The 250059-nt window shown below is 37.2% G+C and overlaps 3 protein-coding genes and 1 long non-coding RNA gene across 11 annotated transcripts; 2 read left to right on the top strand and 2 right to left on the bottom strand.

Annotated features, from left to right (window-relative positions):
• Positions 1-20026: 20026 nt before the first annotated feature.
• Positions 20027-23416, bottom strand: LOC134475226 (uncharacterized). Its single transcript, XR_010046258.1, has 2 exons — positions 23364-23416; positions 20027-20745 (listed from the first exon to the last, which is right to left on the bottom strand). It is a non-coding gene; the product is annotated as an uncharacterized LOC134475226 (long non-coding RNA).
• Positions 22720-36235, top strand: Nsmce4a (NSE4 homolog A, SMC5-SMC6 complex component). The gene is made up of 11 exons (XM_003479628.5): positions 22720-23092; positions 23802-23879; positions 25903-26033; positions 28244-28395; positions 30467-30566; positions 31425-31515; positions 32550-32644; positions 34156-34204; positions 34944-35032; positions 35123-35209; positions 36087-36235. The coding sequence occupies exons 1-10, from the start codon at positions 22810-22812 to the stop codon at positions 35195-35197; spliced, it is 1143 nt and encodes a 380-aa protein (XP_003479676.1). The 5' UTR covers positions 22720-22809; the 3' UTR covers positions 35198-35209; positions 36087-36235.
• A 1842-nt stretch (positions 36236-38077) lies between these two features.
• On the bottom strand, positions 38078-41530 carry LOC134472999 (putative uncharacterized protein ZNRD1-AS1; the record flags this gene model as incomplete). The annotated part of the gene is made up of 3 exons (XM_063236088.1): positions 41352-41530; positions 40102-40177; positions 38078-38851 (listed from the first exon to the last, which is right to left on the bottom strand). Coding segments are annotated over exons 1-3 (1029 nt in total), but the record flags the coding sequence as incomplete, so codon positions are not given.
• Positions 41531-53565: 12035 nt separating this feature from the next.
• Positions 53566-234907, top strand: Ate1 (arginyltransferase 1). Of its 8 annotated transcripts, none has more exons than XM_063244871.1 (13): positions 53566-54162; positions 56591-56654; positions 57514-57576; positions 61630-61733; positions 62885-63127; positions 70086-70315; positions 72374-72502; positions 73407-73535; positions 83552-83584; positions 132809-132990; positions 138445-138544; positions 185391-185511; positions 231582-234907. In XM_063244871.1, exons 1-13 carry the CDS (start codon positions 54078-54080, stop codon positions 231758-231760), a joined length of 1662 nt encoding a protein of 553 aa, XP_063100941.1. In that variant the 5' UTR covers positions 53566-54077; the 3' UTR covers positions 231761-234907. The 8 variants fall into 8 exon arrangements, with proteins under 8 accessions (XP_063100941.1, XP_005008137.1, XP_005008136.1 ...); XM_063244872.1 differs by having other exon boundaries at positions 54107-54248; XM_063244870.1 differs by lacking the exon at positions 53566-54162 and adding an exon at positions 54477-54699.
• The last annotated feature ends 15152 nt before the right edge of the window (positions 234908-250059 follow it).

The following is a 250059-nucleotide window of genomic DNA, read 5'->3' as shown; positions in this document are numbered from 1 at the left end:
TATGAACAACTCCATTTTGGTTTGGTCTATTAGGGCAAACTGATGGCCTCCTATATATTTTATTTATCACAAGACCTGCAGACATAAAACCGAAAGGAAGTTCGATCCCTGGTTGAAAAAAAAAAAAAACTGAAAGGGTAAAAAAGAACATGTTAAGAAATGCTACAAGAATATTTCCCATAGTTGGAAGAGGTGAATCTCCAGATTGACAGGGCCCAGTCAGGGCTTATCTCAGTAAACAACAATCTCTCACAGTGCTGTGGGTTAGCTGGGCTCCTCAGGGCAGTTCTCACTGCGGGCAGAGCACATAGTTGATTAAGGTCAGTCAACAGTGAGAGCTAAATTCCCCTGCAGGGTTAGCTGGGCTGGGCAGCCACACAGCTCACTTACACAGCTGGCAGGTGACATGGGCTTTGGCTAGAAACTGATCTATGGCCCACACATGGCCTCTGCAGTGTCTTGAGTTTCTTACAGCAGGGCGTGTTGGTTTTGAGACTGAGTACTCCACTCACCATCTGGATCCAGAAACTAGCTTCTGGTGTATGCTATTGGTCAGAAACCACATCTCAGTGTAAAAGTTTCAAAGGATTCATAGCCATCTCTGCCATGTCAAGCACAGCTCTCAGGATGATGAAGAAATAGAGTCACACTACAAAAAACGGCTCAGGTGGAACCCTCTCTCCTAGGGGAGGAAAGGAAATGCTCAGCCACCACAACATGCTTTCCTAAACATTCAGTAGGTTGACATCCCTCTGCCTAGCAACCTGCACGCACGATAGCTTCGGGGCGTGGTGTTCTCTGGGTTGGAGCAGCTTGTTTAGGCAGCTTGCACCAGACCTTCATTGTTCTCAGACCGGCCTTGTTCCAGCCCCAATGTGATGGATCTCCAGCTTCAGCCATTCCCCATAATCTCTAACCTACCACCTATGCTAAATATTTCCAGAAAATGGAATGAAACAGGTCCTTATTTTCAAGGGTTCCAGGATGCCCCACTGCGCACAAGGATGACTTTTGCACTGAAGGCATTTGAGAATCGAAAAACGCATGAAAAGGCTTTGTCTGAATTTTCTTTATCAGCCTAAAACCAACGCTTCAAACACAGAGTTCAGCTGTCATAAATCCCTTCCCTGGGATTATCATCAAGAAAAGTAGACTGACTCTTATCACAGAAAGATTAGCAGTCAGCACCACACCCAGACAGACAGTGGCACCTCCCCTGAATTCTCCTGCAAGCCCATTTATATCTTTCCAAAAATTCATTGTCTTATCAGTAAGTTTTTCCCTCTGCTTCCCCTAGTAAGAAGGATGTATGTCCTCATATTGCTTTGTTCTTTTGGGGTATTCTTTTCTTTCCATGATTGCTCAGTACACATAAAATTAAAAATTAATACATTTTTACTGCCTTTTCTCCTGTTAGTCTGTCTGCTGTGAGTTCCACTGTCAGCTCTTCCTAGCCTGGGAAGGTAGAGGAGAAGTCTACACTGACAAAGTCATAAGAATCAGAGAATCAGAACCAACTTCATTTTCTAACATTCTGTTTTATGTACCGCACACCAGCCACATGTACATTCCTGAAATGTCTTGAATATGCCAGAGTTTTAACTTCAAAGACATCTTTGCTTTACTTTTGCCTAGAATATGGTTTGTATCTTTGCACAAATTATAATATTTCACAAATCAAGTCTCATCGCAAATGTCACCTCCTCAGTAAGGTGTTCCTGCCCATCACATTGAAAATAGCAACTCTCAGTCAGCAGCCATTCCTTAGCCTTATTCAGATTCTTTATAGCACTTGTAATGGCTAAGGCTTATTTTTTGGCTTTTTTTCCTTGTTTCTTACCTGTCTTCTTCAAGAGAGTAGAAATTTTTGTCTTATTCACTATTGTATCTCCAGTGCTTAAATTTTACCTGGAATATTTTTTGAGTGAACATTGAATCAGCAGCCATTTCAAACACACAATAGAACAATGCCTTTAAATTTCTGATGTGAGGCTGGGGGTGGTGACACATGCCTATAATCCCAGCACTTAGGAGGTTGAGGCAGGAGGATTGCCCTAAACTACATAGTGAATTCAAGGACAGACAGAACTAGATAGCAAAATTGTCTCCAAAAAAAAAAAAAAAAAAAGGAGAAAAAGAAAAAATCCTGATGAAAATTTATTTTCAACTCAAATTCTATGTAAAGTAAAATCATCTACCAAGCAGAGGAGTAGAATAAAGACATTTTTCAAACTTTTAAAACCTAGCCTTCTTTATATCTCCAAAGAAAGTGTAGAGCCAAGGTAACATTATGCTGGGCATGACAGTATGTGCTGGTAACCCCAGGACTCTGGGAAGCTGAGGATAAAGGACTGCATCTTTGATCCCAGCCAGGGCAATGTAGTGACTTAATGAAATCCTATCTCAAAAAAAAAAAAAAAAAAAAAAAAAAAAAAAATATATATATATATATATATATATATATATATATAACTCCAAACAAACAAATAAGCAAAACCCAAAACTGTGGAAGAAAATCATACAAAAAAATATACTCAGTAATCCTATTGAGCACTATCTCCACATTAAACAATATTCACAGAAACCCAGTAAAAACATTCCTGGCTGGTTTTCAAATTGGAGGATCAGCGTGCAGATGAGGCACAGACCATTCACTGGTGGTTACTGGGTGGGCTTGAGCATGTTGTGGAGAAGAAGCTAAAGCTTGAGCTGCCTGGAGTGCTGCCCTGGGGGTGGGGCTGGGCTTAGGGTAGGGGTGGGTGGGGGAGGGGGAAGGGGAGGAGTTTCCGCCTCCGATGAGAGCCTTCCGTGGTGTGCTACACAACTTCTGCCTGATTTGGCTTCCTTTCCTTTTCCAATAGCACCCCCTAACCAAACTCCAGAGTGCCAATTTATTTCACATGGTTTATTTTTATTTTTTTTTTTCTTATTAGTACATGTCTGCCCTACAGAATGACCACGTTCATTGTGGGGAACTGGTACCTATACATAATGTATCTTAATTCTTTCTTTCCCATTCCCCTCCCTTAACCCTTCACCCTTGTCCCATTCACAAAAGCTTTGTTTCCATTTTTTCCCTTTCATTTTTTAAAAATCCTTTTTCCTTTCCTTCCCCCTTTTCTCCTGTTCCCCTTCCTGTTTGAAAATGTTCTTTTTACTTCCCAGTATCTATCCTTGGTTTTGCTCTTTACTTACCCTTTGGGCTTCGCACACAACAGAAACAATGTGATATTTAAATACATGTGTGTGTGGTGTATTTCATTTCAGTGTATGGTCTCAGGGTACATCCACTTACCTAGAAGTGTCTCAAGTTCATCCTTCTCCTTCTTCATGAGAGAATAGCACTCCATTGAATATAGAAACTGAAAGGGTTTTGGCCCAGGCCGGACACTGTAGCCGGTAAAGCCAAGGAGCTCCTATCTCCCCCACCCTTGGGAATCTACCTCTGGCACCAAACTAAGACCAATGGGCTACCTGTGCATCCCTAATGCCCCCTTAGGTTCCACCCCAGGCCGAGGCTACTTATGTGCCTCACTCCATGTGTTCCACGGAGAGATCGCCGGCCCTGGGGTAGAGATGCCATGCCCCAGGGGGTCGGGGGTATCTCTCCCCGCACTCCCAAAATAAAGGTTATTTATATTTCATACTTTTTATCTTTTCAGCCACCGCCGGTCCTCCCCCACAGTTCTATCGTATGGTTCCCTGACCAGGAATGGCAGGCGAGAGACTCCTGGGGCCGGTTCCCAGTTTTGAGTCCCCTGCTGTTCAGGACCAGGACCGACTGGACTGCATCCTGCATTAATTCCTCACTTCTACACTCAGGAGCTGTAAGCTTGTTGCTGCTGGTTCGCAAATAATACCCACCAATTTACCACAGGTGAGCAACTCCCCAGAGATAGCCACTGGGCCAGGCCTCAGGCGGATTTTCTCCCCACTTTGCGTAGGTTCATGACGCTTTCACGTCCTTTGGACAGACCAAAATAGGGTTTTTTCTGGGCAAGCCTGTGTCCACTCTGGATCACCCACACTGAGAGACCCTCATGTTCTTTAGAGCTTTTTAAGTTCTCACAGCAGAGCAGTTACTCAGCCTACGTAAAGTCCACTCATAATATTGGTTACGGCCAATTATTAGGAGTTTGGAGCCATATAATCCATCGGTCTGGGGTGTCTTAGCCACCAGAGAGTGGATAAGCCATCCTAAAATGCCTGTGCCCCATGCTGGCGTTCTTTGAGACCTTACTCCAGGGCTGCTGGGCTGTCCTGGCCACCAGAGAGTGGGTGGGCCATCCTAACTTCTAGCCCCGCAGGACACTGCCAGATTCATCGCCAACAAAAATTACTGCCAAAGACTGAGAGGGGCTCAGGGCCAACAACAGCCCCCTTTGTGGGTGTCCGTCTCAGAGTCCAAGTCACACTAAAACTCTCAAGGTAAGACATTCTCTATATTTGTGGACATAGAGGCCAGATATACAGAGTTCTTCCTGAGTTTTCAGGCTGCTATAATAAGTCCTCAATCTCTGACGGGATATTGACAGTCAACCTATGCCATTTATAAACAGGGCCTATTTTGTGCAGGTCCCAGTCCTAAATCTTAAAATGCTTTTATTCCCTTTTATACAGGCTGACAGATACATTTTGTCTTCTCACTTTGTTTATACTTTTTCAGGATACATAAAAGCCTTTCTCATAACGAGGGAAACTGCTGATATACTTGCTAAAGTTCTGTTACAGCAAATCATTCCAAGGACTAACTTGCTAGACTGCCATTCTGGTTTCGCATCACTCAGGCCCTAGAGCTGACCGTCCTTTTCCTACTCATCTCTGCCTTACCAAGGCCTCACGGCCATGACTCACAGGTTGTCATGTTTGGTTATCCACTTTGGTTCCTAATTTCTTACGTTCTATTATGATCATTTTTACAGCAGGACTCTTTAACAGTATTGCCTACAGACTCCAATGTCATGCATACCAGAGACAAGCCTTACCGACCTACCTTTTAACTTTTATGCTTTCAGATGGGGGAGTAAGCACCTCTCATAACTTCACTCCTCCTAATCCCATGTTTAACTTTCAGAATTCTGCCTTACCGCGGAAATGTTTCTACCTCAACATGGTCCTAATAAAATGACATGTCTGAGTCAAAGGCACCTTCCCTTCTACCTCACCTGGGTCCTTAAATATGACAGTGTCATGTCTCCTCATACATCTTGTCTCTTTGTTTTTCCAGTCTAACAAACGTGCTTTCACCAGTGAAGTTGTCCTGGCTAAAACACCTGGCACCAGTGTCTACCTGGGCATCAACTGTCATCCCGTCAACTCCCCTAGACTCCAGTATAGCGCCCTCAGCCAGCAGGAAGCAGTTAAAGAGAGAAATCTTCATCCCTTTTCATAATAATAATCATAAGACGGGATATGAAAGGGTTTTGGCCCAGGCTGGATACTGTAGCAAGTAAAGCCTAGGAACTCCTATCTCCCCCAATCTTAGGAATCTGCCTCTGGCACCAAACTAAGACCAATGGGCTACCTGTGCATCCCTAATGCCCCCTTAGGATCCAGCCCAGGCTGAGGCTACTTATGTGCCTCACTCCATGTGTTCCACGGAGAGATTGCTGGCCCTGGGGTAGAGATGCCATGCCCCAGGGGGTCGGGGGTGTCTCTCCCTGCACTCCCAAAATAAAGGTTATTTATATTTCATACTTTTTATCTTTTCAGCCACTGCTGGTCTTCCCCCACAGTTCTATCAGAAACCACATTTTTTTAATCCATTCATCTGTTGATAGACACATGGGCTGTTTCTAAGATTAAGCTATATAAATTGTGCTGCTATAACTATGAGTGTCTATATATCAATGAGATGCGATGCTTTTAACTCTTTGGGAAGCTACTGAGAAGGGGACTATCTGGTCAAATGGAACCTCTAGCTTTAGTTTTTTGACTGTTGATTCCCTTATTGGCTGTACTAATATGCACTTCCCCCAACAAACAGTGTGAGGAAGTTTTCTTTTTTCCTACAGCCTCACCAGCATTTATTATTGATTGATTTCTCTGTGATAGCCATCCTTCCTGAGATGAAATCTCACTGCTGTTTTAATTTGCATTTCACAATGACCAGTGATGTTGACAGTGATGCTGAATATTTTTCACTTATTTACTTGCTGTTTGTACTTCACCTGAGAATCTGTTCATTTCAATCCATTTTTGGATTGAGTCTTTAAATTTTGGGGGCATATTTTTTTTGTTATTTTTGTATCCTAGATAACTGTCCTTTGAGGAATGGCCAGTAAAAATTTTTCCCATTCTGCAGGTTGTCTCTTCACTCTGTTGGTAGTTTCTTTTGCTATGCAAAAGCTTATAATAAGATGAGATCCCAGCTGTTGATTCATGTTTTCTGTGCAGTCGGGGTTTTGTTTATAAAGTCTTGGTCTACACCTATGTCTTCAGGTGTTTTACCTATTCTGTCTTCCAGCAGATTGTGTTTTAATATTTAGATTTTTGATCCATTTTTATTTTACTTTAGTGCATGGTAAGAGATATGGGTATATCTTGAATCATCGGCATGTGGAAAGCCGGTTTCCTGAGCATCATTTATTAAAGAAGCTATCTTTCTTCCAGTGAAGGTTTTTTTGGGCCTTTTGTCAAAGATAAGATAGTTGAATGTGTTCAGAATTTTTCCTTATCTTCTGTTCTGGTTCATTGATCCTTGAGTCAGTTGTTTTGCTAGTATCATGCTGTTTTTATCACTGTAGCTTTGTAGTATAATTTCAAGTCAGGAACTGTAATGTTCCCTGCATTGCCCTTGTTGCCCAGAATTGCTTTTGCTTTTTTAGGTCTCTTCTGGTTCCATATGAATTTTAGGATTCTTTTCTCTAATTCTGTGAGGTATGCTATTGGTATTTTGATTGGGATTGCATTAAGTGCTATGGATTATATTGTGTCCTTGCCTGCTCTCCCTCCACCTGTCTCCTACTCTGGCTCGCACCCTGTCCTCCTTTCTGTCTCAGCATAGTGACCTTGAGTTTGCCATCTAGGTTAGAACGCTTTCTTGCCTAGCACCTCTTCCTTCTCTTCCCAGAATATAGCACGGCAGGAACTGGCTCCAGGCCTTTGTTTTCTTTTGTTGAAAGTCTACTCCTTCCCCAAACTGGAAGCTCCACAAGAACAGCTACCTTGCATGTTATCTTTAACACCACAGATCACTTATCATACTGGGTCACTCCAAAACCACTCATTAATAAGAACTTAGAATTTGGGAAGATTTTCACCATGGACTTACAAAATTACTAGTAGAAGCCATGTTTTTAATCACTTCCAACATCACCACCAGGAGTTCTGAGCTCTCCTTGAAAGACACACTTAAACTGAATTATAACATGTGACATGTTCATGACACTTGCCTCAATAGACACAGGTGACGCTCTAACTCAGGCCCGGCCGGCCTGTGCACGGCTATTGTATAGCAGTCCTAGATCACATCAGACCTCACCTGACCTGAAAGCTGAAGTCTGCTCTCTTTCCTAGAGGCAATTTTGCCAGCAGTACTACAAACTTTATTTCCCACTTAAAAATTTTGCAGGATTTCACATTAGATTTTTCAAGAGAGCTGTTAACAGCTTAGGTTAGCAGGGATTTTGATACCAAGAGACATATCCTTTCTAATCTCAAATCCTCCTACATGTCTCCTCTATGGCTGGCCAACATTAAGTCTTGGTTACCAGGTAGGCTTTGTAATTCCTCATTGTCATCCCATTTAACCAGAGGGTAGCCCAGAGGCTTCACCTTCCAGAAGGAAGAGATGGCGTTTGCCCACTCAGCTCTCTCTACTTCATTATCTTGCAACATTTTTGGCTCCTGATTTTATGTGTGTGGCCACCTGGACTACTCAGTCTTTCATTTTTGGGGTAGCATCCTTATTTTCTGAAACCATTAAACTGTACATGTCAAGATTATTTTTTGGTACTGGAAATTCTAAAACAAATCGGCAAAATCACTGGCATGATTTTGTCTACAAATAACAGAACACCTAATGAAAAGCGGTTCAAACAATTAGGACATCTAATATCTCCCATAACAAAATGTACAGAGAAAAAACAGTGGCAGCTTTGGCTCAGCAGCTTGGATGATATCATCAAGGACATGAGTTTTTGTTGTTTCATGATGTTAATTTGTTAGTCTGTCCTTATACAGTCATGACTGTCACATTTGGAGCAACACACGTGGACGTGATAGTTGAGCCTCTTAGTGTAAAATGTTTCTGAGAAGACCTTCAATAGACCTTTAATCCCACCGTTGGCAAACACCAGGGTAGTGTTTCACAGTGATGAAAAATGCAACCTCAAGCAGAAGAGGTAGGGTTCAAGCAAATTTATTTAAAAGGTGTAAAGGCTAGAAAGTAAAATATATAAAAGCAAGGAAGTAAAGCTCCCACTAGGCAGGAAGGAGTACTGAGTAGGGTGACCACAAGGACTCTTGTCTAGGGGTTTTAAAGGGGTTTTTAAGGGAGTTTGGGCACTTACATAAGCAATACAATCTCTACCCTTTAGGAGACCACATTTTTTTAGGGCTTAATCTATTCAGTGTTTATGCAGTGTCTATGCAAGGCCCATGTGCCCTTGACTCAGTGGCCTGCCTGATCATGTTCTAGGGAGGACCCCCAGATAGCCAAAGGACAGCTGGCAGATGCCGTTGTAAGACCTCTGGAGGGCAACGCCTTAGCAGGTCCTCCTAACTCTATTTTGGGTCATTGTCATTCATGTCTAATAGAATCTTAACTCCTTGCTCACTAATTTCAGTTATACCCCTTGGTCAAGACTGGGCCACATTCCATGTTATAGGCACGAGGAAACCTGGATAGGAAAGCAACTCCTTTCCCCCTATAGTTGGAAATGGGTTCTACCAGTAAGGATATGGGGAAAATGACGGAAAGAGAAGGTTTTACAGGCTTCCTTGTGGGTAAGTGGGGCTATGTAACTAGATATGGTCAATGGACAGTGAGTAGTGGAGATACGTGCAATTTCTGTGTTTAGGCAACTAAGCCAATGAGATGATCCTGGTTGTCTACTTCTGGTTTCACAAGACAAATTGTAAGTATTTTGGAAATACACTGTAGCAGTATTTCTATTACCCCTAGTAAATAGAGTGTGATACACAAAGCCTTGTGTTTTTCAGCTCTCTGTCTTCACTTCAACTCAAATTCATCTTAACGTTTTCCTGGCTCTGTTCAGCCAAAGCACTGATCTATGGACTGTATCTCATAGATTGTCCATGTGTTTTTAAGGAGATCCATTTCCTATAATAACTGTAATCAACTACCACAAACTTGGTCACCAATTTATCCATTTTTTTCTTTGGTGTTTTTGATGTCATATGTAAGAAACCATCATCTCATCTGTGGTCACAAAGATTTACATCTATGATTTCTTCCAAAAATAAAATGGTATAGCAGTTGCACCTTTATCCTCAGTTTCTCCTTCTGCTGTTAGCAGTAAATCATGGTAAAAAATAAATGAAAAATAGCAGAAATAATCAATTTGTAAGTTTTATTTTGACATTTTTTGTTTTGCTGAAAGTTGAACTCAGGGCTTAGTACATGCTAGGCAAGTGCTCTACTATCGAGGTACATATCCAGTCCTAATTCATAATTCTCAATTATGCATCATTCCAAGGAGTTGCCTGGCCTGTGAACTATCCCTTTGCCCAACATATTCATGCTGTCCCTGCCACCTGTCCACTAGTCACTAAGTAGCCATTTCAGCTTCAGATCCACCGTCATGGTATAAGTGCATTATGAACAATGGGGCTGAGGGATTCATTCCTTGACACTTATTTAATTCTAAATAGCACCCAGTGGCCATTCCTCCTTCTGTTGTCCTAAGAGAGGTAGAAAATAAAATAACTAAAACCCAAGAGAGGGGCCAGGAATTTAACTTAGTGGCCTAAGTGCCTGCCTGGCAAGTGTGAGATCGTGAGTTTGATCCCTGATAATCACCAAAAAAACCCCAAAACAAAAACAAAGAGATCTCTGATGTGTCGATGTCCGCTCCCGGCCGGCAGGAAGGACACACGACAAAGTCTGGTAGTGGACAACCTTTTCTTTTTATTTTCCTTCTCCGTACAGCCTGCCCTGGGTTCTCCCAGCTGAAGCCTCCTCTGGTCCGCTCCCCGCGGCTCCTTTTGTGCTTCAGTCTGCCCCAAAGCCTCTACCGGTCCGCTCTCCGCGGCTCCTTTTGGGCTTTTACTTCTGGGCTTCTACCTGGCTTCTTCTTCCGCCCAGGGGTGGCACCGGTATATATACGGGTACAGTGTCCAATCATGTTAAAGTAAGCAAGGCAAGCTGATTGGCTAACATCATCAGTTGCCAGGCAGACTATATTGTTGAGCGGGTTGTTTACGCGGTAAGCAGGAAACTAACATATTCGATGGGAGGGGTAATCTACCTCAGGCTTTGCTCTTTACCACAGGCCGCACGTCCGCCGCGCAAGGCGAGCTATCACAGACGCGGCTCCCAACACTGATGTGCTAGGAGACAATACATACATGAATCTCTAACCTGACCTTCAGTCATTTTCACCCTAATTAAACTTCATTACAGGTTCATGAATATGTATCAGGTCTCATAAATATGACTAAGGACAGAGTGAATTCTGGGACAAGCATGCAGGATAAGAGCCTCTAAGATGACTCAGTGTCCTGTCAATCATTCCTGTGGATCACACCTAGAGATTCAGAGGGGGCTGCTGGGCTGAAGTGCACATCTTTAAATCCCCAAAACCTGATTTATTGGGGACTGCTGTTGCTGTTTCCATTTGCTATGACTTGTGTTTAGTGTTTTTACTTTTCTGGCACCCCAGCACCATTTTTCTGTCCGTGCCATATCTTTTGGAGGCATGGACTTGCCCTGAGAACATCCTCCTGAGGTCACCAATAATGTAGCTGCTTGCTACTTGCTATCAGGTGTACTTGACAATCCTTTGCTCATGTTATACCAGAGCTTGGACTATACTTGCCCATCATATGGTGACATTTTTGTGAGCCAGCCGGGAAGGATCAATGGGCCTCAGGAAATTAACGGACACTAGGAGATAATGATGGACATTGGCAGCCAAGAAGCCACCAGCCAGCAGTCTGAAGAAGCCAGTCAGGAAAGGAAGGTAAGTCCTTGCTCACTCTGGGAGACTCTTCCCTCTTTCCCTTTGCTGGGTGCACAGGAAAGATCCATGGAACAAGCAGCTGACCAGATTGCAATTTGGAGAGAGCTAGATTGTGGAGAAAAAGGCTTCTGCCTTTGGGAACAGTGAGAGCAGCCCTGTGGATTAGTTGGTGTTGCATTTTGGTTTTGGTCCCTGCAATGTGGGAATTCCATCTCAGAGGCTATGACACCACCTCAGTGGGGATGAATGGGCCTGAGCTGAGTTGAATGGAACCAGGCACCTAGGGAATGCACTGTTTTGCCACAGTCTTCCACAACAGAGAGTCTGGAAACATGGACCTGGTCCATCAAAAAATGTTGCTTTTCTTTGTGGAGTGCAGCTGGCAGTGTGCCCTGCACCATATAGACCTGAATGATCAGTTTCAGAGTGCCAAGCTGCTTGCGGCTCATGCTGAGTGAGTGCTTTTCATGAGTTACTTTTCCTTCCTCTCTCTTGCTTAAGTTCTGGTTGCCCCTCTAATGTCAGTTTCCCTTCCTCACTTCTACTCCGTTTTGCTTTCATTGTGATAAATATGGCTTCAAGTTTATGCACTTGTCTAAAAGAATGTATAAACTGTTTGATGACTGAATTTATATTGTGCCTAACTTTTATGTTGAAGATTGGTCACCTGACATGTGTGCTTTGTGATCTAATGTGATGACTTTTTTCTAGAGACTTGTCTTATTCCCTATTCTTAGACTGTCAGATAGGACATCATCTGCGGAGTGCCTGGTTTTTAGCCAGAAGGTGCTGCAGAATGTCACATCTGCAGAAATTGACAGGGTTTTGTGGTTCTGTTGAGCAAGATGACTGCTACCCTCCCTAAACAGGGTATTAGTAGTTTTTTTTTTTAATTTAAGAGGAAAAAGAGAAAAACACAAAACAAACCAAAGCGGTGTAAGGGTACACGTAATACAGAACTACAAAAAAACAAAACAAAACAAAAAAAACAAAACAAACAAACAAACAAAAAACATAACAGTAAGAAATCACCTGTTAGTAGATTACATATTATCATCTTGAAAATAGTTCCTCAAATCACAGTATCAAAGAATACAAGGTGGACATTCAAACAGGGAGACTGCAAACAGCTATGTTCAATGATCCAAAAACATTGATATAGTCAGCTATTTAACACCCCTAAACACACTTGCTGTTATATCCGTTAGAGCTTTTTTTCTTTTTTTTTCCCCTCTCTTTTTTACAACAAAATTTACATATTTTGGATTTTATTACTCCTTAGTGCTTATTACTTTTTTGGTGGGGGGGAAGAATACAGTCAAATATGGCAAAACAAAGCTGTCAATCAATACCAAGGATAGACATAGCACATGGTGTAGAACAGAGTACAAGTTTATCAACAATGGTTATCAACGTTGTCCCTTGTTTCCTTAAAAAAGAATTGTCTATCTCATTAGATATTATAAAGTTGGACAAAACAGTAGAGAACAAGACCAATAAAACTTAGGCATTGTAAACATTACAGGACTTCCAAAGAAGACAATAGTCAAACCAGAATGGGTATCTTAGTGAATCTTATTGTCTTCAAAGTAGTTGCCTATGTCTTCAAACTTGATACTATCATATAGAATGGAACAGAGTCTAATCAGTCAAAACAAGATCGTGGGAGTACTACAGGACTTCAAAACAAGTTAATAGGAAATCAAAAAGAGTTACTATTTATATATCCTAATTTTTTGAATTTTTTCTTTAATTAAGACAAACATAAGAAATGACTAAATAATTTTTTTAAAACAATAAGGGGGAGATTGAGATAAAACAGGACATAACAATATAACAATAGAGGTCACAGCATGACTGTTTCAACAACCTAGTACTTCACCACCATATAACCTGACTTAATAGTAGTTACCATAGTGTCTTTTTCCTTGAAATATTTGGATAAAACTTCATATACTCTAGCTTCAAATATTTTCATATCAAGAAGCCCAGAATAAAGCCTTTCTAATTAATGAGTGAAAACTTTATAAGTCTCCAAGGCCACCTAATGGGGAATCATGATTACCACATATTTTTATATATTTGAATCATTACTTACATTAGGGAAACTATTCGGTATTCACACATGCGAGATTGATTTATTTCACTTATGAGTATGGTCTCAAGCTGCGCCCATTTATTGATAAATATCTCAATGTGATCCTTCTTTATAGCTGAATAATACTCCATTGTATAGAAATACCACAGCTTTTTTATCCATTCCTCAGTTGATGGACACTTGGGTTGTTTCCAAGATCTGGCGATTACAAATTGTGCTGCTATAAACATAGGTGCACATATATCACTGTGGTATGATGCTTTCAGTTCTTCTGGGAATATGCCTAGAAGTGGAATAGCTGGAATAAATGGGATTTCCAGTCCCAACTTTTTGAGAAATCTCCAGACAGATCTCCACAAAGGCTGTACCAGTCTACACTCCCACCAGCAGTGCAGGAGAGTTCCTTTTTCCCCACAGCCTCTCCAGCATTTGTTGTCGGTTTTCTTGATCCTGGCCATTCTTTCAGGAGTGAGATGGTATCTCAGTGTGGTTTTAATTTGCATTTCTCTAATGACCAGTGATGATGAGCATTTTTTCATGTATTTATTTGCCATTTGCATTTCTTCATCTGAGAATTGCGTATTCATCTCAGATGCCCATTTTTGGATTGGATAACAGGGTATTAGTAGTTTTAGAAATGGCTAACAAGCATTCAGCCAATAAGGCATCCCAATTCTGGACTCTGTGTTTGAACTTCTGTGGACATAGGGGAGACACTAAGGTTCCAAAAGGAAAAGTGGTACCCACACAGTAACAGAGGGCTCCATTTCCCAGGGAGTTTATCAGTATCAGGGGATGCATTGATGAAAGCTGAAATTGGCTAGAGGTGATGTTCCTATGTGGGATCTAACTCAACAGAAAGTTCTGTAAGGGTTCTGTGACATAATTCCAAGGAATTCAGTTTTATCAGGTAACAACCCTGGGGCTGAAATCTTGAGGAGCCATCATGATTCTATCAGGTCCCACTAATGGGTCAGGGACTGACTCTGGGATAAATCTGTTAGGTTTCCCACAAAATCTATCCTCAAAACTTATTTTAGTGTTTGCCAAGTCCATCCCACCTGGCTCCCTGTTTAAATTCCTTCTCAGCTAGTCCCTTTTTAGTTACAGATATTCAGCAGTGCAAAGAAAAACTGGAGAGATACTCTGAGATCCTAAAGATTGCTGAGGATTCCATATCCTAGCAAAGGCTTTTGATCTGACCTGGTGAAATGTCCAGTTTATTCTGGCTTTTTCTTGCACAGCAGTAGAAAGATTACAAGGTCTGCAAAGCAGGCTAATGGTGAAGCCCTCAGAACTTTACCCTCTGATAATCAGCCAACGCTGCATTATTTGGGTCTCGAGAGAGGCCCAAATGGGATTATAACATAGGGAATGGAAAAGCCAAACCAAAGATATACATCGAGTCTATCTTAATGTATATGAAACGAGAAATGCCCAAATCTATAGACCATGATAAACGCAGATCTATTAGTCAAGACTTTGATAAGAATCCAGTTGCTTTTTAGCACCTGCTTGAAGAGGCACTTTTTAAATATACTAATGTAGATTCTAAGTTTAGAGAAGGTCAGGTTATCTGCAAGCCATATTTCATTACTCAGGTATCAGGAAAAAGCTCCAGAAACTTCAACTGGGCCCACAAATGAAATAAATCAATTGATCAATGAAGGTTATTCAGTCCTTCAAAACCATGATGAAGTAGAGGACAAATAAGAGTTTAATAAGGAAAACAGGCAGGCTAAAGCCGTGCTTACTCTATTTGACAAGGTTCAGGACAAAGCCCACAGTGCTAGGGGAAACCAAGGTAGTCCAAAGAGTAATGGAAGCAAGTCAAAATGTTTCAAGTGCAAGCAATCAGGGCATTGGTGAAGGAATGCCCTTAGAAACTGTCTAAAACTTGTGGGTCATGTCAGAACATGGAAGAGGATCCTTGGTATTGGAGCAGGGATGACCCTCATTCTCAGAGAGGGATGAGTCATCTCTCACTATGGTGGCCAGGGAGTAAGGCCCAGACAGTGAGTGATGGCACCAGGGGCAGCCTGCATGGCAAACACATGAGTATTCTGATCAATTTACAGGAGCCTTGTGTGACTCTAGAAATAGAATAAGTTATATTTCTCTGTGATACTGGGGTGACTTATTCAATGCTAGTTCTTTTGTTGGGGTGACTTATTCAATGCTAGTTCTTTTGTTGGGGTGAGCTTTCGTCTTGTTTTAAAGTCATGGTGGACCTTGAAGGAGTCAGCTGGACACCTTTCTTTAATCCCCACTCTGAATTGCCATTTGGAAGATTTTGTTTTCCAAGATGCCTTTATGGTGATACCAGATGCTCCATACTCAGGAACTGGAAGAAATATATTCTTCCTACTGAAGGCCACTCCTAGTTACTGGGGACTCAGGCAGCCTGACCCTGTGAGGCCTGATGTCTTCACCAGGAGTTGATTCCCAAGCATGGTATGACATCTCAGGAAGGGCTGTCAAGGTCATTCCAGTAGTCATCCAGCCATAATCTATATCCACACACACACACAAAATCCCCAATACAGTAAGACTTTAAAAAAAAAAAAAAACTAACTGGGGTTAAAGCCTGTTACTGATCAGGTTTTGGCTACAAACTTACTGGTGCCATGCTGGTTCCCATGCAATATATCCATTTTACCAGTAATCTAGCCATTGGGAAAGTATCACCTAGTACAAAATCTCAGGGACATCAATGAGGCAGTGGTACCTATTCACCAATTAGTAACAGACCTGTGTACCCTTTTAGCCCAGATCCCAGGAGACACAAAGTGGTTCTCTGTCCTTGATCTCAAGGTTATTGTTATGGATTAAAAACTGGTGATCAATTTAACACCAGCTGAATTAAATCAGCATGGTGCTGAGTGTAGATGGCCCACCTAAGGACTGTTGACAGCAAGAGGAGGAGTGAGGTGTTTTGAGCTCTTCTAAGTGGTGTTGTTTGGAGCCACTGGTTTCCCTGGAGGAGCTTGTCATCATGACTAGCTTCCCTGATATGAATTCAGCCATTCTCATTGGAGGAGCTCGGGACCTTGTTGCTGAGAATGGCCGCAGTTCATTTTAGAGGAGCTCTAGTCTTTACTTTGAGCATCACTTCCTGACTCCAGAAGGGAAGATGTGTGCTGTTTAATCTCCAGGAGGCTTGTCACACTGGTTTCCTGATATGTACTTGACTGTTCTCATCATCAGAGGAGCTCAGGATCTCATTGTCACTGAGGATGGCTGTGGTACATTTTAGGGAAGCCCTGGTCCTTATTTTGAGCATCGTTTCTTGGCTCTACTGCAAAGCCCTCAACCTACTGCTCACACAGATCCTTCATCCCACTGGCATAGACTTTCTAGCTTCCACTGCTGACCTTTGGGCCTTTCCAGTGCAGATCCATAAAACAGACTGGCATGAGTCATTGTTGTGGGCTCTAAACCTCCAGTTGGACTTGCAGGAGGCATTGTCATGGGCTCTGGGTCTTTAGCTGGATTCATGCAGGACATTACTGTAGGATCCAGGCCCTTTGCTGGATTTCCTAGGTCTTTAGTGCTGTGGACAGATTTTCTGTACTTTCTTTTTCACTTAACTCTGGGTGACCATCATAAAATAATATTATAAATTCTTTGTCCTGATTGTAATTGTTCTCCTTGCAACCCCTGACTACAACAATCATCTTCTTTCCTAACCCTGTGGATGCTAACTACCAATATTTGTATGCCTTTGAATGGGAAGATCCCTAAACAGCTCTTTGCCAATAGTGTACTTGGCATGTCTCATTCAGGGCTTTAGAGAGAGCCCATATCTGTTCACAGAGGCTCTTTCTCAACACTTGAGAGATTTAAAATTCAGAAAGGGAGCCCTATTACAGTACATCAATGACCTCATGTATAGCCCTACTAAAGAGTTATATGATAAAAGTACTATTAAGACTCTCAATTTTTCAGCAAAAAGTAGTTACAAAGTGTCCCAACATGAGGCCTAGATTTCTCTTCAAAAGGTGACATATCTGGGGTATGTTTTAACTCCAGGACAAAAACAACTATTCTCAAGGAGAACAGAGGCAATTTGCCATCGGGGTCCCCTAGTCTAAATGACAGCTGAGGGCTTTCTTGGAAATTTCAGGTTACTACTTCATATGGATATCTCATTTTGGGGTAATAGTCAAACTCTTTTGTTGGACAACTCAAGGATCAACAACTGAAACTTTAAAATGGACAGCAGGCACTCAAGGGGTTTTTAAAGCCTTAAAGTAGGCCCTGATGCAGGGCCCAGCACTAGAAATCTCAGACCTAATGAACTCTTCTTTTCTCTCTTCATGACTGAGATATATAAGTAGCCATGAAAATACCAACTCAGCCTCTGCTCCAGGAAAGCCAACCAGTTGCCTATTTTTCCAAGAGACTGGATGAAGTGATGCAGGGCTAGCCTAGCTACCTGTGAGTAATAACAGCAATGGCAATATTACTTTAGGAGGAGTCTAAGATAACCTTGGGACAAAAGCTCTTAGTTCTAATCCTAAGCCTGGTTAAGGCTCTGTAGAACAAATGGATTATTTGTAGATGACCAGAGAAAAACTCAGTAAATTATCAGGCCATTCTTATTGAAAACCCAGATGTTTCTCTTCAGCCTTGCACTCTTTTAAACCCAACCATGGTCCTCTCCAACCAATCAACAGAACATGAGTGAGAATGAACCATCACACCGAATTATGCCAGCTGCCCAATGAAAGGGACTGGCCCAGAGCTGGGCATGGTGGCTCACGCTTGTAATCCCAGCACTCAGGAGGCTGAGGCAGGAGGATCATTGGGAGTTCGAGACCAGCCTGGGCTACAAAGTGAGCTCAAGGCCAGCCTGAACTGCAATAGTGAGACCCTGTCTCAAAAAGACAGAAAAAAAAAAAAGAAAGAAAATAAAAAGAAAGGAACTGGCCCTTGACAGATACAGCTAGCATGCGGTTCACAGATGGCAGCAGTTTCATGAAGGATGATGTTGGGAGGGCAGGTTATGCCACTCTCAGCTCTACCCAGGTCACTGAAGGCAAAGGAATTTCCCTGGGTCTTCTGCTCAAAAGATAGAGCTTTTCCTTTCACTCAGGCTCTTCAGCTTGCTCAGGAAAAGAGGTTAGATATATTCCAAATATCTCTTTCTCATCCTGCATGTCCATGCAGTCATCTGGAAAGAAAAGACTTTGGACTAGTTGCCAGTCTGCAATAAAACATGAAGCAGAAATCTTCAACCTTCTTGTGACAGTAAACTTCCAAGTGAAATAGCAGTTGTGTATTGTTGGGGACATCAAGTCTCCTTGTTTATTGTGTCCCAGCATAACTTTAAAGCAGATTCTACTGTAAAGCAGGCTGCTGTTCAATATAATTCCAGCCAATCACTAGCTTTACCCACAGTCCTCTTATAGGATCTTGACATAGAGTCAGGATATTCCACAAAAAGCTTCAATAACATCATGAGGGAGAAAAGGGTCAGTGCTAGTGTGGGAAACTGACTGTTATTTCCACAATGAGTGCAGGAGAAAGTCATTAAGTTCCTACAAGATGCTTTCCATTTAGCGTGAGATGCCACCACCACTGTAGCACATAGTAACTCAGGGCTGTAAGATATATCCCGTCTGTGCCCTCCGTAATCCATGGACTTATCCTCCTCCATTGTTTGATCAAGCACAAAGTTGTTAGTCCTTCCCTAGAGAAGACTGGCAAGAGTAAGGGGCATATGCCTAAGAGTAGGGGCCCACGCACCTCTTGGTGGGTATTAATATCTTTACTGGATGGAAAGAGACCTTCCCTAACAGGTCAGAACAGGCTTTGGACATGGGAAAAGTCCACCTTAAAGAAGTGATCCCTAGGCTTGGACTTCCTAGGTCTATTGAGAGTGATAATGAATCCTTTTTTATATTCTGAATCATTCAAGGAGTTTCCAAAGCACTGGGAATTACATGCCATCTTCACAATGCATGGAGACCCCAGTCACCAGGAAAAGTCAAGAGAGCCAATCAAAATTCTCAAATTGTAGCTGTGTAGAGAAACCTACCATAAGTGACTGAATCTTCTTCCAATTGCATTAATGAGGCTTTGTCCCCTCACCCCCCAAATCCAAACTTAATCTTGGGACTTTTGAAATGCTTTTTGGGAGACCCTGCTTGATATCTCATTTATTTATTAACACCAAAACTTCCTAGCTGGTCTGTTTGGGAAGGGTTTAACAGACCCTCTGGAAATATGGAAGATTCTTCCACACATAGAGATTAATAATTATTGTCAGTACAATGCCTGCTCTAGTGACCAGGTCCCAATCAATACTTAGGAGGAAGGTGGACTTCCAGGATCAACTCACACCCAGATGGGAAGCCCTTACACAACCCTTCTGATCACTCCTTCTGCCATCAAGGTAAAGAGAAGAGATAGTTGGATTTACCTTATCAGGTAAAACCCAAGCTGCCTGAAATAGCAGAAAATGAAAAAGATTGACTGTAAATTTTGTATACCTGTGAACAAGTGGACAGCCTCAGGCTTTCTTTCAGAAAAAGAAAAACTCACTGTTGGGCATAGTGGTGCAAGTCTCTAATCCCGTACTTGGGAGGCTGAAGCAGGTGGGTCACTATGGGTTCGATGCCAGCCTGGGCTGCAAAGTGAAGCTAAGCAAGCCTGAGCTGCATAGTGAAACCCTGTCTCAGAAAGCAGGCAAGAAAGCAAGAAAGCAAGCGAGCAAGTAAGCAAGCAAGCAAGAAAGAGTGTTATTTAGGTTTAAAAAAGGAAGAAAAACATTAACCACTTTGTTAACCAATCAAATTTATTCCCTCTAAGTAAATTATGTGGATAGTCTTGCTACATTTTTTTGTTTACTACACTTGATTGAGGTCACTATCCCAAGTTATAGCATAATTTTTTCTCTTTTCTTTCTGTTTCTTTTGGGATCCTCCTGGGTGATTCACAAATTGCCTCTACTAGAGACAATAAACAGTGATTATTTGCATAAGACCTTAAAGCTAATCACATCTTTTTCCTATAGTCACCATCTACTTGAGAACTTGACAGCCTAAATGAACTTATTCAGAGTGTGGGCTATTATTACATATCAAAAGCTTATGGAAGTGGATGTTGTAGATATTTTTGCCTGGAGTTTGGAATGAGTTTTTATATGAAAGAAGGCCAAGTATTTGTTTGAGTAACAGTGCATTGAGCTATAAGTAACTGTAACTGCAGTGGCTTAAAACTATGATACACATATGTGCTTTACTTAAGCCATCTGGAAGTAGGCAGCACAACTAGCAATTCATGCAGGTCCATGCTTCCTCTCCACTGTCCTCCGTGTTCTGGTCTTTCATGGCGCTCATCATCTTCTGAATTGTAGGTGGCAGCCAATGTGCCAGGCAGGATGTTCTTGTGCCAGTATTTCAGAGGAGTGCGGCATGTCTTTCTTGGCAGTGGAAGGGGCTCTCACATCTCATTGACCACGACAGGATCAGCAGCCAGCCCCTACATCAGTCACTGGGGAAGGGGAATAAGATGACTATCATCTGATTCTTTTGGAGCAATCATACTGCATTCAATAAAGAGGCACAAGAGTGTATCTATCCTCAAACCCAGGTGTGCAGGGGAGGGATCCGCTGTTGTAGCAGTGAGTATAGCCACCTTGAGTTTAGCATATGGGATGAACAGAATTATTCCGTGCATATTATCATATCATAGTGCACGAAACTAGAAATTGATGGCAAAAGAACCCACATAAAACTATGGAAATTAAATAATACTCTCTTGAATAATCAATGGGTCACAGATGAAATTAAAGAAGAAACTAGATGGTCTACAATCCATCAATAATGCCACTATGACACATCGTAACATATGGGATGGAATGAGAACTGTGCAAAAAGAGAAGGTCATCACAGTGACTTCCCACAGCAGAAAAACAGAATGAGCTCAAATAAATAACCTAGTGGTGCACCTCAAGGTCCTGGAAAAAAAAGAACAATATAAATCCAAAGCTAATACAAGGAAGGAATTATAAAGATCAGAACAGAAATTAATAAAATTAAGACTAAAAAACCCAAAGAATCAATGAATCAAAGAATTGGTTCTTTGAAATATTAAACAAATTAAACAAGCCCTTAGTAATCTTACCCAAAAAGAAAAGGCCCAAATCCATGCAAACAGAAATGAAAATGGTAAAATCACAAGAGTCAGCTGAAATCCAGAAGATTATCAGTAGCTATTTTGAGAACATGTACTGTCATAAAATGGAAAACTCAGAGGAAAGGGACAAATTCTTAGATATATGTGAACGACCAAAACTGAATCAAGAAGATACAAAAAAATCCTGAATAAGCCAACACCAGCCAGTGAAATTGAAGAAGTAACTTTTAAAAATACAAACTAAGAAAAGCCCAGGTCTCCAGGAATTCACTGCTAAATTCTATAAGAATTTTAGGGAAGATCTAAATGCCAATACTCTTCAAATTCTTTAATGAAATCTAAAAGGAAGCAGTCAGTACTCCCAAAGTCATTCCTGGAACAAGCATTACCCTGACCCCCAAACCAGAAAAGAATCCAACCAAAAAAGAGCTATAGGCCAATCTTTTTCATGAACTCTGGTGCAAAAATCCTCAATAAGATACTAGCAAACAGGATGCAGCAAATTATCAAAAAGATCACACATCATTCCCAAGTAGGATTCATTCCAGGAATGCTGTGATGGTTCAACATTTGCAAATCACTAAATGCAATACACCACATAAACAGAAGCCAGAACAAGAATCACACTATGATCTCAGTAGACTCAGAAAAACCATTTGACAAAATTAATACATTTTTCTTCGAAAATGTACTGAATACAATGCAATCTTTTATGGACCCTGTAAGTAGGTAATTTTCAATCTTTTAGTTTGAGAATCGATTCTTAGCATATTGTTAAGCTGCAAATATTTAGAAGGATGGTTAACAGTTTACTGTGAAAAATTCAAGGAACTCTGTTGTTTGTGTTGTGCTCACAGAATGAAATTTACAACTATACACAAACCCCATTTGTTTCCTCACCCCTGATATGGCTCAGGGAAGCTAAGGTCACTGAAGATGAGCAAGTAGGAGATCACTTTTCTTGTCCGAATTAAAGACTCATCTTACTGCACTATGGGGGAGCTCGCTCAATCAACATGCACTGTGTTCCCGCGGTTGCCAGTTTGTGGCTGTGTTCTGCTGGGGCCAAAGAGACTTGGGAAGATGCAGCTGTAATGTAAAGAAAGTCGAGATTCTAATGATTGTGCAGTGTGAAGTACTGCAAGTGGAATCGCTTTTATTCTTGTGGAAAGAATAGATGGACTCAGGCCTCTCTGCGCACTCACATTCTGGAATGCCTAAGCACCCAGCGTCCCCGGCATCCCAGCCTGCGGACTCCGCCCAGGTCCCAGTGCCGACCTCCCGCCACAGGCGTCGCTGTGAGCTCGCGCCCTGCCCCGGGAGCTTCGTTCCGCCGGGAGCAGGCGCTCGTGCAGAGCAGGGCTTTCAGTTTCTGGCGCGAACTTCCGCCGTTCCAAAGTTACCAGGCAAATTGGCGCGATGTCGGGGGACAGTAGCGGCCGCGGGCCGGAGAGCCGGGGCCGGGGTCGCGACCCGCACCGGGATCGCACCCGCTCTCGCTCCCGCTCGCGTTCCCCGTTGTCTAGCCGGAGTGTCGGGTCGGAACGCCGGGAGGCCCCGGAGCGCCCGAGCTTGGAGGAGGGAGAGCCGTCGGATTCAGGGGACGAGATGGTGGACCCGGCCACCCTGGAGGCCGAGACCGACCTCGGCCTGTGCCGCCAGATTCGCCATCAGTACCGGGAGCTTATCAACTCGGTCCAACGTAAGACGGTGCCTCAGGCGGCCGGGCGGGTGAGGAGGGGCCGCGGCAGGTGGCGGCCCAGGCCCGGGAGGCGGGGTTCGCGGCGGCCGAGCCTTCGTTTGTTTACAGTGCTCCCCCGCCAGCTTAGTGGCTGGCACGCCAGAGGACCGGGGTGAGGGGCGGGCTGGCAGAGCTGGAGGCCTGACCCGAGCGGTCCCGCAGCCAGTAGCTCAGTCAATGGGGGAGAGCGTGACGCGGACGCCGGCTGCTTCTTACTGCATTCGGCTCTTACCTGCCTGGGCTCGCGGGCCCAGTAGCGACAGCATCCCCTGAAGACTGTCAGAAATGCACAGTCTCCCTCCCCACCCGGACCCACCAAATCTGAAACTCAGAGGTGAGGGCGTCGGTTGCGTGGCTGTCTACGGGAACCAGTTAGTTGCAAAGTTTGTGAAACGCCCATTTAACGGAGCCCTGCTCAGAAGCTGCAGGGAGTCGAGCCCCTTGAATTAAGATTAAAAGAAGCCAGGTGTTCCTTTTATCTTTCAAGCTGTTTAAGGGGTGCAGTTGCCTTTCTCTTTCCTTGCCATTTTATTAAAAGGTGAGGCTGCTTTAAGTCATTACTCCTGGAGCAGAGGTGGGGCTTGGCTTTACTATCACAGGTGATAACCTTGTCAACTACTTCATCGTGAATGGTGAACACATTTTCCGGTGACTTTTTTTTTTTTAATAGAAAACCGGGAGGATATACTTAACGCCAGCGACAAATTAACAGAGGTCCTTGAAGAGGCCAACACTCTATTTAATGGAGGTAATTGATTATTTTACATTACCATGTTTGATGATTGTTAATTAGTTTTATATAAGAGCTAAATTATTGACATTACACAATTCTCAGAATTATTGTAGTGCTTCACCAAATTTTGGAACCTTTATTTATCGTAGTAACAATACTACTTTTATTATACACTTACCCAGGTGCTAAAGTTATACCAAGGACTGCATGAAATTATGAGGCAAGCCCCACAATGTATATTAACAAGCTTCCCACATGTTGCCTGTTCCTATTTGAGAGATTTACAAATGTAAATTTTTAATGAAAGAGGAACTGAGGTAGCCTCTGATGTCCTGGTGTTCTTTCCCCTTCTGAGCCCCCTCCATCAGCTGTGGGACTGTGTATATACCTTCGTGAGGTGGCCTTGTCCCCAAGTGTGCCTGCCAGTCTCCAAGGGAAGGCAGGGAGTGAGCTCAGAGCATTGAACTCTGGTCCATTGGAGTTTTGAAAAATAATCTTAGTTTGGATTAAAAAGCAATTGCAGAAGTTGTGTTCAATGGAGGGCAGGTTGGGGTACTCCTGGATGTGGGTGCTGGGTCAAAGAGCTATAGGACCTATCAAGACACTGCTCCTCCACTTTCTTGAAAGCTCTGTGGGAACAGAAGGGGAAAATGCAGATACATATTTTGACTAAAAAAAAAAATTCACAGAATTGGTCATGTCCTGACACCATAATTCCTATTTGTCCTGGATCAGAATATTTATTTCTAGTCATTTTCTAATACAGCTAGAGGTTTCAGTGTTACCACTTTTTAACACTTTCTCTTCTACAGTCTCCAATTTGTGGCTTTCTGCTGACCATGGCCTTCCTCATGTGGTCCATTACATTTGTAAATCTCATGAGCACCTTGAGGAAGTAGGTCTTCCACTTTAACTTGAACAAATCTTTTCCCTAATCTGCATTTCCTTCCCTCCACAGCTTGAATTCACAGACTTCTCACTCTTATTCTTGATCCATTTACTACCTTGATATTTATTGTACATCTTATAGATCATTATGCACATGTCATTTGTGCCCCTCAGATGTTTCCTAGGTTAAGAGAGGAATTTAAGGCGAAATTGTTCACTCAACTGGACCTTACGAATTGCTCAGCAAATATAATTCTAGATGCTTGGCATTCATGAATGTGATGTCTCTGATTTAAGTCTTTCGAGGTTGTGTAGTCATCTGTGACATGGTACTCGGACTTTTCTTGCAGTGGGCTGATGAATAGGAGAGATGTAGAATAGAGCCCAGGAATGAATCTACCCAGTAACCATCATCTGCATCCACTTCGTTCCCTTATTCGTTGTCATTTTAGCAGTGACTCTTCTGAAATGATGAAAACTTTTACCTTTGAGAACATGAAGGATAAGAACAAAAGCTGGAGTCGACAAGTTCTCCAGCCAAGTATTGGCTGTGTGTGTGACGATTGTTGAGGATATCAGTGCTTCACATGCGATGACCTTGAGGTATAAGCCAGTTACAGGCATCTGTTTGAACATGGCCGAGTTCTTGTCTTCCTGACTCCTTTTAGAATTCTCTTTTGCAGATGTTCTCGTGATACTTTTTCATGCTCCCTGTTACCCATGTCTGTTAAGCCCTGGGTGCTCAGCCCTGCTGTTTTCTCCATCTCCCCAAACTTCAAACCAAGTCTCCTTACACATAGAATTTGACTTGCCTTATGTCAGCACAGGCGAGATTAGTGATTAGAATAGGCTGAGTTGAAGGGGAAAATGAATGTTGGACATGATCAAGGATTTTGTTAAATTAGGGTTATGAAGAAACTATGGTTAAATTTACTTGTATGTAAAAGCTAGAAAGAATGCTGCTTTTAGGAAGACTGGTGAGCTTTGATTGAGATTTTGGTGAAGTGCTTGGGCAGCCAGTTTTGGAAGATGGATCTTTTTTCACCTTACTGAGATTGGGGGGCGGGCAGTTGGAAATCCTAGTAAGTAGCTGGAAAAATCAGTTGATAATGTGTATTTTGTAATGTGTATATTGTCCTTTTCTTGATAGTGTCCCGAGCAAGAGAAGCAGTCCTAGATGCCCAGTTTCTTGTGCTGGCTTCAGATTTGGGCAAAGAAAAAGCAAAGAAGCTACGGTCTGATCTGAACTCATTTGATATGTTAAGATACGTTGAGACTCTGGTAAGTTCAGAGTTACAGAACTTGAACAAAAGTGTTTCTTGTCGTACTGTATGATCATCTACTTATACCAGTGTGCAGATGTTTTCACTCACTGCACCCCATCCCCTTTTTTTTCTAATCTCCAGTTCTTCTAAAGAGATCTTAAGTTAAACAGAAGAAACTAGACTGCATGGTAGAATTTAGGCGTTTAGACCAGTTTGAAAGTCTTAGTGTTCAAGACTCTAGGTGCAATGGGTATTTTTAAGGGACTGTTTCGTCAGTCGTCAGTCACTTTTGTAACATCAGTCTCAGTGACCTGAAACCTTTGTTTTGAACTGGGCTAAAGCCCACGCTGTAGGGGGCATAGCTCAGCTGGAGATGAATTAGGCCTAAGGAGGAAGCATATATTGATCTGTCTTTGAGAATATTTAAAACCATATGAATATGACTGCATTTTGCTCTTCGATTTTATTTTTATTGATTGTTTCATAACAAGTTCGAATAGTTGTTACCTAGTCAAGTAGTTCTGATTTACCAAGAAAAGCACACAGAGATTGACTTTATCTTTATTGTTTTATTTATTCTATCCTGAGCCAGCCTCTGTCATAGCACAGAGAGGTGGACCTTGGTATGAACATGGAATTTCTAACTGGAGTTGATATTACATGGTTATTAAAATGGTTTAGTATTGTGAGATCTGATCAGATAAAGTGACTATTTAAAAAGGCACAAGGCAAAACAATTCTGCTTTGTTTTTAAAACCTTAAAATTTTCTTTAAAAAAAAAGCAAACTTGTGAAAAATTGTGAAATGTAATGGATTTAGGAAAATGGATGCTTGTGTATGGCTCTAAGTGACCATATGCTGGGTATATATGTTTTAATTATATTTTTAAAAATCAAGTTAAGCATTATACTTAAACGTGTCAAAATAAATTCCAGAAGTCTTAAAACAGTAAATATAAAACCTTAAGTTTTCTAGACTGGTTGGGGAAGGCCTTCCCAAGAACCATATCAGACATAGACATTATATGGAAGAGATTGGCAGATTTCCGGTCTTTTTTTTTTTTTTTTGTCTTTTTCCTTTTTATTGGTACCGGGGATCGAACTCACGACTGCCTGCTTGCAAGGCAGGCACTTATGCCGCTGAGCTAAATCCCCAGCCCCGAGATTGGCAGATTTGACCAGCCAAAAGTTGAAATATCCTCCTATGAGGGTCAGATAGTAAAAGTGGGCTATAAGTGACTGAAGGAGAGCTGACCATACTGCTCTGGTCAGGCCCTTGTAGCTTTTCTTTCTTTAAAGTTTTTCTGCTTTTAAATAAGGCTAAGCTTCTTACAGTCTTCATTTTTATTGTTTATATTTTACAATTTTAATTTAACATTTCTAGGCATTTTACAGTATAATATACTTAAGTGTTCTTCCATAAAAGTAAAGTCTGCCAGTTTGAGAGTTGTTCAGCTTTGCCAACTCTTCCCAGGAAAGCAGTTGTAAAGTGAGTGATATTCTCGCTGTGCCTAGGCTGCTCTTCTCTGGATATACTGAAGAAAGTATGAATAAAGCTGAATAAAGAGGTCTAGGAAGTTGGCTAACAATTAAAATCTGAAAGCTAGCTAAACTTCCCTGTTCTGTCTTGGAGTTACTGACTTTGAATTTCATTTTCTATGATAGTCCAGTTTTACTGGTAACTAAACTACTTATGATACAGAAGTCCCCAGTGTGCTTAGTTTTGGGCCTAGCTGAACACCTCAGCCTTGCAGTGGGCTACAGGGTTTCTTGGCCTCAGCACTGTTGACATTTCAGGCTGAGTAAATTTTTGTTTTGGTGCTACTGTGTATTTTAAAATGTATTTTAAAATGAGAAACCTTCTTGGCCTCTCCTCAGTAGATGTGGATGTTCCACATCAGCTGTGACAACCAAAAACGTTTTGATATTGTCAAAAGACCGCTGGGGACAAAATCACCCTGGTAGGGAACTACTGATCTAAATCATCTCATTTCCCATCTAAAGGTTCTAAGAACATTGAGGAGTGTGTTTTGCCAAAAAGAAGATACTTTTGATTATGACTTTATATATATAATTATGTTTAAAATAAGAAATTGAACCATTGTATTAAGATGCTAAAAGCTGGCTTTGCTCTGGCCTTTTAAAGGTTAATTATATGGATTATTGTATGTGGTAAATGACTGCTTGTGGCTTAACTAGGGTTTTTTGTTTTCCTTCATTTTTGTAGCTGACACATATGGGTGTAAATCCGCTAGAAGCTGAAGAACTCATCCATGATGAAGATAATTCTGATTTTGAATTCATAGTCTATGACTCCTGGAAAATATCAGGCAAAACAGCAGAAAACACCTTTAATAAAACCCATACATTCCACTTTCTGTAAGATTATTTTAAAAATCCAACAAACCAACCACTTATAAACCTTAAAATTGTTTTTTATTATAGGGACAAAGATCATTTGGTATGATAGGTGACAATCCTAATGCCATTATTTGGAGACTTTCTAAACTTTGTTTTAAAAGTCCATAAACTCTGGAAGGATTTTCAAGGATTTCTTGTCTTACTTTATTGGAAAGGCCAAGGACTAGAACTTTCTTACCCATGACCCTGTCCAGCCTTTTTTGCTTTTTAGCTTATGCAATTCTGAGTCTGTAGCATATTTCTGGCTTCCTTTATATCATCTTTGAAATCCTTACCAATGTAGAAGGATGCAGTGTCTCACTTCTGTTAAGAGTCTAGCAATATATTGGCCAGGGGCAATTAGAGTATCCTATTAGATGACTACTCAACTGTATTTGAAGACAAATTCAATCACTGTAACAAATTATGAAGTTTGTTTTTTGGATGCAACTTTATGAAAAGCTTTTCTTTGTATGCAAATGAAACTGGCTGATATCTTAACTTCCTAGTTTGGCCTTACTGAGAAACCCAGATCAGCCCTACCTAGTTCTTTTATAAGATAACCTTCAGTTGCATTTGTCAGGTTCTCCCATAAATTCTTTCCCTACGGCAGTGGTGGCGAACCTATGGCACATGTGTTGTTTTTCTTTCTAGACAGAAAATGTTAATGTTTGAGATTTTGTTTTCTAAACTAAAACTTCAGTATCAAGGGTTAATTGCAGTATTGGCACTTTGTGATAAATAAGTGGGTTTTGGGTTGCAGTTTGGGCACTCATTTCTAAAAGGTTGGCTATCATTGCTCTTGGATAATCTTCCAAGTTGTTTCAGTCCTTTCTTCCTTAAGTAGTATAGTTGCTGGACATTTGTCTTTTTAAATTTGCTTTTTAAAACCTCAGATTGGCAATGTCTCAGCAAGCTTTGAAGGTAATGTGTGGTAGTGGTCTGTGTTGTGGTCCCTGGCATCCATTTGTAATACACGATAGGTAACTCAAATGCCCAGAACCACTTTGTGGATATTCTAGGATAAAGACCAGGCTACTTTATTGTAAGATAAAGTCTACTTCTTTGATTTTTGCTGTTGTGTGCCAAGCTGCATTATAAATTATGACATCTGAAGATAAGCCTTTAATCTCTCCCTCAGCATTCAGCCCTGTATTTAGCAACAGTGAGGTGCTTGCAACTCTGCTCCTGTACTTACTCTTCCTTTGGCCTTCCATGTAATTTTCGCTGTCCTTTCTATCTGGAGAAAAGATTCGTTCTACAAATCTCAACCTGGAAACCTTTAGTAACTTTTGCGAGGAGTCATCACTGTAGTGTAGGATATCAGACTTGCCTGCTGATCCTATGTTTGGGTGAAATCTCTGCCCAGGTGATCTCACAGCACTTGGGTGACACACCTGCAGAACTTTAGGACACTGAAATGTACTTTTGTGAGTAAGTCACTATCTGGCCAGGTACACCATTTACTTTTGTATCAGCACATAGAGGGGGGACACACTATTCTTCACCTATGCGGGATGTACCTATCACTAGGGCTGAATATTGCATTAGGGATTTCTTGGGGGTATAGTCAGAGGCCCAAAGGACAATCCCATGGCCTCAGCTTAACTTGTTACCCTGATGGGTGTGTTCTGTAGCCCCTGCCGTAAGCTTCTGCCTTGGCACAGCTAGATCTAGGGCTTTTGATCCCAGTGGAGCAGTTCTGTTCTCTTTCTTCGCCTGTTCATTCTTTGCATGACCTCAGAAGTTTGGCTTTGTAAAATAGACAACAGGCTATAGGACAGACTCCATAGGTACCTTCACTGGCCTAATAAATGTCTGCATACCAGGGAGGTGCTTCAACTAGGTATATGGTTGAGCAAGCCTCCTAGTACTGTGCTTATAAATACAAAGAGCACAAAGGATATCACAGACTTTGGTCTGATGTCAGGTCATAGGTCACTTGATACCTGGTCTGCATTTGACTGTACCATGCCAGCTGCTTTTAGATAGTGGAATTGGTTTGTTTAAAACCAAACATAAAAAGACATAAAAGTATATTTCTTATTAGATTGGGTTCAATACAAGGAGAGGCACCTGTGCCAAAGCCACGAGTTGATCGCCCCAAAAAAGTTAGGATGATACAAGAGGAGACGACAATGCCTGCTCAGGTAGGTTTGTTTTTTGAAATGTTGCTATTTTTTAAAATAGTTGTGAAATGATGTACATGCTGATTGGCTATCTTTTGTAAGTTTTAGAGTCTGGAATCGGGATCTGTCATTTAAATAGTCATTTTAAGTCTTTACCATTTTATTAGACTGACCACTTCATTTTCACTCATTTCTGTAGTTTCAAAAGGTTCTCCTAAACTAGGGCTTCTCAACCTCAGCCCCAACAGCATTTGGACTAGATGATTCTTTGTTGTGGAACTGACCTGGGTGGGCATAGAGGATGTTTAGCAGCCCAGCATCCCTGGTCTCTTGGAACAGGTGCCAAGAACACACCTCCCAGAAAGACAAAAAAAGAAAAAAAAGAATTAGCTGGGCCTGATGGCTCACGCCTGTAATCCCAGCACTTGGGAGACTGAGGCAGGAGGATCCTTGGGAGTTCATGACCAGCCTAGGCTACAAAGTGAGCTCAAGGCCAGCCTGAACTGCATAGAGAGATCCTGTCTTTTTTTGTGAAAAAGACAAAAAAAAAAAAAAAAAAAATCCCCCCCCCCCCCCTAGTTGTGACAACCAAAAGTATTTATGGATAATGAATGGCAAAGGAGCCTGGGGGCGAAATGACTTTAGTTAAAGGCCACTGTTGCAGTTTACCATTTTTTGTAGTTGATTTGGTAATGTTATTTTTCTGCTTATAAATTAACATAAGTTACTGAAACTAGGAAATATTTTTTAACTATAAACATGAAACTGGAGCTTAGAAATTGCTGGCAATCCCCAACAAAGATACTCTGAAAAATTTAGGTGCAAAAGAGAAGAAAAGATTGTTAACTGAAGGTTGATCAGTTTGATAATTTTTTCCAGTTAAAAAGTATGGGAGAATCTCATCAGGAAGCCACAGAAAAAGAAGTGGAAAGAATCTTGGGATTATTGCAGACATATTTTCGAGAGGATCGTAAGTAGGATATCACATTAAATATGGAACAATTTTTAAAAATTAAATACGGAACAATTTGCATTTATCAGATGTGTCACGTTAAATGAGGTTTTTATTTAAAAGTTATCTTCAGTTGTACATAGTATTTGAATCATTTTGATTTTTTCTTCTCATGTATTGGAGGCAGGGATTTTGTGGATTGGACACAGGGCCTTATGTGTGCTAGGTAAGAGTTCCTCCCCTGTAGCTTGCGCTACACCCCTGACCCTTGTCATATGTATTTAATGAGGCTTGCTTCATCTTTGAGCATCTCATGAGACCACTGACGAAGGAATATCTTTTTTTTAAAAAATATTTAAATGTTAGGTATTTTTTAGCCAAGCATAGTGGAGCTTGTCTATAAGCCCAGCAATTGAGAGAGTTAGACAGGATCACTGGCTCAAGGCTGGCCTGGGCATCTTAGCAAGACCCGGTCTCAAAAAATAAAAGATTGAATCAATCTTTCTTTCTTTACAAAGTAAATGTACCATAAAAATGAAGAAAAGTAAAAAAATTGAGTACCGGTTTTATCTTTTCTCACTTCTCAGAGGTAGTCACATATAAAACAAGATGTCTTTTTACATGATTTTGTTTGTGTAAACATGCATTTCTTTTTTGTTTTGTTTTTTCAAAGCTAATATTCATGGTATACTCATTCTTCAGTGATATGATGCTTTGGTGATTCCTCACTGTATGGCTGTATCATATACATACTGAAGAAGTTTCTGTTAATGGAAAAGTTCTTTATTGCATTTTGCTCTTGGAACTTTGTGCACTTCTGCTGATTTTTGATGAGGATGACTTTTTATAGGGCACTCGGTCAGTGGGTATATGTGTTTTAATAGATGTGCCAGATTGACCTGTGCAAGGCTCGTGTTGATTTGCTCTTCCACAGCAGGAGGACTGCTGGTTCCTTTCATGTCTCAGGCTAACGCTAAAGAATATAGGTCTTATTTATTTGTAAGCACAAGCAATATTTCATGTTTTGAAGAATTTTTCTCTTTTTTTTATAGCTGATACTCCAATATCCTTTTTTGACTTTGTGATTGACCCGCATTCTTTTTCCCGTACGGTAGAAAACATGTTTCATGTATCCTTCATTATACGGGTAAGATTTAAGATTTCTGTGATTGCTTTTATGTGCTTTTAAAAGGGTACATAAGAATGGGAACTGGCAAAGTTATTTGTACTAAGCAGTGCGCAATTTAGATTCATTGTAGCAAAACATTAATTGACATATTAGATAGACACTAGCTAAAAATTTGTGTAGTTCCTTTTATGTTTTAAAAATTATAGATTGAGTTGCTTAATCTGAAAAATAGAATCTGAAGTGCTTCAAAATTTGAAACTTTCTTAGTGCTGACACGACTACAAGTGGAAAATTCCATAACTGACCCTGTAATAGAGCGCAGTTAAGGAGCAGGTGCATTAAATATTGTATAAAAATTCCTGTTTTGTGTATAAGGCACATATGAAACATTAGTGAATTTCATGTGTAGATGTCCCATCCTCAGCATATCTCATTACATACGCAAATACACCAAAATCCAAAAATCCTGAAACACTTCTGTGCCCAATCGTTTTAGATAAAGGGTACTTAACCTGTATTTAGAGGAAGAATTACCAAAAGTTGGAGGTTTAACTATAAATTAAATAACAGTAAATTTTTTAAATTTGGTAACTGCCTTGTTTTAGAAGAGAATAACCTGTTCTCACAAAATATTCACTGAAAAATTATAGGGAAGGGGCAGGATGTCTCATTTTCACATCATTCATGTATAATAATATTAGGGAGACTAATACAGCCAATGGTGCAAAACTTTAATAGCTTGTGAATATGGGTAAGGATATTGGGAGGTCTTTATTAGTAGTTTTGTAGCTCTTTTTATGTCTGAAGTTTTTCAAAGTAGGTTTTAAAAAACCCTATACTCGGGGCTGGGGGTTTAGCTCAGCAGCACAAGCACCTGCTTGGCAAACATGAGGTTGTATGTTCAGTCACTGATACCAAAACAAGAAAAAAAACCACTTCTATATAGAAAGGTACTTAAGCGTTCCTACACAGGTAAAATAAATTTGACTTGAACCTCAGATAAAAGCTTGTATTGACCAAAGTCTCGGAACTACCTTGTAGAGGAGGCATATTTTACCAGTAGTCCAGTGATAGAATTATACATAGCAAAAAGTGAAACATGTATAACAAAATATGCATAAATCTCCAGATGTGGTGCTACACTCCTGTAATCCAGCACTTGGGAGGCTGAGGTAAGAGAATCATTTGCAAGTTTGAGACCACACTGGGCTACAAAGTGAACCTAAGGCCATCCTGAACTGCATAGTGAGACCCTGTCTCAAAAAGGCCAAAAAAAAAGCATAAATCAGTTAAAGAGACAAGACAGTTTTTCTTGCGAGGCTCAGGAAGAAGGGAGGCCATGAGTAGAAAAAGTTGATTTGAAATCTGAGTGATACCTAAATGTAAAGAAACACGTTAGAGAGGTCTTGTCTGTATTGAGTCATTGTTAGGATACATTGTGATTGTCAGAGATACACACATGATTTTTTTTTCATTCAGTAGTTATTATAAATTTGGTTTTTCTCCTAAAAGTCATGTTTTTGTTTTAGGATGGTTTTGCACGGATAAGGCTTGATCGAGACCGATTGCCAGTAATAGGTAAATGATGTTGTTTGGAAAAACAAGTTTTAAAGAAAACATATTTGGTATTAAAGTTTATGAAATGTATGTTAATAATGCAAATGAGTTACATTAATTCTGTAAATGAGTTCGTTATGGGCAACAAATTTTTCAATGTTGTATCTTGCTAAATGAAAACTCTGAAACATGGCTTAAAACTTAAAACTTAACATAGTTTAAAACTTTGATGGATTCATTTATATCATTGATTCAACATCTGCTACATAGATGAACAAAAAAATGACATAATTTTCCCAAAATTTAGTTTAGAAAGTTTGTAATTGCAGTCACTTAGGTATGTTAATTCTCTCTGGATGTTAGCTCCTTCTTTACCTGAGATTCTATAATCTTCATTCTTCCTTGAATAATTTCCGTCTTTATTACACATGTCCTCCTGAGGGCTCCTGTAAAAAGGCACTGCACTTAGCTTGCTCCATCAGATGTTCTCAGTTTCGTACTGGACCCCCTAGAGCTTGGCTCTTTGGAGGATATATAGATATACAGAGGTTTTCTAATGTTTGGAGTGTGTTTTCAAAAATGGAAACAAATGAAATTACTTGCTACTATGTGACACTACAGCAACTTAATGCATGAAGCCTTAATAAGTACATAATATCTGTCTTCTCTCAGTGTAGGTTTTATTGCTGTTATTCATCAGCCACTGTTCACATTACCTGTTTTGATTTTGTAACTTTTGAAAACTTTGACTTTCAAATAGAACCTGCTAATGAGGAAACTGAAGGAATTGACCATAACACCCAAATTAGGAGTCAAGCAGTTATATCTTTGAGTTACCAGGACTGGGAGGTAAAGCTCTGCATGTTGCCCCTGAATAGTTCTGGCTGCATTTGCTTAATGAAGCCCAGTACCCAAACATTGTTCTTTCTTCTCTGCCAGGAGATTGTAAAGACCTTTGAAATTTCTGAGCCTTTGATTCCTCCAGTACAGAGCAGGCAGAGACTAAGCACTTGATGCCAGCTGAAGGTAATATCTATGGGACAGCTGCACTGTATAACAGTTGGGACAATCCAAAGCATCCTTTTCCCATCCAGTAAAATAGGGGTTTTGCCTCCCTCTAGTGTCAGACTGGTAGAACTGTGTATAGCCGGTGAAAGGAAGGAAGGGAGGGGTTGGACATGGTGATTGCAAGTATTTCTCTGCATCTGTTACTCTTGGGTTAAGATTTGCAGCTGTAGAGCTTGTAGTTTGCCTCCCTCTCCTCCCACAACATAGAGCTAAATTAAATAAATGAAGTATTGGAATCCCTCAGTGTCCTTCACTGTCCCACTGGATTTGCTTGTTTTGTAAGTACAAAGTAGCAGAGAAGGATAAAGGCAGAATTATCTGGGAGTGATGTAGTAAAGGGACATTTCTGAGACCTGAATTATGCTATGAAATAATCCTTCATTTTTATGAAGGGGAGCATTTCTAGAAAAAAATAGAAATAGCCAGGCTTTGTGTGCTGCAGACAGCTGTGGGTGGGGATGAGGGGACGTAGGCTCTGTCGGTGCCACCTTGTTTAAACGTTTGGGCAAGTTGCTTCATCTCAGCTTTCTGTTTGTTATGCATCTGTCCATATAAAGGGGCACTTTTCAACTAGATAATTACTTTCTACTTCTAGCTCATTTTCTATGATTTTTGGAATTTAAATGAGCTTTTAAAAAATAATTAATATAAACTCTCAGTATGTTTGTTTCTGTCAAAATACTCTGAGAGAGACTAGATATAAGGTATACTATGTGAATTCAGCTGGGCCCTACTCACTGAGGAGAGGTAGACAGACTTTTTAAAATCCATATTATATGCCCTTTTGGTTTACCATTTATAAACTGCTAACTAGTCCTTTTTCTTCTCTTTTTAGGATGCAAATGGATAGTGAAATTCAAAAAGGAAAGCAGCATGTATTGTATATATTGTATGATTCAACATTTTTAAATACAGGTTGTTTTTAGTAAAATGTAGCTTTTGATAGTTAATAAATTTGTGATGGTTGTCTTTGATTAAAAGAAATTCAGTGTCATGTTTACAAGTAATTGTGCTCTTTTTACTTTGTATACATGAGAGAATTTCTCCTTTTTTCAAAGCTGTTGCATTGAGAAGTTTTCCTTAGGTAGTTAATTCCCCATGGATCATTATAGTTTTTATGTGTCTTTAGTTGTAAAGACCAAGTCAACAAATAGGTTGTACCTTCTGAAGTTGTTGTTTTTGAAGGCTAACATTGGTCAAATCAATAATTTCTTATGGTTCAACCTGTAACTTGCATACAAGAAACTATTAAATCCTCTGGCGAGCCAGACTGGGCTACTTTCCTCAAGAGTAATAGCCTGGATCCATCTTTCTGCATGCTGCTTCATCCTTCTGATCTCCGATAGGCTTTCAGATCTGCCCTCAGTGTTTTCTGGGCTTCTTCCTCCCATTCCTTCACTTTCTACTTTCATCATTTTTCTGGAGCATTCCTGCTCTTCCTAGGAGACTGTGCTATCTAGCCATATATGTATTTTCCCTTTAACTAAGCTCACTTCCCATCTTAAAAAATAGTTAATTGTGATTGAATGTGATGGTACATTTGTGTAATCCCAGAACTCTGGGGTGCTGAGGCAGGAGAAGCACAAGTTGGAGCCCAGCCAGGGCAACTTAAGAGACTTAGCAAGACCTCCTCTCAAAAAAATATTAGAGGAGGGCTGGGAGTTTAGCTCAGCGGTATAAGTGCCTGCTTGGCAAGCGCAAGGTCATGAGTTCAATCCCTGGAACCAAAAAAACAAACAGAAGATAACCTTGGTTCAATCCCCAGTACCAACAGAAAAAAAGTTAAGTGTAACCTTCAACGAGCAATATATTATCCTACCTAATCTCAAAGAATCACTTGAGGTCTCCTGTACATCCTCAAACCATGGCAAAGTGACACCTCCTTTTCCATCAGTCTTCTGAGTGCTATACCACTTTTACCAATTCCTTTCCAAACAGAGTTGATTGAGTAAATTCTGAGTATCTGACATGTGAAATACCTGCTTTTGTGGAGCATGGTGGCCCATTCCTGTAGGCTCAGCACTTTAGAGGCTGAGGCAGGAGGAATGCTTTGAGTTCGAGGCCCCCTGGATTGTATGGTGAGACCTTGTCTCAAAAAACAAACAAAGGAGAAATATCTGCCTTTTTTCTGATTTCCACTGTCTTAGTCTCTTGATCCATATACAGTTATTTCCTGAACAGCTCAAAACTTTAATACCTAAACTAATTGAAAATGTTAGATATATGTAACCAACTGTTTATTAGACAGCATATAGGCTATTTTAAACCTTCATAAAACTGCCTCCCACTCCAGTCTTTTAATTCCTATACTGGCACATTATTTCTTTGGACAGAAACCCCTGCAACCCTTTAAACCCCGTGTGTTCATCAGTTGCTAATTTTCTGGTGAAATTCAGGGCCTTCAGAATCAGGTCACTTGCCCATACTTTTTGGATCACGTCCTTCTAAATTCTAGCATTTTCTTTTTGTTAAATAGATTAATTGAGATATAATTTACTCACTTAGTACAATTCAGTATTTTAAAATTAATTCATAGGTTGTGTAGCTGTCTCCAAAATTTTTGTCGCCTTACCCTGTATTCATTAACTGTCACTCCCCTTTCTTCTTCTATCTCTTAACTCTAACTAGTGACAAACCTACTTTTCTGTCTACAAATTTGCCTGCTTTGGATATTTTCCATAAATGAAATCACACAAATTGTTTTAACACCACACATCTGGAGTTGCTTTTTCTTTTTGTCTACTTTCTACAATTTTATTGCACTAATTACTATAAAATATGCTTAAAAAGAAATACAATAGTAAAATAACTTAAAAGTTTATATTTTTCTAGTTTACTTCTCAGGAATGGCGGTATACTTAAGAACTCCCTGGGGAATGGTTTTTGAATTTTAGCCTCTTTTGATTTTTCCCTCAGGATATTCACTTCCATGAGTGCTTTCTGGTAAGGCTGGAATATAGGATAAGCTGTGATCCTTTCATACTCTTTCACCTTCTTCACCGCTTGAGATTTTGGGAGAGGAGGAGCACAGCTAGAGAGTTTCCAAACATCTTTTTGATTATTTCTCTGCTCCGTAAGTTTTCTCCCTCGAATCATTCGATCTTGATGTCCCGTCATCTGCTCCTGGGCCCATGCCACCTTGTGCTTTTTGGTTTCAGTTTTGTGTGTTTTCTGAATAGTTCCATTCTTTTCATCCTCCAGTGGCAACGTTTTCGGGGAAAGTATTTCACTTGGAGTTCTTTGAGAAAGTAGTCGATATTTGTGGTCTCTGAGGCCTTTAGCTCTTTCCATTTGGTGTATGTGTTTTTGTATGTGATTCAGTTCCCTCTTAGACACTAGGTACTCCCAATTTTTAGCATCTTCTGATTTTTTACTTTGTGATCTCTTCTCATCTTCATGTATTTTAATTTCTGGAACTGTTTTGTAGTCCTGTGCTGTTTTCATTGTGATTTCTTGATACCGTTGATGGTAGTATGCCTCTGCTTTAGCAAACCAGAAGTCATAAGACATGGCCTTAAGTTTATCAAGTGCTTCATTCTCCTTTTGAAACTGTTGGGCTAGTAGTTTTCTCACTCCTGAAGAATGGATGTCACCTAAACTCTTATCAAAGGGTAATTAGAACTTTTAAAGTTGGGTATCCTGAATTTAGATCCATGGTACAGATCTCAAAGGGGTTATTAGTCCTGCCTGATACTCCTACACTCTGCCCCAGTTGGGGTCTCTTAACCAAGTACTGTAGTCACATCTTTCTCTGTACCTCCCCTACCCGCAGCGTTCCCTCCTGGGACTTTGCTTTGGATGTCCTTGAGAAAACAAGCACTCGGGAGCACCCTCTTCCTAGTCAGGCTGCCCTAACTTTGCCAGTTCTTCCACCTATGCTTGTTGAGCTTCAGGAATTCCAAGTTTCCTTTGCTGCATCACCAAACTTCCCCTCTATTAAATCACTCCTATCAGCACGAAAGTGTGCATACTACACTATATATACAATCTTTTTAAATGAAAGAACTCTTCCTCTAGGGGATGCCTTTACCGTTCATTCTTTTTGCTCCCGGCTTCACAGTGTACTCTGAGTGCTTATCTGTAACCCCTCTCTAACTTCTCTCTGTTTTCCCGATTCCCTTCCATTTGGCTTTCATTGTCCACTGCTCTGAGATTGCTCTTGTCTAGGTCATGAGTGGTCTCCAGTAGGAAGTACGGTGGTCCTATTGCGATTACTATCAGTGAGACCTCAAGTAGCATTTAACAGATAACCACGTTCTCTCTTTTTTGAAAGTTCTCCCTTTTTCCAAGCTACCCCTGAGATCATGTGACTAAGGTCATCCTGGGCCCCTCAGACTATCTTAGCCATTTGCTGAGTCCCCTCACATGACTGAATATCCTGATTCTCTTTCTCTTGCTACTTTTTCTCCATCTGCCTCTGCTGCAGCTACACTAACATCTCTTTCTCAAAAATGGTATTCTCTTTGCCATATGAGTGTTTTCACATGTTCTTCCTTCATCTGCCCCAAACATCAGCAGCACTGTGGTATTCAGGTTTCTAATGTTTAGATTTCAGCTCATGTATCGTTTCTTTACGTGTTCCACATGCTTTTCGGACAGAAATTCTTTCATGACACCCCAATTTGTGATAACTTTGTTTAATGCCCGTCACTAGATTAAGGGCTTACGAGGACATAGTGTGTTTATTTTATTCACTGCTATACCGACATCAGTCCAGGTGCTTTGAGAATCAAATGCCAGACTAAACAGGATACTTTGTCTTGAAACACTTGGACCCTTTTGACTTCTATAATAAACTTTCTATGACCTTAATGATGAATCTGAAGTTCATAGAAAATGTATTTTCTCACCTTAATCTTCTTTTCTAGTGGGGAAAAGGGACCTGCTGCAATCCAAGGATCTTTAGTATTTCTAGCCCAGTTCAATCTGGAATGTCAAAAAGAGGAATGCCAGGATTTGGAGAAAGACATTAGGAAACATGTTACAGAATGAACTGCTCCAGGAGGTTGACTTGGGACCCACTTGCCACACAATACAAGGTATTTCTTTGTGCCAACAGGATAGGACTCTGTTTATCTCCTTCCTTTCCCCGAAGCAAGGAAGAAATGTGCTCTGGTGCAAGAGCTACGTTGCCTTTGAGGTTGCAACTATGGGAAGCACATTTATTTTATTTTATTATTTTATCTTTTTTAGCACATTTATTTTAATACTGGCAAGAGAAGATGGAACCGCTGCTTCAAATATCACAGACCATTGCTTTTGTATACTGTTAATGAAAGAACCCAGTTTTTTTTTTTTTTTTTTTTTTTTTTTGTCTTTCTCATTTTTATCGGTACCAGGGATCGAACTCACGACCGCCTGCTTGCAAGGCAGGTGCTTATGCCGCTGAGCTAAATCCCCAGCCCCAAAAGAACCCAGTTTTGATGAGAAAAGTTTTGAAAGGTGTTAAATTCACTTTAAGTTCAGTTATATGTAAAGATATTAGTAAAAATTTCTAGCAGCTCTTTAAGTATGTTCCATGATTCTTGTCAAAGGCTTACATTTTAAATGGAAAGTGAAGTGATTAGCTAAGTTTTTTGAAAATTTAATACAGATAAATGCAGTGAGACTTTGTCCCTTACCATTGAGCAGAGTCACATTTAGGGGTCTTAGAGATCTCATGTTTCTTAACCTGATTAGTGACGAAATAGTTCTGTATTTAACAACCAAAAGAGAAGATTTTGTAACATAGAACATGGAACTATTTGTCTTTTAAGTAAAGCGGATTTCTTAATATGATGAATCTGATTTCATGTATCTCTTTTCTAAGAGTTCCTTATTTATAGCAACAGTTTTTTGAGATTACTGTAGATGCTGTGCTATAAGCTTAAAGTGGATTATTAATATTTAAAACCTTAGGAAGTACTTATTATTCCTCATTTCATGGCAAAGAGAGTAGAGGCCAGGGGTTAGCAGTTGTCAGTGGGTCCAGGGCTGGTTTCAGTGGCAGCTGTGACCTCTGTGATTCTGGTTCCCATCATTTTCATCCATGTGCTACATTTGTTCCCAGATACGAACATTCTGTGGCTTATACCCAAAATGGAAGGAAAAGAATACTCACTGGTTTTCTGTACTCAGACCCAACCACTCTGTCTCTGTGGAAGGCTGTGAGGGTTGGGTCTGCGTGGCTCCTATCTCCTTCGAGAGTCTCCCACTGTCCCCTGTCCCCACAACCTCTTTGGTCACTCGCATTGTTCTTGTAGCCTTGCATTTATCTTCTAGGTCTTTGGCTTCAGCCATCGCCTGGTCAGTTGCCAGTTTCATGTACAGCATCTTTGCTATTCACTCTTCCTCTGAGTTCTTCTCATGAACTGTTGCCCCAATGCTTTAATCTTCCATTCCCCATTCTGCAAAGTACCGACTTCCAACCATTAAAGTTTCTGGCCTTCATTTACACGTTCAGCTACCTACTTGTGAGTTTTGAGGATATCTTGGGTTGATTTCTAAGGTAACGAGAGCAGTCACAAGCTTTCTGTGTGTCATCACTGCCCTAGATAGAGACTACTATGAGGCGGAATGTGAAGACATAGTCTGTTGGCAGGGAATGCACCGCCCACCTGCTGGGCTGAATGACCATTTAAAGAAATTAGAGAGGTGGTTTCCAAGGCATGGCACCCATTGAAGTGCAGTCAGAGAAAGCTTTGAAGGCATTGAGGGCATCTTTTGGGTGTTTGTTATTGAATTACTGAATTCTGTCTCTAGAAACAGAACCAGTAGAAGGTGTTGCAGTGGGTCTCGTATGCAAACTCAAAAATGGGCAGAGGCTGGAAGAATATGCTGATGGCCTAGTCATGTGTTCTGATTACTCCTTAGTTGATGTCACTCAGAAAATAATGCCATCACAAAGGTTTTAAACTTCAGTACGGGTTAATATATTTTTAGTGTCACAGAAATAGGAAATATTCTAGTGTTGAAATACAAACTAATGAAAATATTCTTTGTGTTTACTTCAAGGTATGTTTTACCATTTGTGTAAGTTATATCATGTAGTGTACTAGTATGTAAGGACTATCACGTAGTCCACTGAGATGTCTCTAGCTCTTCAGTTCTTTTTTTTTTTTTGTTTTTGTCTTTTTTCATTTTTATCGGTACCAGGGTTCGAACTCACGGCTGCCTGCTTTCAAGGCAGGCGCTTATGCCGCTGAGCTAAATCCCCAGCCCTCTTCAGTTCTTTTTTAAAAAATATTAAGGGTTGAGGATGTAGCTCAGCAGCACAGTTCCTGCCTGGCAAGTGCAAGCTCCTGAGTTTGATTCCTGGTACAAAAAAAAAAAAAAAAAAAATTAAAAATTGTATTAGTACATGGTTTCAGTGCATAATGATTACATTCATAGGGAATTGGTACATGAACATAACATACCTTGATTCTTTTGATTTCCTTTTATCCTCCTTTTTTCCAGCATTTATTTAGCTTACAGTCCTTATGCAGTTAGTTACCACACATACAAATTAACAGCCAGACTAAAAGGCTAAAAGTCATAAGACACATAAGACAATTGGTATACTTTTAAAAATAATGTTCCTCCTTAGAAAGCAAATGTGATCTGAGTCCGGTGGCACATGCCTGTAATCCCAGCAATCTGGAAAGCTAAAGCAAGAGGATCACAAGTTCAAGTCCTGCCTGGGCAATTTACCAGGACCCTGTGTCAAAATAAGAAAGAGCTCAGTACAAAGGCCCTGGATTCACTCTCTAGTACCAAAAAGCCCGAAACAACACACCCACACACAAAAATATAAAAAGAAGAAAATACGGTGGTTAATTTTACAAACTGGTTTCTTTTTAGGAATAAAATCTATCCCTCTCCAAATTTGCTGTTTGCAAAGAAGTGTTTGAAAGTGTCAAAAAAAAAATTTTTTTTTGGTACCAGGGATCAAACTCACAACTGTGCATTTGCAGGGCAGGCGCTTATGCCACTGAGCTAAATCCCCAGCCCTCAAAAATATTTTTACATGGAGTAGAAATAAAGTTATAAAAGTAAAATATATGCTTTAAGAAATTAGTGAGTTTGAAGTATCAAGAGATCAAAATGGCTTTGTCTATTTTCATATCAAACACTGAATTAAATTTCAATCTACATTTTAGTGTTCACTTACTCCGCAATCCAAACATGATATCATTTAAAAATTGATAAAAAGCCATGCCTCTAAGATGTCAAAGTCATTATGATACTGATTCAGACAAAATCTTGGTATACCTATGACCTGACAATGGTATATTAACACAAGTCATTTACTCTCTGCCTAAGAGCCAGAGACTGTGTGAAGTACTTCGTGGTTTTGTTTTACTACAAGGGAAAACATTGATAGAAGCCTCACTGTCTTGGCCTTTTGGCTAAGATCAAGCGTAGAGTAATAGCTTTTTTAAATAAATAAATAAAAATAGGTATATCTTAGTGCCAAACAGCTTAAGCAAGTTACATATATTAAAGCTTACCTATAAAAAAATCACATGGACCTAAAAGTTTTTATTTAAATACCATGTTGTAAGTTGTTTTTCTTTTCTGACAAGAGAAACTAGAAGGGGAAAAGAATTCAAAACAGCCAAATAAATACCCAAACTTTTTGATGGTAAATCTGCCTGAAACAAACTACGCAAAACTAGAGTTTTCTCTTACACAATTGACTGATGACTTGTTTTTCTCAAAACAGATGGTTTGGATTGTATAAAGAAACTAACTTTGATAACAAGTATTTTATCATACTCCTAAATTTTATCCTTTCATAGAAAGTCATGAAATATGTTTATTTAGATATGAGAAGTCCCAGCTTGTATAGGAGATACTGATGGTTCCTGAATGCAAAGTACTGTTAACGACTTTTCATGTAAACTGAACTTGACCTGAACTGCAGCGTATCACAGAGTCACTTCTGGCACTGGGATGACTGCGTTTGTACGGCTCTCTGTGCTTTCTATTTGGTTTCATTGATCTGTTTGTTTTCCAGTGCTATGTTGTCTTGGTTAATGTAGTTTTACAGTAAGTCTTGAAGTCAGATAGTGTAAATTCTTCAGTTTTGTTCTTCTGTATTGTCTCAGTTATTCTGGGTCTTAGGGGTTTTCATTTAAACTTTGGAATTATTTTTGTTGAAACCCATAAAAAATAGCTCCTGTGGTTTTGACTATAATTTCACTGAATGCAGAGACTGAGTTGAAAAGAACTGACATCTTCTATTCATTTTCCTTCAATCAATATAGAATATCTCTCAATTTGTATGGAACTTTATTTCATTTGAGGTTTATAGTTCTCATACAGTAAGTCATATCGTACATATTTTGTACCATTTCTACTTAAATCTCTGTTTTTGTGCCAATGCAAGTGTCACCAAAGTGTAGTATCAAATGTGAGTGGTTGTGTTAGCTACATCTTTCTTGCTGCTGAGACAAAATATCTGATACCCAAAGATAAAGGGGGAAAGATTTATTGTAGTTTGCAGTCTGTAAAGGTTGGAGTTCTCAGTTACCTGGCTCCAGGACAGGGTGGCATGGCAGAGGGGCATCGCAGAGGGGAAACAGCTTACAGCAGGCAGAAAGCAGCAAGTGACAGTAGCAGCCCTCTTTCAATCCCTGTATTCTGTCTGTCCTTTGTAGCCTGGGTATCTGTGTATCTATAGAGATGTTCCTATTTTTTTTTTTCCTATTTCTTTATTGGCCTTTGAATGTTCATGGGTGCAGTAGTGATTGTTCCACTTCATTTCTGGTATTGGTAGTTTTTCTTCTATTGATCTTGATATTTATCAATTTAATTGATCTTTTAAAGAATCAGATTTTGGTTTCATTGACTTTACCTTTTGATTTCTTATTTTTAATTTCATTGATTTTTTTTGGTCTAGATTTTATTATTTCTTTTTATGATTTGGAATTTAATTTGTGCTTTTTCTTGTTTCCTAAGGTAGAAGCTTAGAATATTGATTTTAAATCATTTGTAATAAAGTCATTTATGTATTTATTTACGTCTTTTTGAAGCAAGGTCTAATTTTGCAGTTCAGGTTGGCCTTGAGCTCACTTTGTAACCCAGACTGCTCTCAAACTCACAATGATCTTCCTACCTCAGCCTCATGAGTGCTGGGACTTCAGGCGTGTGCCACCACACCCAGCTGTAATAAAGTCATTTAAGACTATACATTTTCCCATAAACACTACTTTTGGTTCATCCCACAAACTTTAATTTTATTTGGTTCAATGTATTTCTAATTTCTCTTTTTGTATGTAAGTACCAGGAATCAAGCTCAGGACCTTATGCTTCCCAGGCAAGTGCTGTGCCACTGAGCTGTACGCCAGGCCCAAGTCCTCTTTGACTTACATGTTACTTAGAAGTGTGTTAATTTCCAAGAGTCTGACATTCTCCAGCTATCTTTCTAACTGATGTTAGTGCAATTTCACTGTAGTCTGGAAGCAAGCATTATGTGATTTTTACTCTTTTAAAAAGATTTTTTACTCCAGGAAAAAAAGAGAAACTTTTTACAGCCTAGAATGTGGCCTCTTTTGGTGTATGTTCTGTGTGGGGCTGAGAAGAATGAAGAATTTTACAGATGTCAATTAATTCAGTTGATTGATGGTGCTGTTTGTAACTTTACTGATTTTCGTCTTGCTGGATCTGTCAACTACTGGTGGGGAGGTGTTTAAGTCTCCAACTATAAATAGTGGATTAATCTATTTCTCCTTGCAGTTTTATCACTATATACCTGAAATATCCTGCCACTCTGTTACTTTTTTATTTTTAAAAAGCAAAATAGAAAAAAGGGCAGAAATAATACAGAATTTCAAAAAATAACAAGAAATCAGCACTAGTTAATATATTACATATTGTTATCTTAGAAGTAGTTGTTCAAGTTACAAAATCTAAGCATAAAAATGGACAGACAAATAATGACAGAACAAAGTATTCTTTTTGATGAACTAATAGAATTAGTGTGGTTATCTATCTTGCACACTTATACATTCATACAGTTATATGTGTATACCTATAAGTTATTCTTTCCTTGAGCACTTTTTCTGCTTCATTATTGCAATGTCTATTGTACATTTTGAATCTTATTACTCTTTCAGATTTTAATTATTAATTATAATTGATTATTAATTATTATTTTACACTACAGAGGCAATACAATATTTACAAATGTGAGTCTGATTTATTTCACTTAGGATAGTTTCAAGTTGCTTCCATTTATCTATAAAAGCCTCAAGAGCCTTTTTTATAGCCTTTTATATATTCCATTGTTTAAAAGTATCACATCTCTTTGATCCAATCTGCAGTTGATGGACATTTTGATTGTTTCCAAGATTTAGCTATTACAAATTGTGCTGCTATAAACATGGGTGCTCATATATCATTGTGACATATTTTCAATTTTTCTGGGAAAATATCCAGAAGGGGAATAGCTAGATTGAATGGAACCTCCAATCCTAGTTTTTTGAGGAATCTCCATACTGGTTTACACAGTGGCTATACCAGTCTACACTCCCACCAACGGTGGAGCAGTGTTCCTTTTCCCCCACAGCCCCGCTAACATTTGTTATCTGTCAATTTCTTGATGGCAGCCGTTCTTTCTAGAGTGAGATGGAATCTCAATGCTGTTTTCATTTGCATTTCTTGAATGACCAGTGATGGTGAATCTTTCTTCCTGTATTTATTTGTCATTTGTATATCTTCATCTGAGAAATGCATATTCATCTCAGATACCCATTTTTGGAGTGGGAATTTGGTGTTTTTCAATTCTTTGTATGTTCTGGATATAAGTCCTTTGTCTTGGGGACAGCTGGCTAAAATTCTTTCCCATTCTGTGGGTTTTCTTTTCACTTTGTTGGTGGTTTCTTTTGAGGTACAAAAACTTTTTAATAAGATGAGATCCCAGTTGTGGTTCTTTGAAGTAGTTCCCAAGTGGTTCGTGTTTTGTTCATGAACTCTTGACCTACCCCTATGTTTCCAGGATTTCTGCCTACCTTGTCTTCCAATAGATCTAGTGTTTCTGTTTTAATATTTAGATCTCTGACACACTTTGACTTTAGTTTAGTGCATGGTGATAGACATGGGTCTATTTTCAGTGTTCACTATGTGGAAAGCCAATTTTTCCAGCACTATTTATTAAAGAGGATTTTTTCCAGTGAACCTGTTTAGCCTCTTTGTCAAATATAAGGTGGCTGAGTGTCTTTGTAGTTGTGTTTGCATCTTCTAATCCGTTCCATTGATCTTCAGGTCAGTTTCTTTGCCAGTACCACGCTGATTTTATCACTGTAGCTTTGTAGTATAGTTTCAGGTCAGGAATTGAGATGCCTCCTGCATTGCTTTTGTTTCCCAGAATTGCCCTTGCTATTCTAGGTTTTCTTCTGTTTCCAAATAAATTTTAGAAATGTTTTCTTTTGCCACTCTGTTCTTAAGTGCAGACCTATTGATTGTTGTATCTTGGGGAACTGACCTTTGTACTTTTGTACATTATGTCATGACTTTTTTTTTTTTTGAGAGACAAGGTCTTCCTATATGGTGCAGCCTGGCTTCAAACTTTCAATCCTCTTGCCTTACTCTCCTAAGTGGGTGCTACCACATCCTGCCATAATGCCTCTGTTTATCCTTCATTTATGTTTTATATGAAATTAATATAGTTAGCCTAAGTTTATTTTGATTAGTGTCATCATGGTATCTTCATACCCTTTTTCATCTGTTTGTCTTTTTATGTTTACAGTGGTTGTTTTTTTGTAGACAGTATGTAATTGGGTCTTGTTTCTTTAATCCACATTGAAAGAACAGTTCTGTCTTTTTAACTAGTATATGAGATTGCTGCAATTTAAAGTGATTATTGATATAATTGGATTAATAGCTTTCATTTGGCTGACATAGTTGGATCATATAGTTGGGATTCATAGCTATTGTTTTCTATAAGTTGGTCTTGTTCTTTCACTCTTGTTTTTTGGCCTTTTCTCCTTTTAAAGATTTAATATGATTTTCTGTATTTTCTCTTTTAGCTATCAGCTATACTGTTTTTTACTCTCTAAAAGGTGGTCAAGGGCCTGAGGAATTAGCTCAGTAGCACCAGCGCCTGCCTGGCAAACATAAAGTCGTGAGTTCAAACCTGGCTACCAATAAATAAATAAATAAATGAAAATAAATAAAATGATTGCCATTGGGTTTACTATACATTTAGAATGAATTGAAGTGCTGTTTCAAACAACACTACATGAAGTCATAGGTAGTGCAAGTGTCTTGTGACAGTATTTTCAGTTCTTCCCTCCCATTCCTTATAACACTGCTACTATTTATTTCCGTAAGCTGTAATTGCCATTCTACCTATCCATAAGGTGTAATTACTGAGTACAAGTTGCTATTATTTTAAACCATTTATTACCAGTTAGATCAATTAAGTTTTAAAAATGAATTATTTTATTCCATTTATATCTTCTTTAATGCTCTTCCTTTGTATGCAAATTAAAATATCTTAGCTTTATTATTTTTCTTTTTTGTGAACAGCTTAACATTTCTAGCAAAGCAAGTATACTAGCAACAAAGTCCCTCTGTTATTGTTCATCTAGGGAATTTTCTCTTTAACTTTTGAAGGATAATTTCAGTGGATACAGAATTCTAGATTTATTTGCAACAGTTTAACTATTTTATTCCATTCTTCCTGCTTCCATGTGTTCTGAAGAGAAGTCAAATGTAATTCTTGCTCCAGGGTCCTCTATGTAGGGTTTTCTTTCTCTCTGTCTCTGTCTCTGTGTCTATCTCTCTGTCTCTCTGTCTCTACCTCTCCCTGGCTTTCAGAGAGTTTTTTCTTTGATTTCCTGCAGTTTGAATGATATGACTGGGTGTAGATTTTGGTTTTTTTTTTTTTTTTGGTCTTTTTCGTTTTTATCGGTACCGGGGATCGAACTCACGACTGCCTGCTTGCAAGGCAGGCGCTTATGCCACTGAGCTAAATCTCCAGCCCCCTGAGGTACTTTTTAGTCTAGTTTAGGAGCTACATGTGGCTAATATCTACCAAGTTGGACAGCCAGTCTCAACAGTAGAGAAAAGCATCCAGTCTTCTGTCTGTGTTCCCACTACTTCTCTCTGTGTGCCCAGACTAGTATGCCCTTCTCTCTGCCCTTAGTTTTCCTCTCTGTCTTTTGCCCTTTTCCCACTGACTTAACCAAGATCCCCTCTACTTCTAACACCTTAGTGGAGGGAAAGAAGAAGCTATTTCACTGTTCTCTTTCATTCAAGGAACGTGAACTGCTCTTCACATTGCCAAGGCCTAATATATGATGTGTTTTCCAGGCTAGATATCATATCTGGTAAAATAAAAAATGTTACCAAGATTTAGTATAGCATTATCAACATTTTTTTTTCTGTCAAGTAAGAAAATTAAAGCAAAGACAACCCCTATTGCTAGCATCTTATCAGCAGCAGGACATTGTAACAATGTTTTTCTTTTCCTCCCCAAAGGAGTAAAGTAATTAAAACTTTGCCTCTCTGGGGGAGGGAGTACTGGGGATTGAATCCAGGGCCTCATGCTCTCTCAGTGAGCTCTTTTTATTTTGAGACAGCATCCTGCTAAATTCCCCAGATTGGCATTGAGCTTGAGATCCTCCTGCCTCAGCATCCTAAGTATCTGGGAATGCAACCGATCCCGTTGTACCTGGAAAGTTTTGCTCCTTTTTCTTTTTTTGTAATCCTCATTTAGGCCTGGAAGATTCAAATTTTGTCTCTGACCTTTAGCAAAATAAAGATATCTAGGTACCACTGCCCCACATAGGTCCAAACTTGCGTTGATTTCTTTTTCTCTTTAGTTTCTTTTATTTTTATGACTGTTTCTCCTTCTTATGTAAATGGTTTACTAGTTGTATGACCATGGGAAAGTTATTCTGTCTCTGTGACTTATGTTTCTTGTTTTGTGAAGTTGCTGTTAAGGATTAACACACACGCATACACATACAACTGTGATAAAGTTTAATTTATAAATTAGGCACAGTAAGAAATTAATAGGACAAATATAACCATATAATCTAATAAAAGGTATGTGAGTGGAGTTTCTCAAAATATAGATCTTAGGAGCCTCAGCATTAGATTTTTTTTTTTTGCCTAATAAGCCAAAGAATTTCACTTTTGGACTTAAGCACTTATGGCTTCTCTGGCATATCCAAATTGCCAGTATCACTACGCTTGCACTCTAGGGTCATATTAAGATAAGGGTTACCCAAATGCAAACGCTGCAATACCTTAATAGCTAACTGACCACTGGGGCAGACAGGTTGTATATACAACATGGGATGCTTCATGTGCTGGGCATTGTAGGAACGGGGTTGGGGGGTCACAGGCAGGAAAGAGGAGAAATAGGATCTCATTAAGTTTTACTAAATAAATCAATAGAAAATCTTACTAAGGCAGCTTTTGCCTCTGCAGTTAGACTCCAGCAATTAGAAAGACAAAGGTAAACAGACAGAACCAGGTCTGAGAAGGTGCCAGGTAGGAATTTAGCAGGAAGAGTCTGAGGCAACACAGGGATGTAGCCAGGAACAAGAAAGACCAGGGTACCCAGCTCCTACCTTTACCTAATAAGATAGAGACAAGAGGCAGCCACCAAGGATTTTTTTTTTTTCCCTTTTTTTTTGTCTTTTTGAGATGAGGTCCCGCTATGCAGTTCAGGCTGGCCTTGAGCTCACTTTGTGGCCCAGGCTGGTGTGGAACTTGCAGCGATCCTCCCACCTCAGCCTCCCAAATGCTGGGATTACAGGTGTGAGCCACCATGCCTGGCTGTGGATTCTTAGGTAATATAGAAAAGACATATGGACACCTATGCATACTTCTATCTGTACTCTCACCAGACACACTCCTGTGTTCCCTTATGTCTTAACGCTGAGCTGCCCTTCTATGAGGCTCCTCTTCCCTACCCTTATCCATCACAAAAGGCCAGGAAGGAATCAAATGCCCAAAAGAATGTAGGCAGTGGTGCCCAGGCCTGGGTCACAGCCAGCCAGAGAGGCAGTCAGACCATTACAAGCTCCAGGTGCCCCATGTGGAGCAGGGATGCCAGTCTTTATAAAAAGGAGCTGAGGGCAAAAACCCACGGGTATTTGCTTCTGATGCCCCCTGGTCTTCCAGAGTAGCTGTCTATCTTCTCTCTGCCCTTTTTAAGTAAGTTCTCTTCCTTTAAACTCTGCCTCTTTAATTCACCACCGGTGTTTTTACAATCCCAGTAAGTTGTGAGTTCCAGCAGAGCAGCAGTGTGGCATGATGTACACCCTTCCTCACGACAGGCATGACTGAGTGGGGTGGCAGATTTCCTCACACTAAGAATCACACATTTAAAATGTGAAAATTTTTTATTTTGAAACTTTATTAGTCTTGGACCATGATTGACCATTAATACTAAAATCAAGAAAAGCGGGACATGTATTAAGGGGAAATAGTGTATAAAAAAGACCTAAAAAGCCTTCTGGCCTCCTATTTTCTGTTCAGAATATGGTGGTTTTCCTCTTCTTATTTCACAGGCTCTTGCTTTCATTCAAAATGAGAGCCTGTCCAGGCAAGGGCTGGAAATAGTCAAATCTGCCAGGAAGAACAAAGTGAGTGAAGGCTTTGTTTTTTGGTACCAGGGATTGAACTCATGACCTCACACTTGCCAGGTAGGCGCTTATGCTACTGAGTTAAATCCCAAGCTCAGAAGGCGTCCTTAAGATTATGGGTACTAGGGCCAGAGATATAGCTCAGTGGCACTTGCCTGCCTGGCAAGTTCGAGGTTGTGAGTTTGATATGGGCACTAATGGAGCAGGAGTCTTCAACTCAATTTCCTGTTAGGAGCAGGAAATCCTAGAGGGACCTTGACAATCCCCTGCATACTGCATGGCCATCTCTCATGTTCCTTCTGATTGTATGAAGTACAAATGATGGTTAGAAATGTGTCACTAGGCCAAGAACCTCCTCTTCACATTGCAAATACAGTAGACATTTGAAGAACACTGAAAGGACCTCGTTTGCTTCTGTTTTTCCGTGTTTCATGACTAAATTTTTTTTTGTCTTTTTCCTTTTTATCGATACTGGGGATCGAACTCATGACTGCCTGCTTGCAAGGCAGGTGCTTATGCCACTGAGCTAAATCCCCAGCCCCATTTTGTTTTTGAGACCAGGTCTTGCTATGCAGTTCAGGCTGACCTTGAGCTCACTTTGTAGTCCAGCCTGGTCTCAAACTTGCAATGATCCTCCTGCCTCAGCCTCTCGAGTGCTGGCTTCATGACTGACTTTTAAACACTGACCCGCCCCAATCAGCATTATTGTTGACTGTGAGGCCAAATGGGCTTAAATTATCTGAACACAAGGAGGGAAAGATTAAGGAATATCATCTTGTTGAAGGAAATGCATTCACACTTTGCCCCGTTTCTTATTCCATCATGTATCTTCTTTAAAATAGTGGTTTTGTGTTTAGGCTTACATATTCAGGTTCATCTGCTCGCAGCTGACCAAATCAAAGGAGGCCATATACAATCTGCCCAAAACATGCATACATCAAGAAAAACTCATATAGATATTTTAATATTACATTTATTGAGACATCATGAGATTAATACAAATTACCTTTGGCCTCTACAATTGCAATAGGTGCTCCAAGTGGTGGTCATTAGCTTCCAGACATTTACTTCTTTGTGAACTGCTGTAGTGTGTATACTTTTTGTGTGTGTGTATGTGGACTCTATTTGGAGGGAAATACTTATAGTTCCACAGAGATGGAAGGGCCTATTTGCCTCAAATCACCATCTCACCATTTACAGTGAGCATGGTCTTTTATAGTAAGGAACAGAGGCGGAGGAGCACCCTGAGACACTGCAGATCTTCACATCTGAGTTATCACTGCTCATCCTCCTCTTGGGGAAAAGGAACCAGGCTCCTGGCCTCCCGAGGCAGCATCTGCATAGTCCTGTCATTTTTTTTGGGCAGAGAAGAGGAGCAGGTGCTAGCTATGTGCTCAGTAGATGGAAGTTTGGAGAAATTACTTACCTTGGAAAGAAAAAAAACCCTCAAGTTCCATTTTGCAGTGCTCTATGTTACAGTCCCAAATTGGAAGGCCATGAGCTGAATTCAGCCTTTATAAACGGTTTGTTTGGCCTGTAGAAGTACATTTTTTAAATATTGAAATATGCTTATATTTAAAACATAGAGTTTTCATTTTCTCAAAACTTTTAGGATGTGACACCCAGCAGAAGCCAACTGACTCTGATAGCGGCTTCCTTTTTTTTTTTTTTTGTTGGTACTGGTTAAAGTGTGTGTGTGTGTGTGTGTGTGTGTGTGTGTGTGTATGTTTTTGAGACAGTGTCTCACTCTGCAGTCCTGGTGATTGCTAGGCAAGTGCTTTACCCCGCATAGCCTAGGACATGAACACCTCCTGAGTAGCTGGGATTGGAGGCCAATCAGACTGTTTCCTTAAAAGTGCCAAGTTTTCTACTGGAGAACTCTCAGCACTCTGTTTATGTCTGTTTATATTTCTGTAATTAGGGGCAGGCATTTAAGCCAGCTGACACGAGGGTAATTTTCAACCCGAGACCAGCAGGATATGACTAGGTGAAACTGACTGGTCTCGAGTCAGTTTCTTCATCTGTGAAATGGGCTGATAACGCACAGCTCTGCAGAGAAGAGGACTGCTGATCCAGTGTGGAGCCTGGCCCAAACACCGGGTTGGAAGGCACGACCAGCATCCACCTAGGACAGGGAAGCCCCAGGAGCTCCGCGCCCGGCCTTGTCCTGCACCCCTCCCGCTCCAGCCGCCGAGCTTTGCGGAGTCAGCCCGGGGCAGCGAGAGGCGGGGCCGGCCCACACCGACCCTACGGCGGCCATGGCCTCGGTCGTGGAGTACAAGGGCCTCAAGGCTGGGTACCATTGCGGCTACTGCGACTCCAGGGAGGGCAAGGCGTCCTGCGGTGAGTGTCCTGTGGACCGGGCAGCTGCGTCCGCCTAGCACCAGCCCTCGCAGGCGTCCGCCACGTCCGGCCGGCCCCTGCACCGGGTGAGAGCGGTTGTGGCCCCCACTCCGACTTCTCCTTTCGTACTCATCTGTTCCCAGCCGGTTTCCCTTCTAGCTCCTTCCACCCCTCCGCCCGGCCGCGCGCCCGCCTCACCCTCCCGGAGGCTGACTGCCCCTCACGGGAAAGAACGGAAATAGCAGAAAGCTGCCCTAGGTCAAGATGGCGCGCACGGCGTCAGCCCCGAGAGGCGCCGGGCTGGGCGAGGCCTGGGGACGCCTGAGTGGCTTTCCCACGAGCCTCGGGGCGCCCTGGCGCCGCGCTGCATTGTGGGGTGGCGGCGGCGGCGGTGTTTGTCCTGGCGGCTGAGTCTGGGTTGGGCTAAAGCCATGGCTTCCTGGACCTCGCTCTCACCTAGCATCGTAGAGTATTTCGAGGGCGAAGACTTCTACCGCTGCGGCTACTGCAAGAACGAGTCGGGAAGTCGCTCCAATGGTGAGCGAGAGGGTGGTTGGCGAGGCCGGGCGTGGTGGCCTGGAGTTTGTGTGACCGGCCGAAAGGTCGCCGGGCGGCTGCATCCTCTGAGCGGCGCAGGCGGAAAGCCACCTTCGGAGAGCGGTGTCTCTACGATTTAAACGAACCAGCGGCTGAGTCTGCAGGGGCGCTTGTCCTGCTGGTTGTTCAGGAAAACCCCTCGGCTGCCGCCCTAGGGACTGTGTCTCGCGTCCGGAAACGGATGACCTCGGTGGGCGACGGGTTCCCTAGTGGACGGCGCTCTGTGCGGCCCGAGGCGGACCCGCCTCCTGGGCGCGCGTGTAGAATAGGAGCGCAGGACCGGCCGGGGTCTGGCGCTGCGTGTGCAGAGGGAGGCGTGAATGTGTGCGCACCGGTGCAGTCCTATGTGATAAAGTGTGCGTGGAGTAATTACGAGAGGCCAGTGACCCTAACCGCTGTCAGACAGGTGGCCTGTGGACTCTGATGTTTGACATTTTACCAGGGGCTCGTATCATTCCTCCAGCTACCTCTACACAGCAAAGTCAGCCCAGTTTTGTTTTTCTGTGACTTGCTTTTCTCTGGGAACGTTTGTGTTTTGTAAACGAAATATCGCGTTCATTTCCTGCTGAGTCATGCATTGACAAATAGGGAATATAGAATCTGTTCCTTTAATGGAATATTCCAGCATTGTGGAAAACAAGATGACCATGGAATTATAAATTAAGGGCTTCCCATAATTGGAGAATGGGTTAGTCCATTATGGTGTGTGCATTTATTCATTGAGCATGTTTGTTAGGTGCTCAGTCTAAAGTAGACAGTTATGGGCAACGGTCTGAAGTAGACAGTTAAACGCAATCATTTGAAGTGACGATAATGAATACCAGCTAAGTGGACAAATGCTTGTGGCATTATATAGATGGTTAAACAGAAACACAGGCTGTAGAACGCATCTGTGACATGATTGCAGTTGTGCGTGGAATGAAGCTTAGGAGAAGCATTTCATTTAAATAGTGGCAGTGGTTGCCTTGGAGTGAAATAAGTTCCATCCTCCTCCTCCTCTTCTTTTTTTTAAAATAGTTTTTGTACTGTGACTATGGAATCTCCCACGAGTTACAGTAAACATGTCTAAATTTGGCTTATGGATTAGTTGGTATCAGTGAATGCTTTTCAAGTATCTGGATGTTTCTGTTGGACTCTAGTACTAAGCTTTCTCCTGATATATTCAATTATGCCAGGCCTATCTATGCCTCTACATATCTCTAATACAGTTTATTGATTACAAAAGAGAAAAATTTATTTTTGTTTTTAATGCATTGTGCATTGATGCACGTATGTTAAATGTTGATTCTGGCAGTCTTCATTTTTTTACTCCTGTAGTTAAATAATTTTTTCATCATACAGTTCACGTAGTTCTGCATCTTCTTGTAGCCTTGACATTTGATTTACTTTGTTTTTCACTTAGAATATCACTGTGTACTTTTGTCCTACTTTTAGTGTTCAAGTATATATATGTTTATAAATTAGAACTAATGTGCACCAAGAAATTTGCTAATTTTTCTTAAGAGACCAGTGAATTAATGGTGTTATTATTGAAGCTTGAAGATGAGATGCAATTTGATTGCAGTGAGGATCTAGATTGTTGATATCATAGACTGTTGACTAATAATTAGATGTTATTACTTTTATGGATTTGACTTTTTAATTAAAATAAATGTCTTACTTTTCAGTGGTGTTGCATGTCAAGTTAACAAGTGTGAAGTGTATGCAAAGTTTTCCACAATGTGACTTTTAGAATTTTAGCCAAGGCACCCATATTACTAAAGCAAACACTCTGAATTTTAAAACAGAAGGAAATTCAACCCGTTGTAATTAACACACCCCATTTTTTCAGGCATGTGGGCACATTCCATGACTGTACAGGATTATCAGGATCTTATAGATCGAGGATGGCGAAGGTAATAAATACTCTTTAATTCAAAGATACTTTCTGCTATTTGAGTTCTTGTAATTGAGAAACAGAATTTGTGTTTAAAAGATTTTCCTGTTGGATGTAGTGGCATACACCTGTAATACAGCACTTGGGAGGCTGAGGCAGGAGAATCACTGTGAGTTTGAAGTCAGCCTACGCTGAGTTCAAAGCCAACCTGAACTACATAACAAGACCTTACCTCATCCTCCCCATAAAAAAAAGTTAAAATTTTTTCAAGATTTAATAATGAGGCTCAAAAAATCAGATGTTAAAGAATGTGTGAGAGCTGAGTGAAGGGTTCGGCCAGTAACTGAGCTCTAGAATGCTTAGAAAAAAATCAGATTAGTGGTATAATACTTCACTGGCACACATGCATCACCTAAGTGTGGCTGTGACAGCACCAGTATACGTATATTAGTCCCACAGAATCATGGGCACTTCTTTATTTTTCCCCTTGGTAGTAGGAGTTGAATTCAGGACCTTGCACTTGCCAGGCAGGCACTGTGCTGCCAAGCTATACCCTCAGCCCATGGTACTTGCCTTTCATGGGTCATGTGGTATTAGTGACAGGTAAAGTCTTTGAAGGACTTGCAGATTTGAAGAGACAACATTGAGATGATGAACCTTGTAGTTCATATAGAAAAGCTTAGGAAAGAAAAGACTGGGTTCTGGTCTTTTGTGTGTCTGCCTGTAAGATTGTTTAGGCTATGAATAGCAGTTAAATCTAAATGTATTTTCATAGTATTGATTAGATTTTTATCCTTAATTTGGTGATCCTGTATTAATCTGCTATAGTAAATGTGTAAAGCATGTAAGAAATTAACTAACTATTTTTACAATTTTAGAAGTGGGAAATATGTGTACAAGCCTGTCATGAATCAAACATGCTGTCCTCAATATACAATAAGGTAAGACTTCAATACAAAGAGGATCTATAGTATGAAGATTATGTACAGTTTTAAAGCAGAATCTTACACTCTATTAGTGTTAATTTCTATTTTAGGTAGACATTCTTCATTAAAAAAATACAAATGAGTTTTCTATATACTTATGCTATATTCATTGCTGATCAGTAGCTTAATATCACTTATTATGCAACGAATACAATTACAGAATAGCTTTATTGTCCTTATTCAGTGTTCATGGTTAAGAAGAGATGATATTCTGTAAAACAAGTCATTTTCTTTTAGCTAGCAATTGAACTTGGCTGAAATCTTAGGATTTTTAGAATCAGAGAATGTTGATTTTTCCCAGTGTGGTGATTTATGCCTGTAATCCCAGCTACGCAGAAGACTTAATCTGGAGGATTGAAATTTTGAGGCTCGACAAGGCCATTTAGTGAGCCCCTTTCTTTTAAAAAGAAAAAAAAGTGGATGGATGTCTGGGGTTGTAGTTTAGTGGTACCAAATACTTGCCTAGCATTCACAAAGCCCTGGCTTCAAAGAAGGGCTCCTTTCAGGTGATAAGTAAATTACATTATGTATCTGTTATATATAAACCACTTTTACATATAATTACATAAATTGTTTTGTATGGGGAAAGATTCAATTAACATTGCAAAACACTAATTGTAAAATGTTATTTTTGCATTTCAGTGGAATCAAACATTTCCTGAATTGTTACTTTTGCCTGGTTTCTCTACATAAATCAATCTTATGGAGTCATTTTCCATGTTTTTTCTTCTGCTTATTCACTGTAGTAGTATAATAAGAACTTTTAGAGAGTCAGAGACATTATCTTATAATTTAGTTTCTTGTTGGGCAGAGAACTTAGGGGTTTCCCAGCATGTGAGTATACCTTCCTGGGTACGTTTTAAAAATTAAAAAAAAATTTTTTATCAGAATTATGTATGCTCATAGAGTACCAAATAGCTCTATAAAACTTATTTTGGAATTTAGGTGTCTCTGAAACACTTTTTTCCTATTCTCATTGGCAGTTACTTTCAAATCTTTTTGCCTTTTTTTTTTTTTTTTGTGATACTAGGAATTGAACTAGGGGAATTCTACGGCTAATCTATATCTTCAGCCCCCTTTCTAAAAATTTTATCTTGAGACAAGATTTTGCCCAAGCTAGCCCTGAGCTTGTATGCCACCGTGCCCAGCAAGTCTCTTAACTGATTCTTTTGATTTTTCAACTATCTTGAAATAACATGGTTATATAATCATAGTACTGTTACTTCTTCTTTCTTTCTTTTTAAAACATTTTATTTATTTATTTATTGTTTTTCTGAGACAGAGTCTTGCTATGTAGTTGAGAATGGCCTTCAAGTTACTATTAACCTAAAGTGACCTTGAACTCATCGTGATCCTTTTGCCTCTGCTCCTGAGTTCGGGGATTGTTGGTGTGTGCCACCATGCCGGGCTTTTCCTAAGCAGCATGATACTAATGTTTATTTTATTTACGTAATTATGGAATTCAGAAGGACATTCATGGACTTTACCATTTTTAATATTTGGTTAAACAAAATAGCACATATAAATAAACTCATTACAAATCTAACAAAAAGAAAAGAATGAAAACAAGAAAGAACCTGGGGTTGCCCCTTACTGGGCATCAGTGTTGGGCTTACCAAAGGTAGTAGCGCTTTTTGCTCTCAGGTATCAGTATGGGTCCCTGATTTGGATTTTAACAGAAAAACCAGTCTTGAAACTTTTTAGCACCTTTGCATATCCCATTGGCTCAGGGATTCCAGTTACACAGTATACTTTAAATTACCATTTGCATAGACCCAAGAAGCTTTGTGAAAAGGAATTAGTTTCCTCCTCTTCCAAGAAAATGGCTTACCATCATCGACAGTGCTGATGGATCTGTTTGAGGACAGTTAGCAGTGTTGGCAATAACTTCTTGACTGGTGTGATTGAAGTGTCATCGTAGAGGAGTAAAGAGCTCCCCACCAGTTTTGGTGTAGAAATGGGGCAGAAGACTGTACCAGTTGTGGAGAAGGGATAATGCAGATGTTCAAGGAAATGGCGAGGGCAGACTGTTGTAGGGACCACGGCACACTGCCAAGGCCTGGGGGATGGGAGAAAGGCGGGTGGGTAGAACTGTATATGTGAGCCCTCCAGTTCTCGTGAGCTTCCATGTTTTTTGGAACTACCAGTTTTTTCCTTACAAATGACATTTTAGCTCCCTCATGAGCTTATCCTCCCCTCCAGTACACTCAGGGATCTTGAATTTGCAGTCAAGGTGTAGTACCTGACCCACTTCCCACCCTACCTCTTGAATGCAGACCCATTGCTGCACTTTGAGAGACAATTTAAATGGTCCCCACTGGGGAGAGTAGATTCGTGATGAAACCCTTGACATTAGTGATAATAGTGACATTGAGATCCCCTGCTTGTTCATAACCAGTGCTTCCATAATGACATTCAAGTTACCGTTCCCCTGTCTCAGCATTCTTGTGGGTTGTCACCAGACAACCTTTGGAAAATCTCTTGTAGTGTTTCTTACATGAGAGTGTTAGTGTCCTGGTTGAACTGATTGTGGGTACTGAGGGCACAGAGTTCTCTGTACTGCTTCTCATGGTGACTGTGGGCATTGCTGCCTGGGACAGCTCCAAGAATTCAGATTTGGTTGACCTTGTTCCCTTTTTAAAACACGCAACTCGTGTTTTTCATTTTAGATCCCAGGTTTTCCTCCTGCAGGAGAGGTAACCTTTTCAGTGTTTTCAGAACCTTTAAGGTCTGCCTTAGTCTCTGGTGTCCGTGATTTTATGCTTTGTCACTAGGGAAGAAAGATAGAAATCAAAAGGGGAAAAAAGTTACCTCTTCTCTGTTAAAGCAAAATAACTTGTGGATTGGTTTATTTTATCACTATTATGCAAGAGTTTTAAAAAACTCAACATGTGAGATTTTGTTGTTTTTTCCCCTACTTCCTTCAGATAGAATCAGTTACACTGCTGTTTTTCTTCTAATTCTTTCACATCATGACATCGCTCAATCAAGAGACAAGGCCTAGGTGACAGATAAAGCACACAGCGCAGTCCGAGCAGCTGTTGTAGGTGCACGGAGCCTCTGGGGCAGCCCTTCATCATTTGGGTACACGGTAGTAAGGCAGGCACTACACCAGGGGCAGCACAGCTACTCAGCCTCTCCCGCGGCCCCAGGCGCCTGGCCCTGGGCCCTGTGGCGGGCAGCTCGCTGTGGTGCTGCCTGTGAAATCTTGCCTGGCCCTGCTACCTGGGCTGGGCATGTATTGGCACATTGTCTCCCTCCTTCCCTCATTCCCTTCTACCCTTTTTTCCTTTGACCTTCTCCCTTACTTCCCTTCCTACTTAACTGTCTCACTTCTCTTTTCCTTGTCACATTCATTCAGGTTCCTTTAAGGCCTCATTCCTAACTTCCCATCTGAGTTTTTTTTTTTTTTTGTACTGAGGCTCAAACTCATGATCTCACACTTGCCAGGCAGGTGTTTGCGCTGCTGAACTAAATCCCCCCCCATCTTAAAAATATTGTGATTTTCTGTAAATTATTCACAGACTGAATATTCACATTATGACTGTAATGTGCTTTGCAGCTTAACTGTGTTATAGCCTGTGATTGCTTGTACAAGTGTTTGCTTTTCCTGGAAATTAATAATTATCTTGTTTGTTTTTGTAGCCTTCTGTGTACCTAGCCCCATTTATTGTGAAGCCCTTTTCCAAGCTGTGTAAATTTTCTTTTAGTATGTTTAGCTTTGTCAATCTTTTTTCTGATACTCACAGAACCTGCTTTCTAGCTACAAACATTTTTCTCCTCTCCTTTTTCCTGTGGGTTTATATGATTGTGTTTGTTTTTTAAAATCCCTTCGTGGTAGTTTTAGTGACGTTTAAAGTAGGATTGGAGGCTACAGTAAACCTGTCCTCTAACCAGGAATCCCAAGCATGAGACTTGCCTCAGTATACCAAATCCTACACAGAACTGACTTTATTTTGTCAAACTTTTTTAAAAAAAAATTTTAAAATACTTACTTTGCTTTCTTAGGTGCCGACCTTTACAATTTCAGCCATCAAAATCACACAAGAAAGTTTTAAAAAAAATGTTGAAATTTCTGGCTAAAGGGGAGATTTTCAGAAGAAATTGTGAGGGTAAGATGAGATTGGGTCTAAAGACTATTTTCTTAAAATGAATGTATCTTTCCAAGGTTCTTAATTTTCAAACATCTCATGTTAGGTGAGACAGGGGATCGTGTACCACTCCTGTGGCGACAGAGGCTGCTATCAGCATTGACATTGCTGTTACTGTTGGCCCCACAAATCAGGGTTATGGGAAGTACTGTTTATGCCAGAATAGTCTAATTTGGAAAGAAAACTGAAGATCATTTTAAAGATGTGATTTTTTTGGAGTTGTGAAATTTTTCTATTGTTTGCTAGTATTTTACAAATTTTTTTTGATGTCTAGGAATCATGTCATAATTAGTTAATATATAAATCAAAATTTTGAAGATGCTGTAAATTGATGATTTTGTAAACATCAAAATTCAGAGTGTTCTGTCTTTTAATCTAGCTTTTACATTTGATTATTTGGCTTATTACGTTGCAAGGCTTTTTTGTTTTTGTGTTTTTGTGGTACTGGGGATTGAACTTACCACCTCGTGCTTGCCAGGTAGGCGCTTACATCACTGAGCTAAATCCCCAGCCCTTATTTGGCTTATTATGGATTTCTTTGATTTATAGACTTCTGAATTATTTGTATCTGATACTTAATTCATTAGGGTAGAAGCTGAGACAGCTGTGAGAAAGAACCACCAAATCCAAGGACTGAACAGTAGTATCAGTTCCTTTCCCTCCTCACCTAGGAGCTCAGTGTGCGTGTTTCAGGTTAGCTTGCAGCCTTACTCGCTCTGTGAGTCCCTTACTCGCTCTGTGAGTCCCTTCATGTTATTTCCGGGGTCACTCTGGTTTTTTTTTATGCAGCCAGTGAAGGGGGGATGGTGGGAAGTTCTAGGTCACAGTTTTTCTTTTAACAAGTAAGACAAAATTAGGCTTATCAGTCATTTTATATTCCATTGTTGGGAGCATGGTCTCAACTTGCAAATGGACTGGTGGTGCATTTTCCTGCTAGGCTACCACAGTTTTAAATATAACCCTTTTTTTAAATAGTGAGACCGTGAACTCAGTTGCTAAACAGTAATCCTTACTACGGTGGATAATGGGGACATTATATAGTCTGCTGTTTATCTTAACTGTGTCAAACAACCTGGCTGACGGCTGACGGACTTTTTTCTTTTGATTTGTAGATGAGCCCATGGATTCCACAATGGAAGACACTGTTGCGGGTGACTTCGCATTAATAAACAAATTGGATATAAAGTGTGATCTTAAAACACTCAGCAGTGATCTCAAAGAGAGCTTAGAGAGTGAAGAGAAGAAGAAAGAGAAAAGCTCAAAGAGAGAAGAATCTCATTCACAAGCTATAGAAGAGAAGTTGGGCTCTGGTGAACCGTCACATTCAATTAAAGTTCATATGGCTCCTAAGCCAGGTAATGCACATTTGATAGCAAGTCATATTAGCTGCTTTTCTTTTTGCTTGTGTCATTGTAACCCCTGGTCCCTGCTGTCAGCCAAAAAGATGATCTTTTTGTAACACTGTAAGATACAGTCCCATTTTAATGAGATACAATTACCTGGATTTAGATGGCCAAAGTATCTTTGTAAACTACTATGCTTAAAAAACCTAAACTAACAGCTTTATCTCCTCAAATACATTTTTGTCTTTTTTGAGACAGGATCTTGCTATGTAGTTTAGGCTAGCTTTGAACTCATTGTATAGCCCAGGCTGGCTTCAAACTTGCCTTGATCTTCTTGACTCAGCCTTCCAAGTGCTGAAATTACAGGCATGCACCACCACACCCAGCCCCAAATACATTTTTAGTTCCATCTTATTACCTGAGAGCCTTAGAGGTTTGAGACTCATATTTTTGACAGTGTTGAAAGGTTTGGTGATAAAACATTGTTATTTTGGTATTATAAAACTGTAAATTATAGGAGATTCTGCAGTTTATCATTGAATTTTTATGTAATTATAATAAATTTTAATTTAAAGCTGCCTAGATTTAATGTTTAAATTAATCTTAATAACATAAAAAATTTCCCCTATATTCTCCCTTATAAAAGAATTAGGCTTAAAAATATGCCCAACATTGTGGGTTTACCATATAAAATATGTATATGTATGATTTTTTTCAAAATTACTGCATAAAATGTGAAGCCAGGCAGTTTTTCCATTAGTTTTTATGTTATTTATTTGAAATGATTCAAGGGAGAGATTTTTACTATTTTAGTTTTTATTGTCTAAACTATATTACACAAGTTTCAGTGCCAAAAACTTTGTATTTCTATCAAGTTTTTGTAGAAGGATTTAATTGTATTTAAATTGATTAGTGTGAGATTTTTTTTCCTAATTAATACTAATAGTTGAATGAAATATGATTTAGAGAATTTATGTTTTTATTCTCTCATGTGAGAGGCTTTTTCATTTATACTTTATTCTAAAAATTAGTTACAGTTGGTTAAATTAAATACCTTTGTTGAAAAGAATTTAAAGAATTTGAAATATAGGGGAGCTAGATTCAATAGTATAACAAATTTTCATCTACTCTGTCCTTGTTTGAAACATTTAATTATGATGGCCACTTCTGTTTCATCTGTACCCAAATCTAGTTCTCTTTCAGTAGTATATTTAAGTAATTTCCTGACATTATGTGATCCTGAATTTCAGAATTCATCTCTGAAAAATAAGAACTACTCACAATACCATTATTATACTTGAATAAAATTTCTTTTGGAGGATGGTGGGGGGGATAGGGTCTCACTATTTAGTTCAGCATGGCCTTGAACTCACTGTGTAGACTAGGCTGGCCTCGAACTTGCTGTTATCCTCCTGCTTCAGCCTCCTGAGTAGTGGGATTACAAGTAGCCAGCATTATGCCTGGCCTATAGAATTTCTTTCTTTTTTTTTTTTTTTTTAATTTTATTTAAGGAGAAAAAAAAAAAAAGAAAAAGGGTACAAGTTATACAGAATTTCAGAAAAAATATACAGTAGGAAATCACTAGTTAATAGATTACATATTGTCATCTTAGAAATATTTGTTCAAGTTACAAGATTAAAGCATATAAAGTGGACTTTCAAACAAATTGCAGTTTAGTTCAATGATCCAACAAAACTCAGTAATATGGGTATCTATCCACACTTAAATATATATGCAGTTATATCCTTTAGAGCACTTTCTTTTCCTTTCTTTTGTACACAATTACACATTTTGGGTTTTATTATTATTACTGTTTTTGAAGAGAATAAAACCAACATAACAGAACAGAGTCAGTCAAATCAAAAGGATGGACATAATAGATAATGTAAAAACAAAATACTAGGTGATCAACAATGGTTACCATACTGCCTCTTGCTATCTTAAAAAGAATTGCCTATATCATCAGTTATAATAAAATTGAACAAAACTGTAAGAATAAAACCAAAACATTGGAGACATTATAGGACTTCAAAAGAAGATAATAGTCAACCAGAATGGGTGTCATAATGAATCTTACTGTCTTCACAGTTGTTGCCTGTACTTTCGAACTTGGTATTGTCAAGCAAAACAGAATAGAGGAAAATCAGTCAAAACAAGATGGTGAGGGCAATACAGGGTTTCATATAAAGTTAATAGGAAATCAGAATGGGTTACTATAATGTATCCTGCTATTTTTTATTTATTTTTCCCTTAATTAAAAAGATAAAAATAAAAAAGTAAATAATTTTAAAAAAAGAGATTGAGATAAAAGACGGCATTACAACAAAACAGCACAGGTCAAAGCATAACCATTTAAGCAAAATCTTGTGTTTCACCACAAGATATCCTGACATAAAAGTAGTTACCATAGTGTCTCTTTCCTTGAAATCTTTGAGTATAACTTCGTATACTGTAGCACCAAACATATCAAGACAATGTAAAACCATTTAAGAGAATGACAGTATTACAGGGTATTTAGAACCAACTAACAGAAAATGAACAATGGTTTCTGTATAATCTCCTTGTCTATAAAAGTTTTTGCTTATATTATCACATATAATAAAATCCAGTAAGATACAACCTGTTAAGACAGATGGAATCTGCCCGGTCCCAGTATGTCCTTTGCTGGAGCCTCCTAGTCTATGGAAGTGTCCTCGTTCCTCTCACTCACCACAGGTTGATGCAGGGCTCCCTGCCAGTCCCGCTCTCAACTCTGTTCGCCAATTCCCTAGAATTTCTTAATCCTATTGAGTGTTCTAATACTAATACTAATACTAATACTAATACTAATACTATTCAGTGTTCAAGTTCCAGTTTTTATGTGCTTGTGTCAAGAACTAGACAATTGGTCTGAAAAATTGGTTGATATACTTGAAAAATCTTTATTGCTCTATACATTTCCCTGTCATTTCCCCCCACTTTTTACTTGCATAGTATTATTTGTTGAAGGAAATGAGTTGTCGTGGTTTTTGTCTCTTCTGTAGCTGACCGATTACATCTGCAGTGCAGTTTAACTTGTTCTGCCTACTTGTACATTGATACTTGAATACTTTGATCAAAATTGGGGTTACCTTTCCTTCCTTCCTTCCTTCCTTCCTCTCTTTCTTTTTTGGAGGGGGTAAATCTCAATCAGAGTGGGGGACTTGAAGATGATGAAAGGTATGCTATGGGTGATTGAATGTCCTTTCAGGAGATACACAATGTCTGGGTGCCTCTTTTTATTAGTCCTAGTAGTGCTAAAATCTGTTAATTCTTTTTATTTATTTATTTATTTTTTGTCTTTTCCCTTTTTATACGTACCAGGGATCGAACTCACGACTGCCTGCTTGTAAGGCAGGCGCTTATGCCGCTGAGCTAAATCCCCAGCCCCAATCTGTTAATTCTTTAGACATTCTAATTCCAGCATTTTATTCCTTATTTTTTGGCTGGAATATTTTCATAAGGAAACTTCCTCTCATCTGTTTCCTTCCCATAAAGACTCAAAAGAAAGGCAAGCTAAAATTTTGAATCTTTTAAAATTTATTTTCAAAGTAACATATTCTGTTAGCCAGCAGCTAGGTTCCCTTGTTATCTTTGTGAACTCAGAGATCTAAACATAGTTTTGGGTTGCATTCCATTGTTCCTGTGACAACTTCTTTCAGTTGGCTTCTATATCGTTTTGATACAGTCCTAGTAATCTTTGTGAGTCTCCTTGCTATCATGTGATGTGATGTCGTGAATCTGCTTGTGGCTTCATTTTCTCAACTAGGCCTAGTTCCACACGGTATTGGGGAGATCATAGACTATATATTATTCCTGTTGGTTTGATCATTGTTTTCTAGAATTTTTTAAAAAAGTGAACAGGTAATGACTTCATATTGACACTACTTTTCAAATTCAGGAAAACAATATTTCTGTTTTTGTTTTTTTCTTAGGCAGAAGCTTGATTCTCATAAGCAGTGATGGCAGATCTTTTAGAGCTTTCAGTGATAACAAACAGCCCACTGAGGCATGCATGCCATAGGTTTGCCTCCACTCACCTGGGGTAGTAGAATTAGACTGGACTATCACCTAGCTACCTGTTCCTTACCCCATGTTACGTAATAATTTTAAAGTAATAATAACCTTACCTTCAACAGTATGATTACTGAAGCATGCATTAAATACTTTTTGTGTAATTTTTTTTCCCCCAACCAGTTTATGTTTCACTAAGAATCTGAGACTATTTTTAAATGATAGGCATTTTTGGATCATCTTTGAAACCTGCATTTCCACTTTCTGTTTTAAAAATGTTATCAGTATATTCCTTTATACTTAATTAGAAATTAAGCAGGTCTTCTGGTGTCTAGTCAAAGCAGTAGAGATTAGTCTAGAATTCTTGAGTTGCTGACTTTTTGAGTTCAGGGTTATTATGGTAAACGATTTTACACTGATTATCTGTTTTGTGTTCTGCTAAAGTTTGTTGATCTGAAAAATCTGTATTCTCTAAGCTGAAATTCTGATTTGTAGAAAGTAAAAATGGTGATATGTATATTTGAAGAAGCAAAATCATAAGGGTTGCTTAGTGCAGTGAATGAATTACATTGTGAATGCAATGTCATGTTTCTTAAAAATGCTGAAAATTGGTGCCTCTAACTTTCCTCTGTAGTTTATAATTTGTTCATAATTTTAAAATTTTGGTAAGGAGTGCAGTTTTCAGTAACTATTAGAAAATGAAGGATTTATGTCTGAAATGATTAAGTAAAAGTTATTTTAGATGTGGTAATGCAGATATCGATAATAGTAAGAAGTAAACTTGATACAATGGTAGGATATGGGTTTATGAAGTACATGTGTATTAACTCATTTATTCTTCACAGGAACTCCAGAGGTGAGACTGATTATTATCTTTCTTGCAGAGACAAGGAAACTTGCCCCAGGTCATCTAACCAAGTGACAGAGCTAGTCTGTGACCTAAGATGGCTGGTGTCAAAGTATTAATTTTTTTTTTATTTTTTGGCACTAGGAATTGAACTCAGGGCCTTGCCCATGCCAGGCAAGTACTTACGCTCCTGAGCTATTTCCTACCAATGCTGTTACATTTTGTACCTTTCAAGAACAACTTGACAAAAGACACAGTGGGACTCAAGACAATTGATTCCATAAGGCATTAGGGTTAATCGCCTAGCTGGTGAAAGAATCTGTCTTTTGTTACCTGGCTTATTAAGTTTATTCAAAGTTTTCTCTATTGGGTAAACTTTTGTTTTTTCGTAGAAAATATGTTAATGAAATTGTAAGTGATCTCTGTGTGTGAACTTCTTTTGAGCAGCTTGTCTATACAAAGTCAGTCAATCTGGGTCTTAATTTTCTTCTCTATAAAAAAAAATGTGGTACTCTTAGAAACTTTCTTATTGAGACTTACATGTGATTTGTGAATACTATGCTTTTTTTTCTTTTTATTGGTATATTTTAGATATACACGGTGAAAACATTTATCATAGGAAATTTATACCTGTACATGGTATATTTTGCTTCTTTTTATCTTTATTTTTCTCCCCTGTGTTTTTGGATCTTAAAAAATACCTTATTTCTGTGGTTCATTAATAGCATGTTAAAAATTATGAGTGATTTTTATTATAGAAATTTTTGAGAAAGGAGAAAACCACAGTAGTCTTTTCTCTTTTTAAACTCGAAACTGATGGTTAACATTGTGCCATACTTTTTCAGTATTTTTCTAAATATTTTTAGTGTACATATACATAACCAGTGTTACTTTTTTAAACATTGTATAATGAGAAATCCTCTTAAAATTTCTAAAACATTAAAATGGATGCAGATATTCTGTTGTTTAGCAGTTCTAAAAGTGTGATTCTTTGATTATTTTGAGGTCTTCATTTGTGTTTACCATTATTTGCCTTTATCACTTAAATGATTTTTCTTAGAATAAACTTTTAGTAGATTAAAGACTCCTTATTAAAATTTGTAGTTTATTGTTAAAATTTTTGTATCTTAAAGGGTTATTATCAGTTTGATAATAGTCTGTTTCTTAGAACAAAGCTCTTTTTTGTTGTTGTTTTTTTGTTTTTTAGGTACTGGAAATTGAACTCAGGACTTTGCACAGGTGCTGTGCTGCTGAGCTATATCCCTGAACCCTCCCTTCTTTTCCCCTTTCCCTCACCCCAGTTGTTCTTTAGCGGAGATATTTGTACTACTCATTCTGTTAGTTCAAAGGAACAGTTAATGTTTGCATTGTTTGATCAGTTTTGCATATCTATATCTGGTAATCTGAGCAACTATTTTGAAGACAGCAACATGCAATATAATCATTGTTAATTTCCTATCATCTTGTCTTGAAATTCTGTATTTTTTAAAAATTCTGCTTTTTTTTTTTTTGGTACTGGGGCTCAAACTTACAACCTTCAGCTTGCTAGGCAGGTGCTTAAGCCCACTGAGCTAAATCCTTGGCTGCTTAATTCTCTTTAAAAAACAAAAAAACTAACTAGAACTGAAGCAAATAGTACTTAGAGAGAAACAGAAGTATGTTAACCTAAACAAGGATGTTTTTCATTAAAAAAATCTGCCAGAATCTATTCTGGCTGGGATCACTACTCACTGATTCCTGAGTATTATTCCCCAGTATTATTAATGCTACTAGAGAAAGCTAGAATGTGTGCCACAGAAGCAAGAAGACACTTGATTTGATTATGTTCTTTTTAAAGAATCATAGAAGTGAATGGATATTATAAATAAAAGGTTTTCAGCCATGAGAACTACCATGGAATATTTCTGTGACTATTCATTTTTTTTGGCAACTCCTGCTTCAAAGGTGCTTCAAGGTACCAGAATAATGTGGAACATCTACCTAAGAGTTAACCTGTTGGGATTCTTTAGACTTGTAATATCTTTGAGATTGATGAAAAAAACATTTCTGGGGCCAATTGTGATTGGTCTAATGTTTGGAAATTCTTTTTAGGCAAAGGGGCTGATTTGAGTAAGCCTCCATGTCGAAAAGCCAAGGAAATTCGTAAAGAAAGGAAAATGTTAAAACTCATGCAGCAAAACCCAGCTGGAGAATTTGAGGGTTTCCAGGCTCAAGGTCAGGCACCGTCTGCGTTCCCACCAAAGACTAAATCCAACCATCCCAAATCACTTGAAGATTTAATATTTGAATCTTTACCAGAGAATGCATCACACAAGTTAGAGGTACTTTGAAGGGTTTTGTTTGTTTTTCTTGTCTTCTATTGGGTACTTTGTTTAATTCCTTTGATGTTATACTCACTGTTGATATTTGTAATTTAAGTAAACAATAAAAGGGAATTGAGTATAGGAGCGTCTATTTACTAAGTTAACTGCTATTTTTACAAAAATCATTTTAAACAGAAAAAACAAAATTTCAAAATACAATTATTAACTGCTATTTTTAAAAGTGTTCTTTGAGAATACTTTAGAAACTGGCTATGAAAGCTGTGAAAACAAGTTTTAACATGTTTGTTATTAAGGAGGGTGTTCTAGCTTTTTGTATCCCTTGATTGAAATTAGTTAAAGCAAGAAAGATAGTCTTTAAAATTTCATTTAGAAGTTTACATAGTAAAAGATAATTTAGATAGTAAAAGAGAGTCTATCATATAAGCAAGTGCCATTTTATTCATTATAAAATTCCGACATTGATGAAGGCAGCAGCCCTTGTTACATATGTAAACAAGCATTTGGGAATTAACTGAATCATTAAATTGTACTACTAAAATTCTTTCTCATGAAGTACTTCCAACAAATGTAGGCATAATACAAATATTTTTAAAGCTTTTTTCCCCCAAACTTATTTGCATTTCTAGGTCAATATAAATTCCTCAATATTAATTTGTACATGTAAATGCATACCTGTAATCTCAGCTATTTGGGAGGCTGAAGCAGCAGAATTACAAGTTCCTTGCCAGCTTGGGAAAGACCCTCTCTCTCAAAAAAAACATTTTTTTCTAAACCATTAGCCATAATGATTTTGTCATATTTTCATACCTAATTAGAAACTGGTCAACTTTTGACTATATTGTTAAGTATCATCTAAGAATACCTCTTAATGTTATGCATAAAGTGAGAATTAACTTTGATGTATTCTAAACCTTCAGAAAAAAATATATATCAGACATATATTTTAACAGCTACTTTTTTTTTGGTATTGGGGACCGTACTCACAACCTCATACTTAGTGGGCAGGCGCTTATGCTGCTGAGCTAAACCCTCAGCCTCCTACTTAAATATTTATGAAGAGGGTTTTTTTAAACCAAAGAATCAAACTCACGACTTCCTGCTTGCCAGGCAGGCACTTACACCACTGAGCTAAATCCCTGGTCCTATGAAAAGGTTTTTATCTTTTGATGACAAATAGGTAGGTATTGAGGGAATCATCGACACCTTTCATAACAATTCTAAGGCAAAAGGCATGAACTTTTATTTTTTTAATGCAGTGTGACTGAGGATGTGTAGAGGTTTGTTATCTACTGAGCGTCACTCTTTGTTTATAGAAGAATTTGTTGACGGCACACAGAAAATTTCCATCGTGCTTTTATTGTATTACATTTAATTTTATTTCACTAATATATTTTAACTGGTTAGTAAATGATTAATGTTAAATATGTGTTAACCATTGCTCTGTGCAGTTAGTACTTTTAACTCATCCTCATTTTATATATGAAAGAACCAGTTTACATGAGGTTAATTTGCTTAGCAAATATGATGACGTCCTAAGATTTGAACATAGGAAATCAAACTTCAGGCTCTTCATTTTAAAATATGCTGTGAAATAAGAACATGTTGTGAGGGTTGTCTTTTTAATTAACTTACAAAGTTTAAGTTTAGAGTTACTAATAATGAAAGTGGCTGACAGTATCCCACTTTCAGTCTTTGATTGATGATGAGTTATGTGTTACTAAAATTGAACAGTATTTGTGATTGTTTCATGACTGCTTCCTGGAAGTGTCCTGCCTGCTTATAATACAAGCAGGCCTGTATAATTCAGTCATCAGAAACAAGGCTTAGAGTTTGGGGGGAATCCTCCTTGGCTTTCCTAAAATGTCTGTAAGTGGCAGAAAGTACTTTTATTAACTAACTTGATTTTTACTGTTAAAATATTTTTAATATTTGTTGAAACGTCTTGGTTTTTGATTAGTAATTGTAATGTGGAGTAATTGTTAATGTGTACTCCACAAAATGAATAATGACTAAATGAATGAATTAATGAACATTGTTTTTTAACTCCTTCTGAAGGTGAGGGTGGTGAGATCATCTCCACCAAGTTCTCAGTTCAAAGCCACATTTCAGGAGTCTTACCAGGTCTATAAACGTTACCAGATGGTTATTCACAAGGACCCACCTGATAAACCAACTGTGAGCCAGGTCAGCAGGCCAATTATAATTTTTCTATGTAAACAGAACTTTCCCTTCCATTTGATATTGTATGAAACCTTGGTTTATTTTTGGTGCATTGTAGTCATATAAAATCTGCAGCATATCTGCGTAGACATAGGGCTGAGTTAATGGACATTCTGAAAGTGCAAATTTTACTTAGGGCCATGTTAAGTGCCAGTTACATGTAATTTCAAAGTGGAAAAGAACATGTAAAATTATCTTTATATAAAATCACTATTTCTGGTTGAATTTATCCGAAAGTGAATAATAGAGCTGTAAATTAAAATATCTATAAGAAAATTTATATTTTCATGGTAAGCATAGTGTGTCTGATGTGGTATGTTTTATTCATCTTCATAACAGCTGAATTATTCTTTATGACTGTATTACCCACTCATAACTGAGCAGGACTAGAAAAGTAAGGCAGTAGAATGTTTTAATAGACATCCTTATATGCATTAAATTTCCTATATCAAATGACCTAAGACAAATCTGGAAGGGAAAAGAGCCTTAAAATGTTAGTATAAGTAAAGATTACAAAATTAGTGGCCATGACCACTATTAGCAACATTATCAACTAGTGAGAGTTGACTAAAGAACCAGATAGATGGATAGAGGAGAAACTGTAATTTATCATCATAAGCAAACAAATCCCCCAAACAAACAAAACATTCTCCTGGCCCTTGTGAGAAGCCTTTTCATTTCGTTAGTATAAAGTTGGCACTCAGACTGTGTGCCAGTGAACTCTTCCAGGATTTCTTTTCATGACATATTCCAGCACTGAGCTTTGGAAGTGGATTTGCGGAGATCTTACTCTAGCCTCACCTTCAGAAGCATACCTTTAGGTAGAGATGTTTCAATAGCATTTGCTTGTATTTTCCTTGCACTGAAGGTGAGGTTAGTACCTGTCTCCTTTGAGGACCCAGAGTTCAAGTCGTCCTTCAGCCAGTCCTTTTCTTTATATGTCAAGTATCAAATGGCCATACACCAGGATCCACCTGATGAATGTGGGAAGACTGAGGTACTGTTTGTTAAATGTTTTTTTTTTTCCTACTTGAGTAGGTTGTCTGTAAAGCATTTTATGCCATGTGTTTACCTTTTAAGTAGAGCTTATGCTCCTTTCAGTGTATATTACTGAACTTTTGTGAATACAAGTCATACATGTATTGAGCATTTTAAATCCTCCAGAAACAAGGACTGCAAATTCAGGATATGTTCTATGTAGTGTTTGATTGAGGGAGCTGAATATAACATATTTATAAGTTTTGTTGTCCAACCAAATTCAACAGACATTACTGAGTGCCCAGGACAAACTGAAGAGTCAGTCTTTAGGAACTTGATGATCAAGTGGGAAAAACAGACCACTGAGGAAAAGTATCTCAGCGCGAAATGAGTGGGAAAGAAATATGCTGAAATTTTTGTAGAGAGCATCATTTAATAAGCATTTATTGAGGATCTGTATTTCCCAGACTGGGGATATCAAATAAAACATTGCATAACTGACCCAGTGGGAAATTGTTGGAAGAAAGGTATCAATAGATAGAAAGGAATTTTTTTAAAAAAAATTTTTGGTCTTTTTGAGACAAAGTCTCACTGTCCAGTTCAGGCTGGCCTGAGCTCACCTTGTAGCCGGTCTGGAACTCGCAACATTTCTCATGTAGTCAAAACACTGTTATTGCTAAGATTTTGTGTGTTATGCTACTGTAAAATGACAGTCTTCTCACAGTGTTCGCATAATGTGTTTGTTCTCCAATAAAATATTGAGTGGGCCTTACTTGTTCATAAGGGCTTTTACATTTGCTCATTTTGTATTTCAGTAAGCCTTGATCACTGTTTTTTTTTATAGTTACTGCTATAAGCTGTTGTTCTTTCTTTCTTAGAGGTAATTCTTACTATATTAATTTGACTAGTACTAGAATTTATTCCCTTTCTAATTCGTGGTTCCTTAAGTGTTTGTTAAGATTCTTATTGGGTGCTTACTATGAGCCAGGTACTGTTGGAGAGGCAGTTGGTATAGTTAGCAAATCATGAATAAATCATAGAAAGATCCTTTGCTCTTATGAAACTTACATGGTGGGGTGTGGGTGGGGATGTCAGAGATAGTTGTTAAACAGAAAGCATAATTCTGTAGATTATTATTGGGTCCTGACCTAAATCCCTGATCTCCCAAACAAGTGTATGGCGGAGGTTTAAATAAAAAGAGACAAATTGTATGATTTTTTAGGGCTTTAGAAGGGTCAAAACCCTTTAGCTGAACTCGAGACTCTGAGGGCTAACAAAAAGACTTCTCTGGACTGCCCACTTTATTTATTAGGTCCAACAAGGGTGGGGAAACTGAGGAAAGTGTAGGCAATGAGCAGGACCTTGGGAGTGACTTGAAGGAGGTCTCCAAGTAATGAATCAAGTCAATTCGGTAGCACTGTCCTTATCATGAAGACATGGTAGGAATGAGACTGTAGGAGTAATTTCTGCAGCTGCAGTCTCTACTTGTTAATTGGAGTTGGAGCCAGAGTGTCCGCAGCTGTGGCCTTATCTTGCCCTTTGAGGTATCTCTGGCCTCACAGGCCACTGCAGGCCTCAGCCAGGACCAGTGATTCATAGAGGTTCACTTACTATGAATCAGCTTCTGTTGCCAGGCAAGGGGCCTACGCCTAGGACAGACTCACAGATAAACATAGAAAGCCAATTAGTAAAATTTAAATCCTGCTCAGAGCCTCTTTGTAGTAATCTCCAATAGATTATATAGTAAGCTAGGAGGGGAAATTAGGGGAAAGTAGAGCTGCTATAAGGGAGAATTAGTGGAAGTACAGATTATTAAAGTCTATCACTAAATTTTATTGTTAGTAAAGTTACAGTCAAGAAGAACTAGGGAAAAGGAACTTGATGGATTCTTCTTTGACTTGCAGGCTACTATCTTACATAGATATACTAATTTTAAAAAGAAAAAGGAAAGACATATCTTTTTGTTTCCTCATCTTAGCTTTGTTTTCTTTTGGGGCTTTGTCTTTTATTGAATATCTGAAGTTCTGGAGTTACTGGTACCTCACTCAAGTTAAGGTGTAAAGTAATATAACAGTAACTATTAATTTGTACATTTTTCTTTTTTTGCGTGAGGGGGCCCTTGCTATGAAGTGTAAGCTAGCGTTGAACTCACTGTGCGGCCCATGCTGGCTGTGAAGTCATGGCAGCCCTGCTCCAGCCTCTGGAGTTACATGTATTGTTTTTTGAACAGCGAAGAATAAGATAAGGAAATAGAAATCTTAAGTGTCAAGTGGAATGTCTGGCATGAAATAGATGATGATTCTTAGTGAACAACCTACCTGAGAACAAATATGGCCTGTGATGTTATTTGATTTGGATAGTATGAAGGTGATAGCAGTTAAGATGCCATATATTTTGGGTCATAATATTGATGATGTGAAGGCTGAGTAGCAGGAAGGGTAATAACATGAGCAGTGATCAATATTTCTGCCTTAAATCTCAGCTTTCCCACTTACTTATTACTTTTGTACTTTAAGCAAGTCAGTAATTCCTCAACTTGTTTTTAATTTCAGGTTCCTCATTTGTAAATATGGGAGTGGTGGTGGGATAGTACAAAAAGGTTTGTTGTAAGAATTAAATAAGATCATACTTCTAAAGATCTTTGGTGAAATAATCATTTACTAAACTTTAATTCCTAGGGTGTAGATAGTAATATGTCATTTAGGAAGCACTGAGGTCAAAAGCAAGTAAATGATACTTCTGGATTACCTAGCTAGCACTTGTAAATGCAGTTATGTTTTTCTTTGTTTCATTGTAATTCATTTATTTGTTTGAATTAAAGATCATAGATGTTAAATTAGAAAATTTGAGTTCTTTCAAAGAAAAAAGCAGTTTGGTTGATTGCTATGTAATTTTAGTCATTAAAATAAAAATTTATAATATTTTGATTCATCCCATTGTACCACATAAAACGTGTAAAAACATTGTTTGTGAAGATGTATATATGTGTTTTTAACTGCTTTATTTAGGACCGGAGTCAAAGATTAGGTGCTTTTTCAGTCTGGTGGTAGAGTGTTCTGCTTATACTTGAAGTAGATCTCTCCTTTTGTTTTTGTTTTGTATTGTTATGTTTTACCCTCTTCAGTACTGGGGATTGAACCTAGGACTCTTGCACTGAGCTATATTTCCAACCTTTAAATTTTTTTTTTTTTTTTTTTTTTGGAGACAGTTTCATTAGGTAATGAAGTTGCTCAGGCAGGACTGAAACTTGAGATTTGCCTGCCTTATAGGTCTGTCCTTTGATGAATTAGTTATTTTGTATTACCCAAATCAGTAGCTCATTACACCACTAAAACATGTTTTTCTTGAGTCTAAAGAAATACTCAAGGGTCGGAATATAGTTCAGTGGCACAGTGCTTGCCTGGCAAGTGTGGGGTCCCGATTTGATTTCTGGTACCAAAAAACAAAAAACTTAGTGCCCAGAAGAGTGCCTGGAATGGAGTAGATTTGCCATGGGCATTGCTTCAAAAAATGAACTGTTGAGTTAAATGACCTGGACACCAGGACAGACAACGCAGGTGTTGCCAAATTTTAAACTACTTGGGAAAAATATATAGCGTTGTTGAAAATTGTAATGTGAAGCAGAAAGGAAAATTCCAATAAATGATGTTTAGAGCTCTTGACAATTATTATCCTATATTAAGTAAAAGCTGCTTTTAATTTTTTTTTTTTGTGTGTGTGTGTGTGTGTGTGTGAACTCAAAACCTTGCACCTGCCAGGCGGGTACTTGTAATACTATATTCCCAGCCTCTGCTTTTAATTTCTTGAGTCAAAAGTATTGAGAAATTTACCTGCAAGGAGTTAAGCATGTTTTAGTAAGTGCAAAGCTCATGTGATAGCATTAGTCTTACTATGAATACTGCTTTTCTTTAGCTCTTGTATTTTAGGTCTGTTTTTTCCATTAAATTTGAGGATATCAAGTTTTATGGCCCCCTTGGTGATGACTTGACAGATGAACACCACCACTTATAGATGACTAAGTCTAACTAAGGAGAGTTTGAGTGTTTTATATGCCAAACAATTTTAGGTAACCACTTGCCTGATTAAAAGTGGTTGATCTTTTTCTAGTTAGCAGTGTTATAATATGTATATATAGTTATACAGTTGGCTGTAAAGAAAAAAAATACATGAGTGGTTATTTATCCAGAACATAGTTCTATCTTTAAAATGTGTAAAAGCAGTGAATGCATATTTGTCTCTCCCTGCCTCCTCCACTTTCTTCCTCCCTTTGCCCTCTCCTCATCTCTCACATCATGTCAGATGCATATATTTCCAGTAACTTGTAGCATCAGCATTTGAATATTTTCAACATTAATGTAAATCTATGAAAAGAAGCTTTAAAAGCATTTTAAAGTTCATTTTATTTGTTAGATAAAGGGCACAAAGACTGTCTTATTCATCTGTGTATCTTCCTACCACAATGCAAGGCCAGTGGTGCAAACCTGTGGCACAGTGCCGTTGCTTAGCCATTTGTTAACGCTGAAAGCTCTGAAAGGTATATATCATATGTGTGTGATATATCTCTATCTGTATGCATCTATCTGTATGGAGAGAGGCAGAGACAGACAGACAGAGACACACTTGGAGAGGTGCATAAGTGAATTAATTTACAAAACAGTATCTCTGAGCCTAGCATACAAAATATCAGCTAGGGAAAGTGGTTTGGCTGAAATTATTTTAGAGATAAACTGAGGCCCCGTAACTTAAGTGACTCAAGTAAAAGGAGCCAGTGAGATTCTGGACTGTTCTTTCTACTGGCAAAAAAGGAGACAATACTGTCTTAGAAGACAGTTTTTAATACATTAAAATGTAAATAAGGGTTTTGTTGTCATATTTTAAGATGCATCAAAGCCGGATAATTGCTGGGTGTGGTGGCTCACACTTCTAATCCCAGCACTCGCAGGCAGGCTGCGGTGGGAGGATCATTGAGAGTTCAAGACCAGCCTGGGCTACAAAGTGAGCTCAAGGCCAGCCTGAACTGCATGGCGAGACCCTGTCTCAAAAAAGACAAAAAAAAAAAAAAAAGCCCAATATTTTGTCTGATGTTTAGGTGTACTCAGAAGAGACAGTGTAAGTGATGAGTCCTTTTAGCTACTTTGCTAACAGATGGGATGCAGTATACCTGTCTTAAAACAAAGCAAAAAAAGGTAACTGCCTGGCAAGTGCAAGATCCTGAGTTTGATTCCTGGTACCAAAAAAACAAAACAAAACAAAACAAAACAAAACAGAGCATCACCTAAATCATTTGCCCCCTTATTCCGCACTAACAGGATAGACAAGATCTTAGTTCTTAAATATTAGTTTTGAATTTCTGTTAAGTACAGATTTAATTCTTATTCTTTTGACAAAAAGCTTTTGAAATGAGTGTTAGCTATGTCGTTAGGTTACTTTCAAAGGCTTCATGTTTTGCAATGTGTGAAACGAAGTATTTTGTGGAGTCAAATTAGTTTCTAAGAAATGTATATTTATGACATTCTTAACTTAATTTTCCACTGCCTGAAAATATCTAATTTAAAATAGTATAAATGTGTATCAGAAATTGTAGGAGGATGAGAAGGGAATCTAAAACGTTACTTACGTAATTTAGGGTGGATAGATGTGTTTTTTGTTGTTTTTGTTTCGTATTAGGGATCGAACTCACATTTGCCAGACAAGTGCTTGTGTTGCTGAGCTAAATCCCCAGCCTTTACTTATGTAATTTAGAATCTTAACTGAATTAAGATTTTGATTTATAATCATAAAATTCTAAATAAAGACTTTTTGGCTTATTCTTAACCTGTCCTTTGATAATTTTTAACAAATCTTATTCAACTTGTCCTTTGATAATTTTTTTTTTGTGTGTGTGTGGTACCGGGGATTGAACTCATGACCTCGCGCTTGCCAGGTAGGCGCTTATGCCACTGAGCTAAATCCCCAGCCCTTTGATAATTTTTAACAGACTAATACCATACAATAACTGAAAGGTCAAGGAAATGTGACCAGTAGAAGTATTTTGTTAATGCAAGAAAATTCTGGATAATTGATATGAGCAGACTTGGAATTCTGCTTTAACAAGTAGAGATAACTCTTTGGTGTTCTTTGGTTTAGGAATTTTTGTTTTGTTTTGGTTTTTTGAAACAGAGTCTTACTAAGTAGTTCAGACTGGTCTCAAACTCTCAGCAGCCTTCTCTGTCTCAGCTTCATGAGTGCTGGGATTACAGGCATGCGCCATCACACCTGCCTGACTAGAACAAAATTATAAAATGTGGTTTCTCTTCACAGATATTCTCTTTTGATGTTCAGTGCTTCCCCTTTTATTTGGATATTGGAATTTAAGTATGGTTCCTTGTAAAATAAAAGGCCTTTCAGAAATTTAATGAATTTGTTGAATATTTTATATTACTGAGATAAAACAATTGATTTATAGTCTTATTGATGTCTTTTGACAAAATTAGAAGTGTCTGTTTCTCAATGCTTCCCTCTTTTCTCCTAATTCGCATGGTTAATAACAACCTTTGTTTGTTCTTAGAGAAAGGGCAAACTTAACTAAGTGCAGTAGATTGGGGTCCAGCAAAAACTTCCTTAGCAACTTTGGTAAGTAATGAGTGCTTTTTTGGAAGCAACAAGGAGATGTGTGAAATAAGCTGGCAGTGAGCTGGAGAGTGATAGTAGCAGGTATAGCAGTGAGATGCTACTAATGTAAGAAAAGCAGGAAGATCAGCAGCAGTGGTATGAGTGTTGATCTGTTTGTTTCTTTATTTTCGTTTTAGAACTTAAAGGGTTTGGGGGATGGGGATTTAGCTCAGCCGCATAAGCGCCTGCTTTGCAAGCAGCAGGTCTTGGGTTCGATCCCCAGTACTGATTAAAAAAAAAAGATAAAAAACCAAGTTATACTGAGACCATTTATGCACAGACTCATCATAGACCATTAATCCTTATATTCTTTTTAAAAATTTAAGATATGATGGTTAATTGATAGTTACTTTTTAAGTAAGTTTTATCAAGTGAATCACATTAACAATTGTTAATACTGTCAAAGAATATTTACCTGTTTATGTTTGAAAAGTCAACTGTTTGGCAGGTTAGTCCTATTTTCAACTCGAATAAGTCAAGAAATAAGCTTTAAAATGAGTAGATCAAGAATATGACAAAATGTTTCCAATCATTTCTGGAACGATGAAGTGCATTGTTATCTGTAAAATCAGTAAGATATTTTCAAAGCATGCTAAAATTTTTATTTTCTTAATATTATTCTTGAATAGAATCTCTCTGTAAATTATACCCATTATTTATTTACTAACTATGTTAGTGGAACAATGTTAAAAAACAGTATTGAGCTACTCACTGTGGTTATAGTTTTTTTTTTTTTGAGACAAAAGCTAAGTATGTAGTTTAGGTGTCTAGGCTGGCCTTGAACTTACAGTGTAGCCTATGTTGATCTTGAACTTGTGGCAGTCCTCTTGCCTCAACCTCCTAAGTGCTAGAATTACAAGAACGTGCCATCATGCTTGGCCTCTTTTTTTTTTTTTAATAGATTTTTTTTTTTTAAGTAGTTTTACCTTCGCAGCAGCATTGACACAGTCTTTTCTTATCCTGATGAGGAAATGTTTGTTAAAAGACATCTACTTTTGCTGCAGTGTATATGAAAAATGTATTTTGCAGTCATGTTTTTTGTAATTGTTGTTTTTTTAAGTTATTAGTATTTGTACTGAATCTAACAGGTACAATGATGAGAGATCCACCACCTAACTAGCTGAAGTAAAATGTGGAATCTTTTTTATTTTATTGGAATAATGTGAAAATACATGTTGTGATTTGTTATTCTGTTTTTGCTGTTTCAGGATTAAAAACTTTTATGTATTTCATAGTTGCCAGTTCAAACAAGGCAAGAAGTTTTTGCTTTATTTTGAAGAAGCTATAACATAAATGTTGCTTATACACGTGCCAAAGATGTATATAAATTAATGGAACTCAAAGGAGATACTAGTTTTCTTAGGCAATATTTATACACTTTTCTTTTGTTATTTGAGGTAACTTCTGTCTTCATTTGCCCTCAATATCAGTTGCCACTGATTAAATACCACTTTTAAATTCAAAAGTATGGATGTAGCATAGTCAAAGTGCTTGTGTAGTGCATAGAAACCCTACAATATCAAATATCGAATTTTTAAAGTAGAAATTCATCATGCTTCATTTTTATCCTTTGCTAAATTGCCTAGTTTTTGAGCTGGCTCTTTTTACTCTTGAGAGGAAGGGTAGCAATTATCTATTGGACTATTAGAGAAGAAAACGTTGCATTTTCAATTTCACTAAAATTACTTGTTTCATATCAGTATAATTAAATATTAGTATTTTGGTATATCTTGCACTTTCAGAAAGTTCTTTTAACAATTAATAATAGAATTGCATATTGTTATTTAAGAAAAAAAATCTTAGTCTCTCTGCATTTTAGTATGCCACCCAATGCCTAGATGATACCAGTTAGTTTTGTATATTTAACAAGCACTAGTGTATACTTACTAAGTTTTGGGGAGGGTGCATCTGATATGTTTTTAAATATGGGAAACTTAAAACATTCACAAAGTAGAGATAATCATGTAATGAATTCTCATATATTTATCACCTACCCTCAGGGTTTAGCATCATGGACAGTGTTTTAGTTAAACACTGCCCCATTACTCTGCCTTTCCCCTTGTCATCTAGAAGAAAATCCCAGGTATCATAGAATGTAAATTATTTGTATTCTTTGTATATGCTAACCAGCTTTGTTTTGGAGAGGAAGTTCAAGAGTGCTTCACAACAGAATAGTTAATTTTTGATTAGAGAAATGAAGAATTTATATTGCTCAGGTATTTTATTACAGTAAATCTCAAAGGATATGAAATGTTAATCCTGGAAATCCATGAAAACATTGTGAATTACTACCCTGTATATGTATGAAGTGATGGGACAGTCCTCATTCCAGAGCTAATCTGTGATTTGCTTTGTTATTTGTTCGCCCTGTTGTCCCCTACCCATTTCTTTATTTAAATGCTAAGGGACAAATACCACATCACATTTAGACCAGTGTGGTATTCTTTATGCATATATATATTTGTTATAAAAAGCAAGAGAAAGCAGAGGGAGAAAGGGATGTAGTGAGTTAAGAGGGAGAGAAAAAAAGGGGAAGGAAGGAGAGAAGAGGATTACGGAACTGAGCAAAGAGAGGATGCAAACCAGAGCAGGAGTGCCAAATTGTAGAGATAAAACTTCCCTTTCTCTCACTTTCCTCTCTTGATCTTGGTGTTTGGCATCTCCTTTTGTTTTGGTTCTTCCTATGGTTTATAGCCTTCTTGCAATTAAGTTTGCCTGTGGCATAGGGTCAAGAAGATTGTCGATTCCATATTACTAAGTTTTTATTGGATCATTGAACACAAGTGTTTGCAGTCTCACTGTTTGGATGTCCACTTTGTATGCTTTAATTTTGTAACTTGAACAACTATTTCTAAGATGACAGTATGTAATCTATTAACTAGTGATTTCTTACTGTTTTTTTTTTTTTTGAAATTCTGTATGTACCCTTTTACTGTTCTGTTTTTTTTCTTTAAATTTTAAAAAAATTGTTGATTCCTTCGTCAGAGGATGTTTTTATGATACAAAAGTTTGAGATAAAACTTAAAAAAATACATATATTAATAACTAATTGTGCGTTATGTGGTTTTTTTTTTTTTTTTGGTACCAGAGATCAAATTCACGACCTGGTGCTTGCTGTGCTGCTGAGCTATATCCTTGGCCCTTTGTTTGCTTTTATCCAGATATTTAGGCATATTTCTTTAAACTAATAGTTGAGTATCTACTATAGGCTGATGAACCTTTCTATATTTGTGGATAAATTATACCGTGTATGAAAATATTTTGTATCAACTTTTGGATTTGCTTTGGATGCTCTTACTGGAAAATTGTATAGTAATTTTTTCATTTTTCTTTATGTTCTCTTTTACTGGATGAAATTGATTGCATTCAAACTTGACTCTACAGTTCACAAGATTCCTTTGCAGTTCACCTTTGGAGGTAAGAATTTACTCACTAACCTTAATACTAGAATAGCTGATTAAACATACTGTTGGTTTCTTTCCTTAAGCATTTATTTGATGATTTAGGAGTGATGATTTTGAACTGACACATATTTTTCAATATTAGCAATGGGATGAACAAAGCCCTTTCTGGTAAAATTTTCTAGAAGTAAGGCTGTTGTATTTCTGTTACTCCCATACCTTGTTTATTTAACTCTGTGTAAATTATCCTCATGTTAAAAGAGAGCTAGAGGAAGCACAGGGAAAAACTGTCATCAGGAAGTTTTGACTTGGTTTGAGAGGCCATTTAAAAACCAACGAAGTGTTTGGAGGGGAGCGTCTGTTAGAGCACAGGCACTGCTCTGGGCACTTCATTCTCTTTTCATTTAATCCTAATCTTTATTTTCAATATATAACCAAAAATTCAGTGATAAAATTGTGAGATAAAGAGCAGCCCTTTCAGAACCAGATGTTCCTGTGAGCTGTGGCTGCAGACGAATTTGTAGACAATTGACAAGAGTGGGAAGAAAAGGCAGAGAAGGGGAGGAAACCATGTGAAGAGATGATTAGACAACACCAAGTTTGAGTTTAAGAGCATGTTTTCGCTTATTAGCCTTGTGACACTGGGCAGTCACAACTTCCTCAAGCCTCAATTTTCTTATCTTTAAAATTTATGCAACAATTCCTACCTGTCAAATAAGGCAGGTGAAACTGCCTCATGGAAACAAGTGTGTAAACTGTACTGTGGAGACCCTGCAACACATGCTCTCCCTGTTTCTTGCTTGCCTTTCTCTTGTTCTTCCCTTTGCATCTCTTACTTTAAGCTTCATTTCCCCATTCTCAGTGAGTTCAAATCATGCTCCTCTTTAGCATTAAGCTCAACAGTATGTCCTCTGTGAGTCATCCTGAACCTCTCTACACACATGTGTTCCTTTTTTATGTTTCTATAACCTTGTGCTCATTTGATTATTGAAACTGTTGTTGGCCAGATTGAGTGGGAAGAAGAAACAGACAAGAACACAGAGGCTGGTACCATCTGGGTTTGGTCACATTTTCTAAGCCTCTAGTGTCTAGGAGAAGGCAAATAATACAGTGGAAGGATTCTGGGCTTTGAAATAAGAGAATTTTGGGTGGTCCGTGTGCAGGGTATTTAATTCTTTGAACTACTATTTTCTAATCTAAAAACAGAAAAAATACTTACAAGGTTATTAAACTTAAATGAGGTGACTTATGGCAAATGTTAAAACAGTGCCTCAAAGATAGAATTTTAAGTAAGCGTTAGATGTAAAGGAAAACTCAGTCCAGAAGAAACTTGTATAAATTTGTAATTTTCTCTTTAGTTTCTAACCGTAGAAGCAGAAGGAAGTTTACAGAAGAAACAATAAAAAAACTAATTTGATTATTACATATTCACAGTTTTGTACATGTAAATATAGTTAAATGGCATCTTGGGGGAAAGAATGATAAAAGTCTTATATTAACTGTAATGACCTTTTGGAATCAATAAAAATAACTTTTATACAGAATTTGGTTGGATTTTATCAAATAGATACAAGAAGTAATCAATATATTTTAAAAGTTTAACCCTATTCTTAATCAAAGAAATATAATTTAAAATAATAGTTACATTTATTACCTGCCAAGATTTTTTTTAAGTGGGAAGATGTGATGAAATAGGATGTTTATAAACTTTATTCTTCATAAAAGGCTGTTAGGCTATATACACTAAAGGCTTTATATGCATTCATACCTTACGGCTAAATAGTTCTGTTCTAAGAAGCACTGCCAGAGAGGTAATCAAAGGTGGAGACAGTACTTGTGTAATAATGTTATTGCAGCATTTTTTATAATGGTGAAAAATTGTAAGCAACCTAAATGTCTTAACAGCAGTAGATGGGCAGATAAATCCTTACCAAACCGCAATATAGGACACTCTTCACCCATTTAAATGAAAATTATGAATGCATGAAACCTCCTACCAAAAAAAGAATGCATGTTCTCTTGAGTATATATTACTGAATAAATATAAAATCTTTGTTATATTAAGAAATAAAAGGATGCAAAATTTTACATGCAAATCTCAATTTAAAGACAATTTAATTGCTTATAAATTAGTTGATAGGGAGTTACACAATGTTAATATCTATTAAGAAATATTAAAATTCTTTTACTCTTCAAATAAAAGACCCACAATGGATTGAGGTGCATGATGTAGTTTTTGTTCATAGTTCTTGAAATCAGTGTTTGCAGATGTGGTAACTTCAGCAAGAGCTTAGTGTGACCAGGAATTAGGGTTCCTAGCAGGTGGCAATTAAGAGTGAGTTGGTTTCCCTGCACAAGGAGTCAGTAAGGAGTCAGTAACGAGGTGTCTTCCTCTTGATGGGCAAGTAAGCAGCAATTTGACTTATAAACTGCAAAACACTTCTAAGTAGAGCTCACCAGTAAAATTCTCTCTAATATAAACTCAGTGAGAGAGAGAGCCCTGTTCACCTGTATTTCCATTCTTAGTGTAATAAGTAGTACAAAGTAGGCATTGATTTAATAAATATTTGTTGGATGAGTGCAGGGACAAACTGATGAATGGCCTTGGAGTCAGGCTGAAAGTAGCAGTCATTTATTGATATTTAAGCAGGACTCAGCCAATAGTAGTCAAGGTGTTAATATTTGCATTTTAATGACGTTACTAACCTGTTTTTAAACTGTTTTATTTTTATTTTTCCTTTAAAATAAAAAACAACTAAACAGTCACCTTCCCAGTTAGATTGTTGCTACTTGTGACTGAGAGCTTTGTTTTTTCATCTTTGGATGAAATCAGTTATAGATAGGGCTTTGGGTGTACCTGGTACGTTAACAAGCAAATATATTTTTAAATTGTGTCTTACTACTCTGGTTAATTACTCTAGTATATGTGTGGAAGCTTTAATCTTTGGTAAAAAATAGGAAAGTGTCATGATCAAAATTTACTGATAGTTTCACTTTCTGATAGCTTTCTTGATTTGAAGGTGTATTTCACCTTGGCTAAGTTGATCTTTTTCATTACTTGGTTTTTGGACATGGAAGAGAAAAATAATTTAAAGATGACCAATGTGCTTCTCTTTTTTCGGGTAGGAAGTACTTGAAGTTCTTTCTGTTGATGTTTCTCTAGCTTGGATGGCACAGGGCCACCTGATAGCTTAGTGAGTGGCAGATACCCCAGTTCTCCTTCAGCACCCACTGAGCTCATTCTTCGGTCATCACACAGTGCTTCACAGCTAAGGCAATAGAAATTGGAAGTCTCTTGAGTATTTAAATGTTTCATTAAATTTATATTTTAGCAAGAGAAGGAAATTACAAATGTGGGAAGTTCCCAACACTTTCCCTAATTTTGAAGAAAAGAAAAATAATTCTGATAGAATAAACTGAGTCTTGCAGTTGAAAATGAAGCAGACTTTAAACTTTACTTTGTCCCAGAAACTTTCTTTGAGTGAACCATGTCCCTTTGTTGTAAGCCCTAAAGTTAACTGCCACATGAATCTAATGAAATTGTCAGGTTATAGTAATTACATCAGTAATTTGATATGTTGTCATTTGAATGGACCATGTGTGGAGAGTCAGTTACTTTCCTCCGTAGGGCTGACCCTTTTACATTCCTGTAAGCTGAAGACTAATAGCGCTCATTAAGCTTTATGGGAAAAGAGCTTTTATCACCTTGTCAAGTCAGGCAACATATTTCCATTCTATTCCTAATTCTGTGTGGCTCTGTAGCTGCTGATGTGTACTCCCCTGCTAAGTTTACATGGAACCTCTGCCTTACAGACGTTTTTATTGACAGTTCTAAGTCTGAATTACATTTTGTGTGGCACCACTTACAGATGTCTTCAATTAAATGTAGATAAATAAAAGAGATTGTATATCAGAGGCCAAAAGATTCTTGAAATTCTCTTCGAAGTCAGACTTTGCCAGCCAGCCCAGTAGAGTCCAGTTCCATTGTTGCTTTATGGTAGAGAGTTACCCGAGAGGCATTTAAATGGGGCAAATGTTAGACCTTGTGTAGATTTAGGTCACTTTCTTATGGTTTCTTCAGGTATATATGTCTTTATGTTCCTTTATTTCTGATTAGTTAACATCTTGTATTAATGATCACCATTACTCTTTGAGAGTTAACAGCTGTCATATATAGGACCTGTACTTAGTACTTTTTGTACATTAATTCTTATAAAATGACTGCTACTTTTGTGTGTGTCATTGAGGTCCAACCCAGGGCCACCTTACCACTGAGCTACATCCCTAGATCTTTTTTGACACAAAGTCTTGCTAAATTTGCCTGGTAGGTTTTGAACTTGCAATCCTCCTGTCTTAGCCTTCTTCCTGAGTGCTGGGATTACAGATGTGTGCCACCATGTTGGGCCTAAGGTTTTTTTGTTTGTTTGTTTTTTGCGGCTGTAGGATTTTTACATTCCATAAAGAGTATATATAATATTGTTTGTAGGAAGACACTGATTAGCTAAAGATGTATTTAGTAATCCTAGAGCACTATTGGCACTCGGGCTGTATAATTAGGTAAAAGGAGCTGTCCTGTGCTCTGTAGGAAATTCAGCTGCATGTCTGCCTTCTGCCCACTAGATGCCAGTAGCACCTTTGTTTTTTCTTTCTTACATTGTGATAAAATGTCTCCAGACTGCCAAATGTCTGTCCCTAGGAGGCAAAATTGTTCCCTATTGGGAGGGAACCTCTGTCCTAAACCAGCCTTTAAAGCAAAAAGAAAGAAAGAGAGAGTTAATGTAACATACAATGATAAAACATTTTCAGTGTAACATAAGACACAAAGGAAATGTGAACAAAAAACAGAGGTCATAAATAGAAAGTAAACTGCAAGATAATCCTCATTATATACAACCATAGTGATGACCATGTTAAGTACAAAAGGTTGAAATCAAAACGTGTGGAGAACTGCCATAGAGAATTCTATATTTACATGTCCAGAATAGTAGCCAGTGGTCAGCCATTACTACTGAGGTGTTTAGGAGCTGAACTTGAAATTTTTTAAAGTTTTAATTAAATGTAAATAGCTACATGCTGTCAGTGACCATACTATCATACAGCAGGTCTAAACATTCTAAAGTCAGAGATATTCAGACTAGATAAAAGAAAAGAAGGGCCTATGCAGGCATAGACAGATTAAAAGAAAAAAGCTAGAGTAAGATGATACCACCCAAATACCAACTGTAGGAAGTCGGTTAGCTCTCTTCATGCCAGTATCAGACAGAGTAGACTGTAAGACAAAGAAGAGAGACGTATCATAATGATAAAAAGGTCAGTTCATTTTAAGAAAACATAGCACAGAATGTGATCCATTAACTGACAGAGCCTCAAAATACATGACTTAACAATGAAAAGAACTAAAGAGAGAAATTGTCAAATCTACAGAGGTAGCTGAAGACTCTAGGTCGACTTTCTCAGTTATTGAGAGCACATTTAGACAGACTCAAACAATACTGTTGCACAGTTTTACTTAATTGATGTCTGTGAAACACTATGCCTAACAATTGCAAAATACATACGCTTTTTAAGTGCACAGGCAAGATTCACCAAAACAAATCATGCTCTGGCTCTGGATCATCTTTTTATTTTTTAGTTTTGGTATTGGGGATCGAGCTCATGACCTCATGTTTGCCAGATAGGTGATTAGGCTGCCAAGCTAAATCCCTAGCCTTTTTTCTTAGTTTTTTGAGATAGGATCTTGCTGTGTAGTTCAAGCTGGCTTTGAAGTCACTCTGTAGCCCCGGTTGCCCTCAAACTCACAGCAGTCCTTTTTGCCTCAGCCTCCCGAGTGCTACGATTACAGGCATGTGCCACCATGCCTGGTTGGATTATCATAAAAAATCTCAATAAATTGAAAAGGATTGAAATTGGAATCAAATTGGCATAAAAAAAAAAGAACTCTTACAGCAGGATAATACCAAAACAAACAACCTAATTTTAAAAGGGGCAAAAAATGTGGTCAAGCATTTTTCCAAAGAAGCACAAGTGACTAATAAGCACATGAAAAGGGACTTAGCAAGCTGGGCATGGTGGTGCATGCCTGCAGTTTCAACACTAGGAGGATCCCTGGAGGTGTGAGGCCAGCCTGAAATACATAAACAAAAAACAAACAAAAAACCAAAAAAACACGAAAAAGAAAAAGAAGAAGAAAATGTGCTTAGAATCATTTCAATAGGGAAAAGGAAATCAAAATCACAATGAGAAAGTACCACAAACCTACTAAATGGTTGTACAAACAATAACAAGAATTGGCAAGACATGATGAAATTAGAACTGTCATATTGCGAGTGGGAATATGAAATGATACAACCATATTCAGTTGTTTCTGAAGATATTAAAGTTACTGTATGATCAAGATTTTCTAGTGCTACCAATAATACCCAAGTGAAATGAAAATATGCATCCGTATAATGACTTGTATGTGAATGCTCATAACAGTATTATTCATAATTACCCAACACTGGGAAGAATTCCCATCTGTCAGTTGATGAATGAATAAGTAAAATGCAGGAAATATAGTAGAATACTACTTTGTGATAAAAAGGAATAAATTACTGACAGATGCTACAACATGGATGAACCTTAAAGATATGCAGGGTGAAATAAACCAGACACAAGAGACTACATACTGTGTGTTTCTGTTTATATGAGTTACTCAGAAAAGAAAAGTTTACAGTCAGAAAGCAGATGAGTGGGTACTTGGGTTTAGGAGTAAGAGTGGAATGCTGATTGCATATGGACTTAGAGTAATTTTGGGGGGTAACAGAAATGTTCTAAAATCATATTGTGATAGTTTTACAATTCTACACATGTGCTGGAAACCATAGACTTCTATATTAAAATGGGAGATCTTATGATGTTGCAGCATATTGAGTTTTTCCTTACCTGTTCAGAATAGTGCATATTAGTTATAGTGACTAATGGGTTTCATTTTGGCAGACTTGTACGTGTAATTAACATACTTCAGTCATCCTCCTCTCTCCCTTCACTCCACTCTTCACTGTGGTTTTACGTGTTTCACCGTGTATAAAGTATTTTGATCATATTCGTGTCTTCTGTTACCTGCACTTGCACTCTCTCGTCCTCATTTTTTCCTTCCTCTTGTTTAATAATTGTGTATCTCATTATCATTTTTAGTATCCCTTCTTTTAGTATTTCAAAATATTGTAGAAAAGATCAATTTGACCCCTTGCTTCTTCTACTATATCCCTAGTTGTGATATGTTAAGCACAATTTTAATAGGCACCCAGATAATACTGTGTATTGAAATAGATGTTTTAATATTTTAATAAAAAGTTTTAGTAGTATTCAGTATTAACTAATATGGTCTATTAATATTCTTGATAGCTTTACAAATGCTCTTGCCAAGTTTTTTTTTTTTTTTTTAATGAAGAACATCTTGGTTTCTCATATAAAGCTCTTGAAAGACTCGGTGTGTGTGTGTGTGTGTGTGTGTGTGTGTGTGTTTGCTTGCATGTTTGCTTGCATTGATTGGAAGAGGTGGCAGGGGACACGGGAGATATTATAGTCATTGTCTTTAGAGTCACAGACAATATTTATTTTGCTGTTGACTGGGGAGAAGGACCACATGCACTGTCTCTTGTCAGCTTATGAAATGTCATTGCCTGAGATGTTCCCTAGTTATCAAGTCTTCTCTAGTGACCAGAATTTGGAAGGTTGTTAAAACTGGGTCCTGTAGGGGCTGAGGATTTAGCTCAGTGGCATAAGCAACTGCCTGGCAAGCACGAAGTCATGAGTTCCATCCCCGGTACCAAAACCCCCCAAAAACCAAATGAACAAAAAACAAAATGAAAGCAAAAACAAAACAAAACCAAAACCAAACTGGGTCTTGTAGAAAGGAAAGGCGCTACAGAGTTAGCACTGGAGAGATAAAGGGGACACAGGTTGCTGAAGAGAGCTCAATTAGTTTCCTGAATGAGGAAGACACTAAGAATCAGATGTCCAGAGAGCTGTGGATATAAGGGTAGGAAGAGGACTAATCTGCTGCTTAGTTTGGGGCAGGTTTTATCTGGTCTCTGGTTTAATGCTTCATAGGCCCAGCTGTGTGTATAGGTCCAGAAGTAGGACCGAGATAGGTAATTAAAGAGGAATGGGTATCTTCAGAGAATGGCTAGCAGTCTACCATTGGTATTGAATTAAAAGAAGTAGAAAGTGAGACTGAGACTTGAAAGTGAGACTGATGCCTTGATGCACTGCTTAAAGGAGGAGGTACGGTTACTTTTCTTTTTAAATAGTCATGCAGTTGAGGAACACCTGTGGTTTTCAGGCTGAGTCTCATACTATAAAAATTGAGCAGGCTATTGACGTGGGTCACCAGTTACAGTTCTGGTGTAGTTATTGGAATTATTATTTGATTGCTTTACTGTTTGCATAGATTGAAAAACTTTTGAGCATTGTTTTTTTTTTTTTTCCATCGGTACCGGGCATTGAACTCACAGCCTGGTGCTTGCAGATAGGCACTTATACCGCTGAGCAAAACCCCCTGCCGTCTTGAGCATTTCTGACTGGGATAGATTACTAGGCCAGCTGCAGAGGAATCAGTTGAACTCAAGATACTGCTTGTCTGCACTTCACCTCAGTAAGTGGTACAGGAGCATCTTGTTGGTGCTGGCCAGAGCAGTAACTCCTGAGGCTTGTCATTGGTTAGTAGATAAATGAACTTATTTTCATTACTTTTTGGAAATCACATGATAGGTGAGACATTAAATAGAAAATGTATGTTTTATAAAGTGAAATTATAGCAACTGTGAGTCTTTTCCTGGAAACCAATCCTGTTGGTTTTTATTTTTAACATAAAAATACTAAAACCAAGTCTTGAGAGTAAAACAAAGCACATTTAAAATAAAAAGCCACACTTTACATAGAAAAATGTCATAAATTCATGGAAAACTCATGGAAGGTTTTTCTCCATGAGTTTTCTTGCAGGAATTCATTTAAGATATCTTTTTGCTGGCTCAATCTTCCTTTAGCAAGTAATAGTATTCAACATTACGCCAAGGACCTTTTAACTGTGTTCAAAATCGGGGTCATCTTCCTTGACAATTTTCATTGGCCATTAGTTGTGCATGAATGCTTCAGAATAGTAAATCCTGGATGGATTAGTTTCCATGGGGACATCAGTCTTATTTGATCTTGGCATTCATTGAGTTCTCATTCTGGGATGTCACTATGGGATGCATTTTCCCCCCTAAGAAAGATTGGAAAGGCAGGGTCTCAAATTGGCTTGACATTAAATGAGGACTCTAACCACTTTGGGTTCTAAGTGACGTATGTATTGCAGTGCTCAGTGTATACTTACTAGTCTATAGAATTGAGAAGTTTGAGATTCTGCTCCTTTTCTTTGTGAGCCATTTTGCACTTGATCTTAGCCAAAAGGCTGAGAAGTGACTGTGAGCCATTTTTATAGTTCTTTACCTAAAATCTTTTTTATTTATTTAAAATATTAAAAAGTCATAGTAAAGAAAAGCGCGGGACAAATTAGTATCTTGATATTTATCTATTTGTTCTGCATTTAAAATGCAGAAACAACTTCCTGTCTTATGTCACACTTACTGCAATAATTTCCTCAGTTGCCTGTTTCAACTAAATTTTATCATTCTAGTGCTCCTAGTTTTAAGTTGTAAATGTTAGAGTAAACTCTTCTGCTTTCTTTAAAATACACATTCCTAAGTATTATGTCATTGAGAAATACATTGCTTTGTTCATCCTTTGGTTTTATAAATTACAAAAATCTTTTAATTCATTGTGTTGAATAGCCTGTAAATATACAACCCAAAAAACAGTAGTGTTTGTGTGGATATAGAGGAATTGGATTTTTATGCATTGTTGGTGGGAGTGTAAAAAGATTCAGTTGCAGTAAAAATAAAAAAATATAACAATATCTTAAAAGACTAAACATAGAATTACTATTGGAGCTTGCATTTCTACCTGTGGATATATACACAGAAGAATTCAAAGTAGTAACAGGAACAGTATGATGAAGTTTGTAGCAGCATTATTAACCGTAGCAAAAAGTAGAAACAACCTGTGTGTGTGCCCAATAATACATGGAAAGATAACTAAATTGGTATGTACACACAATGGAGTATTATTCAGCTGTGAACAAGAAATTCAGATACATACTGGATGAACCTTGAAGACATCTGTGCCTAGTGAAATAAACCAATCACAAATAGGCAAACATTGTGTGATTTCATGTACACAAGGTATGTATGATAGTCAAATTCATCAAGACAGAAAGTAGAGTGATGGCTACCTTGGACCAGAGGAAGGGGCAAATGGTGACTTAACAGGTGTATAGTTTCCATGTAAGTTTTGAAGACATTCTGAAGACGGATCTGATAGTGGTTGCTCAGTACTGTGAATGTACATGTTATTGCTCAGCTCTTCACTTAAAAAATGTTTAAAATGGTAAATATTATGTTTTACTATAATTTGAAAATGTTTAAACAAATTTGTCAGAATTATAGTTCAGTATAGTTGGAACATGAATGTATATTTTAAAAATCTTAGGCATTATGTAGGAATGTTAACTTTTAAAATGTTAACTTTAAAATGCTAAATGGATTGACATTCTCTTCAATAGAAATAAACCTAATAATTGTTTTTTAAACCCTCTGATATATTACAATTATTTCTAGTAAATCTGAGAAAAGACATAACTTTTTTCTCCTTAAACCAGAAATTTTAAGCCAATTTGATGTGTCCATTCAGCTTAGTTAGGTATATTTAGATACTTAAAATGATTTCTGAGCTAGCAGTTTCTGTAAAGAGTTTATTTTCTGTGAGCTTAGAGGATATTTAACTTATGTAAATGCTTATCTCAATAAATCAGTTTCATAGAACTATTTAAGTGTATAATTTAATATACTATCTGGAGGTAAGAAAATATTTCACACACAAAAGAAGTAAAAGCTTATTTGAATTGCGAGTATATAGAGCTGTGTGCTTCAGTTCTACAACTTCAGCCACAACTCGGTAGTAAACCTAGATACCACTCCATTTAGATCTCCAAGAGCTGTTTTTCTTAATTGATTGAACTCTCAGATAAATAATGAGATAAACAGAATAAAAGACAAACCAGGTTTTTTATCTTCTGTTATCCAACAGATCTCCATCATCCATCCTGCAGAAACCATAAATCAAATCTGTCACTCCTACTATTATTGGGGATATTTACTGGTTGTGAATGAGCCAGAAGCAAAAACAAAAGTATAAACTTGTTAGTGAGACAGAGACAGAGAGAGCAATAGAGAGACAGAGGCAGAGGCAGAGGCAGGCATGCAGGGGAGAGAAAAAAGACACAGAGAAATGGACTATGCAAAGTTAAAGCTCTCTTGTTGCTTGGAAGTTTCTGTGGGATCCAAGACATGCTAAGCACTATAGTGAGGTGCGCTTCTCACTTACCTCTGTTACAGGCGTTCATCTGAATTCTTGAGTGGATGACCTCCAGAGCTTTAAACTGTTAATTTTTAAAAGGATAAAATAATACAAACAGAACATAAACTCGTCAGTTTTATTTGACTCATTGGTTAATATAAAACCAATAAGACATTAAAACTCGTGCAGTATTTGTATATAGATAGGCATAAATTTAATAAATGATAGAGGTGAGATCACTAGATTAGATAAAAGCAGTAATTCATTATCATATAGGGTGGTAAACTGTAACCTTTGGGGTTGTTCTCTGGACAGAAATCTCTAGGTTAATCTCTGCTCTTACAGAGTTTTAAAACAATCCAGTCTGTAGAAAATTAAGCCCAATGAAAGAAAACCTGATGCTGTATTCTAAATGTTGGTATGCCCCTAAAATTCATATGTTGAAAGCTGATACCTAGTGTGATAGTATTAAGAGGTAGCATCTTTGGAAATTGAAAACCATGAGGGCGCTGACTTCATGGTTGAAATTACTGTTCTTGTAGAAGAGGTTGGAGGAGCCTACTTTGCCCCTGCCACCATTTATGGGCATTGAAAGCACTGTCTGTGAATAACAGGCTTTGTTAAGACACTCAACCTGGTGGTACCTTCATCTTAGCTTTCCCAGCCTCCAGAACTGAGAGTGGGTCATGGTTTATGTCAAGCGACCGAGACAAGCAGTATAGCTTTACTGTTTATAAATTACATAGTCTAATGTACTTTGTAATAGTGGGCTCATGGATTCAGGCATCTAGTAAGATGTCAGACATCTGCATACTTTTTAAATCCTATTTAGCAGTTATTAGTAACTCTTCAATTTTTCTTTAAACTTTTGAGATTTAACTAATAAATATTATTTAAAAATATGGAAAATAGAGAAAAGAATTTTAAAAACTTGTAATCTACTGATGATATTAAATGTATTTTCCTCTGCCTTTAGTGTATTAATTATCTGCCAGAAAGTTAAGAACCAGTTGCATTTGATTTTAAATTACTTACAAAAATACGTGACATACTAATCACAAATGTTACTATTTTTATTTTCCAAATTATTATTGCTTCATTTCTTAATTACAGAGTATTTTTTCAAACTTAGCTTTGCTATTTTAAAGAAATTGTGTAGACATTGGTCTTTGGTGGCTTAGCATATCTTTGTGGTTGTTTTTCTTTTCTTTTCTTTTTTTGGTAGCAGGGATAGAACTCATGACCTTGCACCTGCCAGACAAGCACTTTGCCGCTGAGCTAAATCCCCAGTCACTGTGTTTCTGTTCTTAAAATGAATCTAGACTTTGGTGCAGTGTTTTATGCAACTTAACAAAAGGCAAGGGAATTGGAGGAATAAGTTAAAACATTGGAGACTTTTATCGGGTGCCTAAAATGGTTACTTTTCAGGCTTCTCATAAACTATTGTTTACTAAAGAATTCAGGCTATAAAAGTGTCTCATTGTAGATTTTTGTCATCATATAGGAACCTCTTGGGAGAGAAATTGTTGGTTGCTTTGGAAGGGAGGAAAACTTAGGTTTTGTTCTTTAAACGCCCCTGAAGCTTCTGCCTCTCCCTATTGTTAACTCTTATGAAATCACCTCAAATTACTTTTTTGCTGTGCTTTTGAGCTGTCACAGTGTTTGTTTTGGGCATGACCAAGGTATTTGGAGACAGATGGGTGAGGAGACAGGTGTATTTATCAGAGGAAATACGTGCCCATTTGGGGAACAGCATGGCTGGAAACTAGCCTTGGTCTATTAATATTCATGTCCTTTGTACATGAAGTCTTTGGTGTTGTACTGCGAAGCTCATTAATCACTGAAACTATGCCATCTTTCTCCAGCATTTAAGGTGGGTTTTCTTTTGTATAGCTAGAAGAGGGCTGTATTATTTTTTTTCCTGTTATCAGCTAAATCCTTGAAATAATTTCTGAAAAATAACTTTGCTATTTATTCTTTCACATATCCAAAACTCTGTGCAGAGTCCAAACTTCAGAAAGCAGACTGTTAATACTGCAAATCACATGACTGATTTATTTATGAGGAAATTGAAGATGGCTGGTAATAGTTTAAATAACTTCATTTTAAAGGAGCTACTTGGTATAATATTGTAAACACAGTGTTTTAGAATGTACCAGTCAGACCCCTTAAAACCAAAAGTGAAAACTGGCTTAAATTTACTCACAGTCCACTTTCATTTGTATGTTGTTATTTATTTTCACAAGTATCATTGAGGGTGAGCAGTAGTGTTAGTCTTATTTTAAAATGTAGACAATGAAATTTTAAATGAAATTTTAGGTTAGATAGCCAGAAAGCATGTGGTACAGTGGGAATTAAATCAAATCTTTTGATCATGAATCCTGAGCTCAGATCTCTGTAGCTGCTCCTTTCATTTTGCAGTTTGTAGTTTACAGGTGCTTCTTCTACCTGTACATATTTAAAAGTTTTACCTAGTTGGTTCTCAGAAGTGTGATCGAGCAACTCATGGGGGTGCTTAACACACTATCAGAGTCGCTTCAGGGTCAAAATTATTTTCATAATACTAAGAAACTTCACTTTTTTGACTCTATTTTCTCATAACTATACAGATCCATTTCCTAAGTGTACAGGTCCATGAAAGTGATAAATTAATGCAAAAGCAAGCATGAGAATTGGGCTGTTCTTTGTTAAGCTGGGAATTAAAAAGATTTGCAAAAATGTGTAGTAGTGCCATTTTCCCCCACGGGACTTTCGTTTTCTTTGTTGTTTTTGGTTTTTTGTTTGATTGTGAAAAACAGTATTTTTTCCTACACAAAATAGAGTAAACATTGAGTTTATTGCTATTTTAAGTCAACTAATAGGTACATATATTTTTACAGGCACAGTTTTAAGGTCTAGATAGTAAATATCTATAGTTGTCAGATAAACAAGCTATTTGGAGTTCTCAATAACTTTCTAAGTTTAAAGGGATTTTGAGATCAAGGAGTTTGAGGCCTGTTGATTTACAAGATGCCTATGGTATTAAGGCAAATACCTCTCTTATTTTTCCTTTCCCAAATAATATGTGTATTTTCCTGCATTATCTGTAATTGTATTTTCTGCTGTGCTTGTGACAGTTGAATGTTGACAATTAAGACCTTAACTAAACAAGAGGTTTAAGAAATGCCACAGTAAAAAAAAAAAAAGCCACAGTCTTATGTAATGAATTAGAATTCAGGGCAAGGAGGAACAGAGCTCCTTGGAGAATTAATTTAAGGGACTTTTGGAAGACAGTTCCTTCTACTGTGGTTGGGGTAGGGGTGGGAGGGGTGGTTGAAGACAGTAGAAAGAGCTAGAAGGATACCAGCTGATCCGTGTATATATTGTTTAACCTTTGGGAAGGAAACATGTGTCCATGGAATTTATTTAGCTGTTTCAGAAACAATGAGAGTTTTCCTAAAATCTTCCCTTTTTTCCCTGGAATAATGTATTCTGCTTTTGGGTTTTGTTTTGTTTTGTTTTGTTGGTACCAGAAATTAACTTGGGACCTTGTGCTTGCTAACCAGGCACTGTGCCACTGAATTGTATCTCTGGCCCATACTTTTGAAGTTGGATTGGTTCAGGGTCTCTGCCAATTGTTAGACCAGTGTGAAGCTGACAATTTATGTGTGCAGGCTCTGTAAGTAAAGTGCTGGCTGTGCTCTGGGTCTGTACTTGTCTCTCACTGTTTCGTTCAGTTGCCTTGATGCTATAGTGGCAGTGAAGCACAGGACAAAGAAAGAGGTAAAAAAGCAGCTTGTACACCCTTCAGCCTGTGCTGTTGGAGGCTTGGTAACACGTTCAGCAGCTTGCTGACTGTACCTCGATTTTGCATTCAGAGAGGCTGGCTTGTCCCCCTGCTGCCTGTCTAGAGAAACGGTTGTCATGAAGTGCCTGCATATCTTATTAATGTGGAGGTGGCTCCCTCTATAGGTTTGGCTGGAGCCCAAAATCTGATGCAGATGCCACTGGTTTATGGCCAGACTAGGCATATGCCTGTCCTGCACTGATCCAACTGTCCCTGGAAAGGAGACTTATAATCAGTCAGCCTGTCAGCTTCTATGCTTTTTATTTTATTTGTACTGGTACATTTTAGATATGTGTAATAGCAACATTAATCAAGGGAATATGTAACTGTACATGATACAGCTTGTTTATTTTTTTCACATTCCCTTCCCCTCCCTTCAAGTCCTTTTCCCTTTTATTTACAAAAGCTTTTATTGCATTTTAACTTTTCTTTTCTTTTTTCTTGTCCCTTCTTTCTCCCTCTTCCCTTCCTTATTCCCCTTCTCATTTGAACATTTTCTTTCCATTTCCCACTATCATATATTTTGATCCTTATTTACACTTTCAATTTCATATACTAGAGAAACAACAAAGTATTTAAACACATGTGTCCAACTTATTTCATTAAAGCCTACAGTCTCAAGGTATATCCATTTAACTAGAAATGTCTTAAGCTTATGCTTCTTTATGGCAGGGTAGTACTCCATTGTAGAAGAAAACTGTATCTTCTTTATCCATTCACCAGTTTTGTTCATAAAGTGTTTCCCTACATCATTGCCCTCAAGTGTTCTAACTATTCTCTTCAAGAGTTCTAACTATTCCAGCAGATTTAGTGTTTCTGTTTTACTATTTAGATATTTGATTCATTTTGATTATAGTTTAGTGCATGGTGAGACATAGGTCTAGTTTTAATCTTTGGCATGTGGAAAGCCAGTTTATCAGCACCATTTATTATTTTCAGCATCATTTCTTTCAGTAAAGATGTTTGTTCTTTGTCAAAGATAAAGTGGTTAAGTGTATTTGGAGTTGTTTTTACGTCTTCTAGTTTATTCCGTTGATCCTGAGGTCTGCTTTTTGTCAGTAACATGCTGTTTTTATCACAGTAGCTTTGCAGTATAATTTCAAGTAAGAGATTGTGGTGTGCCATGCCATGCCTTTGTTCCCCAGGATTGCCTTTGCTATTTGAGATTTGTTCTCATTTCAAATGAAATTTAGGATTATTTTCTCTAGTTCTGTTAGATATGCTGTTGGAATTTTGATCAGAATTATATTAAATCTGTATAAGAGAAAGTGTGGCCGTTTTCAGAGTATTGATTCTTCCTATCCAAGAGCAAGGATTATCTTCCCATTTTCTGATATCCTCTTCAATCTTTTTAAGAATACTTTAGTTTTCAATGTAAAGATCTTTTACTTTTTTTGTTAGATTGATTACTAGGTATTTCATTTTTTTGGGATGCTATTGTGAAAGGTGTTGTTTTCCTAATTTCTCAGTGAATTTGTTATCATGGACAGGAATGCTATTGGTTTTTTAGTGTTTACTTAGTATCCAGCTTCACTACTGAATTTGGTTATTAAATTGAGGAATCTTGGTAGAGTTTTGGGGATCTTGTAGATAGAGTATCATGTCTTCCATAAAAATGATAATTTAATTTCTTTCTTTTCTATCCTTATTGCTTTTATTTCTGTTGGCTCTGGCTAATGTTTCCAGAACTAAATTGAGTAAGAGTGGTGACAGTGGACATCCTTGTCTTGTTCCTGATCTTAGAGTGAAAGCTTTGAGTTTTTGTCCATTTAGTATGATGTTGGCTGTTGGTTTGTCATAGATGATTTTTTTATCAGATTTAGATAAAGTCCGTCTGTTCTGATTTTTTTGTATAGTTTTTATCATGGGGGTTGGACTTTGTCAAATGTTTTTTATATATTTATTGAAATGATCATATCAGTTTTTTGTTTATTTGTTTTGTTTTTTTGAGACAGGGTTTCTAGTCCTGGCTAGCCTTGAACTCACTATGTAGTACATACTAGCCTTGAACTCACAGCAGTCCTCCTGCCTCAGTCTCCCGAGTGCTGGGATTACAGGTGTGTGCTATCATACCTGGATGATCATACGGTTTTTATTCTTGGCTCTCTTAATATGGTGTGTTACATTTATTGATGTGTATATGTTGAATCATCCTTGCATCCTTGGTGTGAATCCTAACTTGGTCATGGCATATACTGTTTGTGATGATTTGATGCATTCTGTTTTTCCAATATCTTATTGAGGATTCTTGTGTCTATATGTGTTAAAGAGATTGGCCTGTAGTTCTCTGCTTTGGTTGGATCAGTTTCTGGTTGTAGTATTGCTTCCCTGTCAGTTTCATTAAAGAATTTGAGAAGTAGTGAGTAGGAGATATATTGTAATACATTTTAGAAAAATTCAATATGTACTGTATTTTTGGTTTGCATTGTACATGTCAACGGTTTAATATTGGAAAGTAGTTAATGATAAGTGGAAAATATTAAATATTTTGTTTTGAATTTTCTAGCCAGAGAATGGGCTCTTAGATGCTTTAGCTTTGTAGAAGGCAGAGGGAATCAGTATCTTAGATTTATTTCCAGGGCATTCTCCATAGCTGTCAGCTACCTGTTGAAAACTTCGTAGTGATTTGTGCTGACCAAGTCAGAAACTATTGGACATTATTCACCAGTAGGACTGAGACAACTATGGGTACTTTTGGGAAGATAATTTCTTATTTGGTTTACTTGGGTTGTCTTCCATTTTGAAATACAAATTCCTTCATTAGGTCATTGAAGATCCTACAAGGGAGAAACACAAATCATTTATGTTTTAGTTATCAAAAGCCATGTAGGAAAGAAAGGGAGTGCAGCAAAGACAGCTTTAAGAAAACAAATGAACCATGGTAGCCATTGTTGATTTCCTGTTATTCTGTTTTGAAGTCTTGTATCACCATCACTGTTTTGTTTTGATTGGTTTTATTATGTTTTGTTTGCTTTTATTCTCTTTAAAACAAAATTTAAAAAAATAAAAGGAAAAGAAAACAAATGAACAAAAATTGCACTTTTTTGAAATAATGCTTATAATGTTCATGTATTTACTAACTCAGATATAAAGAGGATTGTTTGAAAATGAGTTTATTTTAACTGTGTTGGAGTGAATGGCTTTTATAAGTAGGATAAAAATAACTGGTCTAGGAGCAACAGGCCAATTTGTTCATCTCTATAAAATAGAGGTCATTAGAGTCGTTAATGGTTTGTTCTTTCCTAAATAACTGTTTTATAAAAAATACCTCACAGATAGGGAAGACCCAACTTTTACCTGAATTGAAAACAGGAATAATACTTGTGGTAGGACAAATTGGTTATAACTAGAAACATAGGAGAAAAAAAAACCCCTGTGAAGTAAATGAGCCAGCTTATCAAGGTAGTGGTCCAGGGGCAAGAGACTTGAAAATCAGAAACTGCAGAGGTAACTGCAGTTAGAAAAAATTATTTCAGGCTCGTACTTTCATTTTCATTTAGTAAATAGAGTGCATTGCTTATTTATCTATTGAAAATATCCTCACCGAGACCATACTTACTGTATTCTTGATGAACATAAGTTGAAGCATAGGCTGAAATTATGGATGAATTTACATTCATTTCAGAGTCATCTAATTAGCTTTTGACTTGTGGGCTTTTTGACATGTGACAGGTTCCTCACCTTACACATTGTGAGCTGACAGTTTTTCTCTGTCTCTGTCACTTTAGTGGCTTTCCTTCATGATTAGTTTTAAAGATGCAGAGCTTCATTCCTGTAAGCCTCAAGGCTTACATTCAGGAGGCAGTTTTCATAAAATTGTGTAGTGAATGTGGATTTGTTTATTCCTTGTTGCATAGTTGAAATATTCTAATTTCTGAGCAGGTAAAAGTCCATTAGCACTTTAGAATAGTGATGTCAATTCAGGTATTGCAGTTACAACAGGGTAATAGTCTTTCCCATTTCCCTTTTGGTTAGTGCTTCTGTTTGTTCATTTGCTCTACTTTTGAAATTATGTGTGTATCTAGAAAATAGTAAACATTTCTTTTAACATTTTATTTTAAAGAGGGTAAAATTAGACATACTAAAACAAAACAGATCAGAAGAAAACAATGTAAGAGACACAGATTTTAAAGCAAGACAACAGGAGATCTTCACAGGAGTCTATCATATTGTCTCTTGTTTTCTTCTACATAGTTGTCCATATCTTCACACACAATGAATTCATACAAAACAAAATAGTATTAAACTGATCAGAACAGGATGAGGAAGGCATTTTAGGTCTTCAAAACCAGACAATAGGGGAGTCAACAATGGCTTCCATAATGCCTCTCATTCTCTTCAAAATAGCTGTCCATACCTTCATGTATGTTGAAATTAAACAATACAAAACAGGCTAAAATCACTCTGAACAAAGAATAATAGTATTGCTGGATTTCACAGCATGATGCTACGGAATCAGCACTGGGTACCAGTGTCTCTTTTTCTTCAAAGTAGCTGTTCATTTCATCATGCATTACATAATTGATTCTCATTAACTGTTTAGGAGAAGCTCTACACATGTATGAGTCTCTACATGTAAACCATCTTTTCTGTATTAGAAAAACAAAACAAATTCCTAGAAAAACACAAAACAAAAAAGACAAATAACAATAGCAAAGAGCCCAAAACACTGACAATATGGGCCTTCAAAACAAGGTGGTATGAGTATAACTAGGATTGTTTTTACATAATGATCTTCAAGAGTTCCTCATGTCATCATACAGTAATATGCACAATTATTCCAATCCTATGAATGTTAACTGTTTTGTTGCAAGAACTTACAGAATTTGTAGCACAATCATCATAGCTATCCTAAGTGTGTTTATATAATTTTAGATATTTTTCTTTTCCCCTTCCTTTCTTTTACCTCATTTTCCCTGATATTATTTTTTCCCCTTTAAGCAGATTCTTATCCTTTCACTATATTTATTTATTGAGTTTTTTGTATTTTAGGTACTCTTAATATTTCTTACACTAGGGAGACTATACGGTTTTTACACATGTGAGTTTGATTCATTTCACTTCTGAGTATGGTCTCAAGTTGCATCCATTTGCTTATAAATATCTCAGTGTGATCATTTGTTATAGCTGAGTAGTACTCCATTGTATAAAAATACCATGTCTTTTTTATTCATTCCTCAGTTGATGGGCATTTAGGTTGTTTCCAATATTGGCTATTATAAATTGTACTACTATAAATATGGGTGCACTTATATCACCATGGTATGATGTTTTCAGTTCCTTTGGGAATATACCTAGAAGTGGAATAGCTGAGTCAAATGGGACTTCCAATACCAGGTTTTTGAGGAATCTCCATACTGACCTCCACAGTGGTTGCACCAGTCTACATTCCCACCAACCATGCAGAAGAGTTCCTTTTTCCCCCCACAGCCTCTCTAGCATTGTTGTTGGTAGTTTTCTTGATCCTGGCCATTCTTTCAGGAGTGAGATGGAATCTCAGTGTTGTTTTTAATTTGCATTTTTCTAATGACCAATGATGCTGAACATTTTTCATGTATTTATTTGCCATTTGTATTTCTGCATCTGAGAAGTGTGTATTCATCTCAGATGCCCATTTTTGGAATGGGTCTTTGAATTTCAGAGATCAGATTTTTAAAAATTCTTTATACGTTTTAGACAGAAGTCCTTCGTCTGAGGGACATTTCACTAAGATTTTTTTTTTCCAATTTGTGGGGTGTTTTTTCACTATGCTGGAGATTTCTTTCGACATGCAAATACTCTTTAATATGATGTGATCCCAGTTATTGATTCTGTGAAGTATTTCCTGTGTGATTGGATTCTTGTTCATGAATTCTATACCTATCCCTATGTCTTCAAGATTTCTACCTACTTTGTCTTCCAACAGATTTAGTATTTCTGTCTTAATATTTAGATCTTTGATCTACTTAGACTTTAGTACATGGTGATAGGCATGGGTCTAGTTTTAGTTTTTGGCATATGGAGAGCCAATTTTTCCAGCACCATTTATTAAAGAGACTATCTTTCTTACACCATTTATTAAAGAGATTATCTTTCTAGTGGACGTGTTTGGCCTCTTTGTCAAAGATAAGGTGGTTGAGTGTGTTTGTAGTTGTAGTTGTATCTTCTAATCTATTCTGTTGATCTTCAGGTCTGTTTTTATTCCAGTAGCATGCTGATTTTATTATAGTAGCTTTGTAGTGTAACTTCAAGTCAGGGATTATGATGCCTCCTGCCTTGCCTTTGCTGCTTATAATTGCCTTTGCTATTCTAGGTCTCTTCTGGTTCCAGATGAATTTTAGGAGTGATTTCTCTAGATCTATGAGGTATGCTAGTGGTATTTTCATTGGGATTGCATTGAATCTGTATAACAAGTTTGGGAGAATGGCCATTTTCACAAAGTTTATTCTTCCCATCTGTGAACAAAAGATGTCTTTCCATTTTCTGAGGTCCTCTTTGATTTCTTTTTTCAGGGTATTGTAATTTTACTTCTTTTGTTAGATTGATTCCTAAGTATTACATTTTTTTGGATGCTATTGTGAAGGGTGTGTCTTCTCTTTATTTCTCTTGCAGTGATTTTGTTGTTAGTATATAGGAATGCTATTGATTTTGGGGTGTTGACTTTGTATCCAGCTACATTACTGAATTTATTTATTATACTTAGGAGTCTTTCAATGGAGTTTGTGTGGTCTTCTTGGTAGAGTATCATGTCATCTGCAAATAGTGATAATTTAACTTCTTCTTTTCCTATCCTTACTCCTTTTATTTCTCTCTTGTCTAATTGTTCTGACTAGTATTTCCAGCACTATACTGAATAGGAGTAGTGATAGTGGGCATCCTTGTCTTGTTCCTGATTTTAGGGTAAAGGCTTTGAGTTTTTGGCTGTTTAATATGATGCTGACTATTGTTGGTTTGTCATAGATGGCTTTTATCATATTGAGGTAAAGACCATCTATTCCAGTTTTCTGTGAGGTTCTTATCATGAATAAGTGTTGGACCTTATTAAAAGCTTTTTTTGCACCTATAGAAATGATCATGTGGTTCTTATTTTTGGCTCTATTGATATGGTGGATTACATTTATTGATTTGTATATCAATCATCCCTGCATTCCTGGGATGAATCCCACTTGGTCATGGTATTTAATCTTCTTGAGGATTTGCTGCCTTTTGTTTGCCAATATTTTATTGAGAATTTTTGTATCTATGTTCATTAGGGAGATTGGCCTGTAATTCTCTTTTTTTGGTTGAGTCTTTCTCAGGTTTTGGTATTAGACTAATATTTGCTTCCAGGAATGAGTTAGGGAGAATTGCTTCCTTTTCAATTTCATTGAAGATTTTGAGGAGTGTCAACATTAAATCTTCTGTGAATTTCTTGTAGAATTCCGCAGTGAATCTGTCTGGACCTGGGCTTTTCTTTGTTAGTAAGAATTTAATTACATTTTCAATTTCATTAATTGAAATTAGATTATTGAGCAGTTTTACATCTTCTTGACCCAGCTTTAGTAATTCATATGTTTCTAAGAATCTGTCCATTTCTTCTGTGTTATCAAGCCTATGACAGTAAAGGTTTTCAAAATAGGTATTGATGATTTTCTGTATTTCCACAGGGTGTATAGTGATTTCACTCTCTTCCTTCCTTATTGCATGAATTTGAGTTTTTTCTTTTCTTTTTAAAATAAGGTTGGCTAGGGGCTTATCAATTTTGTTTATTCTTTCAAAGAACCAACTCTTTCATTCATTGATTCTTTATATTGTTTTCTTGGTCTCTGTTGCATTGATTTTTGCTCTGACCTTTATAATTTCCTCCCTTCTGCTGGCTTTGGGCTTGAATTGTTCTTCTTTTTCTACATGCTTGGAGTGTAGATTCAGGTTGTGTATTTCTGTTCGTTCTGTTTTCCTGATGTGGGAATGCACCACAATAAATTTTCCACTGAGGACTGCTTTCATTGTGTCCCACAGGTTCCGTTAAGATGTATTTGTATTTTTGTGTACCTGTAAATATTGTTTAATTACTTCTTTAATTTCCTCTGTGACCCACTGATTGCTCAGAAGAGTATTACTCAATTTCCATGTGTTTGTGGGGTTTTCGCAGTTTCTTTTGTGCTTAATTTCTAGTTTCATGGCACTATGATCCGATACCATGCATAGGATAATTTCAGTTCTTTGGCCTTTACTTAAGCATGTTCTGTGGGCTAGCATTTTGTCTATTTTAGAGAATGTTCCATGTGCTGCTGAGAAGTATGTATATTCTGATGTTGGATGGAACAGTCTGTATGCATCTACCAAGTCCATTTGTTCACAGGTGTGATTCAGTTCTGTTATTCCTTTGCTGATTTTCTGTCTAGTTCATCTGTCTCTTTGTGGCAATGGTATGCTAAGGTCTCCTGTTATAATTGTGTTATTGCTTATTCAATTTTTCATTTTTGTTAATATTTATTTTGTATACCTGAGTGCTCCTGAATTTGGTGTGTGTATATTTAAGATTGTTATCTCTTCCTCTTGAAGTTTTCCCCTAACTAGTGTGTAGTGGCCTTCTTTATCTCTTTGGATCATTCTTGGTTTGAAGTTCACATTGTCTGCAAACAGAATAGCTACATCTGCATTTTTTGGGGATCCTTTGCATGGAGTATTGTTTTCCATCTTCTGACTTTCAGTCTGTGAGTTTCCTTTTGGGTTAGATAGGTTTCCTGTATACAGCATATGGTTGGATATTGTTTCTTTCTTTTTTTTTTTTTTTTTTTTTTTTTTTTGTCTTTTTCCTTTTTATTGGTACCAGGGATCGAACTCACAACTGCCTGCTTGCAAGGCAGGTGCTTATGCTGCTGAGCTAAATCCCCAGCCCCAGGTTATTGTTTCTTGATCCATTCTTCCAATCTGTTTCTTTTAATTAGTGAATTGAGGCCATTTACATTAATAGTTATAACTGATATATTAGTTTACTTTTGACATGTTATCTTTCTGTTATTGATTCTTTACCTTTCTACTCTTTTAAATGTTTGCCTTACTTAGTGCTTTTTGCCTATGTCTGTCTAGAATGTATTCAGTATTCTTTGCAGGTTGATTTGGTGGTCATGAAGTTCTTCAGCTGTTCTTTGTCATGAAAGTATCTTATTTCTTCATCCTTTTTGGGGGGGGGGTACTGGGGATCACACTCACAATTGTGTGCTTGTAAGGCAGGCACTTATGCCACTGAGATAAATCCCCAGCTCCCTCTCCATCCATTTTTGAAGGACAGTTTTGCAGGGTACATCAGTCTGGTTTGGAAGTCATTTTCCTTTAGAATGTGAAATACTTTACTTCATGCTCTTCTTGATTTCATTGTTAAGTGTTAAGTGTTGAGAAGTCTGCTGTGATTCTGATAGGTTTTTCTTTATAGGTGATCTGTCTCTTCTTCCTAGCAGCTTTTAGTGTTCTTTTCTTATGTTGGATTTCTGTGATGCTGATTGGGTGTAATTTTATTTTGGTTATGGGTATTTGGAATTCTGTATGCTTTACTAATCTGTATGTCAGTTTCCATTCTCAGGTTTGGGAAATTTTCAGCTATTCTGTAAATAGCTTCTTGATATCATTTGTGTTGTCCTCCTTTTTTTTGTTTGTCCCTGTCATGTTATGTTGTTTTTCTTTGAATCATTTTGCAGCTGTTGAATCATTATTTCCTGATTCCTTGTTATTTTTAAAAGATCTTTACTTTCCTGTTCATTAGCTGCAATCTTGTCTTCGATGTCTGAAATTCTGTCTTTACTTTTGTTGAGGCAGTTTTGCCAACTTTCGATCGGATTTTTGATTTCCCGTGTATCTCTTTGAATCTACTTCATGCATTGTTTGTTTCTTATTTGTTCATTCAGGGTTTCCGTCTTTTTGCATTGTTCCTCTAATTTTTTAACTGTCTTCTTTAGATGTGTTCAGCATTTCTTTCATTACATTTATCATTTCTTCTTTTGCCTGAGAGATTAGATCTGAGTTCTTTTATAGCTTCCCAGATTTATTTCTTTACTTCAGTTGTTTTCATTTCAGGAATTTCAGGTGTATGGCTTATATTTTCTTTTGTGTCCATGTCACCTAGGCTGGGCATAGCCCAGTTAGGCCTGTGGGGAACTCCCGTGCTCCTCCAGTGATTTGGGATGCTGGGCATGGTCTTAACCCCACCAGGAGCAACAATCTAAGGCTTCAGTGAGTGTTGGGATTCAACTCGCGCACGTTTGGCTCCCGGGTGAAAATAGTAAACATTTGTAAAGAGCAGTCTATATGTGCTACTGAATAGTTAAACTTGGTCTTGACAGTATATTATTATGGTTGAGGGAACTTTTGAAAGTTATTGCCCCAATAATATCTTAAAAATGACAATGGAAGTTTTAGAACTCTAGATACTGCTAGCATTGCTAGCATCTTGATATATCTTACTGTGGTCACCTGTGCAATGACTCATTTTTCCTCCTTCCATTCTGTACTGTTTGAAAAGCATTTGTTATATACACCTTACACTTACATTGTGAGTTATACTTTTCTGCCTGCAGGGCAAAACTATCTTAAGTAAATCATTTAGAATTCTTCTGTGGGAGAGATTTGTCTCATTATTTTCAGTCATACATAATATGATTCATAGAATATTTTGTAATTGAGGTAATCAACCCAGTAGTGTTTATTTTTATTTTTTTCAGTAGTTTCATTTTATTGCTTGCATTATTCCATATTTGTACATTGGGAACTCTTTTAGTTGACTCTTGTGTCTCTTTGTTATATCCCCACATTGTGAATTTGTTCTTTGCTTTTATGACTACTTCCTTATTTTCTGGCACTGCAAGATGTTCTGAGTTCATCTTTTGTGTTTCCTAGCCAGTCCTAGAATCAGCCATTTCTCCTTATAGCTATACTTCCTTTTATTGCAGAATGGTATCAGGCACCAAGATGTGGGTATTAGTTGTGCTTATTGCATCTGGGATGTTGTTTCTTGTAGGCCTTTTCAGTTGACAGAAGAAGAAATGTTTACATCTGATAACTCACTTGTATGCATGCATTTATAATACATATATATTTTTTATCAGGGATCGAACTTACGACCATGTGCTTGCAAGGCAGGCGCTTATGCTGCAGAGCTAAATCCCCAGCCCCTACATTTAAAATATTTCTGTGTGTAACCACTTTTATATTAAGGTAAACATGCTTTTATGTCTCCATGTCTAATTCATTATCACTTGAATCGTCCTAGTCTTCCAGCCTTCATATTTTTAAGTGTCCACTACAGAAATGAGAAATTATGCTCCTATCACCTGCCAGTCACTTATTTACTTCCAGTATACACATGCAGCAGTCTCAGAATTACTGTTTTTTTTTTAATTTTTTAAAATTTTATTTAAGGAGGGGCTGGGGATTTAGCTCAGTGGCATAAGCGCCTGCATGGCAAGCAGGCAGTCGTGAGTTCGATCCCTAGTACTGATAAAAAGGAAAAAGACCAAAAAAAAAAAAAAATTTTTTTTTTTTATTTAAGGAGAAAAAAAGCAAAAACAGAAAAAGGGTACAAGTTATACAGAATTTCAGAAAAACAGTAGGAAATCACTAGTTAATAGATTACATATTATCATCTTAGAAATAGTTGTTCAAGTTGCAAAATTAAAGCATATAAAGTGGACATTCAAACAGTGAGACGGCAAACAGTTCTGTTCAGTGATCCAGCAAAACTCAGTAATATGATTATCTATCGTATACACTTAAATATACATGCAGTTATATCCTTTAGAGCACTTTCTTTTCCTCTCTTTTGTACAATGACAATTACACATTTTTGGTGTTATTACTCCCACAGTTCTTATTACTCTTTTTGAAGAGAATAAAACCAAATGTGGTAAAACAAAACAGAGTCAGTCAAATCAAAAGGATGGACATAATACATAATGTAAAAACAAAATACAAGATGATCAACAATGGTTACCATACTGCCTCTTGCTATCTTAAAAAGAATTGCCTATATCATCAGTTATAATATAATTGAACAAAACAGTAAAGAATAAAACCAATAAAACCAAAACATTGGAGACTTTACAGGATTTCTAAAGAAGATAATAATCAACCAGAATGGGCGTCATAATAAATCTTATTGTCTTCACAGTTGTTGCCTATACTCTCAAACTTGGTACTACCAAGCAAAACAGAATAGAAGAAAATCAGTTAAAACAAGATGGTGAGAGCAATACAGGGTTTCAAATCAAGTTAATAGGAAATCAAAGTGGGTTAATATATCCTGCTATTTTTTACTTATTTTTCCCTTAATTAAAAAGATAAAAATAAGAAAGTAAATAATAAAAAAAAAGATTGAGATAAAAGAGGACATAACAGAACAGCACAGGTCAAAACATAACCATTTAAGCAAAATACTGTTTCACCACAAGATATTCTGACATAAAAGTAGTTACCATAGTGTCTCTTTCCTTGAAATCTTTGAGTATAACTTCGTATACTGTAGCATCAAACATATCAAGACAATGTAAAACCATTCAAGAGAATGACAGTATTACTGGGTATTTAGAATCAACTAACAGAAAATGAACAATGGTTTCTGAATAACCTCCTTGTCTAAAAAAGTTTTTGTTTATATTATCACATATAATAAAATCCAATAAGATACAACATGTTAAGACCAGTGGAGACAGAAGAACAAAAGCTTGATGGGACTTCAAAACAAGATGACATTATATCAGCACTAGCTATTATGATGTCTTACTTTCTCCAAAATAGCTGTTCCTACCATCTTGCCTTCTCTGCCTCATTTCTGTTGAGCTCTTTTTCTGTCATTAGTTGTCAGTTTGTCTTCTTCATTTTGCTTTCTGCTCCATTCATTGTGGCCTCTCTGCCACTGTTTCTGGAATCTTGGAATTTTTCTCTTTTAGAATGTCCTGCAGTATTTTCTTTAGAGTTTAATTGATGGTTGCAAATTCCCCTAGTTCCTCTTTATCCTGGAAGCACCTTGTTTTTCCATCAATTTCTAGGGACAGTTGTGCAGTATATATCAATCTTGGCCAGAGGTTATTATCTTTCAAAGCTTGAATTATTTTGCCCCACGCTCTTTGTGATTTGATGGTTTGTGTTGAGAAGTCTACTGTAATTCTGATGGGTGTTCCTTTGTAAGTGATCTGTTTCTTGTCTCTGATGGCTTTTAATATTCTGTTCTTACATTGAATTTCTAAAATTTTGATTATTATATGCCTGGGTGTAGTTCTGTTTTGGGTTGTAGGTGGCTGGGGTCCTGTATGCCTCACATATCTGAGTATCTTTACTTTTTGCTAAATTAGGGAAATTCTCCTGGATTATTTCTGTGAATAGCCTTTGTAGTTCATTTGTTTGTGTCCCTACTTCTTCTGTTACTTTCTTTTTTTTATCCTGTTTTTTTTTTTTTTTTGTCTTTTTCTTTTTTATTGGTACCGGGGATCAAACTCACGACTGCCTGCTTGCAAGGCAGGTGCTTATGCCGCTGAGCTAAATCCCCAGCCCCTTCTGTTAAGTTCTTTTTTTTTTTTTTTTTTTTTTTTTAAATTTTATTTAAGAAGAAAAAGAAAAGCAGAGAAAGGGTACAAGTTATACAGATTTACAGAAAAAAATAAACAGTAGGAAATCACTAGTTAATGGATTACATATTGTCATCTTAGAAATAATTGTTCAAGTTACAAAATTAAAGCTTATAAAGTGGACATTCCAACAGTGAGACGGCAAACAGTTCTGTTCAATGATCCAGCAAAACTCAGTAATATCATTATCTATCTTATACACTTAAGTATACATGCAGTTATATTTGTTTAGAGCACTTTCTTTTCCTCTCTTTTGTACAATGACAATTCACATTTTGGGTTTTGTTGCTCCCACAGTTCTTATTACTTTTTTGGAAGAGAGTAGAACCAAATGTGACATAACAGAACAGAGTCAGTCAAATCCAAAGGGTGGACATAATAGATAATGTAAAAGCATAATACAAGGTGATCAACAATGGTTACCATGATGCCTCCTGCTGTCTCTAATAACATTGCCTATATCATCAGTTATAATAAAATTGAACAAAACAGTAAAGAACAAAACCAACAAAACCAAAACATTGGAGACATTATAGGTCTTCAAAAGTAGATAATAGTCAACCAGAATGGGCGTTATAATGAATCCCACTATTTTCACAGCTATTGCCTAAACTTTTGAACCGGGTACTATCAAGCAAAACAGAATAGAGGAACATCAGTCAAAACAAGATGCTGAGAGCAATACAGGGCTTTAAATCAAGATAATGGAAAGTCAAAGTGGGTTACTATAATATATCTTGCTATTTTCTTATTTTTCCCTTAATTAAAAGGATAAAAATAAAAAAGTAAATAATAAAATGGAGATTGAGGTAAAAGAGGGCATAACAGCAAAACAGCACAGATCAAAACATAACAATTTAAGCAAAATAGTGTTTCACCACAAGATAATCCCGACATAAAAGTAGTTACCATGTTGTCTCTTTCCTTGAAATCTTTGAGTATAACTTCGTATACTGTAGCATCAAATATATCAAAACAATGTAAAACCACTTAAGAGAATGACAGTATTACAGGGTATTTAGAATCAACTAACAGAAAATGAACAATGGTTTCTGTATAATCTCCTTGTCTATAAAATTTTTGCTTATACTGTCATATATAATAAAATCCAATAAGGTACAACCTGTTTAGACCAATGGAGACAGAAGAACAAAAGCTTGATGAGACTTCAAAACAAGATGATACTAAATCAGCATTACCTCTTAAGACGTCATTTTCTCCGTAATAGCTGTTCCTATCATCCAATCTTCTCTGCCTCATTTCGGTTGAGCTCTTTTTCTGTCATTAGTTGTCAGTTTGTCTTCTTCATTTTGTTTTCTGCTCCATTCATTGTGGCCTCTCTGCTGCTATTTCTGGATTCTTTGTATTTTTCTTTTTTAGAATATCCTGCAGTATTCTCTATAGAGTTGAATTGGTGGTTGCATAATCCCCTAGTTCCTCTTTATCCTGGAAGCACCTTGTTTTTCCATCAATTTCCAGGGATAGTTGTGCGGGATATATCAATCTTGGCTCGAGATTATTATCTTTCAAAGCTTGAATTATTTTGCCCCACGCTCTTTATGATTTGATGGTTTGTGCCGAGAAGTCTGCTGTAATTCTGATGGGTGTTCCTTTGTAAGTGATCTGTTTCTTGTCTCTGATGGCTTTTAATATTCTGTTCTTGTATTGGATTTCTGGAATTTTAATTATTATGTGCCTGGGTGTTGCTCTGTTTGGGTTGTATGTGGCTGGGGTCCATACAACTGAGTATCTTTACCTTTTGCTAAATTAGGAAAATTCTCCTGAATTATTTCTGTGAGTAGCTTTTGTAGTTCACTTGTTTGTGTCCCTACTTCTTCTTTTATGTTCTTAATTCTTAAGTTATAGACCCTCTTATCATCTTCTAGTCTTTGTATTATTGCTTTTGTTTCTTTGTTATTTTTAAGACGTTTTTCATTTCATGCTCCCGTATTACAAATCTGCCCTCCAGTTCACATAATCTGTCCTTAGTTTCTTTCAAGCTGTTATGCCAGTTTTCGATACAGTTTTTAGTTTCCTGGTAATCTCTTTGAACCTGCTTCACGTATTCTATGCTTTCTCTGTTTTCTCCATCAAACAATTCTCCCCTTTTTTCTGTTCTTCCATTCCACCATCTGTTTTTTCTTGGGTGGTGCTTAGCATTTCTCTAACTATTCTGTTTATGTCTAGCTTCGGGTCATTAATAACTTCATTCTTGAATTTGTCTATGAGGCTTTGGATATAGCGCTTTATATCTATTGGTGCTGTGTCTGCTATTGCCTCTTTCTCAGGATTGGGGGCCGAGGAGCCTTTCTTGTTGCTGCCTCTTCCCATATTCATTGTTCCTTATATATGCAAGCGTATATAGGAGGCCCAGCTTCTTTCGCTGTCAACCACAGTCTAATTGAATTGCGCCGGCTAGGTGTTCCTGCCCACCGCAGCGCACCAGTAAGTTGGAGACCAGGCAGCCTATGCGGGGCCCGCCCCTCCAGGTCAATTTACCTTCAGGTGCTGGGACCTGGGTTGTGCTAGCCTACTGGGTCTCAGCCAGCAGTTTCATGTAGGCCAGGCACTGCTCACCGATCCTGCTTGAGAGGGGCATACGTGACTGAAGTCACTGCAGTGCCCTGTTACGCAAGTCTGCCCGGTCCCAGAATGTCCTTTGTTGGAGTCTCCTAGACCATGGAAGAGTCCCAGTTTCTCTCACTCACCACAGGTCAGTGCACAGCTCCCCACCAGTCCTGCTTTCAACTCCGTTCACTGATTTCCATTCTCAGCTTTCATGAGTCTCTGTCCCTGTCGAGCCAATGTAGACATAGCAGCGGCGGCGGGAAACCCAAATCGCGGCTTCCAATGGCATGGGCTCCAACTTCCACACTGAGGCTTTTCTGTTCCTGTTATAGCACCAGGATTGCATTCCCAGTTGATTTCTCTCAGCCCAGTTCATTCTTGGGTCAGTGGGGCATATGTCCTCTTGCTTATGATTCTTTCCTCCGCACCATTCCTGAATTCTACGCTGGGTCTTCCAGAGAGCCTCCGTAGCTGCTGCTATCTGTCTGCCATGTTCCTTCTGTTACGTTCTTAATTCGTAAGTTATAGATCCTCTTATCATCTTCTAGCCTTTGTATTATTGCTGTTTGTTTCCTTTATTTTTAAAAAGTTTTTCATTTCATGCTTCCACATTACAAATCTGTCCTCCAGTTCAGATAATCTATCCTTAGTTTCTTTCAAGTTGTTATGCCAGCTTTCTATAGAGTGATTAGTTTCCTGATAATCTCTTTGAACCTGTTTCACGTATTCTATGTTTTCTCTATTTTCTCCATCAAACCATTCTCCCCTTTTTTTCTGTTCTTCCATTCTACCATCTGTTTTTTCTTGGGTAGTGCTTAGCATTTCTCTAACTATTCTACTTATATCTTGCTTTATTTTGTTAAATACTTCACTTTTGAACTCATCTAAGAGGCTCCGGAGATAGCGCTTTATGTCTGTTGGTGCCGTGTCTGATATTGCATGTTTTTTGTCCTCATTCTCCTTTGCATTAAACTTTCTTGGATCAGTGTTCTCAGGATTGGGGACTGGGGATCCTTTCTTGTTGCTCCTTCTTCCCGTACTTTTTGTTCCTTCTGTACAAGTGTATGTAAGAGGCCCAGTTTCTTTCTTTTCGGTTACAATTTGTTTGAATCCACTGGTTAGGTGTTCCCGCCCACTGCAGTGTACTAGGGAGACACAGACCTGGGCAGCCTCTGCTGGCCCTGCCTCTCCAGATCAACCTACTGAAGGCTTCACTGTTAGGGTGCACCTCCAGGTGCTGGAAGCTGGTTTGTGCTAGCCTACTGGGTCTTAGTCTGCAGCGTCACTCAGGCCAAGTGCTCCCCACCAATCCCGCTTGAGAAGGGAATATGTGACTAAAGTCACTGAAGTGTCCTGTTCCGGCTAGCCTGCCCTGTCCCAGAATGTTCTCTGTTGGAGCCTCCTAGTCTATGGAAAGGTCCCCGTTCCTCTCACTCACTGCAGGTCAATGCAGGGCTCCTCACCAGTCCTGCTGTCAACTCCGTTCACCGATTCCCGCTCTCAAGAGTTTTCGTGTTCTGTCCCTGCCGCGCCAATTCAGATGCAGCAGCGTTGGCAGGAAATTCAAATCGCAGCTTCCAGTTTGTGCGCTGAGATTTTATCTGTTTCGATTATAGCACTGGGATTGCATTTCCAGTTGGTGTCTCTCAGCTTAATTCGTTCCCAGGTCAGCAGGGTATATCTCCCCTTGCTTAGGACTCCTCACACCGCACCATTCCTGGATTCTAAACTGGCTATCTCAGAGAGCCTCCCTAACTGCTGTTATCTATCCGCCAGGTTCTCCCGGAAGTCTCAGTCTCAGAATTATTAACCTGTACCTTTGTGGGAAACAGTAGAGTACAGTGCTTGTGTGCAGGTCCTTTTCCTTCATTATTACAAACTTCTTCTTTTCCAAAGTTGTTTAAGTCATTTTCTTTGCTCTGTCCCAACTTTTTTAGTAAGATGTTTCATATATTTGTAAGACAGTAAGATTCTCTTTTCACAGCCTATGTACCTTCCTGGGATTCCCTCATCCTCCTGAGTGATTTTTTTTTAAAATTATCTTTATGCTATAAAGGCTGACGGGTTCTGATAATGTGTAATGTGACATCTACAGGTACAGGGTCATACAGAAAGGATTTACCATTTGAAAGGTTACTCTCTTTCAACTACACATCTCTTTATTCCCACTCCCACTTGTAATACTGATCTTTTTACTGCTTCTATACTTTTTGCATTTAATGGGTATAATTGGAATTGTACAGGATGTGGCTTTTTCACAGTGACCTCTTTTACATAATAATACACAATTAAAGTTCCACCATCATATATGCATATGTGTTACTTTTTTTTGCTGAGTAATATTCCATGACATAGATCTATCAGTTTGTTTATCAATTCCCCCTGGAAGGATATCTTGATTGCTTCCAGTTTGGGGCAGTATATACCTATACATATAAACATTTAGTTGTGGAATTGTGGGTTTTTGTGTGATTTAATTTTTTAAATCAACTGGAGATACTTATGTGATTGGTATCCTATGTAGTGAGAATATATTTAATTTTGTAAGAAACACTCAGAGCATCTCTATAATTATACATTGTCACTACCTTCAATGAGATGCCCTGCATCTTTACAGCATCTGATAGTCAGTGTTTGGACTTCACTATTTTAACAGTTGCATAGTGTTATCTCACATTTGAAAGAATGTATAATAGGTGTATTTTATTCATATAATTATGTGGATTTGGACCCATGCAACCAGTATTATAATGAAAACATAGAATACTTCCATTACCACTAAAAGCTTCAAGCCTCTCTACGGACATTGCTAGGGAGTTACTGATCTATGTTCTGTCATTGTAGCAAACTGTAGGGTTTTTTTGGTAGTACATTTTTGTGATGCTTAATGATTGCATTCATTTTTAGAAGTTAGTACATGTACATAACACGTCTTAATTCATCTTTCCACCCACTTCCTTCTTCCATGTGTTGGTCCCCTTCATATTTGCAAAAGATTCATTTCCCTGTTTTCTGTTATTTATCTTTTGTTTGTCTAAACTTTTGGTTTCTCATAATAGAATCCATGTTGTGGCTTGGGGTTTTAGCTCAGTGGCATAAGCACCTGCCTGGTAAGTTCAAGGTTGTGAGTTTGATCCCCAATACCATGCACACACATACACACACACACACACACACACACACACAGAATCCATGTTGTATTTAAGCTTGTCTGTCTATTTCACTGAATGTTATGATCTCAAACTGTATCCATTTTTCTACAGGTGACTCTAGATTATCCTTCTTTATAGTGGAATAGGTACTCCATTATGTATAAATACCACATTTTCTTTATTCATTCATCTGTTAATGGACACATTGGAAACTTCCACAATTTACTTACTGTTAATTGTGCTGCTATAAACATGAGTATTTCTGTATCACTGTAATATAGTGTCTCTAACTCTTTCAGAAGATATTTTGAAGGGGAATAGGTAAAGGGGAATGGAATTTCTACTTTTAGGTTTTTGAGGACTCTCCATAATGATCTCCAGAGTGGTTGTACTAGTTTATATTCCTACCAGTAATGTTGAACCCTTTCAGCCTCATCAGTGTTAGTTACTATTTAATTTCTTTATGACAGCCATTTTTTCTGTAGTCAAATAGAATCTCATTTTTTTTTTTTTTTTTAGTACTGGGAATTGAATTCACAACCTTACGTTTGCCAAGCAGGCACTTAGGTCGCTGAGCTAAACCCCAAATCTTATTGTTTTTTAATTTGCAATTAAGAGTTAGACTTCTTTTTTATATATTTATTGGCCATTTGTACTTTTGGGAAGTGTGTCTGTTCATTTGCCCATTTTTTTCCATGGGTCTTCTATTTTTAACGAAGTTTAATTTCTTTATATATTCTACATATTAGCTCACTGTCTGAGTTGTGGCTAACAACATTTTTTCCTATTCTCAATGTTGTTTCTTTGCTATGTGGGAGCTTCTTCGATATTATCTCATTTATTGATTTTTGATATTTCTTGTAGAATTGTTTTTTGTGTTTACAAACTACTTGCCCACACCTATGATTTCAAGAGTTTTACCTATTTTATCTTTAAAAGATTCTGTTTTAATATTTAAGTCTTTGAAACATGATGATTTTAGTTTAATACTTGAGGGGTATGTGTCTCGCTTCTGTCCTTGCATGTGTATAGCTAGTTTTCTCAGCATGACTGCTAGTGAGACTCTTTGCTTTAGTGTATGTTTTTGGTTCCTTTGTCAAAGATTACATGGCTGTGTCTGCGGCCATTTCTGCATCCTGTGTTCTTTCCTATTGATCCATATATATTTTTGTGCGGTTTTTATCACTGTACCTTTGTGATATAACTTAAAATTCAGGATTATGAGGCGTCATAGTTTGCTCTTATTATCTAGGGTTGCTTTTACCAGTCTGGGTCTCTTCTGGCTCTGTATGACTTTTAGGATTGCTTTTTCTAGTTCCGTTAGGATTGCTGTTGATATTTTGATTGTGATTATGTTAAATCAATATATCAATTTTGAAAGTATGGCGCATTTAACAGTGTTGGCTGTGTGTATTCAGAAACAGAGGTTGTCTTTTCATTTTCTGATGTCCTCTTTGATCTTCTTTTCCAGAGTGCTGTAATTTTTACTGTAGATGGCTTTCATATCCTTAGTTTAATTCTTTTTTTTAAATTTTATTTAAGGAGATAAAAGAAAAAAAAACAGGAAAAGGCTACAAGTTATACAGAATTTCAGAAAAAATAAACAGTAGGAAATCACTAGTTAATTACATATTGTCATCTTAGAAATAGTTTTTGAAGTTACAAAATTAAAGCATATAGAGGGGACTTTCAAACAGACTGCAAACAGTTTTGTTCAATAATCCAACAAAATTCAGTAATATGGTTATCTTATACACTTAAATATATATATGCAGTTATATTTTTAGAGAACTTTCTTTTGTACAATGACAATTACACATTTTGGGTTTTATTACTCCCACAGTTCTTATTACTTTTTTTTTTTTTTTTTTTTTTTTGAAGAAAGTAAAACCAAATGTGACATACCAGGACAGAGTCGGTCAAATCAAAAGGATGGACATAATACATAATGTAAAAACAAAATACAAGGTGATCAACAATGGTTACCATAATGCCTCTTGTCATCTTAAAAAGAATTGCCTATATCATCAGTCATAATAAAATTGAGCAAAACAGTAAAGAATAAGACCAATAAAACCAAAACATTGGAGACATTAGAGGACTTCAAAAGAAGATAATAGTCAGCCAGAATGGGCATCACAATGGATCTTATTGTCTTCATAGTTGTTGCCTAGACTTTCAAACTTGGTACTATCTAGCATAACAGAATAGAGGAAAATCAGTCAAAACAAGATGGTGAGAGCAATATAGAGTTTCAAATCAAGTTAATAGAAAATCAAAGTGGGTTACTATAATATATCCTGCTATTTTTTATTTATTTTTCCCTTATTTAAAAGGATAAAAATGAAAAAGTAGATAATAAAAAGGAGATTGAGATAAAAAAGAGGGCATAACAACAAAACAGTGCAGGTCAAAACATAGCCATTTAAGCAAAATAGTGTTTCACCACAAGATTATCTCGACATAATAGTAGTTACCATAGTGTCTCTTGCCTTAAAATCTTTGGGTATAACTTCGTATACTGTAGCATCAAACATATCAAGACAATGTAAAACCATTCAAGAGAATGAAGGTATTACAGGGTATTTAGAATCAACTAACAGAAAATGAACAATGGTTTCTGTATAATCTTCTTGTCTATAAAAGTTTTTGTTTATATCATCACATATAATAAAATCTAATAAGATACAACATGTTAAAACCGATGGAGACAGAAGAACAAATGCTTGATGGGACTTCAAAACAAGAGGATATTAAATCAGCACTACCTATTATGATGTCTTGTTTTCTCCAAAATGGCTGTTCCTACCATCCAACCTTCTCTGCCTCATTTCTGTTGAGCTTTTTTTCTGTCACAGTTGTCAGTTTGTCCTCTTCATTTTGCTTTCTGCTCCATTCATAGTGGTCGCTCTGCCACTGTTTCTGGAATCTTGGTATTTTTCATTTTTACAATATCCTGCAGTAATCTCTGTAGAGTTGAATTGGTGGTTGCAAACTCCTCTGGTTCCTCTTTATCCTGGAAGCACCTTGTTTTTCCATCAATTTCTAGGGACAGTTGTGCAGGATATATCAATCTTGGCCAGAGGTTATTATCTTTCAAAGCTTGAATTATTTCCCCCCACACTCTTCGTGATTTGATGGTTTGTGCTGAGAAGTCTGCTGTAATTCTGATGGGTGTTCCCTTGTAAGTGATCTGTTTCTTGTCTCTGATGGCTTTTAATATTCTGTTCTTATATTGGATTTCTGGTATTTTGATTATTATATGCCTGGGTGTAGCTCTGTTTGGGTTGTAGGTGGCTGGAGTCCTGTATGCCTCATACATCCGAGTATCTTTACCTTTTGCTAAATTAGAGAAATTCTCCTGAATTATTTCTGTGAATAGCTTTTGTAGTTCATTTGTTTGAGTCCCTACTTTTTCTTTTAATGTTCTTAATTCTTAAGTTATAGATCCTCGTGTCATCTTCTATTCTTTGTATTATTGCTGTTTGTTTTGTTTTTATTTTTAAGAAGTTTTTCATTTCATGCTCCCACCTTACAAATCTGTCCTCCAGTTCTGATAGTCTATCCTTAGTTTCTTTCAAGCTGTTATGCCAGCTTTCAATACAGTTTTTAGTTTCCTGGTAATCTCTGTGAACCTGCTTCACGTATTCTATGTTTTCTCTGTTTTCTCCATCAAACAATTCTCCCCTTTTTTTCTGTTCTTCCGTTCCACCATCTGTTTTTTCTTGGGTGGTGCTTAGCATTTCTGTAACTGTTCTACTTATTTCTTGCTTTATTTCATTAAATACTTCATTTTTGAACTCGTCTATGAGGCTCTGGAGGTATTGTTTTGTATATATAGGTGCCGTGTCTGATATTGCATGTTTTCTGTCTTTCCTAGATCAGTGTTCTCAGGATTGGGGACTGAGGACCCTTTCTTGTTGCTCCCTTTTCCCATTCTTTTTGTTCCTTCCATACAAGCGTATGTAGGAGGCTCTGTTTTTTTTTTTTTTTTTTTTTTTTTTTGTTTGTTTGTTTTTTCTCTTTGTCTGTTGCAGTTTGTTTGAATCTGCCGGCTAGGTGTTCCTGCCCACTGCAGTGTACTAGGGAGACACAGACCTGGGCAGCCTCTGCTGGGTCTGCCCCTCCAGGTCAACCTACTGAATGCTTCACTGCTAGGGTGCACCGCCAGGCACAGGGACCTGATTTGGGCTAGCCTAGAGGATCTTAGTCCATGGCGTCACCAGGCCAAGCGCTCCCCACCACTCCCACTTGAGAGGGGAATGTGTGACTAAAGTCACTGCAGGGTTGTGTTCTGGCTAGTCTGTCCGTTCCCAGAATGTCCTCTGTTGGAGCCTCCTAGTCTATGAAAGGGTCCCCATTTCTCTCACTCACTGCAGGTTGATGCAGGGCTCCCTGCCAGTCCCACTCTCAACACCATTTGGGCCGATTCCCGCTCTCAGAGCTTTCGCGTGCCTCTCTCCCTGCCGTGCGGATTGGGACACAGTATCGGCAGCAGGAAATTCAAATCATGGCTTCCAATGGCGCGGGATCCGGCTTCCGCACTGAGATTTTATCTGTTCCTGTTACAGCATCAGGATTGCATTTCCAGTTGGTTTCTCTCAGCTTATTTTGTTCCTAGGTTGGCAAGGTACATCTCCCCTCACGTAGGACTCCTCACACGGCACTGCCCCTGGATTCTAAGCTGGTAATCTCAGAGAGCCTCCGTGGCTGCTGTTATTTGTCCGCCATGTTCTCCCAGAAGTCCTTAGTTTAATTCTTAAATACATAATTTTTCTTGCTATTACTGTGAGTGATCTTTTTTTCCTGATTTTTTTTCTCTGGGGTTCATTATTGGTGTACAGGAATACTTTTGATTTTATACCTATTAGGTTGCTGAATTTTGTTATTCTAGTAATGTTTTGGTAGAATTTTTTGGAACTTCTATTAAAGGATGATGTCATCTGCAAATAATGATCATTTGACTTCTTCCTTTTTTATATATATCCCTTTTATTTCTTTCTCTTGCCTCATTATTCTGCTGTTTTGAGTACTATATTGAATACGAGTGGTGCTAGTGGACAATTTTATCTTGTTCTTGATTTTAAAAGGTATGATAGCTTATATCTAGATGTCTGCCTAAAGCCTCATACATTCATTCATAGATTGGGCTTTTGAGAAGGTGAGTAGATCATGAATGTGTATGTGATATTAGAGCACTCCATTGATGAGGTAATAGCTGGGTGAGACACTGGGAGATGAAGCCTGGCGGAAGGAGGTGGGTCACCGTGGGTGTGGTCTATCTACGCACGCATGGCATCTGTGCATCTGTCCATCCAGTTGTGCACTCTGCCTGCCTTCCTGCTTGGAGTGCTTGCTGCTTCCCACCTGCTGTGCCTCTCTGCCGTGCTGTGTTGTCTTGGAGTTAGCTGACTATGGACTGAAACCTCTACAAACTGTGAGATAAACTTTTTCTTCTTTAGCTTGTGTGTGTCAGCTATTTTCTCCCAGCAATGAGGGAAGTAAGACAGAAGGAAGGCTTTCCATTTTTCCCCATTTGATGTGATGTTTTCATCAGGTTTGTCATACATGATTTCTATTTTATCAGGGTTTCTATCATGAATAGGTATTGCATTTTGCCAAGGCCTTTTTTCTGAATCTGTTGAGATGATCATGTATTACACTTACTGATTTGTGTGTGGTGAACCATCCTTGTATCCCTGGGATGAGATCTGCCTGGTAGTGATACATTATGTTTTTGATGATTTGTTTCATTCTATTTGCCAGTGTTGTGAGAAGTTTTGCATCTGTGTTCATTAAAGTGGTTGACCTGTAGTTGTCTTTTTTAGTTGAGTCCTTGTATGGTTTTGAAATCAGTAATGTTGGCTTCCAGGAATGAGTTTGAGAGTACATTTTTCCTTTAAATGTTATTAAAAGATTTGAATAGTAGGTTTTTTTTTTTTTTTTTTTTTTTTTTTCCTTAAGGCTCTGGCTTAATAGGGTAGGCTGGCCTTGCACTAACTTATATAGCCCTGGTTGTTGTCAAATACACAGCAATCCTCTTGTGTCAGTCCCCTGAGTGCTGGAATTATAGGCAGGCACCACCACAACTGGCAGTGGTAATGTTATATTGACCTTGAAAATCTTGTAGAATTCAGTGGTGAATCCAGCAGGTCCTGGGGTTTACGTAGTTGATAGAGGTTTTGTTTTGTTTTTCTACCTTAATTTCATTGCCTATTATTATTGCCTTGTTCAGTTTTTATGTCTTCTTGGTTTCTTTTTCAGATGTGTTTTGAAATCTCTTCATTTGAAGATTCTGCAATTTGTTGTAGTACAGTTTTTCATAGTAGTTACTGATCTTTTGAATTTCAATGATGTTCATTTTGATTTCGCCTTTGCCATTTCTAATTGCATTGGTATGTGTCTATTGCATTGGTATGGTATTCTTTTGCTAAATTTGGCTAAGTATTTTATTCTTTCAAAGTGTCATTGATTTTGAAAATCAAAGTGTCTTCGATTTTGTTTGTTTGCTTTTTGAGATAGGGTCTTACTATGCTGTTCAGGCTGATCTTGAACTCACTTTGTAGTCCAGGCTGGCCTTTAACTCATAGCAATTTGCCTGCCTCAGCCTCTGGAGTGCTGGGATTACAGGTGTGCGCCACCATGTCCAGGGTCAAAAGAACCATCTCGCATTCATTCATTCTTTTTATTGTCGTCTTAGTCTCAATTTTGTTAATTTCCACTCAGATCTTTATGTTCCCCATACTAAGTTAGGGTTTGGACTGTTCCTGGTTTTCTGCTGTGTGGGTTGTTTGAGTTCTGTTTTTCCAGTGTGAGCATTCACAACAATAAACTTTCCTGTTAGCACTACTAGGATTGTGTTCCATCAGTTCTGATATGTTTTACTGGTATTATAATTTGATTCTAGGAATTGTTTTTTTCTGTGGCCCATTGAGTGTTTAGGAGTATGTTATTTAATATCCAGGTGCTTGTAAAATTTCTGTGATTTTTTTTTGTGATTGGTTTCTAATTTCTGTGTGTTGCATCTGATAGTATACGTGGGATGATTTTGATTTTGATTATGATTTTGTATTTGAGTAGACTATATGGATTAGTGTGTAGTTTATTTTGAAGAAAGTTCCGTGTATTGCTGAGAAGAGTGTATATTCCATTGTAGTACCATAAAACATTGCATATATCTTTTAAGTCCAATTGTTCAAAGGTGTGGTTCAACTCTGATATTTCTTCATTGATTCTTTCTTTAGTTGATCTGTTCATGATAGTGGATATTGAGGGCACCTACTATGTTTAGGTTAGTGTTCCTTGTTCTTTTATATCCAAGAGTATTTGTTTTATGAAGTTTGGTACACTATTTGGTGCATATATATTTACAGTTGTTACCGCTTCATTTTGAATTGTTTTCTTAACTAATATGTAGTGCTTTTTTTTTTTTTTTTTGCTTTTTTCTGGTCAAATTTAGCTTCAGATTTCCTTTGCCTGAGATTAAAATTTGCTGCCCTGCTTGCGTTTGGTGTCCTGGTGCATGGAATATTGTTTGCCACCCTTTGATTTTTAGTCTGCAATTTTCTTGCTTATTTCAAACCATTGTATTTTGTTTTCTGATCAAGTATACCAATCTGTGTATTTCCATTGGGGATTTTAGGCCATTTACAATGAGGGGTTTTCTTTCTTTTTTAACAAGTTTTTAAAGTGAAAGATTACAGCTTTATTTTTCAAGAAATCTAGTTATGAAATAAAGATAAGCTCATTGCTGTATTAAGATCCATTGTGTTAGTATTATTATTTTACAGATGAGAAAAATGAGGCTTAGAGATGTCAGGTAACTTGAACAAGGTTAAGAGATAAATTTATTTTCTCTTCGTTTAACTGATCCCTGAAAATCTTGCTTGTGGATCTACCTTTGTTTCTGTTCTATAGTCATAATAAATTGAGCATTTTTCACAAGAACAGAAGCAGCTTGTTGTGTATATTTTCTTATTCTGCAAGTAAATCAATACTTTCTATATTTTGTTAAAAACTGAAAATCGGGCTGGGTGTTTAGCTCAGCGGCATAAGCACCTGCCTTGCAAGCAGGCGGTCGTGAGTTCGATCCCCGGTACCGATAAAAATGAAAAAGACAAAAAAAAAAAAACAAAAACTGAAAATCATACTAAAAATAGACAATGCATACCATAAGTATAGGTTTCTGATGAGAGTATGTTTGTATAACACAGGCAACTTTGTAGTTGAGGGTTAAATCAAATTTAAATTCAGTTTGATTACTACTGCAGGGATATCCCAGGGCTACTTCTGAAGTTTCACAGGTCTGCGACTCTCATCCATTTTCAGACATACAGCAGGTCTTTTACCAGCTGAAAGTCATTCTGCTACATTTTCAGCATTGGGAATTGGCACAGACATGGCTACAAATCTCATTAAAATGTTTATGCTTGTATTTGCTAACGGAAGAGATACAGACTGCAGTTCTCATCCTGCTGACTACAACTTCAATTGTTGGGCTACAATTTTCATCCTTTAAAACATATACCTCATCAGATGAATAAGAGTTTGTTGAACCAATTGGACCAAAGGTGTCTGTTTCCTAGTCTGCTGTCCCATTTTTTGGGAGTTGTCATAATAATATGAGCATGCTAAGTCTGAAATAAGCCATCCATGACTGTATCTCCAGTGAGTTCTTTACAGTTCAGTCCTATGGGTCCATATTTCTCTTTCCAGTCAACAAAATGCTGACTGCAGAGGGCTTTTATTGGTACCATTAAAAACAATTTTAGCCTTCAACCATGGCGGTGTTTCTTCCACTAACTGTCTTATTATAGGTAGTTCAAACACCATGGTTTTCCTAGAACCAGTTGGAGCACAAATCACAAAATTTCCTATCTGTGTAAAGATCATCAAAGGCTTTCGACTGGGTATAGTTGAAATATGGAAATTCTTTGAAAATACTTCTAATTTTACTGGAATTTCTGCAACAGCCTTTAAGGAACCTAAGCTATTTTTGGTTACCCTTTGAATATCATGAGGCTGAAATGCAACTGAAATAGCTGATGCTTTGAACATATCTCCTCCAGTTTCAAGAAAGGTGTCACTTGCTTTAAACATGTTTATACATTATTTAGGTTTTTGCTTATTATTACTATAGTTCCATGGTTCCCCTTTGTTTACTTCTGTTTGGAAAATTTTCACTGAGCCAAATTTTCACTGATGGTGAGAGTCCATGTTTACACTATCAGTAGAATAAGCACTTCCATGTATATTGCCACACATTTTAAATAATCTTTTTCAGAATGCTGATGAGCTTTCTCCTTTATCTTCTACAATATTAACTAATTTTGTATCAGGAATATTTATCTCAGGTGCTATCTCAGTGCCTCTGTGATTTTTATATCTGAGAAGACTTCATATTTCAACTTCTCAAAAACATGTGATAAGTCAGTGCTATCTACTTGTCCAAAATTTAGATAATCATGTTCATATTTATTAAAGGTAAATTTGAGTTTTATGTTGGCAAAACTAATGGAGACTTCCGTCTCCATTAGTAATGTTTAAATTTGATGTTAACATTTTTCTTTCTGACATAACAATTTATGACTTTCTATTTCTTCCTCTGAGTCCTAAGTATCTAGCATTTCTAAAATCAATGGAGCAGGGGGAAGAAATCAATCCAGTGATTTTTCATTGTCTGGAGAGCATTCTGCTGAGGCGGACTTCACTTTTCCACTTCATCTGAGTCTTTGAAAAAAACAAATTATGCACAGGAAACAAGTAGCCATTTGATTTAGCATTGTTGGAAAACTGGAGTTTGTTATAAATCTTGCACATTGGGCATCCAGGCTCCCAGTCCTCACCGTGCATCTGAGATTCTCAGCTGAGAGATGTGTCTTTTTCCTGACATTGTCTTGTTTTTCTGTTGTTGACTGTTTTTCATTTTTGTTCAGTTACTCACTTTGATTGATGTATTCATTCTATTCAACTTTTTTTTTTTTTTTTTGGCTTTGTGTGGGCTTCGTTGTCACTGCCTAAAGTACAGTATTCTTAAGGATTTTTTTTTTGATGTAGTGTTCATAAATTTCTTAAAATGTTTTTTATCATGAGATGCCCTTATTTCTTTATCAGTATTGAATGATAGCTTTGCAGGATATATTAGTCTGAGTTGGAAGTTGTTTTATTTTAGGGCTTGAAGGACTTCACTCCAAGCTGTCTTGGCCTTTAAAATTTTTGTTGAAAAGTCTGCTGTAATCCTCATGAGTTTACCTTTAAAAATGTTTTTGCTTTTCTCTGGCAGTTTTTATGATTCTGTGTTTGTATTGGACTTCTGAGATCTTTTTTTATAGAATCTTTTTTTTTTCCAGTCGGTACTGGGGATTGAACTCACAACTGCGCGCTTTCAAGGCAGGTGCTTATGCCACTGAGCTAAATCCCCATCCCCTGAGATCTTCTTAACTATCACATGATGCAGAGCTTCCTTTCTTATCCTAGTTATTTGGCATGGTTTTTTTTTTTTTTAATTGGTACTGATAGTTGAACTCAGGACCTTGTGCTTGCCAGGCACAGTGCTGTGCTGCTGAGCAATATCCTCAGCCCTATTTGGTATTTTATAAACTTTGCTTACCAGCATGTTGAGTTTCTTCCCTATCCTGAAAAGTTTTCTACTCTGATTTTTTTACACAGATTTTTAAATTCCATTTGTCCTGTTTTCTGATTGCGACTGCAATTAGCCTTTAGATAGTCTTCTATCATCTAATAGCCTCTGGATACATTTTTCTTGGTCTGAGCATTTTTAAGTTTTCTCTGAGTATGTTACCATGTGGTTCTATTTTATCCTCCGATTCTGAAACCCTGTGTTCACATTGGTCATTTCTTGCCTTTATGAATTCAGTAGAATTCGTTATCTGTGGGATTTCTGTTTGACACCTTTTTGTGGAGTCTGTCTCTTTGGTAAAATTGTCATTTATAGTTTAAATCATTTTGGCCAGATCGTCCAGATTTTCATTTCCATAACTGCGTTTATTGGTTTGTTTGATTTTTCCACTATTTTTATGTTATGTTTTCTTGGAGCTTACCAAATTTCTGTGCCAAATTTGGAGCTTACCAAATTTCTTATCATTTCATGTAACTTAGCTATCTGGTGTTTGCTTTCCTCTTCATTGATATTCCTTGAACCTGCTTTGGGAAAATTGGGAGTCGTTTGAGGTATCGTCTTTCTTTGTTTTTTCTTTCTTTCTTTCTATTGAGATGATACAGAATAAGGTGAATTTGTAGTGTTATGAAGATTCCTTGATTTTTATATTTATATTTGATTTTAGTGGTGTATCGTTGATTTTATGTATCAAGAAGTATTATTTACCACTGCATTCTATTGAACTCATTTGTGTTGGATCTTGTGACTGATTTTCTTAGCTCCTGTGAAGATACTTTGGTGCATGAATAACCATTCCATATGATATACCAATGATAGTGTGATTTGAAACAGTAATTGAAAATCTTCAACATAGAAAAGCTCAGGAATAGATGACTTTGTAGTAATTGCAGATTCCAGGTACCACTGCAACCAACAACCAGAATCTTGGTGAAATGTACCACAGATATGAGCAGGAGTGCTGAATGTCCCTCATTTTTGTTTTAACTTGTAACTCATTAGTGATCTATGATGTTGAAAATTTTTTATGCTTATTTGTCATTTGTACATTTATTTTGTGAAGTATTCTTTTGTTCATGTTTTCATTAGGTTGGTTTTGTTGTTATTGTTCAATTTTAATAGTTTTTGTACATTTTAGATGCCAATTCTTTACTGAAGATTTTTTGCAATGTTTTCCTCTAGTTTGTGTCTTGACTTTTTCTTCTTAGCAATGTTTTTCACAGAGCAGAAGTTTTAATTTTAATAAAGTGTAACTTACCAACTTTTTTCTTTCATGGGTTATACCTTTAGGTTTTGTCTAAAAACTCATTACTAAGCCCAGGGTCACCTAGATGTTCTCTTCTAGATACTGTCGTTTACAAGTTTTGAATTTTACTTCTGGGGGTGTGGGCCATTTTGAGTTAATTTTTATATAAGGTGTAAGTCTGTTTCTGTTGTCATTTGCAGTTGAAGTCTCATTGTTCCAGCATCATTTTATTTTTTATTTTTTTATTTTATTTTTAAAGAGAATGAAACCAAACAAAATAGAATAAAACCAATCAAAACAGTGAAAGTGATACAGGATAATAGGAAATCAACAATGATTACAATAATGCCTCTTGTTATCTTCAAAATTGCTGCCAATACCATTAGACATAATAAAATCAAACAAAACAATAAAACCAAAACAGAACAGTGAAGAAAACAAAACAGTAAAATGGAACAAAACAGTGAGAATAATACTGGATTTCAAAAACAAGACAGAGTTGCTGTATGGCATGTTACCTTATAAATAGATGCTCAGACTACCAGCTGTAGGTTTGCAAAGTCAGTCAAACAATACAAGAATTGAATTGCTTGTCTACCTTAGTTGCTGTCAACTCAGCCTGTGATCCTGTAAATCAGCTGGTTGCTTACACAGAGGGAAGGCTTCTTGTCTTCCAGCCCACACACTGGCTGGCTCATAGGCAAGGCAAATTGTCTTCTCATTTCTCTTTCCGGCTCCACATGGCCGCTGCTGGCCCACAGGAAGGGTAAATTGGTTTCTTATATATCTTCCCCGCCCAGCATGGCTATTGTTGGCTCACGGGAAGTGATGTTCTAACACCATTAGTTGTAAGGATAGTTGGTTGTTTTTTGTCTCTTCCTGTGAACCTTGGAATAAGTTTGTCAATATACAGAACACAGTTTGCTGTGATTTTTTATTGGGAATGCAGTGTCTATGCATCAACTTTAAAAGAATGGCCATCTTAACATCTTATTGACTCTTCCAACCCATAATGTGTATTTTCCCACTTATTTAGACTTCTTGATTCCTTTCATAAGCATTGTTTTCTACATATAGATTCTATATATATTTTGTTAGTATTTTTCAGGATACTGTAAGTGGTTAGTGTTTTTAATTTAAATTCTAGTAATTTATGTTATAAATAAAACAATTGATTTTTGTATGTTAACTTTGTATCCTGCAATCTAGGTATAATTTCTTCCAGTTTTTCTGTTACTTGGGATTTTCTACGTTAGCATGTCATCTGTAAAAATGACAGTTTTTTTTCTCTCTTTTTGTTCCCAATACCTTTATTTTCTTTTCTTGTGTTATTATACTGGATAGAATTTTAAGTCTGATGCTGAATAGGATTCAGAGAGGATATCTCTGCCCTGTTCATTATATTACTATTAAATGAGGTATCAGTTTTAGTTCTCTTGTATTTTTATCAAGTTGAGAAAGATTTCCTCTACCTAATTTGTTAAGTTTTTAATTATGAATGAATTTTCTCATATATGTTTCCTGCATCAATTGATGTCATAATGATTTGTTTTAGCCCTGTGAATGTGGTAGGTTATATTAATCGCTTTATATTAATTGCTTCCCCTTCCTTTTTTTTTCCTTTTTAAAATTGCTTTTCTCATACCTGTATTCTTCATTCTATTCAAAAGTAGAAAGATAAAGAACATAAAAGGAGAAGATTGGATGAGAACAAAAGCCCTGAATATCTGAAATAAATCTCTCTAGGTTATGATATATAATTATATACATTGTTGGGTTCAGTTTCCAAATATTTTGTTGAGGAATTTTGCATGTATGTTCATGAGCAATGTTAAATTGTGGATTTACTTTTTTCCTTTTTTTTTCTTTAGCTTTAGTGTTAATAAACCTGATATTTAAACTTTCTTTTTTCCTCTGGTGTTTTCCATGTGTATTCCTGTGATTTTTAACTGTGTGAAATGATGTACAATTGTATTGTATTTATTCACTTAAATTGCTAATCTCCAACACCTTTTCAGGTTCTAATAATGTCTTTTGTATGCTGCTTCATAAATTTTATGCTTTTCATTGAAGTAGTTATATTTAAAATCATGTTGAATTTTAAAATGAATAATGTGTAATCAGCTCAATTTATGAAAAGATTATTATAGTCTGGAATATTCAGATTTCTTTTCTAGGATTCTAGTTGCATTAAGAAGGATGAAGAAATCATTTTCCTCCAGCTAATAATACATGTCACAATATGACCTTTGTACTTACATGGGAGCTCTAATCTGTAAAGATTAGTGGGATCCTATGGCTTTTCGGTGTTAGAGTAGTCACAGAACAGGGCTCACCGGCAATAGGGGAACACTTTTTTCTTACAATTGACATTTTTAAACATGCACAGTGTTTAATGAACAGATCAGAATAAATGGCATATCTGTCACCTTAGACATTTTTTTTGTGTGTTGGGAACATTAAAAATTCTGTGTTCTGTCTGTTTAGAGAGATTAAGTTAATTTTTGTCAGCTATAGCTATCCTGTTGTGTTAGAGAAGTTATTTCATCTTATCTAGCTGCAACTCTGCATGTGAAGCATCCTCTATCCCTTTTCTTTCCCAACATCCTTTTTTCATCTTTGTTTTTGTTATTAAAATATTTTACAGCTTAATATAGATTGTAATTGGGGAAAGTAATGGCAACAAAGAGAAAATTTTAGGACATGTGAACCTGACAATATACTAGATTAATTATGAGATATTTTAATATTCAGGAAAAGTGTCAAACCATTCATGTTCGTATGTCTACTTTTTCCTAGGCTGAGAATCCCCCTAATGGACCAGAATGTGGTTATGGCTCCTTTCACCAGCAGTACTGGCTTGATGGAAAGATTATTGCTGTAGGGGTGATTGACATCCTTCCATATTGTGTTTCCTCTGTATATTTGTACTATGACCCTGATTACTCATTTCTATCATTGGGTGTCTACTCTGCATTAAGGTAAGATCTCCTTTTGCATTTCTATAATGGGTAACATAAAACTTCAAAAACTACTCATTTGATTGTATTTTCTTATACAACAATAGAAACTGTTTGACAGTATAATTTGTTGCTATTGTAGTTCTTCAGTTATGTATTGGTATTTAGTAGTAGTATCTTCAGAACTGATGCCACTATCTGATGGAAGTTCTCTAGTCTAGCTTTTTAGTTTTCTGTATACTCTTGTATATAAGTAACTTATAGATTTGGGGGTGCTTTTGTTGTTTCATTTGTAGATTTATTTAAGCTCCCCCATCAGAACCCCTTATTGGGTTGAGGATTTAGCTCAGCAGCATAAGCTCCTGCCTTACAAGTGCGCAGTCATGAGTTCGATCCCTGGTACCAATTAAAAAAAAAAAAGAACCCTTTATCGTCCTTGAGTGTTATTATTTATATTCTTGTTATCACTAGCATATGCGTTTGTTCACTAATTAAAAATTAACATGTATTAATAAATTAAAGCAGTAGGAATCTGCTGAAAGACATATAGTTAGATAGTCTTCTTAAGGACCGGGACACATTCTCAGAAAGAGTAGGCAGCTTGGGTTGTGCATGCATTGTTAGATGTAGTTTTACAAACTTAAGAGGAGTACAGTGTCACTAGGTGGTATACAGTGGTACCATGATTCGTAAACTTAATTTGTTTTATGATTTTGGAAAAGATGGCTGTGTTTGTGTTTGTGTGGGAAAGATGGCAGTGGTGGTGTTTCCCACCGGCTGCAGAGTTTGCAAACAGAAAATTTTTGCCAAATGCTTCTGTTTGCAAAAGAAATTATTTTGCAAAGCATTTGTGAACCAAGGTACCACTGTAATTTTATGAGACCACAATGTTATATATGTGTCCATTGTTGACTGAAAAGTGATTATGGGGTTTTGAATATATCAGAACAGGAACAGAGAATTCTTAGCTGGCTGCTTGAATCTGTGACACTCAATAGAAAATAATTTCAGTGACTCTCAATATAAAATAATTTCCATTTTATGTCCCTGATTGCAAATATATAAAGCAAGACCAACATCTTTTGATGGTAAGAAGATTGGATTCTTCATCAAAATATTTGTTTCTTTTTCTTTTTCTTTTTCTTTTTCTTTTTCTTTTGTCTTTTTGAGACAGTCTTGCTAGGCAGTTCAGGCTGGCCTTGAGCTCACTTTATACCCCAGGCTGATTTCAAACTTGCAGTGATCCTCAGCCTTCCAAGTGCTGGGATCATAGGCGTGCGCCGTCATGCTGGGTTTTGTGTCTATTTTTATTTCTGCTTCTCTGTATGTACTTACAGTACAGATTGGGAGGAGTGTCTGGAATTGTTTTACTTTTTGTTCTCTGGGAGCTCATATGTTCTTTTCTGTTTTCCTTTCATTTCTTACTCTTTACATCTCATGCTTACATTTTTACTCATGATGAAATATTCAACCAGATTATTTTATATTTTGTGTATATGGTTATCTTTTGAATTATAGATATGGAAGTTGCTTTTTATTTAAATCAGTAATTTGATTTTTTTCAAAATCTGATCTAATTGTATTTTTTAAAAGTTTTATTAGTGCATATTCGTAGTACATAATGATTACATTCATTGTGGAGAATTGACACGTGCATAACATATCTTCATTCTTTTTACATACCCTAATAATTGATTTTTGGTATATATTTCCATGGCCTACAAAACAGAGTTCTCTATCTTGATATTTTCAACCTGGTTTTCTCTTAATACTAGTTTATAACAAATTCACAGTTATATAATAACCTCTAACTGTCTTTTATTTTCCTTTTGTATTTAATAGCCTTTTTGTATAAAGTGATTAAAATATTCATTGCTGTTGATCTTACTGGAATAGGAATTTAAAGCATTTGCATTTTATAACTTAGAAGTTTACATTTATTTTCTTTAGGAGTTTGTATTTATTTTAGAAAAGATTCATTTTTAGGTTTCTTAATCCTACTAGCAATATTAAATTTTGTATTTTTAAATTTAGTATAATAGAATCTACGTATTTTTTTTTTTTTTGTCTTTTTCATTTTTATTGGTACCGGGGATCGAACTCACGACTGCCTGCTTGCAAGGCAGGTGCTTATGCTGCTGAGCTAAATCCCCAGCCCTGAATCTATGTATTTTAAATGTCTGAATTTCCACTTTACCAAAGCAAACAGTAAATTAGTAAATAGACTACTTAATTTTAGATACTCCAAGGCTGGGCATGATGGTGCATGCCTGTAATCTCAGCACTTGGGAGGCTGAAGCAAGAGGATTGCTTGAGTTTGAGGCTACCCTGAACTACATGATGAGCTCAAGGCCAGCCTGAACTGCTTGGTGAGATCCTGTCCCCCACCAAATTTTTTTCTCTTCTTTTCTTTTAGATAATCCATTGTACTGTCAGGAAGACAATATCAGCAACTGGTCCTTGTGTTTTGCAGCTGTATTCCTAGCACTGTGAGAGGGTGAGGCAGAAAAATTAGAAATTTTGAGCTCAGCTTGATAATTTGGCCACTTTGTGAGACTTTGTCTTAAAACAGAATAAAATTAAAATAGAATACAATAGAATTGACAAGAAATAAGAACTGGGTTCAGTCTCTAGTAATGCATGCATACATACATAAATATCAGCAGTAGTGGTAGACATGCAATATGTTTTAAAAAAATAATTTTATTGTATATGTTTGTGATGCATGGTGATTATATTCAATTTGGGTTATGGATATGTGTGCATATCATATCTTATTTATCTTTACCCCCCTGAGCCCCCTAGACCTTCTCTTTTTTCTCCTTCCTGAGACCCTCTTCCCATCTCTACAAACATGGTAAAAACAATCTCTATGGGGTGGGGGGTTTAGCTTAGTGGCATAAGTGTCTGCCTGGCAAGCGTGAGGCTGAGAGTTCAATCCATGGCACTTAAAAAAAATCCCTGTGTGGTTTTTAATATGTCTCTTAGGCTTGGGATTTAGGTCAGTGGCATAAGCACCTGCCTTGCAAGTGTGTGGTTGTGAGTTCGATCCCTGGTACCGATAAAAATAAATAAAGAAATAAAATATCTCTTTTATTTTGTCCTTTAAATTATTTATATTTTGAGCCTCATATTTGAGAAACTTTGCAATATTTAACCTTTTGTGACTGATTTATGTCGCATGGTATTGTGGTCTCAAGATTATCCAGTTTTATACAAATGACTAATTTATTCCTCTTTATAGTTTAGTAATATCCATATTTTTAATCTGTTATCTGTTTCTGGGCACATAGGCTGTGCTTTCATGATTTAGATATTGTTAGTTGGCTGTTACAAACATGAAGATGCATTAGCTCTTTCTGGAAGACACCTAAAAGTGATGTAGCTGGGCCAAATGGAATTTCTCTTTAATTTTTTTGAAGAATCTGTCTACTTACTTTCATAATGTTTATACTAGTTCGTATTCCTAACGACACTATAGAAGGATTCCTTTTTCTCTGCAACTTCACTAGCATTTGCAGTAGTTTGAGTTCCTACTGGTGTAAGGTGGAATTTCAGTGAAGGCTGTTTTATAGATCTGTTAGGAAAGACATTTGAGGAGCAAAAGTAAAAGAATCAAGAGAAGTCCATGCAAAGATAGCAAATGCAAGGGTTCTGAGGTAGTCAGAATAAACAGAAATAGTCTTATAGGCTAAGCCAAATGGAAGCACGTAAGAGAGTGTTACTATGGCAGGAGGACAGTAAGGCAGGTGGAGGTGTGAGGCAGGGCAGATGGAGAGCGCTCGTAGGTTTGGGAAGGAGGTTGGGTTGTATATGTGACACCCAAATAATATGGGAGCCTTGAAATTATTTGATCTGATTTTTTTCCCCCCAGTAATGGGCATTGAACATGGGTCCTTCCCACCAACCTATATCTCCGGCATCCTTTTCAAGTTTTAATTTGGGATAGGGACTTGCTCTATTACTAAGTTATCCAGCAAATGCCTGGACTTGGGATCCTTTTGCCTCAGCCTCCCACAGTAACTGTAACCTGATCTGATTACTATTGTAAAAGATGACTTGGGCCGTGTTATGGGGAATATAGAGATGCAGGAGTGGAAACACAAAAATAAGTTGCAAGGCTACTGTAATTATCCTGTGGAGCCATACATAGTGGCTTAGACCAGAGTATTGGAGGTGGAGGTGATACAAACCAGCTAGATTCAAGATATATTTTAGAGATAGAGCCCAGACAACTTTGTGATAGCTTGGACATGGTGGTGAAGAGCAACAGAATAGATACAGAGGACTGTTCGGTTTGGAAGGAGTAGTGCTGGGATGAAGTGGGTTGTGCAGGACTAAGTAAAGACTAGAAGAGTGACTTGACTGGCCTTGGGGCGGGTGGTTCTGCATGTCTTTGTATGTGTGCAGTATTTCCTCACTTTGAACCTTGAAATACATTAATTTCATGAATAGTAAGATGTATTCTGTTTTGGGCAAATGTTGAATCTGCTTGAGTTTAGGAATATGTGTATTTTAAATTCTCTCTTTAAAATTCATTTAAAAGTAATGTTTTGGAATAGCAGTCTTTCAAAGATTTAAATTTAAACTTGAAAAATGCACAAAATCTTCAATTAAATAATACATTTCTCCTGAATTTTAAGTATCCATTGCTACTAAAACAAGAAAGAAGAAAGCCTTCAAGAATTGCACAGACATACAAGTAACTTGGTGTTTTAGAAATGTACTCAAGATTTACTTAAACCCTTCACATACAATGAGTTGTTCAGCCAGGCATCTAGGGTGAAATTTTGTGCTAAGATTTATCTGGGTACAAATTACGCTTCACACATAGGCATACAGTGAGGATACAGATAGCCCTCATCTCTGCCAGCAAATAGAGAAAATGTGGTAAGGTAACAATGTATTTCCTGCTTTCATTTAGCTGGCATGAGCACAACAGGTAAGAGTTTGAAGATTAGAAAGATGTAAGCATGATGCTTCCTCTTAAGAAGCCTTGGTCTTCGTGAATCTGGGGACATTTCATATGCAACATTTCATATGCTAAAAAGAAAGCAAAATATGTAATAGTAAGATTTGCACCTAGATATAAAAATCAATGTGTTAGTATCAACTGAATGTATTTGTATGTCATGATCATCATAATAGTTACTTTTCTTAAAATGTATTTTGTGTTTTCTGAAATTTGCTGTGCTGTTCTTAACCTGCTAAGCACAGATTCTTTGAGGATTCCAGAGTTGTAGATCTCTTTAATCTTGTGTTATTCGAAATTTAGATCAGCTTCTTTGCCCAGCAGATGGGTTTTGGAGCGTCTCTTTAGTAAACATCATCTTGCAGTGTTTTGAAAATTGTTTTTATTTCAAGATTTGGAATTCTTTTGGATACTTAAGACCAAATTTTATCAAGCATTTGTCATCATATAATTGTTTGAAAACTAGAGTCAAAATTAACTGTACCTTCATCTTCTTTTGACAGAGAAATTGCTTTTACTAGGCAACTTCATGAGAAAACGTCTCAACTCAGCTATTATTATATGGGTTTCTACATTCATTCTTGCCCCAAGATGAAATATAAGGTAAAGTTGATTTTCATACATTTGTCTATTTTCATTATAGAAAAAGGGAACTTTAATAAATTTTTTATCTCAGGGCATAGGATTTGGAGCTTTGAAAGAAGGATGAATAGGTTAATAAGAAAATCTCTTGACTGTCTCAGAAAGTAAGCTTTCTGTAATGAGAACCACAGCCTGTGCTGGTCTTACTTTGAAATCCGTCATGTTATTTTGAGGTTTAAGTATATTTCAGAATTTCCCTTTTAAAAAAAGATTGTATGACTTTCTTTAGTGAACTCTTTGATGTTTCCTAAGTGTTAGTGGAGTAGAGAGCTATGTGGAGGAGCAGGCTTTTCCCTTCCATCCACTGTGATTCCCCACCATTTTGAAGGGCTTTAAGAGCTAAAAGATACAGGCAGGAGCACAACACGTGAAACTTTGAAGATTAGAAAGATGTCAGCATGAAAAGATACAGGCAGGAGCACAACACGTGAAACTTTGAAGATTAGAAAGATGTCAGCATGAGGCTTTCTCTTAAGACATATGGTCTTCGTGAATCTGGGGACATTTCATATGCAACCAGGCCATACATCGGTAGGTAGGTGACCTAGAAGGACATGAGGTTTTAATCCATGAGTTGTGGAAGAGGAAGAAAGGAGAGCCTTAAGGAAAGAATAGGTATGATGAAGAAGCGTGTTTCAAGGAGAAAGAGTGGTAGAATGAGTTAGAGATGGCAGTGCCTGTAATATATTCATGGGAAGAAAGGTGATCTGTAGGAAAGGCCTGGAAAGCTTGCCTAAAGGACTCTGGAATAGATGGTTTTCAGAGCAAAGAGAAGTATAAGTAAAAAAATATATAAATCTGTTCTTATCTATAAACATGATTTTTAGTTAAACAATAAGAATTTAAAAACAAATTAACATTAAAAAGTATATTTGAGTTCCTGTGTACCCAACATAGAACATCAGCAGTGGTTATACATCTTACTTCATCTGTTCCTTTGCCTTATTCCCTCCTCTACTTTCTTTTGAATGCTTTTGGAGCAGATTTAAGATAGCTTTCATTTTTAAAATATTTTAGAGTAAAGATAAGGATACTTCAAAAACAACTGCAATATTGTCGTCATGCCTAAAATATAGTAGCAATGTTTCCAAATATCATCTGATATCTAATCAGTGTTCATATTTCTCTAATTGTTTCAGTTTTTTTCACTGACATTTGATTTGGGACTCAAATAAGAACTGTACATTATACTGATCAGTCCCTCGAATGTTTTTAATTCATACCCCACCTCCATTTGTGGGAATGATCATGGTTTCAAAACTTTGAGGTCAAGTATTGAGTGGCTGATGGTTCTGTGTTAGAAAGTATGCATTCCAAAAGGAGGACTGGCTTTGAGAGCAGAGTAAAAACACAGTCCTGTGCGTAGCTGGTTTTACATTGACAGTCCAGAAGTCTGATCCAAGTGTCCTTCTGGCATTTGGAGATTCTCTTTTAATCTCTTATTTGTTTGATCTCTTTTTATACATTATAGATAGGAAACTTCTATATTTGGTTGTCTTCAAAATTACTTTTATGCCTGAATTATAAATTTACTTGATTTACCTAAATAGATGTTCTTTTCAGGAGGAAAAGTATGATTCCATTTTTGTTTGCTCCAAAATAGTAGTTGGTACTGATTTTACTAGTGCCTTCTATCTTTTTTCCTTGTATAGTAATAGATCTAAGTTAGTTCAAAGCAGAAAACTCAAGGGTTCCAGCTATTTTGATACAATTACAAGATTCCAAGAAAATTATTGCTACCCTAAATGTTAACCTTCCTTTATGTAGTAGTTGTATGTGACCATTCTAGTCAGAAGGGTTTTTATATCACATTTCAAGACTTGCTAGGATTTCATTTTTAATTCTTTATTTTTAATGAATTAGATGTATAATGTTTAGTGTCAGAACATTTATGTTGCAAGTTTTTCATGTACCTGAGCTAAATTCTGTTTGCTGTATGTTTTAACTCATTTTTTATCAGTGGAAATGCATCTGTTTTTGTCATCTTTTCATTTTCATGAAGCCTTTTTTTTGGTACTGGGAATCAAACGCAGGACCTTGCACTTGCCAGGCAGGTGCTGTGCTGCTTAGTTATCCCTGACCTTTCATGAAGACTTTTGACTTACTCTCTTATTGAATGTAGTCTTTTGACTAAATATTTGATGCTCTTTAGTTCTGCTAGGAAGAGATTTCTCCTAGTTCTCCTCGGAAGAGAAATTAAAGTCAGTCCCTATCTTGTTTTAAGTTAAGGATTTTAAAGATGCTTTCTTGTTGTTTAATCTCACTTAATCGTATACAGCCTAAATCCATCAGAATTATAGCTTCCTGATATTAATTTTTAAAATTGAACTTATATGAGAGGTAGGTTGCCTGCCTTCTGGTTTGCCTTCTTTCTGTCACCAATGAAATATTTATTGAGCTCTTACTGGATGTAACAGCCGTGAACAGTGCAAGTAACATTCCTGGTCTCATAGAACTTCACTTCTACTGCAGAAGCTAACGGTAATTGAATAGAGAAGACAAATCTCAGATAGGGACACATACTGTGGGATGTAATAGATCGTAACTGAGTGTGGCTACCTTGGATTATGTAGTCAGGGTTGAGGTTTAAAATTTAGGCAAAAATTTGAATGACAAGAAGATAGCCAGCTAATGGGAAGTTTAGAAGTTATTTCAAAGAGAGATTGTGGAAACAGCTCGTGTAGCACTGCTTAGCTACTGAGTCTCCATAGGCATCAATTTTGTGTCTGTGCAGTACGTCACAGAGTCCTAGAGAATATTTAAAAGTTCTGATACTTGGGTCCTATTCTCAGCGATCTTTTTCATAAGTATCAATCTTTTCATAAATGTATGGAGAATTTTGATGTAAGTCAGACTTGAGAATCACTGTACTATATTTGAGAGCCTAGTGAGGAACATGAAAGATGATTATTTCCCTTTTTCTGCTGTTTTCAGAAATTCAGAAGTGACTAAATTTATTATTAATGTTTTATTTTTATTACTATTGAGGAAGCTCTATTTTTGCTTTGTCATCTGTCAGTTGTCTTCCTCAAACTTTTACCTATACTTTTTCTCTTTTATCCTACCCCTTTGCCCATCACCTATAACTTGTAAATTATTTATCCATCATTTCTCCACCTAATCTCTTCTAGACTTTAAGACTAGATTTGACTACCCACATAACCCCATAGCATTCTACATTTCTTCCCAAATTCAAGTCTCTTTGTTTACACATTTCATGTGATAGCTGATGATGCTTATCTTCTTTGTCCAGTATCTCAGGTAGCTTATAGTATTTCTGCTACATGGTAGATGTTTACTACTTATTAGATATTTGTTCAGTTAATGAATGGCAATACTAATGCCCAGGGTGAAAAATGATGTAGGATAGTGAGAAAGTCATTAGTTTAACAAGTATTTATAGAGTGCTAATTGGAAAGTTTTCACTTTGCAAATATCTTAGTAGTAGTTACATAATTCTAACAATGTAGGCACTGGGGTTGGATATTTCAAAGTATAGATAAATACTCTGACAGTACAGGGAGGCAGAGACACAGGACTGTGTAGCAGTTCAGAGAACGAACTTACAGCTAGTTTCAGGTTTTACAACTGTAAAATGAGAATATTATGGAAATGAAATTTATTATATTAATATCTTCATTTGAACATGGAATCTACCATGTTGGGTAGCATTTATGAAGTCATTACCTGTCTTTTGTTAGGACCCATTAAGGCTCTGAATGCTTAATGATAAGTAGTCAAACTTCCCAATGGGCTGTATCTTTAGCTAGACTTTTTAATTTAGATGCTAGAATAAAGGAGAAGGTAGGACTAGTGTAGACCGCTACTCTCTGTGGTGATTCCTAGGATGGAGGACAGTTGTCTTTTGCTCAGTGGGAAGTGAGCAAAGCTGTGTTAATAGCAGAATTGCTACAAATGTGAACCTTTGTTAAATCCTCTGTTCTGCTCAAGCCTTGTTTATTTAGGGAAAAAAGGATCTCTTACAGGTAAGCTGTTGTTAATAAATGCTAACGTTAAAAAGATTGTTTTGCTCTATTGGAATGAGAGATTGGCACGTTTGTCTTGGGGCTATATGTTTTCCATCATTGATGGTAGTTTGATACTCATTTCAAGGTCATTCGTATCAGTATCTTTTCATGCTAACACAAATGTAATAATAGTCTTACTTATCCCACAAATTGAGCCATTGAGTTGGAAGAGGAGAAGGCAGGGGAGTGGTGGCGTACTATGTCACTCGCTTTTTCCTTGTGCCAAATGTTTGCATCAGAAGCTAAGGCAGTGATTTCTGTTACTTGTGGATTAAATAGGTAATTTACATAACTTACAGTCTTAATAAATTATTGCCATTTTATAATTGTCTTTAAAATAGCAGGTTGCTATGTCTCTAGAAGGATTTAGAGCAACAATGTCATTATAAAAGATGACTTTGATTATGTATATTTCCTGTTATCGATAATATGGTATGGACTGGTAAAAACTACTTCAAAAGTTGATTGGTCTCTCTTAATAAAGTTAACAGGAAAGCTAGTGTTTTCATGTGAAAATTTCTTGATGGCATTTTTAGGGTATTTTTTTTTTTGAATCATGTATCTTGAAGAAAGTTAGTTGATGGGCTGGGGTTTTAGTTTAGTGGCATAAGCACTTGCCAGGCAAGAGCAAGGTCGTGAGTTCCATCCCTGGTACCAAAAAAAAAGGAAATTAAGGAAAAGTGTTATAATTCTTCCATTTCCACAAGAAGTAAAGCTGAACAGTTAGCATAAAAGTGCCACTGATTTGAGGAGGCCATCAATGCCAAGTAGGAAGTGAGAGCAGAAGACCTTGATTTGGTGGTGCTAACAACTCAGAGGAATGTGTGAAGAAACAGGACAGGTGCTCAGCAGGGGGCAGCTCAGCTCTGCTGTGTAACTCGTGCTGGAGGCAGTCTCTGTGTTATGGGGAGAGAGAGAGAGAGAGAGAGAGAGAGAGAGAGAGTGTGTGTGTGTGTGTGTGTTGTGTGTGTATGTTGTTTGCTGTTAATGTGAATGGCAGTGTAAACATAATAAATATTAACCAGTTTACATATAAATTATATGAGTGATGTTCCAAGCAATAGTAAGTTTTAGGAGCAAAGTAAGTTCACATATTGGCGGTTTGGAAATGGAGATTCTGTGTAGTGCTGCTAACTTGTTAAAAAATCCAAATATTGGATTCTTTGAAAGAGTACCTAATGAGGTTTACTGGCAGTTTAACCATTCAAACAATACCTTAATGTATTCATATTTTATCTTCTTGGTAGAAGAGAATTCTGAAATTTCATAATATTTTAGTGATTTTGTAGATGTTTGTGAGATGACAGAATTTTTAAAAATATTAATTTAATTTCATAAAGCCAGCATTTTCTTTTCTTTTCTTTTCTTTCTTTTTTCTTTTCTTTTTTTTTTTTTTTTTCTTTTTGAGACCACTATGCAGTTCAGGCTGGCCTTGAGCTCACTTTGTAGCCCAGGCTAGTCTCAAACTCGCAAAGATCCTCCTGCCTCAGCCTCCCGAGTGCTGGGATTACAGGTGTGAACCACCACACCCGGCTAAAGCCAGCATTTTCTTAGCATCATTGTATTTGAATACTTTTGAGGCCTCAAGATTTTAATTTTAATTTTAATATTGTCAGTAGAAGAAAATTGTTTCCATGGTGGTTGTGGTGATGCATGACTGTGATTCTAGTACTCAGGAGGCTGAGGCAGGAGGATTGATGTGAGTTTGAGGCCAGCGTGGACCATGTAGTGAATTTAGTGAATTCAAGGCTAGCCTGTACTGCAGAGTGAGGACCTTGTCTCAGAAAAAAGAAAAAGAAATTAAAAAAAAGAGGCAAATGAACAAACAAACCAAAAACAGTTTTCCATTGTATTGTGATTGAATTTAAGTTATTTTAGGTAATTGAGTAAAGATATTTTCATTTCAGTTAAAAATATTTTATTATATTTTCAGCAAATGATAAATATTGGTTATAAAGGAATAGCATATCTGCTCATGAAAATAGATCTTTCCAGCAGAAAATGCACTGACCAAAATTTAGGGTAAGAGTTGGTCCAAACATGAATAGTTCTTAATGTAAATTAAAGGCCTAAAACGAGAAACCAGCAAAATATCACTTAGAAAATGCATTGCACGCTGTTGTAAAATCTCTCATTTCAAAACTGAATGAAAGTAAATTCAGCATAAAAACTATAATAAAAATTAAAATTATTTTTTTCTTAGAATACCAATTTAAAACATTAGTAATGGTGTATTTCTGCCATTATAAAATATATGTAGAGAAATACACAAAATATTTTCTGATATTTAAAAAAATATATTTTGAATAGGAACATCTTTAAAAACTAAAAATGAGTAATCTGTTATGCTCCCAGTACATGCTAGACAGAAGTTATGTGTCTAGCTATGGCTGGAGCTTGTAAATTTATAAGAGGATCTTGCTATTTATACTGTAGGACATAAAATAGTACCAGGTGATACAGTGCCCTTAAAACTAGATCATTTAATTTGGATTTTATCCTGTAGATTTTGTTATATTAAATTGTATCCCTAATTTTATAATACACTTGTAATATGTTGTAAAATAGATTTCAGTATTTGACAATAGTTCTGAAATTTACAAAAGAGCTAATTTTATCTGTTTTCTAGTCTGGAGTAACCAGCTTTCATGAATGCGTGCTAAAATGATGAGTCTAATCCATGGGTGTTGCTGGAAGTTATTACTGTGCCACAGAATGTGGTGGCAAGGAATGTTTACTGTTAACAATGTAGGCAGGATTGTAAACATAATAAATACTAAAAAATGTATACAAAGTATATAAGTAATGTTCTAAGAAGTTGTAAATTGAAATTATTAGAGGCCATGCTTTGAGTACAGTGTACCATCATTGCCTCTTACCCATAGAGCTAGGGCCCATCTCCCTCTCTGTGGATGGGACTTACTGACTTGTAGCAAGCTCGTGGACACCATGAAAATATCTAGGATTGCTGGATTTAGGCTATCAGAGGATTACCATCTTTCACTCTGTCTTTTGAGACAGCCATCATGTAAAAGGTTCAAATGTGCTGTTGGAAAAGGAGGCCTTCTGTTATGGTTTATATCTAGATGTTCCCACAAACCCTCAGGTACTCATAGATGGGTATTTTAGGAATGAATGGACCATGAGTGTGTGATACAGGATCAGGCCACTGATTGCTTTAGCATAGTTCTAGATATTGATGATGGATTTATTGACAAGGATTGACAAGGATAAGACCCACCGTAGGTGTGGGTGGTACCAACCAAGACCTGTAGCCTGGATGGAATAAAAAGAAAAAGATGGGGTAGGCGTGGTGACGCACACCTGTAATCCCAGTACTGGGAAGGCTGAGGCAAGAGGATCATTGCAAGTTAGAGACCAGCCTGGGCTACAAAGTGAGACCAAGCCTAGCCTGAACTGCATAGTGAGACCGTCTCAAAAAGAAAAAAAAAAAAAGACAAAGGAAGCCTCACTTCTTCCTGCTTGCTAACTCCATGCCATCCTACTTTCCCATACTACCCTGGCTTGAAACCAAACATAAACTGAAACTCTGAGCAAAAATAAACCTTTCCTCCTTTAACATGTGGGTGTAAAGCATTTTATCCTGCAAAGTAACTAAGACACCACCTGGGAGGCCGGAACCATCTTGGATATTTCAGCCTCAGCCATGCTTCTAGCTGAATGCAACAGCATGATTGAATCTGAGAGACTGAATCTGAAAGAAAGACTATTCACCTGCACTCTAGGTAACTTTATAGGTGCAACCATTAATCATATGTCAACTTGCACGTATTAAGAAATGCCTGACTGTGAACTCACTTTGTAGCCCATACTGGTCTCAAAGTCACGGTGATCCTTCTTGTCTTAATTTTCAGTGTATTGGGATTATACGTGTGTGCCATGACAGTTTGCTCTGCATGCATTTTAGAAGAGCTCCAATCTGTTGAGCAGGTGTGTGTTTTGTTGCCATTCCAATGGACCTTCATTTCCAGTTTCTTTAACCTTCTAATGCAGACTCATACCAGTGACTTTCCAGTCAGCTTTCAGGCCTTTAACTTGGGGTAAATGCTGCATCTTTGATATTTCTTGTTCTGTAGCATCCATCTTCCTGGGCTGAGTGGCTTTGGGTTCCTTTGGCTCTTCAGTGCACAGACAGCTACTGTGGACTTTGCTGTCTGTAATTCTGTATGCCTACTTAGTGAACTGCCTTGCACAGTTATATACGCACTTTCTATCAATTTTGTTCTTCTAGAGAAGCCAGTAATATGTGAGGAATAATAGATTATATTGTTTTAAGCCACTGAGTTTTGGGGTATTTTGCTACCCAACCGTGGATGACTGAGATACACAGTGGAGGTATGGTGTCGCCTTGTGCTGAGTTGTGCAGGCTCATGTCCTGAACGGAGCTGCTCTGACCTGAGCAGTTGTGATATTTCATAGTCATAGTTTTGGCAAAAATCACTTAGTTTCCACATGTAGACATACCTAGAGATGTATTCTTTTAGCTTAGCAGAATTTATATAATGAGGCATTTTATATAAAATACTGATTGGAGCCTACAAAGCATCTTAACATGGTGACAAATTTTGATTTTGCTTGCTTTGCTAATAATGAATGCTTCAAGATGAAGATTACCATGTGGTCATCTTTTTAATTTTGTTAACTGCATGTATTACAAAAATTCTACCAAGTACTTCAGGTTTGTTAATTTATAACAATTACGTTTTTGTTCATCATATTCACTAAAATATTTTTATTGAATCTTGGTTTTACTATTTAACATGTATGTGTATATGCATTTTAAATAAAGTTTGATTTACATAAACGTTGCATAGGTAAGTCTTGTCTTAATTGTGAGGCACAGTATAATGACAAAAGAATATATAAGAGCCAGGCATGGTTGTACATGCCTGTAATACAAAAATCTAGGAGGCGGAGGCAGGAGAATTACAAATTTGAACAGTATAACAATTTAGGGCGACCTCATCTCAAAAAATTAAAATGGACTGGGAATGTAGCTAAATCTAAAGTTTCTAGGTTCAGTCCCCATAGTGGAAACAAAATTTTCAATACAACACAGTAAATAGAGTCATTAGTGAAAGGAAAGTATCTTGATGTGTTGTACAGTTCCTGCTCACAGAAACTATTATGATTGTGGCTGTTTGAATAGAAGTTGATGGTGTTTTAGCATAATTCATTGTCAATTTGGAATTGACAGAAATGATTGAAGATAATATTTTACCTTTTTAAAATTTTTGAAAACTTTTTTTTGTTAGTGCATGTAGTTTGTGATACATAATGAATACATTCATTATGGGAGTTAGTACATGTACACAGTGCATCTTAGATCTTTGTACTTCCCCTTCTCTTTTCGTTCCTTCTCTCTCCCTCCATGTCTTTTCTATAGTTACTTAGACAAAATACCCACCACCCAAAGTTAAAGTAGGAAAGTTTTGTTTCAACTCACTGTGGAAGTTTTACTCCCTAGTCAGCTATCTTTAGGACAGGGTGGCATGATAGCAGGGCCTCATAGAGGAGAAACAGTTCATGTTATGGCTGGCAGGAAGGCAGTAAACAGTCAAAACAGTGAGCAACAGCAGCCTGCCTTCTTTCTGTCCCTCTATATTCCATCCAGGCTATATGACTATTGATTGGTGCCACTCATACCTAGGGTAAGACTTCATTTATCCATACCCTTACTGTCAGTAAGCGCCTTTAATCCACATTCATACACCCTCATCCAGCATCTTCAAACTCCCCACCAGTGATCGTAAGAGGCTTTGTGGGGACCTCTAAGATACGAGCCATAATATTCATCCCTTTTATGCAGAAGGCATTTAGCTGGGAGTGGTGGCACTTAGGAGACCTTAGGCAGGAGGACTGCTGTGAGTTTGACGTCAGCCTGGGATACAAGGTGAGTTAAAGGCCAGACTAAACTGTATAGCAAAACCTTGTCTGAAAAAGACCAAAAAACAAAAACAAAAAATTAAAAATGCAAAAGGTATTTAGTCCATCTCTGCAAGTTGCCAAAGTACTAATGGTTTTCAGCATTGCTGAAAAGTTGAAGACTCTCTAAGATTTAAGGCAAATTTAGTTGAAATTCCTTTTACAAATGAAAAGAATGTTAAGTACTTCCAACTTACAATGGCACAAGATAAATATTTCCATTCCAACGGGTACAAATAGGGTGCTAGAAAGGAATGGACCAAAACAAGTCTAAAATTCAGCGGGGCAAACATTAAGTCCCTTAGTTCTATGTCCAGCATCTGGAGTAATCTCTGGCAAGTTGTGAACTCCAAAGAACTTGGGTGGCTCCATAACTGTGGCACAGCCAGTGGTTGTAGCTCCTGTGTCTTTTCTCTTGGGCTGACTTCATTCACTCCTTGTGGCTTTCCTCAGATGATCCACATTCCTAGTTTCTCCAGCTTTCTGGGATCTCTACTGCATCTTTGGCTTCATACTCATAGCTTCACACATCGCCCTTTCAGGGACACACTGCCTGGCCTCCCAGACCTTCTGTAATCTGGGTGGAAGGCTTTCTGACTCCACAACTCTTGCATTCTGGATATACCTAAAATCAGTGCCACATGGAAGATGCCAAATAATGCTGCCAGCTGGAACAATAGCTAGACTTCCTTCTCTCTTGGTTATAGGAATGAAGTGCCTGGTTGCTTAGTGCAGTGAATCCAGTCCTGAGTAACAAATTCCTTAGGCCACTCCATTCTGGAACATGATGCTGTTTGGCTTTCTTCTCAAAGCCAAGTCTTTTACCTTTGCAATTTTGAGGCTGCAAAGAATGGAGTACTGCTGATTCTTGTAATGTCCTCAGGCCATCTTTTCTGTTGTTCTCAGTGACCAAGTTCTCCTCTGCTCCTTTTTCACTCCTGGCACTTCTTTCTGATCAAACTCAGAACTGTTTACATTATTGTGCTGGGTTCTTTGCTCAGAGATCTGGCTAGAAGCCTCTAACAGTAGCCATGACACTACCTCAACATTAGATTGCCTTGAAATTTCTTCTGCAGAATTAATTAGTCCACCACTCTTAATCTCAGTCTCAGGAAAATTCTCCGGACAAGAGCAAAATGCAGCCAAATTTTCTACCAAAGTCTAACACACATGATCTGAAGTCCAACAGCCAGTCCTGTCTTTGCTCCTAACTGAAACCTCTTAAGCCTGGTATTTTACCAGCTGCATTTCTATCAGCATTCTGGTGTCTTAAGCGCTGACCAGAAACTCCCATCAAGTTTGGTTTACATCATTCCAGGGCTGCTTCTTCAGCCTGCACTTCCAAACCTTTGTAACGTCTACCCATAGGCCAGTTCCAGCAGCTCCTGCGCCACATGGCTAGGCATTGTACAGCATTGCACCACCCCAAGCATCAGAATTTTTCTTAATTATTTTTCTCTTCTTGCTGAGACAAAATACCTAACACCAAAGTTAAAGGAAAAAAAGTTTATTTCAACTCATCATTTGTAGAGGTTTCAGTCCTTAGTTGTCTGGCTTCAAGGCAGGGTGGCTTTGCAGAGCATTGCAGAGAAAACGCAGTTCATGGCATGGCAGACAGGAGGCAGCAAGCAGCCAAAATAGCAAGCTACAGCAGTAAAACTGCCTTCTTTCTGTCTCTTTATATTCTGTTCAGGTTACATGCCTATTGATTGGTGTCACGAATACCCAGGGTAGGATTTTGATAATCCCCACCTTTAATCCACATTCACACAACCTAACCTGGCTACCTTTAAAAGGTCCTACCTGTGATCCCATGAGACTCCATAGGGACATCTAGATACAAGCCGTAACACTCTATCACTGTAAAAGATTTTCTTTAGAAGAATTCTTCCTGTTGAAGAAGGAAGGGGTAGTGCATTTCTGGCTTCTATCTTCAAGGATGCTCATACTCTTGATCTCCTCATGCAGTTCCAAGGTAGTTCATTGCAGTTTAAATATGAAGGGTACCCAAAGACTAGTATTTTGGAGGTTCCATCCCTAATGTAGCAATGTTGGGGTCTAGAGAAGTCATTGAATCACGAGGCTGTTATCCTCATCAATAGATGAACCCATTGATGAATTTACAGGTGGATGAGCTGTTAGAAGGGGCCCAGATGATAACTGTAGGCCACAGAGGTCATGTCCTACTACTATCCTTTCTTTCTCTGGCACTTTCTGCTTTTTGCTTCCCACCTGTCATGAGGAACTACGATACTGTTTTTTTGTGGTATGTATACCATTTCACATTTGTGCCTACACTACACAGGAGTGATGCTTTGGTTGTTTTTGATTGATTGATTGATTGATGATTCATCTGTGATAGCTGTCCTAATGGATGTGATATATCTCTTAAAATCAAGGAAACTCTTAGTAGAGAAGCCTCCTAGCCCACTTCACACATTGTGTTTGTCAGTTGTATGTCTTGTCTATGAGCTGTTTCCTTGAAGGGGGTGGCATTTACTTAGAGCAGCTATGATGTGAAATGAAAGGATGTATTTCTCTGAGCATCCGAACAGCTTATCTTTTATTCTGCCTATCAGCCAGTATTTTTAAAAACTGAGATACTGGTTTATATATTTTCATGTCGTATTTTAATGGTGGTGTTGTTTTAAACATAGCTCTATATTTATATGTTATTGTAACCTCTTTTGTTGTGAAAGAAATAAGCCTTTATTAAAAATAATTCCTTTCGGGATTTGTTCAGGCTTTAATTCTATAAATAGTGATTTTCATGATATTAATTTCATTGTAATTTTATTTCCTATCATTTCATATTTGGTGTGTCATTCTTTTTTAAATACTATAGTTAATTTTGCATTTCAAAATTCTGTTTCTAAAAATCTTTTCTGCTTATGCCAGAAAACAGCTATTTTTTCCTTCGAACTTTTTTACTTTGCTGAAACCTAGTTTTTCTGTGCTGTCCAAATGTTTACTGTTTGTATTGTATAGCTTAGTTTATATTCTTTTGGAACCCTTTTTGATGCATTTCAAAACTATTTGATTGCTTTTGAAAATGAAAATTGGAGGATATAGAAGTGTTGTTAGGCATAATTTTAAAAAATTCTTCTCTGTGTTATCTCCAATTGCTGCTGAGAGGCCTTTCTGTGATCTGAAAGAGGTGTTTGGATAGAGTTCTTTATCCAGACTGGAATGTAGGCCAAAGTAAATAGAGTGATTTCTGGCAGTCTGCTACGTATAGGACATGACTAAACATCAGATAGTAAAAACATCAGAACGGTTCTGAAATGGCAGAAAAGGGACAAAAGGCTGATTCATCAGTGATTAGCCACTCTTACATTGAATCGTTTAGCTTCAGTGTGGTCAGACAGCACCCATGGAACTGTGTACTACCAAGAAAAAAGTTTGAGTTAGCAGAGCTGCATGTGCAAAAGCAGCCACTGCTGAAACCTCCAAGTCTCCAGGCTTTTCAAAGTTGCCTGACCAAACAAACCAGCAAATGCTGCTTTACTACAGCCTAGCAGTCTGGGGAGATGTAGATGGATATGTGTGGTAGTGATTTTGCTACTGCTGTGCTGAAAGGAATACAAATGATCTCATTAGTTACCCACAGCACAACACTGCACAGAATGCTGAATTCTTTTGATTGAGCATTTGTTTTTTTAAAATGTCAAATGTCCAATGCATTAGATATAGTCAGTAAAAAATTAGCACAGAATAATTTTCATAAGGGATTTTTAATGCCTCCTAGAGGCAGTGGGAAGTACAAGAACTTTGCTACTCATCAAAAATTCTTGTTTTCTAAAATTGTCACGTGAAGTTATGCCCCGTTAGAATTGAAAGTAGTTCCTTAAGGGTTGTCTGTTCCAACCTTATTACAGATGAAAAAATTGAAGTTCAAGATGATTGACTTGCCAGAGGCTCACATTAATTCACATTTTAATCTCACTACCATTAAAGAGAGTTTAAATTTAAGAGCTAGCTAGGTGTGGTGGTTCATGACTAGTTGCAGCACTCAGGAGGCTGAGGCAGGAGGATGACATGAGTTAAAGCCAGCCTGGACTTCAGAGTGAGACCTTGTTTCAACAAAACCAAAACCACCCCCCCCAAACAAAAAACAAACACAAAAAACCTTAAGAGTTGAAATCCATATAAATTGTTAGGTTTAGGATGAGTATAATGTGCCATATGTCTCCCCATTGTTTTCCTCTTTTCTCACACAATGAAGTGGAAAACTTGGGACAGTTCCTCATTGTCATTCTTTGAGAATTGTCAGTCATCTGTGGAACTTTTAAAATACTAGTGTCAGGCTCTGTCTACCCCTTTCTGAAGAAGAGGTCTGCTTCCCTCCTCCACATGGCCCTTTCTGGGGAGGCCGGTCACTGTCTTATGTGCCTTATGTGTCTTGTGCCTTCTGTCTCCAAGCTCTGTGCTGTCTCTTGCCTCTGAAATATCTCACTTATCACTTGCATGTGCAGGTCGGAGCCTCTCTTTCAGACCAAGCTCCCGCACCGCTCTCCCAGGAAGCTGGGAGACAGAAGTCTCTCCCCCACTTCACATGATCCGCTCACTCTTATATGCTGGACCTAGAGGGAATCTCCATGTTTCTGAGGGTTCTCATTTATGAGTGCTTTATCTGTAGCTCATTTTGCATTCTGCCTCGTGGGTACACGTGATTACTCAATGATCATGGTGGGCGTTCTCTACGTAAAACATCTTCCAAGGCAGAAAGGAAGATGATCAGGCATGATAGTTGAATCTCACTGTTAAATATGGTTTTATTTAATGATTATACCATATTTTATATGTCCATTCTATTGTAGATAGACCACTTCTAGGTTTTGGTAGTCCAAGTGCAGCTGTGAACATTCATTTACATGTCTTTGGTGAACATACGTGTGCATTTCTTCATGTATTCTATGCACATTGTATAGACCTAAGAACAAATGGCCAGATCACGAGGTACATGTATCTTCAAATTTAGTACAGACTGCCTATAATTTTGGTGTGGCTGTTTTTTTTTTTTTTTTTTTTTTTAAAGACAGGATCTTGCTATGTAGTTCAGGCTGGCCTTGAACTCTTGGCGGTCCTCATTTCAGCCTCCCTGGGATTACAGGTGTGTGCCACCACGTCTGGCTTCAAACTGCCAAAAATTTTTTAAGAAGTCATCCTACTCTACATTCCCACCAGCAGCATTACTTCACATACTGAAGGGTGTGGCTTTGAGTTGCATTTTGCTGTTAATAATGTCACCTTGTCATATGTCTATTAGCCTTTTGTCAGGTATCCAGATCTCTTGCTCATATATCTATTTTCTGTCTTTTAGAAGTTCTTTCTATATTCTAAGAATCTTTTGTTGGATAAATACGCTACAGATACTGCCTTCCACTCACTGTTTGCCTTTTTGTTCTCTAATTGTATCTTTTGATGAACAGAAATTTCCTTTTAAAAGTTTTAAAATTAATTATTCACTTACTTTATTATTTAATTTAGTGGTGATGGGTATTAAATCAAGGGCCTAGCTCTTGCTAGGCAAGTGCGGCATTACTGAGCTACCCTCACCCACCCACCCACCCACCCATTGTAATGTGGACTGGTTTGTTAACTTTTTTCTTTTATAATTGGCACTTCCATGTTTTTGTAAAGAAATTTTCACCTACACTATAACCATGGAAATGTTTTCTTTTATATTTTATTCTAGGAAATTTATACTCTTATTTTTTACAAGTTAATTTGAGGTTGATATTTTTGTCTGGTGTGAACTAGGGCTCAGATCTGATTATTTTTCCCAGATAATCACTTGTGGCCTGCCATGTACATAATCAGTTTAATGAGTTATTTTAATTAGATTATTTCTGTGCCATTATATTTGTATTACACAAAGTGTTTCAACTTTCCCTTTGTCAGCATAGCATTGATTCTGTTAAATGAGCAAATTATTAATTTAATTTTAGACTTAGTGATAATTGGCCAGTCTGTTATATAGCAAATGCTTGAGTTAAATACTGAATGGGTGCAACTGAGCCACTTCTGCTGTTGTGTATTTCTTCCAAATAATTTAAACAAAAATCTGGAAGAACTTTTTAAATTAAAATAGAATAATATGTTAGTGGAAATTTAGTTAAAAGAATGATTAAACCGTAATGAAAAGCTGTTTATGTAACACTTGTGGTATCAATGATCAGTTTCATCATATTTTGTCACTTGCTTTTGTCTTTATTTATGGTATATATGTTTATTTCATTATATAGAAGTTTTAAATTTTTATATAGTCCCATCAGTCTAAGCCTTTCCATTTATAGTGTCTGGCTTCTCAATGAATCATGCTTTAAAAAGACCTTGTTAGCTGGATACAATGGGGCACATCAGATTTGCAGTCCATTTTACTCAGGAAGCTGAGGCAGGAGGAACTTTTGAGCCTCAGGAGTTTGAGGCCAGCCTAGGGCAATATAGTGACACTCCATGATGGGGGGGTCCTCATTACATATTAAAACAATGTTGATAATCTGAATTCATTGATTTAACGATTTCCATTATATTGCTAGGTAACAGCATCAAACCATACAACAGTATTATTTTATGTTCCTCTGTGTGTAGAGAACGTACATGAGAGAGAAAGTGAGTGTATGTATGAAGGATATATACTGAAATATTAACAAGAGTGATTTCAAGTGAATGTTATCTTTATAATTATTTTGTAAAGCTGTTTTTATTTGAAATTTAAAAGGATTAAATACCCACTAGCAGTGTATTCTATATCAAGAGAATGGTGGCTGTTAATTTGTCATCATACCCTTACCCTTAAGTATACTTCACTTAACTTTTAAGTGATAATGTAACTTTCAGGTTGATGAAATAAATTATCAATGTACAATAGTGAATTATTCCGTTTATCAATCAGTACACTTGTGTTTAGACTAGAAATAGAAGTTTATTCTGTTTAATAGTTTTTTATAAGTGCGATTTTAAAAACATCAGTTGATTAAACCATGTAGAAATAAATATGCAAAATAAAACATACTTTAAGCATGTTTAAGTTGATAGATTGTCTGAAATTTCAGGTCACTCTGTCACTTCATTATACAGTGGCAATCAAGTAGCCTTAACTTCTGTCCTAATGAGGCTCCTGCAACCAGCCTCATTGCAGATGTGAGCCTCCCTGTTACCTTCTATCATTTGTCCTTCAGAGCTCTCCTTTAGAGTTCAAAGAGCTGTGTGAATGGCATCTTCAAGCTCCAAATCTCCATTACACCTTTGCTCTAGGAAAGTTTTCCCATTCCCAAACTTCTTTCCCATTGCTGTCACTTTCCAGGCGAAGTGAGCTCCGGATGGGTCTGTCTAACTGAATAAATACGGTTGTCCTTCATCTAACTACAAATAGGTGTCTTTACACAGAGAGCCCAAGCACATTATCCTGTTACAGAAACATTAACAGTATTTATAGTGTCAGTGATGATTACCAGTTCAAGTTGTTTTAAAAAAACATATCAGTATCTCTTTAAAGAACAATTCTACTTTCCCTGCTTTTTCTAGTTATCCCTATAAATTGTTTTTTAACTTTTGTGATTTGAAACAAGTTTTGTCATGCATGTTTATTATACTTAAAAGGCTCAAGTGAGGAAAATGAATTGTCTTTATATATTTGTGAATCTTGTCATTAAATAAGTTGTTAAATTCTCTGAGTGTATTTCAAGGTGCTTGGTCTCATATTTATTAGTAGTATCTTTTTTCCATGATAATACAGTGGCTTGTATTTCAGCCAAAGACACACTTTTAAATGTGCACTTTAAAAAATAAAGAACAGATTTTTCTTTCTCCCACAAATAGTTGTGACTTCTCTGCTTTTTTTGTTTTGTTATGTTTCTTGCAGCACTGGGGTTTGAGCACAGGGTCTTCATACTGAGCTACATTTTCCTCCCTCCCTCAGTCCTTTCCCTTTTGATTTTCCATTTAAGTCACTAGGTTTTGCAGACCTAGGTTTAAGAGACTAGGTTTTAAGTCACTGGCCTTGAACTTGTGATCCAGGTGTGTGCCACCACATCTGGCTATGCTGACTGTTCTCGATGCTACACTTTGACTTGTTTGAGTGCCTGTCTCTGCCCTAACAGTTGATTGCTCTAAATTGCTTTCTTTCTGAATACAGTTACATTTACTGTAAAAACAATAGTGAATCATTGAAATATACTTTTTACTTCACACACTGATTTTGCCAGAGCCTTGTGTGTTGAACTCTACATGGTATGATAATTAAATAGACAATAACTCAGTGTTGAAATTGAGCAAATAACAGTCCTTAATGTTAACATTTCCCCTAAATAAAATTATTTTGAAAGGGAAATTAAAACTTTAGGTTTGAGGCCGAGCATGCTAGCATACTCCTGTAATATCAGAATTTTGGGAAACTGGAGCAGGATTACTGAAGTTTGGGGCCAACCTAGGATTACATAGAGAGTTCAAGACTAACCTGAACTGCATAGTAAGATTCTGTCTCAAGACAACAACAACAAACAAACAAAAAAATACATACAAACCTTTGATGTGATGTTTAAATATCTAAGGTTTTATATGTGATATATTGCTTTTAATCCCTCCCTTAACTGTGGTAGGACTTAGGGTCAGAACCATCCTTGTTTTGTTAGAGGAGTGTGTTTGTGGACCTTGGACTATGACCTAGTGATTTTGCTTTTGTGCAACATGTGTTTATTCCTCAGATGATAGGTTTGTACTCCTTATCCTCCATTCCCTTCTTTCCATTTTCCAAACATATCTCATGTTTGCTTCCTCTGTGAAAGGTTGCCTAACACTCTTTTACCCAAGTGTGTTATTTGTACTGCACCTTACCTGCTGATAATCAGCATTTACTATATTGTGTGATAAGTGTTTGTTTTCCCATCTGTCTTACTCATTAGAGTCTAAACTTCATAGAGATGGAATTTGAGCTTATTTTTTCTAGCAGTTGCTGCTTTATAAAAATATGTTCAATACATCCTTGGATAAATGGTTATAGATATGAGGATAATGAATCATTTGGTTACTCGGTAGAGAAAAAATATCTGTCAAGTAAAGTTGTATTATTTGGCATTTCTACAGGATATCCTGTAATTTTGGCAGTATTAATCAAAGACAAATTTACTAAAAAGAGAATTTTTTTAAAGTAATGAGAAAAGTTTTAGAATTGTCAGATAAATAATAATGAAGATATTTTGCATATCTATTTTTCTTCAGAGTCTTAGATGTTGTAAATTAAAACATTATAATTCTGTACTAATCCTATATAAATATTACATGTGCATAAATTGAAGTTAAATTTTGAATAGGTGGTATAACTTGAATTGAAAGTTTATTTTTTAATAAATTAATTTAGAAATAATTTATTGTTCTAGTTGTCTTGCTATATCAAAGCACTTGAGACTGGATAGTATAAAAATAATAAATAGAAATTTATTTTATATATTTCTAGAGACTATGAAGTTCAAGGTTAAGGCACTGGCAGTTTCTGTATCTGGTGAGGGCTGAATCTGTCTGCTTTCAGGATGATACTCTGAAGGTGGAGCTCCCATGATTTAATCACTTCTCATCTCTTAAAACATCATCTCTTAAAACCACCACAGTGGGAATTAAGTTTTAGCATAAATTTTGGACAAGACACATTCAGATCTTTGTAGTACCTAATTAAGATCCGTTATAAACAAAAAAATCTTTGAAATAGTTACTAGAATACAATATAAAGTTTTGTGGAGAGTGTGATAATAAATTTTAGATTGTCTTGTAACACAAATTTAAACCACTTTAGTCTCCATTTTAACAAATTAGCCAACATGTTTCACTATGTAACATATTAGGTAATAGGTAATGAAGTCAAATGAACTGGCTTTCACTCCAAGTTCTTCCTTCTGCTTGCCTTAAAATGGTGATTTTCTGTAGGGAGCAGTTTGGTACCCTTTTTCTTCCCCATTATCTGGAGACTTTTTTTTCACAATTGGGAAGACCTTGGGCTATTGGGTCTCGGGTGAGGAGAGGCCAGAGATGCTGCTAAACATTTTGTAGTACTGTACTCAATATCTTCTAACAGCAAAAAATTACCTGGCCCAAAATGTCAGTAGTGTCAGGGTTGACAGACCTTGTTTAAAGGATTACTGACTTGTTCTTGAAGTCTGTAGGGCTTCACAGTTTTAGAGTTACTATGGGTAATTTGACTCTTGCTGTCAAAAAGAAACTTAAAGAAAGATTAATTTTGAATTCACCATAAGGAACCTAAAATACCTTGTCCTATATGACACACTAGAGAGAAGTTTTTTGTGTCTAATTCATGACCCTGTGCAGCCATAAAATCACTGATGACCCTATTGCTTCTGTAAATTTTCTTTGCCGAGACTTATGTGTGACCTTCATGTCAATCTATAGGTAATTATTGTTACTGTGCAATGAGATATGGCTAGCAACTTTTGGAATCTTTTAAAATAACAGCAGTGTATTGTTTTATTAGTATGACAAAGAAACATATATATGTGTATATGTATATATATATATATATGTATATTAAAAAATAGTTAAGATAGTTAAAAATAAAAGAAACATAATGGCCTCATTTGTTCTCCACATGGCATGTTCAGAAGCAAATTCGTGGCTTCCCTCTATAGGTTCTGCCTTTGCTTCTACACCTTGTCCTAGTGTTTTTGTCCCAGAGAGAATGACCTCAGCCAAAGCAGTGACTCAGGTCACAGCTGCCTTTACTTTAACCCACTGTGAACCATTTTGGTTGACTTTTGGATGTCTTAAGAAAATTTTGACGTGCTATAAGGTTTGGGTTTTTTGCATGTGGCTATCCAGGTGTTCCAGTATATCCAGCATATTTATTGAAGGTACAATCCTTTCTCAACTTAATTGCTTTTCCATCTTTGCCAGAATTCAATTGTCTGTTATGTGAGTATCTATTTTGAGACTTTATATTGGTACCTTGGTGGTTTGCCAGTCATGGTATCAATAACGTTTTGTCATGATTGGTGTAACTTTGTAATAAGTTGTGGGATTGGGGAGGGTTGGAGCTCTAATTTTGTTCTTTTATCAAAGTTGTTTAGACTATTCTGAATCTTTTATATTTCTACAGAAATGTAAGAATCAAAATGTTAATTTTCAAGAAAAATGATGTTGGCATTTTGATAAGGGATTGTGTTTTCTGATCTTTATTTTCTTCTATGTGTTTTGGTTTTATTCTGTCTTTTATCTCTAATTTTTTAAGGAAACATATAAGGATATTTAATAACTTTAATTCTTTTCTATTGTATTTGGTGTTAATAAAAAATAAATAAAAGTAGCATCAGCTACTAACAAATGGAAAGTTCCCAAAATGTGATGTTTTCCAGTCCAGTGTATATGGTATGGTCTGATTTTTAGTATTTTTGAGTCATTGGTTTCCTTTGTAGAAATAAAAAATCTGACCTAAAAAAGTGAGTGGGATTATTTTCACCCAAGCACTGAATTCAGTTCATCTTTTGTAGTACAAAGAGCATTGTGTTGACCTATATGTGGCATAGTAGATTATACTCATTTTCAGCTTTTTGAGGCAGAGATGTTCAACATATCTAATGCTCATTAACATAAGTGTACCATGGTTAAATCCTAAGCTATTTTGGAGAAGTACATGTGCATTGCGGTTTGCAGTCTGGTCTAATCCGTGAATCCCTATGTGCCCTCAGGACATATATTCCAAGACCCTTGGTAGATGCCTGAAACTATGGTTAACCCCAAACCCTATATTTTTTTTCCTATAAAGATACATCTATAAAAATTTTATAATTTGTAAATTAGGCAAGAAAGCTATTAACAACAGTAAAAATAAAATAGAACAATTGTAGGATATACTATAAGATGCATGTAAAATTAGTCTCTCAAATTATCTTACTGTATGTTTTGCGGAACCATTTTATGACTTTTCTTTGAGTAGTGTGGGCATGCTGCACAAAGGGAGGATTCCCATCTCAAGCAGAATAGAGCAAGGTGGCAAGAGATTTCATCATTTTACTTAGAATGGCACACAACTTAAAATTTCTGAATTATTTTTGGAATTTTCCATTAATGTTTTCTGAATCTATTGATTGTAGCTGAAACCATGGAAAATAAAAGTATGGATAAGGAGGGACTACTGTACAGTACAGTATTCTACTTTGCTTTTAATGTTAGGATTAAAGTTGGTTTTTCTAGCCTGCTAAGATGCTCCATCTTAATTTAGGCCTCTCTCTCTCTCTCTCTCTCTTTCTCTCTCTCTCTCTCTCTCTCTCTCTCTTTCCCCCCCTCCCTCCCTCCCTCCCTCTATTTTCTTCTTTATGTATTAAATTCTTAATATATATTCATTTGCATAGTATATTTTATTTTTACTTTCATCTTCTGTAAGAATTGGACACCTATTTTTTTATTCTGATCATTTTCCTTACAATCAGTCTATAAGATTTACAAGTACAGTTACTTAGCTCATACTGATCTAATAGAAAAGCAAGGTACTTAGCAAGGGTATATAACTTCAAGAACAAAGACATTTCTGGAAGGGTTAGGAGTAAGGATCAAACTGTCCTGATCATCTGTCTATGTGTTTGTTATGTCATTTCTACGTATTTGTTATATTATTTAAGTTTATTGGACCATATGTTGTTAGTTACAGTACAGTACAGTTACAGTACAGGACAGGTGTTTATCTCTGGAGAGGCTTTTTGTCAGGTCAGCCCTCAAGCACAAGCCTGATTTGCCTTATCTGTATTCTGACTGTTTTGTGCCCAGAACCTTTCTAGCTGCCTGTCAATCTCTACCTGAGTTAATTACCTGCAATACCACTTCCTTACTTTCTGTCCCTACCAGGTATTCTAGGATTGTCTTGTATTTCCCTTGCCTCAGCCATAGAATTTTCCATTTCTCCTAGGAACCCTGGTACTTTTTACTGGAGAATGATATTTAGAAAGTTAAGAGCTGAATGCCGGGCATAGTCATCACTACCATAGTGTCACTACTTCTAGGCCCTCTCAGTGGAGCAGAGCTAGTAATTGTGTATGTGTGTATATATGTATATATGTATAATATGTATATATACTATATACATATATATAGTATATATATAAAGCCTGAATAGATACATAGCAATTATTTCTGTGTCTCTGTTAAGCTAAATGTGAATTCATACTGATGTCCAACCCCCTATTAGAGAATTTTTTTTAACGTTTCTTGTTTAAATATAACTTTCTTGGCCAGATGTGGGAGCACATGCTTGTAATCTCTATAGTCAGGAGGTTGAAACAGGAGGATTGCTGTGAATTTGACGCCAGACTTGACTACACAGCAAGACTATCTCAAAAAAAGAAAAAAATAATAAAGTAACCTTCTCCAATACTGTGAAACGTGGTTTCCACCATCTGTCACCTATTTACTTATATGTTCAACCCTATAGACTTTCTGAGCATTTTTGTAATTGCTAACCTGTAGTCCAGTGAAAAAGAAATTTACCAACTGAACACTGTATTTATGTACTGGTCCTTTAGGATTTATTCCTACAGTTTCATATCAAAATACGTTTTCCAGTGTTACTAGAGCAGCACATTTATCCCCAGTTCCTTCATGCAGTTATGTCATACATGTATACTACAATTAGATTTGTTAATTGTAATTGACATTTTATCCTAGGATCCTCAGTGTCCTGTTTGGTGTTCCCTTTTCACATTAATGGATGTGTACACAGTAAAGTTTACTCTTGAAGTATCCAGTCCTGTGGATTTTGGTTTCTACTACACAGATACTATATGGAGTTGTTCTTTACCCTGAAGTTTTTCTGTGCTCCTCCTTTACGGAAAGCATCCTATGACTTTACCTTCTTCAGAATGTTTTTTCTATACATGGAATCATATAATATGTAGTCTTTGGGATTGGGTTCTTTGACTTATTAAGTTACATTTGTATTCTGTTTGTTTGCTTTGTGCATCAACAGTTTGTCCTTTTTTATTGTGAATGGTATTGCAGTGTAAAAAGGTAAAAGTGTACCACAGTTAACCATTCTCCTATTGAAAGGCATCTTGATCAGTATCAGTTTGTGATGAGCATGAATAAACACTATAAAATTCCTGTACGTGTATTTGTCTAATCATCCAATTTCAGATCACATCAGAAACATTTAAAAATATGATTACTGGCTTATATAGGTTTTTACTAAAAACAGCCAAATCATTTTCTAAAATGGAGGACCCCCTTTTCATTCCCACCAGCAACCAGGGGAAGTTCCTGTTGCTCTGCACCCTTCCAGGGATTTGTTATTGTTGGTGTTTTCAGTTTTAGCCATTCTTCTAGGTGGTGATAGTATTGCATTTTATTTTTAATATGTATTTCTTGATTGACAAATAATGTTTGGCATCTTTTGTGTTGTTTTCTGCTATACATATTTTTTGGTGAAGTGCCCCTCACATCTTTTGTCCATTTTAAAATTGAACTTGTGTTTCCTTATTTTTGGACTGGCTCCAAGGAATTGAGGGGCATTTTACTTAATCTTATATATCTGTCTTAAGACCATACGTGCTACATTTTCACAAGGAAAATATGTCAGTTCCTAGGAGAACATCTGAAACCTCTTTTACTGTTTGAAGTTGAATTGTTTTGGGGTTTGTGAGAAATATTAAAGTTGATTGAGTGGAATATCTTGTACAATGTAAAAGTACTTTTCTTAAAGTTTGGGGTTTTTGGCGAGGGGAAGGTTTGAGGCAGAGTCTCACTATGTAGTGCAAGCTGGCCTTGAATTCACTTAGGTAGCTCAAGCTGATGTCTCACAGTGATACTCCTTCCTCAACCTCCCGAGTGCTGGGATTCCAGGCGTGAGCTACCACTGGCTCCTTTCTTAAAATTATTATTCCCGTCTTTACTTTGTTTGCACTTAGCCTGTCTGCTCTTCTAGGGAAGAAAATTAAGTTAATTCCCTTTGGGAGAAAGGGATTATTAAGATTAAAACTTGCCTAAATTCTCTTATGAAAGGCTAATCACTGTTGACATTTCATTATATTTCCTTAGGTCTTTGAAAGTACATGTTGTTAAATTATTTGTTGTTATTCAGTTGTTATTTGATGATGTATACAATTTTTTCTACCTTCTGTCCTGGACATACGTAAGATTTTTTTTTTTCTTTTTTGAGACAAGATCTTGCTATATAGTTCACACCAGCCTTGAATTGACTGTGTAGTCTAGGCTGGTCTTGAACTCATAGCAGTCCTCCTGTCTCAGCCTCTCCAATGCTGGGATTACAGTTGTGTGCCATCCCACCCTGCCAAGTACATAAGATTTTAAATGACTGCAAAAATTCTAATGTTACATAGATACTTCCTTTTTATGTTGTAAATTTAGTGCATTTCTTTTTGTATATATTTATTTTGGAGACTATCAAAATTAGTTCTTTTCTAATTAACTTATTCATGCTAAATATAAGGAGTCCATTGTTGTGTATCTAATCATTTGGAAATTTTTTTCTCCAAGAATAGTAATGCAAAGTCTCCTAATAGAAGCTACTTAAAATTAAATAGGAAACATACATAAAATATAACAAAAGATACTTCCTGTTTTTAAAAAACAGTTGATTTTCAATTTTTATTTTTATGTATCTCTTAAAATTTTTATACTAAAAATTAACTTAACTTGACTGCTTTTAGTTGTTTTTATAAACTGATGAAATGTATATCTATCTCTCTATTCCCATAATTTTTGGATTTATTTAGGCACTCATACATTTTATACTACTTTTTAGGAGGCAGTTGTGCTGATCTCTGGTGGCTATTTTAATTTCAAGTTGTATTAAAAGGTTACTTTTGTTCTTTCAGTACTTCCCAGGCTTAGTTTGCAAGTTCTCAAGAGGATTGTAAGGAAAATTGAATAACTTAGTAACATCAGCCCCTTTGTAATAAGGGAAGTAAGTTCTTCTTTTCCTAAATGTTTCTCAAGGTAATTTGGCAAGAAAAAATGAAGACTACATCAAACAATATGAAAACACATACTTATATTTCCATTTATATACTTTTTTTCAGTTTTATTTTCTCTTAAGCATCCAATGTAATGGTGGCTCCGCCTTTTTCTTTCAGTCCCTAATAGGAGTCTCCTAATCTGCAGATGCACCTTGTCAGTGTGACTGCCTGTCCTTGAAACTGTGTTAGATCGATCAGCCTCATCCTGGTGTAGCTGTTGAGGTTCTTCCTGCCAAGGTTATGCCATGTCAGCCTCAGGACCTCACATCAAGAGTCCTTTACTATTAGTTGGTCTTAGTATCAGTGATGTTACATTTTCACCCTTAGTTAGGGTAGAATCTGCCAGATCTCCACAGAAAGCTGTCTTTTCCTGTTGTGATTAGTATTTGTGGGCTTTGAGACTATCTTATTCCTTATATCTTTTACCCAGTGGTAGATCCTTTTTCGTCAGTTTCTTTTGAACAATTGGGATTTTAAAAACATACTCTGTAATTTCAAATGTTTGTATATATTTTATATGTAACTCTTTGTGCATTCTCTAAGTGAAACTTGTAACACAAGTAATTTTCCTTACAGAATTTAAAGATTTTAAATTACCATTTTATTAGAAGAACAGAGCTAGTTCTAAAGATGGTTAGCTCTTTAGATCAGATTCAGATCTTGATTTCATGCTACATTAGATGTTCAGCCTATATAACCCTCATTGTATTTATCTGTGAAATGGATCACCAGTCCTTATAGGATCATCATGAAGATTAATGTGGCAGCACATGGAAAGTGGTTAGTACAGCGCTCAGCTTATAATAACAGATAAATACTAGTTTGTTGTTGTTTTTTTTAAATTTTATTTTGAATGTAGTAAAAATACAACAGAATAAGACAGAACAAAGTCAATCAAGACAGTGTAGTGACATTGGTACAGAACTTCAAAGTAGGATACTGGGATAGTAGTAATAGGGACTATAGTATATCTCGTTATCTTCATAATAGTTGTCCAGTCAATTAGGTATAGCAAAATCAAACCAATAACAGAACATTGTAAAACCAATTGACGGAGAATATTGAATAGAGCAAAACAAACATTACAAAACATAACAGTGAAAATAACCTTCGCCTTCAAACAGAACATAGAAGGAAACCCCCCTTATTTGCTATATTGCATATGGTCATCCTCCCAAGAGATGCTCAGAACTCTGTCCCCAGATGCTGACTGGGGTGTGGGTGGGAGATGTTTGATTCTCAGCCCTCGCGCAGTAGGCTCCTGTGAACAGCTGACTGGTTCTCCTCCCAGCCAGTGCCAGGGGCACTTACGAAAGGGCGGGCAACTTGCCTTCTTGTGCAGCCGCCTAAGTCCATGCCGGGTCTCAGGTAGATGTTGGTTCTGTTGTTATTTTTATTAACACTAATATATATATTTACCAAAAATTTGTAACTTCATTGTCAAAAGAAAAATTGGATATTTCATTTTTTAAAAAACTAAACATTTTAAAAGTAACTATTTGATTTATTTTACTTTTCAGAGTTTTTTATATGCTCTTTATTAGGACTAGATATTTTGCTAAAAGTACTTTGGAAAACTTATGGTTAAGTCCATCTTGTGTGATTCTTTATAGTTGTGGTGTAAGTGCTTTAAAGAGGAGGCTCAGATACTCATAGATCATACTTTTCTCCAAGACTAAAGTAAAATAACTGCGTGCAAATGTAACTTATTTAGTGGTAGAACATCAGATCCATTGCTCATCAACATACAGTGAAGTCTGAGGATAGAACTCCTTTAACAGAAGTTTCTGTGACGATAAAAAGAAGTTAGCAAGCATGGAAGTTATCATGAATTATTGGGATTGAATTGGAAGCACTCAGGCAACTTAAATTAGTTCCCAGTAGCCAGAATGTGGACAGTTTGAGTATCAAAAAGGATAACTATAGTGAATTCAAACACATTAAATATCTGTCTGGGAGTTAAAATGATACAAAAACATGTTGCTGGTGTGTGTGCTGTTGCTTAGGTGCTGCATCACCAGATGCTGATAGATTAATAGCTGATAGATGTGGGCCTGCAGATCAGCAGCTTTTAAACATACTCAACACTCCAAACTTTTAACATCAGAGCTGTAACCTTCTCTATGATTATTACCATGATTTCAGGCCATCCACAATAGTAACTTGTCTAAATTATACTTTCCCACATCTGGAAGTTATAGATTTCAGGTTTAATTTTGTTTATGCTGTTTCCAGAAAGTTCTGATGTGGTAAACTGATAACTAATGTGTTTTTATTTCTGCAAACTGTGCCTAGACAGAAAGAAAGTTGATGACTGGCTCCATAAAACTTTAGGGAAATGCCTTTTTTTGTACAGTGTTAAAGATAAGTGTCTTCATACAAGTAGTTTAATGGTGTAGCCACTGGAAACCTTATCTTTGTGTACATGTATTTTAATACAAAGCTTAACAGTTTCATTGTATGTAATCCTTACATTATAAAAGTGTTTTGTGTTTGAAGCGTATGTGCTTTCGTAATGGGCTACTAAATGAATGTAAGTATAACATTTACACCATGATTCCTGTGCTCTTGAGGATCTTTATGACTAGACTCTATCTGTACTAACAGTGTGGTTGAGTTTAGAATGTGATATTTTAGGCTGTTTCTGAAAAGATATGAAGTAGGGTATGCCAGGTTGTCATCCAAAAATCTTTGGTGTTATAATGTCATACATTTTTCACGCACACAACAATTTACTAATGTTCTGTGAAATGGGCTTGATTTGCTCACTGTATGTGAGGTTCCTTTTGAACATCCTGATATGGAAGAACTCTACAGAAACTGTTTCACTGGCTTTCCACTAAGTTGTTTCTTTGAGAACATACAGAATATGGGTGACATCCAAAGGGAAAAAATGCAAATTCTACCAAGACCTTTGCTGCTCCACAGATGAGGGGAAAAAGTTATCCTTAAACTTGAAATACTTAAAGTCATTTGAGATGAATTTTCCATCAGGTGGGGGAATAAAAAGGAATGATTACCAGAGATCACACCCTTGGGATAAATACAAAGTTACAGCTAACTTCTTACTTTCCTCAGGGGTGTCACTAAGCAGACCTTCACGATTAAGGTTTTCAGGCATTGCAAAATGTTTACTGCTTTTATATTCTAGAAAAAATAACAGCTGCAATTAGAGATGTGATAAGTTAGAGACACTTCACTGGTTTTATAAAGTTGTGCATTTGTTGGGAACTTTTTAAACATACGTTTAATTCAGGGTATATAAGTTTAAAAAAGAATGGTATAAAGTACTAATAGTGTTTCTAAGGGACCAGATGCTCAATGATTCTAATTAGCTGAGTTTTCATGAACAGGGATATAGGATATTGTTGGCACAATGTAAATATATTTATGTCTAATTTTTGCTTGGGAATTTTAACAGAAAAAGAATACTGAGATTAGGCTTCTAATCTTGGCTTTACCAGTAATTAGCTTTCATCAAGTCAGTTTATCTGTCTCCCCTTTCATTTTTTTTAAATGGTAAAATGAAACTAAAAACTAATTAGAGAAGTTTAAGCCCCATCTAGTTTTAAACTTATCTTATTCTCTTTTTTAAAGAAATATGATTTGACACAATTTAACTTATTTCAATAAGTAGTCAATAAGTATTTAGTGAGAGGCCAGTCCATACAAGGAATTCTAGGCACAAGGAGTGCTAAGAAATGATGGACTCTGGCTCTTAGAAAACTCCAAGTTTGGATTTGTGATCTTACAAACATTAGAAAAATTGAGCATATAAACAGATGACTGTGAAGACTGTGAGGTTTTAGAACATTACTTCTGGGGGAATCAGCTCTGACACCTGCCCCCAGTCTAAATTAGGCTTCAACATTGTACTACAGTGCTTTTTCATCATAGCATTTATCATAGTTTATAGTACACTTAAGGGTGATTGTGTCCTAAAAGTCTCTTTCGCTTTTTATGGGAGAAGACACCCGGACACTTAAAGCAGTAATGTTATTGTTCATCCTGGTGTGCCCAGGACCTTAGCATGAAACTTGAGAGGTGGTAGATATTTAATACCTGTTGAATGCAGGAATGACAGTTAGGGCATGATTCAGCTGGGGGACAGGAACAATTGTTGGTGAGGTAAAGCATAGTCTAAGGAAGACTTGGTGAAGAAGAGTAAGCAGCATTTAGATCCACTCCTAAGTGGAGTAGGTGGTCTCATCAGATGGATAGCCACCCAGGCAGAGATAACTTGTGACTAGCTGTGAATGTCCTACAGTGTGTTGTGCATAAGAAAGTAAATTGCAAGCTCATCTTGTGCCAAGTACTCAGACATCCCTGGTATGTCTGCATTAGGGAGCTTTGATGAAAGGTCTGAACGTATATATACACGATGGATATGGACTAAGGAAATACACATATGAATACAGTACTGTTATTTTACAGTCATATGGGTTCTGTTGTGATTAGAAATCCAGACTTGTTTAAAAGCATTGTTGAATTTGTGGTGGTTATTTATCTTGTATAATTTCTCATTAGCTATAAGCTGACATTAGAATGATAGCATGTGAAATATTTTTACTTAAAAATATCCTCTAGCTTACTGTAGGTATTAGAGAGCCTGTAAAAGGCTCTAAGTAGGGACTTTACACAGTCGGTTTTGTCTGGTGGCAGTAGGAGGATGAATATAATGAGGAAAAAGTGGAATCGGCCCTTCTAACCATGAGGTGATGATGGCCTCTGCTAAGGTAGTGGCAGAACCAGTGCCTTTGAGTGCTGTTTTCCTAGCAGTAGCCTTAAAAAGCAAAGGAACACCTACATGATTATTTTTTAAAATTTTATTTTAAATAGAACAAATAAAAGAATAGAAATGATACAGAATTTCAAAAAAGTAGAAAATTAACACTAGTTAATATATTGCCTATTGTTATCTTACAAATAGTTGCTCCATCCTGAGAAGGGGAAAGGTGAAAAGTAGCCTAAAAAAGGAAGGCAGAGGTCATTGTTAATAGTGTATCAGGATTTAAAAGTAGTCTTATCGCTGTTTAGTTTGATTTTATTTTGTTCCAGTCTGTCCACTCATCAGATTTGAGGCACAGACATCTAACCCAAAAATAGCAGGTTATACCATGGTAACTAACCTTAATTTACTATTAACTTAAACTGAAACCCTGTATTACTTACATTGTCTTACTGTGACTTACTATGTCTTACTTACATTGACTTACTGATCTTACTTGAATCTAGTTTGTTAGACTGCGGTATTGCCTTGGCTGATTTTATTCGAATTTGGTACGCTTGATAGCATCAAGTCTAAAAGTAGAGGTAACTACTCTGAAGATGACAAGATGTAAAAGATACTCATACCAGTTTTGATTATTAACCGCTCTCAAGTCCTACAATGTCTTCAAAGTTGTGTTTTTATAAAAATAGCTATGTAATACTATGCTTAAGTGTATTAAGCCTGATGATGTGGACCTGTCTATTGAAAATAACAAGAGAAAACATAGTAACTATGGTAGATCACCTAATATTTTGGTTATATGTGTCTTTTTCATTGCGTGTTTTTCTAGGAATTTGTTTTGTTGTCTTATGATCTGTTTTTCCCTATAACACAGAGAGGATAGATATACAATGTGGAAATTCACACATGGGAAGAATTTTTTAAACTGTTTATGGGAACAGATTATATAATGCACGATGTAATGCACAGATACTCTGAAGAAGAAGAGACTAAGAAACCCAATGCTAATTCTGTAACATTATGATATAAAATCTAGCAATACTATTATTCACTGTTCAGAGTGATAATTAGTCTAGTCTCTTAAGTTCAATTTCAACATATGTAAAGATATGGACAGCTACTCCGAAGAGAATGAGAGACATTATGGTAGTCATTGACTTCCCCAATGTCAGACCTTGAAGACCTAAAAAGCCTTCATCATCTTGTAATGATTTGATTAGTTCTATAATATGCAGTATGTATGCAATGTGTGTAAAGATGGGGACAACTATTTGGAAGAAAACTAGAGGCAATAAGATAGACAGTGAAGATCTCCAGTGGACTTGCTTTGAAATTTATATGTCTTTAAATTGTTTCTTTATGAACTGTTTTGTTCTGTTTTGATATGTTTAATCTTACCCCCTATAAGATGAAAAACAAGTGTGTAGGACTGATAACCATATTACTAAGTATTTGTTGGATCATTGAGCAGAACTGTTGGCAGTGTCACTATTTGAATGTCACTTTGTATGCTTTAATTTTGTAACCTGAACAACTTTTTAAGATGACAATATGTAACTTATCAACTGGTGATTTCTTACTGCTTATTTTTCTGTAATTATATATTATTTCCAACCTTTTTTTCTCTATGTTTTTTTGTTTGTTTCTCTTTTAAATAATAATAATATAAAAAAACAACTAGCTGCTCAGGTTACAAGATCTAGGCATGAAAAAAATGATCAAACAGTCACACAGTGAAAGCGCAAACTATTCTTTTTGATGAACTAACAGAGATTAGTAGTATAGTTATCTTGTATATATACATACACACATGCATTTACATTATATGCAAATAGGTGTATGTGTATTATATGTACATATGTTTGTATATATATTTACATATAATCTTTTCCTGTCTTCCTTTTTCTTCTTTCCACTGTCCCAGTTCTTTCCTTTTAACCTCTTTCTTTCCCCTTGATTATCACAATATCTATTGTATATTTTTTTTAATTTTAAAGAGGGTAAGATTAAATATAACAAAACAGATCATAAGGAAACAATTTAAAGAAACACAGATTTCAAAGCAAGTCCACTGGAGATCTTCACTGTCTATCTTATTGTGTCTAGCTTTCTTCCAAATAGTTGTCCCCATCTTCACACACTGTTGTACATTTTGGATCTTGATTACTCTTTCAGTTTTTTTTTTTTCATTAAGGAGACAGTATGATGTTTACACGTGATTAATTTCGCTTATGAGTATGGTCTCAAGTTGCCTCCATTTACCTATAAAAACCTTGTTTGTCCTTCTTTATATCTGAATAATACTCCATTGTGTAAAAATACTACATCTTTTTTATCCATTCTGCAATTGATGGGCATTTGGGTTGTTTCAAGATTTGGCTGTTACAGAATATGATGCTATAAACATGGGTGCACATATAGTGCTGTGGCATGGCATTTTCAGTTTTTCTGGGGAAATATCCAGAAGAGAAACAGCTGGATTGAACGGGACCTCTAATCTTAGTTAAATGAATCTTCTCACCAACATGGTAAATTCTTGTATATTGATATGAATTGTAGACTTTAACAGAAATTGAAGTTTGGAGGTTTTCTTTTCCTCTTTGTATTATTTTGTCTTCATCTTTCACTTTTTTTCTCATCCTTTTCAACTTGTGACCCTTCAGTTTGAAATTAAATTTGGGCTGTAAGTTGACTCCCCAAATCTTTTCTTCATAAGCTTTCTTTGTATTTTTTAGAAGAAAAAAGATTAACTCAGGGTTTCTGAAATAAAAGCATAAAGATTGTGATTAAAACTGAATTAAAATCTTTATTTTGTATTATTTGCCAATAGCAAAATAAATAGCTCAGTCTTAAGGCAGCTTTAAGGGAGCCTTTGAGAACTCTTGGATTTTAATTAAAGAAACACAGACTATCATCACTTTTTGTTTGTCATTGGAAAAAATATGTATTTTTAAATTTTCAAAGCTTAGCATAGCGGCACATGGAGTACATCTGTTGGTATTCAGAATTTGGGGAAACCAAATGGATTCAGATGTTTAGGCCCTTTGTCTTTACTGGTCTCAGCTCACCTCACCAGCTGAGCATGGCACAACGCAAACACAGTTTTTGAAAACAGAGCAGCTAGAGTTACTTTTGAAGCACTCTCCTGGGGACAGATAAAGTCAATCTCTGTTTATGTAATGAAATCAGGAGCAAGGGGTCTGCTGTAGTACTTTGTGGATGGGATTCCATTGGTGTTGTCTTTCAGGGAAAGGACTGGATTTAATAAACCTTTTTTTTCTGACTTGCTTTCTCTGGGGGGGGGGGGTACAGTCTATTCTGATGGATTTTAAACTATTTTTGTTTAGGTAGTGTTAGAGCTTCTCTTTAAGCAATTGATTTTAGTAAAAGGTTTATGGAAAATGGAACACTGATCAGTTTTACCTGATAAAAGACTTAAATGTTAGTCTTTCTTTTTTATTCAGTGCTACTGGTATTCACTTTATGTGAGTGGGTGGGTTTATGTGTATTTAAATAGTTTTATCTTTTTGGTGTACTTACATTTTAATTTAACTTGAACTTTCAAAACAAAGTTCTGGTTTACCCTCTTCTCAAATACTCATGAAATCCTTCCTATTTTACAAAATGTTTATAAAGTATTCTTGAGAGTAAAATCTTGTAAAAATCTTTGGTTCAGGACCACAGTTCAAAGGAAAATCCGTTTGGTTTTGATTTGAAAACTATAAAAACAAAATACCCTCAAAATGGCAGGGTGTGAATTGGTGACTTCAGTTCTGTTGCAGGCCGCCAAGCCCATCACCAGATGTTTCCAATTAACAGCCAAGAATGCTGACTTGAGTGTCATATGAAAGCATTGCTTTTCTCTGATTTTTTTTGTGAGAAAAATAACAAAGTCTCAAATCTTTTAACTTTATTTAAAAAATAACTTTTCATTTATGTTTAAACATATACAAAGAAAAATGTAATATTCAAAGGAAATTGTTATATATCAACTTTGCAAACATATAGTCCTGAATACATAGGGTTCAAATATTTCTTCTTATAATGGTGGCAGAAAAAAGATTTTTAAAAGATGTTAAAACCCTTCAGAAATTAAAATCATGTATTTCCGTATTTTCTGTAATCAAAGGGTAGACTTTGTAAATACTGAATTCATTTATAAAGGAATGATTAGTCATTTTGGTGTTTTCTTTGAGATTTTTCAAGGGAATTTTTCTTTTTTTTTTTTTTTTTTTTTGTCTTTTTCATTTTTATCGATACCAGGGATCGAACTCACGACTGTCTGCTTGCAAGGCAGGTGCTTATGCCGCTGAGCTAAATCCCCAGCCCCAAGGGTTTTTTCATTACAATATAAATAGTAAGTTTTTCTTTTATTTCTAATCAACTGTATATCCAATTATAAGAAATACTTTGATGGAAATCTAGGAAGACAGAAAATATGAGATAAAACAAAACTATAATATAATTTAAGAACTGTGGGGTTTGTAACATTTCTCCAGATAATACCAGATTGTAGATGGATCTATTCAGGAACTTGAAACATGCTTCAAATATATCATTTTGTATTAAGAAGAAAGATACTGGCAATAGATGTGAATTTATGGAAATTGGCATTTGTTCTGAGAAAAGATGGAGTGACTCTTTGTAGCGAACCTATCGTTAACATTTTGAATGTAAAATAAAGACGAATTTATTTTGAAAGCTTCTCTAAACCATGAAGACACAGGAGCACATTCCAACTGTAAAGAAGAAACAGGTGTTTCTCTTTTCATCTCCTATTTGGTGAAATTTTGATAGACATGTATTTGGGAGCTCAGGAGGGAGCCAGCCGTGTAGGTCTCAGATCTGGATTTGCTGTTGGTGAAGGTCTGTTTTATTTTTTAACATAATGCTACTCAGACATGTTGCAGAATGGACCTTTGCTGTTGCTCCAGAGAAAGCTGATATTTTCACTTTTGAGACCCAGCAGCTTGTGTGCAGTCTTTGCCTCTCTTTTTAGCATTACAGTCTGATACAGCTCCTTCATGCCTGCATGGTGCCCTTTGCCTTCGGCCTGCATTCACCTCTGGCTCTTCTCCCTGTGCAGATAACAAGATTTCCTAAGGCCCAGTTCATCCCCCTTCCCTGGATACCAAGTGCAGACCGGTGCATATTGAACTAAGCTGTGCTTTTAAGATTTTAAAAATTATTTTGTAAATACTTTAAAAATTGAGTATTTTTAGATTTAGGTATGGAATGAGAAAGAGAATCAGGAGTTTAGTACAGACTTTTATCAGTATATGATCTTATTTTATCTACGGAATAGAAATAATATCTTTCATTACACTTTGAAGTTATTATTAGGTTTAACACAGTGTATGTAGAATTGTTATAGAATGATACTCTTAGCAAACATGAAGGGAAGTCATTATTATTGTCGTTGGCATTACCAATCAAGGTGGCAGTGCTCAGCTCTGCCAGCAGAAGAGTCCCTTTCTCAAATTCCCACTTACTCCTACTCCTTTTAGTGAAACTAAATATGAAAAGCTATAGCCCCTTTGAAAAAGAAAACATATGCCAGAGAAATAAAGAAATATTTTTTAGTTTAAAAAAAAAAAAACTAAAGGAACACATGCGGATGGTGTCTAATCTTCTTAAGTATAAACCCCATTTTCTAATTTCAGTAGCTTTCATAGACCATCTCATGATAATATAACTTCAGTATTTGGTAATAGTTCACTGACTTCCCAAGGTTGGGAACTAGGCTTATAAGGTAACAGTGTGGTGGTACTGCATCCTAAGCAGGAATTCGGCAAATACATGTTGATTCATGCATGCCACGTTAATGCACTAGCAGGGTATTAAAGTAACATTCACCGTGTTGAGAGAATGAAAGTAGAAAGGTAGAGGTGGGTGTAGCACTAGATCATTCATTCATCCAGTTTTTACTGAGAAGGTTTTGAAACATAGGAGTGAACAGCTCAGACTAAAACTCCCTGACCATACACATTCTAACAAGAAATTCTGTGTAAACATAAATAAGTAAAGAAATTAATAAGAATGTTAAAAATTGGTAAGCCCTATAGAAGAGAAATAGATGTAAGAGCTGGACTTCATTGAGATTGTGACACTGAGCAAAACTTAAAAGTAGATGACGAGTTAGCCATGAGAATATATGTACGAGCAAAATAAAGAACGGTTGTGAGAAACCCTGAGGTGGGAGCCGCCCGGCACCTTACAGGAACCATAGGGGCCAGTGTGGCCGAGCGGCATGGCATGATGGAGGAGGAATAAGTCATGGAAAAGCAGGCCAGAAAGGCAATGTGGGCCACATCACCTCAGCATGTGGTCATTTCTGTGTTTTACTCTTAGTCAAACAGGAAACGACAGTGTGAGGAAGTACACCGCTGTAAAATAAATTGCTAGTAGATTAGTGTTTGCTGGAGCTGGGGTGGTGAAGGAGTAGGGAGCGACCGATCGAGTACGCACAGTGTACTCACAGTGGTGACAACTGGATGGCTTTGAATATAATAAAAACACTGAGTATTTTTCTTCAGTCAGATATTATTGGTACATTATATATATATATATATATATATATAATGATCCATATTTATCATAAAGAGTTTGTGCTTGTACATGATATAACAATTGCTTTTTTTCCGCATTCCCCTACCCTCCCTTCAACCCTTGAACCCTTCAGGCCCTTCCCACTTCCCCATTTCCAAAAGTTTTGTTTCCATTTTTTCCTTTTCTTTTCAAAACTGTCCTTTTCTTTCTTTCCCCTCCCCCACCTTGTTACCCTCCCTCTTTGAACATTCCCTTCCTATTTCACAATATCAAATACACATTTTGTTCTTATTTACACTTTGTTTCTCACACCAGAGAAACAGTATGGTATTTACACTTGGGTCCAACTTAGCTCATTTAATAGTAGTGTCTGAAGGTACTTCTGTTTGTCTAGGAGTGTCTGAGGCTTGTCCTTCTTTATGGCAGAGCAGTACTCCATTGTATTAAAAAAACCACATCTTGTTTACCCTGATTTTGTACTTTATAAGCATAACATTGTGGTCTATGAATTATATCTATAAAAAATACTGCAAAAATAATTGACATTGTTTGCTAGTACCAATTTTTACTTCTTTTCTATATCACTGGTATGACTTTTGTCTTTGAAATTCAGATTTCTAACCAAATACATCTTTAACTGAGGAAAGAATTTCTTAATATAGCTATGAAGTTTTTTAAAAGTTCATTTATTTAAAGCATCTTTGCTAAAATTATTACTGATTATGAAGTCAAGCTTTTCCATTTGCATGCATTTTTACATACTTGTTGACTGTTGCTCAGTAAGATATGATAAGTATTTTTAATCTCTATCACAAGGGATGTCATTTTAGGATGCACTTAGACTATTACATTTTGCTAAATGAAGATATTTTGCTCATAGTTTATTTTGCCATTCTTTTATACGGCAGAAAATTAAACCAATATGATAATACTCTTCAAATTATGATGAAAGCATGCAAGTAGAAGAATGCCTTTGTTCATTCCATTGTCCAAAATCCAAATTGCTTGATGTTCTCTTCCTGAAGACATAGTCTTCTCTAATAGAAATATAGCAGGAAATGTGTTTAGCCAGGGGTTTTAAGTTTTCTTTTTCTTTGTATTTTAGATTTAACTTAAGCATTTCCTAGACTTTTATTTTCTAACAGTATAGTAAAATTGAAATATTATGTAACTGTATTTTAATTGTTTTCTTTTTTTTTTACTTGTGAGAGAGAGGCTTTGGGTTTTGTAAGTAGTCTTAAGGGGTTTTCATTACCGAAGAAACTGTTGAATATTGTAGCTGTCCTCAGAGAAAACATTAACTCTTCTTTGGCAACCCAGAATATAGCAGCATTTAGCCAGTTGGTTTTCTTTATTTTTGTTTCATTTTCTAGTTCCAAAACAATTTGTAAATAATTGCAAAAGTTCTAATGGTTTGGTGAAGTTATAAACTATAGGACCTGCTCAGTGTTTTCTCTTTGAGGACTTTGAACTAAGGGGCATCTCTCAGCATTTTAATTAGTTTGAAAATTAAGCATTACATCTTCTTTTTCAGAGTTTCACAGCTAGCATTTAACTTTGCAGGCACTTATCTTGCCTATGCTGACCCCTTGGCATAGTATCCTTATGGTAAGATGTTTTGTTCTTGTTGTTGGGTTCATGAGGAGGCACAGAGGAGGTCCAGAACTCATCTTCTAAAGTGTACATCGCATTGAAAGAATTCTCCAAAACACTGTGAGGTAAACTCTGTCTGAACAATTATTTGTTCAGAATTTTGAGTACTTAGGAAATCTGCGATAACTCAAATTTCTTATTTACAAAAAGTCACCACCCTTGGAAAGAATTAATCTGCTTTTACCTCATTGTTCCAATCTGAATGAATGTATTTAGAGGTTGATTGAATATTTTTTCTTCTTAGCACGGGAAAGTATGTCCAAATCCTTAAGTAATTACATTCTTAATACAAACATTTCTCATTTTCTTACAGTGGTGAAAAGGCAGGGTAGATTTCAAATCCCTGTACTTCTCATTTGTCTGATGGTGACTCTAAATTGAGTTTAAGCACTTTGGTCATTCTACTCTCAAGCAGCTTAATTTAGAAAGCATAACATTTCAAAGTGGTTTATTTCATAAAACTGCATTCTTTGAGCGCTTGAGAGAATATCGGAAGTACTGAAATAAGCCTATATACACTGGGAAAAAAATAGCGTTTTAAAAATTTATTTCAAATGGTGAGCAAAAGGCAAAGTGCATACCTTTATAATCTTTTAGTAAGATAGCTTGAGTATTCAGAAAAAAAAAAATACATGTGAGCAGGTATTACCTTCAAAGAACACTGTTAAAGTTTAAGACCTTTGAACAGTTGTACCCTATCAGAGTTAATATATTTTATGGTCCTTCATCTTTGTACAGCTTTGCCACTCCCCTCGGATTGTGAACCATCTAAGAAGCATGCGTTTATGCGTCTTTCTGTCACCAGTAAACTAATGCTATCACATAGTGAGGATTCATTTAATGTTCACTGTCTATTTTTTAATTGTCAAAATCATTCTTAAATCCAGTCACTGTGTTCAGGTGGCTGATGATGAATCTGCATATTGGCATGGAGTGTTACCAACTTTCACATAAACTGTAGGGCAAATTGGGTCTTTATCACATATGCTAAAGGGAAAACTGGGTCTTTATTGATCTTTAGGACTCAAAGTTGAGACTTGATTACCTCAGGCCCACTCTAGTATTTGCGTTGTGTATGTTAGCAAGCTAGCATTATCTTCCACCTCAAAGTAGAAAATTGTGTCATTTATAAATATATATATTTTAAACTTAAGATGATCCACGCCTGTTCTTTTTTTCAGTAGATATTTTTGGGATTCTCTTTTTTTATTCTACCATCACAGGGGCATTCCATCTTTATTTGTTTCCTTATTTTTGTTGGTAATATTTTTTCACCAAGTATGGAATCCTAGAATAAGCAAAAAGAGCAGTAAAATTCAGCAAATGAAAAGTGGTAAGAGATGATTAAATCTGTCAGAAATTAAAGCATAATATAAAACCTTAATAGTTAAAATCATCTGGCACTGACACATTTCTAGACTGATAGATGAGTGTGAAGTTCTGAGAGAGAAAGCGTGTATAAAAGTTAGCAAACTTAGTCAAAGAAGCATTTTAAATCAGCGAGGGAAGTGAAGATTATTTTAAAAAGATGTTGAGACCATTGAGTAAACATCTGAAAGAAATTATATCAGATCTTTTTTCTTATACCAAAATGAATTTAAGATGGAGCATAAATGTAAATGTAATGAGTATATTAAAATTCCAGAAAAGTAAGAATATTTTTAATAAAATTTCACATGAGAGTGGTCTTTGTAATTATTGTGCAGACTGCACATGCCATTTTTAAAAATGATAAATTTGACTATATATCAAATTTGCACGTGGCAAAGGAGTACAAAACACAAACTAGGAAAATATTTAAAGTATATTGTGAACAAGCGTTAATTTCCTTTATATAAAGAATTTTTTTCAGTTACTAAGAAAAGACCTGCAGTATGCAACATTATAGTCCAGCTATATAGAAAAAGAAAGACAAATTTCCCCATGTATTGAAAGATAAATAATAAAAATTAAAGCCAACAAAATACCATTTTTTAGATTGGCAAAGATTTGAGTTCTGCTAGTGTACAGCTTTGGTAGAAGTATAGGGGAAATTACTATTTGGGTACACCTTACATTGCTGATGGAAATATAAGATGACATAGCTTCTATTAAAAGTCATTTGGCACTTTTTAAGTTAAAATTCTTTACCCAATTACAGTTCAAAGAACTCATCCTACATACATTCACAAATGAGATATGTGCAAAAAAAGAGTATATATATTTGATCAATTGATTTTACCATTTTCAACCAGCATTTTCTAAATTATACTTTGTCTAAATCCTTATTAAACATTGGTCCTCCCATCTTTTTTAATTTGAGTAAGATGCACTGTAGTAACTAACTGTGGATATAATTTTAACTTTTAGTAACAAGATGTTAGACATCTTTTCATGTGTTTACTAGGCATTCAGTTATCTTTGGTGAAGTGTTTTTTTTTTTTTAAAATTTGTGTTCTTACTACTAAGCTAATAAATGTTCTTTGTATGCTCTGGATACAAGTCTATTGTCTAATGCTACATAGTTTATCTGTGTTTTCATGTGATCATTGGGTTGCCTTTCTTTCTTTTTTCTTTTTTTTTGAGATAGGGTCTTGCTATATAGTGCAGAGTGCAGGCTGGCCTTGAACTTGCGTAGCCCAGGCTGACCTCAAACTCAGGGCAATCGTGCTGCCTCAGCCTCTCAAGTGCTGGAATTATAGGAATGCACAATCATTCCTGGTTAAAAAATTTGAAGGTCAACTTCTATAAAGTCCAAACTTTTTTCCCCCATCTTTTATTGTTTTAGTACTTTCTGTTTACTAAAAATATTTGTATGCTCCAACATTAATAAAATCTACTCCCACTTATTACTAGAAGTTTTATAGCTTTAGCCTTTATGTTCAGCATTTTATTTTCATCAGATTTTCAAAATGATCATCCAAGGGGAGAAGGATGTAGAATTGCTGCTTTAGGCTAATGTTTATTTCTCCCCAATAAAATTTCTAATTAATGGAGAGATGAATTGCTTTGTTATAAAAGATAGCAGTGGAATTAATTGTTTTGATAAGATACACAGCAATGGACTATCTGGCTATTATATTTTCCAGTTACTAGTTCTTTTTTAGATAATCCCTTCGTGAATTTTAGCATTAGACAAGTACGTAGATCACTTGGAACTGTTCTTTACAGAAGACCTTTAATGCTACAGGCAGTAAACAATGCAGGAACATGCCCGGAAGATCAAGAGCTGGAGACCTGAATTCTGGTCTTTTTTCTTTATCCTGTCCCCTGCTCCTCTTGAAATGTCTGGCAAGGATTCCCGGAGAACATGGCGGACAGACAACAGCAACTGCTGAAGGCTCTCTGAAAGGCTCGGCTCAGAGGCCAGGAATGATGCGGACTAAGGAGATACGAACCAGTAGAGATATGCTCTGCTGACTCAGGAACGAACTGGGCTGAGAGAATCCAACTTAGAATACAGTCCTGGTGCTAAAATAGGAACAGAAAAGTCTCGGTGTGGAGGCTCGACGCCACGCCATTGGAAACCGCGATTTGGGTTTCCCGCCGCCCGGCGGCTGGCTGCCTCCACAGCGGCTCGGCAAGGAGAGACGCGCCGAGCTCTGGGAACGGGAGTCTGCGAACGGAGTCAGAAACAGGACGGACAAGGAGGTGTACACGAAAACTGACTGGTGGCGAGGTGAGCAAGAAACTGATCCCCTACCACAGTTTGACTCCAGCGGAGGTTTTTCTGGGCTCAGGCAGTCCTGTAAGAGCAGGGCGCGGTGGCAACTCCAGCCACACATTCCCATCTCGGACGGGATTGGTGAAAAGTGCCTGGCCTGAGTGACGCTGCTGGCGGACTCCCTAGGCTGGCCTAACCCAGATCCCAGAGCCTGACGGTGGCCCGGAGGAGCGACCGACTCCCACGTAGGCTGCCTCCTCCGCAACTCCCTGGGGCGCAGCGGTGGGCGGGAACAACTAGCCAGCGCAATTTGATCAGGCTGTGGCTGACAGGCAGGGAAGCCGGGCCTCCTGTGTAAGATTGCATTTTATAAGGAACAGAAAATATGGGGAAGGGAAGCAACAAAAAAGGCTCCTCGGCCCCCAATCCTGAGAATCAGGCAATAGTGGACACTGCACCAATATACATTAAGCGCCATTTAGAGAGCCTCATAGACCAATTCAGGAATGAAGTTATCAATGACCTGAAGCTAGAAGTATGCAGAATAGTTAGAGAAATGCTAAGCACCACCCAGGAAAAAGCAGATTGTGGAATGGAAGAACAGAAAAACAGGGGAGAATTGCTTGATGGAGAAAACAGAGAAAGCATTGAGTATGTGAAGCAGGTTCAAAGGGACTATCAAGAAATTAAGAAGTCTATCCAAGACTGGCATAACAGCTTGAAAGAAACTAAGGACAGACTATCTGAACTGGAGGGCAGACTTGAAACATGGGAGAATGAAATGAAAAACTTCTTAAAAATAACAAAGAAACAAACAGCAATAATACAAAGACAAGAAGATGATAAGAGGAGCCATAACTTAAGGATTAAGAACATAAAAGAAGAAGTAGGGACACAAACAAGTGAACTACAAAAGCTACTCACAGAAATAATCCAGGAGAATTTTCCTAATTTAGCAAAAGGTAAAGATACTCAGATGTATGAGGCATACAGGACCCCAGCTACCTACAACCCTAACAGAGAAACACCCAGGCATATAATAATAAAAATTCCAGAAATTCAATACAAGAACAGAATATTAAAAGCTGTAAGAGACAAGAAACAGATCACTTACAAGGGAATACCCATCAGAATTACAGCAGATTTCTTTTCACAAACCATCAAATCACGAAGAGCATGGGGAGAAATAATTCAAGCTTTGAAAGATAATAATCTCCAGCCAAGATTGAGATATCCTGCACAACTGTCCCTGGAAATTGATGGAAAAACGAGGTGCTTCCAGGATAAAGAGGAACTGGGGGAATTTGCAACCACCAATTCAACCCTACAGAAAGTATTGCAGGATATTCTAAAAAAAGAAAAATACAAAGAACCCAGAAATAGTGGCGGGGAGGCCACAACGAATGGAGCAGAGAACAAAATAAAGAAGACAAACTGACAGCTACTGACAGAAAAAGAGCTCAACAGAAATGAGACAGAGAAGATTGGATGACAGGAACAGCTTTTTTTGGAGAAAATGACATCTTAATAGGTAATGCTGATTTAGTACCATCTTGTTTTGAAATCTCATCTAGCTTTTGTTCTTCTGTCTCCAATGGTCTAAACAGGTTGTATCTTATTGGATTTTGTTATGTACGATAGTATAAGCAAAAACCTTTTAAAGACAAGGAGATTATACAGAGACCATTGTTCATTTTCTGTTAGTCGATTCTAAATACTCTATAATGCTGTCATTCTCTTAAATGGTTTTACATTGTTTTGATATACTTAATGCTACAGTATATGAAGTTGTACTCAAGGACTTCAGGGAGGGAGTCAATATGGTAACTATTTTTGGGTCAGGATTATCTGGTGGTGAAACACTATTCTGCTTAAATGGTTATGTTTTGATCTGCCCTGTTTCGCTGTTATGCCCTCTTTTTTCTTAATCTCCACTCCATTATTTACTTTTTTATTTTTATCCATTTAATTAAAGGGAAAAATATAGCAGGATATAATATAGTAACCCACTTTGACTTTCTATTATCTCGATTTGAAGCCCTGTATTACTCTCACCATTTTGTTTTTGACTGAGGTTCCTCTATTCTGTTTTGCTGGATAGTATCAGGTTCGAAAGTTTAGGCATCAGCTGAGAAGATAATGAGATTCATTATAACACCCATTCTCGTTGACTTTTATCTACTTTTGAAGACCTACAATATCTCCAATGTTTTGGTTTTGTCGGTTTTATTCTTTACGGTTTTGTTCAATTGTATTACAACTATTGATATAGGCAATTCTATTAGAAATAGCAGGAGGCATTATGATAACCATTGTTGATCACCTTGTATTATGTTTTTATATTATCTATTATATCCACCCTTTTGACTTGACCGATTCTGTTCTGTTATGTCACATTTGGTTTTACTCTCTTCCAAAAAAGCAATAAGAACCGTGGGAGCAATGAAACCCAAAATGTGTAAGAGTCATTGTACAAAAGAGAGGAAAAGAAAGTGCTCTCAACTATATAACTGCATGCATATTTAAATGTATAAGATAGAAAATGATATCACAGAGTTTTATTGGATCATTGAACAGAACTGTTTGCAGTATCATTGTTGGAATGTCCACTCTACAAGCTTTAATTTTGTGACTTGAACAATTATTTCTAAGATGGCAATATGTAATCCATTAACTAGTGATTTCCTACTGCGCATTTTTTTCTTCTGTAAATCTGTATAACTTGTACCCCTTCACTGTTTTTTTTTTCTTTCTTTTCTTTTCTCCTTAAATAAAAATTAAAAAAAAAAAAAAAAAAAAAAAAAAAGAAATGTCTGGCAAAATTCATGCTCTCAGCTGAATGGGCTTCTCAATGAAGCCCAAACACATTGGAGGTTCCCAGAATCTGGTCCCAGAGTACCTATCCATTGCTTAGGTGTCCTGCTCCTTCCTGGTTCTCCTTATTATCTTTGTTGTTGCTGTTCCTTTTATCTAGATTGTTCTCATTCCTTTCCATCCTGACTTAACTCAATCGTTTAGCCCCCCAGTTAAACTTCATATTGTCCTTGAACTCTGTATGAATGAATGAATGAATGTTCTCTCATACTTTATGTGTTCATGTCCTGTCTCCCTATGACCTTACAGAGTGGGATACTGTACTTTCAGTCCTGGTGAAAGGCACAAGGTTCACTTGAAGCTTCATCTTGTGGCTCATGTAGCCAGCTTAATATAGATGCATTTCTGATGCAAAACAATATCACAATGCAGAGCCCTTCAGATATTTTTTGTGATGTGTTTGCACTAGTATTTTTCAGGTGGAGATCGCTACTTACTGAGGCCTGGTTTTCTATCCCCTGCAGTCCACAAATGGCACTGACCCACAGAGAGAGGCTTGAGTCTGGCTGTGCCCACTGCAGCAGGGACCTGTGCATGGTGCCGGTTTCTAGGTGGAGATTACCTCCTGTTGAGGCCTGGTTCTCTTCTCGCCACCTCATTTTCTCCCAGTATCATAAGTGAATAATGTGTTTCTTTAGCATATATTATATAGTTTTTGTATTTGGGGTATATAATTGAGTTATAAATACATAAATCAATTTTATAAAATAGAATTTTGAAGAAAGGTTAGAGATTATCGCAAATATTTCCCCCAAATTTCCATTTTTTTTTTAATTTTATTTTAGGGGGTGAGTACTGAAGGTCAAACTCACAACCTTGTGCTTACCAGGCAGGCACTTATACCACTGAGCCAAATCCCTGGCCCTTCGTAATATTTTTTAAACTCTTTACTGTACATTAGGTTAATTATAGAAGTAAGTTGATAAGGTAGTACTTTTTAATATATTAGAATAGAATATTATTGTTAACTGATTGTGTACATTTAAAATTTTGTGATTAAAGATATTGAGATTCCAAAAAGGACAGTGAAATCTGGAAAAATGAATTCTCTGTATAAATTTTTTCACAATGTGAAAGTTTCCCACTGTTATTTGGTGTTTGTTAAAGGCAATTTGACTTTGAAACTGGGTGTTAGTAATCAGCTCATCAAGAATTATGTTAGTTTTTATCTGAGAAGAGTAAAAATTGAAATCTTCCAAATCATAGCATCCTAAATGAAAACGTTGTCACTTTCAGAGAACCTTTGGGTCAGAGATCACTAAGAGTGTCACAGTATTTACAGTGAATCTATTTCTGGTTGCCTTTGTCTAAGTTCATAGTTCATTTCTTTCCTGGTGCTCTAAAGCCTTGTATATTAGGAGTCACTTATTGATAATGCTGTGCTTCTCTTTTTTCTTCACTTCTCTTGTAGGGTCAGTACAGACCTTCTGATTTGTTGTGTCCTGAGACATATGTTTGGGTACCCATTGAGCAGTGCCTGCCTCCACTTGAAAACACCAGATACTGCCGTTTCAACCAGGACCCAGAAGCAGGTACGTGTGGAGCCGGGCTCACCTGGATATCATTGGCTTTGTTTGCACAGTCCATATGTGTGACTTTGGCCCTTACCAGGGGTCAGGTAGCTTTTATCTCTTTTAGAGTGTTCATGTGCACGTATATACCTCTCTGTGTGTGAGGCAGGAGAAAGCATCATGTATACCACGCACTCACAGTTTGGCAAAAATTAAGAAACGTCGTGTACTTGGGCTACATACTGCCCCTCCCTTTTTCTGTGGGACTAGCTTGACATGGTTTGAGGACTGACACCATACCCAATTTCTTTTACAACCATCGCAGCACATTAGAATTGTCCACTACTGATCATTTGGCCAATACTTAGAAGGTAAAAGTATTGACCAATTAGATGAGTATAGGTATAGAGGTGATGTCATGGAACAGGCCACGAGGGGTCTTGTGAATGTTATCTTGTTTTTTTTTCTTACATTTCTGATATGTCTCTGATTTTGCCCCCTTTTCTACCTCTTGCCCCAAGCCATATTTTGTTTCCCATTGTTCCCCTTTGGGTATTAGCCTAGGACTGACTTCCTAATCATTTGACATATTGTGAGTTCTTGGGTAGTTAAGAAAAATTTTTGTGTTCTCTACTTGCTCACTTTTTTGTTTGTCTTGGTTTATTTTTTTATTTGACCATGACCCCCCCCCCATTGAACTCATGACCTTAAGCTTGCCAGGCACGCGCTTAAGCCACTGAGCTAAATACCCAGCCTTATGTTGTTTGAGATAGGGTCTCACTATGTAATTCAGATTGGCTTTGAACTCACTGTGTAGCCTAAGCTAGCCTTAAACTCACAATGATCTCTTGATTCAGTCTCCCAAGTGCTAGGAACAACTTAGGTACTTTTAATGTCAAAATAATAAGATCTACCTTCTTGAGCTAATATGAGGATTACAAGATGGACATGCTAAGTATCACTGCCTATGATTATTGTTTTGGCAATTGTTACTGAATGCTGTTATCACATTTATACCAGAAGCTTTGGTCTGTATTCACTTTTATTTGCTCTGTAATTCTTTCTAGAAAAATGTACAGTTATGTTTACCTTCTGGTAGGCTGAGCATCATTTGCTGTAAAGCATTCTCCTGATCCTCAGGGCATTCAACAGTTGCTTTGCTGAGTAGGCCTGCATTTGATGCTGTTGGGATGGGTTGTGTTATGCTGACACGCATGTCTCCAGAGCCACGCTGAAGTTCCTTCATGTTCCAACCTTTGCTTAATTTAGCTTTCAGTCCTCAAAAGATTCCACCACAAAGGAGATGCCTGATTCATTCCTCTTAAGAACACATTTTTCTATTTGTCATCTTTGATCTAAAAAAAGAAGGGAAGAAATGCAAAGGCTGGTAGAGGGGAAAGGAGTAAATAGAGAAAATTAAATAAGAACACAACATAGCAAGGAAAGAAATGCAATAGTTTCTTCAGTTGTAAGATGTGCATTTTTCCTCATGAACCAGATTTTTCCTTATAAAAGATTTCTTTATGTAATGTATTTTGTAACATCCTAGAAAAGCCATTAGGAAATCAAGAATGGTACTTCTTACCCTGGGGATACCTTGCCAGGTGAAGAGCATCCTAGGGGCCCAGCTGACTCATGTGCTGTGTGCACTGGAGTTGGTCTGAGGTTTTTCAGATATTTAGGCTTTATAGTTTAACCAGGATTTATGATTCTTATGCTTTAAAGTATTAATCAGAATGGGCTTATTTCATTCTGAGCTATATCTCAGAATTGATCAAATATCTATGTTACTTGAAAAGAACATAAATTTCTCACTTTTGAAATCAGATCGGAAGCCAAAGACCAGTGGTGTCAGAGAAGAAGGCACAGACCTAACCACTCACCTCTTTCCCCTTACAAACAAAAACAAAAAATTCTTTTACCTTTTCTCTAGGTCATATCAGAGCCAAGTCCTTGTGACAAAAACTGCTGAACATTTCATCTTTATAAATTCCAGTATTATGACCAGAAATTTGTTTCTATTTCCCATATTTATGACACAGTTTTCTCTCATCTTTTCTCTTCTTACTCTATTGTAAAAGTTACCTCTTTTCTTATGTACTACTTGGAATTAAAGAGACCACAGTACTCATTTTATAAAGTTACGAAGGAGACTGAATAATTTTCATGCACTGAATGGAAGTAAATATTCATTCATGTTAATAAACTTAGAAATTATTTTCCAAAATCACTAATGGACATTTCATGGCAAAACAAAGTTGTATTTACCATTTTTGTCAAGAACACTCTGTGTCTTGGTGAGTGATAAATATATAGCAAGTTCTTTTCCTGCAATCTAGTAAGTTGCATTCTCATGACAGCAAGCTCCAGTTTTCTATTATTCTTTGTTTAGAACCTATACAAAACTCAGAGTAAATTTCTTTAAGAATAGAACTTCCAAGGTTCTTTTTCTCTCTGAGTCTTTGAAACTTTCAAGAGAATACTGTATAGTTTTATCAATATTGAATATCACAGCCCAGACACTATTTGAAATCAGGCTTGCATCCTGTGGTTTTAGGAAATTAAAATGCAGTTACATGCTGGAATGTATTGAGCCTGCTGTGAAACATGGTCACTGGAGGTTTAAATGGCAATCTGTGAGAAACTCGCCTCTTCTCTGGGGCCAGTTTTAGCTGTGCATGACCTACATCCTGACTCAGACAAAATACAGAGCTTAATATGGACAATATTGTTGGTCAGTGTGGTGCTTTTTCCACATAGGCTTGTTTCTTCTCCAATCTGTTCTGTAGTTCAATAATTCTGCATAAAGCACAGCTGAACACCATAGGCCTCTGTGAAACAAGGGTGGCTTGGGGGCCCGTGCTGAATTCTGTAAGGCTCTGGAACACTCATCCCCTCCTACCACACACCCTCGGTTGATGGTGTGGGTTTGTGGTTATTTGTTCAACTAAGAAGTCTGTGTAACAGTACAAAGCACTGTGAGCCTATGGATGGGGAGGCTGACAAACTGAAATTAGTCATAAGTCTAAAATTCGTTTGTTCATAAATGTCTTTTTTTTTTTTAATTTTATTTTGAAGGTAGTAAAAATGCAACAGCACAGGACAGAACAAAGCCAATCAAGACAATGCAGTGAAATTGGTACAGGATTTCACAGTAGGATACTGGGATAATAGTAATAGGTACTATGGTATGTCTTTTTAACTTCACAATAGTTGTTCAGTCAATTAGGTATAGCAAAATCAAACCAAAAATAGAACATTATAAAACCAATTGAGAATACTGAATAGAGCAAAAGAAACATAACAAAACAAAACAGTGAAAAAAACCTTTGCCTTCAAACAGAAGATAGTAGGAAATCCCTCATATTTGTTATACTGCAAATGGTCATCCTCCCAAGAGATGCTGAGACATCTATCCCCAGTAGCTATGGTGGGGAGGATGCTTGATTTTTCAGCCCGTGTGGCAGTAGGCTCACAGGTATGGTTCTCTTTCTTGCTCTCACCCCGGGTGCTTACCGAGAGGGCAGGTGAATAAGCTGCCTGAGTCCCACCATGGCCGGATCTCAGGAGTTCTGGTTCTCTTCCTGGCCCTCGCCCCAGGCGCTTACCAAGAGGGCAGGTGAATAAGCTGCTGAGTCCTACCATGGCCAGATCTCGGGAGTTCTCATATGTCTTTTTTTTTCCAATTCAGAACTTTGATTTCAAAGAAAGGAGTTCCAAGGTTTCTCCAATAATTTTTAGGTAAAAGTATAAGATTTTTAAAAAACCATTAACTTTACATGTACAGCTTTTAAAAAATTGTGTATCAGTTACTTTTTTCTTTACTTAAATCACTTTAAAAATATTTACTGGGAATCCTAGTAGAAAAATTATTGCCCAAATGCATAAAACCAGTACTAAGGGGAAAAGTAAAATGGCCCATAGTCTCATGGTGCAAGAGTAAGGATTGTCAATATTTTTGTGCTTTCGTCTGGTCATTTTTTTCCCCTGTGCATAAATATATGTCTTCCTAAAAAAAAACTAAGAGTCTTGTTGTATGCTTTTTCTGTTTTTACGTAATACTTTTGTGCAACTTTCCTTTTGTCGTTGTTCTTGTTGTTTTTGGTATCAGAGTTGAGCTCATGATCTTGCACTTGGCATACAGGAGCATATGCCACTGAGCTAAATCCCCAGTCCTGTTACTTTGCTTTTGAAAAAAAAAACATTTTTGGTAAGGTAAAAACTACTTCACCATCAATTTGGTTATTCAGTGAACAATTGCTGCTACTTATAACAGGTATTTCCTAGTATAGATATTTTTGCGGTTCATTTTAAAGCTGTGGTAAACTGTCATTTAATTTGACTCATAATGTTGAACAAACAGTATATTATTTCTCATTGATATCAAAATCCTTGGCTCTAGATTTATAAAATAATTAAATGAAGCTATTAAGCATGTGCTGCTTCTCAAGTACATCGTGTTTTACCTTGTGTTACTCATTTTATATGACATGTTGAACATTTTGACATTGTGAGCTCTCAAATATTTGTTGCAGAAATACAGCTTAACTTTGTTATATTCTTATTAAACAACAAAAACAATTTTTATTCCAGTATTGCTCTATAATTTTTATAAATTCAGTGCTGTATTAGTATTAATTTTACAAAGATTGGTTAGGATAATTTGTTTCCACTTAAAATTGCAGTAGCCTTTTACCATAAATTAATCTAGATTTTGTTTTCTTCTGTACATACTTTGAAATGCTTGCAAGAAATATTATCTGTAATATGTAGTCATTATTAGTAAGGCTGTTAAATTTGCTATAAAAATAACAATACCAGAGATTTTGCTGAGTATTTTATGCATTGTCCCAGTACAGACTATTTTGAAACACATCAACTGTTCACAGCAGTTGGTAAAAATTTAAATTTAAGCTTTCTTTTAGTTTGGTCGCTTGAAGCTCCAAGCTATGGAGTTTTTGTTTTGTTTGTTTTTGTTTTTATGTTATTTTGAAGGGAATCTCCTTCTTGTCTTTCTTCTTTCTCATTTTTTGTTCTTGCTGGCACCATTCTTTGCACCATTCCCTGGCATTTGTTCTCTCCTTCTATAGCTTCTCTAGTGTATGTGTATAGATGGGGTGTGGGAGAACCAGCCTCAGAAAACATGTTCATTTGCCTGTTTCTCAAAGCCTGATATCACTTCCTGAATGCTGTATTTATGTTCTCTTCAAAAGGCAATAGCAAGCCAAAATGTCATTTTAATCACAGGGAAACAATGCCTAATGGGAAAGTAAATCTATTAAAACTTCCTGGGGCCTCTAACGTTGTACTCTAATGATAATTTAAGACTAAGGGTATAGTATCTTTGCTACTAATTTCAGATGCAGAATTCAGCCATGACTCTCTTAATATTTCTCAGAGAATAATTGTTTTTGAATCCGTGTTTGAGGTTGCACTAGTCAAAGTTGTTGAGTGATACTGCTTGCTAGATTCTTAATAAATACATATGCTTTGTTGTTAATGAAAATGGTGGTGCTTGGATGCACCCAGTTGGAGGTAGAATTAGTTGTATACTACCTCATGTCATAAAAGAAATGGACCTCAAAATAAGAAAATGTCCAGGAAATTGGGCTGTTATATTTGATGAATGTTGGAAATGGATGTTAATATGGAAACGTTAAGTGTCCTTACTTTTCAATTTATTCCCTAGCTACTTGAAAATCAGTTTATTCTATTATTGCTTTTTTTTATCTTGTGTTGAAAGATACACTTTCTTATCCCCATATTGGCATGCAGTTGACCTTCTATATTCACAGATTTTCATGTGTAGAGTCAACCAACTATAAATCAAAGTATATTCAGGGGAGAAGTTACGCACACTTTTGTTTTCCTGTCATTATTCCCCAAACAATACAATTTAACTACTTTATATAGCATTTACAGTGTGTTAAATGTTACAAATATTCTGAAGATTATGGTGTATAGGACAGTGTGTGCCTTGGTTATGTGCAAACAGTGTGACTTCAGTTAATTTTAATACACATTTTTATTTTCATTGTTCACTTTTGGGCCATTTTGATTTTATCTTTTATCTTGTGAAAAAACAAAATTTTATAACATAAGACACTAACAATAGTTAATACACTATGTATTGTTATCATCAAAATATAGTACAAGATGGGGACAAGTTCTCTTACAAAGAAGAGCCAGGTAATAGCACAAAACTTTCTTTTCAATAAACTAAGAAAAACTAGTAGTATAACTGAAACAAATTGGTTTATATATTAAAATATTTTTGAAATATCAGGTAATTGGGGAGAATTACTTGAATTTTTCCCTACTTTCTATTTATTTGTGTTCTATTTTGCTCTTTATTTGTATCTGTGACATTTTATATATAAAGGACTTGAGCATCCATGGATTCTGGAGTTTGTGAAGAATTGTGGAACTAATATTCTCTGCCCCACTAAATGCTAAGACATGATTCATGCTAATATATCTTAAAATTAGAAAGTAAACCAAAGTGAGGTAGGAAGGTCACTCTGAGTTCAAGGCCAGCTTGGGCTACCTAGTGAGACCCTACAGAAAGAAAAGGAAGGAGGGAAAGAAGAAAAGAAGGAAGGAAAGAAAAGGGAGAAGGGAGAGGGAGGAAGGGATAGAAAACAGAAAACATAAAGAAGATATCTCTGATTTGCATGATCTTTTAACCATTTGCCTGTCCAGTTATTTAAGTACAGGATGACCAAAGATTATGTATTGCTTGGTAATTTTTATAAGAGGACAGGAGTATAAAAATGACAATTTTATCAAATTTATCCAATCCAAGAATTAACTGGTTGCTGGGCTTGGTGACGCACACCTGTAATCCCAGCACTTAGGAGGCTGAGACAGGAGGGTTATTGAAAGTTGGAGACCAGTCTAAGTTACAAAGTGAGCTCAAAACCAGCCTGAACTACATAGCGAGACCTTGTCTCAAAAAGACTAAAGGATAAAAACCAAACAAACAAATAAAGAGAATCAACTGGTTGCAGTAACACTTCCCTGATTGATGCTTGGGGTAGTCAGTCTGTAATCACACTGTCTTGGTGACACTCAGGGTAAACTATTAAGTGGTTAATGAGGATGCTAGCAGAACTCTTTCCTATAGTATTTACACATATGATTGATGTGTCATAACATTTTACTATTTCTATTATCTATTAAAATGTGAAAACTAAGACATGTTAAGGTAGACGTCAATAGTCAATGACTCCTCTCAATGAGTATTTTACTAATAAAAATCTTTAAGAAACAAATTTTGTAATATATATATATTATAATCAAATTTCAGACTTTTCAGTAAAACATCATCACATGGAAACTTTTAAAAAGTCTATATTGCAGAGAAATTTTAAAAGATACTCATATAAGTTCTGATCAGCTCTAGCATAGTGAAAAGAAAACCTAAAAACTGGGAAACAATCTTAGTGAACTGTCCCTCAGACAAACAGCTTCTGTTTAGAACATATAAAGAATTTTTAAAAATCAGACCCCCCAAATTCAAAGATCCAATCCAAAAATGGACATCTGAGATGAATACACACTTCTCAGATGAAGAAATATGAAATGAAAAAATGTTCATCATCATTACTTATTAGGGAAATGCATATTAAAACCACACTGAGATTCTGTCTCACTCCTGAAAGAATGGCCAGGATCAAGAAAACTACCAACAACAAATACTGGAGACGCTGTGGGGAAAAAGGAACTATCCTACACTGTTGGTGGGAGTGTAGTCTGGAGATTTCTCAGAAAGCTGGGATTGGAAGTCCCATTTGTTCCAGCTATTCCACTTCTAGGCATATTCCCAGAAGAACTGAAAGCATCATACCACAGTGATATATGTGCGTCCATGTGTATAGCAGCACAATTTGTAATAGCCACATCTTGGAAACAATCTAAGTGTCCATCAACTGAGGAATGGATAAAAAGTTGTGGTATTTTTATACAATGGAGTACTACTCAGCTATAAAGAATGATCACATTGAGATATTTATAAATAAATGGATGCAGCTTGAGACCATATCCATAAGCGAAATAAATCAAACTCACATGTATAAATACCAAATAGTTTCCCTAGTGTAAGAAATGATAAGAATACTTAGAAGTATGTGGTAATCATGATTCCCCATTATATTGCTTTAAAGCTTTGTAATGTTTTCATTCATTAATTGGAATGGTTTTATTCTGGGTTGTTTGATTTTATTGTCTGTGATGGTATGAACAGATATTTTGAAAAAAAAAAGACATTATAATAGCTAGTGATGATTTAATATCATCTTGTTTTGAAATCCCACCAAGCTTTTGTTCTTCTGTCTCCATTGGTTTTATCATGTTGTATCTTATTGGATTTTATTATATGTGATAGTATAAACAAAAATTTTTATAGACAAGGAGATAATATAGAAGCCATTGTTTGTTTTCTGTTAGTTGGTTCTGAATACCCTATAATACTTTCATTCTCTTGAATGGTTTTATACTATTTTGTTATGTTTGATACTATAGTGTATGAAGATATACTCAAATATTTCAAGGAAAGAGACACTATGGTAGCTGCTGTTATGTCGTGTTGTCTTGTGGTAAAACACTATGTTGCTTAAATTTTTCTGTTCTGACCTGTGTTGTTATGTCCTATTTTATTTTAATCTTTTTTAAAATAAAAAAATAAGTTCTGATCAGCGAATCGTAGCTCTGTAAGCCATGATGAGCAGTAAGCCAGTAAATGAAAGTTGTTACAACCCTGGCCAGGGAATGACTGAAGCATTTCTAGAAGGTTCATAATACAAATTTAAGATTTCCATTTAGCTACTAATGAAATATCTCTGATTCTTTTCTCTTGTGGGAATAAAATTAAAAAAAAAAAAAAACAACTAGCAATCCCTTTTGTAGTCATCCAGTTTTTAATTTTAATTAATCCTATGATAATAAAAATCACTTCAGGATCATTCAGCAAGCTGAAAAATATGATTAAAGAACATATCTGAGGTGCTAGTTCTACCTAATCTTTGCTGTGTGGCATCTGAGAATGCTGCTTTACTTTTTTTTTGGTATGAAAAATTTAACATTTATAAAAGAATAAAAATAGAGCCCATATTCACTTTTTTAAATGCTGGCCACACTGATAGTCTACTAAATTGTGACATCATTGCTTGTAAGCCCCTTTTTGGGGAGAGGTACCGGAAATTGAACTCAGAACCTTATGCTTACCAAGCAGGCACTTTTGCCACTGAGCCACATCCCTGGTACAAGTCCATTATTTTATGTACCACTAAGAAAGTATTGCTAATTAAGACTCTGACACTTATTAGTTGTAAATGTGGGCTTCAGAGATAATCAAAATGAATAAAGAAATATAGTTCAGCCTGTGCAGTTGACTATCTGGCAAGCTTAGAGGATGTTTAGGAAACTACTTGGTATTTTTAGGGAGCTTTATGATTTCTGAACAACATAATATATAAGAATGCTTTTGAAAGGCCAGGGATTTAGCTCAGTGGCAAAAGTGCTCACCTGGCAAGCATGAGGTCATGAGGTCCATCTCCAGTACCAAAAAGAAAAAAAAAAATGCTTTTTAGAGTCGGGCATGATGGTGTATGCCTATAATCTCAGCATTCAGGAGGCTGAGGCAGAAGCATCAGTGCCAGTTTGGGAGCAGCCTGGACTACAAAGTGAGTTCAAGGCCAGCCTGAATTGCACAGCAAGACTTTGTCTCAAAAAAAGACAAAATAAGGAAAATGCTTTTGAGGACTTTGATTTCAGATATTATATGAGTAGATTATCATTATTGATTGATGGTAATAGAGTTCTTATAATACCGTCATGTAGGTACTTAATATCTTGAGAAAGCTTGTAACTTCTTCACAAAGGTATTATCTTGTAATGGAGGTTAATTTTTTTACTACCCAGAAAACATTAAAATTCTGTTGTTTGTTTGTTTGCATTTTTGTACCAAGACTTGAACTCATGGCCTTGTGCTTGTCAGGGAGGTACTAGTACCACTGAGCTATATCCCCAAGCCCTAAATTCTGTAGACATTAATCTCCATATATCCTGTTTTTAAGTAAATCTGAATTTTTGAAAAATCTTTGATGTTATAGGCAGCAATAAGTATAGAAAATTTTAAAACTTTAGTTTTTAAATTTAGCAATCTGACAGTTGGTAGAATGATTAAACATTAAGTAAAGAAGGGGGCAAATGTGATGATATCCACAGGATATCATCACATTTGTTACCAGCCTTGAAAGAATCTACAGTTGAGTAAACATTTTTCTACCTCGTGAGTTTGCAATAAATATTCTTAGTTTAACTGTGGCTTTTTTGGTGACAAAACAAGAATAATGAGAGAAATTCTTAAAGAATACTTGATGCTGTGTCTTGGAACCTGTGTCATTTTTATCTTTTGCTCAGTATGGGAAGAACTGGCTCAAAGACAGACATAACATTTCCAAGGTTTGTTCCACTCTTCACACTCAACTTCAGTGTAAGAGTAGAGGTAATTTAAATGGCAAAATATCTTAAACTGTTTACATTCTGATTTGTGTTAATATTTTGCCTTTTTGCAGAAAAATAAGTTTAATGTGAATGTATGAGAAAGTCCATTTATTTTACAACCATATTTTTTGTGCTACTAGGGAAATGTTTTTTAGATTAACCTGGAAACTGGGATAAAATTCCTATTGTAAGCAGTGTATTTTCAAAAAGAATCAAGAAGTATTATGTGCATGTACAAACTCCCTACAATAAATGTAATCATTATGCATTGCAAACATGTACTAGTTAAAAATATATTATTACAAAAATTAATTTTCATACTCACTTGAAAATGCACATCATTTAGGGGAAACTTGCATCTTTGAACCATTTGCTGATGATAAAACCCGTCTGAAAATAGGAAGGGTGGGGGCTGGGGATTTAGCTCAGCGGCATAAGCGCCTGCCTTGCAAGCAGGCAGTCATGAGTTCCATCCCTGGTACTGATAAAAAGGAAAAGACCAAAAAAAAGAAAATACGAAGGGTGTATTGATAATAGGCCAAGAAAGTTATTTACTAAGCCATATCAAACCAGAGTAAAATCTTGAGCATTTCTAGTGTTAAAATGACTTGTCTTCAGTCTAGTTTCTTTCCAAAAGCGTGGGCTTACATTTAGGCAAATTTACTTGGGAAATGGTCCCAAGGAACAGGAGTAACAAGTGGGGAGCATGAACCAGAGAAGGAGGGGAAAAAAACATACCCCAGGAGGATATGTTATTGTGTGAGCTGTACTCCAAGGACTGGAGCTTCATCTTCCATCTTGGTGTGTGCACATCTTAGAATAGGCTGCATGAGGGACTGAACAGTACTTTACATTGCTCGGTGGTTGTCCAGTTGGGGGTTAGTACATATGCACTGTTAGTGTGCAGATACATAAATGGGGGTTTAGCTCAGTGCCATAAGCGCCTGCCTGGCAAGCGTGTGATTGTGAATTCAATCCCTGGTACCAAAAAAAAAAAAAAAAAAAGGAAATGCAGAGCAAACTCCTATATGGATATAAGCTGCTACATCAGAAAAAGAGGCAGAGACAGAGACAGACCTTGTCTCCCATCATAGAATTGTACACCATGTTCATGGCATGAGTTAAAGGTGAGTCTAAGGCAATGAGAGGCAATGCCCAAGATACATGTAACCCAGAAAAACTACAGACTGGTTTAGCATGTCACCAAACTAAGTTAATGATGTATGCTGTTTGGAGGCAGATAGAGGAAAAATCAAAAGCTTGAGTAGTGTATTGGACTTTAAGACAGTGAAAATGTAACTTGAGTTGAAACAGAGGAGCCAATCAAGAATTAGAAACTTAAGTTTCAAGAATTTGTAAATGCATTCACCAACCAGTGTTTATTGAGCCAGATATCTTACAGTGCTAGCCCTCACAGAACCTAATTGGTGGAACAAAAATTACCAAATAAATTCGGTGATGTGATAAGTATTATATTATGGAAAAAAGCAATCCACATGAGCAGCTCATCAGTCCACATCCGAATAGGGTATAAACGAGAGAAACCTTCCTGGATGAAGTTGTCAGGTTAAGATTTCAACGGAGAAGGGATCATGAGTGCTGCAGGTGAGAGAAGAGCATATTCAGAAGGCCTGGTGACACAAAGTCCAGATGGAATTTGGAGTAGGAAGAGATGTAACCGGTCAGTAAAAAATTTTGCAAATCATGATAAGGAGTTAAGTTCTCTCTCCTGAAAGTTACGGAAGGCCCCGAAAAGCTCTTAAGCACTGGAGGACATCCGTGGTCCAGGACAATGAGAGTGTTTTGTTATTCTTGACTCACTGATCCATTTCACAGGCCACCTGAAATTCCCAGCCTACCATTTCAAAGTCATTGGTTTATCTAAACTTCTAAGGACTTACTGAAGGTTCTCAAGTTTATGGATTTTTTTGGTATCTGTAAAATTATTTTCATTTGCAAGAAGGACAATTCAAAGATTCCCTTTAATTTTAGAAAGTAGTTTTCAACCTATCACATCTGTCCCTTTTTAAAGATTAAATGTAGATTACACATTTTATTTTCAACGTGTAAGTCTTTCAAATTTTAGCAGTTATTTTTAAAATGCTATTTAAAAATTTTTAAACATTTAAAAATTTCTTTTATAAACTGTATTCAATTTCTATCTTAATTTAATTGTCCAACAAAGTATTCATACAAATCTGTAAATTTATGGATAGAAACCTAAATTTTTAGTTAGTTTTAAATTATAGTCTGAATTTATTATTTAATTGCTCATTTCCTTTTGGAGCAAATTGTTTGCATGGAAAAGTCTTCAGGTGTCTGAACAACTACTGGAACTAAGAAGTGAATTTTAACGATTGAAGAACATAATATAAAAAATCATTTGTACATTTTCATATCACCAGCAATTAGAAATGCATTTATTTTTAAAAATTCACTCATAATAACATAAAAGAACATATAGTACTTAAAAGAAAATACACTACATTTATTAAAAGATTTAGAAGAACATAACAGTGGAAAGAAATTGCAAAACCATTCCACAGAGAGCTAAACAATAGGGAGATTTCCCATGCTCATGGTCTGAAGACTCACTGTTGTTAAGATTGTTAAGTTTATTCTAATAAACTCGGTTCGGTTAAACATTACAACATAATAAATATACTCAGATGCCTTGACACCATTATTAATATGTTTTTATTCTCTTAAACATGAGGTTTTCCAAGTTGAAAGACACAGTGAAATCTATTTACAGTAACTTGCCTTGATTTCGTATCACAAAAGATGTTGTCATATAACTTACAACTGGATATTTCCTGGCCTAATTTTTTGGTCTGCTCAGAGAGAAGTTTGCATCTTAAGTCCAAGAGGCTAGACATACTATGGTCAAAATATAGGTGAATGTTTAAATTTTATAATTTTATTACACTGCAGGATACATTACCATTAATCCCACTCAAAATACTCCAAATACAGTTTCTATCATTCTTGCCACTTTTTGAAGCAGTTCTTTTGTAAGTATAATTTTTAAATAATGGTGAATGCTGTTACTGAGTGCCACTCAACAAAAAGGCAGGCTTGTAAAAATATGCTGTGTCCTTATCCATCTCCTTGGCCAGATCGGTTGCTATAGGAGCTTCTGCTTCTTCCCCAAAGTCAAAGTGACCAGGAAACTAAACGTTTTGCATTGATTTAGAATAACAAGACAGCCACAATAGCACAGCTGATGACACTTAAGAAAGAGGACTTGCAGAACTGCTTCAGAAAGCATTTTGAGGGGACTAGTGTCAATGTGTATTTTACAGTGATAATTTTTTAAAAGTATGCATCGTATTTCTTGATCACACTGAGTATCTTGACTCGCACTTGGATTTCTTTAGTTCTTACGATTGCTGTCATTGCCATCTAGTTCTGTGAAAGTTTTGAGCTGGATAGAATCCTGCATTCTGCCATATTAGAATCATTGAAGTTTTAGGGATATTGGAATTCTGTTTGAATTTTAGATATTCTTATAGCACTTTCTGAAACTCATGTAGCACAACTCTGAAAATCATTTAATTCATATCGATATCACTTGTATCTAATACTTAGCCATTGCTGTAGGCAACTAGGACACACTAAGTAACGTTTCTTTTAATATTTAAACTAGAAGGATAAAGACAGGTTTTCTAGTTCTGTCACTCATTAGCTTTGTGGCTTTTCACCAGTTACAAGTTCTCAGCCTTGGTTTATTTGTGAAGTGGGAAATTCAGTATACATGGACTTAAGGTCTGGGTATGTTTTGTGACTTTTGGGACTTTTAAGACTTTTTGTGAGGTTAAATTGCTTAAAAACTGGAATAACACAAGGTAGGTCATACTGAAGCACCCAAGTAATATGCATTCAGTAGTAGCGTTTTCCAGAGTGGTGTTGAACTCCACTGCAGTGAACCTTTTCATGCACTTTTCTTTCCTCGCTATTGTGATGAGTAGATGAACATTTCAGTTTTAGGTGAAGTCCTGCCATTTAGGACAATATTATGTGTTTTGTTTTTGTGTATACAAACACATATACTTTGAGTTAGAAATACCAATTGTAAATTGGTGAGGTGACAGATTGGTTCTAGTTTGCCTTTCCTCTTCTACTGATTTAGACTTCAGGTGGTAGGGTAGAATTTTATATTCTTACAAAAGGTCTAAAAGGATCTATTATCAAACTTTATCAGTATGTTAATATTTTATAATTTATTGAGATCTAATTTATTGATCAAATCTGTCTAAAGATTATATTCTGAACTAGATAAAAATATTGTATATTATCTCTGTTTTAGCAAACTACAAGATATTTTAAAAATAAGTCTTTGCTTTTGTTTTCTAAAAACATAGTTGTATTTATTTTCAGGTGTCTGGGTGCTCCATGTATTTGCCTTTTGACAAATGTGTGACCTTACAAACTTTGACAAACTGGACTGAAATATTGTGGCCATCTATATTATTATGTACTCGATGCATTTTAGAGTCTTTGAATATTAGAGAAGATTTAAATAAGCACATTTTGTTTTGTTTCATTTGGCTCATTTCCTTATAAGCTGAGTGGACAGTTTATTTGAGGGATGACAGATGCAGAAAAGTCTAATGTAGGAGCCTGAGCCTTGGTGTTAAAAACTCACATTTAGATCTAAATTTTTTCTAGTAAAGTTTGCTACTATTACACTCAGACAGTGTGACAGATCTTTAAGGAAGAATGTAATGAAAATGCTCCACGAGCTTTATAATAATGTTAGTGCTATTTGAACTTTCTTGTCAACATTTTTCTCACCTGCCATCTGTACCAGCCTTATACATCCAAAGCAAATTATTGCTCGTGTGGAAGCTTTCATCTTCATTTTAAATTAATGCCATGTAATTCTTCAAACCTCTGAATTAAACCAAAAATTTTTTTTCAGGTTAATGACATTGCTTAATTTTCTGACCTTGACCTATGAAGAGTTTGAAGTTGGACAGTATTGGGAGGAGATTAGATACTTTGTTATACTGACTAAAAGTTACGTGTAGGCCAATTATAAATTAAACTGTATTTTTAATGTCTTTTTAAAAAAACACATAGTTGTTAAATTCATTCTTGTATATCCTTTGATGAAAAAGATTTATTTTACAGAAAAGCTTTACTTTTTAGAGATTTTGAACATGCTTTTTTAAGGAACTCAAATTGTAGTCAAGGAAAAGTAAAAGCAAACATTTATAGTTCAAATTTGTATTTTTGAGTGTGCCAATAGTTCTAAAGTTCGTGTTTGCAGCATAGTCTGGTTTTAAAATACAAATTACAGACATTTCTTTCATAATTACATAGTTTACAAGAAGTTTTGAAAAATAATAGTGCTTTAAAATTACGATTTTTAAGGAGAAAAGTGCAGAGGTGTGAAAATGGTGCTTCATATAGCTCTGCTTTGTTTTTAGGTATAAATACTGAATTTGTTTCTTAAAATCTATTTATAAATTAGAGGAATAGTTGAGACTTTAAAAAATATTTGACAGAAACGTGTTTGGATCACAGAACTGATCAATACTACTATATAAATGTGCCTTCTGATTCTGTAAGTTTTTGTTGCTGTTTCGCAGCGGGTTCAAGACTCATGAGAAGTGATTGGGGTTAGGGAACGTTTTTAAAAAGAGCGTTCTTACTTTAAACTCTGGAAAGTTAGAATTTGCTTTAGGAAGTCTTGACTTGAGAGACTTGTGAATAAATTGTATAGCTGACCATTAATGAAAACAGAATTTCTTTTACTGATATAATTGACCAAGGATTCTCTGTACTGATTTTTTCTTCCCTGATTGGTTAATGGTTAGCGTGCCTATTTAATGACAAGAAAGGGATGTTACAATAGTACTTCTTACACTTTTTCATTGTCAGGACATTTTGCTTCAAAGTAGGCATGAAAAGTGTCATGTAAGAAAATGAAAACTGAGAGCTTTTAGTCATCTAGGTAGTGAATGAATTCCACTGTATACAGCAGTACATAACGGTCTACATAGCAGAAGCTCGCAATATGCCACTGGATTGGAAGCACGAATAAAAGGGTAGGAGGGCCTAATAAAGATTAAAGCAAAAATAACAAAATGTGGGTAGCTAGAAGAGATTTATTTTTTTTAAATTTTATTTAAGGAGAAAAAGAAAAAAAGGGTACAAGTTATACAGAATTTCAAAAAAAATAGTAGGAAATTAATAGTTAATAGATTGCATATTGTCACCTTAGAAAAGGTTGTTCAAGTTACAAAATTAAAGCATATAAAGTGGACATTCAAACAGACTGCAAAGAGTTCTGTTCAATGATCCAACAAAACTCAGTAATATGGTTATCTATCTTATATGCTTAAATATACATGCAGTTATATTCTTTAGAGCACTTTCTTTTCCTCTCTTTTTTACAATGACAATTACACATTTTGGGTTTTATTACTCCCACAGCTCTTATTACTCTTTTGAAGAGAATAAAACCAAATGTGACATAACAAGTCAGTCAGTCAAATCAAAAGGATGGACATAATACATAATGTAAAAACAGAATACAAGGTGATCAACAGTGGTTACCATAGTGCCTCTTGCAGTCTTAAAATGAATTGCCTGTATCATCAGTTATAATAAAATTGAACAAAACCAATAAAACCAAAAGATTGGAGATATTACAGGACTTCAAAAGAAGATAATAGTCAAACCAGAATGGGCATCATAATGAATCTTATTGTCTTCACAGTTGTTACTTATACTCTCAAACTTGGTACTATCAAGCAAAACAGAATAGAGTAAAATCAGTCAAAACAAGACAGAGCAATACAGGGTTTCAAATCAAGTTAATAGGAAATCAAAGTGGGTTACTATAATATATCCTGCTATTTTTTATTTATTTTTCCCTTGATTAAAAAGATAATAAAAATAAATAACAAAAAAGGAGATTGAGATAAAAGAGGACATAACAACAAAACAGCACAGGTCAGAATATAACCATTTAAGCAAAATAGTGTTTCACCACAAGATATCCCGACATAAAAGTAGTATCTCTTTCCTTGAAATCTTTGAGTATAACTTCATATACTGTAGCATCAAACATATTAAGACAGTGTAAAACCATTCAAGAAAATGACAGTATTACAGGGTACTTAGAACCAACTAACAGAAAATGAACAATGGTTTCTGTATTATCTCCTTGTCTATAAAAGTTTTTGTTTATATTATCACATATAATAAAATCCAATAAGATGCAACCTGTTAAGACCAATGGAGACAGAAAAACAAAAGCTTGATGGGACTTCAAAACAAGATGATATTAAATCAGCACTAGCTATTATGATGTCTTGTTTTCTCCAAAATAGCTGTTCTTACCATCCTACCTTCTCTGCCTCATTTCTGTTGAGCTCTTTTTCTGTCATTAGTTGTCAGTTTGTCTTCTTCATTTCACTTTCTGCTCCATTCATTGTGACCTCTCTGCCACTGTTCCTGGAATCTTGGTATTTTTCTCTTTTAGAATGTCCTGCAGTATTCTCTGTAGAGTTGAATTGATGGTTACAAATTCCCCAGGTTTCTCTTTATCCTGGAAGCACCTTGTTTCTCCATTAATTTCTAGGGACAGTTGTGCAGAATATATCAATCTTGGCTGGAGGTTATTGTCTTTCAAAGCTTGAATTATTTTGCCCCACGCTCTTCGTGATTTAATGGTTTGTGCCAAGAAGCCTGCTGTAATTCTGATGGATGTTCCCTTGTAAGTTATCTGTTTCTTGTCTCTGACAGCTTTTAATATTCTGTTTTTATATTGGATTTCTGGAATTTTGATTATTATATGTGTGGGTGTAGTTCTGTTTGGGTTGTAGTCCTGTGTGGCTGGAGTCCTGTATGCCTCATAGATCTGAGTATCTTTGCCTTTTCCCATATTAGGGAAATTCTCCTTGATTATTTCTGTGAATAGCCTTTGCAGTTCATTTGTTTGTATCCATGCTTCTTCCTTTACATTCTTAATTCTTAAGTTATAGATCCTCTTATCATCTTCTAGCCTTTGTATTGTTACTGCTTGTTTCCTTGTTATTTTTAAGAAGTTTTTCCTTTCATGGTCCCACATTACAAATCTGTCCTCCAGTTCTGATAATCTATCCTTAGTTTCTTTCAAGCTGTTATGCCAGCTTTCAATAGAGTTTTTAGTTTCCTGGTAATGTCTTTGAACCTGCTTCATGTATTCTATGTTTTCTCTATTTTCTCCATCAAACAATTCTCCCCTTTTTTTCTGTTCTTCCATTCCACCATCTGTGTTTTCTTGGGTGGTGCTTAGCATTTCTTTAAATATTCTACTTATATCTTGCTTTACTTGGTTAAATACTTCATTTTTGAACTCGTCTGTGAGGTCGCAGAGATACCGCTTCATGTCTATTGGTGCCATGCCTGATATTGCATGTTTTCTGTCCTCATTCTCCTTTGCATTTACCTTTCCTGGATCAGTGTTCTCAGGATTGGGGACTGAGGACCCTTTCTTGTTGCTCCCTCTTCCCATACTTTTTGTTCCTTCCATACAAGCGTATATAGGAGGCCAAGTTTCTTTTTGTCGGTTGTAGTTTATTTGAATTGCAGGGCTAGGTGTTCCCACCCACTGCAGTGTACTAGGGAGACACAGACCTGGGAAGCCTATACTGGGCCTGCCCCTCCAGGCCAGTCAATTTGCTGAAGGCTTCACTGCATTAGGGTGCACTGCCAGGCACAGGGACCTGGTTTGGGCTATCCTACTGGGTCTTGGTCCACGGTGTCACCCAGGTCAAGTGCTCCCCACCAATCCTGTTTGAGAGGGGAATATGTGAAGTCACTGCAGCGTCCTGTTCCAGCTAGTCTGCCCGGTCCCAGAATGTCCTTTGTTGGACATTCCTCTCTGTTCCTCTCACTCACCACGGGTTGATGCAGGATTCCCCACCAGCTCTGCTCTCAATGCGGTTCGCTGATTCCCACTCTCAGAGCTTTCACGTTTCTATGCTTGCTGTGCCCATTCAGATGCAGCAGCGGCGGCAGGAAATTCAAGCCGCGGTTTCCAGAGGCGAGGGTTCCAGTTTCAGCACTGAGACTTTAGCTGTTCCAGTCGTAGCACTGGGATTACATTTCCAGTTGGTTTCTCTCAGCTTAGTTCTTTTCTGGGTCGGCAGGGTATATCTCCCCCTACTTAGGACTCCCCACAGGGCACCATTCCTGGAATCTAAGCTGGCTATCTCAGAGAGCCTCCATATCCACCATGTTCTCCTGGAAGTCGCTAGAAGAGATTTAAAGAAACTGTTTCTTCCCCGAACAAGGAGATGGGTAATGAATCAGAAGAGCATCGCAAAACTTATACTCCTCAGTACTTTTTGTCCATATTTTGGAGAGAGAAATTTGCTTTGTGGGTTGCATTTTCCAACCTAGTATCCAAAGATAATAGAATCTAAACTCTTAGTTGATTATATACATTGAATTTGGGACTGTTAACCAATCATTTTGGGGTGGCAGCAAAATAATTTGTAGTTTGTGACTATCTTAAAAAATATCTACAAATCTGGTCAGGCAGGTGACTTTGGTGGTGGTTTACCATTGGCCAAAATTTCCTACTTCATTCAAATCATCATTTGCACTCAAATGGTTCCTGAAAGATCTGAAATTTGAGTATGGAGCATAAAGTGTCTTGGTTGCTGGAATTCTTGATTCTCTGAAGACTAGTCTAGGATGTGACTAAGTCTTTCATTCCAAATAAGCCTAGGGATTTTTTATGATTTATTTGTATTAGCATGATTTTATTATATTTATTTTTGTTAATTAATGACAATTTTTGAAGATTTGAGAATACTACTCTTGGCCAAAAAGTGCATCAGCATAGCCCAATTTACATCTATTATGACTTGATTAATTTCACCTTTTGTAACAATTCAGAAATGGTGGAAAATAATCCAAGAGTGATTTAATTCAAGCATTTAGACATTGAATATTAAACGTATGGCACTAATTAACAAGATGGTTGATAAAAGGAGCATAGTTGGCTCTGCGGATGGCTTCTGTTGCTTTCCTCTGAAGATCATGAGATTAAAGATCATAAACATGAATCACAATCATGTTAGCTCTGTGTCACATCCTGTCTATCTAGAGAATGTAGTGTCTGGACAGAAATGTAATATTCTTTTCCTTAAGGTGTTTACTATGATACAAAGCAACCAGGAAAAAATATATATATATGAAAATTAGGTTTTATACATGAAAAATTACTACTTTTAATTGATCATAATACAGGAGAAACAACAAAATTAACAATAGTGACTTCAAGAAGTAAAAGTGCTGTGATGTTAAACTGCATTTTTTTAGTTGACCTTAAATAAGTGCTTCATGCATTTTCCTTTGCTAATTTTTTCAAAATAGTGCTGTTTTACTTCTTGTTAGTGTCTAAATTGTGTGAGCAAATAGAAACTAATGGAAATGTAAAATCCCTGCGTTTTTTCAAAGTCGTTACATTTTCTCTAATCTAAAATTCTTGGGAGCATAAACTTTGCCTGTTGGCCTCTGTGTTTCTCCTTTTCTTTGGATTCAAAATAAAACCTAAAGTGTGTTTCATACCCTTTAGTATTTTAGGATCCTAGAATCTTTAGGCATCTAGAGTCAGCTGGATTATTGCTGATGAACCTGGGCAGCTCCGCTCTGCCCTTTTTTCCTGGTGAGTGAGCACTACTTCTGTTTGTAATAGACATTCTTGTGCACCTTAACTCAGCAGAATGTCATTATTTTGGTAGTCAGAAAATCATCATTTGCAATAGAGGTGGTTGCATGTAACTTTGGCTTAATGAATCTCAGCTTTTCTTGATGGATTTTTGGAAGGATCTAATCTGCTGTTTTGTTTCCTTTCTCCTCTTCCCTTCTTTTCCTTCTTTCCTTCCTCCTGAGAGGTATGGTTTCATTTGCTTGTGTTAAATGTCTACTTATTTAAAAATTGTTTTGCAAGCTGAAATGCTATTTTTACTTTAAGCTTTGGATGTTTTATGTGGAAGAAGTTTTAGAGCATTCTTCATTTGTTCAAGATGTTTGAAAGAGTGAACATACAATCTCATTTTAACATCACTACTAATTACATTGAAAAAGAAAAGGACCTAATAAAATTTTTGGTTTAGAATTATATAAATCTTTTTAATTAAGGACGAGTCTTATCTCCCATTCATCTTGAATAATAAGCTCAATGATTTTTTAAAATTAGATAATGTGATCATTAAAATGTACCAAAATGACCATAAGATATTTAGACTTTTAGTTTCTTTCATCAGCCTTGTATAGTTTTCAGGAAGCAAGTTCTGTATATATTTAGATTTACACTCAGTATTTCTTTTTTGATCAGGTACAAGTCATGTGACATTTTTAATTCTAATTTTTGTGTGTTTGTTATTTTTTATTTAAAGGAAATAGCAAAACAAAGAAGAGGATTGAAATAATTTCAAAAAAACCAGTAAGAAATAACTAGTTGATAAATTACATATTGTTACCTTAGAAGTAGTTGTTCAGGTTACAAAATCAAAGCATAAAAAGTGAGCAATCAAACAATGACAGTACAACTATTCTGTCTGATGAACTAACAAAAACTTAATAGTATGGTTATCTATCTTGCACACTTAAACCTATATACAATTATATCCTTTAGAGCACTTTTTTCCCCTTTCATTATCACAATACCTATTATATATTTTGGATCTTATTACTCTTTCATTTTTTATTATTTTTATAGTACAGAGACAAGATATTTACAAATGTGAGTCTGAAAAATTTCACTTATGAGAATAGTCTCAAGTTGCGTCCATTTACCTACAAAAGCCTCAAGATCATCCTATTTATAGCTGTGTAATATTCCATTGTAGAAAACTACCACATCTTTTTCATCCATTCTGCAGTTGCTAGGCGTTTTAGTTATTTCCAAGATTTAGCTGTTACAAATTGCACTGCTATAAATGTGTGCACATATATAGCTATGACATTTTAGTTTTTCTGGGAAAATACTCAGGAGGGAATAGCTGAATTGAATGGAACTTCCAATCCTACTTTTTTGAGGAGTCTCCGTAATGATTTCCACAGTGGCTTCACCAGTCTATACTTCCACCAACAGTGGAGCAGTGTTCCTTTTTTCCCTACAGCCTCGCCAACATTTGTTATCGGTTGACTTCTTAACTGCAGCCATTCTTTCTGGAGTGAGATGAACTCTCATTGTTTTAATTTCCATTTCTCGAATGACTAGTGATGGTGAACATTCTTTGTGTATTTATTTGCCATTTGTATATTTTCATCTGAAAAAATGTGTGTTCATCTCAGATGTCCATTTTTGGAGAGGATCTTTGAATTTGGGGGCCTTCATGTTTTTCAATTCTTTGTATGTTTTGGATATAAGTCTTTTGTCTGAGGGACTGCTGGCTAAAATTCTTTCCCATTCTGTGGGTTTTCTTTTCATTCTGTTGGTGATTTATTTTGAAGTGCAAAAACTTTTTAATAAGATGAGATCCCAGTTGTTGATTCTTTGAAGTACTTCCCATATGGTTTTGTTTTCTTTGTGTATTCCTGTGTCTCCAAGACTTCTACCTACCTTGTCTTCCAGTAGATTTAGTGTTTCTGTTTTAATATTTAGATCTTTGATCCATTTTGACTTTAGTTTAGTGCATGGTGATAGACATGAGTTTATTTTCAGTCTTTGCTTTGTGGAAAGCCATTTTTTCCAATACAATTTATTAAAGAAGCTATCCTTCCAGTGAACATGTTTAGCCCCTTTGTCAAATGTGAAGTGGCTGAGTGTCTTTGTAGTTGTGTTTGCATCTTCTAATCTGTTCCATTGATCCTCAGGTCTATTTCTTTGCCAGTACCATGCTGATTTTATCACTGTAGCTTTGTAGTATAATTTCAAATCAGGAATTGAGATGCCTGCCTTGCTTTTGTTGCCCAAAATTGCCTTTACTATTCTAGGTTTCTTCTGTTTCCAAATGAATTTTAAGAATGTTTTCTCTAACTTGGGAAGGTATGTTAATGGTATTTTGTTTGGGATTGCATCAAATCTATATAACAGTTTTGGGAGTATGGCCATTTTCACAGTGTTTCTTCCTAACCAAGAGCAAGGAATATCTTTCCCATTTTCTAATATCCTGTTTAATCTCCTTTTTAAAAGTAGTATAATTTTCAACATATAGGTCTTTTATATTCTTGATTAGGTTGATTCTTAAGTATTTTATTTTTTAAGATGCTATTGTGAAAGGCAATATTTCCATAACCATTGTTATATTAAAATATAACTGGTTTTGAAATGTATTAAATGATGTATTACAGCATTTTGACCATATTTAATGATACAGTTCAGTGGTATTAGATACATTCACACTGTTGTACTTCTATCTACAAAGTTTTCATCAACGTGCAAAACTGAAACTCTGGCTAGGGATTTAGCTTAGAGGCACAGGTTCCTGCCTTGCAAACATGAGGTTGTGAGTTCAATCCCCAGTACCGAAAAAAAACCTGAAACTGTGTTTGTAAATAATAACTTGCATATAAGTTAGCTTTTCTGTCCTGCAACACAGTACCTGATAACCACAATTTAAAGGAGGAAGCGCTTAATTTGATAGTTTCAAGGAGATCCAGTCCATGATAGGCTGACTCTAAGGCAGAAACATCACAGCAGCCGGGCATGGCAGAGCAAAGCTGTTCAGGTTCACGGTGTCCACAAAACAAAGCAGAGGAACAGTGCCAGAGACAAAGGGCATTGGGAACCATATAGAGTACCCAGGTTCATACCTCTGTGACCTATCCAGGCGTGTCCAAATGTGTACTTTACTAATCCTCTAGGCATTTCTTAATCTAATCAATCCATGCGTCAATTTATTGGTGAAACTCTCCATTCTTTTCCTGTAACCTCTGGCAACCACCATTGCACCATCTCAGTCTCTGAGTTTGATTGCCTTAAGTACCTCAGATGAGCAGTATACAGTGTTTTGTCCTTTAATGACCAATATATTTTAGTTAATATAGTATCTTTAAGGTCTGTATATTGCAGCATGTGTTAAGATTTTCTTCTTTTTTAAGGCTGTAGATATTTATGTATAGATCACATTTTATTTTTGTTTTTCCATTAATGGCTACTTGAGTTGATTCTGCCTTTTGGCTGTTGTGAAAATGATTCTATGAATGTGGGTAAACAAATATTTGATGTCTACTTTCAGTTCTTTTGTGCATATACCAGGAAGCAGAGTGGCTGGGTGATACAATAATTCTATTTCTAATTTTCTCAGTAGCCACTATCTTGTTTTCATAGCATTGCATCATTTCACTTCCCTCACTCCACAGGAGTAAACTTTGCTCGAGTTGGGGAGAGACTTTTAGATCTTTTAAAGTTGTTTTAATTTTTTAATTACATTGTTTACATAAACATGTATTTTATATAATTATGTGAATTAAATCATCCTGAACTATTCTGGGCTTATTTTTACATTAAAATTGTATTTTCTTCATTTTTTTCTAAAGAGAATAATTATAGATATACAGAAAAGTTGCCAGGGTTGTGTAGAGCATTCTGTTAAACTCTACCCATTTTCCTGTTGTTCATTGCTTATATTTTTCTCATTCATTCATTACGTCATGCATTCATTTATTGGTGCTGGGGGTAGAGTCCAGGACCTTGTACATGGTAGACATGTACTCTACCACTGAGTTACACCTGAATCTCTTCTGTCTTTTATTAATTGACTTTATTTCTCTGTAAAAGTACAATGTTGTCATGTGTTCTTCAGCACCCCATCTCTAGCCTCCCCTTTCATCAGTGTTTTGCGTTGCTGTTGTACAGTACATTACAGTTGATGGGCCAGTTTTGGTCTGTCATTACTAACTAAAACCCATCGTTTACATTCATGTCCAACATTCTGAGCTTTGCAAAGTAGCATGGTTTTATTGCCCTAAAATATGTTCTACTTATTCCTCCCTTTCCCCTCTCTGTACTCTTAACAACCATTAATCCTTTTATTGTCTATGTAATTTTATCTTTTCTAGTATATCATATAGTACCTTTTCAGAGTGCCTTGTTTGTTTTGTTTTTGAGACAGGGTCTCACTTTGCAGTTCAGACTGGCCTTGAATTCACTCTGTATTCCAGGCTGGCCTTGAGCTGGCAACAATCCTCCCACCTCAACCTCTTGATGCTGAGATTAACAGACACATGCCATTATGCCCAGCTCAGAATGTCTTTTGGGTCTTCACGATTCATTTCTTGTCATTGCTACGTAGCAGTCCATTGTCCCTACTGACTGAGGGACATTTGTGTTGCTTCTACATGTTGGCAGTTACAAATATAGCTAGTTGTAAATATTTGTTTTCAGATTTTTTGTGTGGACATAAACTTCCAGTTCATTTGGGTAACTACCAATAAGTGCAGCTGCTGGACCATATGACATATTTTTTAATTATTTCAAACTGTTATATTATTGTCTTTCTTTCGTACATTGGCTAACATGTATATTTTCAGTTTTCTTTTTCACTGTTCTAAACAATGCCACAACATACTTGTAAATTACTAATATTACTATAGTTACTAATATTTCTATGGGACACATCACCAAAAGTAGGATTGTTCTAATCAAAATAACGTGAATTTGCCTGCAAAAGGCCAATTATACATTGTAGAATCCTACTGTCAGCCATGTGTAGTACTGTTAGGCCTGGGTCTGAGGGTCCCAAGGACTGAAATAAGGAACTCAGTTCACCCCTTTAAAATCAGTATGTGGGTATACTGACTCTGTTGTGGAATTTTCATCACGAATCAGTAAAAAGAGGCATAAGAAAGATTTATTAGAAAGATACAAGATGCACTCAAAGAGGCACAGTTCAGTGGGGGGCACACATTTGAAGGTTGTTTTATCTTGATGTGTATTCCCACTGTCTGCCAGGTCACAGGGCACGCCACTCACAGAAGTTTGAATTGGAGATATGCATTACACAGGCTGTCTCCGCTGCTTTCTGCGTTGGGAGAAGCTGGAGGAAAAGTTTTCAGGTGAAAGAGAATGGGCAGACCCATTTACAGCTGAAAGGGACTTGCCCAGCTTTGGTGTTTGACGAGTAAATAAACCAGACTTGTGTTCTAAAGCTGCAGTTTGCCTTTATAAAAATTTTAAATTCTTGATTTCTTTGTCTTCGTTCTACCAGTTTTATTTCTTCTATCCTACTTCAGTACTGTCCTGACTCCTGAAACTCAGGAGCAATATTTAGAGTGGATCTAAAGAGTTGGAGGTTAGATTTAAAAGATGGGCGTGAATGAATTTCCTAGGGAAAAAGTGTAGTGCAATAGAGGATGATCTAGAAATTACTACCCAATATTTGGTTCAGTTAAAAGAAGATAATAAATGTAAAAGGATTGCATTGGAGGTGAAAGGAAAACCAGGACTAATGGTGTCACACAGGAAAGCCAGAGACGGTGGAAATTTCAAGGAGGAGGAAGTGGTCCTTGAATTTACATTTTGCAGGGAGTAAGGAAGACTGAAGTATATCCATTGTTATCCAGAACAAGGGGACCCTTTGACCTTAGTGAATAGAGTGAAGGGGATTGGGCCAAGATACACATTGAAATAGATCCTGAAGTGAGTGGGAGGTGAGGAAATGGCCATTAAATAAATGCTCTATTTAAGAAGGGAAGAAAAGTAGAATAAGATGACTGGAAGGTAAACAGGGTGTCACAGTGTTTTATTTGTGCCAGGAAGCAGCAGTCTTAAGATTTTGTGAAAGTTACTGGAAAGGAACTAATAGAAAAAATTGATTACAGGTGATAGTATGACCTGTAGAGTTTATGTACAGATTGAATGGCTGAGGCTATAAAAGGGGAAGAGGATGGATTTCTGGATTGGAACCTTTGACACATAAGGAAAGGAGAACAGGAAGTGGGAGAGGGCATCTTCTGGAGAAATTACAGCACCCTAAATTTCCCTGCAAGTTGGGAATGTACTGTTTGCACAAGTAGATTCAGTGTCCACAGGGAAACTGATTTTGGGAAAATAATGTAACTCCCAACCTGCTAGATGTCAGATATGCCGAGGTTGTGTTCCCCAAAATCAAAGAATGAATTTTAAGGGACAACAGAGATTAAGAACAAGAAAAATTTATTGAGAGAGATGACTCCTGAGAGAAAGAAGAGGACCCCAAAGTGGATTGCCTCAAAGGAACTTTTATAGAGCAAAATCATGAGGTGGGTACAAAATTACAAGGTAGGTACAACATGGTTCAAAACTATGACCAAGCAATAAGATTACAAATGTAGCCACTTCACTAATATTGGTCCAGTGGGGAGGCAGGTCATGCAGCAAGTTTACATTGAAAGAATAAGGACCGTTTTAGAAAGGATGGATCAGGAGGTCCTGATCACCTACCTGAGTGACTGATATGTATCTAGACTTTCTTAGTTGTTATCAATTATAATCTTCAGTTTGTTGCTTATCCCTTGGGGAAGCACATAGGCCTGGTTATTCTGTCTTTATCTTGAGGCCTAGCCTTTGACAGATGTACCTGTAGCCATAGCTGTAATATGTTTTCATCTTCTGCACTGACTCCCTCAAGAACCTAATCTTGTCTGACTGCCTATAATATTTCTACCTCAATTGTCTGTAATATTCCCTCCTCGGAAGAGGTACCCCTAGCTATCATGAGCAGGTAAGGGGCAATGACCATTCTGGCTACTTCTGAAGTGGATCATAATTGTAATGGGCAGTTAGAGGTATTCTATAGAGTGTCAATGACCTTGATAGATGCCAGGTGTTCTAGTTTTAGGTAGGTGTAGGTATATAGCTTTAAGTCTAGAGGAGACAAGGCCAAAGAAACAGTTAATATATGTCGGCCAAGTAATAAGGTCAACATCACTATCACTAATAAAACCAACAAATGTCTTCACCAGGAAAAACCAGTAATAGCCTCTCACAAAGGGAATAAAGAGAAGGTCTATGAAATACTAGAATCTGACCTGGTGTTCACTGCCGCTTTGGAGGCCATACAGACAGATATTAAAAGTTTATCTATCTCTTTATGATACTTTATGGGAGATCCATGGCTGTTAGATAATTCCTTTCTTTTCCTATGGCTGTGTAAGCATGCAGCATTAGAAAAGCATATTTTGAATCAGTATAAATACTGATTCTTTGTCCTTTACTGAGTTGTAAAGCCCCTGTCAGAATGATGAGTTTTGCTACTTTGATACTCGTCTTACGGGCAAGTGAAGATTAGAAGTGTCTGATATAGAGTCATTATTGTATAACCTGCCTGTTTTGTTTCATTTTCTTGAACTGCCATTACAGAAGAGGGTCGAATCATGGCTGTGTACATATAGAGAATTACCTGTTTGTGTTCGTGTCTTTTTTTTTTTTTTTGAGCTATGCTCTCATTTGTAGCGTAGGCTGTCCCTGAACTCTGTGTAGTCCAGACTGATCTCAAACGCACACCAGTCCTCCTGTTTCAACCTCCTGAGTGCTGAGACTGAAGATGTGCACCACCACGCCCAGAGTGTGCATGTCTTTCAGGCTGGTCCTTCTAAAAGTAGAGCCTGATGTTTAAGAAGTGTCTGATAATCATAGGCTCCCTTTGGAAAAAGACCTCTTGCCACATTATGAGGTATATATACATAGTAAGATCTTTGTCTAAAGTCAGCTGTGGATGCCTCTGGTACCAGGAGATCTATGGCAGCCATAGCTGTAAGGCGTGTCGGCCATCTCTTTGCTATATGATGTCTAACTTATGACTCGGATGTCCTGTTGGCTGTTGAGCAGGTCCCTGATCCTGCATAAGCACTTGCAAAGCCGTGCCCCACCTTTTATCAACATGTAGACTGAAAGGATGTCTCGTTGGTAGGCTCATTGTTGAGGCATCTAGAAGTGCTTGTTTAAGCTTCTGGAATGTAGTTCGAGAATGAAGTTTTGAGGTTAAAATGTGGGTGTCTATCTTTTGGGTTTTCTTTGTAAGCTAATAGAGGAGTTGCATGATCTCACTGTATCCTGCTATCAAAAGGAGACAGAAATCTATAATTTCTAGGAATTCCCTTAGCTGTTTTAGGGTCTTAGGCTGTGGGAAGGAAAGTATTGGTTTGATTTTTCCTTTTTGTAGTCTTTGGGTTCTTTCAGATATGGTAAAGCCCAAATATTTTACCTCCAGGCTATAATGTTGTACCTTAGACCTAGAGACCTTACAACCTCTGTCTGTTAGAAAATTTAACAGAGCACAGGTACCTTGACTAGAGAGCTCTTTTGAGGGAACATATTACCATTTATCATCTTTATATTGTAGGACTATGTCTTGAAAAATTAAAGACCTGCCAAGCCATTGGAAAACACTTGGCCAAAAGATGACTGTCTGGACCTTTGAGAAAGCACATTCCAAGTTAGTTGAGAGGCCTGATCATGAGGCAAAAAGAAACTGGGAATCTGTATGTAAAGGAATATAACCCCATTGGGGTTTTGAGCATCTTAAACATCCAGCTGTTTTCTCACCAGAGACAATACCATAAACAATATTAAGGCCTAAAGTTAAAAAAAGGACTATTACCTATAATCGACAACCTAAAGACAGAAAGAGAACACAGATTGATACAGGACCTTAGACTGATGAATGAGGCAGTTGTGCTAGTCCACTCGGTGGACATTTGTAAAAAACACAATCCAACCACTTTGTAGAATATTCCATAATTTGTGTTCATAAGATATTCCTTCATAATTCAGTTGAGGTTCCGTATTTTTGGCAGACTGTTAAAAGCGACAATGCGTTTTACTGCACTATAGCAGGAGTATACAAGGTGAGTTCATCTCATTGTGGATGACTTGATTTTTTCTTATCACTTGGTAAAGTGATATGTGCCAGGAGTCTCTGTTGTAAAGTTAATATCTTATGTGGGTCAGGTAGTTAATAAATATTTTATAGAAAGATATATTGAGATACTATAAATTTCCTAATGTATCACAGTTATATCTGTTAGCTTTTACATTCATGATGAGTTTTTCTTGAGTTATTTATTATTGAAATGACTGACATATGATAATTTTTTAAGTTCTATCACTTTCACTTTCTTTCTCTTTCTTTTTTTTTTTTGGATACTGGGAATTAAGCTCATAACCTTGCACTGCTAGGCAGGCGCTGTGCCACTGAACTATACTCCTGGTCTTATTAATTTCACTTTTAAAACCAGGTTGGTTTTCCTGGAGAAAATTATAGTTGATTCCAAAATTCTTAGGAAAATTAAAGGAACCCAGGAAACAATCATAAGAAGAATAAAGACTGTGTGGTTCTGGCGTACAGATAGACATAAAGTTACTGGGCTAGAATTGAAAGTTCAGAAATGAATTCTCATGTATATGGTCAGTTCCTTCTGAAAAAGGGTACCCAGACAGTTCAGTGGGTGGTGGTAGTAGTGATGAGGGATAGTCTCTTTGCTAAATGAACCGAGTCAGTGGGATATCCAAATGGAAAGTTAATACACTGTGCACAAAAGTTAAAACAAATAGACTGAAGTGTAAAAGCTGAAAGTATGAAACTCTCTGGAAATAACAAATGGAAGCAAATCTTTATGACCTTGAATTAAGCAGTGGTTCCTTAGGTATGACACCAAAAAACACAAGCAACTGAAAGAAAAATAAATTGGACTTCTTCAAAATTGAGAACTTTATTACTTAAAAAGACACCATAAAATAAAAAGAGTTCACAAAACAACAGAGTGGATTTACGATTCACACATCTGATCCTTATCCTACTATTCAGAATATGTGAAGAATTGTAAAAGCAAAATTTAGAAGTGGACAAATGATCTGAATAGATATTCATTGAGGAAGGTAAAGGGGTGGCCAGTAAGCTGAAACTGTGTGTGGCATCATTAGCTGTGAGAAATACAAATCTCAAAGCCACATGACACTATTTTTTATACCCGTTAGGAGAGCAGTAATAAAAAGCAGATAGTAACTAGTGCTAATGGGGATATGGAGAAGCAGGGCCTCATACACTGCTGGGGCAAGGTAAAATGGTGTCGCACTTTGGAAAACAGTCTGTGGCAGTTCTTTAATATGTTAACTTCTCTGTTGGGTAGATGTTTATTTCTAAGACAGAGTGGTTTAAATTTGATGTGGTTTGTGCATGTCTCTCTAAATACACTAGAAACGATTGATCCATATAGTTAGAATTGATGAATTGTGTGGTAACATCTCAATATAACAGTGACATTTTACAAAGATACTTCGTTGTCTTTTATATAAAAATATTAACTAAATTACTAACAGCAATAGTCTTTATAGAATACAAAAATGCATTACATTCTCCAGGATAGATTCTCAAAGTAATGTTTGAACCTCCACCAAACAAGGCCGAAGAAGCTGGTTGAACTTGCTGCCTTTCTAATATGACTGTATACTGTTGATTCCCTCACAGCACTGTCCTTTTGCTGTCCTGTACTAAAATCTTCCTCAGACCACCTTCCCCATCCCTCTTCCTCCCCAAAACTTATTAAAACACGTTCATATTTCCTGTCACTGCAAAAGATTTTAAGTCATATTTGATTTTAAATTTCTAGAGTTGAGTTGTTAGTCAGGTATTTCTCCCTGTCATGCATTTGTTCACAATTCTTCCCAGTATATTAGTTTTGCCCAAGTACAGTATATTTATACACCTGTCTTCATTGGCAACTGTAGAATGTGTAACTTGTTTTTCATGTTTATGAAGTAATATAACAATAAATAATGAAGTTACAAAAATAGACTTAAATCATTTTAGGAAAAGCCTAGAAAATTCTTAAGTCTCTTTAAGAATAGCAAATGAACTAAATCCCCAAAAGAAGAGGTAAAGCTTTGATCTCTAGATTCTTTTGCTTTGAAAGCACCTGTGTTGCATAGTTGATTTCTTGTAAGTAAAAAGTTTTGGGGGTGTTGCCCCTAGAGTTTTCCTTAAAGATTAAAATATCATAGAGTTGACAGCATATTTGTATCACTAGCGATCAAATGCTCATCTCAGAACAGAATTCACTGGACTGTCTTTGATTTTGTTTCATGTTATTAAATTGTGAGACATTAAGGAGAAAAGTGAGAGTAATTCTTGTTGGAACACATTTCTAGGACATCTTAATAAACTGGCAGTTTCTCTTAGCTGAAATAGCTATTATGTTTTTTCTGTGTCATCAAAGTTCCCTCAAGAAATGGCCTGTTGTGCTGTGTTGTTTTAGTTCTGTGGATTTTTGTCTGTAAGCATTGATGACATTTATAAGAAAGCAATATATAAAGGTTATTAAAGAATTTTATAAAGATATGAGATGTATTTTCCTTAGTAAATAATTTATTTTCAGTAACTAACTGGTAGGATTTTTTTCTGTTTTATGTAAATTCTAAGGAATACTAACAATCAGCATCCACCTTCATTGAAAATGTAACTAACTGATCATAAATCAAATATTTCTGAGCTCAAGAAATAGAAATGTATTTAGGTTTATGATAATAACTAATGGTCTCTGAAATTAATAATACCTACTGACAAGATTATTTGATTTGATCTGCTGTAAGCATAGCTAGAATATGATCCAAAACTGTCTTTGAAAATTTAAATACATCTTGTGAAATTGTTAAAAAAAAAAAACGTAACTTAGATAAGAGTTTGGTGAGGCAAGTTGGGAAATGTAGGAGCAAAGATTTGTGGGGGGGAGGCTGATAGTACTCTGCTTTGTGTATTTCTGTGATGTCTGAGTTTTACAACAGGCATTACTTTTATTATTTTAAAAGATGTTAAATAAATAATGTAATTATTAATGGATATTTTAAATTCATTTATAACTAATTCCAGATGATTTTTTGGTTTAATATATTGAAATAGCAAGTTTCTTTTTTAAATGTGCAGTTTATCTTTCTCCTTTGTTTCTGTTACTGTATGTCTTGTTAGTCTGTGTTCCTTTTGTCTAAAACTGGCAGCTTTAGATTGATATCTTTGGCTTTGGTTTTTTTGAGTAAAGTAGAATCCTACATTTGAGATTTTTGTCTTTTAAGTAGAGAAGAGACAGGCTACTGTCATTTGTTTATGTTGTTTAATAATATGCCTTCTTGATTGAATACAATTAAGTTACTCTCAGGAGAGTTTGCAAATTGAGTTTAAATTGATGTGACTGTAGAATTATGGTGGAATCCCACCTAGGTAGGAGTGGTGTGAAACGTGCGAAGCCAGTGTTCTGTCATGACTGTGAGCATCGGCCCAAGAAAGCAGTTGAGTATGAAGGTAGGTGAGACAGCTTCAGGAAGCATACAGTATGCAAGTGTTTAAGGGACCTTTGTACAGCCAAAGTGTAATAATGGGAAAATGGAAGGGCCTGGGAGAATTAAGAAATTAATTTGTATTTCAGTAAATTAATGAAAAGAATTTCTATTAAGTCTCAGCATAATCTGGTGAGTTAGCAATAGAATCAGTACCACAGTATATGGAATATTAAGTAAGAATTCCAAGGAGAAGGTCTGCCTCTGTCTTCTGGGTGCTACCGCTGAAAGGCCTTCTAACGCTCCTCGGCGTGGGCAGAGAGAACCAGAAGACCTGCCTCTGCCTGCCAGGCACCACAACCAGAAGGCCCTTTCTTCTGCATGCCCATTGCAGGCAGAGAGAACTAGAAAAAGGCCCACCTCTGCCTGTTGGATGGCACTGCCAGAAGGTCCTTTCCTCCTCACGCCCAGCACAGGCTGAAGAAGACAGACAGATCCACCTCTGCCCACTGTACACTGTCACCAAAAGGCCACATCCTACAGTGTGGGCGGAGAGAACCAGCAGATCCACCTTCACCTACAGGGAGCTGCCACTGGAAGGTTCCTTCTTGCAGGCAGCCAGCAGGAGCAAGGACACACAGCCAGGTAAGCCCTGGGCATCTGTAGGCCACCGTTGGAGGCCCGTGGTTCCCTCAGACAGCCATGATTCACTAGCGGAATCAGACAAACATATCCCTGTGTGTCTGCCATCATCGTGGAAGTCCCAGTGTACACACACAGGCTGAGAGAAGCAGCCCTACCTATATGCACCACTGATGGTCAGCGAAGCCCCTGAGTAGCTGCATAGGTCTGGAGAAGCCCACACCATCCCCTACTACCTCCTGTAAGTCTGGAATTAGAGGAACTCAGGTGCCTGTCCCATCCCCCTACACTGCTTAGGGGCAGGCAACGTGGGAAGTGCCTGGGACCCCATAATCAGCTTATTGGGAGGAACTCAGGAGAATGTCAAGACAAAGGAGCAAAAGGCAAACTCAGACCTCTAAGCCACACGCAATAAGTCTGGGAAATACGGTCATGGAAGAAAACGGAAGTCACATACCTGAAACCTCTGAAAGGATAGCAACTGAAGTAGGGAAATAACTTCATGAGATTGTAAAAGCAGTCAAATCAGAAATAATGTCTCAGATAAAAGAAGAAAGCACAACATATTGAAAGAATTGTTCAGCAGGTCTAAAGAAGACAGACAATAAAGAGGAACATAGGAAAGTGATGTAGAAAGGAATTACAATGCATGAAACAGATTCAAAGAGTGCCTGGCCTGCAGGTAAGTCCACGGAGACCCTAGAGGGGGAGTGGGGATGAAAGGGGACAAGAGACGTGAAGAATGGAGACAAGTCAAAAATCTGATCAAGTCTCGTTTATTCAAGGAAAAAGTAACAAATATATAGGGTACTGGGGGAGGAGGGAGTTAGTTCTGAGATGTCAGCATCTAACTTAGCAACAGTGGCAAGACTGAGGGTTATAGGTTAATTCAAATTTTCAAATTTCCCACGCGGGCTCATAAGCGTAATCCCTGAATGGGCCAAACAAGCTAGGCAAGGAGCTGCTTAACTACCAAACTTAACTCCTAGAAGGGGTTAAGGTGATGCTGCCTGCAGATATAAGGTGGCAGCCAGTTACAGGGCTTCCCACAAAAGAGAGATGCAGGAAATTAAAAACTCAGTCAAAAGCTGGCAAAACCACTTGAAAGAGACTGAGGATAGACTTTCAAACCTTGAAGACAAGATAGTAGCTAATGATTGTGAAAGGAAAGATCTCTTAAAAAAAAAAAACACGGAATCAGAAAACAACACAATGGCTGCAAGATGAGGCAAAGAAGCATAATTAATAGTGATAGGTATCAATGAAGAAGCAGGGGTCAACACAAATGAAACTAAAAGGATATTCACAGAAGTAATAGAAGAAAACTTCCCAAACATAGGAAATAGATCTGGCATGCAGATCAGTGAGGTATATAGGATGTCAGCTAGCCATAACCAAAGTAAATCTACACCCAGACATATAATAAAGACCCCAGAAATTCAGCATAAGAGAATAATATTAAAAGCTATTAGAGAAAAAAGACAAATCATCTATAAAGGAAACCCAATCAGAATCACAGCAGACTTGTTAACACAAACTATAAAATCAAGAATGAGTTTGGAATGAAGTGTTTCAAATCTTGAAAGAAAACAACTTCCAACCCAGATTGATCTACCCAGAAAAACTACCTTTCAAAATTGGTGGAAAAATAAGATACTTCAATGATAAAGAACAACTGAAGGAATTCGTGACCACCAAACCAACTCTACTGAGCGTGCTAAAGAATATTTTAGAGATAAAGATGACCATGGTTCCAGGAACAGCAGCAGAGGAGGCTTACCAAACAAGACAGGCAACTGAATGAAGTGGAAAAGTGGAGGCCCAGCAACAGGAGGACAACAGGGCAGAGACAACAAATGTATGCTTGTTACAACCGTTAATGTAGATGGCCTCAGTTCAGCAATAAAAAGAAACAGGGAGAATGGATCAAGAAACCAGATCCATTAATACACTCTACACAAGAAACACATTTAACTGGAAAGGAAATTTGTAAACTGAAAATCAAAGGAGAAAAATATTGTTCCATGTGATAGGAGACCAAAAAAAAAGCAAGGGTAACTTGCCCGTTAACCACAGAATGGATAAGAAAAATATGGTATTTTCATGCAGTGGAAAGCTACCCAGCTATAAAGTAGAATAATTTCAAGGTTCCTGAAGGTAAATAAACGCAACTGGAGATCATGTTCATGGCCGAAAGAGTTTGAACTCATAGGCGTGAACCTTAGCATAAGAAACAGAAGGAGTTAATGGGATCCAAAAGCAAAATTGTTAATTTAAGAATAAAGGGGAGAAGAAAAAAGAATAAAGGGGAGAAAACACCTGGGAGGGAAAGGTGGAAACTACTGTCAATTTATTATCTTATTTTGAACTCCTGCATTGTTTACACAATTTTGTTAGATTTGCCTTTGTTTTTGTACTGTTTTATTTGTTAGATTTTATGCTGTCAGATGTTAGGGGCAGCTATTTTGAATATAATGGGATATCTTATGGTAATCAAGGTTTCCTGTTTTTGCTCTGAAGTCTTATAATGCTTTCATTCATTAGTTTGATGGGTTTTACTCTGTTTTGTTTGATTTTATTACATGTGATGGTATGAACAGTTATTTTGAAGAAAACAAGACATGGCAGCCATTGCTGATATACTGTCATCTTGTTTTGAAGTCTTACCATGCTTTTGCTCTTCTGTTTTGATTGGTTCTATCCTGTTGTGTTTTGATTTTATTATGTGAGATGGTATAAACAAATTTTTTGAAGAAAATGAGATATTATAATAGCCATTGTTCATTTTCTGTTATTTGTTTTTGAAGTTCTGTAATGCTTTCATTCTTTTGAATGGTTTCATAGTATTTTGTTATGTTGGATATTATTGTGTGTGAAGATATGCTCAACTCTGTCGAAGAAAAGAGACATTATAGTAGCTATGGTGATGACTGGTTGTCTTGTTGTAAAGTACTGTGTTACTTGCATTGTTCTGTTCTGATTTGCTTTGTTCTGCTCTATTTTGTTTTATTCTCTTTAAAATTAAAAAAAAAAATTAAATAAGGAGGAGCAAAGATGGTAGATAGATAACAGCAGGCTACAGAGGCTCCCTGAGATAGTCAACTTAGAATTCAACATAATACACTGTGGGGAGTTCCAAACAGAGGGAGATGAATTCTCTCATTCCAAAACGAAACTCAGGTGAGAAGAACCTATCAAACATACAGTCCTAGTGCTACTATTGGAACAGCTAAAGGTTCAGTGCTCCCGCTGCAGTACCTGAACCTGAGCAGCGGTGACATACCGAGCCGTCCAAAGTCCTACCACTTCCACTCACTAGAAACGGAGGCACACTGAGGTCTGGGGTCAGCAAGCTGAACAGAGAGCTGAACTAGCAGGGAACCTGGATCAACCTGTGGTGAGTGATGAGAATAAAACTATTCCACAGAGAAGGGGGCTCTAACAGACGACATTCTGGAACTGGGCAAGACTGGCAGGAACAAGGGGCAGCAGTGACTTCAGTCAGTTATTCCCTTCCCGAACGGGATTGGTGGAGTGAGCTTGGCCTGGGCCACGTGACCTGGCTGAGACCCAATAGCTTATCCAAAATCAATTCCCTAAGATGGTGGCGCACACTAATGCAGTGAAGGCCTTAGCAGATTGACGGACCTGGAGGGGAGGTGTTGCACGCTAATACAGTGCAGACTTCAGCAGGTTGACTGATCTGGAGGGGAGCCAGCATATGCTGCCCCTGTTTGCAACTCACTAGCACACTGTTGTGGGGTCACCTATCCAGCATGCTTCAGAAAGAAAGAAACTGGAGCCTCCTGGAAGAAACGAAAAAGATGAGAAGAGGAAGCAACAAGAAAAAGTCCCCAGGTCCTAACCCTGAGAACATTGACCCAGGACAGGTAAATACAAAGGAGAATGCAATGTCAAACATGCAATGTCAGACACGACACCAATGGACATAATAATATATCTTTGGGACCTAAAAGATGAGTTCAAAAGGGAAATATTTAGCCAAGTAAAGCAAGATATAAGAAGATTAATAAAAGGGATCCTCAGCCCCCCTCAAGAAGACACAGACAGAAGAATGAAGGAACTCACACAAAGCAGAGAATCATTTGATGAAGAATATAAAGAAAATATAGAATACATGAAGCAGATTCAAAGAGATTACCAGGAAATTAAAAACTCAGTGGAAAGATGGCAAAAGTGCTTGAAAGAAACTAAGGATAGATTACCCAAACTGGAGGACAGGTTTGCAGTGTGGGATTATGAAGGGAAAAAATTTTCAAAAATAACAAGGAGCTGTGCTGAGATCCTGGAGTTGAGTGCACCTCTAGTTTCTGTGATTTACTGAGAGCTGCAAATGGTTCTCGGATACCCTCAAGCATCGCAGTGGAGACAGTGACCTTTGAGGATGTAGCTGTGACTTCACCCCAGGAGAGTGGGATTTACTAACCCCATCCCAAAAGAAGCTATACAGAGGTGTGATGTGGGAAACTTGTATGAATATTACTGAAACAGAAAAAATATGACATAACCAGCAAATTAAAGAACAGGACAAAAATTGCCCAAGAAATCTAAGATATGATGAAGACAATTACTTGAAAAATGAAGAGCAACAATATAAGTGTAATGAAGATGTAGAGACCTGCAGTAATTTCCAGTCATTTCAAATGCATGAAATGAAGAAGACTAGAGAGAGACTCTTGTCAATATGGACAATGTGTCGAGGACAGCTTTGATCTTAGGGAACAAACTCACCCTGGGCAAGAAACCTTTGTAGATCGTCTCCACATGGACGTATACAATACATGTTACTGGGATTCCAGAGGATGTGGAGGCTGTTTCCAGTCTGATATAATCTGTGCCATGAAGAGCTTTTAGACCTTGTTTTCACAAACATGAATTCTAACCTGAAGTAGGTCAAGATTCAATGGAAATAATAAATTTGGGCATATATTTAATGTGTACTGTACCCCAATGATTAGGCCAAATGAGATGCAATGTGTGTATTGCATCTCAATAATTAGGCAAAAACACATACAAAAGAAAAACAGAAGAGTGTAGGACATAGGGCATGATTGATCATGGCAATATTAGCTCCTGGACCAGGGAAGGTCTTCCTCTAAAGTCAGCCTGTCTTAGGATGGGAATAAAGCCTGGGTCATGACCTGAATCAGGATGAGAGGAGATCAAAGAAAATTTAGGGTTTAATCTGTTGATATTATTCCTCAAATTATTTTATTTACAATGTTGCATTCAACTTGGAATTTTGTCAAGAAAGAATCCAGTCTTTGACATAGGTTTCTAGTCACGTCCCTGTTGCAAAAGTAGCTTCTTCACAACTGGACATGGAAACTGGATATCCACATGAGGAAGATCCAATTTAGCCCATATTTTCCAGTATATTTTAACTCAATTCAAAATGAATCCCATATTTCAATTCTGGAAAAGAAGCAATCTGCTGGAAGACAAAATAGGTAAAACTTTCAAAGACATAGGTTTAGGAAAAGATTTTCTGAACAAAACCTGCTTGTGCAATAAATGGTGCCAAGAATCACCAAATGCAATCACATTAAATTAAGAAGCTTTTGCACATTGAAGGAAACCAGAAACAAAGTGAAGAGACAACTGAAAGAAAGAAAATACTTTTCAGCTACACCTATGACAAAGGAGTAACCTCTAGAATATATAAGAACTCAAAAAAGTAGACCAGTCCTAATATGGGCATCTGAAGTATATAGACATGAGATGAGATAATATATTCATCCAGTGCATTTCTTTTTTGTAATATTTTTATTTTAAAAAGATTAAGATAAAGAGGACTTAACAAAGCAGATCAGAACAGAACAATTAAAGCAACACAGTATTTCACCGCAAGACAATCCAATATAACAGTAGCTACCATAATACCTTCATACACAATAGTATCAAACATACCAACATAATATAAAACCATTAAAGAGGATGAAAGCTTTACAGGGGATTCAGAACCAAATAACAGAAAAAGAGCAGTGGTCACTATATTATCTCATTGTCCATAAAATTTTTTTATACTAACATGATAAAATCCCATGGAAACAGAAGAACAAAAGTATGGTAGGACTTCAAAACAAGATGATATTAAATCAACACTGCCTATTATAATGTCTTGTTTTCTTCAAAATAGCTGTTCATACCATCCCAGATAATAAAATCAAACAACCCACAGTAAAACCATTCCAACTACTGAATGGGAACATTATAAATCTTCCAAGCAATGTAATGGGGAATCATGATTACTATAAACTTTCATGCACTCGTACCATTTCTTAGACTAGGGAGACTATATGGTATTTATACATGAGTTTGATTTATTTTCCTTATGAGTATGGTCTTGTTATAGATTAAGAACTGGTGGTCAACTTAATGCCAGCTGGATTACATCAGCATGACACTCAGCGAAGATGCTCCACCTGAGGAAAGTTGCCAGAATAAATAGGTGGAGAAGGAGAAGGAGGGTGTTAAGATGCTGAGGCATTAATGCGTTGTTGCCTTGAGGCATTGTAAGTTCTCCCACGAGTTGCTGTTTGAGCCGTTGGCTCTCCTGGAGACACTCTGGTCCTCACATTGAGCATTACTTCCTGGCTCTGGAGAGGAAGACGTGTGCTGCTTGGTCTCCAGGATGAACTTGTCATGCTGCTTCCAAGTTCAGGGCCTCCATGTCACTGAGGAGGGCTGTGGTGCCTTTCAGGACAGGCCTGGTCTTTGTTGTGAGTGTGACTTCTTGGCTCTAGTGTAGAACCCTCATCTCACCAGCACAGCTCTTTCACTATGCTGGCATGGACTTTCTGGCTTCCACCACTGACCTTTGGGCCTTCCTGGCATGCATCTGTAAAAGGGACTGGCATGAGTCCTTCTTGGGTGCTCTGGACCTCCAGTTGGACTCAAAGGAGGCATTGTCATGAGCTGTAGGTTTTTATCTGGACTCATGTGGGACACTGCTGTGGGGATTTAGGTCCTTGATTAAATATTCTATGTCTTTGGTGCTGTGGATAGGAAAAAAAAAATAAGGAAAGAAGCAGTAACAATACAAAGGCTAGAAGGTGACAAGAGGATCTATAACTTGAGAATAAAGAATGTAAATGAAAAGCAGGGGTACAAACAAAGGAACTCCAAACGCTATTCACAGAAATAATTAAGGAAAACTTCCCAATTATAGGAAAAGAAAATGATACGCAGATGTATGAGGCATACAGAACTCCAAGCCACCTATAACCAAATCAGAGCCACACCCAGGCATATAATAGTCAAGATCCCAGAAATTCAATATAACAACAGAATATTAAAAGCTGTTAGAGACAAGAAACAGATCACCTATAAAGGAAGGCCTATCAGAATCACGGCAGACTTCTGGACCCAAACCATCAAGTCAAGAAGAGCCTGGAGCAAAGTATTCCAAGCCCTGAAGGAAAATAACCTCCAGCCCAGATTGATATACCCTGAAAATCTCTCTGTAGAAATTAATGAAGAAATAAGATGCTTCCAAGACAAAAAAGAATTTGGGAAATTCGCGCCCACCAGTCCAACTCTACAGAGAATACTGCAGGGTATTCTAGAGAGAGAGCAAAGTACTAGGATTCCAGTAACAGTGGCAGAGAGGCCTCAATGAATGGAGCAGGAAATAGAATGAAGAAGACAAGCGGACAACTGATGGCAAAAAAAAAAAAAAAAAAAAAAAACATAACAGAATTGAGGCAGAGAAGGTTGGTTATAATCTCTAATATAGATGGCCTTAATACACTAAATTTAAAAAGAAGAACCACATGTGGAGTAGATCAGGAGGTAGGGTCCACTGAGATGCTATTTTTAGGAAATATAATTAACATGAAAAAGAGTACATGGACTGAAAATCAAATATGAGAAAACAATGCTGTATGTGACAGAGAACCAGAGAGTAATAGGGGCAACTAGACTAGTATTTGTGAATAGGTTGGAAAGACAGGCTTTAATAGGTAAAGAAATACAATTAGAGATCAAGTCCAGGAGAGAGAAGGTTCGGAACCACTTATGTAAATAGCAGGTCCCCCCTCCCCATTTAAAATCAAGGGTCTTGGTGAGATCCAAAAATGCGCAGTGTACCCTGAGGAAGGTGAAAGGGGAAAGAGAGTCTTAAAAAAAGATGGCAGAAGATATTGTTGATAGTGTATCAGGATTTAAAACCCACATTACTTGTACCAGTCTGCTTAGATAGATTTTATTCTGTCCCAGTTTGTCTACTTGCGTTAGATTTGAGGGCACAGACAGCTATCCCAAAAACATCAGCATATAGCACAGTAATCATCTTTAATTTCCTATTAACTTAATCTGGAGCCCTGTATCACTTACACTGTTTTATCATGACTGATCTTAGTGAAATCTGGTTTTTTTTATTGCTGTTTGGTATCGACAGATTTTATTCAAAACTGATACGATTGATAATCAAGTCTGAGAGTATAGGCAACTACTCTGAAGATGACAGGACTCACTACGATACACGTTCTGGTTTGATTACTGCCTGTTTTTGAAGTTTTATACTATATACAAAGTTGTGTTTTTATTAATACTGTTATGTACTGGTATATTCAATTATACTATATTTGATGATATAGCCAATTCTATTGAAGATAATGAGGCAACACAGGAACCATGATAGAACTCCTTGTACAATGGTCTTACATGTCTTTTTCATTTCCTGTGTTTATAGGAATATGTTTTGTTTTGTCTTGCTTTGTTTTGTTTCTCCCTCTAATAGAGAAAGGATAGAAATACATGTTAAGACTCATGCATGTGTAGAACCTATAAACAGTTTATGAGAACTGATTTATGAACATGATGAAATGAACAGATACTTTGAAGAAAAAGAGACACTAAAGTACCCAGTGCTGATCCTGGAGTGTCATAATGGACACATAATGTGACTAACAATAGTGTTATTCTTTGTTCAGAGTGATATTAGCCTGCTTGGGTTTGTTCAGTCTCAACATAATTGAAGATATGGATAACTGCATGTATGTTTAAGTGCATAGGATTGATATTACTAAGTTTTTGTTGGATAGTTGAACAGAACTGTTTGCAGTCTTGCTGTTTGAATTCCCACTTTATATGACCCACTTTTGTATCTTGAACAACTGTTTGTAAGAGGATAATATGTAAACATCAACTAGTGATTTCTTACTGTTTATTTTTTCTTTGAACGTATGTATTATTTTTACCCATTTTCTGTTTTGTTTAGTCTTTCTTTAAAATTTAAAAAAATAAATCCACAAATTTCTGAAATATTTGAACACTAAAGATAAACATATCTGTTTCCAAGTGACTTGAATACACTCACATTGAAACGAATGAGGAGAGATTTAAAATTAATACATTTTATTTTATTTTTGGTACCGGGAATTGAAATCATGACCCTGTGCTTGCCAGGCAGGCTCTGTGCCATTGAGCCATATCCCTGGCCTCAGTACTATTTTTTTGTGATTTAGGTTTATTGCTGAAAAGTGAATAGCTTGTTGGTATCTATTTTATAACTGTACTACGCATTTGTTCCTGAATTATTCTAGGCTTCAAAAGTATTTGGAGTAAAAAACTATTAAACCTTATTAATTTCTGTGTCATTAGACTCTCTAAAAATAATGTAAATTAATTTAGAAATCTGGGAGACTGAATTAGATATATATGTCAGGAGTGAGATTATGAGAGAGAGAGAGAGAGAGAGAGAGAGAGAATAAATTTGGAATTCTGAGGTTGAAACATAGATGTTATCACTTCCCAGAAGTGAGCGGTTATATGTGTGAAATTGTTGAGCTTTTCAGGTGGTCTCAATAAATACAATTGTAATAATACATTTTAACAAATGAAACAACAAAATTCCTACTTCCTACAAGGAGCACAGTTTTTGAAAGTTAATAAAATTATAAATGTATTTTTCCCTGGTCCTATCTTTGTATTTATAAAAATTAGAAGAAAGCGTTTCATTCTAGGTAAAATGTGATGACATCAGATCTCACCTTTCTTTGGCTAAGTTCCATTTTTGGAATATTAAAGTATATCTGTGTTATAAAATACTTTGTATTTATTTTACTTTGTGGTACTGGGAATCAAGCTCAGGACCTTGTACTGGCCAGACAGGCACGTGTGCCACTAAATACATCCCTGGCCCTATGTTCTAAAACACTTTAGGATAAAGGCTTAAACTGTTAAAATCAATCTACTAATTTCAATACAGGCATTTTTAAAAGTGTAGTTTTACATTTAGAAGACTTAGAATAATTTTGGGATCATTTACCAACGTTTTACTTCTTTCCCTTATTGTTAACAATGATCTTTACTTTTCTATTCATTTGTGGGAGTTTTTTTTAAACTTGTTGTTTTGACACAGGGAGTAGCCAGGTAGTCCAGGCAGGCTCTCAACTTACAGCAGTCCTCTTGTCTCAGCCTCCTGAGTGCTGGATTACAGGTGTGCACCACCACACCCAGCTACTTTTCTATTTGGATTGGACTCTAAATATGTTCAAATTTGCCTTTTTCATGCAAACAGCCAGGTGACAGGTGGCACTGTGTATGCATTAACATGTCTGAAATCCATGGTGGCAACCAGCATGCTGCCTTGCACTTTGGCACGTAACCTGGTGTTGAATTGTTTTGTGTTACTAGCATAAAATATCACAGACTAGATAAAAAGAAAAGAGGTTTATTTTGGCTCACAATTCTGGGAGTCTAAAGTCAGTGGACAGACCACATCTCATGACAGCCTTTCTGCTGGTAGATCCCTGAGGTTCTGTGCCTGAGGTGGCACAAAGCATCATATTGCAAGAGATATGGAGTAGGCATGTGTGTACTCTGGTATCTGTCTTCTTATTAAGCCACCAGGTTTCAGTCACAGAGACTCTCGGTTCTATCTAATCTTTTATGTTTGCTGAACCAAAGGTATGTTCTTACCTGCCAGCTCCAAGATAAAGGAAATGCTCCTGCCATCACATCCATGTTCCAGGCTGTAGGCTGCAGAAAGCTTGAAAAAATGAAACTCAAAAGGCATAGATCAGCCGTTCCTTTTGAAAGACTGCTAGAAACTCAAAAAACGCTTCCATTTGTATCCCATTGGCCATAATTTGATAGGAGGCCACAACTACCTGAAGGATGGCTAGGGAACAGGCTTTCTGAGAAACCATGTGCTCTCATGCAAACCAGAGGCTTGTTTATATGGAAGAGGAAAACCAATAATACCAGCCAGCCTAGCGTCTAGTGTTTAAGGATGCTGTGAGAAGCTGCCCTCCCATGAGAACTTAAGTACCCATTGCCTAGCCAAGAAATCATAACTACTGAGTCACTGGAAAGCTTCCTCAGAGAGATAAACTTTTGACAGTATGCTGGTAAAGGTAGGGGCAAGGTAGATTTAAATTGGACCCTAGAAAGGTGCTGCAGAGCTGAAATTTTATAGTGCCTCAGAAAACCATAAAGGCATACAAGGCCAGCTTTTCAGTTGCATGTAGTGCTTTGTCTCGAAGTTCAGCTGTCGTGCTAAAGGAGAGCTGTTACTGCTCAGAGGAGCATTTGTTGTTTTTATTAAACATCTGTTAGTCTGGATGTTGGTGCTGCATACCTTCACTTGAACACACTGTCTAGTGAGAGTCAGTTGATGGGTAATAGGTCTCAAACTGAATATTTTTAAATTAGGAAATACAAAGTAGTTTGCTACAAAACTATTTTTGATGAACTTGTTTTCTCATTGCAGTGGATCAAGGTCGCAGTAAGGAACCTGACCGAGTGCGGGTGTTTTACAAGAAAGCCATCATGCCTTACGGTGTTTATAAGAAGTACCAAAAAGACCCCAGCGAGGAGGCCGCTGTGCTGCAGTACGCGAGCCTGGTGGGGCAGGCATGCTCCGAGCGGATGCTGCTGTTCAGGAGCTAAGCCACTGCCGGCAGAGCTGCAGCTGCCCGCGGAGCAGACTCTACATTTCACTGTCGTACAGCTTTTCTAAAATAATTTGTGGCAATGTATTTGTGAGACTCACGTGGTTAATACAAAGATTTTTAAAATATGTTATGACCTAGGTCTATAATTGGGCTTTGTCTTTTTGGAAGTTTGTGTGTAGAGCAAAACATGCTAAGCTTCTCTAGTTAACATTTTGGGAAGTAAAATTAAGATGTGATTAAGTAATTTAATCACCATCGGGCAAGTTTTGTTCTACTAGAGACATTCAAGCAGACTTTCCTCAGATCGATTAAGACTGGTTTATCCTGAGAGGCTTTAAGGACAAGGAAGATGGAGGTGGGAAGTGTTTCATTGCCTAGAAAACGTCTTCCCTGGGGGCAACCTGTGCTGTCACTCAGCGGTCACTATTAAACCTCTGCCAGATGTCACGTTGTATTGTTTAATAGAGAACTTGAAAAGCAAAGTACAGACATAACAGAGATGCCTTGTGTTTGTAGTGGGTTCCGTTTGTCCAGGAGGTCCCATTCCCGCCTGTCTTCTTGGCATCATTTTTTCCCTGGAATAATTGCTACAGTGCTGCCTTTTACTTTAGAAAATATCTCAGTTTGGACAAAAAAATATGTAATTACTCCAGTTATATATTATTTGCTCTACTTCTAAAAATCTAAGAAACAAAGTATTTTAAAGAAAAATATTAAGTACTATCTTGAGCTAAGCCACATCCAAAAGAAATTGGCACTAATTTTTCATTCCTTGTAAAAACAAATTAATATCTGACAGCTTCTGTAGCTATGGCACAAATTGCATTTAAGTCAGTAGGAGTCGCTCTGACCTGGGCACGAGCTGGGACAGTGCTTCCCTGCTCCTTTGATGGAGAGGCAGAGAATAGGTGCTGCCCTCCGTAACATGGAGCCACCAAGCCCCTGTTTGCCTCTGTCTCGGTGGAGCCTTTGCTTGTTCAGCAGATTCCTGCTCCCAGACCTGCAGGCCCCAGGCCAGGCGTCAGAGTAAGCCAGGCATCCCAGTGCTTGGCTCAGTCCAACCCTGCGGGAAGCAGGATGAAGAGCAGAGGAGAAGGCTGCGCTCTTGTGTTCTTTCTCAGCTGGTCCCTTCTGCTGCCACTTGCTTGGCCACTTGTGTCATCAGAGTCCACATTTCACCCATTCTTGTTTTCTGTTGATTAATCTTTTTAAAGACCATATTATAAAACTTAGTGATTTGAATCCCACTACTGATTTTAAGCTTTTTTCCAAAAGTCACTGAACTTTATTAAAACATTAAAACAGTAACTTTCTCTTTGTTAGAAGACATGGAAAGATCATATGACAAAGATCTAAAAAATGAAGTGTCTGTAAATTGAACATCACTGTAAACTGCATTCCATGAGAGAAAGACATACCTGCCATGTGCCAAAAACTTGGGTGACTAAGGATATAAGACTGAAGAATAATATTTCTCTTATTGCAATGATTGTGTATTTCCCAGAGTTTTGACCAATACATAGTATCTCAAGAATATTTAGAGATTAACTTAGAACTATCTCCAGAATCTGTAGAAGTTTCTTTTTCCTTTTCCCCTGAAGTTGAACATGATTTTACTTTATGATTTTTGTGCATAAAAGTAATACTCACTATAAGCAATTAAAACATTAAGAAAGTAATTTGGAGTCACACCATCTCAGAGGAATAAAAAGAGAGCTATTAATGACACCTCTCAGAATTCTAATATAAGTAAAATTATGCTATACATTCTATTTTGTTTTCTCAACAGTGTTATGGATATATCTGAAATTTGACAGAAATCTCAAAGTAAGATTGCAGAGAATGGTAAATGCTCAATATTATTGAAGTAATACTAGGATGGGGGTCTGTACTTAGCACCTTTGACATTGGATGTTTAGAGTAATGTCAACTACATTTTGTCTGGCTTTCATCTTTGTAATTAACATGTAGAGGAGTATTCCTAAGGATGGAGAGAAAACCAGAATCCAGCATCTTAACACAACTCAAAGTACAGAACTCAGTTTTGGATTCCATCAGAGGAAAATGATCCCCTTGGCAGTGCACTGAGGGGCCGTCCCTGGGGTGGCTTTCCAGGTTGGTTCCAGAGAAGCTGCACAGTGACTCGGGCATGAAGATTCTACCGCTCAGTGGCTGTGTTCATGTGAAAGTTTTTTGGAGAATAGTTGTATTGATCCTAGTAGTGCAGGTGTCTTCAAGAACACTTGTTCCTTCAAGCCCTCGCTGAGTGCATGCTGAGAGTGGTTAGAGAAGGACAATCACCAGAAGTGGCCCAGCTTTGTCAGTTGATGAGCAGTCTCCCTTTTTTGGATCTCTCTCAGTAGTGCAGGCTGACTTTGGACTTGCCTACGTGGCCCAGACTGGTCTCAAACTCATGGTCATCCTCTTGCCTTCAGTGCTGGGATTACAGGTGTGGGCCACCACACCCAGACTTTTTTTCTGTGTGTGTGTGTGTATGTGTGTGTGTGTGTGTGTGTGTGTACATTATTTCATAGTAATGGCTTTCATCTAAAGGGAAACACATGCAAACTTTACAAGGACACTTTATATCTTTTCAAGGCAGGAAGCGTTGCATTTGCAAACTTCGGGTTTTATTTTTTTCTTTCTGATTTAAATAAATTCAAGCCTGCCTCCATGCCTTGGGAGCAAAGATGTAATCTTGATTCCCCAGGTTATCATCTTAAATTATTTCAGGTCTGTGAGGTCTTAGTTATCTTATTTTTGTTAAATGTAATATGAGCACTTTTTGTATTCTATAAGAGAGACTATTATTAGATGAATATATTATTCATTTGATTGAAATTATTTAGATAAGTTATTACTGTTTTCTTTCAAACAACATATCCTATTTTTCATCTAATTTACAAATAGCAGTTTGTGTGATCTCTTCACATACCAGAATCTTATTATGTAAAAGAAACTTTCCAGATTTTTGAGCAGTAAATGGTTTGATTTTTGTATACCTTATGTTATTTCAGTGTGAATAAAGGTAAGAGAACAAATGCATCTACTGTTGTTAAATGTATCTTTTATTGCTCTTAAATGTATCTGTTATTGCTAACTTAAATAAAGTTGAAACAGTTTGGAAATGTTTGAATTATAAGTTATTCAAATGTGTATTCATTTTCTAAAGAAAACCAGTGACTAAGACAAAACAGGTTTGCATGTGCTATTTTTTTGCTATTGTGTATGGTTTTTGAACCATCCATTCGATAAAGTTTGAATGGAAAAAATAAAGCAGTTTCTGTCTGCAGTTACTCTTACTGGTCATTACGCTAAAAACATGTTTTCATCTTTTAAATTCTTACATATATTTCACCTGCAGTGACCAACAAACAGGTAAATAATTGACTGTATGAATCATGATTTTCAATAATTGCAGTTCTTGACCATTTGGATTCCAAAGTCAAAGTTCGGTGATCAACCTTCACAGAATAAAGTACATCTCACTTTAAGCAAATTGTCTGAATTTTTACAATTAGGGAATAGATTTTTTTCTTTAATAAGAGAGATTTCCCTATACTATTTTCTGAAGCTTAATTTACAGAAAAACTTTCAGAATTACAGAAAAGGATGCTTAAATTGTTCTCAGTACTCCACAGTGTAGTTATATATTTACTGGCATTTTGTCTTTTTTAATCATAAAAAGGACTCCAGGAGATTGGTGACAAAGTAAATCATATTTCTAAGCTATTGAAATACTAGTTTTAGTTCCCAGTGACATTTTTTCCAGAAAGGAAATATCTTTGTTGTTCGTGATTTGAAATGGATATGCCAGACATGGTGGCCCATAAGTTCCCAGCACCCTGGGAGACTGAGGCAGGAGGATCATAAAAAGTTTGGAAAGTTCAAGATCAGCCTGGGCTACATGGTTAAAAGCTAGCCTGATCTGTGTATCAAGATTCTGTCTCAAACAGAAACAAGAAAAAATAACAATGTTCATTAGAAAACAATTAGGCAGTATAGGAAAAATACTAAGGAAAATAAAAAATCTCATCATTAACAACTGCTGACTACCATTCAGTGTATATCCTTTCAAACTTTTCTACCTAATTATATGTATATGTCTTCCTTGATTTTTTTAAAGAAATGAGGTCATAAAATGTATTTCATATTTTCATCTAATATAAACATGTACCTACATTGTGAACATGAAAGTAAATCAGAATATAATCATTCTAATGCTTTCATAATACTTCAGTGTATGTTTTGGGAAAGAGGGTTAATACTTTGACCTCTCTGTGGGCAGTGGGAATTACAGTTTACCAGCATTAGCAGGTGTTTTGTAAAAGGGTGAAAGAAAATGCACCCTTAGTCTTGCAGCAGACTGAATGTGTTCCTCTAGAATTTCTGTACAGTATGGAAATATTCATTGCGATGGTGTTAGAAGGTGGGAGTAAGGGAATACTAAGATATAGAGGCAGAGCCCTTCTGGAAGAAATTGGTTTCTTTACAGAAGAGGCCTTGGCACGTTCTCTTGCCCCTTCTATCGTGTGAGGACACAGCAAGCCGTCATGTAGGAAACAAACTGAACCTTCCCCAGATACCAAATCAGCTAGCCCCTTGATGTTGATTTCTATTGTCTTTAACTCACCAATCTGTTCTGTTCCAGCAGCCTGAACAAAAGAAGACACTGATGATTCTTAACTATTTCTAGTTCCCTTCTCTTTTCACTGGATGTGAAGAATTTACCTACTTACAGCTTTTAGTACTTGAGGGCTGGATGGAGGGGTGGTATTCAAATTTTACACACTTAAAATTTTCAACAAAATGTCTTATTTAAAAGCTTATTGTTGCCGGGTATGGTGGCGCATACCTGTAATCCCAGCACTCCGGAGGATCGTTGCAAATTTGAGACCAACCTGGGCTACATAGTGAGCTCAAGTCCAACCTGAACTGCATAGTGAGACCCTGTCTCAAAACAACAAAACAAATTAATAAAAGCTTACTGTTACAAAAATTAAGGTTCAATGGCTGGTTCTTTAGAAAATGGATCTTGAATTGAGTTTACTGCTACTAAGAATTTTTACTTTTAAAATAATTGACTGTTACTGGGCATGGTGGTGCATGCCTGTAATCTCAGCACCTGGGAGTCTGAGACCAAAGGATCTCTGCAAGTTGTAGGCCAGCCCAAACCACGTGGTGAGACTTGTCTCCAAAAATAACAGCAACTGCAACAACAAAATATATGGCCTGTTATTTTGAGATTTAATCTAAATTTGTACCACTTTATATTCAGTTTCTTGTCAGGGTTGTCTTCTAAGAAAATGTCTCAACTATTTCAATTTTACCAAGAAGTAAAGTTTCTAAATACATTATTTCCATAATTCGTAGTTTTAAGACCTTCAAAATAGCTTACACATATAGCTTGGTTTCCTCAACACGTTTTTTCATCTGCAATTTCAAGTAAAAGTGCTATTTAAAGACACAGGGTAGCAAATGTTGTTGTATAGAGTTTGGGATGACGGAAGTAAGTGGTCTAGCTGCCTTCGAGGCAGTGACATCCATCGTCTTTCTGCCGTTTATAAAGCAGACAGTTATGCCTCGTACAATTTTGTTTTAATGATCAAAGGGTATAAGAAAAGTGATTTTAAAAATCTGTTGTAATGTAACAGGCTACAATAATTCATTATAGTTTTTTAAAAAGACTCCTAAATGTACTTGTAACTTGTGTAATTCAAATATGTGATTTGGGATTGAATTTGTTTCTGAATTTTAATTTTTCATGCTTGTCAGTCTGAGCCAGGGTCTTAAAATCATTTAGTATAGGCCTTTTAAAAAAATTTAATTAGCGTTAAATGAGAGCTCATGAATACTTCATGAAGTCTGATTCATCACACTTTGTTAATTCAGTATTCAGTGAGTCTGAATAGCATCTCTCAACTAATGGAACTTTTTGATCATGAAACAAGAAAAACAACATTTAGGTTTGTCAATTCAGAGCTTAAGGCTTTTAGCTCAGTTATATGTAGGCTTATGTGTTTGTCCAGCACATTTTAAAATATTGAAAGATGGCCAGACTGTAATTTGGAAATTGCTGATGAGAGCTATTAATTTATAAGTCAAATAATACATACTCACATGTATACAGTGAAAGTGTATACTTGGAAGTCAATAAAACTATGATTTATTCTCAATTTTGGCTTGAAGAACTAGCCTGATAAAGGATTTCACTTTATTAGTCTACAATAGAAGTCACACAGAATGATAGGTGCTGCCCTGGTCCCGAAGGTAGCCATCAGCCACATGTGCCATTTAAGGTTTTGTTCCACAGCCTCACCAACCAGCTTTCAAGTGTTCTGCATCCATATGCAACTGCTGTGGGCTGCTGAGCACTGTGTTGGGGGCTGAGTGCTTGAAGTGGCACTGTCATTTCTGCCTCCACATGCTCTGCCACTTTCCAGCTCCCTGTGTCTGAACCACCTTCCCGTAAGGATGCTGGTCACACTGGATTTGAGCCCACACCCCCCATATGGGCTCACCTCACCTTAGCACATTTGCAAAAATGCTAATTCCAAATCAGCTCACATGCACAAGCATCTGGGGTTAGGACTTTGGGGATCTTTTGGGAGACACAACCCATAGCAGCTACCACCTTGCACAGTGTAGATATACAACACATCCGTTATCATAGTACTCAGTGCTGTAGGAAGTCAGTTTTTGAAAATTGAAATGTGTCATGCTTTGATATCTATTAAATTTCTGTGTAGTAAAACACCACAAAACTTAATAGTGGAACATCTCAACAATTTTAGATGCTTTCTGCTATCTCATTGTTTACAATTTCCACTGTGTAGTATAGTTCCATCTTTGATTTTAAGTTCTATCTTGATTTATACAGTTTATACACTTTCACTAAAAATTATTAAAGCAATAAAATAGTTTGTATTACTAGATAAATTACAGTTACATGTATATGTGTGAATCTGTGGTTTTTCTTTATGGTACATTGGGCTGTATCACTTTCCAGGGGTGGGTGACTACTGCTGTGATTTATGATTAAGGGATATACAGAGAGAATACTTCACTAAAGACGAGGGTGGATTACTGAAGAATTAAACCTGAAGAATGTGTATGTAATTCCTGCTTATTGTTCCATTTTTAAGTATTAAATACTAAATATTTTTCCAGGTCTCTAGTAGTTCTAGTTACATGTTTATTTTAATCAAATAGAAAAACCTGTAAATTTATCAATAACAATCTCTGAATCTATAGCAATAAAAAGATTTTTATGTGTCTCCTAAAAGAGATCCAACTCTGCAAAAGAAAAGTGAGGGGAAAAAACTCATATTATGTCTCTCTTCAACTCTTTACTGTTCAGCTGGTGGATAACTCCATGACCTAATTAGCCCAGAAGATCTGTTAGTAGTCTTCCAATTTATTGTATTAAAAATTTATCACTGGTTTTGGGTTTTCTCCCAGTAGAGTTTACTTCTAACCAAAACTGTATCAATGTCCTTCACATAGAGATCTCGAGGGAATTCCTGTGCAGGTGAGTCACTTACAGAGAGGTCAGTTTGGGTTCACTTCATCAGAAGTTGGATGCAAGTTGGATGGTGATAGAAAATCTAATGGCCCCAGAAGTGGCCCTTGGCAGCGTCATGAGGGTCAGCTCTCTAGAAAGGAATAATGACTATCTCCAGTTCTCCTGGTTTTCCTCCAGTTCTCGAGAGCTATGCTGTGACTTACTTAACACAGTTCCAATAATCATTTAACCAAAATGTCAGGAAAATAACCAGGATGTAACCAATTGCAATTAAAGCTTCTGCGGCTACAGCAGCTGGTGGTTATGCGTGCAGTAACTAGTATTTCCGATAATGTCTCTAGCATAGCTGTTGGGAAAGTTTGGAAATGAAAGTCTGTTTAGTGGGAAAGTCTGGAGAGCAGTTGACTATTATATCGAGTGCATTTTTCATTTCTGTAACTCAGAGTTTTCATTTTTCATTTCTGTAGCTTGTTAAGAGTTGGAAACTGCTATGTGTCAGCATTATTGGTGCGTGATGAATTGTAGACCTTGCTTATCTGTAGGTTGGTTGTCTAGCTGCTTCACCATCTGGAACATAGATGGAGTCTCAGGAGGGAAGGCAACAAAATTGCCTTTTAGCAGCTACAGTCAGCTGGAATCTGCATTGCAGCTCATGCCTCACCTAAAGGAGAGCTATGTGGGCGTCTGATACAGGGTGGAAAGTGTGTGCTTCATGGAGATGCATCACTAAAGAAATTTCTAGTGGCAAAGTAAAAAGATCAAGTGAGTTGTAAATGACACGCTAACAGAAGGGCTCACATCACATCCTGGTGCCTGTGGGTGGGAAGTGTCGACATCAGACCTGCAGCAACCTTCTGACCAGGTACCACTAGCAACTGCATCCTTTGATTAAACTTAGCAAGTTTAAAGAAGGAAAAAAATATGTGTGGGGAACCTGGTCTCAAAAGGCGACTCACACTATATTCTAATCCAGGATTCCCTACTATTTTCTGACATCGGACAAGTGCCAGAGGTCAGCGGCTCTCAGCATCCTCGGCTCTTCAGGAGTGGGCAGGGGCTGGCTGGTGGCCACCTGGTAGGAGTCCCGAGATTTGCTGGTATACAAGGCTGAGCACATGGCCTGGCTGCTCTCCTCTCTTCAGCCCATTACACTTTGCTGCCCAAACAGGTATCAATCAAAAGAAAAGTAGTTAAAATCAAGTTTTAACAAACTAGTTCAGAAAAAAAAAAAAAAGTAACCCAGGCCTGGGAGCCCTAAACATGTTGACAACTCACCCTATCTAGACAGTTGGATAGTTGACACTAGCAGTGCCAGTGCTGTACTGATAAGGAAATGGTTAAAATTCATTCAGTAGACTCTTCAGAAAACCTACAATGCCATTTAAATATTTCCATTTGAAATTGTTAAAGCTTTTATTACTGGAGATAAATTAGTTATCTGCAAAATTCAAAATATTGAAACATCTTCAAGACCGTAGAATTGGAATTCATTTTAAATGGCCGTTCACAAAGGGCACTCCAATGCTAGAAGGGCAAGAACTTTCTAATGGCTGCCTTTCCTTAATAGGATGTGGATAAACAATTATTCATAGGAGCCCGGAAGAGAGACTGGCTCCAGTAGCACCCCACTCTGCATCTCCTTGCTATAATAGGGGAATAAAATGAGTTTGAGGCCTCTGTACAATTATGCGCAGTTTTGCTTGTTTAGTTGGAGACACAACCAAACAACAGGGTATCTGGAAAACCAGCTGCATTTCGCGGGTTGCCCCAATGCCTCGCTCAGCAGGTTGCCATAGTCACTTACACTTTAACTGATAATGACCAAACTGTTTCCGTCTTGCCCCCAACTGCTCCTGCATTATTCTCCTGCATGCCGCAAATTCTGGAGGAGGCATTGCATCTTCAAATAGCTTTTCCACGGGTTAGCTGAAGAGCAACATTAAATGGGCCAGGAGATCAAGTGCACATTTTGGGAGATGGAGGAAGATAACACTGTAATAAGATGCTGCCTGACCAAGTGGAAAAGTGAAGTAGAAGATACTTGGAAATAAATTTGTAACTTTTACCCAAAAAAGGGGATCTATATTTAATGATTCGGGGCAGCCTCATTACAAATGAACTGTGTGCTCCGTGCAGAATGATGCGTCCAGCCTCTGGGCAGCTGGAGTGGACAGGGAGCCAGTGCAACTGTTGACTGAGCACTGTCAGACACACTGTGCTCCCTGCTCACATTCGGGGCAGCTGGGTTAGAACCTTGGTGGCTACCACCATCCAGCTGGGAGGGGCGGAAACACTGGCTCAGTCTAGCAGAGGAACCACAGGATGCGGCCTGACCTTGATAAGGTGAATTCGTCAGTTGCACAGTGCTGTTGGGTCAGTTGACATTTGGGTACAAAGGAGGCATGTGTCTCCTTTCCTTTCTGCCCTTTCAGTTAAGTTTTCCTGAAAGCCACCAGGGGGCATAGGCAGCTTCCTTCTTTTTAAAAAAAATGGACCACCCAAGGAAAGTTTCACCCTTCTTTGAGTCCACTGGGCCAACATTTTGAATATGAACTGCATTTCCTAAACATTTTCAGGTTTGGGTAAGTCTTTGAGTTAATTCTCCCTTCTACATCTAAGACACGGCAAAGGAGGAATTATCACAGAAGCAGCAATATCTGCTGATCATAGGCCTCCTTGCAGTCTGAGGTGGCCAGCCTCTGGATCTCTGTGCCCAGTTTGCTGGGCTGCTGTGGCCCTCATTACCTGTGGTAAGGATTATTACAGCAGCTTTTCAGCCCACCTCATCCTGCCCTCTGCTACAGTGTGAACCAAAGCGTTCCCTGTGGAAGGGCCCCTCTGTTAATGGTTTGGTTCCCAGACTGTGGTGTTACTGGGAGTAGATTCTCTAGGAGGTGTAGAGTGGAAAGAAGTTAGGTCATTGCGAGTGTGCCCTTGGGTAGACCCTGAGCCTCAGCCCTCCCTCTTGTCTCCTGTTTTCGGCTGCCATGAAGTGGGCAGCTCCTTTACCATGCACTTCTACTGTGATGTTCTTCCTCGACACAGACTCCAAAGGCACGAGGCCAAGTAACCGTGGATTGAAAGTGAACCAAAATAAACCTTTTGTGCTTTTAAGTTAATTTTCTCAGGTATTTTGTCAGAGCAAAGGAAATCTAACACCTCCTCAGCTGTGTTACACAAATGTCACATGGCCAGGTCCAACATCAAGCAGTTCCTTGTTTTCTACTCAGTGAAGTCAAAACTACACCTCCTGGTGAGCCACATTTTATTTTTCAATTTTTCTTTCTATATCATTCTTCCAAAAGCTCCAGTGCCGGCTCTTTCTCCTGCTTCTTCTAGTCACCCCCCCCACCCACCCAGCTCTTCAAGCTCCACAGATTTCAAACCTCCAAGATCTGTAACAGGTATCAGATTCTGCAGCCTTCTCATTATTACCTGGTTTATCCACAATCTCAGAATTCTCCTTCCCTTTGGCATTTCTTTCTTAAGGACCTAGAAAACACCACCTGCACTGGGCCATACTAAGGATGCATATGGAGCTCAGGAGCTCAGCCGCCCTGCATCTTGCCTTCACTTCCTGGGACGTGGGAAGAAACCAGTCCCCTACACTGGGTCATGAGGAAGAGTGAGCAGCTTGGGCCTGGCATAGGACTTCTGGATTCCTTTGAAAGTCATGTTATATGAGTGCCGATATTCCAGCATGCAGCAGCCCATGCTGGGCTGTGGCTTGGAGTTTCCCAGCACTCTGTAAAATATTTAGGAAGTGTTCCTAAGAAATGGGTCCAAACTGGACCACACAGAACTTTGCAGGCTCTTAATGCATTAGGAGCAACAGAAACACCCATAAACGCGAGTTGTAAATTTGGAGCATATAAAAGAATTTTGCTTTATAACCCTAGCAAAGTACCAGTCTGTCTGCTCTAGGGTGTGTAGTCACCAAGGATTACCTCCGAAAAATGTATCTGTTGTTCTGCTCACTGCTCCTACCAAGTTCTCTTGAAACCAGCAACCAAGAATGTGGGTATAGGCTAAATAGGTGAGTGGAGAATGTGTGGACATTTGTGTCTAGGCAGGTACCTTCATCATCATCTGCTCACAGTCAGTGAGACAGGAACATGAAAGGGTTCCATGAATAAGAAGGGACCCATACAAGGAGAAACTCTCTGGGGACATTTAGCCATTGGTAGGATGATTGCTTTGTGTGGTGACTTCCTGGCTTCATGGGCATATTTGTGGGCAGGCTTGTCTTTGGTTTGATGCTCATATACCAAAAGAAACCACAACAAAAACACCAATAGGAATTGAAAATTTTTAAAGGGGATCAGTGTAATCTCTTTAACTTGAGCTTTTCTTCTTAAATCTACTTTATGAGTGATAAATCATTCTAGTGATAGACGCAAAGGCATTTTCATACATCCTAACACACTGAGCCCTGGGAAGAGTCTACTTGGTCTGATTTAAACCCCAAAGGAGAGGAAACCTTGCTAGTCAGCCTCTGCAAGTACAGAGGCTTTATAATAGCCTTTCGCACTGGGAATGGTGGTGGTACACCTCTTATAATCCTAGCACTTGAGAGGCTAAGGCAAGAGGATCGATCACTGCAGGTTCAAGGCCAGCCTAGGCAGAGAGACTTTGTCCTGAAAACAAGACAAAATAAAACAAATACATAATCTTTCAGCTTCTACCAGGGTTTCTCATGCCCACTGAGAGCTTAATAATGTTTGGCTGGATGCTGGCCACGTGGGACAGAACATTCACTCTGGAGACTTGATTGCTATTTCATTTTACTTGCTCTTAAATTCTGTTAACTCTTCCTAAATTTTATGAGACTGACACTTTTCCTGGAAGCTAGTCAGGCCTGGAAGAGCAGGCCCAACTGTGTGTGGTTCATCTCACCTGTGATTTTGCTTCTAGAGACAAGTATGCAATGAAATTTGCAGAGAATTGTAACTTCTCCCTTAGCCAGAGCACACTCATTCCAACCAGCTAGTGAGGGGGGCCGGCCATACGGGATGTGGCAGTCAAGCAGCCTGTCTCCCAGCACTTCAATGTGTTCAGAGAGGGGGCTTTTGGAAAGCGATCGGGTCATGGATTAATCCATTGATGAATTAATTCACTGCTGAATGAGCTGCTGGGAACTGGGGCCCAGCTGGAGGAAGTGGGTCACCAGAGGCATGGCTTGGTGTTTCCACCCTGCCTTCTCTCTCTGGCTTTCTTGCTCTCTCTGTTTTCTGGCTGTCATGAGGTGAACAGCTTTTCTCTGCCATGCCTTTTACCATGATGCTTCTGCCTTGGAGCCAGCTGACTATGAACTGAAACTCTGAGCCAAAATACGCCTTTCCTCCGTAAAGTTGCTTTTAAACTCAGGAACACACAGCCTTGTGTAGGTAACACACAGCACTCACAGTAACCTAGCACATCTTGGGGCTACAGATGCTTCCCAGACCTAGGGCTCTCAACCTGTTTGCTCTGTATAAATCCTGTGAAGACTTTAAGTGACACATGTATACTCGTCATTCATTTCTTTTGTTTTTCTAAATCACATCATGGGTGTTGTTTTGAGACAAGGCCTCGATCACCTGGGCTTAAAAGATCTTTCTCCCTTGGCCTGCTGAATATCTGAGACTGTGCCCATCTCATTCATTCACTTCTGGACTGACACAACTGACTAAGCCCCTACTCTGTGCCACCAAGGTGAACCAGACTGGTTGGTGTTGCATTGAAGGAGAGAGTGAAATACTTCACAAGGCAATGAGTTATAAGCAAGTTTGCTGCACGGATTCAGCAGTATCACAGGCCACTTCAGATAGGGTGGTCAGGGAAGGCCTTTCCAAAGCAGTGACGATAAATGTGTTGAGCAAATGAAGCTGAGAATACACACAGACTCCTGGAGTTATAGAGGTGACTCAGTCGCCATCTTTGCTCTTTAGAAGTGTGCAGTCTTGAAGGATTGTCTCAAACCATGAGGTGGAATGAGAACTGGCCAAGGAGCACAGGCAAAATCATCTAGGGAGGGTTAGGAAGAAGACAGGGAGGGTTCCTGAGAGTTGAAATTAGGCCTAAAGTCAATGTGGGAAAGAAAGAGAGTCAGGTGCTCCAGGCAGATGCAAGGGAATGAGGTTCTTGAGGAAGCAGAAACACAGAGTGTGCTCAGGGGACACTCATGGCCATGTCTGGCTGCTATGTAGGGAGTTCTGGGGTGATAGCTGGACAGACTGGGCAGGGAACTGTGCAGAGGGTCAGTGTGTGCAGTAGTGCTGGTTACAAGGTCAGCAGGAAATAGCTGTGGCTGAGAGGATCCATGGATCCTGGAGCATCCTCTCTCTTCCCTGCCAGGTAGAAACACAGCACACCACCTACAAAGTCACCAGGAGAGTGTGTTGTAGTCAGGGTTTACAAGGGAGACCCTTGAAACAGGACACATAATTTATAGGATTATTTTTATAATAGTCACCTAAATAGTCCAATGCAAAAGAGCACGGGAGAGCTGTCCACACACAAGAATCCAAAAAATCCAGCTGAGGGTCTGGGTCCCATGGCAATGTTCTGCGTAACTCCAGCTGAAGACCTAGAGCCCTTGATAATGTCTCATCAAGGATCTGCACTGGAAAGGCCCAAAGATCTGTGGTAGAAGCAAGAATTTCTACGCCAGCGAGATGAAATATCTGTGCCAGCAGGCTGAAGGATCTGCACTGGAACCAAGAAATGATGTTCAAGGTAAGGCCCAGAGCTCCCCCAAAAGGAACAGCAGCCATCCTCAGTGACAACTGAGTTCATATTAAGAAAACCAGCGTGACAGACTTCTCCAGGAGAATCAACAGCACACCGTCTTCCCCTCCAGTCTCTTTTTATGCTGTTAGCAACAATCCTCAGGTGGGTCAGCCATACCCAGCACCGCGCTGACTCATCAGCTGGGTGCTGCAAGTTGACCATTAGTTAATCCATCACACAGAGAAACATCTCCAGCCAAACTGCTTTGCTGCTCTTACAAGGAAACCTCAAGCAAAATGCATGAGAATCATATGCCTGGTCTGTCTGGTTTGTGGGGAGCATCTGGACTGGGGAATAGACTGGACAGAAAAGCTGAGACAGCACAGGAGGCAGGGCAGGAGGATAACTAACAGGAGAGGGCAGTGCAGCATGCTTGGCCACTGGGCTTGGGGCTTAGCTGAAGGGTGACAGTAATGATCAGCCTGGCTGGATAACCACGAAATGATGGTTCCTGAAACATCTATAAGAACAGTGGTGAAACTACTTCTAACCACCACTCCCCAGCTTTCCTAGAGGACTTCTAAGATGCCACTTCACTGCTCCCTCTCTGGAGCACTAGCTCTGTGGGAAGGACCTCTCCGGCTCATCTACCGCTCACACCAGGCTGAACAGCACCCAGCCGCGCATAGCACATGCCCAGCAAATGTTTTCTGGAGGAATAAACAAGATTTGCTAGAGGAAAAAGGAAAATAAAAATAAGAAAATATTAGGAAAAATTTTAAATTATATAGCTATCTGGCACTATTATTATAAGCACTGTCAACCAAGGTTACTCCATGGTTTTCCTTCAAAGAATATGGATATCTATTTAAGATAATTTTTCTCCTTGAGAAATATAGAAATATGGCTTATACAAGCTCTTTAAATATTGGCTTTGGTTCCCCTCCCCAGCTTTACCCTCTTTGTAAGAAGAAAACTGGAAAACCTCACCTATGTCTTATTTAAGTGGAAGGTGATTTCGATCTACTACCTGAGCCTTAATTTTCCCCGAACTCTTTGGATGAGGCTGATACCAGAAATCGTAAGGCCTCTCTCTCGGCTCCACCTGCCTCCTATAATACTGCAGGTTCCAGCACCTGAGCCTTGACACATAGAGCATGCGTCCCTTTCCAGACACGTCACACACACACAGAGACTTTCTTCACCCATCTCTTTTAATGTGTGCATTGGTCCTAAATTTCATATGTTGGAAACACAATTCCGATTTCAATGGTGTCAGGAGGTGGGGCTTTAGGGAGGTATTTCCTCATAAATATTTTATTATTATAAAAGTACTTGATGGAGGGAGATTGGTTTCTTTGTTGTACCCATCTGCCCTCTTCCATGTGAGGACCCAGCATTCAAGGCATTTTAATCTTGGACATTCCAGCCTCCAAAACTATGAAAATAAATTTCTCTTCCTTGTAAGTACCTAGAGTCAGGGGTTCTGCTACAGAAGCACAAATGGACTGAAATAATGTATAACTATCTCAAATGCAAAACAGACAGGGCAAGTTGCTTTGTGGGAACGAGTAATGCTGTAAGTCACCAACGTCAGGACTCTCCAGGTCTGGTCCAGAGTATTACACATTGCCATGTGTTGCTTATACCATTCAATCTGGTACTAACACTCCATTTCCTCAGGGAATTTTTGAGCCATGCATTCCCAGACTCTGAGGGCACAGTCACCCAGATCCCACTGACTTTAATAAGAGATGTGTGACTAGAAAACCAATGGCTGTGTTTGGAAATGTAGCAGTGGATCCATGCATAATCATCAGGGAAGAGTAGGTCAAAGAGAACCAAAACTAAATGCACCTACTTGTGCGAACAAGATAGATAAAAATTTTTCTTTAAAAAGCACAACTTTGTCAATTCATTACATGTGATACATAGTTCAGGGGTAATAAATGCAATAGAAATGTAAGCTTGATGGTGTGCGGATCAAAAGCAAAATGCTCAGGGCTTGGATAATTTTGTACATGATATTCTCTCCTACTACACTGGCTGGAACTCACAGACTTCCATCTAATGATACTCTGTGTGAGAACAGCTGGTTCCATATTGGGTTGACAAAACGTTGTATCATCTAAAGTAGCATGCCTTTTCAGCTTTGAAAATATTCTTCCAAGTCTCTCATGTGTTACTTCCATGACTTACAATAATCATTGCTCTGCAGTCAGAGAATGTGCAAAGATTTTTTTATTTAAATGCAGTAGGGAGACACAGCTGACTTATAAGCAGTAGCCAGAGACCTACGTTGCTTTCATTTGTCTGAAACCGTGCTCTCCCCGTGACAAATGAAGTTCATTTTGCAAAGCAATGAGCTGAGAGTCACCTGCTGGCTGTGACCAGAGAGTGGATGTGTTAGTCACCTTTCCATCATTGTAACAAAATACCTGAGAGAAAAAAATTAGGGGAGAAATGATTTTTTTAGCTCATAGTTTCAAGTTTCCATCCATGGTCAGTTGGGTCCACTGTTTCTGACCTCTAATTAGGCAGCATATCATGGAAGGATTTGATAGAGGGAAGTTGTTATGGCAGCTGAAAGCAGAGAGAGAGATTTGATGAGAAAAGGGCTAGGGACAAGATACGGTCCCCAAGCTCATGTTGTCAGGACCCACCACCTTCAATTAAGTGCCACCTCATATTAAGTTGCCTAAATTTTCCCAATAAAGCCATCACATTATGAATCCATCAATGGAATGACACACTGATGAGATTAGAGTTCTCACGATCCAGTCACTTTCTAAAAGCCAGCAGCAGACAACCAAGGTTTTAGGACATGGCTTTTGGGGGGCATTTTAAATCTAAAATCATAGCAGAGAGGCATTGCCCCTGGGCTGGCCCCGCACTCGTGGTTTTACATGCCTTGCTGTAAAGTTTCAACCAAAGTTGGGGAGGGTTCTTGGCTTTGTCGGGGTGAAATGTTTGGCAGCACCCCTGCATGGGATAAATATCCCTTTGTTCTAGCAAAGCCCCAGTTTCCCCACTTATGTCCCTCAGTGGTGGCACTCAGGGTCCACATGTTCCTCGCCTCTGCCTCCAACACCACTTCCCTACTGGGCTCCACTGCAGCATCCTTCTCCACCCTACGCCGTGCTCTTTCTCTCTGTTCCTCAAGTGCCATCCATTCCCTGCCATCTGCAAGTGCAGCCTTAGTGCCGCCACTGAGTCCTCTCTGCTTTGAGTCCGCTGCAGAGTCACTGGAAAAGCCTTGTCCACGTTGGAAGTCATGTACCTGGGGCATCTGCATCCTTCCCCGGACACTGCTGCTCTTTGCCGCCCGTCACTCCCAGCTCACGTCACTACAACAGGCTCCTTGCTACTCTCTCTAGCGTTGTTCAGTGTCATCTTTTCAATCTGGCTGGTGCGTTGACAAATACTAACAGGAAAAACACATTCCTGCCCAAGAGCATACCTCCTTCACCTTTGCATGGATTCCGGGTGTTTCACTTACTGAGTTAGCCTTTTATGGTACAATGAAATGACAAACAAAATTTTAACCTTATACCCTTTAAAGGAGCTGCCATAAAAAAATCTAGAACATAATAAAGGTTAGTGAGGAGGTAGAAAATTTCCAGCCCTTATGCACTGTTGGTAGGAATGCAAAATGGTGCAGTTGCTGTGGAAGAAATAATAGCTGTTCTTCCAAAAATTAAAATCAGAGCTACCATAGGATGTCACAGCTCCACTCTTCCATATATGTCCAGAAGAACTGAAGAGGCATTGTACACTCCTATACATGGCAGCATTATTCACAGTAGCCAGGGAGGAGGGCAGCCCAGGTGATCATGGACAGATGAGTGGGAAAACAAAATATGGTATGTATATAAAGGAATATTATTCAACCTTGAAAAGAAAGGAAACTCTGAAGCATGCTGTAACATGAATACACCTTGAGAATATTATTCTGAATGGGCTAAACCAGTCACAAGAAGACAAGTGCCATATGATTCTACTTACATGAGCTATCTAGGGTAGTCACATCCGTGGAGACAGACTGCTGAGCAGTGATT

Source organism: Cavia porcellus, unplaced genomic scaffold, assembly GCF_034190915.1.
Source record: "Cavia porcellus strain 051 isolate PalLab524CR breed Dunkin Hartley unplaced genomic scaffold, mCavPor4.1 scaffold_2, whole genome shotgun sequence".
Lineage (NCBI taxonomy): Eukaryota > Metazoa > Chordata > Mammalia > Rodentia > Caviidae > Cavia > Cavia porcellus.
Note: the sequence above shows the minus strand (reverse complement) of the source record. Positions and strands in the feature narration are given on the sequence as shown.

Bases quoted from the DNA above. Each gene is read 5' to 3' on its own strand.
- Nsmce4a (XM_003479628.5), top strand. From the start codon at position 22,810: ATGTCGGGGGACAGTAGCGGCCGCGGGCCGGAGAGCCGGGGCCGGGGT. The intron at 28,396-30,466 runs GTAAGATTATTT...ATTTCTTATTAG, and splicing joins ACCCATACATTCCACTTTCT to ATTGGGTTCAATACAAGGAG. The intron at 34,205-34,943 runs GTAAATGATGTT...ACTTTCAAATAG, and splicing joins AGACCGATTGCCAGTAATAG to AACCTGCTAATGAGGAAACT.
- Ate1 (XM_063244870.1), top strand. From the start codon at position 54,594: ATGGCTTCCTGGACCTCGCTCTCACCTAGCATCGTAGAGTATTTCGAG. The intron at 54,700-56,590 runs GTGAGCGAGAGG...CCATTTTTTCAG, and splicing joins GTCGGGAAGTCGCTCCAATG to GCATGTGGGCACATTCCATG. The intron at 185,512-231,581 runs GTACGTGTGGAG...TTCTCATTGCAG, and splicing joins CAACCAGGACCCAGAAGCAG to TGGATCAAGGTCGCAGTAAG.